Genomic DNA, 288,358 nt, shown 5'->3' on the forward strand with positions numbered 1-288,358 from the left:
AGGTGGTAATTAAACTCACTTGGTGCCTTATCTGCATTTAATTAGCCTCAGAACTTGTGTAATTCAAAGGTGTTCGGGTTTAAAGGGATGAGGTGGCAACTCTACAGGGACCTGGTCCACAGTCTATGCGGCAGGCAGAAGCATGATGGCAGTAAGTCTTACAGGCAGCAGTAGGGCCTCGGTCAGGACAGAATGGGGACAGGGGGAGAGGCTTCTCCCACCCAAATCTCCTTGAAACCTCCGTTCTCCAGACCCTAATCTGGGAATGAGAAAACCATCCACAAAAACAATTCTGCAGCCCCTCACATATGTGAGACCCCTGTGTTATGAATCCCACTACTCCAGTAGCAGGGTAAAAGATCAGTCCAAGATGCAGGCAAAAGACGTGGTCAAACAGTCCAGGGTCAGTCCCGCAGCAGGCAGAGGTATGTACAGAAGCGTCAGGCAAAGGCGTCGCCGAATAACAGGCCAGGATCAGTTCAGGAGCATGCAGTGGCATAAGGGGTGTGAAGGTAAATGGCAGGAATTGAGGATTACATTTATCATACTTCACTAAAAAAGTAGAGAAGTATGGTAATGGTGGGAACAGTCACTTATGCAGAGGCCTGGTTGGGAAGGACACTGGGGACAATAATAAGAGGTGTCTCTTATAACTTCTCTTCTTTTTTTTTACGCTTTTGGCCTGTTGGTCTGGGAGAGATTTTGATGGGAAAATGGCGTTTGGAGAGTCTGCTTATCAGATCTGATCAAATGTTTTATGGTGGGCCATTCGGGAATATAAGGGTAGCGATGATTTCCTCCTAGCCAAGGAAGGATTCATGTCTTTTGGTGGACTTGCGGTAGATTATACAAGAACTGTATATGGCCAAATTAAAAAGATAAATTTAGACTTTTTATACCAATGATATGTTCATATTGTGGAAGGTAGGGTTTGAGCATTTGATCACTGAAGTCGACTCCCCTCATGAACAAATTGTATTTGTGGACACGTGTTGGTTTTTGGATTGGCCCATTCCTTTTGGGGATTTCCACGTAGATGTTATTGTGGATCAAAGACAGCATGGAGACCTCCCTTCTGTCCCTCCACTTTACAGCCAGAATTTCCTTGTTCTGCCGACTTGCCGACTTCCCTCTTCTTAGCTTCATATTAACAAGCCTTTGAGGGAAGCCCTCCCTGTTCTTTCTTACGGTGCCATATACTGGAGTCTTCTTTCTGTGAAGGTTGCAGAAAAGGGGCAAACTGGTGTAGAAGTACCTTTTTCCAGGAGTAGGTACATGAGTTTCCAAACGACTTTGCCTCTTGATCCTATGTAGTCCAGGCATTCAGGGAGATGCAGCTGGGTGTCCTTCCTTTCGTACACCATGAAGGCATAGGTGTACCCTGTGGCTCGGTCACATCATTTATACATTTTCACCCCGTATCAGGCACTTTTGCTGGGGATGAATTGCTTGAAGCCCAGCCTGTTGTTAAAGTGGACAAGCGACTCACCTGTGTCATCTGTGTAACACTGATGGCGCTGTGACACTGATGACACTATAGCACTGAGGCACGGTAACACTGATGACACTGAGGCATGGTGACACTGATGACACTGAGGCACAGTGACACTGATGGCACTGAGGCACAGTGACACTGATGGCACTGAGGCACAGTGACACTGATGGCACTGTGAAACTGATGGGCACTGTGACACTATGGCACTGATGGACATTGACACTGATAGCACTGATGGGCACTGTGACATTTTTGGGCACTGTAATGTACTGTAATAAACTCACTCCGTTCACAGATCGCTCTCCTTCTTCACACGCAGTCACTGTGTGAGAGAAGGAGAGCCCTCAATGAGAAATTATCTCATATGTTCACATTTGAGATCATCTCTCAGTGGAAATGGGATCACGTGGTAAAAGAGTGCTGTGATTGGCCATTTACCACGAGCTGTGATTGCCTGTGTCCAAGGGACATGACTATCACAGTTTTTCCCCAATGCGTCCCCATGGGGGCGCTCAGGGAGCGTGTTCCTGGGTGGATGTACATGGACGCCCTCCTGTGCTGTAGCTGTCTTTTGGCTTTAGCGCGAGCGTAAAGTGGTAATAGACATTAACTAGCAAGGCCTAACTAAATAGTAAGAAAGAAAAAATTTGAAAAATATAATATAAAAAATGTCACTGTAAAGACATAAACTTGTCCTTTAATAGTGGACAGTGTCAATAGGGCAGTAGTTGGTGTGTGGACAGTGGAGGGTGTCAGTAGGGCAGTGAATGGTGTCAGTCAGTAGAGCAATGGACGTTGTCAGTAGGGCATTGGACATTGTCAGTAGGGCAGAGGTTGGTGTCAGTAGTTTTTTTATTATTTTATTTTTTATTATTTTTTACAATTGTATTTGGAATCTTTTTTTACTAATTTTTGGGAGCCCTGTTGGGGGCTTTGGTGAAATATCAGACCTCTGATGTCTCAGTTTTGAGACAGAGATCTCCTAGTCCCTTTCTCTGCAGCCTAAGCTGCAGAGATGCATTTTTTTTGCGGGCAATTTGTCGGGGCAATGGTTGGTGTTATCGCTTCAATCATCACCACACCATGGCTGATATGGTGCGGATTGTCACTTGCCACCAGATGTGGATGGTCACCTGACACCAGATGCGGCTTGTCACTTGACAAGTGAGGTTGGAACAGCTGTAATGCAGGGCAGGCGGCGAGAGATGATGTCATCTCTCTGCTCGCCCGCACCTCAGACAGTGTAGTGTTTGCTGCCGGCTGTGAGGGTGGAACAGCTGTGATGCAGGGCGGGCGGTGAGACATGATGTCATCTTTTTGCTCACCCACCACCGCCGCATCTATGAAAGTGCAGCCTTCGCAGCCCGGCTGCAAACAGGCCAGGGGGTTGGGGACCCCTGTTGTACAGCATGAATAATTAGTTTGCTTATGTGACTGGAACCTCCTGCAGCTTTGTACAGGCAGCCTATGTTGTTCTAAGTGGATGCAGTGGCTGTACAGACACACCCCCACATCCTAATTTGACAAGCTTGCACGGCCCCAAACACAGATCGTGTGCATTTATGGCTTCACACCCACCCTTGTATGCTTGCCAAAATAGGGAGGCGCAGCTTTGTCCGTACAGCCTATACCTGACCTAAGCCTGCCTGCCTGTGGCCCCAGCTGCACAAACAAACAGCTCAATCACACTGTATGGGCCACAGTACTTGTATGAATAGGTAGAAACAAGAAGGATTTAAGGCCTTAATTCAGGAAAAGAATTTCCCATATATTACTCCCAATGTGTAGCTCACCAATATTGTGTTGTCACTATAGCCAAACTACTCATATAGAAAAAGTGGTCCCTGTAACATGAGACAGGGAGGAAAAGTGGCTATTTTTAATCACAAAAATTGCTGGAAAGAAGTTGTCTTACAGATGTTATCAACTGCTCAAAAGACCATATGATCAAGTTCCAACAAAACTGAGTCTCTTAACATTCTTGCCTGGTGAAGGTTGGGGTTTACCATTCGGTACAGGATTGTTGGCTTACGGTAGTGAGACACGCTGGAGCTCTGCAAGCTATTTTGGATTTTTACTAGCACCTAGAAATCCGTATTTTTTGGCCGCATTGGCAGTCCTTATAACCATGCAGTAAGTGTGTATAATTGCAGTCACAGTGTGCAGCCAACATACTTCAAGGGAAAGCTGTATATACTATACAAAAATCCTGGTTACAGTTGAAGATCATATTGTGTGGTTATTGCACTAGTCAGACATGGGACAGCGTGGGGGGTGTTTAAAGACACAACCAGCCTAGGCTGGGATATCTTGCATATTTTACCCAAGCTCAGTATTCGCTTCCTGATGGTCCCACACGTGGCATGTCTGCTCACTGTCTCGCTGGTCCAGCATGGCAATCCGGCGCTTACAAGTGCTGCAATTCCAGGGGGATCCACTCGTCACCAGCCTGTTTGTCCTGTCCACTCGGCTCGCCAACCCTATAGAGCTTTTCTGCTAGTGGCATCATGGGACACCGACAACGTGTTTCGCAATAAGGTAGCGTAGCTTTGTCTGGGTGTCCTTGATACCCTTTTTCTCTACTTGGAGACAATTTTTGATATGTAATAAATCAATAAACAATACTTTTTTACTACCATATATGCTATAATTTGTGTCATAAAAATAGCCACTTTTCCTCCCTGTATGAATGGGGCCTTCATTGACACTTAAAAAAAAAAGGAAAAAAACTTTTGTTTAATCCTATCTACACGGTGACCTTTTACAATGATTGTGACCTTTGACCCTATAAATGTTAATATCCAGTTATAGTCTGTGCATTTCATATTGCATTCAGCTCTTTTTGAAAATAATTTACTGAGCTGGCCAGAACTCTGTTACCCTAAAAAATTAAAATAAATGGATTCTGTTCCCTTAAAGCGGTTGTAAACCTACGTGTTTTTTCAACTTAATGCATCCTATGCATTAAAGTGGTTGTAAACCCACTTTTTGAACTTTTTTTTTGGACCTAGAATAAGGCTTACCTATAGGTAGTGGAAATATCTCCTAAATGTGCACCATTTAGGAGGCATTTCACTTGTAGTCCGCCGGAAATTCCAACGGCGCATGCGCGGGGAAGAAACAAAACTAAGTGCCATTTCTTCCCTAGCCTATGCCGTTAGTCGCGGTCCCGTGCGCATGCGCGGGAGTGATGTCACGCGGGTCCGGCGAATCACAGAGCCAGAGTCCGCAGCCCGGAAGGAAGAGGGCCAGAAGATGGACGCTGCTCACACAGGGGACATCACTGGATTCTTTTGCAGGTAAGTGGCACATAATGGGCTAGTATGCGATGCATACTAGCCCATTATGCTTTTCATTTGCAGGCTGCAGCAGCGAGAAAAAGAGGAAGTAAAACCCATCAGGGGGCGGGGCCAAGTCCTGCATTCGGCCTCTAGGGATGCCAAATGCTGGACTCAGGAGTGTGCCCACAAGGTAATCCCCCGAGCTTCTCCCAGGGGGTTATCTGATGAGGGGAGGAGCCACGAGAGCCGCAGAGGGACCCCAGAAAAGCAGGTTTGGGGCCACTCTGTGCAAAACGAGCTGCAAAGTGGAGGTAAGTATGATATGTTTGTTATTTAAAAAAAAAAAAAAAGAACCCTTACAATCACTTTAACCAGATGCCGACTGCCGCATGTAAATGTACGTTGGCAGAATGGCACGGGCAGGCATATGGGCGTACCTGTACGTCCCTGCCTCCCAGCGGGAATCGTTCCAGGAGCGATCCGTGCTGAGGGGGAGGCCACTTATTCATGACCACCCCCTCGCGATCGCTCCTGACGAATGAGAAGCTATCTCTGCTTCTGTAATGTAAACAGAAGCACAGGAAGTGATGTCATCTCGCTTCGTGCAGCCTTTTCCTTCCGGCGCCCGAGGAGAGAAGACATTAATGTGAGTCTGCACCAACACTACATTAACAGTAGAACACGTAGGCACACAAATCACCCCCCAATCACCCCCGATCATCCCCCCTGCACCCCCTGTCAGTGACACCAATAGCAGATTTTATTTTTTTACTGATCACTGAATTGGTGTAATTTGTGACTGTTATAAGTGTTAGGGCAGTTAGTGGTAGGCCCCTTTAGGTCTAGGGTACCCCCCTAATGAAGGCTTAACCCCTTGATCACCCCCCAGTTAACCCTTTCATCCCTGTCGCCAGTGTCACTAAGCGTTCTTTTTTCTGATCGCCGTATTAGTGTCACAGGTGACGCTAGTTAGCCAGGTAAGTATTTAGGTTCACAGTCAGATTATTATAGCGGCAGGTACCCCCATATACTACCTAATAAAGGTTTTAACCCCCTGATTGCCCCCTAGTTAAACCTTTCACCAGTGATCACCGTATAAGTGTTACGGGTGACGCTGGTTAGTTAGTTTGTTTTTTATACCCGCCGTTTATTACCCAATAAAGGTTTAACCCCATGATCAGCCAGCGGGTGTTCAAAGTTAGGTTTTAGCATCAGATAGGGTCTGCATTGCCCCAGGCAGTGTCAGATCAGTGCCAGTACCGCTAACACCCACGCATGCACCATACACCTCCCTTAGTGGTAAAGTATCCGAATGGATCAATATCTGATCTGATCAGATCTATACTAGCGTCCCCAGCAGTTTAGGGTTCCCAAAAACGCAGTGTTAGAGGGATCAGCCCAGATACCTGCTAGCACCTGCATTTTGTCCCTCCGCCCAGCCCAGCCCAGCCCACCCAAGTGCAGTATCGATCGATCACTGTCACTTACAAAACAGTAAACACATAACTGCAGCATTTACAAAGTCAGGCCTGATCCCTGTGATTGCTAACAGTTTTTTTGGTAGCGTTTTGATACAGTTGCCGACAGCCTAGGAGCTTTTTTACCTGTGAGTCTCACTAGTGTACCAGTAAATTTAGAGCCCAAAATGGTAAATCGAAGCTACACTAGTGAAGAGGCCTACACGTTTCTGAGCATGACAGATAGTGAAGAGGAAGTCACTAATCTGTCAGATTCAGGCTCAGAATACAATCCTGTAGACGACAGCGGCTCTATGACAGATAGCTCTGACAACGGAGTTGTGGTCCCTGCCAAGGTCAGGCATACCAGACCCCGATCTTCTTCTGCTGTTGAGGTGCAAGAACCGCAGGGCTCTCGTATGGAGCAGAGAAGTACTAGCGCCGCTATTCCTTCTGGTGAACTGGAAAGCACCAGCGGCCTAGTACACCCTGGCCGTAGTCAAACCAGCACTGTAGTAACGCGTGGTGACGTGGTGAGTCCCATAAGTTCAGTTCAAGCTGGCGAGATGGCAAGCACAAGTAGTGTCCCGCTGCCACCAAGAAGACAAAGACAGGCCCGTCATGCCCATAGTGTCCTTCCTGCAGAATTCGCCAATCCTAATTGGGAGCCCACCACTTCTGCAGCACCCGTACTTCCCCCATTCACCGACCAACCCGGCATTCAGGTGGAAACAGTTGATTTTATGTCACTTGATTTTTATTCGCTATTTTTCACTGAATATCTCTATAGATCTATTGTGGACCAAAGCAATTTGTATGCTGGTCAATACATCACCGCTAATCCCCAGTCCTCCCTTGCCAAAGATTGGAAACCAATTACGGTTTCCAAATTTAAGACCTTTCTGAGTCTATCCCTCGACATGGGCATAAGTGAGTTTCGGTCATATTGGTCCACTGACCCAATTCACCATATGCCCGTGTTCTCTGCTTCCATGGCCAGGGCACGATACGAGCAGATTTTGCGGTTCATGCACTTCAACAACAATGAACTCTGTCGTCATCGTGGAGACCCTGGATACAATCGGCTGTACAAAATTCGGCCCCTCCTAAACCACTTCAACCAACGTTTTGCAGAATTGTTTACTTCCCATCAAGTTGTCTGCATTGATGAGTCCCTGATTAAGTTTTCTGGCCACTTGTCATTCAAACAGTATCTTCCCAGCAAGCGTGCCAAATACGGGGTCAAGATGTATAAGCTCTGTGACAGCGCCACAGGTTATAAATGTAGTTTTATGGTTTACGAGGGAAGAGATAGTCACGTAGAGCCGACAAACTGCCCTGACTACATAGGGAGCGCTGGCAAGATTGTGTGGGACTTGGTGTCACCCTTATTCGGAAAGTGGTACCATTTGTATGTGGACAATTATTAGCGTGCCACTTTTTAGTCACTTGTTTGATCATCAGATTGGAGCATGTGGCACCGTGCGACCTAATCGCCGTGGCTTTCCCCAGCGGCTTGTAGATTCCCGTCTTAGGCTGGGGGAGAGAGCCTGCTTCAAGTATAATAATTTGCTCACTGTGAAGTGGAGGGATAATAAGAATGTTTTCGTTCTTTCCTCCCTTCATGCAGACACAACGGTCCAAATTCCCACGGCGTATGGTGTTGTGGAGAAACCCCTCTGTGTCCATGAATACAACCTTAATATGGGATGGGTGGACCTCAACGACCAGTTGTTGGCCCCGTACCTAATTGCGCGTAAGGCCAGACGCTGGTACAAAAAAGTGTCTGTATACTTAATTCAATTGGCTTTGCTAAACACACTAACACTAAACTGCTATACATGGCTTCAGGACGGACTGGATCCTTCCTTAAATTCCAGGAAGAGATTGTCAGAGCCCTTGTTTCCAGACGGTGCTCCACATCACCTTCCCAATCCAAGTGCATGAGAGGCATTTTCTGTATGTCCTCTACCCAACGAGCCCCCCAAAGAAAATGTTGTGTCTGTAGAAAGCGCGGATATAGGCGTGACACCCGCTATTTTTGTCCCTCCTGTCCTGACAATCTTGGTCTTTGCATTGGTAAATGTTTTGAACGCTACCATACACTAGTTGAGTATTAGCGTAGGGTACAGCATTGCACAGACTTGGCACACTTTCACAGGGTCTCCCAAGATGCCATTGCATTTTGAGAGACCCGAACCTGGAACCAAACCATTACAGTTACAAATAAAAGTGTAAAAAAAAAAAAAAAAAAAAAAGTAAAAAATAAAAAAAACACACAAAAAAAAAAATTCAATAAAAAAAACAGAAATAGTTGTCGTTTTATTGTTCTCTCTCTCTATTGTTCTGCTCTTTTTTACTGTATTCTATTCTGCAATGTTTTATTGTGTTTTTCAGGTACGACATTCAGCTGCAGCGCGGATTTATTTATCTTGACAGCAACAGCGTTTGCTCCCACGATACATAAAGCCTTGACTCTAGCACTATCGGAGGTGATTTCACCACCACAGTTAAAAAAAAGAGCATAAATGCCGAAGCATGGGGGCAGCAGGGGTGGAGGAGCGATTTGCTCCTAAACCTTTGGGGCGGATGCCCCCATGCTTCGGCATATATATATATTTTAGGTACAGGTTACGTTAAAAAAAATCTAACAACAGAAAATTTTATACTCAGCGCTGCCCCTCTAAATCATGAATATACATATACTCGCATCAAATATGCATCACGTGACAACATGTATAGCAAAGTGCCAATCAAGTGCAAAAAAATGCATTCAATAAAGTTCAAAAAAGGTGCAAAATAAAGTGCAATCAATGAAGTTCATCAAGTGTGAGGTATAGGGCTGGGGACACGCTGATGTAATCTTGGTGACTTCCTGTTTTCCCCTTGGGCCCCCACTCACCAGATGAAGATGATAAATACGCCTGTGTATATCAAGATGGTGTCTCCTGTCCAGCAGATATATGGGTTGGTTGTGCCTCAGAGAATGGGATCTCCTCTCCTACAACACTTGCTGTAGATCCTACATACTTAACTTGGTCCAAGACGATCGAAGTAGTAAAGTTTGGACAAGTGAAGAAAAGAGAGCATATAGTGTAATACTGCAAGGTTTATTAAAAGGTTTAAAATCATTACACTTACATGAGAGTCTTTAAAATGTGCAAAAATTGCCGCCTTGGCATCCAAACAGCCTTCACAGATTATCCTTAGCTTGACATGTTTCACCCCTCCCACTGGAGTCTGTGATTGTCTGTCTTATATACTTTAAGTACCGCCTACTACACCCAATGACTCCCACTACTCTCATTGATGGCATAGGGACATCATCAACCTTATCAGGGATGTTCCAATTAATGAACGAACGTTCCTGGTAAGTATAGATGTTGATTCCCTATACACCAACATAAAACAGAAAGACGCCACTTCTGCGATCAAATGGGCGCTAGAAACGAAAACAACATTACATAGGACCCAAATAGATTTCATGCTAGATATGCTACAATTAGCTATGGAAAATAACTATTTTTGGCATGATAAATAGTACTACAAACAGATAAGGGGAGTAGCCATGGGAGCTAAATATGCTCCCACGGTGGCAAACATCTTTATGAGTAAATGGTAGTCAGAGGAAATATTTGGGAGAAATATATTAGGATTGAAAACATACAGAAGATATATAGATGACATTTTCCTAGTTTGGGAGGGCAGTGAGGATTCTTTGAAAAAGTTTTTGGAACAGATTAATATTAACAATTATAATATATCTTTTTCATCAAACTATAGCAAGGAAAAGGCCAATTATTTGGACCTAGAAATTTTTCATTTCAACAATAGTTGATACAATCAAAATATACTCTCTTAAAAAGATAGTATTAACAGCGCTAATGGTATTACTAAAAACCACACCAAAGCTTGAGGGTAATGTACTAGTAGGAATACAGTCTCGAATGAACAAGATTACATATAGCTATAATATTAGTAATGTACCAAAGAGTCCAATAAAATTACGTGAGAACCAGAAGGGTCCCCATGTAATTATTCAAAAAGTCACCAATCAAGGTACATAATAAAACCGAGGAGGTATGAGAGACGCCAGTGACAACTGCGTAAATTCAAGATTTTCTTATCAGCAGTTCTTTGCATGCGGCGGACAGTTGAGCTCAGGGGTTAAATTCCTTCTGGAGTGCACTTATCTATAGGTTAATACACCTTCACCACACCTCGTGAATGACCCCCTATGGTTATAGGCTTACCAGAGGCAAGACAAAAGCGAGCCTGTTATCTCCTTTCTCCCTTGAATCAGCTCCTCCACCGTCAGAGTCTCCCAGTCCTCCACAGTCAAAGTAATATAATGTCATGATGGACACATGTAAGGAAAATAGAAGGGGAGGCTCTCCATAGTGTAAAACAGTTTATTAAACATAACCCACCAGGAACCCTCCTTACAATATGCGCTTACACAGTATAAAAGTTTTAAAACAGCATTGCCACAGTCAGCATTGGCTCACCGCTGATAGGAGCTCCAAGCGGCCCGCCAACTACGATGAGTCCCGGGATGACGCTGGCTGGCTGCCTGCCCTGACGCGTTTTGTAATTCCGTCTTCAGTTTATACACACAAACTTTTTAAAAAAAACGGATAGGAATAGTTATATCCCTACAACAAGTGGCCAACACTGAGATGGATCTCGGGGATACCTAAAGGACAGTGATCAGGATTAAAAGAAATTGCAACTTACAGGAGGACTATACAATCCAGTCCAATATGCTGGTGGACAGATTTGAGCATAAAGGATATATAATGGATATAAACGACAACAACTTTTAAAAATACAACAAGAAGTAGGAATAATGGATAGAGAACAATTACTCGTCCCTAATTCTAAAAAGAGAGAAAGTTATGACCTAACCTTCTGTACAGAATTCAATCGACAGTATAAACAAATAGAAAAGATCATTAAAAACATTGGCCCATTTTACTTAGAGATCCAGTTTTATTGAAAACCTTACCTTCATGCCCGAAATTTGTCTATAAACGTCCTCCTGTTGAAGGACAAAATTGTTAAAAGCATCCCTGACCCCCCCAAAAAGCTAGTAACTTTCCTCGCCCAAACAGGTTTCTTTAAATGTGGCAGATGTCTTATCTGCAGAACAAGTAAGGGTGGAAATAAAAAACTACACACTTTCAATCTAGGACAACAGGACAAATATATGAAATCTCCAAATTTATAACCTGTGGCACCACACATGTCACATACCTTTTGGAATGTGAATGTGGTCTCCAATATGTGGGAAGAACCACAAGAGAACGTAAAGTTAGACTGAGGGAACATATTAATAACATTAAAAAGGGTTTCTGTAAACACAGTTTATCATATCATTTTAGGAGATGCCACAATAGAGATCCAGAGATAATCTTTATTTTTATTTTTATTTTATTTTCATTTTCTTTTTATTTATTTGATGTGTTTTGTTTATTATTTGTTAGACCAGGTCTCCATTATGTCATTCCCAATCATTTAACTATTTATATTTTTTCATATGGAGTATACTGTTATGGTCACAATGGTTCACATAATGTAATATACTAAGATCTGCTTTTTATGTTTTTTATGTAATACTGAATTACTAACACTAGATGGCCTCTAATCACTCCCTGGTAATTCAGGAAGTAGAAAGTTGGTGCTCACCTTTTGTCAACAAAGATTACCTCAATTCCTGTGCTGCTGACCACTTCCGGTATCGGCAGATACGTCACTTCCGGCGGAAACCGGAAGTGAGGCCAATTTCATACTGCGCCATCAATGAGAGTAGTGGGAGTCATTGGGTGTAGTAGGCGGTACTTAAAGTATATAAGACAGCCAATCACAGACTCCATAAGCTTCTGATTACGCCCAGTGGGAGGGGCGAAACATGTCAAGCTAAGGATAATCTGTGAAGGCTGTTTGGATGCCAAGGCAGCAATTTTTGCACATTTTAAAGACTCTCATGTAAGTGTATTGATTTTAAACCTTTTAATAAACCTTGCAGTATTACACTATATGCCCTCTCTTTTTCACTTGTCCAAACTTTACTACTTCGATCGTCTTGGACCAAGTAAAGTATGTAGGATCTACATCAAGTGTTGGAGGAGAGGAGATCCCATTCTCTGAGGCACAACTAACCCATATATCTGCTGGACAAGAGACACCATCTTGATATACACAGGCATATTTATCATCTTCATGTAGTGAGTGGAGACCCAGGAAGTCACCAAGATTACATCAACGTGTCACCAGCCCTATACCTCACACTTGATGAACTTCATTGATTGCACTTTATTTTGCACCTTTTTTTAACTTTATTGAATGCATTTTTTTGCACTTGATTGGCACTTTGCTATACATGTTGTCACATGACACATATTTGATGCGAGTATATGTATATTCATGATTTAGAGGGGCAGCGCTGAATATAACATTTTCTGTTGTCATATCTTTTGGGGTACTCACCTACAGCTGCAGCCCTACTACATATGTACATGGGTGTGTGTAAACGCACACATATATGTACATTTTGTATTTATTCAATATTTATTTACAAAATTTTTTTACAATTTTATTTATTTTTCTCCACAGTGCGGGTTCTACCTTTATTAGTGTTATGCGTTAAAAAAATGTTTTATTTTTTGCTATGTTTTTTTTTGTATTTGCTTTGCAGGTATGGTAAGTCTTATGCCCCGTACACACGGTCGGACTTTGTTCGGACATTCCGACAACAAAATCCTAGGATTTTTTCCGACGGATGTTGGCTCAAACTTGTTTTGCTTACACACGGTCGCACAAAGTTGTCGGAATTTCCGATCGACAACCACGCGGTCACGTACACCACGTACGATGAGACTAGAAAAGGCCGGTTCAGAACCAAGCGCGGCACCCTTTGGGCTCCTTTTGCTAATCTCGTGTTAGTAAAAGTTTGGTGAGAGACGATTCGCGCTTTTTCAGACTCGTGGCTTTCAGATCGTTTTCTGCCGTTCAGTTTGTGCTTGTGGGTTTGTATCTGCTCTTCAGTGCGTGCAGTCAGTTCGTATCAGAGTTTTCTGTGTGATCTTGCCTGCTCGTTGCTGTTTTTCAGGTCGCTCTTCACAGGCCTTGCTGTTCTTCAGTGCGTTCTGTTACTTCGTTCTGAGCAGCCGACCGTTTTCTAGCCATGTTTCGTATGCGTACTCCTCGTACAGTTCGTGCTGTGCGGGGGCTTGGTGTTGGGGTCCTGACCTTGACACAAGTCCAGTCCATGAACAGGGTGGGGAGGAGTTCATGGACCAAGAATTGGTTGCTTCAGCGTGACCAGTTCTGTCATATGCCTTTGCTCCGTGAGATCCGTGAGAATAATCCTGATGATTTCAGGAACTTTCTCAGGATGACGGACCCCGTGTTTCACCGTTTGTTGGCTTTGCTGACCCCTTATATTAGCAGGCAGGATACCTGCATGAGGCAAGCCATCACTCCAGAGCAGAGGTTGGTCGCTACCCTGCGGTATTTGGCCACAGGGAGAAGTCTGCAGGACCTCAAGTTCTCGACAGGCATCTCCCCCCAGGCTCTTCTTTGTGGACATTTACTGCTTGTGTTTGTTTTAGCTGACCCTGACAGAAATGTGTGGAGTGCAGAAAATGTCGTGATTGTGTAACCTTATACAAAGCACTGTTGGCTGTTATTTACTAAATGCAAAGACACTTTTCACTACAAGTGCACTTGCAACTGCACTGAAACTGCACTTGTAGTGCAAAGTGGATTTCCCCTTAGAAAATAACCCCCATTTTCTCATAAAACAATTACATCACCCCAAAAGTGTTGTAGTGTTGAGACAATAATCCACACATTCTTGATGAACAATCTTTTTAATACCTGCACAATCATATGTGCATTTACCCAAGGTTTTTCTGACAAACCAATATGTTTGTTGTATAACAATTTTTGTGGTGTCATTATCCAAAATCAAAATGTGCATTTTATAGAAAACAGGCCTGTGTAAAACCCACAAGAAAGACACAAATCTTGATCTTACAAAGTTCACATTTGGTAGAACTGGAAGGCAATATCAGACATGAGTATTTATTAACTGTGTTTGATATTGCGTTCAGATGGGGGGAAATCACCCCTGGAAAAGCCAAATTTGGAAGATGCACACAAATTTCACAATGACAACATGTGCTATCTGCCATCACGGGGGATCAAGGGACGTGTTTTGGGGGAGAAAGCCCTTCCTCACCGCTACTTTATTATTGAGGAAGGTGTTGCACCCCCAAAACGCGTCCATTGATCTCCCGTGATGGCAGATAGCACATGTTGGCACACTGTGTGCATCCTCCAAATTTGGCTTTGGGAAAAATCACAAAAACATTTCGCACATTGTAGCACACAAAAGAAGAAAGTGATTTGGAGGGGTTTTAAACTCGCCCCAAAACATCAATGATGTTTTTATATTTTGGAATAACATCATTGATGTTTTGCTTGATGTTTTCCAATTGTAAATTACACCCCATGATCTCCCCGATCACGATCTGGGCACTTTTGGATGTGAAAGGATCTGGATCCACAACCTCACGATCACCTAAAAAGAGAGGAAACCCAAAATAAATTAGGTTTCAAAAAAATGCCGCCATCCATCTCTTATCTGAGCCTGTGGTTGCAGACACTCACCTGTTGTGGTGACTACTTCCACCACGTCTTCTTCCTCCTGCTCATCTTGTGTTCGGGGGATTTCCCCTTCTTCCAGAGGGGGGGGGGCTCTGGTCTCCTCGGATGAGGGGTGTCCTCCGAGTCTTTTCTCCCCTATGTAAAACAAAAATGGTATAATTAGCACACAGATATTTGATGGCAGAACTATAAAGATGAAACATTGCTTGGAAGTGGGGTACAATTGTCTATTTTAGCAGAGTTCCAAGATGTAGCTTTTTTAGTGCCCTTTGTCAAGCTGCAATACTTTACCTGTTTGGTAAAAGCTTCACAGATGTAGCCCCCCCTATAGTATACACTGGAGCACCTGTGTGGCCCCCCTAATAAAAATGGTGTTCTTGTGTCCCACACTAGTGCTCCAGTGTCCAGATGTGAAAGCAGCTGCTCAGTGTCCTCTCCTTACACACAATCTAGTTTGCATTTCATTCTAGTAACAAAGCCATCTACACAACCCAATTCTTTGAAGACAAGTATAGGGCGTCAAAATGGTGGCCAAATGCATATGGCCTAAACAATGGTATTTTATCGTCCGAAATAACAATGTGTGATCCGAACAAATAATGTGCCCATGAACATGAAAGTTGCCATTTTAAACTGTACAACAGTTCCTAAAAGCACATGGAGCAGCACGAACGTAATAAACATAAAGAATAGGAACACAGCACAACTACTTACTTTTTTGCAGCACTCTCCGGATCTTTCTGTACTGCTCGTGTTCTCGTAATTTCAGGTCCGACCACCGCTTCCTGAGCTGATCTTTCGATCGTCGTACCCCGAATTTCCGGTGCAGACTCCTGACCACTTTCGCCATGATCTTGGCCTTTCGGACATTGGGGTTAGGGTAAGGCCCATACTTTCCATCATAGTCGGCCTTCTTCAGGATGTCCACCATCTCCAACATCTCCCCAAAGGACATATTTGAGTCCTTTAATCTCCTTCTGGATCGGGACGTTTCAGGCTCCAGCCTTTCCTCCTCCTCGTTGCTACAATTAGCACGATCCTGCTGTCTATCCGCCATGTGCTCTTCCCCCACTGCGCCGAACAAAAAGGGGCGGGGAATAGACTAGAAAGAATGTCAGGGGCGGGCGGAGTTATACGCATGCGCAGTGTGTATAAATCGTAACGCGCGCGTCTTACGTACGATCTGTGAGCGGAGGAAGGGGCATCGGAGACGCCGATCGTGCTAACGAAGGTAGGATCTAAACTTGGGCCTATACTGCTTCGAAATGGAAGCCTATATTGTAACAAGATTAGGGGAGTTTGGCCTGACATTAGGCTTTGTCTTGTGTTGTGTCTTACAGAGAAAATGGATGGGTTCAACGACCACAATTTCCTTCCCCTGTTCATAGACAAGTACAGGGAGCTGCCCTGTCTGTGGCAAGTGAGACACCCCCACTATAATCACAAACAGAAGAGGCAGGCAACGCTGGAGAAACTGCTGGAGTTGGTGAAGCCGGTGGTCCCCACAGCAACCATCCCCTATTTGAAAGCTAAAATTGGTGGCCTGAGGAGCACATATCTTAGGGAGCGCAAGAAGGTCACAGATTCCCAGAGGTCCGGAGCTGCAGCAGATGACGTTTATGTCCCCAGGCTGTGGTACTATGAGAGACTGCGATTTCTGTCAGACCACACTGAAGTCAGGGAATCCCTCTCCACTCTTCCTTCCACTCTTCCTTCCATACCAGCTGAGGCTTCTGATGTCCAACCTGGGCCTTCCAGCCAGGAAGAAGTGGAGGAGCCCAGCTGGAGTCAGGTATAGCATTCTTCTACAGATTTCTGGGCAATAAAGAAATTATGTTTACTAGATGTTATTATTGATCACTAATTGCTGATTGAAAGTGTTTTACATATCAATAGACAGTAGTGGGCACCCAAAATTGGGAAAAGAATGAAAACTGCTGGGCTCAGAAGGATAGTCTGTTATATTTGTTAACATTCAATTTGCAGCAGTCAGGAGGTGAAAATTGTGTGTGATTGATGAATAAAAAACTAAAACTATGTCCCTTTTTCATACACAGGAAGACCTCAGCCAGGAGGAGGCTGTGGAATGTGGCAGTCAGGAGGAGGCAGGGATTATTAGTGTCAGCCAGGAGGAGGTGGGGATTAGTGGCAGCCAGGAGGAGGCGGGGCTAAGTGGCAGCCAAGAGAAGCCTGGGACAAGTCGCAGCCTGACTGAGTCTCAGGTCCCTCCCCTCCGCCTGCCATATAAACGAGCCAGGAAGGCCACTCCGAGTCCCGTGCAGGATTCAGCGTACAGGCTGATCCAGGAGGCTTCTGCGTCCCTCAGAGCCTTCCCCAGTCCCGAAGAGGCCTTTGCCTGCATGGCTGCCACAAAATTGCAGGGCATGCAGGAGGGTCAACGCAAGATCTCTGAGGACCTGATTTATAAAGTCCTTCGTAAGGGGAAGAGTGGGGAACTGACACACAAGACGGATGTCATGGAGAGGGACGATCCTCCTCCTCCTCCTGCTGCCACAACTCCACCACCACAGCCAAAGCCTGTAAGGAAGCGTGGAAGGAAGACCTGAGAGTGATGACCCTGGGTTCAGTCTGGTCTGACAGAAGATGCAGTCTCTCGTATGACCACAGCCTGGGGACACAGATGTCATCTGCTGCTTTCCGGATCTCTGGGACTTCTGGACCAGACTGCCCTCCCTTATGATATGGACTCCTCAGGCCACCAATTTTGCTTTTAAATAATTGATGTCTGCCCTGGGGGTCCAAGGCTTCACCCACTTCTGCAGTTTCTCCAGCGTTGCCTCCCTCTTTGTTTAGTTGTGAGCCCTTACTAAAATTTTTTTGGGTAAATTCTACTCTCCTGTGTGCGTTTTCATCCAAAAAGGACAGTTTGTTGGTGACGATTCAGGTACATTTCTAAAGTACAATGTGAAATTAACAAGGGACAACAACACCAAACAATCTCCTACAGATTAAATAGAACAACATATCAATGGTGTTGTGGGAACTTGTCACCAAAAACACACACAAACATTTTCGGGAATACAAATCAAAATCACCAAAAAAAAAGAGAAACACAAAAAAAGAATCTACATTAAAGTCCAAAAAAAACAAAAAATTTTGTTGTCAGATGTGAGAAATCAAAATATATTGAGGGAATCCCGATTAATAGTAACGAAATAAGTTTGTGAGAAGTGTGTGTGAATACGAGCAGCAAAACGACTTAATTCTTGTCACATTATAAAAAAGAAGAGAGTGCGCTGTATTAAACCATTTTGAACATTGCAGCGTGACGAAAGTGCTGTATCCATTCCGAACGCTACGTTTACCAGAACGAGCTGTCCCGTGTCGGAATTTCTTCTGAGCATGCGTGGCACTTTGTGCGTCGGAACAGGCCACACACGGTCGGAATTGACGCGATCGGATTTTGTTGTCGGAAAATTTTATCTCCTGCTGTCCAACTTTGTGTGTTGGAAAATCCGATGGAAAATGTCCGATGGCGCCCACACACGGTCAGAATTTCCGACAACACGCTCCGATCGGACATTGCCCATCGGAAAATCCGACCGTGTGTACGGGGCATTACTGTTATACTGTAATGTTACTTTGTTTTATTGTTAACCATCATTTGCTTAGCAGGTACGCCATTCGGCTGCAGCGTGGATTTATTTATCTTGACAGCAACAGTGTTTGCTTCCACGATACATAAAGCTGTGACTCCAGCGCTATAGGAGGTGATTTCACCACCACAGTTAAAAACAAGTTGGTGCATGTATGTCCATCATTAGAAGTGGGTGGATGAAGGGAGGTATTCTAATGGTGGGCATACCCACCGATCAATCTCTTTTTCATTCAGCCCACAGGCTGCATGAAAAAAAAAGATTACATTATATGCCCAACAAGGACCAGCAACGTACTGGTATGTTGCCAGACTTTGAGTGGTTATACCAGAATGATGCCTGCGGGTTTAGGTATCATCTTGGTACCATTCTTTTCAGCCAGCGGTCGGCTTTCATGTAAAAGCAATCCTAGCGGCTAATTAGCCTCTAGACTGCTTTTACAAGCAGTGGGAGGGAATGTGTCCCCCCCCCCACCGTCTTCCATGGTTTTCTCTGGCTCTCCTGTCCCAACAGGGAACCTGAGAATGCAGGCGGTGGTTCTGCCAGCTGACCATAGAGCTGATCAGAGACCAGAATGGCTCCAATCATCTCTATGGCCTGAGAAACCGGAAGCTATGAGCATTTCATGACTTAGATTTCGCCGGATATAAACAGCAACATTGGGAAATTGGGAAAGCATTTTATCACACTGATCTTGGTGTGGTCAGATGCTTTGAGGGCAGAGGAGAGATCTAGGGTCAAAAAGACCCCAATTTTTTCAAAAAAAGAGTACCTGTCACTACCTATTGCTATCATAGGGGATATTTACATTCCCTGAGATAACAATAAAAATGATTTAAAAAAAATGAAAGGAACAGTTTAAAAATAAAATAAAAAAGCAAAATTAAAATAAATAAATAAAAAAAAGCACCCCTGTCCTCCCCTGCTCTCGCGCAAAGGCAAACAAATGCATCGGTCTGGCGTCATATGTAAACAGCCATTGCACCATGCATGTGAGGTATCACCGCGAAGGTCAGATCGAGGGCAGTAATTTTAGCAGTAGACCTCCTCCGTAAATCTAAAGTGGTAAACTGTAAAGGCGTTTAAAAATGTATGTAGTTTGTAGTATGTAAAGCATGTTGTGTTTGGTATCCATGTACTTGGCCTAAGATCATCTTTTTTATTTCATCAAACATTTGGGCAATATAGTGTGTTTTAGTGCATTAAAATTTAAAAAGTGTTTTTTTTTCCAAAAAAAATGCTGCGCAAATACTGTGTGAAACACCCATCATTTTAATCTGTAGGGCCTTTGCTTTAACAAAATATATAATGTTTGGGGGTTCTAAGTAATTTTCTTGCAGAAAAAAAAATGTTTTCATGTACACAAGAAGTGTCAGAAAGGGCTTTGTCTTCAAGCGGTTAGAAGAGTGGGTGATGCGTGACTTAAGCTTCTAAATGTTGTGCATAAAATGCCCGGACAGTTTAACCCCCCCACAAATTCCATTTTGGAAAGTAGACACCCCAAGCTATTTGCTGAGAGGCATGTCGAGTCCATGGAATATTTTATATTTTGACACAAGTTGCGGGAAAAAGACAAATTTTTTTTTTTTGCACAATGTTGTCACTAAACGATATATTGCTCAGACATGCCATGGGCATATGTGAAATTACACCGCAAAATACATTCTGTTGCTTCTCCTGAGTACGGAAATACCACATGTGTGAGACTTTTTTGGAGCCTATCTGCGTACGGGACCCCGAAAACCAAGCACCCCCTTCAGGCTTTCTAAGGGTGTAAATTTTTGATTTCACTCCTCACTGCCTATCAGTGCCCTGCATAGCTCTGAGGAAGAGGGGACTTTCCCCTCGAAACGCGTTAGCGGATTGCAGCGTCTGTGCGTTCCTCCACGACCCCTGGAAGGTTTCGCTCATCCCAAATCGCAGATTGTCCACCGGTGCGATTTTATGTTGTGCCTCCTCCACCAATCGCCTGTGAGTTATTTCCTTTACCATTTTTTATTTAATAAATGTTTTAAAAGTTAATGCACAAGGCTGGTGCGCCCTTGTCTTATTTTTATTTCGATTTCCTCTGTAAACTGACTATGGTTTATCATGGCTGCTGAGTCCTGACACTGTGGTCAGTTTATGTGCCTCCATCATCCGCTGCTATCTGCAGCTCTCCTCTGTCTCCTTCTGTCCTGCTCCCCGCCTGTCAGCTGGTACCAGCGCCGCTCTACTCCCCTTCCTGCTGCTCTAAAACTATGTTAGGTTTATACCATGCCCATTGTTAGAGAAGAACATGTGTCCTAGTGCCTGTGATTTATTTTAAAAAAAGCAGATTTATAACTGTTTTAATAACTGTGACTCCTTGGCTCTCTCCTCCTCTTCCCCACCTTCTCCCAGGCTGACGTCAGCGGGAGTGCTCAGCCCTGCCCGCTGGAGCTGTCAGACAGGGAGAGGAGAGAGCTGAGGAGTCACGTGAGGGCTGGGAGGCACTGTGAAAACAGGTAGAAATCTGCTTTTTTTTTTTTTGCAGACACTAGGTTCTTATCTAACAGTGGGGATGGCATAAACTTACAACCACTTTAAGGAAGTCTATTCCACATTTTCACAGCTTGTACTGTGAAGATGCCTTTCTGTATGCGAAGGTTAAATCTCTTTTCCTCCACATGTAAAGGGTGCTCCCTTGTCCTTTGTGATTACCCCTACACCTAGTTCACTACATGGATAAATGATGTATTTATACATGGTGATCATATCTCACCTTAATCCCGTTTTATCAAGAGAGAATAAATTCAGTTCTGCTAATCTTTCCTCATAGCCAAGTTCCCCTATGCCTCTTATCAGTTTGGTTTTCCGTCTCTTCACGTCTCTCATTTTCCAATATTCTTTTTGTGAGCTAGTACCCAAAACTGAACTGCATATTTCAGATGAGGTCTTACTAATGATTTGTACAGGGGAAAAATTATGCTTCTCTCTCTTGAGTCTATTAAAGCGGTAGTAAACTATTGAATAGAAAAAAAAAACTCCTGCTGCAAAGTAATATCATAATGTGCTAGTATGTTTCGCATGCTAGCACATTATGTAAGACTTACTTTGAAAGGAAGGCCTCCAACGGTGTGCTGTCACTGTTGACAGGGCTTCCATCTTCACCCGATCTTTCTTATGGGTTTGCAGGCTCCGGATGCTCAAATGGCCTGAGTAACGATAATGAAACTCCCGCGCATACACACAAGAGTCACGGCCGCGACACTGAGCTCTGAAAGAATAGCATGAGTATGCCGTTCCTTCAGAGCGCATGTGCTGGTGACGTCACTGGCTGTCAAACAAGTGCACATTTAGGAGATATTCATTTTGAACACATAAGCTGAGTTTACTCCTGTTTTAAAACAAGATTGTTTTTTGCTAGCTATAATAATGGGTTAAGAACTATTTTGATTTTGGGGGTACAACGACTGAGACATAGGCCATAATTACCAACTATCCCAGATTTGCCGGGACACTCCTGCTTTTTTTTTTTTTTAATTGTCCTGATCTTGCTGCATCCTAGCCTGTGACCCAAGATAACAATGTCGGGTTTGCCAAGGGTTACTGCACATGTGTAATGTTGTCCTGCTGTGTTCTCCGGTCACCATGGAGGAGATCAGTGGAGGTCTCCAGGACAGTGGGCTCTCTGGCCTTATTACTATTATAGGAGTATGGAGGGCTATATAGATTATCATGGACATATTATTTTAAGGGTGCCACATGAATTACTACATACAATACCAAAAAGCTGGAACAAACGTTTTTGTGCGTTTTCAAGCTTTTTGAGCTCTTTGGGGCACTAGCTCCTCCCAAAAACGTGAGTTTGGTGGTGGGGGGGGGGGGAGTTTTCTGCCTATAGGAGCATAAGCCTGAAAAAGCCATAGGGGGTGATTAACTAAAGGCAAATAGACGTGCACTTTGCAAAGTGCAGTTACACTGTGCAAGTGCAGTTGCTTCAGAGCTTAGTGAATGAGGTAATGAGGTAAAGCTTCACTTTGCAATGAATACCCAATCACATGCAAGGCAAATAAAAAAAAAAAACAATTTTGCTTGCGGATGATTGGATGATGGAAGTCAGCAAAGCTTTTGCTCATTTATTAAGCTCTGGAGCAACTGCTCTTGCAGAGTGCAACTGCACTTTGCAAAGTGCACAGTCAATTTGCCTTTAGTAAATCAACCCCTTTGTGTGCATGAACACAATGGCTAACATGGGGGGGAGTTTCCAGGCAGAAAAAATAAGAGCTCAAAAGCCTGTAGAAGCCGCTTATTTGAGCTCCTTTGATCTACAGGGTGCATGAGCCCTAAAAGTACGAAGGGCTTTGAAGCACACTTAAGGAGTGCTATTACTTTTGTGCCTTTACAAATACAGAGTACATACAGTATAGTACTGTGGTAGTGAAAATCTTTTTATAAAAGTGCAGGCCAGGGGATACATTCAGCCATATATGATACACATATTGTATTCCTGAGACTACAAACTTAAAACCTCTATCTAGGACCGCAAATAGCTAAGTGAGTGTTTCTCAACTCCACTCCTCAAGGCGCCCCAACAGGTCATGTTTTCAGGATTTCCCTCATGAAACAGCTGTGGGAATTACTAAGGCAGTGAAACTGATCAAATCACCTGTGCAAAATAATGGCAAGCCTGAAAACATAACCTGTTGGGGTGCCTTGAGGACTGGAGATGAGAAACACTGAGCTAAGTAAATATCTGCTAAACAGCAATCAGGCAGCAGCTCCCGAACCAGGCTTTTCATATGCTTCTCTTCAAAGATAGTCTAATTTCCTCAGTTTCCACACAACCGCAACCCCCCATGATCACCACCCTCAGGAAAGATCCCCGTCAGCGCCAGTCCTGCAGCACTTAAAGAAAGAGAAAAGCCACGCGAAGGCACCAGCATTACTACTTATCTCCACTTACCGCTATGCAGGTTCTGCACGTCAAGCTACTTAACCCTGCCTCCAAAGCCTAGGCAAATGAATCCTCACCGGAGTCACGCAAGGGTTAAAACCTGAAGAGTGTCGTAAAAGGATAATCTTCTCCACTAAAGTTACATTTCCGGGTACAGTCAGGCACTTACTCCACACAAATCAACAGGGAACAGTTGTAATTCTCAGCACCGCGATCCAGGAGCTGTTCATTACTGTAATATATGGAATAAGTGCCAAATAGCAAAGGGGAACAACTGGGCGGTGACCAAAGCAGTCACACCGCTGGACAACAGAAGGATTCCTATAAAGGGTAATGCTCAGGAAATGGAGAGCAAATATCAATAGTCTTCCAACATTACTGGCAAGCACCACAAAATCTACTTAACACCGTGGGAGGAAAGAGGATCCAGCTAAATACCAGACCTAACAGATAACTGATTGATTAATTATGGAAGCCATTGGAATTATTTGAAGTGTCATCTCCAAAAGTTGCTTCCTAGAAGGTCAACACAGAGTTCAAGTAGCTGGAGCAATTGCCTTTTTTTTTTAGGTAGATCTGAGCATGCTATATGCATTTGAGCATGTATATGTATTTTACTCCTGATGGTCCTAAACTATATAGAAATGTATGTGCTGAAATGAGAGCAGTTCACTGTTTGTTAGCATTAGCTACAAGTATGTCTTCATTAGTGCTGCGGGTGTGCTTTGTTACCTTCAGTGCCTGCACTTTACAAATAAAATTACCTCTAGGTAGTAGAGGTGCGCATCAGTTATTCTAACTGTTTTCCCTGTAGTATCTTGAAGATATTATAGATATATTTACATATAAATAACCTGGAAGAGTCTAGTGACATTTCCAATCAATAGGCAAAAGTTGTGGTTTAGAAGAGCAGAATATGTACAAGGATGATGATGATATTATGTAGATTTGTTTTCTTTTTGTATTTAAGTATGCTAATGTATGCTTTTCTGTGCACTGATCAGGTTCTGTATCATGATGTGGAACATATATGAAGAATTGTCTTCATCCTTTACACACAATTTTCTGTTATCTGTGCTGTTCACACTAGGTGTTGTCTTCACCTATAGATGGCTCCAGCTCTGGATCTTCCCCAGATGGGCTGAAGCAAATCAACCACCTGGTCCATTCCCATGGCCACTAATCGGAAATGCTATGCAGATAGATAGCTCTCCTCACCTAGCCTTTGCATCCATGGCAAAGAAGTATGGTGAAATCTTCCAGATCAAGTTGGGCAGCCAGAGAGTAGTGGTGCTTAATGGAGATAAAGTAATCCGCCATGCTTTATTGCAAAAGGGAGCAGATTTTGCTGGTCGGCCTGGATTTCCATCATTCAGATTTGTATCAGGTGGTCGCAGCCTGGCTTTTGGAGGTTATAATGAAACATGGAAAGCCCACCGCAAGTTTGCTCACTCTACAGTCAGAGCCTTCTCAACTGGAAACCCGAATACCAAGCGAAGCCTAGGACAGCATGTGCTGGGCGAAACCCGAGAACTTATTAACTTCTTTGCTAGCCTTGGAGAAGGGGGAAAGTACTTTGCACCTGGAAGACATTTGGTGGTGGCCGTAGCCAATGTCATGTGTGCTGTGTGCTTTGGTCACCGCTATAGCCATATGGACCTGGAGTTCCAGGCTCTGCTCAGCAATAATGATAAGTTCAGTAAGACTGTGGGAGCAGGCAGCCTGGTAGATGTCATGCCCTGGCTCCAATATTTCCCCAACCCTGTGAGGACAGTATTCAGTGATTTCAAAAACGTCAATAAGGAGTTTTATGAATTTGTGCATAGCAAGTTTCTCCAACATCGCAAGACAGCCATTTTGGGGGTGACAAGGGACATGATGGATGCTTTCATCCATATACTGATTGGTGTGACTGAAAAGAAAGTAATGGGCCAGAATGGTCCAGACAAGAATGGTTTTATGGGAAGTCACCTGCTTGATATAGCGCATGTACCATCTACAGTATGTGATATATTTGGAGCCAGTCAAGATACTCTGTCCACTTCTCTGCAGTGGCTTATCTTCTTCCTTATCCGGTAAGTTCTCCCAGGATGAGGAATACAACATGTGTAATGCTTTATTTAAAGAACATCATACTGTGCTTTGATAATGAAACAGTCAAATAGCTGAAGTTTGTATATCCAGACAAAACTTGTTATGCTTTTATGTAGAGTAGGAAAGGATTAGAACCCTTGTCCGGGTTTTACAGATGTCACCACCTCACTTACTATCATTGTGACAATGGATTTATCAGACAAAGTGAAAAAATCTCCAACACCACCACAGACCGAAATAATGTTGTCTGTGTCCCTGTTGTAAATATTTCCCTACTTCCTGTATAGAGAAATTGTTATCATAAGAGTGAGTAAGGGAATATCTCTCTATCAAAGCCCCAGGAAGCTGAAAAATCCATCAGGGGTTTTAATACTTACCAACTTTATTTAAAAGTGAGAAAAATAGTTTAGACAAATACTTGTTTTCCATACACATACTTTCCCCATCAAATTCCAAAATAGTTGTACAAACCTAAATGGAAGCTTACACCCTCTGGTGTCCCCTGTAATAGTCTCCAATGCATTAGCAAAAACCAAGGCAGAGTGAAGCTGGTCAAGCCAAGCAGGGAAGTTAAAACTTCAATCCAATTGCATCTAGGAACTATACTATTTATTAACTAGTAATTTGATGGAATTTGATTTGCAGGGTTTTAAATTAAAGTGAGCTTATCCTTTACATTTTCTTTGTTGCCATTATACATTAGGTGGGGCAAAGCAATACACCTATCATATAGTATTGGCTTATTGTCTTGTTTTTCTATGCTTGCACTGGCTTTTAAACTATCTATGATGTAATGGAATTCATTTTTTTTTTTTTTTTTTTTTTGCTTGTTACCATGTGTAATCTATGTACACACTACTATCTATGTATAAATAACCAATACCAAACTTTATCTATGTATAAAAAACCAATACATTGCCATAGATTTGTTTAAAAAAATAACTATAGAGGGAGGTGGGTTTGGTTGAATGCAGGATGAGTCTCACAAAGTCCAGTAGGTTTCCTTCTCCAGAGCTTTCACACATGCCTGCCTAATTTGCTGGCTGTGTCCACTCCTCTTACAGCCTACTCTTACTGGCCGTACCAGCTTGTTTTTGTTTTTTTTTTTTTTTTTTTTTTTTTTGTTTATCATGCTATGGGTGAAGGAGGAAACTGCATGTTCTGATTGGTCAGGGGTGTTGTCAGATTCATTCTGGCCCCACCTCTGCCTCTCGACCTGCAGCTGTTAACTGCTTAAAGCGGGGGTCCACCTATCTATCTTTTTTTTTTTTTTTTTTTTTTTTTTTTTTTTTTTTTTTTAGTTCATTCACAAACTTTTCTTCTCAGCATTACATACTCACATATTGTGTGTAATATGTCCGCCTGTGTCAGATTTCGTCGGAAAGAATAACTTATATTATTCACTGCAGGCGGTTTCCATCTTCATTGTGGGCATTTGAAGCCCACAAGCATTTATTTCCTGGATGTGGTGAATGCTGTGCTCCCAGCATTCACCGCTCATTCCCGCACATGCGCAGTGGCATCCTGGGAAGCCTGAGACTAGCTCCCAGGAGTCTGGGAGAGGCTAGAAACACGCCTACTCCCACGGGAGGAGAACCAGAAAGTGCAAAGAAGAATAGAAAAATAAAAGGTAATTACGGCGATTTAAATTTTTTTAACCACTTCACGACCGCTCACTGTATATATACGTCATTTTTTTTAAAGATGGATATCTCGGTAACGGCAGCAGCTGCTGCCACAACCGAGATATCCATCTTTACAGCGAGCGGTTCTGTACACGATAATGGTGGTCTCAGCGGCGGGTTCGCCGCGAGATCACCGTTATCGGCGGCGGGAGAGGTGCCACCCCCCCTCCCGCCGCTCTCCCGCACCCTCCGCCGCTTACCGGAGCCGTCGGTAGCGGCGGAGGAGATCGGGACCTGTCACCGCTGAGGTACTGAGACGAGTGAGGCCAAGATGGCCCCCACCCGTCTCTATACCATGTGACGGCCGGAGCGACGTCATTACGACGGCTCCGCCCACTTCTCTTAAAGGCACAATTTTTTTTTGTGTCATTTTTTTTTAAACGACTTTTTTTTTTTTTTTTTTTTTTTTTTTTTTTTGCATTTTAGTCTAAATATGAGATCTGAGGACTTTTTGACTCCAGATCTCATATTTAAGAGGACCTGTCATGCTTTTTTCTATTACAAGGGATGTTTACATTCCTTGTAATAGGAATAAAAGTGATCCAAATTTTTTTTTTTTTTTTAAAACAGTGAAAAAATAAATAAAATAAAGTAAAATAAATAATAAAAAAAAAAAAAAAAAAAATTGAAAGCGCCCTGTCCCGACGAGCTCGCGCACAGAAGGGAACGCATACGTGAGTAGCGCCCGCATATGAAAACGGTGGTCAAACCACACATGTGAGGTATCGCCGCGACCGGTATTGCGAGAGCAATAATTCTAGCCCTAGACCTCCTCTGTAACTCCAAACACGCAACTTGTAGAATTTTTTTAAACGTCGCCTATGGAGATTTTTAAGGGTAAAAGTTTGACGCTATTCCACGAGCGGGCGCAATTTTGAAGCGTGACATGTTGGGTATCAGTTTACTTGGCATAACATTATCTTTAACAATATAAAAAAAAATTGGGCTAACTTTACTGTTGTCTTATTTTTTTATTCAAAAAAGTGATTTTTTTCCAAAAAAAGTGCGCTTATAAGACCGCTGCGCAAATACGGTGCAAAAAAAAGTATTGCAATGACCGCCATTTTATTCTCTAGGGTGTTAGAACCCCCAAACATTATATATTGTTTTTTTTCTAAGTAATTTTCTAGCAAAAAAAACCTGTTTTAAACATGTAAACACCTAAAATCCAAAACGAGGCTGGTCTTTAAGTGGTTAAACGGCATGTCCGCATCTAGGCAAGGAAGAGAATACATACAGATATTGTTCAAAATTTGGGTGGAACCCCGCTTTAAAGTGGAGTTCCACCCACTTTTACAACTCTTCAGCATCCCTCACTAAACTGCACTGTAAACGAATTGGATATTTAAAAAAAAAATTTCTCAGCACCTACTGTATATCTGCTGTATTCATTTTTCACTTCCTCCTCCCTGGCCGTGGCCCATCGCATCATTTCCTGTTTGCAATGCCTTCTGGGAAGGGGCGGCAATTTCCTCTGACACTGTCCTTGCTATGGAAACCTGACCTGAAACCTATTACACTGCTTGTGCTGCATTGAGCATGTGCGAGATCTGCAAGGATGAGATCCAGGAAGAAATACAGTCTGGCTTCAGATGCCCACACTTAAGATGGCCACGGCCTGCTGTAAGTTTATAACATAACAAACTACTGCTATAAACTAACAAAACAGACCTTAGTTTACAGACTAACTTTACTAGAATACATTAAGCTTGTGTATTATAGGGGTATTTTTATTTAAAAAGTATCATTTCGGCCGGAACACCACTTTAATAAGTGGTGGAAAGCTGCCGGGACTAGTATAATAGGCAGTCTGGGCAAGAGATGCGAGTGTTGCCTCCCCAGTGCCCTAACCTGAAACAGGGATGTGAGTAGATGGAAGCTGTGCAGCTTGGACCGTATTGGACACTGGTTTGGATGCAGGGATCTCTGCGCTCTGTAACGTGAAATGATTGCTTTACCAGTTCACTGAAAAGTTTATTGACATAAACCTAGAATATGAAAATCCTCCATTAGATGCTATATAACAGAATGTTCATGCCCACAAAGTCACTAAAGCTATTGCTGCAGGTTGAGATTGTGTAGACCAGCTGATGTTCTCTACGGAGCCTGTTCAATTCTCTTCTAAGCTCTTCATTTGCTCATTTCTCTTATCAGTGCAGCCCACATGACTATGTATGTGGGCGTATACACAGTGGTAAATGACGCTCCCCTCCCTCCTCCTCCATGTCCTCCTATTGCCATATGTGATACATTTGGAGCGGAATATATATGTGATATATATGGGGGCGTAATAAATAAATATATATTATATAGGGTGGAATATAGTATGCTGATTGATTACATGCACTAAGAAATTTGCAAAAACCATTTGTTTTAAAACAAATCAGTATTAAGTTGGTTGCATTCTATGCAGTAAGATGAAAAAAACCTTCTGCATGCAGCCCCCCTCCTCCCCACATACATACCTGAGCCCAATCTTGATCTAGTGATATGCACGACAGCTGAGACTCTCTTCTCATTGGCTCAGATAAAGAAGCAGGAGCCATTGTCTCCCTCTGCTGTCAATCAGAGTCAGTGAGGTGGGAGCAGGGGGGTGGGGGGTGGAGCCTTATGGACACACACAGGTGCAAAAAACAAAATACAGTGCCATTATACAGTATATATGATTTATGTGAATTAATTATGCCAATTAACACTTCACTGTTTAGTATCACTTTAATGTGCAGCTTGGGTCCAGAGTTGTGTTTGGACTGAACTAGGCTGATTGGCATTAACAGGTACGTTAACCACTTGCCGACCAGGCTTTTTCTGGCACTTTTTGTTTACAAGTTTAAATCAGTATTTTTTGCTAGAGCATTAATCCCAATGTAATGTTCTAGCAAAAATACCCCCAAATATTACACTTTTTTTTTTTTTTTTTTTTTTAAGCAGAGACTCTAGGGAATTAAAATGTCAGTTGTTGCAGTTTGTCACACGGTATTTGCGCAGTAGTTTTTTAAACACAATTTTTTTGGAGAAAATGTAAACAAAACACAATAGTTACCCCAATTTTTTTGTATAATGTGAAAAGATGATATTATGCTGAGTAAATAGATACCTAACCTGTCACGCTTTAAAATTGTGCATGCTCATGGAATGGCAACAAACTATGCTACTTAACCACTTGCCGCCCACCATATAGCAATATGACGGCGGCGAAGTGGTTTAGTCATCCTGATCGGATGTCATATGACGTGATCAGGTTAGCAAGCCGGCATGCACCCGCGAGGGCGCGCAGCTTATCGGGGCTGCTGTGTGTCAGTCTGACAAACCGCAACTCCGATCGTGGTATGCATCCTCTGACAGAGGCTTCTTACCACGTGATCAGCTGTGACCAATCACAGCTGATCATCGCGTGAACCAGGGAGTGCCAGTAAACGGCTTTCCTCGGTTCACGCTGAAAGGGAGATCCGATCAGCTGCTCTCCCTGTCGGGGGGGGGGGTCTGCGCTGATTATCAGTGAAGCCCCCATCAGATGTGCCCATCAGCTGCCAATTAACCGCTTGCCGACCAGCGCACGACTATATACGTCGGCACAATGGCACGGCTGCGCAAATGGGCGTACCCGTAGGTCCCCTTTAAGACGCGGCATTGTGGGCGCATGCCCACCGTGTACTGTGACCATGCCCGTGTCTGCCAGTGTCCCGCGATCATGTCACGGAGCAGTAGAACTGGGAGATGCCTGTGTAAACAAGGCATTTCCCTGTTCTGCCTAGTGACATGACAGGGATCTGCTGCTCCCTGTCATCAGGAGCAGTGATCGCTGTCATGTCATTGGTAGCCCCCCCCCCAGTTAGAATCACTCCCTAGGACACACTTAACCCCTTGATTGCCCCCTAGAGTTTAACCCCTTCCTTGCCAGTGTCATTAATACAGTAATCAGTGCATTTTTATAGCACTGATCGCTGTATAAATGACAATCCCAAAATAGTCTAAAAAATGTTCGCTGTGTCCACCATAATGTCAGTCATGATAAAAATCGCAGATTGCCGCCATTACTAATTAAAAAAAAAATTAATAATAAAATGCCATAAATCTATCCCCTGTTTTGTAGACGCTATAACTTTTGTGCAACCCAATCAATATACGCTTTTTTATTTATTTTTTACCAAAAATATGTAGAAGAATACATATCAGCCTAAACTGAGAACAAAGTTTGTTGTGTTTTTTTTTTATAGTTTTTGGTGATATTTATTATAGCAAAAAGTAAAAACCGCAGAGGTGATCAAATACCACCATAAGAAAGCTCTATTTGTGGGGAAAAAAGGACGTCAATTTTGGAGTGGGTGAATCTCCCTAATGGGAACAGAGGCAATAAAGAACAAACAGGTTTTCTAATACGTGTCCAAGACATGTGATTGCACAGCAAGGCAGTGCGATGTCTGTGTTTGCAATAGTGTGAACCCAGGCTTAGTTCTACTTTAACCACTTGCTTACTGGGCACTTAAACCCCCCTCCTGTCCAGACCAAGTTTCAGCTTTTAGCGCTGTCGCACTTTGAATGACAATTGCGCAGTCATACAACACTGCACTCAAATGAAATTTTTATCATTTTTTCCCCACAAATAGAGCTTTCCTTTGGTGGTATTTGATCACCTCTGCGGTTTTTAGTTTTTGTTAAAAAAAATAGAAAAATATCGAATTTAAAAAAAAAAAAAATATATATAATATATATATAATATATATATATATATATATATATATATATATATATATATATATATATATATATATATATATATATATATAAATTTTTTTTTTTTTTAAAATATTTTGTTATAAAAATTTGCAAACAGGTAATTTTTCTCCTTCATTGTACGCTGTTGAGGCGGCACTGATGGGTGGCAGTGATGGCAGCACTGATTGGCACCACTGGTGGGCATTGATAGGTGGCACTGCTGGGCACTGGCAGGCACAGATGAGGCATTGTGCCTCCTTCCTCTTCAGGACCGATGCCCCTTTAACATAAGCTGGTGATCGGCTTTTTTTTTCTCCTCACGCTGACAGCGTGAGGAGAAAAAAACGATTACTGAGCTTTTGTTTACATCATGTGATCAGCTGTCATTGGCTGACAGCTGATCACATGGTAAGGGGCCGGGATCGGTCCTTTACTCGGATCTGTGATCATCCGAGTATCCGTGACTCAGTGATCACAGCGTGCGCACTGCGCGCCCTGCAGGGTGCGTGCGGTGCACGTGCACAGGGGAGGACGTCCCGTGATGGCCTCCTGGAAATTGAGGTCTGCGCTGTGGCCGTTATTCGGCTATGGCCCGGACCTCAAGTGGTTAAGTAAATGCAAAATATTGTTTATAAATGTAAAATATTGAATAGAAAAATAGTATAAAAAAAATCACACACATACTGTATATAAATACCCTTCTTCCACCAATAAAAAAACGACAATGTTGTAGAACGCTATATACAGTATGTGTGTGATTTGATACTTTTATTTATTTTATTTGACATTTTATAAAGATTTTGTATTTCTTTAATGTAACTTAGTTGTTTTTGATACACCACTTGTGTCTTGTGAAAGCAGCTTCCCTTTGACTGGTATTCTAGTCACTATGGTTGCGCTGATACCACTTTGTTAAGACCGAGTACAATTACCAATACTTTTTTCAAGTACTGGCCGATACTGATTACCAATACTTCCAGTACTTTGTTTTAATATCATGTGACTGTGGCACTAACATGCAGCACTGATAGGTGATACTGACGAGACATGGAGACATGGACTGTCAGTAGGTCAGTAGTGTGTTTGTTTGTTTTTTTTTTTTTTTTTTTTTTTTTTTTTTCTTCAATTTATTTTTTTATAAATTATTTTTTTTTTCTCTGCAGTCTCAGCTGCACTGAAAATGAATGGACAGGATATAGCAGCTCCTGTCCATTCATAAACTGAAGAATCGTAAACACAGTCTACTTTGCTCAATTATGAATGGACAGAGTCAGTGGCAAGTGAGTAAGCCAGGAGGCTGAAGTATTGTGCAAGTTACAGTAATGGTGGAACCCCTCTGTGGGAAATTGCTATCTTTTGTGAAGTTTTTCTGTTCCTTTAACAACTTCTGTCCCTGAAGGATTTGCCCCTTAATGACTGGGCCATTTTTTGTGATACAGCATTGCGTCGCTTTAACTGAAAATTGTGTGGTCGTGTGACGCTGTACCCAAACAAAATTGGTTAAATAAAAGTGAGCTACAATGCCCTTAAATATGCAGTTCTGGAATGGCACAACTTGTTTAATCACCCCAATCTTTACAATTGGTGGAGGGAATGCTATGGGTCCAGATCCTCGCATGCCAGAAACTATGAGTGCCAGAGACTGTTTGTGCTTTGCTGTGTGAGCAAAGAGATGTATGTTGTTTCTCAATCTTAAAGAGACAGAACACCAAAAAAAAAATTTCTAAGGAACTGTGTCTCTGACTGCAAAGATGGGGTGGTCAAAGTGCAAAAAGGAAAGCAAGCCATCACTTGGTGCAAGTAGTGCACAGGTGGGAGTGGTTGCCGTGGCAACGAAGGAGTGATCTGTGTGTCTTATTTCATACAGCCTATGTTACCTGATGGTCACATTGAGGACTTTTTGGCTGAATTTAAGAACACGACTTAATTTAAAGAGTGGCCCAGAAGCTGCTGGGCTGAATTGGTGTAGCCTCTTTTCAGAGGAGTACTGAGAAATGTACCACTGGATGGTTCATAACCGAGATGATTATGACAATGACAAAGCGGCAATCCAGTCTAGAGAGTGTTGGGAAAGTTCTGCAGGGAGAATGTGGTCTCCCATAGCAACTGGTGCAAGTCTGTTTGCAAAAAGGAGCTACAGCAGAGATGTGGCTCAAGTTTTGAGTAAAGATGTGTCTGCTGTTACCCCTGGCAACAGGGGATGTTGGAGAGTCTAAGAAGGCTGCAAGTGTTGCCCTGTATCCATGTGGGGGCATTAGCCTGTGAGAGCACAACCAAAAAGACTACACCCTCAACTGAAGTTTCCAACACCTGCCACCTGGAATGGTAAGACTGTTCCTGTTTTTTGTGTCAAAGAGAGGAGATCGGCTTCCAAGAAGGACTAAAATTTGAGTTAATGCAATGTGATGTGAAAACTGACAAGTATAGTGGGTCAGATGCTGTTGAGTCCATCGATCTGTCTATGTCTCCATGGGAGGATGCAGTGCTACAGAGCACATCTGATTGGGATGACTGGGCCAAGAGTCTAATAGCAATGCTGGAAGAAATTTCTTTAGGTAAAAGTGAGGTGGACACTTTGGCTGCTGTGCCAGGAGATGGGGCTGAACAGCCTATAGCCAAGGTATACTGGCTGTTGCAGAGATTAACCCTCTCATGACTGAAGGTCAGAGTGAGCATAAATGCACAGCAGAAATTTTGCCCACAATGCAAAAACAGAAAAAATGTGTATTTTGTGATGACAGATATGCTCAAAGAAATGCTAGCATCATGGAGTGTACAGCTGGTGTATATCTTGCGGTCCTCTCCTGCAGTAGGAGTACTTGTACCACGGGGTATGGCTAATTGGAGCTAATTGGTACTGTGCAGAGATAGCCAATGTTGGAATTCATTATTTTTTTTTTTTTAATCAGAAGAAAGTTTTATTTGAACACATTCAAGCATACATGTTCCATAAACTCAAAAGAGTGCAAAGTTGCAATGCACAAAACAGTAGAAAATAAATGGGCAATTACAGCTACCAACTGCATAGAGTCACTAAAGAGAACATAAAGCCCCACCTGGCTGAAAACAGAAATGATAGTGCCAATAGAGCATTAATATTGCACACTCCAAAGTCAGATAGTAACCAACAGCATTCTACCCCAATATCCTATCTATAATCCGGTTTACTGGGGCCAAGCCTGGTGCATTAAGCCAACTTCTACAAACCCTCTCAAATTTAGCAGGGCACCACGATGCTGGTAAATAACCTTTTCATATATGGTCTAGTCATTCATTAAGGGATGGAGGGGAAGTGCTTTTTACTGAAAAAGGAGGAGGATCATTTTACGTGCCTGAAACAAGGCTTTGGAAACAGCTTTCTTAGTAAACATAGAAAAACAACCTGGTACCAAAAGGTACGGTGAGGAACCCCTTAGGGTTGTTAATAGACAGATCAAGCCAATAGTAAAAAAGTATACAATTTTATTACACAAATTCAACATGTACAAACAATACATACAATGCATAAAAAACATATGATACCCTGATTGATACAGTCGTATAGAAGAATCACCATACTGGTGCAAATGATTGGCAACAATCAATACAGTGTTGATAACACCTAACATGTTACGGACAGATGGTCCTTCAGAGGTTTTATGTTATTGAATCAAATGGGTATAAGGTTTCTACAAAGAGAGGAGTATATAAATATATATAGATACATATAAGTACAGGGTAATAATCTTAACTGTTCAGCTAAATAGCAAACAATGCAACACACAGCATAACATGTAGTCTGATACGTGAATTAGTTTACATAGCAAACCATTAACCTGAAACGATTAACTGAAGGGATTATGCTCGGTCAGGAAACTCATTGGTTAGTTGGCCAGGCACCGTCCAGATCCACCCGACGAACAAATTATGTATAGGAACCGGGGCTTGCTTCACTACAAGGACTCAGATATAGTGGGGCATTAAGTAAACGCCCCCACCCAAACTCTGGAACCAATGCTGTTCTAAATTGATACAAAAAGATATATGTAAATATCTATATAAATTAAATATGCTGGAAAATTTGTATCAAATAAGACTGCAGCAAGCCCTTGCCCCGACAGTATATGTACAGGACAAAGAGTGCCAAAGCCTCTCAAAAAGTATTTAGTAAACTGACCTTACAAATGGAAAGCGTTTGCTCACACCCGGACGATCCCTCAGTGTCTTCTAAAGAGACATGAGCGCCGGTATATGAGCATGTGTAAAAAGACAAGAACCAATCGTGATCAAATACAGCTGGTGCAGAGAAAGAGGAAGGGTGCAGCGCAATGTCATCACGCCGTTCACCTCCCACCTCCCAAAGGTGGAGTGCAAGCGTATAGTGGCCCGAGGGGATGTCCTAAGCCACGTAGCCACCGTGAGGTGACAGAAGTGGCCCAGGACCCCCACTCGCCGGGAGTAAAGAAGTCCAGTCCTGACTAGTCAGCGGGTGGGTAGGAAAGTGACCCGACACATGACCAATGAGTAAAACAACAAATGAAAGGGGGGGGCAACTCCCCCGCCAAAGATGGTGTGACAGCCAATATATGAATCAAATAAAGTCAGGTAGACCAGAGGGACAAGAGAATGTAATGAATTGCAGATGGTGAAACACATACAGTGGATTTACAAATCATGACAATGTACATAATAATAATAATAATAATAATAGGCAAATGGTTAATACATGTTTGGTTGACATACAACATGAGAACACCAGACACCCGCTAGCTATGAAAATTATCAACAATTTTACAATAACAGACAGATCTCACTAGGATATATCCATGCCTGTTGTAAAATGTAATTGTTGACTAAGCGAGATCTACCACAAGGTGGAAGTCAACCAATTCCTTTACATGTCCAGTTCACAAATACCAGACTTGAATCCTGGAAGATAGGGCCTGATGTTAAAGGCCTCATTCAATCCAGGGGTCACTGTGGCCTTCAGATGGAAAATCCATCTAAATTCAGTCTGCAATAATAATTTATTGTAATCCCCTCCCTGAGAGTTAGGACCAATATGGTTGAGTGACAAGAATTTAATCAACTGACCTCTTTCACCGTGTATGGCAGCACTGTGCCTACCCAAAGGCAAAGACAGATCTTGTTTCTGAATACTCACTATGTGTTGGTAAATACGCTGCCAAAACTCAAGCTTAGTCCTACCAAAATAAAAACTGCTGCACTCACAGGTAAGTAAATATACCACACCGTTGGTGCGGCAGTTAATATATTGTCTGGGTTTAAAATTTTCCCCATTTGGTAAAGTAATGTCCCTCCACATATCCATATATTTACAATACCCGCAATGGCCACATGGAAAGGTACCGCCGTATTTATGTATGTTTTGTTTAATGGTAAATTCACTATGCACTAATTTATCACAAAGTGATGGGGCCCGTCTAAATGTAATTAGAGGACGTTCCCCCAGTAGTGGTGCCAGGGTGGTATCTGTATGAAGCAAGTGCCAGTGTTTTTGTGAGATGTTCCTGGCTTTTTTTATGTTCAGAGGTATATTGAGTGACAACTTGTCAGGTCACCTGAGTCCAGGTGACACATGCACACCATTGGAGTCAGGAGTGCACTGCTAAGGTAGTGGACCCTACGGCTGACTGCTGTGGATGGAACTCCGGGTAGTTCAGGAAGACAGGTCCACTGGAGCACCAACAAAGATCCTACTGGGAGCTAGAGCATAAGATCCCCCAGGGCACGGAGTCTAAGAGCCAGCAGGTGTTCACCAGAGTCTCTAGTGGTAAAGATGGACTGCGCTGCAACTGATTCCAGGTCCTGGCCCCTAGGGTCTCCCAGCTCACGCTCACGGTAGGCTACAGGAGGACAGAGAGGAAGCAGCAGCCCAGGACAACAAGGGATAGTAAGGAGATAAGCCTAAGGTCAGGACGACTAGCAGACAAGGATAGACAGAGTACACGCCAAAAGGTCGGGGTCACAAGCAAGCAGGGATAGTCAAGAACAAGCCAAGATCAGTAAACAGGATCAGACATAGGACACAGAGCAATGAGCATATGGAAGCCAAATCACACAATATTGATTAGCAGAGCTGGCTTGCAGTGCACAGGTTAATATAGAGTTCCCTGATAGGGGCGAGGGTGGAGCCATGCTTTGAGGAGAGATTACTTAAGTAGCCAGGTGAGAGTGGCTGGCCTCTTAATCTGAACACATGGAGAGGTAAGCTGAAAGACAAACATTACTGCATAATCATGACACAACTCTAATTGAGTTGTCAGTCTCTGCTTTCTTGGAGGAAAAGAGAAGTGTTGAACGTGTTTTGTTTTTTGTCTTATGGTAGGCCTTTTTTCAAGACTGAATTGGAATAACCACAGGCTTTTAGTCTGGCTCTAAGATTAGCTGCCTCTTCTTCAAAAAGTGCATCAGTGGAATAGTTCCGTTTGGCTCATATGTATTGGCCATACGGGATGAAATTAAGGAAAAGCTGGAAGCTTCCAAAATAGTGTACCGCAAACCTACTGCAGGTAAAAGGCTACTTAGTAAGTGTCCGTCTTGGTGTTTAGTTATATTCAGATCCAAAAATGTTATCACTTCCGTACTGCAATTCATAGTGAATTTGAGATTAAATTCATTTTGAGAATTAATATAGTTCAAGAGTTGATTAAGAAGTATGACTGAACCATCCCAAGTGATAAAAATGTCAACAATGTAGCGATACCATGCAGTTACATGATCAGTAAACAATGATGCATTATCATACATGAATAGGTAACGTTCTCACTCCCCCAGGTACAGATTGGCGTAAGACGGGGCACACAAGGTGCCCATGGCCGCGCCCTGTACTTGGAGGAAGTGGAAATCAAGAAAAGAGAAAAAATTGTGTTTTAGTACAAACTGAGCTCTTGCAGGCTCAAAATGGCTCTGACATTTTAAAATCTCTCCAAGAGCAATCAAACCCTTCTCACAAGGTATCGAACTATAGAGAGCCTCGACGTCAGTGGCCACTAAAATAGTGTGGCCATTGACGTTGGAGGCTCTCAAGAATCTGCAAAAAATGAATCGTATCTTTATTGTGGGAGGGCAGCTCATTAACTAGTGGTCTTAACCGATTGTCAATGAATTTACTGATGTCGGTAAGACTACCTCTTTCTGAAACAATAGGTCTGCCTGGTGGTTTACTTGCATTTTTATGCACCTTAGGGAGGACATAGAAAGTAACTATTGTAGGTTATTTGATCCTAACAAATTCCCAAGTGTTTTTGTCAAATATTCTACAATAGAAGGCCTCATCAACAAGATTGTAGAGTTGATCAATAAAACTTTTAATAAGGGACTTTTAATAAGTGCCTACCCACTCCCTGACTTGTCAGGACCGGACTTCTTTACTCCCGATGCGCGGGGGTCCCGGGCTGCTTCTGTCACCTCGTGGTGGCTACGCGGCTTAGGACATCTCTATTTTTGGCTAATCTGGCCCCTTTGGGCCACTATACGCTTGCGCTCCACCTTTGGAGCGCAAGGCATGGCGCGTGTCGTGGTCCCACCCCTCGCGATTGGGGGGGCGTGGCCATGCCCTGCACGCAGTGTTGCCTGGGGACTCCAGGGAGGTGAACGGCACAATGACATCGCGCCGCACCCTCCCTCTTTCTCTGCACCAACTGTATTTCATCGCCATCAGTATCGTGATTGGTTCTTGTCTTTTTTCACAAATGCTCATATACCGGCCCTCATGTCTCTTCAGAAGACACTGAGGGATCGTCTGGGTGTGAGCAAAGGCTTTCCATTTGTAAGGTCAGTTTACTAAATACTTTTTGACAGGCTTTGGCACTCTTTGTCCTGTACATACACTGTCGGAGCAAGGGCTTGCTGCAGCCTTATTTGATACAATTTTCCAGCATATTTAATTTATATAGATATTTACATATATCTTTTTGTATCAATTTAGAACAGCATTGGTTCCAGAGTTTGGATGGGGGCGTTTACTTAATGCCCCACCATATCTGAGTCCTTGTAGTGAAGCAAGCCCCGGTTCTTAAACCTGATTTGTTCGTCGGGTGGTTCTGGACAGTGCATGGCCAACTGACCAATTAATTAATCAGTTCATGTTAAATGGTTTGCTATGTAAGTAAACTAATTAATGTATCAGACTACATGTTATGCTGTGTGTTGCATTGCTTGCTATTTAGCTGAACAGTTATTAAGATTATTACTCTGTACTTATATGTACAGTGGGGATGGAAAGTATTCAGACCCCCTTAAATTTTTCACTCTGTTATATTGCAGCCATTTGCTAAAATCATTTAAGTTCATTTTTTTTTCCTCATTAATGTACACACAGTACTCCATATTGACAGAAAAACACAGAATTGTTGACATTTTTGCAGATTTATTAAAAAAGAAAAACTGAAATATTATATGGTTCTAAGTATTCAGACCCTTTGCTCAGTATTTAGTAGAAGCACCCTTTTGATCTAATACAACCATGAGTCTTTTTGAGAAAGATGCAACAAGTTTTTCACACCTGGATTTGGGGATCTTCTGCCATTCCTCCTTGCAGATCCTCTCCAGTTCTGTCAGGTTGGATGGTAAACGTTGGTGGACAGCCATTTTTAGGTCTCACCAGAGATGCTCAATTGGGTTTAAGTCAGGGCTCTGGCTGGGCCATTCAAGAACAGTCACGGAGTTGTTGTGAAGCCACTCCTTCATTATTTTAGCTGTTTGCTTAGGGTCATTGTATTGTTGGAAGGTAAACCTTCGCCCCAGTCTGAGGCCCTGAGAAGTTTTTCGTCCAGGATATCCCTGTACTTGGCCGAATTCATCTTTCCCTCGATTGCAACCAGTCGTCCTGTCCCTGCAGCTGAAAAACACCCCCACAGCATGATGCTGCCACCACCATGCTTCACTGTTGGGACTGTATTGGACAGGTGATGAGCAGTGCCTGGTTTTCTCCACACATATCACATATAGAATTAAAGCCAAAAAGTTCTATCTTGGTCTCATAAGACCAGAGAATCTTATTTCTCACCATCTTGGAGTCCTTCAGGTGTTTTTTTAGCAAGGCTTTCATGTGTCTTGCACTGAGGAGAGGCTTCCGTCGGGTCACTCTGCCATAAAGCCCCGACTGGTGGAGGGCTGCAGTGATGGTTGACTTTTTACAACTTTCCCCCATCTCCCGACTGCATCTCTGGAGCTCAGCCACAGTGATCTTTGGGTTCTTCTTTACCTCTCTCACCAAGGATCTTCTCCACCGATAGCTCAGTTTGGCTGGGCGGCTAGCTCTAGGAAGGGTTCTGGTCGGCCCAAACGTCTTCCATTTAAGGATTATGGAGGCTGATGTGCTCTTAGGAACCTTAAGTGCAGCAGCATTTTTTTGTAACCTTGGCCAGATCTGTGCCTTGTCACAATTCTGTCTCTGAGCTCTTCCGCCAGTTTCTTTGACCTCATGATTCTCATTTGCTCTGACATGCACTGTGAGCTGTAAGGTCTTATATAGACAGGTGTGTGACTTTCCAAATCAAGTCCAATCAGTATAATCAAACACAGCTGGACTCAAATGAAGGTGTAGAACCATCTCAAGGATGGTCAGAAGAAATGGACAGCACCTGAGTTCAATATGAGTGTCTCAGCAAAGGGTCTGAATACTTAGGACCATGTGATATTTCAGTTTTTCTTTTTTAATAAATCTGCAAAAATGTCAACAATTATGTGTTTTTCTGTCAATATGGGGTGCTGTGTGTACATTAATGGGGAAAAAAATGAGCTTAAATGATTTTAGCAAATGGCTGCAATATAACAGAGTGAAAAATGTAATGGGGTCTGAATACTTTCCGTCCCCACTGTATCTGTATATATTTATATACTCCTTTTCTCTTTGTAGAAACCTTATACCCATTGGATTCAATAACCTAAAACCTCTGAAGAAGGACTATGTGTCCGTAACATGTAAGATATTATCAACACTGTATTGATCTTCGCCAATCCTTTACACCGGGATGGTGATTCTATACAACTGTATCAATCAGGGTATCAGATATGGTTTTTATGCATTGTAGTTTGTACATGTTAAATTTGTGTAATAAAATGTATACTTTTTTACTATTGGCTTGATCTGTCTATTAACAACCCTAAGGGGTTCCTCACCATACCTTTTTGGTACCAGGTGTTTTTTCTATGTTTGCTATTACAGGGTCAGACAGATCAAGCTTTTTTAGCTTCCTTAGTATAGGTATCAAGGATAATATCAAAAACTCCCAGCAGACAGCGCTTGGGGTCAGAAGGGATGTCTGTTTGGAACACTCTATTGACCATTGCAAGAACGGATGTGCAGTATCTGTAACTTGTACACACGGTCAGATTTTCAGACGGAAAATGTGTGATAGGACCTTGTTGTCAGAAATTCCGACCGTGTGTAGGCTCCATCACACATTTTCCATCGGATTTTCCGACAGACAAAGTTTGAGAGCAGGCTATAAAAATTTTCCAACAACAAAATCCGTTGTCGGAATTGCCGATCGTGTGTACACAAACTCGAGGCATAAAGTGCCACGCATGCTCAGAATAAATAGATGAAAGCTATTGGCTACTGCCCCGTTTATAGTTCCGACGTACGTGTTTTATGTCACCGCATTCAGAATGATCGGATTTTCCGACAACTTTGTGTGACCGTGTGTATGCAAGACAAGTTTGAGCCAACATCCGTCGGAAAAAATCCTAGGATTTTGTTGTCGGAATGTCCGATCAATGTCCGTCCGTGTGTACGGGGCATTAGAAATAAGACCCTTCTGTATTTCACTAAAAATAGGTGTTGGGGAAAAAAGTCAGAGGGCGGAGTTTGTGCCTGTACTGTGTGGGACAACTGCAAATAGTAAAAATGCATGGGCTGTGGTAGACCGTACAAAGTCTGCAATGAAGGAAAGGATAGCAATTTACTGGCTCTAAAGACATGCTTCATGTGTGCAATACCATAAGCACCTCATTAAGGAGCATAGGTAAGTTTTGCCAGCTCGGGTACGTGGTATTATTCCAAATAAGGCTAAAGTTTATAAACCCAGTTACCCCTTACAGCTGTTTGACCTTGCCCCAGATTTTGTGCATTAACCACTTCAGCCCTGGAAGATTTTCCCCCTTAAAGTGGTTGTAAACCCCCTTACAAGCACTTTTTACTACAGGTAAGCCTATAATAAGGCTTACCTGTAGCTACCCCAGATATCTCCTAAACCTGCATGGTTTAGGAGATAACCCCTGTATCGGCATGTGCCGATGTCATTGGCACATGCACACTGAAGCAACGGCACTTTCGCGCCATTGCTTCAGCTAGTATGCCATTTCAGGCGGCTCCCGTGCGCATGCGTGGGAGTAACGTCATTGTGGCTCCGGCCAATCACCGCGCTGGAGCCCGCGATACCCGGAAATAACTCCGGGAACGATTGTTGCCAGAGGGAGCAGTGTACGAGGACTGCTGCAGGGGCTTTGATCTAAGGTAATTAATTCATAATAAGGTAGTATGCTATGCATACTACCTCATTATGCCTTTGTCTTGTAGGTTTTTTTTTGTTAGTGGGTTTACAACCACTTTAATGACCAGGCCATTTTTTATGATACGACACTGTATCAGTTTAACTGACAATTGCACGGTCGTGCGATGCTGTACCCAAACAAAATTGATGTCCTTTTTTTCCCACAAATAGAGCTTTCTTTTGGTGGTATTTGATCACCTCTGCGGTTTTTATTTTTCCCCATTCATCTTTCAGGACAGCACCATAGAGAGACACCGGCTCCTCCCCTCTTAGGAAACGCCGCCTTCCAATTCAGTATTTAAATCTCATCCTCCCTCCGGCCCCTCAGTTCAGGTGTTTCCTCCGGTGGGGAGACACTGCTTGGGAGCCGTGGTGGATCAGTCAGTGAGGCTGAAGCCAAAGAATCTTTCTGAGGAAGAGGTGGAGTCGGGTCTCTCTAGCTCTTTCCCTCTATTTGTTTTTTCTTCAGTCAGGTAAAGGCTGGGGAAGCCATGCTTACCTGTTTTAAAACTGAAATTCGCGCGCCTCAGCCTCTCTTGGGGAAAGAAGACAGCTGAGGAGGTCCGCGTTTCTTCTGCCCAGGGGGGCGCTGTGGGAAGTGCCTGAGTCTCTCCTGCTTGTTCAAGCAGCCAGCATTTGAAGCTCTATGGCCGGGTCGGATGACGGGTGACGTCAGTTCCGGCGAGGGCGGGCACTTCCGACGATTCCACGTCTTCCGGTTCCGGACGCGGGGAAAGAAAACTGACCGAGCGTTCGGCTGGTGCGACCCTCTTGCTTTGCTGTAGAGTCAGCTGTCGGGGGAAGCGATCGACCAACATCCTCAGCGGACATGTCGGAGACAGAGGTCTCTAGAACTGCTCCAGGAGACAATAGCACCAGCCATCCTAAGGTAAGTGGAACCCTGGAGTGGTGTTCCCTTACCTAATCCCGATAGCTTCACGGGTGTTCTCCCCTCACTGGTGGTCGGGGGGAAGGGGAGTGTGTCTGGGACCCTGGTGGTGGTTGGTCCTGGGGGGGGCACTCCTGGTGGTCCTCTGTAAAAGCACTGGTGGGATTGGGCATTTTATGATCTTTCTTTCTTTCTTTTTCTTTCTTTCTTTCTTTCTTGTTCTTTCTTTCTTTCTTTCTTTCTTTCTTTCTTTTTCTTTCTTTTTCTTTCTTTTTCTTTCTTGTTCTTTCTTTCTTGTTCTTTCTTTCTTGTTCTTTCTTTCTTGTTCTTTCTTTCTTGTTCTTTCTTTCTTGTTCTTTCTTTCTTGTTCTTTCTTTCTTGTTCTTTCTTTCTTTCTTTCTTTCTTTCTTTTCCAGAAAGCCACAGAGAAAAGCAAGTCGCCTCATGGTTCAAAGAAAAAAATGCTCCTCTTGTAGAGTTAGTATGGGGGAAGCCTGGACCAAGGCACTTTGCAAGGAGTGCATTGATGGATTAGTCAGGGTACAGATCTTGCTGCATCCGTCAAGGAGCTTTCTAGCACTTTTCAGTCCTTTAAAGCACTCTTTTCTAGCTTCCAGTTGCCGCAAGCCCAAAGCAGTCCTTTACCAGTGCAGCAGAGTGTTGCACCTAGAACAGTGGATACTCCCTCTGTTAGTGGAGAGAGACCAGGGGGCTCCAGAGTGGAAATTGAGGAGGAGCCAGACAGCACCGCTTCAGATTCTCAAAGGGAATCGGATGTGGAGGAGGTGGATGGGGAATCCACAAAAACCTCTCGCTATAAGCTTTTCCTGGACGAAGTGGAGGAGCTCTTGGGAGCTATTCACACCACTTTGGGAATTCAGGAAGAAAAGAAGGTGTTATCGCTCCATGACCAAATGTACAAAGGTCTTGGGGAACAAAAAAGGAGGGATTTCCCAGTCCATGATGTATTGGTTGAGGCCATAAAGAATGAATGGAAAGATCCTGAGAGAAAACCTTTCTTTTCAAGGGCTTTGAAGCGAAGATTTCCTTTTTCAGAAGGGGAGTCTCTAGTCTGGAATAAGACCCCTAGGCTGGATGCTGCTTTTTCTCAAGTTTCCAGGCAAACAGATCTGGCCTTCGAGGACACGGGGTTCTTGCAGACCCCATGGACAGAAGGATGGACTCTCTCTTGAAGTCCTGGGATTCATCACAGGGAAACCTTAAGCCTGCCATGGCGGTCACAGTAGTGGCCCGCAACATGGAATATTGGCTTACTCAAATAAAAGCGCACATTGGGGCAGGAACGCCAAAAGAGACTATTTTGGCTTCTTTCCCCATGCTACTTAAGGGTGTAGCGTATATTGCGGACGCTTCCGCCGAATCAGTGTGCATGTCCGCAAGGTCTTTAGCCCTCACTAACTCAGCTCGAAGGGCCTTATGGCTTAAGACGTGGCAAGGAGACAGCGCGTCTAAAGTTAAACTCTGTGGAATTCCACTCACAGGGGATCTTTTGTTTGGCCCAGGGTTAGAGGCCGTTTTGGATCGGACGGCCGATAAGAAAAAGGCCTTTCCCATTAAAAAGAAGTTTGGGGAGCAGGCTAAAAGAAAGTTTAGTCCGCAGAGAAAGTTCGAAGCCCCAAAAGGAGAGCGGCAGAAAAAAGCTTGGGGGCAGAAGGGCAAGGGGCGGGGAGGGGCGATTTTTCGCCCTCCTGAACAGCCCAAGAAAACCCAATGACGGGGTAACCACGGTGGGAGGAAGATTGGGGGCCTTCCTCCCACAGTGGGAGATGATCACCTCCAACCAGTTTGTGTTAGGGCTCATAAGAAGAGGTTACCAGCTAGAGTTCTCGGAACCTCCTCAGCACAGACTTCTGGTCACCGAGCTGCCAAAGTGTGCAGAGAAATTGTCAGCTCTTCTATCCTCCCTACAGGACCCCTGAGTTAGAGGAACAAGAGGTGATAGTGAGGGTGCCTGTAGAGACAGGCAGAGGCTTTTACTCCCATATCTTTGTGGTCTGCAAGCCTTCGGGAAAATTCAGGCTTATGAATCTGAAGCCTCTGTCTCAATTACCTACAGGAAATTCCGGATGGATTCTATCTATTCGGTGAAAGCGCTTCTTCCCCCAAATTGCTTCATGGCGTCAATAGACTTAAAGGACGCTTATCTGCACATTCCAATCGCAGAAAGTTACCAGAGGTTTCTCAGACTAGCGGTGAAAACCGGGGAAAGAACGTTTCATCTACAGTTCAAAGCACTCCCCTTTGGACTATCCTCTTCCCCCTGCATCTTCACCAAAGTGACGGTGGAGGTCCTGGCCTTCTTGCAGCTCAGAGGCATCTCTGTAGTCGCCTACCTAGACGACCTACTCCTGTTTGCTCCTTCCCTGGAGCAGTTGTCCCAGGATCTTCAGGTGGCAAGAGACAGCTTAGAAAACTTGGGGTGGCTCTTGAACCTGGAGAAATCCAGTTTAGTTCCGGCCCAAAAGGTCACCTTCCTGGGCTATGTATTGGAATCGACAAAACAAAAAGTGTTCCTTCCAGTAGAAAAAATCCAGAAGGTGGACAGAGCAATATTGCTGCTCCAGGGCAGCAGTCAGATCTCAGTAAGAAAAGCAATGTCAGCATTGGGCTTACTGACTTCCACGCTTCCGGCAGTTCAGTGGGCAGGACTGCACTTTCGCCCCCTACAGCTATTTATTCTGAGTGTCTGGGACCACAGTCCAGCATCTCTGGACTCCCTTATCTGTGCCAAGTCAGGTCAAGAGGGAGCACACCTAGATTCCAAGATGATGCAAGGCACCTGGGGAAAAGAAGACGCAAAGAAGTCCTCGAACTGGAGGGAACTGAGAGCAATAGAGTTGGCCCTCAGAGCTTTTCAGAGAGAACTCCTGGGGCAGCATGTGAGGGTCCGTTCGGACAACTCATCAGCAGTGGCCTACATCAACAGGCAAGGGGGAACCAGGAGCAGATCCTTGTGGGGTCTGGCAGAATCCATCCTTAGGTGGGCCGAAGGGAGCATTCTCTCTCTTTCTGCAATACATTTGAAGGGGGAACAAAACCAAGTAGCAGATTTTCTGAGCAGAAAAATGCTGAAGGAAGGCGACTGGGTCTTGAACCAGGACATCTTCGAGATGATTACTCGGAAGTGGGGGGTCCCTTCTGTGGATCTCTTCGCCTCAAAGGCGAATACAAAAGCTTGCCTGTTCTTTTACCTAAACAGATGGGACGGAGCAGCCGGGGTGGATGCGCTAGCTCAGAGCTGGCGTTTCTCAAGGTGTTATACCTTCCCCCCTCCCGTAATGATTCCAGCAGTTCTGAGAAAATTTTGGTCAGAGGACACAACCCTCATTCTGATAGCACCACACTGGCCAAGGAGGCCGTGGTTCTCTCTCTTGAAGAGTCTGACGGTGGAACCTCCCTGGATTCTGCCTATCCAGGAGGATCTTCTTTCTCAGGGTCCAATCTGTTGCCCTCAGGTGGAGCGATGGAACCTCGCAGCGTGGCTACTGAGGAAGAATTGCTGAAGGGCAAAGGTTTCTCGGATCGGCTAGTGACGACTCTCCTAAATTGCAGGAAAAGAGAGACGCAAGCCATTTACCTAAAGGTGTGGAAACGCTTTAATAGTTGGTGCACAGAAAGTTCCTTCGATGTACGAAGTTCTGTAGCAGTATTAGAATTTCTGCAGGCAGGAGCGGACAAAGGGTTAGCCCTTAGCACCTTGAAAGGACTGGTGTCGGCACTAAGCGTATTCCTGGAAAAGCCGCTAGCTATAGATCCTTGGGTAGCTAGGTTTTTTTAGAGCTTTAGGCAGACAGAGGCCAGTTAAAATTTCCCCATTCCCAGTGTGGGATCTTTCTTTAGTTTTACAGACTCTTACAGGGGATCCTTTTAAGCCATTGGAATCCTGTACCTTGAAGTTGATCACCCTCAAAACGGTGTTTTTGGTGGCGATCACCACAGCAAGGAGAGTGAGTGAACTCGGAGCCCTTTCTATTAGGGCGCCTTTTTTTTCAGGTTTTTCCGGACCGTTTGATTTTTAAAACGGATCTGGCCTTTTTGCCAAAAGTGGCCTCTAGTTTTCATAGAGGGCAAGAAATTATTTTACCTACCTTCTGTTTGAATCCTGTTAGGGAACAGGAGCATATTTTTCACAAACTGGACATTAGAAGGTGCATCCTTCAGTACTTAGATAGTACAAAACAGTTTAGGAAATCCGATTTTTTTTTTTTTTTTTTTGTATTATTTTCAGGGGCTAGGAAAGGGTTCAAAGCCTCTAAACGATCAATAGCCAGATGGTTAAGGTTGGCCATTAGCCAGGCGTATGTAATCGGGGGTTTGGAGCCCCCGGAGGATATTAAAGCACATTCCACCAGGGCAGTGGCAACTTCTCAAGCAGAGTGGGCCGGTGCTTCTCCGCAGCAGATCTGTAGAGCAGCAACGTGGTCCAGTTTTGCCACGTTTGTGAAGCATTACAGATTGGACCTGCTGTCAGCCAAAGACCAAGCCTTTGGGCGTAAGGTGCTGCAGGCAGTAGTCCCTCCCTAAGGTAAGGTGCTCGCTTATCCTCTCTATGGTGCTGTCCTGAAAGATGAATGGGGAAAAACGGAGTTACTTACCGGTAACATCCTTTTCCAGGAATCTTTCGGGACAGCACTAGCACCCACCCAGGTTATTGATTATCTATGAGAACTCATCGCATGAGAGCGTCAGGTAAGATAAAGATTTGTATGACATATTCTTGTGTCTCCCCAGCTGGCCGGAGGAACTCTTGAAGAACTGAGGGGCCGGTGGGAGGATGAGATTTAAATATTGAATTGGAAGGCGGTGTTTCCTAAGAGGGGAGGAGCCGGTGTCTCTCTGGTGCTGTCCTGAAAGATTCCTGGAAAAGGATGTTACCGGTAAGTAACTGCGTTTTTTGCGCTATAAACAAAAAAAGAGCGACAATTTAAAAAAAAAAAATGTTATACTTTTTGCTATAATAAATATCCCCAAAAAAATGTAAAAAAAATAAATTTCTTCATCAGTTTAGGCCAATATATATTCTTCTACATATTTTCGGTTAAAAAAAATCGCAATAAGTGTATATTGATTGGTTTGCACAAAAGTTATAGCGTCTACAAAATAGGAAATAGATTTATGGCATTTTTTTTTTAACTAGTAATGGTGGCAATCTGCAATTTTTAGCGGGACTGCGGCATTGCGGCGGGCAGATCGGACACTTGACACATTTTTGGAACCATTGACATTCATACAGAGATCAGTGCTATAAAAATGCACTGATTACTGTGTAAATGTCACTGGTAGGGAAGGGGTTATAACACTAGGGGGTTATCAAGGGGTTCAATGTGTTCCCTCGTGTGTTTCTAACTGGGGGGGATGGGACTGACTAGAGGAGGAGACAGATCGCTGTTCCTAGTTAGTAGGAACAGACGATCTGTCTCTCCTGTCAGAACGGAGATTTGTTTACACACACAAATCCCTGTTCTGCCGCAGTATAATGACGATGGCTGGTCTGCTAGTGGTTAACCTATATGTGGGGAAGAGACGGTTGGATTTAGCAAACAATTGTGATTCTAAACCTTCCGGGAGTGAAGCTGATCTAGCTGGTGAAGCATAATGGACAGGGAGGAATTCCAAGTTTCAATAGCCGGCCCTAGTTTAAGCATACATTCCCGCATGTGCTGCAGTTGAGCAGCCAAATGGAACACCCATGGGTTTGGGAATGCTATGCCCCCGGTTTCCTTTGATTTTTGTAATTGTTCTAGGTGGATCCTAGGTGAAATTTGCTGCCAAAGTATTTGTCTAAAAATTTAATTAACCACCTCAATACAGTGCACTTTCACCCCTTCCTGCCTAAGCCATTTTTCAGCTTTCAGAGCTGTCACACTTTGAATGAGAATTGTGCAGTCATGCAACACTGTACTCATCTGTGGTTTTTATTTTGTGCGATATAAACAGAAGAAGAGTGACAAGTTTAAAAAAAACACAATATTTTTTACTTTGTGCCATAATAAATGTCCAAATTAAAAAAAAAAAACTATATATTTTCCTCAGTTTAGGCTGATATGTATTCTTTTACATATTTATGGTAAAAAAAAAACAATAAGTGTATATTGGTTTGCGCAAAAGTTATAGCGTCTACAAAATTTACTAGTAATGGCGGCTATCTGCGATATTGCGGCCGACATATCGGACAGTTTTGACACATTTTTAGGACCATTTACATTTATACAGTGATCCGTGCTATAAAAATGTCATGACACCCCCCCAGAACGAGAGCCACGCCGCCTGGCCGTCATGACAGCCGGCGGGCGGCAAGCAGTTAATAGTCCAAAAAAGCTTGAGAGGCAGAACTATGGGAGCATTATGGAGGAAGTTTAGCAGTTGAGGCATTAAAATCATCTTCACCAAGTTAGCCCTTCCTACCATAGAGAGACAGTTTTTTCCAAACTTCAACTTTGTCCTGGAATTGAGTAAGCAGCAGCATTCTATTGCGGGGGGAGTAGTTAGTTAAATCGGGCGAAATCACCACACCTAAATACTTAAATAACTCAGCTACGGGGGCGGGACAGAATGTGTGCAGAGAAGGATCAACTATGCCCTCTACAGACTTGGGCCAATTGATGGTTAAGTCAGAATAGGTACCAAAGACTGTGATCACTGCCATAGCTGTTCTCAACAAGGCATCTGTGTCCCCCAACAGCACTAGCATTTCGTTTGCATATAGCATTAGTTTCTCATGCAGCGTGCCATACCTGAAGCCCATTCTGTCCTCTGAAGCACGAATCCGAGCCGCCAGTGGTACAATAGCTAGGGAAAATGGGCGAAAGTGGGCACCCCTGTCACGTTCCTCTGCCAAGATGAAAAAAGGGGGATACTGCACTGCCCACCTGAATAGCGGGGTATGATAGCGGAGCTGCACCCAGCAGATGAATCTCTCTCCAAATCCGAAGCGCTCCAGTACTACCCACAAATAATGCCATTCAATGCTATTGAACGCTTTTATTTAATGTTGGACTCATTTTTTTTTTTTAACAATCAGGAGTGCTTTATTGAAGGAGAAGAATACAGAAAAAAAGTAAAGTACACGAGTAGTTACACATCAGACATAGTACAATACATCCACTATAATACATCTTACATTACTTAGCTGTCTTCCATATTACTTCTTTAAAAAAAAAAAAAAAAAAAAAACGTTTATTGTTGAAAAAATAGGTCAACATACAATTATAATGCGTATCGTACAATCACAAAATAGGGTGTTTACCACTAAACGTAGGAAGGTATGTGTAATCTATACAGTGTACAAGTACATAGGTACATATATGGTTACAGATATCATAGCGTGACTTTTCCTCCCCATATTCCCCTTATTATTAACCAAATTTGTAACGTTCATTGAGGATATTAACTTGGCCCACTATGGCATTGTATCACAGGGTGGTCGTGAACAGCTCACTAGACCGTTAAGCTACATCTTAGGTTAATTAGTACAAGTGTTAGCATTATTCAACCATTTATCCCATATTTTATGGTACTTATTCGGGCACCCCCTGTGTTTGTACATAACCTTTTTATATGGCAGTGACGCATTCACCTCCCTAATCCAGACCTGTATGGTGGGAGAGTCTGTGCACATCCAGTGCCTAGCGACTAGTTTTCTAGCATAGAATATTGATTCGCTGAGGAATGTGATTGGATCTTTGATAGTATCCGGTAGTAGTCCAAGAAGACATAGCTTGGGGTCTAGCTGGATCGGTGATCCCATGTGATCGTGAAGGAATTTTATAATCTGTACCCAGTAGCTTTGTATCTCTGGGCACAACCATAGTAAATGGAAAAATGTGCACGGATTACTAGAGCACCTTGGGCAATTTGGGTTCTGTTGTGAGGAGAATTTAGCGATTCTAGCGGGTGTAAGGTAGGATTTGTGTATTATATATATTTGGGTGAGGTGTTCTGAAATTTTAGGTGATGATTTTTTAACATTCTCTAGTATGTCTTCCCAGTCAGAATTATCTATTGGTCCTACGTCATCTTCCCATCTAATCCTCGCATTGTCAATGATCCTAGCTACCGTCTTAGTATGCAGTGTGGCGTATAAAGTGGAAATAAGTTTGTCAGGGTTCGTTCCTGTGATCACGTCCACCAGTGTTAGTGATTGTGGGTTGGGAAAACCATTTGCAAATTGTGTTTTGAAGTGCGTGTTTTAGTTGTGTATATATCTAAATTGCATATGGGGGGAGAGGTCATACTCTTCGCAAATTGTTTGAAAGTTTCTTATGCCAAATATAGTAATGACCTGGAATAAGAACACTATTCCCTTAGTGGCCCAACTGGAGGCCCCAGGCAAAGACGCCAGTTCCCTCAATTGGGGATTGTGCCACAGGGGTGTGTGCAAATGAAAGAAATCAGTTCCAATAAGTCTGAGTTCTCTCTCCCACACACGTCTGTGTTGGGATAACAGCGAGTTTCGGTCCTCTTTCTTGTGCTTCGTATTACCGCCTCTAAAGAGCACCTGCAATGGGGAGTACAAATCTTTATTGGCTTTTTTTGCATACTAGGATTTGATATCTTTCTTCATCTGTTTTGTGGATATAGTAAAAGTGTGAGAGCTGAGCTGCTATGTAATATGTATATACATCTGGTAGGGCTGCCCCGCCAGAGGAGGTTGGGTTCTTGAGCGTATTCCAGGCCAGTTTGTGCCTGTTAGGACCCCAAACAAAGGAGTTGAGAATTTTATCAATTGTTTTGAAGGTTTTAAGGGGAATAAAAATTGGGGAATTCCAGAGTACATAGAGGAACTTCGACAATAGTATCATCTTAAATAGATTAATTCTACCCGTTATTCCTAGAGAGAGTCTCGCCCAGGTTTGCGTGCGGGATTTTAAATAGGAAAAGAGCGGTTCAATGTTATTAGTGATATATTCCGGCGGGTCTCTAGTGATTTCTACACCTAAATATTTAATGGAGGCAACTCTTTGCAAAGGAAGAGAGGCCGCGCTGTGTGTTGGGGGTGACACGTCTAAGGGGAGAATCTGAGATTTAGTCCAGTTCATACTGAGACCCGAATGTTTTCCGAATTTCTCAATGGTTAGTAAGGCTGCTTGTAGAGATGGGCCAGTATCCTCTAAGTATAGAAGCATGTCATCTGCGTACAAGCTTAATGTCTCCGTTAAAGGTCCCGCTCGTAGCCCCCGTATGTGTGGGTTCTGTCTGAGGGAGATGGCGAGAGGCTCCACCGCCAAGGCGTACAACAGAGGGGATAGTGGGCACCCCTGACGGGTTCCTCTTCCCAGCGGGAAGGGATCGGACGTCCATCCGTTCACCACAGCTCTTGCCACCGGGAAGTAATATAATAATTGTACCCATTTTATGAAATTGGGACCGAAGCCATATCCCCGCAGGCATTCCCAAAGGTATCCCCATTCCACCGAATCGAACACCTTTGCGGCGTCAAGCGCCACTACTGCTCTATCACCCATATTCTCGTGATCCACTTGAATGTTAATGTGGAGGCGTCTTAAATTCATGGCTGTGTTTTTCCCAGGCATGAATCCCGTCTGATCGGGATGAATAAGGGAGAGAATACTATTGTTGAGGCGTATGGCTAGTATTTTAGCTAATATTTTTATGTCTGCTTGGAGGAGTGAAATAGGGCGATAGGATTCTGGTAATTGGGGATCTTTACTTGGCTTGGGAATTACTATGATTACCGCCTGGCGGAGGGTTTCAGGAAGAGATTCAGTTTCAAATATGTGGTTATACAATTTCAAAAGTTCGGGGACTAGTACCTCTGAGTATGCTGCGTAGAAATCCAATGGGATACCATCTCCTCCCGGTGCTTTAGCTGGTGCTAATGATGCTATAGCTAGGGCAATTTCATCTAACGTGAGAGGAGCCTCTAGTTCTTGTAATTGGGATTCAGATAACTGTGGAAAGGGGACCTCCTGAAGGAATGATCTGGTTTCCTGTGTAGTGGCTGTGACCTTAGAGGAATATAGATCCGAATAGTATTTGCGAAATGCTTCCGCAACCGCAGGAGGGTCTGAAAGTATAACATTATGAGGACCTGACAAGGTTACTACTACTGGGGGGTTAGTGTCTTGATGGGCCAGATATGCTAGTAATTTGCCGACGCGTTCCCCTTGTTCGAACACACGTTGTTTTAAGAAGAAAAGTTTTTTTGTGTGTTTTTTTTTTTTTTTTTTTTTTAGCTTTTTCGTAATGTAACTGGTCTAAGAGGCGTGTATGTAGTCTGAGTGTTGCTGCTCTATCCTGAGTGGGATCTTTGTGAAATTCCTTTGTTAGTAAATCTACTTTGTCTGAGGCTTGATCGAGAATTACATTGGAGGAGGTTTTTATTCTGTTTATTCGCGAGGAGAGGATAGTTCGAATGTGTAATTTGTATGCTTCCCAGACATGTCCCACTGAGGCAGTGTTTTTGTTGACCTTAAAATAAAATTGCCATTCTGTGTGTGTATATCCTCTTGATCTTTCAACATTGATAACCAAAAGGGGTGCAGGCGCCAGGTTCGAGGTCCTATATTCTCGGTTAGTTGCAATGTTGCCCAACAAGGGGCATGATCAGAAAGGGATCTAGTGTGGTATCCTGAACCTGTTAGTCGGGGAAGTAACGTGTCAGAAATTAGAATAAGGTCAATTTGGGACATAGTGGAGTGAGTCGCCGAGAAACATGAATACACCAGGTCGTGGGGATGTCTATATCTCCATGTGTCAGTTAAGGAGAATTCTTTTAACATGCGCCCTAGTCTGGTAGTGTCAGGAGGATGGGCATTTTGGCTTGACTGCACTCTATCTATCTGGGGGTTCAGAACCGTATTGAAGTCCCCCAGCCAAATGGCAGGTATATTGGGGTGTTGAGCCATATATAGCAGGCCTTCTGTGATTAAGTTAGATTTATACGGTGGGGGTATGTAGAAAGCCATAACTAAGTATTGAGAACCATATAGTATACAATGTAGGAAGACAAAGCTACCTTGGGGGTCTGTGCGTACCGAAATTAGTGCAAAGGGTGCAGTTTTAGCTATAAGAACTGAGACCCCGCGAGAGTAAGGAGAGTGGGTGGCGTGAAATGCCCAACCTATCCAAGGCCGCTTCAGCGTAAGCTGGAGCTTCCCAGTAACATGGGTCTCAACTAAGACAGTGATATCTGCACGATATGTTTTAAGGCAGGTAAAAAGTGCCGTGCGCTTGAGTTTGTCTCGGATCCCACGGATATTCCAAGTAAGGAATTTTAAGTTAGCCATGTCAATGACCCAACCAATTTTTTTAGGATACAACAAAGGTACATTTTAGGGACACATGCCACCCCTCTCCTCTCCAAGGCGATCAGTCACTTCTCTCCCCTCCACATAATAGTACACATTCACTTCAGTACATTGCAAGTTATTATACATGTTCTTTAACTTAACTGGAACCTTAACATTTTCCCTTCCCGCCCTCCCTGCCCTCAGCCGCCCAAACTTGACTGGGGCTTGTATCCCAAAACTTGTGCTGCTGTAAAAAAGATGTTATTGTAAAGGCATTTAGAACAAAAAATAAAGAGCAGATGCACATTGAACGGGTCAGCACCGTCGATAGCCTATTGGGCAACGTCAGTGTTGACATAAACGAACTCCCGTTAGGGGCGAACAAATACTGGATAGTATTCCAGCGATGGAACAAACGTAGTGATAGTTATAGGGCAAATAAAAACGTTTCCGTAAAGTGGAATCCATACTCCACTGTGGCATCTAGCAAGAAGAATTGCGCAAGATCAAGTGCAAACCCCATGTTTTAGTGTGCGGCGGTGAGGCAATAGCATTTCTCTGTATTCCATTTTGGCACAGTTAGTGGTAAGGTGGGGGTTTAAGAAAAGTAAAACATAAAAGGAGGAGGAGAAGACCGATTAAATGATCCGGGGTATTTGTCTGTTCTGGTCATAGATGGCTGTCGCGCAGGAACTTTTAAGGGGAAATATAGAATTCCTGTGACATAAATCGTATATGATTTAAGCAGTATATGAGGCACGGTGATATCAAAGGTTTTAAACAGTGGAGGGTTGAGGTGTTTAATAGATAGATTCAGGGCAGCGTAGTGCGATTTTCTTTGATCATCCATCCACATGCTGGGTCAGTATAATCACACCTGTGGGTCCATATTATGGCAGTCATAAGAAGTAGTGTATTTCAAGGAGTTATGCAGTGTCACTTACTTTGGTTGGCGGCGGGGACATGCGTTAGGCCGGGCGGTTTCTTTGCGCGTCTTGTTGATCCAGCCACGCTGAAGCCAGAGCTGGGTCCTCCAAAAAAGTGTACCCGGTCTTCACCTACTATACGAAGTCGGGCTGCGAAAAGCATTGCATACTTTATAAGGTGTGCTCTCAGGCGGTGTTTAACTTCCGAGAAACGGGCTCTTTGGCGCTGGACCTCTGCCGAGAAGTCCGGGAACGCTGAGATGGATCTGGATTGATATGGGATATTTCCCTTTAGTCTAGCCAGCCGTAGGACCGCATCTCGGTCCCTAAAGTTCAACAGCTTTGCAATGAATGTACGTGGGGGTGCCCCCTCAGGTGGGCGGCGGGCTGGCATGTGGTGGGCCCGTTCCACTACAAATGTGGCTGAAAATGCCTCTCTACCGTATGTTGTAATCAATAGTTGCTCTAGGAAGGTGGCTGGGTCTGTGCCTTCGGAGCCCTCCGGCAATCCAATAAACCGGAGGTTGGATCTGCGGGCCCGGTTCTCCAGGTCATCATGCTTTTGTGCCAATTGTTGCAGCTGACGCTGCATGTCCTCTTGTGAGTTCTGCATAGGGTATAATGTGTACTCCACCCGCCCGATTCTAGTCTGTGTCAGTGACCCGTTCCCTGAGTTTTGTCATATCATGTCTGATTAGTGAAATGTCCACCTTCACCTCCTCTATTTTGGTTGTCAAGGTGGACTGACATAGGGATATTGCCTCCAGTACCTTTGTGGCGCCATCTGGTTCTTGCTCTGCAGGAGAGGCCGCGTGCTCTGCTGGCGCGGCGCCATCTTGACCCTCAGCATCTCGCTCCATCCTTCGGTACCGCTCCAGCGACGAGAAGGCTGTGTTGGCTCACTTCGGCGGGGACATGATGTGCTCGGGTCACTGTGTCAGGTCTCACTAGTTTTTAGAGGAGGATTCCGGTGTTCCTAATGTGCAGGATGGATGTAGAAGGATCTGCCACGAGCGGAGCTACAGTCACGCACGTCCGCTCACATCGCTATCCAGGCCACGCCCCCCCCGTCTTCCATATTACTTTATGTTTATTATCACATTAAAAACTATTATGTATATCAAATTGTCCCGGAGTACCTGTGACCCATCTATGGGGGAAAAAAGAGGAGGGAAAAAGAGGGGTACCAGAGAGGGGAAAGAAGGAAAGGGGGAAGAGCAAGGGGGAAGGGAAAGACAAGGGGGAAGATGGGAGGGGGAACCAAGCCAGGCACCAGTGGGTACTCCACCAAGCGAGACCATCTGACTATGTAGCCGGGAGGAGGGATAGACCAGGATATCCAGCTCTCCTTACTAATTTATACAGGACGCCCACACCTTATCAAACTTCCAGGGGCAGCCTCTGTTAATATATGTCAATTTGTAAAGAGGTGAGGCCGCATTAACCTTATCCTCCCATGACGATATAGTGGGGGGAGACGAGGAGGACCACCTACAAAGATCTCCTTTTTGGCATAAAACATGAGATATGAGATCAGGAGTTTACTGTGATGTGGTCTCTGCTCATCCTCATGAATGCCCAGCAGAGCCAACTCCGGGGACCGCCAGTTCCAGCCTAACATTTAGTTGTTCAAATATTCCTGACCAAAATTTTGATAAGGCTGGACAATCCCAAAACATATGCATATATGTGCCCAAATGCATCCGACACCTAGGGCAATGTGGATCCCTGTCAGGATACATTTTAGACAAGCGCACCGGGGTAAAATAAACTCTGTGGGGAAATTTTATTTGTATCAATTTATCCCCTGCCGCAACCACCAGTCTGGGACCTGCCTCCAGACATTCCACCCAATCCTCCCTCTCCAAAGTAGGAATATCCGTCTTCCACACCCTCCACAGCCTATCCATTTGTGGGGAGTCAGTAGTCAATAGGGTTCCATATAGTGCAGAAAGAGGCTTCTCCAAATGGCTGCAAGACAAGAGGTCCTCCACGGGATCAAGTTGCAAAACTGGGGGGACGGGGAATTGGGCCCTAGCCGCATTGGCGGAGCTGGACGTAGCGGAAATACATCCCCCCCGGTAGCCCATGTGATCTAGAGATTTGGGCAAAAGAGAGCAGCACACCCCCTGGCATAATATCTCTTAAGGTCTTGATACCATATCTCGCCCATATCTGAGGGTCTGGAATGGTCCTAAAATGAGGCAGGTTAGGATTACCCCACAGAGGCGGCACAGGGGACCAGCGCTCCATCTGAAAAAAACCTACGCCGTGCCGCAACCAAAACTCGCACCGTAGCCTTTGTTGGAGTAGGTAGATCCTCATAAGCCCCGATTCCTGTAAGGAACCCAGGCAAGTCGCCTCTAAGCATACCGCCGCATTAGAGCGTTTACCCTCAAACCACCAATAGATCGTAACCAGCATTGCCGCCCAGTAATAGACCCGTAGATTTGGGAGGGCAAGCCCCCCCCCCCAGGTGTGTTGGTAAGTACAGCGTAGATTTTGCTAGGCGGGGGATAGAGCCATTCCAAATAAAGGAAATTATGCACCGTTCCACCTCACGGAAGAAAGATGCCGGGATCCAACTGGTTCCTAAAAAAAAAATAAGTGAACTTGGGCAGAATTATAATTTTAAGAATATTAATACGACCTATTAAGTTTAGCGTAAGACCGGACCATAATTGGTACTTTTCTCTAATGAGGCGCAGCGGGGAATATGTTTTGACTATAGTACTGAGCTGTATCCCTAACCACCCTAATTCCCAGATATTTAAATTCGGTGACCCATTTTAGAGATGAGGGACCCGCCCCGTTAGGAGACTGGTTATCTAACGGAAAGAGGATTGATTTTGACCACTTGATTCTAATACCTGAAAAGGTACCAAACCTATCAAAAAGTTCCCGGGCGGCATCTAATGAGGGGCCAGCGTCCTGCAAATAGAGCAGGGCATCATCTGCATAAAGAGATATTTTCTCTTCTAAGCAGCCTATCCGTAGTCCATGTACTTCCAGGGATTCTCTAACAAGTATTGCCAAGGGCTCTATTGCCAGAGCAAAAAGGCTTGGGGACAATGGACACCCGTGGCGAGTGCCTCTGTGGAGTGGGAGGAGATCCAAAACTCTATTGTTTATGCGTACCCTGGCTTGCGGAGCCCGATATAGCATCCGAATCCAGCGCAAAAAGACGGGGCCGAAACCAAAGTGTTTCAGCACCCCCCAGAGGTATTCCCACTCCAGAGTCAAACGCCTTCTCTGCATCCAATGAGGCCACTACTGTTTTCTGCATTATCATGCATTAAGGATAGATTAATAGGCGCCTAATATTTATATCTGTGCCCTTACCAGGCATAAAACCAGTTTGGTCAATATGGATCAATGTGGATATAACTGAAGACAGGCGAGTAGCCAAAATTTTTGCCAGAACTTTTGCACCCACATTGATCAGCGAGATGGGTCTATAGGACGCACTGTCCTGAGGGTCCTTGTCTGGCTTGGGAATGAGGACTATAACAGCCTCCTCCATGGACCTGGGCAATGCCCCCCCCCCCCCCCCCCCGCCAGCCCAGAAAAAGGGTTGTAAGTCTAGGTGCCAGGAGCTCTATATGCTGGGCATAAAACTCTGTGGGTAGGCCGTCCACACCCAGAGTCTTACCGCTCTGCAGACTTCCTATCGCTGCCTGAACCTCCTCCAGAGAGATATCCTCCTCTAGTTGGGCTCTATGGACCTCAGACAGTGTCGGGAATGGGACTGTATCTAAATATTCCTGCAATTCAGCTGGTGTGGTACAGGTCCTGGAAAAAACTACAAAATCTAGAGCTGATATCCACAGGAGAGGACAATAACAACCCTTGGGTGTCCCGTATATTTGCAGTGTGTGTGGATCCCTCCCACCCCCTAGCCAACCAAGCCAGGAGCTTGCCATTTTTATTTCCGTACTCAAAAACCTTCTGCTTAGAATACAACATGGACTTTTTAGTTTATTCGATACTGTGCAAGGATAATTCTCTCAGTGCCCTCTGCCATGTCTCATGACCATCCACACTAGGAGATGCAATATACGCTGCCTCAAGTCCTGCCGCCTCCCCCTCCAGTTGTTCCAGGGACCGAGAAGCCTCCCTCTGCAACGATGAAATGCGGGATATGTACTCTCCCCTTATCCAGGCCTTAAAAGTATCCCAGAGGGTTATATCATTAGCTGATTCCACATTAGAGTGCCAAAAATTACAGATTGCCTCCGTTATATCCTCCTGTAACCTCTCGTCAGTTGCCCAGTACCTGGACAGACGCCAAAGCCGCAAACCGTGGACTCAACCAATGAGATGGTTAAATTTAGTGGAGCGTGGTCAGATATTCCTCTAGCTAAATGTCTAACCTCCCTTGTCCAGCGCAATGCATCAGTGGACACATAGGCTAGATCTATACGAGAGAGGGTTCGATACGATGTGGAATGACAAGTATACTCCCTGTCGTGTGGATGAAAGTGGCGCCACACATCCGTTAGGGCAAAGGTATCTGCCCAGGTTTGTAAATCAGAGGAGGAACGGGCCACAGGGTGTAGTCTGTCCAGGTCCTGGGAGGGCATCAAATTAAAATCCCCGAATACAAAAACTTCTCGAGTACCATATCTCATCACTATCTGCATAATGTCATATAGTAATTGAACATTAGCCAGGGGAGGAAGATATAAACCCACTAGTACCATCTGTTTAGCATAAATCTGTGCATGTATGATCACATATCTGCCTCCAGGGTCAGTACGCACATCAAGTAGCTGGAAAGGAAGAGACCTGTGGACCAAGACACTCACCCCCCTGGCATAATTGGAATATGTGGAGTGGTATTGGGCTCCCACCCATGCTCTATGAAGACCAAGAATCCTGGAGCCCACCAAGTGGGTCTCCTGGAAGATACAAATGTGCGGGTTCTTTTTTTGCAGGAATTTATAAACTAAGGACCATTTAACAGCCGAATTCAATCCTCTAACATTCCAGGAAGTAATTGAAATGCTAGTCATTTTTTAGCAGGGGATAGATATATTGCCATGATCCGCGTCCCCCCCCCCCCCCCCGACCCTATAGACCTCCTCTGACCAGACACACCACCAGGGGGTGATGTGAAACTGTGGGAAGGTCCCATAGAGAGTAGCTACTTGCCTGTGGGTGGTCCCCCCTCAGACACTGTCCTAGCAAGCAATGGGACAGGAGTTCCTGGTGGCATTGAAAATGGTGGATTGTGGATTTATGAAAAATTGGTTGCCAAGAGTAACCACACAGGTATTAGCGAGCCTGAAACACAGATGGTGCTGGGTGATCTTGAGTCAGGTGTAATAGAAGTAGGCCCCCTACAATCCTGGGAGAGTAGGTCTGAGGAAGGTGCCCAGGAACCCAGTGCCAGAAGGTAGATGGAATGATGGTGAGAACAGTGGGACCCCAAGAGTCAGGAAGAAGTGCTTGTGGAAGCATACCTGGAAAACTGAAGCAGTCAAGTGGCAAGTAAGACAGGAGGCTGAAATATTGTGCAAGTTACAGTAATGGTGGAATCCCTGCGTTGGAAACTGCTGTCTTTTGTGAAGTTTTTCCGTTTGTTTAAAAGCGGGCTGCCATGCCCTTAAAAATGCAGTTCTGGACTGACACAACTTCTTAAAAACGCATGCATCACTTGAGTTTAATCACCCTGATCTGTACACATATAAATTCAGACCCTAATAGCAAATGTTTTCTTAATACTTAATAATAAAAATAAGGAATACAAATAAGCTACATATGCTGACAATATGCTTCTTTTCCTCACAGACCATCACACCACTCTAAATGTAATCTCTGCCCTAGAGGAATATCAGATTATTATTATTAAACCTAACCATTAATTATACCAAATCATAGGCCCTTAATCTTAGGGTACCGCCCTCCACAGTGGCCTTATGCCAAAAGAATTTTCAATTCACGTAATTAGGCATTGAAATCTCTAGGATTTAAAATGCATTTTGTGGTGCCGATTAATCAGATTGGGCTACCATGGACAGGTCCATAAACAAAAAAAGACAGTGCTAATAGAGGAAATAAGGAGCTTGAAGGTGTGGCAGAATCAAACACAGCCTATTTTATTGGAGACTAATTTACTATGTTTTTATTTATTCAACTTCTAGACTCTTTGTCCACTTTCAGACGATCCCTGAAAATTCATCTCTTCAGAGAAGCCTATTTGGGCCCCAACTAACAACTGTACATTTATTTTCTCTATCAGTACACCCCCTCCACAGATATTACCTCTTGTATCTCTTGACCCCTCCCTCTTAGATTGTAAGCTCTAAGGAGCAGGGCCTCTGATTCCTACTGTATTAAAGTGTATTTTATTTGTACTGTCTACTCTCAAGTTGTAAAGCGCTGCGTAAACTGTTGGCGCTTTATGAATCCTGTATAATAATAGACTCTTCTCTTGCCTGTAGACTCGCCTTGTAACTGCTCTCTAACTATTCTGTTTATAATTTTATTTATTTTTTTATCTGTTTATTTATTTTTGGTACAAAAGGTGGTACAAAAAAGCTTTGTCATATGCCAGATCAAAGTACAATACAGGTAGTTTACACATAGGAAAGAGCAAGGTATACATTGTGATATTTGAGAAATATAGTTTGCTTTAGTATATTAACTTTATAATATTATGCATATTGTAAATACCTTATTTATCGGCGTATAACACGCACCCCAAGTTTAGGAGGGAATTTTAGGGAAAAAAACTTTTTAAGGAAAAAAAAACTTACATTTAAATGCCCATCAATGCAGCCTTTCAGTGTCATCTGCAGCCTTGCCCAGTGACACTGCAGACTTTTCCAGTTTTTAAATATGGCGCTTTCAGCTCCTCTCGTAGTGATGTGGGCGGAGCAGAGCGCCGCCGACATTCATACATAGCCGAGTGTACTCGGAGCTAGCCGAACCTAGCCGAGTACACTCGGCTATGTATGAATGTCGGCGGCGCTCGGCTCCGCCCACATCACTACGAGAGAAACTGAAAGCAGCCGAGAGCCGCCGACCTTCATACATAGCCGAGTGTACTCAGCTAGGTTCGGCTAGCCCCGCTCCGCTCACAGTCACGCCCAGTCCTGTGTTATGTCCATAATAGGGCGGGACCTGAGCGGAGCTAGCCGAGTACACTCGGCTATGTATGTATGTCGGCGGCGCTCGCTCATCCGCTCACAGTCAGCGGGGGATCGGCGTATAACACGCACCCGCGATTTTCCCCTGATTTTAAGGGGAAAAAAGTGCGTGTTATAGGCCGATAAATACGGTATATATATCTCTTATAATTTTTTTCAGATATATGTAAATAATATCATTCAGGGTTGAAAGAGATTAGAAAAATTAAGCCATGGGTCCCATTTTTTTAGTGTTCTGTAGTGTGTGGAATATTTTTTCCATTAGATTGATATTGATAATCCTGGTTTTCAGTTGTGTTAATAGACCTGATGAGGACTTCCAGTGAAATGCTATCAAAGAGTGTATTGCTACATATATTGTGTGGATCAATCTCGTATTATAGGATGTGAGTCCAGTGATAGGGGAAAATAATAGACAGTTGTGGAGAGTCATGTTAATAGTATCTGAGATTTTGGAAGCAAATTTTTCCAATTGCTTCCATATATGTGTGACTTTCTCACAATTCCAAAAAAATGTGTGAGAATGAACCTATGGCGTTGCAACCTCCTGAAGCATGTCTGAGGAGTTATGGGTAAAATGGCGTGAATTTTGACTGGAGTATAATACCATCTTGTGAATAATTTAATTGCAGTCTCTTCAATTATGATTGCTCTGGCGCACTTATGTAGATTATTGATGCAATTGTCCCAGTTTTTAGTAAACGTGAATTCACATTCTTGCTCCCGTTTATGCATATATGGGTGTTTGTTTTGTTCTACGCTATTAACTAGATTAGAGTATATTTCTAAAATCAGTCCAGTTCTTGGTGATTTTAGACAAATTCTTTCGAAGAATGATGGTGAATGTGAGTTTGTTGTTTGGAAATATGTGTTAAAGTGTCTAATTTGGAGGAATTTATTAATCTCAGCATTGGGAATCTGATATTTAGATTTTAGTGAAGAGAATGAGGCAAAATTGTTGTGTTCTATAAAATTAGAGAGGGATGTCAGGTTTTTACTTATAGAGGTCGACCGATATATCGGCCGATATTTGGCTTTTTTTACTTAATCGGCATCGGCCGATTGTGCTGATAAAAAAAGCCGATTCAGCGGGACTTGCAAATGACTTCTGTAATAGAAGTCAATTGCAAGTTGTCTGAAGTTTTTCTTCTCTCCTCCTCTGGGCAGCCTGCCAAGTCTGATAAGAAGATACATTGTATCTCTTTCCGGTAGTGGAGAAGTTTTCAGTTTAACCATTTAAAGACTAAATCTTTTCTGACACTTGTTGCTTACAAGTAAAAATCCTGTATTTTCTGCTAGAAAATCACTTAGAACCCCCAAACATTATATTTATATATATATATATATATATATATATATATATATATATATATATATATATATATATATATATATATATATATATATATATATATATATATATATATATATATATATATATATATATATATATATATATATATATATATATATATATATATATATATTATTTTTTTAGCAGAGACTCTAGGGAATAAAATAACGGTTGTTGCAATATTTTATGTCACACGGTATTTGCGCAGCGGTCTTTCAAACGCAATTTTTAAAAAAAAAAAAATACACTAATGAAATTAAAAAAAAAAAAGCAGTAAAGTTAGCCCATTTTTTTTTTTGTCCAAAAGTTTTGATTACCTGTTTTTGTGTATTTAATATTTAAGATATAGTTATTTTTTTTTAATCTAAATTCTACATACAAGTGAACTGATTGGAGGTTTGTTTTGTTTAATAAATGTTTAAATATAAAAAATTTTCTGTATCACTTATTACTTAAGGCTGCTTTCACACTGGAGCGGGCATGCGTTGACGGTAAAACGCTGTTCATTTTAGCGGCGCTTTACCGTCATTTTAGCGGCGCTATTCTGCTGCTAGCGGAGCACTTATAACCCAGCTAGCGGCCGAAGAAGGGGTTAAATGCGCCCCTGAAGCGCTGCTGCTGAAACGCTTTGCAGGCGCTTCGGCAGCGGTGCGCATTCATTTCAATGGGCAGGAGTGGTGGAGGAGCGGTTATACACCGCTCCAAAGATGCTGCTTGCAGGACTTTTTTTTAACATCCTGCCAGCGCATCGCCTCAGTGTGAAAGCACTCGAGCTTTCACACAGACTGCAGGGGAGCCGTTTTACAGGCGCTATTTTTAGCCCAAAAGCGCCTGAAAAACACCCCAGTGTGAAAGGGGTCTAACTGTTAGATTTTATGAGATGAAGGGGAAAAAAAAAAAAAAATCGGCCTAATATATCGGCCCAAAAAAATCGTCATCATATATCGGCCCAAAAAAAGCGGCATCATATATCGGCCATCGGCCATCGGCCACCGCGATTTCTAAATATCGGCTTTGGCATCGGCCAGAGAAAAACCCATATCGGTCGACCTCTAGTTACTTATCTACCATGAGAAGTCTCCAGTATTATGTGTATTAAACAGGAATTTTGGGTCTCCCGCAAAAGAAGCATGTGGGGGTGTGTTAGATATCAGTTTGTATTTTTTGTTATGTAAATTTCATAATTGGTATGATTGCTCGACTAGTTGGTTGAGAGTGTCTAAAGTATGAATTGAAATCTTATTTCCCCATAATATACCAGAGATAGAATATGGTAGGATTGAGTCTTTCTCAAACCTAACCCATGGAACCATGGGGTTGGGAGTATGCCATTGTGCAATTTGTGACCATCTGGCAGCTAAGTAATATAACCAGAAATCTGGAAGGCCAAGTCCTCCATTCTTTTGTGATTTATATAATACTAATTTTGATAAACGAGGATGAGAATCTAACCATATAAACTTGTTAATCTCTGTTTTGAAATTTAGTGATGATTACTTTATTTAGTCTAATTGGGAGTGCCCTGAATAGATATAATAACTTTGGTAGAATTGTCATTTTAATTGCTGTGATTCTGCCTAAAAGTTATTTTGAAAGATTTCCACATGTTAAGCATCGATCTTAATTTTTGTATTATGGGTAAGTAGTTTTTTGAGGTTAGGTCATTAACCACTTCCCGGCCGGCGCATGCCGATTTATGTCGGCAGAATGGCACGGCTGGGCAAATGGGCATACCCGTACGTCCCTTTGAATTTGCCGCCATGCTATTGCGTGCGGGCCACCGGCGGCACGCATGCACCGGCCAAGAGCTCAGTGAGTCGGGTCACGGGTCCCGCAGACTCGATTGCTGCGGGGATACCCGCGATCGCCTCACGGAGAGGACGAACGGGGAGATGCTAATGTAAACAAGCATCTCCCCGTTCTGCCTCGTGACAGTGTCACTGATCTCTGCTCCCTGTGATCGGGAGCAGAGTTCAGTGACGTGTCACACATAGTCACGCCCCCCCACAGTTAGTAACACGCCCCAGGACATACTTAACCCTCCCTAGCCCCCTAGTGGTTAACCCCTTCACTGCCAGTGTCATTTACACAGGAATCCGTGCATTTGTATAGCACTGATTGCTGTATAAATGACAATGGTCCCAAAAATGTCCGATGTATCCGCCATAATGTCGCAGTCACAATAAAAATCGCTGATCGCCGCCATTACTTGTAAAAAAAAAAAAATTAATAATAAAAATGCCATAAAACTATCCCCTATTTTTTAAACGCTATAACTTTTGCGCAAACCAATCAAACGCTTATTGCAATTTTTTTTTTTTTTTTACCAAAAATATGTAGTAGGTGAGGGGCCCGGTCTGCCGCCGCTAAGAGAAGAAGCGACAAGACAGCGGCGGCAGACCGGGCCCCTCGCTGGCAATAGAGCTGGAAGAAGATAGCGGCGGGGCCCGGGAGAAGAGGCCGAACACCGGGAGAAGTCGGAAGGAGACCCCCCCGAAGTCGGAAGAAGACCCCGGAGCTGACTAATAAATTACTCTTAAAACCTGTGTACTGTGTTTTTTTTATATTGACACTTTTCCCTAGGTGAATGGGTAGGGGTACCATGTACCCCAAACTCATTCACACAGGGTGGGGGGCCAGGATCTGGGGGCCCCCTTATTAAGGGGGGCTCCCGGATTCCGATAAGCCCCCCGCCCGCAGACCCCGACAACCAACGGCCAGGGTTGTCGGGAAGAGGCCCTTGTCCTCATCAACATGGGGACAAGGTGCTTTGGGGTGGGGGGGCCCGCAGGGCGCCCCCCCTCCCCCAAGGCACCCACCCCCCCATGTTGAGGGCATGCGGCCTGGTACGGCTCAGGAGGGGGGGGCGCTCGCTCGTCCCCACCCCCTTTCCTGGCCGGCCGGGCTGCGTGCTCGGATAAGGGTCTGGTATGGATTTGGGGGGGACCCCCACGCCGATTTTTCGGCATAGGGGGTTCCCCTTACAATCCATGCCAGACCTAAGGGCCTGGTATGCCCCCGAGGGGGGAACCCACGCCGGTTTTTTCATTTAAAATTTGGCGCGGTGTTCCCCGCCTCAGGATTAATACTAGACAGCTGTCAGCACTGCCTGTCACTCATCGCGGAAGGAAAACAAAGTTTTCTTTTCCCGATGAGCGAGCCAGCGCGACATTCACAGTACCCTGTCGCCGAGAACCAGCGCGATGGTATCGCGTTGGAAACACAATCTCGCGGTCAGGTACTGTAGAAGAATGCGTATCAACCTAAATTGAGGAAAAAAAAATGTTTTTTTAAATATTTTTGGGGATATTTATTATAGCAAAAATTTTAAAATAATGCATTTTTTTTCAAAATTGACGCTTTTTTTTTGTTTAAAGCGCAAAAAATAAAAACCGCAGAGGCGATCAAATACCACCAAAAGAAAGCTCTATTTGTGGGGAAAAAAGGACGTCAATTTTGTTTGGGAGCCACGGCGCACGACCACGCAATTGTCAGTTAAAGCGTTGCAGTGCCGAATGCAAAAAGTGCTCTGTCAGGAAGGGGGTAAATTCTTCCGGGGCTGAAGCGGTTAATCAAAAATGAGACGATGGGATGTTTATTGGCATACCAATTGATTTGGAAACATTCACTGTTAGGCCTGATGCAAATATTTTAAGAGTATGTAATGGGTTTGGTAAGACTATATTGGGTTGTGTGAGGAATAAAATCATATCGTCTGCATACATGCTCAATTTTTAGGTGTTATTATTAGAATTATAACCTTTGATGTCTGGATGTAATAATATTTCTGTGGCCTAAAGGTTCAATCGCTAAAGCAAATAGTAAGGGAGAAAGGGGACATCCCTGACGTGTACCCCTGCCCAACTTGAAAAAGTCTGAATTACATCCTGGTAATCTTATCCTAGTAGATGGGTTATGATAAAGAGCTTGAAAAGCGTGGAAAAATTCACCTTTGAATCCATACCTTTTTAGTATTATGTCCTGGAAATTCCAGGATACGCTGTCAAATGCCTTATTAATATTGAGGCTGAGAAATAGGACTGTTCTAGAGTTGGTATTTGCATCTTGAATTATGTTTGTTACTAGTCTAATATTGTCAGTAATTTGTCTACCTGGTATGAAACCTGATTGATAAGGGGAAATCAGGGAGGGGATTATTGATGCTAACTGTTGGCTAACAATCTGCTGAATATCTTAAGGTCATTGATTTAATTACCAAGATTGGTCTATAATTTTGGGGCAATGTATGGTCTTTGTTTGGTTTTGGCATGAGAGACATATTTGCGAGTAACATTTCTTCTGGGAATTGATCTCCTTTAAGAATGTTGTATAATTTTGTTAATTTTGGTATTAGAAGATGGTGATATTGTTTATAATAAAAAGAGGAGAATCCGTCTGGGCCAGGAGCCAAATTTTTCTCAAGGGATTTAATTATTAGCAGTAGTTCTTCTGTGCATGGAGCATTTAATTTATCTGTTTGTGTTTGGGTTAGCTTTGGAATAGGGAGTTTATCTAACCAAGATAGTGCTGAAGATGGAATGGATGAAGTGGGTGCTGAGAGGAGATTTAAATAGAATTTTTTGAATATAGATAGGATCATAGGATCATAGTAGGTGAGGTTGAAAAAAGACTCAAGTCCAACCTATGTGTGTGATTATATGTCAGTATTACATTGTATATCCCTGTATGTTGTGGTCATTCAGGTGCTTATCTAATAGTTTCTTGAAACTATCGATGCCCCCCGCTGAGACCACAGCCTGTGGAAGGGAATTCCACATTCTTGCCGCTCTTACAGTAAAGAACCCTCTACGTAGTTTAAGGTTAAACCTCTTTTCTTCTAATTTTAATGAGTGGCCACGAGTCTTGTTAAACTCTCTTCTGCAAAAGTTTTATTTCTATTGTGGGGTCACCAGTACGGTATTTGTATATTGAAATCATATCCCCTCTCAAGCGTCTCTTCTTCAGAGAGAATAAGTTCAGTGCTCGCAGCCTTTCCTCATAACTAATATCCTCCAGACCCTTTATTAGCTTTGTTGCCCTTCTTTGTACTTGCTCCAATTACAGTACATCCTTCCTGAGGACTGGTGCCCAGAACTGGACAGCATACTCTAGATGCGGCCGGACCAGAGTCTTGTAGAGCGGGAGAATTATCGTTTTATCTCTAGAGTTGATCCCCTTTTTAATGCATGCCAATATTCTGTTTGATTTGTTAGCAGCAGCTTGGCATTGCATGCCATTGCTGAGCCTATCATCTACTAGGACCCCCAGGTCCTTTTCCATCCTAGATTCCCCCCCCCCCGAGGTTCTCCCCCCAGTTTATAGATTGCATTCATATCTTTGCCACCCAAATGCATTATTTTACATTTTTCTACATTGAACCTCATTTGCCATGTAGTTGCCCACCCCATTAATTTGTTCAGATCTTTTTGCAAGGTTTCCACATCCTGCGGAGAAGTTATTGCCCTGCTTAGCTTAGTATCATCTGCAAATACAGAGATTGAACTGTTTACCCCATCCTCCAGGTCGTTTATGAACAAATTAAACAGGATTGGTCCCAGCACAGAACCTTGGGGGACCCCACTACCCACCCCTGACCATTCTGTGTACTCCCCATTTATCATCACCCTCTGAACTCGCCCTTGTAGCCAGTTTTCAATCCATGTACTCACCCTATGGTCCATGCCAACGGACCTTATTTTGTACAGTAAGCATTTATGGGGAACTGTGTCAAATGCTTTTGCAAAATTCAGATACACCACGTCTACGGGCCTTCCTTTATCTAGCTTGAAACTTACCTCCTCATAGAAGGTTAGTAGATTGGTTTGGCAAGAACGATTCTTCATGAATCCATGCTGATTACTGCTAATGATGCCATTCTCATTACTAAAATCTTGTATATAGTCCCTTATCATCCCCTCCAATTTGTAAACTTAAATCCCAAAACAAAGGGGGACAAGTCGGTCCCATAAAGCCTGTGTTTAGACAGATATAACTATATATAGTCCCATTTGATAAATAACAATAAAATGCTTCTGTGCTGGTGAAAAAAGTGTTGATAATTTCCACTTTTCCAAGGGTGATCACACCATGCGTGTCTTATCCGTGCTCTTATTGTGGCTGCACTCACTGGAATTTTCCCCCCCTTGGGGTATGGAGCATTCACAGTATCTGCCACTGTGTAGCACTTTAGAAGCTAGAGGATCCCCACTATATTGGCAGTCTTCCAATATTCAGTGAAAAACAGTAAAGCATTTGTTGCTGACGTTAGCTTCGGCGACCGGAAGTGATGCAAGAACATGTGTTTGATCCCGCCCTACACGTTTCGTCACTCTGACGTCATCTGGAGCGTACACCGCACTTGCCTCATCTCCTTTTTACGACTGCTAGAGTCTGGACTGTCCAGATATCAAACAGCAAGGTCACTTCATTCTAGAAAGCAAAATGCATCTGCGTGGTAACCAGCCTCCCGTTGATGTTAGTCTAACTGGTCTGTAATTCCCAGGGATGTATTTTGGGCCCTTTTTAAATATTGGTGCTACATTGGCTTTTCTCCAATCAGCTGGTACCATTCCAGTTAGTAGACTGTCAGTAAAAATTAGGAACAATGTTTTGGCAATTACTTGACTGAGTTCCCTAAGTACCCTCGGGTGCAAGCCATCTGGTCCCGGTGATTTATTAATGTCAAGTTTCTCAAGTTTAATTTTAATTCTGTCCTCTGTTAACCATGGAGGTGCCTCCTGTGATGTGCCCTGAGGATACACACTGCAGTTTTGGTTACTGAAGCCCCCCAATTCCTTTGTGAAGACTGAGAAGAATAAATTCAATACCTTCGCCATCTCCCCATCCTTTGTAACCAGGTGTCCTTCCTCATTCTTTATGGGGCCATAATAGTCTGTCCTCCCTTTTTTACCGTTCACATACTTAAAAAATTTCTTGGGATTTTTTTTGCTCTCCTCTGCTATGTGTCTTTCATGTTCTATCTTAGCCGTCCTTATTGCACCCTTACATTTCTTGTTGCATTCTTTATAAAGTCTGAATGCTGACGATGATCCCTCAACCTTGTATTTTTTGAAGGCCTTCTCCTTTGCTTTTGTATGCATTTTTACATTGGAGTTAAGACATCCAGGACTTTTATTCGCTCTTTTAAATTTATTACCCAATAGGATGCATTGGCTAATGCCCTTATTTAATATGCTCTTAAAGCAAACCCATCTCTCCTCTGTGTTCTTTGTTCTTAAGATTTTATCCCAATTTATGCCTTCTAGCAAGGTTTGTAGTTTAGGGAAGTTGGCTCTTTTGAAATTCAGTGTCTTTGTATTCCCTTTATGTTTCCTATTTGTGTGATTTATACTGAAACTAATTGACCTGTGATCGCTGATACCTAAATTGCCCCGTATTTCCACATCCTTGATCATGTCTGTATTGTTGGTAATCAGTAGATCCAGTAATGCTTTATTTCTAGTTGGTGCGTCTACCATCTGACCCATAAAATTGTCCTGCAAGACATTAAGGATGTCTTGGAGATGAGTGATCCATTGATTTGAGTTATTTTTGAGTTTATAAACATGGGTGGGTTTTATTGATTTCAGTTTGCGGGCAAACATTGTACAATATGCATTGCTAGATAGAAAAAAAATTACTTTTGACCAGTGGAGTGCCTTTTCTGCTTTAAATGTGAGTAATGAGTATAATTAATTTCTGTTTTGAGAAATTATTTTGTAGGTGTTCGGGTCGTGTGAATTTGTATGATCTTTATAAAGGTTGTAAAGTTCTTTAGTGAGAGAGTGAATTTTTTTCCCATTGATTCTCCATGAATATGGGGGGGAAGTGAGGCCTATAAATTGAGTGGTGATGTGGTGGTCTGACCAGGAACACAGGTGTATTGAGGGATCATGGGTGTTGGCTAGAATTATTGGGGTACAAAATATGTAGTCTATTTGTGATTATGAATCATGTGGGTGAGAATAAAGGTATACGCATGTGCGCCTACATTTAAAGTTCTCCAAGGGTCAATCAATTGTAAATCATTTATGTGTGTAATAGTTGTTTTTGAGACTGTTTTTTTAAATTTTGGTTTTGTTTGCTATGATCAAGGTTAGGTTGAAAAGCTGAGTTAAAATCTCCACCCAAAATAATATGTGGTGAGTGGTACTGTTGCAGTGTATTAAAGAATTGTGTGAAGAAAGTGGTTTGTGTTTCATTTGATGCATATACATGGGCAATCGTTAATTCTCTACCTGCTAATGTACCTTTTGATAATGATGAACCTACTATCTTCATCCTTGTAAACCTGTTGAACCTCTAATGGGAAAGATTGATGGATAAAGATTGCCACTCCTTTCGTTTTGGAGGAGGTTGAGGTATAAAACGATTGCTTTGTGAAAAAATGTAGGGTGGCTGTCTTTCATGAAATGCGTTTCTTGTAACATTAATATTTTGGCATTTCGTTTTTTATATTGTAAAAAGGCTTTTTTCCTTTTGTACGGGGAATTAAATCCTTGGACATTGTGTGACAATACAGTGATAGTCATAGTATTAGTGTCAATTTTAGGGAGTCCTCAGGAAGTGATAATGTGTGATAAATTGAATGGTGACAGGTGCGTAGATGTCTAATAATTCTAAATATAGATGAGGTCAGCCAGGCATACAAGGATATAATAAGACCTATATTTACTATTCTGTGCAACTTGTGGCATGGCAAAAGGTTTGTACCAAATTTTTTTTTTTTTGTTAATAAAAACTGAAATTGGTTTAACATTAAGTGTAACGTGTATCTGTAATTTAAAAAAAAAAAACTGTATGGGGTTGGATAGAAAAAGTTTCCAACCGACGGTGAAAAATGAGACTTGATGGTCTTAAACTGTCTTAGGGTGCTAGAAACAGGGTTTATGAAAATATAAAAAAAAATAAATAAAAAAAAGACAATAAACAGGAAACGTCTCTCTGATGAGAGAATATGTAACGACTGAGTGGGGGTAAATCATGTCGGCATAGGGCTGGTAGCCACAACAATTATCATGGGTATGAATAGCTGTGCATCTTTTAACCAATACCTACAACTTTAAAGAATCTGTAAATGATTCTGAATGAAAAACTAGTAAATCAAGATGTGGGACCAGACATCTAGTGGAGCCAAACAATTCCACCCTGGTTCAACACAATTATAATTGATTTATGTATTTGTTATCTGAATCAAATTGTATATCATATGTTGTTGTCAAGAGCCCAGCGAATATAGTGGGTAAAAGTGACAGACCCCACTGATGCCCAGGTCCCATCAGCATTCAACTTATATGAATGAGACAATCAAAAAAAACACTTTTAAAAAATGGAGATATGTCCCCTGTTGCATATGGAGTTGTTATAAAGGTATAGAACTTATGAGAAGCTTCCATTAGGAACAACTGGAATTAAACATAACTATTTAGTCTTTTTAATGGAATCAGTGTTTCCTTTATAGTACAAAAGATGGCTGTGTTTGATTATAAATGATTATAAAAAATTCTGTTCTGAGTCTGTTAATGTAATATGAAAAAAAAATGTGTTAAAGCTTGTAGTACCATTTTACAGCTGTAGATGTCAGTGTATCCTCATCTTCTGGTTTAGTTTGGTTATTCAAGCTGTGAAAAATAACTTTAACTTTATACAGTTAGTACATAGGGCTAATATCCCAGTTTATATATAATCTGGTGTTTTGCAAACAGTTTTATAACCCTGAGGCCACTCAGTTGAATCAGGGTGAGTGGACTATTAACGAGGGTAAGTTTAGAAAATAAATATATAAAGACAAAAATAAAGGGTGTGTGTGTGTGTGTGTGTGTGTGTGTGTGTGTGTATAGATATAGATAAATATAGATAGATAAATATCGATATTTATTTATCTATCAGATAGAGATATATATATTTATTGTAAAAAAGAAGGAAGAAGACTGGTCTTCTGGTTATCCCTCAAAAAAAATAATGAATTCTCTTCGGTTCCATTGACTGGCTTCATGTCTGGTTTTGCATCTGTCACACCTCAGGAATGTTCTAGATAGGAGCTAGATGCAGTGTATATGGAGTACGTGGGAGGTTGATGGGGTCGAGAAGGCCTAATTTGGTCAGGATATCTTAACCTTCAGGGATAGTGGTGGCGATGTAGGTTGTGAGAAATAATTAATTGAAATGGGAAACCCCATCTGTACCGAATTCTTGCTGTGGAGAGCACAGAAGTGATTTCTTTAATTTTCCTGCGTCTGTCCAGTGTTGCTTGGGAGATGCCTGGATACATCTGCAGCTGTATACAATCTAAAGTGATGTTTCTGATGCCACGTGCAGCACGCATTATTTCTTCTGACTAAGAAGTCTTTCATACATAATATAATGTCTCTGGACCGTGTCATGGTTATGCAGTAATGTGTGTCTGTCAGCTCACCCTTCCTTCTGTGTTCCCCTTTAGAGGCCAGCCACCCTCACCTGACTGCATAGCTCCACCCGGTCTCTAATTAGGAACACTATATATTAACCGGTTCAATACCGGGCAATTTCACCCCCTTCCTTCCCAGGCCAATTTTTAGTTTTCAGCGCTGTCGCACTTTAAACGTCAATTGCGCGGTCGTGCGACGTTGTACCCAAAAGAAATTGACGTCCTTTTTTTTTACCACAAATAGAGCTTTTTTTTGGTGGTATTTGATCGCCTCTGCGGTTTTTATTTTTGCGCTATAAACAAAAGAAGAGCGACAATTTTGAAAAAAACACAATATTTTTTACTTTTTGCTATAATAAATATCCCAATTTTTTTTAAAAAAAACACATTTTTTCCTCAGTTTAGGCCGATACGTATTCTTCTACATATTTTTGGTAAAAAAAATCCAATAACCGTATATTGATTGGTTTGCGCAAAAGTTATAGCGTCTACAAAATACAGGATAGATTTATGGCATTTTAAAAAAAAAAAAAATTTTTTTATTTTTTTTAGCGGCGATCGCGATTTTTTTTTTGGTGACTGCGACATTATGGCGGACACATCGGACACTTTTGACACATTTTTGGGACCAATCACATTTATACAGCGATCAATGCTATAAAATTGCATTGATTACTGTGTAAATGTGACAGGCAGTGAAGGGGTTAACCACTAGGGGGCGGGGAGGGGTTAATATGTTTCCTAGGGAATGATTCTAACTGAAAGGGGAGGGGACGCACTAGGGGAGGAGACCGATCAGTGTTCCTCCGTTCTGGGAACACAGATCGCTCTCCTCAGAGCTGACAGGCTGTGGATCTGTGTGTTTACACACACAGATCCACATGCCGGCCCGGTTAACGGGCAATCGCGGGTGCCCGGCAGACATCGCGGCCGCCGGGCACACGCACCGGGTCCCGAGGAACGCGGCGGGCGCGCGCGCCCCCTAGACGGCCGGGAATCCCAGGACGTCATATGACGTCCACCCAGGATGGGAGATCCCATCTGTGGACGTCATATGACTATGGGCGGGTAGGGAAGTGGTTAACCTGTGCATTGCAAGCCAACCTTGCTGATCAACCATTGTGTTAGTTTTCGTGTGTACTTGCTGTGTTTCCTACGTCTGATTCCAGTTACCGACCTTGGCCTGTTCTTGACTATCCCTGTCTGCTTGTGACCCTGACCTTTTGGCGTGTTATGTTCAACCTTGTCTGCTAATTGCCCCGACATTTAGCTTATCCCTTTACTATCCTTGTTGTTCCAGCCTGCTGCCTCCTTCCTCTTCTCCTGTAGTCTACCGTGCGCGTGAGCTCTGATTGGGGGGGCCGTGACCTGGAGCCAGATTGCAGCGCAGTCCACCCTCACCACTAGAGGCTCTGGTGAACACCTGCTGGCTCTTAGACTCTGCGTCCTGGACAATCTACGCTCTAGCTCCCAGTGGGATCTGTGTTGGTGATCCAGTAGACATGCTTCCTGAACCTCCCAGGGTTCAATCCGCAGCAGTCAGTCCTAGGGTCTACTACCTTAGCAGTTCACTCCTGACTCCCACGGAGTGCATCTGTCACCTGGTCTCAGGTGACCTTATCTGGAGGGGGTTTGGCCCTTAGTGCACGATGAATGCGATCACATATGGAGGAACATGGGTCTTGTTCTGCCAAAAGAGGATGGAATAATTTTGAGGAGTATGCGATTTAAATCTGTGATACATTCTGGGGCACCTCTTATTCTAAGATTACTCCTGTTCCTGTTGTCTAAATCTTCCACATGTGCTTGCAGCTGTGTAAAAGCAGATGAAAGGGTTTCATGTTCCCTAGAGAGATCATTAAATGCAATTGCTAATTCATTGTGCTTGTTTTCTAGCAAGTCTGTACATTTGCCTATGGCTGCTATCTTGTGGATTATTGAATTTCAGTTTGAAACTTAGTGAACAGTTTGGTATATGGAGTATCTAAACTAATGTCCAGATCTGCCTTTAAAAGAGAAATGTACTCTCTGCTTTTTGATGATTCTGTGTCCCGCTGCTGTAAGTCTATTGAAGGGGAGGCAGATGTAGTGGGCAGGGAGCCAGCCTTATTTTTCGGCATGCTGCCATGCTCCTGTGATCTAAGAAGATAGTGAGTGACTTCTGACTGCCCCCACGTCTCCTTCTCCCCGAATTCAGCATGCACAGGATCTTATGTGAAGGGGGCTTCTTTTTTGGACTAATTACGGCGGTTTACGTCCCCTATTTCGTGGCTGAGAGCCCTGTGAGCCAGAGTTGAAGTTGTCGTTGAAGTGCATAAACCGCAAGATCTGCTCGTATCCAGGCCTGGTCATGGATGTAGAGAACACGGGCATATGGTGAATTGGGTCAGTGGACCAATATGACCGCAACTCACTCTTCCTTCCTTTTTTTTTTTTTTTTGTTATGCCCATGAGGAGGGATAGGCCCAGAAAGGTCTTAAATTCGGAAACCATAATAGGTTAATTGCCAAAGTCTCTTCCTTCCATAGTGACTCACCCGGTCTTCATTCCCTGCTTGTCAGCTAGAGCTGCTGGTTATATAAACTTCTTGGATCAGATCTTCTGTGCCTTTGCCTTAGTCAACATATCCGGATGCTCTTTGCTGTTTTTTTCCTGCGAAATACTTTTGCTTGGCTGAATTCCCTTCTGGTTCCTGATGCTGTTTGCTGCACCTGACTTCGCTGATCTCTGGACTCCTGTTTCTCTGGCTTGTTCTGACTACCCGTCCTGGTTACCGAACTCTGGCTATGTTTTGACTACGTTTGCTCTGTTTATACCATTTTATTAAATAGTGTGATTTTTTTTTTTTTTTTTACTGCACTCAGTCTGATTCAGTAGGCAAAGGCTATCAATTCATTGGTTGCAGGCAATCCACCAGTGGGTAATATTTTTTCCAGATTGGATAAGCAGGATCACCGCATGGATCAGTTTGCTATAGTGTTACAGACGCTCCTGAATCGCACTGCTCACCTCCCACTGTGGCTGCTCCGGTACAACCTGTGTTGCAAGCTGTCCCTGCTGCTGCTCTGGTCTCGGAGCTGGCACCCGCCTTGAATATTACCTCTATAAGATGTATGTCTGGTTCTGCTCCGCTTCCTGAGCCATTCGGGGGTGGTCCAATTCAATGCAGAGGGTTTCTCAACCAGGTTGAGATTTACTTTGAGATGCTGCCCCAGGCGTTTCCCACGGACAGAAGCAGAGTAGGCTTTATGATATCTTTGCTTTCTGAGAGCGCATTGGTCTGGGCAAACCCTCTATGGGAGACGTTGTCCAGAATTAACCAGAGTTTGTGGCTTCCTTTAAGAGGGTCACACACGCTCCACGTCTGCTGCCAAAGGCCTGATGTCCGCCAAATAGGGTACAAGAACTGTTGCTGATTACGCCATTGAGTTCCGTACTCTGGCAGCAGAGGTTTCTTGGAATAATGAGGCCCTCGTGGCTGCTTTTTCTCATGGTCTCTCGGATCACATCAAAGATGAGATAGCAGCCCGAGACATACCCACTGAGCTGGAGAAGTTGATCATGTTTGCCATCCTCATTGACTCAGAGAGAGAGATCCTCCTTTTAAGGAGCACTTGCGGAAGCCTCCTGTATGTTTGGCTCTTTGCAGTCCCACCCTTGCCTCCTTCCCCTCCCATACCTTCTGGTACCGAGTGTGCCAGTGAGGTAGAACCCATGCAGTTGGGCTTCACACGTCTCTCTGCGGATGAGAGGGCCTTTAGGAGGAGGGAGAGATTGTGCCTTTATTGTGGCCAGGCTGGTCACTTTTTGAAATCTTGTCCTACCTGTCTGAGAAACGCTTGCACCTGAAGTCCTGTAGGGTACAGACCTTAGGTGGCGTGTTTTTTTTTGTGTATAAATAATTCTTTATTAAATATTTTTCGGTATATAACAAAGCATATGAACAATATAAAACAATAACAACAAAGAGAAGAAAAAAAAAAAGAAATAAACCTGTATTAAAGTAGAGAACAAATCTAACCATCCGACCTCAGAATAATAACAAATAAACCAGCGATATCACCTATTAAATTCATGCAATTAGGAGTATAGAGCCACACAGTATGCCTAGTAATAAATATTACTACAATTATTGACCTGGATTACATTCCATCCATAACTTAATTTCTTCCTCTATTATACCTTCCCTTCTCTACTTTAGAATAAAAGGAGTCTCTCCCCTGACCCCATCCCCTGGAGGTCACGAGAGGGATAAGAGAAAACAAAAAAAAGGGGGAAAAATAAATAAATATAACTTCTCAGTCTCTAACACAATTCCCCCCCCCAGACCACCCCGCCCCGGCCAAACCCACCTATATAAATCTCAATACTTGGTGACTACTCAGCGCAACAATCAGCATACTGAGATGTACAAGTAAAGGTCATCCATGGCCGCCAGGTTTCCCCACATTCCTCCTTTCTACCGTGGAATAAGGTTGTCATGATTTCCATTATCCTAATTTCATCTATTCTGGAAAACCAATGTTTCACAGGTGGTGTAATAGATTTCCATAGGTCTGGGATACATGCCAGAGCAGCATTCAACATGTGTGCTACCAATGACTTTTTATATTTATGGAGAGGTATCCCGTTTAGGTGCAGGAGATATCCCAGGGGGTCCAAACCAAGGTCGACTGATGTCAATTGTTTAATCCAGTTCCCCACTTCCTTCCAAAATGGTATAATTAAAGGGCATACCCAGAAAATATGTAATAATGTCCCTGGCTCTTTCTTGCAACACCAACATAGGTTAGAGGTTTGAGAATAGAGTTTATTAAGTAGGGCCGGAACCCTGTACCACCTGACTAACAACTTATAGCCCTGTTCTTGAAAGCAGCTTGGTCTAGAAGATTTTATGGGCCAATGAAATAATCCTTTTAATTTGCATGCCTGTAAAGGAAATTTTAAGGTCCTCCTCCCAACGGGGTATATACGAGGGGACGTGGCCTTCTGGAGGCTCAATGATCAATTTATACAAGAGAGACAACGAATGTGGTACATATTCCCCCGCCATACATAGTTGCGCAAAAGGTGTCAGTGACCTAACATGAAGTTCCGCATCTGGTATAGACCTTAGATAATGTTCCAGGTGAAAGGCTGACCAGGAGCTCAGGGGGGGCTGTGAAAGAGTGGATAGATCTTGCATAGACATCCAACCCTGCGAAGTAGCGAAGTGCATACGTCTAGTTATGCCAAGTCCTACCAGGCCCTGGAGCTGTTTATTGTCAAGCCCAGGCGCAAAGTCTGGGTTCTGAATCACTGGTAATAAAGGTGATGGATTGGGAGAAAGGCCCTTTGTAGAAAGTGTTTGGCTAAGGACTGCAATTGTAGCCCCAATCGTAGGATGCCTCTTCAACCCCCGATAATATTTATGGGCAACCCAGGGAAGCACAGACAGAACGATCGGTGATGCATGTTGTTCGACTTGTACCCAGGGTTTGGTCTGTGAGGAAGTACACCATGACGCCACTCTAGACAAATGTAGGGTTCGGTAGTATGAAATCAAGTCAGGTATACCAATACCCCCCAGAGATTTAGGCAGCACTAACAGGGAGTAACAAAGTCTAGCAACTTTATTATCCCAAAGAAATTTAATTAACAAAGTCCGACATGAACAAAAAAAGGCTTGAGGTAATTTAATAGGTATCGCTTGCATTAGATATAAAATCTGTGGAAGCATTGTCATCTTAAATGCGTTACACCTCCAAAACCATGTAAGGGTAAATGTTTGCCAAAGTTGGAGATGTGATCGCATTATAGATAACAATGGACAAAAATTAATCTCATATAATGAAGCAGTTTCCGGGGTTAATTTAACCCCCAGATATTTCAAAAAAGAGAGAGTGAACGCCTTTAACCACTTACCAACCGGCCCATAGCCGAATGACGGCTGCAGGGCGGTTGGATAACTCTGGGAGGACGTACTATGACGTCCTCCCAGAATTCCCCTCTCGCGCGCCCCCTGGGGCGCGCACCCGAACACATCCGTGACCGCCGGGTCCAGAGGACCCAGCGCATCACGGATCCCGGTAAATGGCCGCTGATCGCGGCCGTTTACCATGTGATCGCGCCGTCAAATGACGGCGCGATCACATGTAAACAGACCGGCGTCATCTGATGACGCCGGTTCCTCTCCTCCCCTCCTGTGTACCGATCGGTACACAGTGAGCGGGGAGGGGGATGGATGGATGTCTGCAGCGCTGTGGGCTGTATGTGTAGTGTCCACAGCGCTGCACAGAGACATCCAGCCATCCATCCATCCATGCTCAGCCATCCCTCACTACTCTGCAATGCTGTGAAATACTCTGCAATACCCCCACAATACTCTGCAATGCTGTGCAATACTCTGCAATGCCCCCACAATACTCTGCAATGCTGTGCAATACTCTGCAATGCCCCCACAATACTCTGCAATGCTGTGCAATACTCTGCAATGCCCCCACAATACTCTGCAATGCTGTGCAATACTCTGCCATGCCCCCGCCATACTCTGCCATGCCCCCGCCATACTCTGCCATGCCCCCGCCATACTCTGCCATGCCCCCGCCATACTCTGCCATGCCCCCGCCATACTCTGCCATACTCCGCAATACCCCGCCATACCCTGCCATGCTGAGCCATGCTCCGCTGTACTCGCCCTCTGTATGTGGCCAGGCTGTGGAAGTCTCACACATGTGGTATCGCCATACTCAGGAGTAGCAGGAGAATCTATTTTGGGGTGTCATTTTTGGTATGTACATGTTATGTGGTAGAAATATTGTATAAATGGACAACTTTGTGTTAAAAAAAAAAAAAAAAAAAAGCATTTTAACCACTTCCCGCCGGCCGTCATACAACGTCCTTGACTTTGTGCGGGGATATCTGAATGATGGTTGCAGCTACAGGCATCATTCAGATATCAGCTTTTTCAGCCGGCGATTCCCTACACCATGAGAACGATCATAGCAGCTGTTCCACTGCTTGATCGTTCTTATGGGAGGTGAGAGGGGATGTCCCCCCCTCCCGCGCTTCTACCGACTCATCACTACGATCAAAGCCAGGATCGTGTTTTTTTTTTTTTTTTTTTTATTTCAGGCTTCCCAGCCTAGAGGTGAGATGTGGGGTCTTATTGACCCCATATCTCACTGTAAAGAGGACCTGTCATGCCATATTCCTATTACAAGGATGTTTATATTCCTTGTAATAGGAATAAAAGTGGTCAAAAATTTTTTTTTTTGGAAAAAAGTAAAATGAACAATAAAAAAAAAAAAAAAAAAAATTTTTAAAGCGCCCCTGTCCCTGTGTGCTCGCATGCAGAAGCGAACGCATACGTAAGTCCCGCCCACATATGAAAACGGTGTTCAAACCACACATGTGAGGTATCGCTGCGATCGGTAGAGCGAGAGCAATAATTTTGGCCCTAGACCTCCTCTGTAACTCAAAACATGTAACCAGTAAAAAATTTTAAAGCGTCGCCTATGGGGATTTTTGAGTAGCAAAGTTTGGCGCCATTCCACCAGGGGGTGCAATTTTGAAAGGTGACATGTTGGGTATCTATTTACTCGGCGTAACTTCATCTTTCACATTATGCAACAACATTAGGCTAACTTTACTGTTTTGGTTTTTGTAAAGCACAAAACAGTTTTTTTTTCCAAAAAAAAGCGTTAAAAAAATTGCTGCGCAAATACCATGCGAGATAAAAAGTTGCAACGACCGCCATTGTATTCTCTAGGGTCTTTGCTAAAAAAACATATATAATGTTTTGGGGTTCTATGTAATTTTCTAGCTAATAAATGATGATTTTTACATGTAGGAGAGAAATGTCAGAATTGGCCTGGGTGCTCCAGAACGCCTGAAGGTGCTCCCCTGCATGTTGGGCCTCTGTATGTGGCCACGCTGTGTAAAAGTCTCACACATGTGGTATTGCTGTACTCAGGAGTAATAGCAGAATGTGTTTTGGGGTGTAATTTGTGGTATGCATATGCGGTGTGTGAGAAATAACCTGCTAATATGACAATTTTGTGGGAAAAAAAAAAAGTAAAAAAAAAAACCTTGATTTTGCAAAGAATTGTGGGAAAAAATCACAACTTCAAAAAACTCACCATGCATCTTTCTAAATACCTTGGAATGTCTTCTTTCCAAAAAGGGGTCATTGGGGGGGTATTTGTACTTTTCTGGAATGTTAGGGTCTCAAGAAATTAGGCCGTCAGTACTTCAGGTGTGATCAATTTTCAGATATTCGCACCATAGCTTTTGGACTCTATAACTTTCACAAAGACCAAATAATATCCACCGATTTGGGGTAATTTTACCAAAGATATGTAGCGGTATAAATTTTGGCCAAAATATATGAAGAAAAATTACTAATTTGCAAAATATTATAACAGAAATGAAGAAAAATGTATTTTTTTACAGATTTTTCGGTCTTTTTTCTTTTACGGCGCAAAAAATAAAGAACCCAGCGGTGATTAAATACCACCAAAAGAAAGCTCCATTTGTGTGAAAAAAAGGACAAAAATTTCATATAGATACAGTGTTGCATGACTGAGTAATTGTCATTCAAAATGTGAGAGCACCAAAAGCTGAAAATTGGTCTGGTTAGGAAGGGGGTTTAAGTGCCCAGTTGTCAAGTGGTTAAACCGATAGAGGCGTTGTAGCTTTACAATACACTCCGTAGGGAGAAGAATACTCATCGCTTCACTTTTAACATAATTTATGGAAAAATTAGACAGATCCTTATACTGAGCAAAACATTGAAATAAATGAGGTAGTGAAACCTCTGTGTCGATAAGAAATAAAAGATCATCTGCGTATGCAGCGATTTTGTGCTCCGTGCTTGAGACCTGTATTCCACTAATCAAGGAATCTAATCTAACTTTACAGAGAAAGGGTTCTAAGGTTAACACAAAGATTAATAGAGAAAGAGGGCAGCCCTGTCTTGTCCCATTGGACAAAGAGAAATACTCTGATCGGGCCCCATTCACCAGCACAGCGACTGTGGGGCCAGTATATAATGCCTGAATTCAGGACTGCATTTGTGGCCCCAAGCCAATATGTCTAAGGGTAGATCATAAGAACTGCCAGTCCACCCGATCGAAGGCCTTTTGGCGTCTGTTGATAGGAGCAAAAATGGTCGGGCCTTTGATCGGGCGGAGTGGATCAGCCCTTACAGTATTGTCCCTGGCCTCTCTCTGAGGGATAAAGCCTGCCTGGTCTGTGTGAACAAGATGGGGAATATATGGCAATAGCCTATTCACTAGGATTTTAGAAAATAATTTTTTTTTTTTTTTATAATACTTTTTATTAGTTTCCATATAAACATACAGTTAATCTCGAACTCTTATGCAAAGAAAAACATTTAACCAGCAAATCAGTGCTTCAATCATTTATAAATTATCAATTTTTCCCCCTCCATTTACTTTCCCATTCTCTTCCCTCCACCAACCCTGCCAGTATGCCCCCACCCCAATCATTAAAAACCAGGTAAAGAGTATTTAAGCTGTCTCTTATAGTACCTTAGTTCCGTCTGTTATTCAGGGTTGCTTTACTCTTCTTTCCTTTCGCCCCTGCACTCTTTGTTGCTCTCTGTGCCGCTAAACCTCCTACCACTTAGATGTGGTTCAAAGGGGGGTACCCGACCATTGAAGCCAGGGTTTCCATATCTTGATGAATTTACTATAGCTACCCCTTCTAATATAGACTGTCTTTTCTGTCCACACTAGCTTGTCTATTGTCCTAACCCATTCTTCCGGAGTTGGGGGTACGGCTGAGAACCAGGATTGTGCTATCAATTTCCTCGCTTGATAGAGGCACCTCACCATGGCAGTATTTGTACTATTATTCCCTGTGTTTTCTCCAGTCAGACCCAGGACACATACCTTGGCCTCCAGATCCAGTTTGGTTTTAAACCTGATTTCTATAGTTTTTACAATCTCTGACCAGTATCTTACTAGTTTTGGGCATTTCCACATCATGTGTATGAGGTCCCCTGTCTCCAGGCATCTTGGGCATTTATCATCCAGTCTGCGGCCAAACCTATACAACCTCTTCGGGGTGTAATAAACTCTGTGCAGCAGGAAGAGATGTGAGGCCTGCTGCAACGGAGAAACGGACACCAGCGGGCCAGATTCCAGTATCCTTTTCCACTGGTAGTCCGCCATCTCCCCCACATCAGCCTCCCATCTCTCCCTAGTACCCGAGGTCGTTTGTAGGGTTGTCAACCTGTCAGCTATTTGACCATAAATCAGGTTTGCTATCAGACCTTTGGTATTGTTTGTTCTGATTATTTTATTAAGAAGTGGTGCCTTGCACCATTCCAGTGGACAGTTCCTAAATTGGCTGTCCAGAGCGTGCCTGAGCTGTTGAATGTTTTGGGATTCCATATTCTCGTCTCAGCTCAGTGAAGGGTTTTAAGATGTTCTCATCGAACAACTGGGCCAGCCTATGTATTCCGTGACGTTCTCATGTCGTATTTTTTTCTATAGTTAATAATTCCTGCAGGTGCTCATTATGCCATATAGGTGAGAACTCAGTAACACCCTTGTACCCCATGACCCTCTTAACGGTCTGCCAAACTTTGGTGACTAGCTTATATGTTGGGAGCGCGTGCTGAAGTGAACCGGCCTCTAATGCTTCCGCCAGGAATTTATGTGGATTGCCCTGTAGCATAATTTTACCGCTGGTATTCGCTGTTCCCTGGGTCTCGCATCCCCCTATATGCTGTAGTTGGGCAGCCAAGAAATAGCCATGTGGTTGGGGGACTGCCATTCCCCCTTCCCTAGTGGGTCGCTGCAGGGTTTGTAAACTGATCCTGGCCTGCCCTTTCTTCCATATTAGTTCCCTGAATAGAGTGTTTATTTTTAGGAACCAGTTCTTCCCAATCCAAACTGGGGAGTTATGGAGTATGTACAGTAGTTGTGGCATCCATATCATCTTGACCAAGTTGACTCGACCTGCCATGGACAAAGGAAGTTGACACCAGATGTCACTTTTCCTTTTGAATTTTGCTAAGAGGGGGACTAAGTTGTCTCCAATATATTGGTAAGGGTCGTTTTGACATGACTATTCCCAGGTAGCTCATCTTCTCTGTTACCTTTTAACCGGCATATGCCGCCAGTAAAAGCGCTAATAGTTGAATCTATCGGCAGAAGCGCTGACTTCCCCCAGTTAATTATCAGGCCCGATAATCTCCCAAACCCCTCCACCAGCTGTATCACTTTTTCTAGGGATGGCCCCATATCGCCCAAGAAGAGTAGCATATCATCAGCGTATAACGCTATCCTTTCTTCACCGCTTTTCCTCTTGAATCCCTGCAGTCCAATCAAACTTCTCATTACTTCTGCCAGTGGCTCCATTGCCAGGGCGAACAGCAGGGGTGATAACGGACACCCCTGCCTTGTCCCCCTCTCAAGAGGTAGCCTTTCTGAGTATTCATTATTGAACTTTAATCTGGCACATGAGTGAATATATAGGGTTTTCAGCCATCTGATGAACAGAGGGCCAGTACCCACCAGAGATACCCCCATTCTAGGCTGTCGAATGCCTTGGTGATGTCCAAGGACAGAACAGCTCTGGAGCCCTTGTTCTCTACTGGGGCCTGGAGATTCAGATATGCCCTTCTAATGTTTACACTGGTAGACCTGTTAGGGATAAACCCTGCCTGGTCCAGGTGTACAAGTCTTGAAATACATTTGTTTAACCTAGTTGCCATTACTTTTGCCAGGATTTTAATATCAGAGCATAGCAATGAGATTGGTCTGTATGAGGATGCATCGAGATGGTCTTTCCCTTCTTTCTGTACTAATACTATGTTGGTTTCTGACATCGAAGAGGGCAGTCTACCTTCTGTAGCTGCCCAGTTCAGTGTCTTCAAAAGTGTTGGAAGTAGCACCTCCCCGTAATATTTATAAATTTCCAAGGACAGTCCATCTGGGCCTGGGGATATCTGATTGGGCATGCCCGCTACTGCTTGTTTCAATTCCTCAAGGGTTATGGGAGATTCCAGTCTGATCTTATCTGTTTCAGAGAGAGTCGGCAAATTGACACCCTCTAGGAAACTCTCTCTGTTCTAAATGTCGTATAGTTCTCTATAGAATTCAAAAAATGTCTCCTTAATCACCAGAGGGTCAGACGAGATTTCCCCATTGGAAGTCCTGATCATGTAGATTGATGAGGAGGGAGAATTAGTGTTGGCTAATAATGCAAGCATTCGACCCACTCTTTCCCCCTCTCCAAAACACCTCTGCCTCTGGAAAAGTCTCCTATTTTCAGCATTTCTGGTTGTTTCAATTTTGTACTCTTGTTGCTTTTTCAACCATAACTCCTGCTTCTCTGGACTTGGGTCTATCACATATTGTCTCTCTGATTCCATCACCTCTTTTCTAATGTGCTCTCCCCTTGATTGTTTCTTTACCTTTGTTACCTGTTGCATTAAAAGCCCCCTAAGGAATGCCTTTAAAGAGTCCCAGACCACCCCCTCCGACACTGATCCCGAATTATATTCTACAAACTCTTTTAATCTTGCGGAGATATCTTCTGTTCCCCCTATTATCTCCAGCCATATTGGGTTTATTGTCCACAATCTCTGAGTATGTCTATCATGAACATTCACTGACAGGGTCACAGGTGAGTGGTCTGATATCCCCCTTGGCCGATATTCTATTTTGTTTACAAGGGGCTGTACTTCTCTATCACCTATGGCCAGGTCTATACGAGAGAGTGTGCGGTGTGACCCCGAGAAGCAAGAGTACTGGTTCTCCAAAGGTCACACCACCCAATCTCCTTGAGAAGCTGGGCAAACCGTCCCTCTGTCGTCCTTTCCACCCGAGCCCCTAGTAGGAACCTATCCAGGCAACTATTGAGGACCACGTTAAAATCCCCCACCGCTATAACCAGAGTGTCAGCTTTGTCCTCCACATACTCTAGCAAGCGGTACAGGATCTCCAACTTAAATGGGGGAGGAATATACAAGTTTGCTATAACAAATGGTTTACCCTCTATAAAACAATGCAAACAAATGTAACAACCTAGTGTGTCAATCCTGACATCCCTGCAGGGAAACGCCACCCCTTTTTTGACCAATATACTCACTCCCCTTGAATAAGAGGAGTACACTGAGTGAAATTGAACTTGAAATTTCTTATTCCTAATTAATGATTTAGACTTGTTGGTCAGGTGTGTTTCCTGCAAACATATCAGTTCTGTACCGTGGGATTCCAATTCTGAAAATACAGTGGCTTTTTTAATCGGGTCGCCCATACCCCTAATGTTCCATGAGCTTATTCCTACTGTTCTAAACAGCATTGGCAAAGAAAAGCAAATAAAATAATGGTAAGAAAAAAAGAAGAAAATGCAACCAGTGCAAGAGAAAAACAGAAAAAAAACTGTCTTAAGTAACTGAGAGCACAAACAACCCCTCTACCAGATCCAACCTGTCGAGTGTTCCTATCTATTTGTGTGACTTCCAAAACAACAATCAGTACCATTACTGTGAGAAGGGGAGAAGAAGTGGGAACTCCTGCTCCCTCCTTCCCGTCCCCCATTGCCTTCTAAATTTACTTTACTATTTTTTAGTGTAAATAAGTGACTCAAAAATCTATGTGCCATTTTTTTTTTTTCACTCCCCATCCCTTGTTCCAATACCGTGTAACCCTTTGTTATTACTTGAATCTCGATTACTCCCTTTCCCTTAATTGACCCCTCCCCCCTGCCTGTTTTGGCCAGCCCTGGGAACATTCCTTGTGACCCTTCTAACCCCTTCAACCCATTCCATCCAATACTCCTTCATCCAGCCAAAGAGATCATTTCCCTTAACCTTCCTTATTTGCCCTCCCCTCCCTCCCCCCCTTCCCATAACCCAGATCTCGTGCAACAGTGTTACCAAAAAAACATCAACCCACAACCATTTACCATCTCTCATTGAAAACCTTTGCCAACCATCCCCTCTCCCTCCAGCCCTTACTGCCAAAAAAAAAAACAACCTCATTAAACATCTAATAATTCAAACTCTTTATACTCCAGCTCTAAAAGTTCTTTTTGTTATCTTCGAGCCACTTTGTGACCCCACCGACGGAATCAAAAAAATGTGTTGCCCCTAAGGCCTCTATGCGCAAACGCAATGCGTATGATATTTTATATGAACTACGCTTAATGTCCGCAAATCCTGCCCTTCTTTTTTGCAAATCCGGAGAATAGTCGGGATACAGTGAAATTCTGGCTCCATTGTAAAAATGTCCCCCTTTTCTCTGGATTTTTGCATCAGTGTCACCTTATCTTTGTAGCTGAACAGCTTCATAATCAATGGTCTGGGGCGACTTCCTGGTGAAATAATCCTAGTGGGCACTCTATGCGCCCTCTCAGTGGCGAAAAGGTGCGAGAATGTCTCAACCCCAAAAACCTCCCTAAGCCACTTTTCCATAAACGCTTCAGGACAGGAACCCTCGCTTCTCTCTGGGAGGCCCATTATCCTCACATTGTGTCTGCGCAACCTATTTTCCATTTCGTCCATTTTGAATTTATATGTGTCTAGCTGGGTTTGCATTATTTTAAACTCTTGCCGCATTGGATGTAAAATGTCTTCAACTTGACTTCGCCTCTCCTCCAAAATGAAAGTCCTCTCCACAGCTTTTTGTAGTTCCTGACTCATGGAACGTAGCTCTTCCTTGAGGCCACTTAACTGGTCACACGGATCGCTCAGTGATCCCCTACAAGAGTTGAATGCACACAATACCTCTTTTAGTGTAGGCTCAGGTTCACTGATTACACTCAAATAAGGGGTAACTTCAGTAGTTTTTTTCTAGGGGGTCCCTCTTGGGGCTTTTTTTATTCGCTGTTTTAATGTTGGCTGGCGATGTTAGTGACGTTTTGCTTAGGCTCTTTTTTTCCCCCGTGCATCCCAACTGTGTCTTCTCATGGGACGGTTGGTTACCCTTAGCTGGAGAATGTGAGGGGGTGTGTGTGCCTCTCTAGATTGGCTGCCGCTGCCATTGCAGATGCTGCTTGGTTCCCCTTCTCAGATGAGCGGGTGGTCTGGGCTGATGAACTCTCCTGAGACTGCTGGGGCTGTTCCTCCCCTTTTTTCCTAGTCATGATACAACTATGCAGCAGTGCAAAGTAATATATAAAGAAGGGTATCAAAAAAGTTCCTTAGCAGGTTAAAACGTTGCTAATTATTAGAGATTTTACGCTCCCCTGGCTTCTCTGTTAAGCATTCACAGCGCAGTTCTACCGCTGTTACCTCTTGATTCTTCCAGGGGTCAGGATTACTAGACAGTGTGCTCACCCTAGATCACTCCCATCCAGCGGCTCCCCCTCCAGACTCTTGGTGTTCACCGTGCGATGTATCTGCCAAGGCCGACTCCAATCTCCCCACTGAGTCCCGCGGAATCCTCCCGACTCTCGCGAGAATGCGGGCTGTTGCCGGGCAACCAGACGAGTCTGATGCGAGCAGCCGCCAAGGCCGGTCTCCTGCACTCTCTACAATCTCCAGCCGGCCGCACCGCGTCCCCGCCGGAGAGGACAAAGGACCAACAGGGCAGGTAAGAAAAAAAAAAAAAAGCACCAAAGTACTCAGAGATGGGTTAATCCATTGGGGATGGCAGCATAGAAGCTGGAGCAGGGAGAGAGCTCACACACCACCGCTCACACCCACATCTGGTCACGCTCCGCCATGAGAGTAAATTGTTCTGCATGTGAGAAAATAATTTTTAATCGGCATTTAAGAGTGCAATGGGGCGATAATTCCCACGTTGAGTATGGTCTTTGTCCTGCCTAGGAATGACCATAATGTGAGCCCTCAAAGCGTCCTCTGTTAGCTTACTGTTGGCTGAAATAGAGTTAAAGGTACGTAAAAAATATGGAGAGAGAACATCCTGAAAAGTTTTATAGTAAGCCAAATTTAGCCCATCTGGGCCAGGGGCCTTCCCTAATTTAGAAGATTCTATTGCCATGGCCAGTTCTTTATCTGTTATAGGTGCTTCCATTCCCTCAGTTACCTTTGACGAGAGGGAGGGAATACCTGAAGATGTCAAAAAGGTAGATATAAGATCTGCCCTAGATAGACCTTCCTGGGTTTGGGTGTTAGGGAGGTTATAAAGCTTCCGATAGAATTTTTGGAATTCCTGGGCTATAGACTCTGGGTCTGACAACTTGGTGCCAGATTCAGATATAATTTGAGTAATATGCAGTTTCGTTTGTGTCCCTTTCAATGCCCAAGCTAGGAGAACCCCTGGTTTATTTCCATATTCATAGATACTGTTTATGTCGACATAATTTTTCCTTTACTTCTGTATTTACGATTTGATTGTACTGCTGATGTAAAGTAAGTAATTCTTTGTGTCTGTAAAGCGAGTGTTTTTTTATGTATAGCCTCGCTCCACGTTCAAGAAACATACCTCTTATAAAGCATTTGTTCCCACCTCCCACAATACTGTCAGGGATGTATTAGGTTGATCGTTTTGGCTAAAATATTCTTCTAAACCCTGAAGGGCCCCAGTCATAGTGATAGGGTCCTTTTTAACAATGTGTTATTGAGCCTCCAAGACCAGGTCCTTGTAGCTGCTATGTTGGTTCAATCGTGGTGACTCGAAGTCTGTCCAAATCTTTCTGAGTAATAAAAAAATAATCGATTCTTGAATATGTTGAATGAACTCTACCAATTGAAGAAGGTTTAATTCTGCTTTCAGTTGCTTTTAAATAAGAGAATAAGTGAGATACCACCTTTGAAACATCTAGGAGTGGATCATATGCAAAATTAAAGGTGGCGTTGTTACGTCCCAGTTATTCAGAAGGATAAGCCGCTGGTACTGGTTACCCTTTCTTGGTCAAAGTCGTCCATCAAGATGCTGCATAAAAATAGGTGACTCAGAGGGTTGGGTGTATCATTGCCATCATCCCTTTGAAGATTTAGAAACAAATATATACCTCAACGTGGGATTTTTAAGGCAATGTAGTAAAGAAAAAATTATAGTTATAAAAGAATAATTTATTGATACATAGAAAATATATAACATACAAAAATACTTTTGGTGATCATGCGATTAAAAAAATCGTCAAATGACATGAAATAAGCAGGGAGCTGAAGCTCCTACATCATGATACATCCTGCTACAAGATATGATCGCCACCTAGAACGATGCGATGGCGTCAAGTAGCGATATTCCAACGCGTTTCAACTTATAACATCAAAAAAGTCTTCCTCAGGGAAAGATTGCATCACGTTCTAAAGTTTCAAAAAATAGCAATGTTACATACCGTGTATATATATATATATATCACATATATATCATTAATCGCATACATTAAATAAGCGCAACTTACATTTTTCGTGGAGCTGCAAGAAAAATGCATTCCCAGTGCTAACAGGAGGGAGGGTCTCCATTATTTGTTGCCCATGCTGCCTAATATCCTCTACAGGACGACAGGATATATTTTGAAAGAACCAATTATAGGCTGCCAATAGGTAGAGTTGCTGAAAAAACAAACAAAGTTTTTTTAGATAATGATAGTAAGGACCAGATTCTTTCAAAGACCAGTATTCTCTGAGGCTTTATGGTTAGAGCTTATATAAAGTTACCTTCTGGTAGTATGGTAGAACATGGGTCTTAAAAGAGTGCAGGGAAGCCTGTGACGACGAGCCTGGGTTGTAGAGTACCTCTCGGTTAGAAGCCGAATGGGAAGTGCTGCCATAAGCCGTCCCTGGCGTCCTAATAAAGGGATGTGGGCGTGGCAAAGCTCTGGGCGTCGCATCTCCATAGTGACGCTCCACCGCCAATTGGTGCTACTGTAGGGGGCGCGGTGCCGACAGGGCGGCGTCCCGCCCCTTTAAGTGGAAAGTATTGGTGTGTCAGAGTTTTGGGCGTCGCATCCCCATGGTGATGCCACATCGCTAATTATTGCAACTGTGAAGGACCCGGTGTCGGCAGAGCGACATCCCGCCCCTTGATCAAGGCTCCCCGCCCCACATCCCCATATCCTATGGGGTGTGGGCGTGGCTTGCCAAGACGGGGGAATTCTCTAATTTTTTTTGTTTAGCAGTAGGTTATTTGTCCCCACGTTACACTTAGGCTGGCCTCCGCTTGTGAGATGATTGGTGCGTCGCTTTCCTTCTCTTTTTTTTTTTTTTTTTTTTATTCCTAGGAGAAACGGCGTCTCTGCAAGCATCTGAGTCGCATGACTTTGACGCTGCACGTACCGCCGATAGGCAATGGGAATGCGTGGTGTCACATAGGTTATGCGACGATTCCCTCCCCCGTCTCGGCAAGCCACGCCCACACCCCATAGGATATGGGGATGTGGGGCAGGGAACCTATTGACCCAAAGTGAATACAAAGGCAATGCCAGAAAAGATCCTTGCAAAACATGGGGTACCTACCCATGCGGATCTTGCGCTCAGTGCAAAGTCATCGGTAGAAGGACCACGCTGGCCTTGCCTAATGGGGAGAGTTTCTCCCTGCGTCACTTTGCCAACTGCAGGACGCAGGGCGTGATTTAACTCATGCAATGCCAGTGTGGTGCCTTCTATGTGGGGAAGATCCTACAAGAACTCGGGAAACGAGTTGACAAACACATGCAAAGCATGCATATTGGCAACTTATATCTACCCCTGGGAAGACATGTTGCCAGACAGCATAACTACAGACTACCCTCCATAAATTTCACAGTCCTAGACAGGATCCATCTACCAATCAGGGGGAGTGATTGGAACAAGGTGCTGCTCCAGCGGGAAATGCATCGCGCCCCCTACAGTAGCACCAATTGGCGGTGGAGTGTCGCTATGGAGATGCGACGCCCAGAGCTTTGCCACGCCCACGTCCCTTTATTAGGACGCCAGGGACAGCTTATGGCAGCACTTCCCATTCGGCTTCTAACCGAGAGGTACTCCACAACCCAGGCTCGTCGTCACAGGCTTCCCTGCACTCTTTTAAGACCCATGTTCTACCATACTACCAGAAGGTAACTTTATATAAGCTCTAACCATAAAGCCTCAGAGAATATTGGTCTCTGAAAGAATCTTGTCCTTACTATCATTATCTAAAAAAACTTTGTTTGTTTTTTCAGTAACTCTACCTATTGGCAGCCTATAATTGGTTCTTTCAAAATATATCCTGTCGTCCTGTAGAGGATATTAGACAGCATGGGCAACAAATGATCCCTCCTGTTAGCACTGGGAATGCATTTTTCTAGCAGCTACATGAAAAATGTAAGTTGCGCTTATCTAATGTATGTGATTAATGAAATATATGCTATATATATATATATATATATATATATATATATATATATGGTATGTAACATTGCTATTTTTTGAAACTTTAGATTGTGATGCAATCTTTCCCTGATGAAGACTGTTTTTGATGTTATAAGTTGAAACGTGTTGGAATATCGCTACTTGACGCCATCGCATCGTTCTAGGTGGTGATTGTATCTTGTAGCAGGATGTATCATGATGTAGGAGCTTCAGCTCCCTGCTTATTTCATGTCATTTGACGATTTTTTTAATCGCATGATCACCAAAAGTATTTTTGTATGTTATATATTTTCTATGTATCAATAAATTATTCTTTTATCCAAATATAATTTTTTTTCTTTACTACATTGCCTTAAAAATCCCACGTTGAGGTATATATTTGTCCATCAAGATACTTGCTCTAATTGACTCTGGGGCTGCAGGCCTGTTTATAGATGGTGCCTTTTGTGTCCAAGCACTTGATTCCGCTGTGGCTGCGTGCCACTCCACTTGCCATTGAAGCTATTGATGGGAGACCTCTACAGCCTGCCCAGGTGACTCATGAGACTGCTCCGTTGACCATGGTCGTGAGGGGGTCTTCACCATGAGATAATCCAATTCCAAGTCATTTCCTCGCTAATTTTCGGTGGTTATTGGTTATACCTGGTTACAGAGGCACAATCCCTCTTTTGTCTGATTCATGCTAAGGTTCTTTCCTGGTCGCACACAATTCAAGGAGGGGAAAAGATTACCGCTCCAAAACCCAAATCCTCTTGGTGCAGGCTCTGCAGTAAATCAGAAAGCAAAAACCAAGTTCTGGATGGCCGCACATCAATAAGGCACTTTTATTGAAGATTAAAATTCAAAAACAGACAGGTTATGTTGCAAAGGCAGGGAAAATAGTTGACGTGTTTCACACCATAATTTGGTGCTTAATCATAGCTAGTGTATCACAGTCTGACTGTTAGTATAAGTAGAGATAGGCAGTGGCGTAGCGTGGGGGGTGCGGAGGGGGCCGTGGCCCCGGGCGCAACATTTAGGGGGGGCGCAATTCCGTGCCAGTGTGTGACTACTGGCTGCCTCCTCCTAAATTCACTGCCCGGTGTACCCACGCTCTGGCCGCCATTTTCAGTCTCCGGCGCCCTGTGATTGGCCGTATGGGGTCATGTGCGGCGGCGCGGCTGGCCTATCCATGATCGCGGTACATCCTGGAGTCCCGCCTCTGCACATGTTCAGTCTTTGGCACCCTGTGATTGGGTAAATGGGGTCATGTGCGGAGGAGGGACTCCAGGAGCAAGCGCGAGCGTTAACAGGCCAGCCCCACCGCCGCACATGACCCCATACACCCAATCACAAGGCGCCGGAGACTGAACATGGCAGAGCGCGGGGGACACAAAAAGATTGTGAGCGCCGCTGTCTCCTCCTCCTGCTCCCCTCCGGACCGATGGGAAACAAAGAAGAAAAGGTAAGACTCCCTTGTGATGAGAGTCATGTTGCTGGCCCGGGGGGGGGGGGGCGGGACACAGTCTGGGAAGAGGGAGCAGCCAGCCAGAGAGAGTGAGTAGAAGAGCAGCTAGAGTCATGCAGTGTAGTAGGCAGTATAGGAATACTGTAGGTAGGATAGTGTAGTGGACAGTAAAGTAGTCAGTGCAGTATAGTGGACAGTATAGTTTAGTGGTCAGTGTAGTGGACCATATAGTGGTCAGTATAGTGGATAGCATAGTGCAGTGGACAGTATAGTGTAGTGGGCAGTATAGTGGTCAATATAGTGTAGTGGACAGTATAGTATAGAGGTCAGTATAGTGGACAGTATAGTGTAGTGGGCAGTATAGTGGTCAATATAGTGTAGTGGACAGTATAGTATAGAGGTCAGTATAGTGGACAGTATAGTGTAGTGGACAATATAGTGGTCAGTATAGTGTAGTGGGCAGTATAGCGGTCAGTGTAGTGGACAGTATAGTGGTATAGTGTAGTGGGCAGTATAGTGTAGTGGACAGTAAAGTGGGCAGTATAGTGTAGTGGGCAGTATAGTGGACCGTATAGTGTAGTGGACAGTATAGTGGTCAGTGTAGTGGACAGTATAGTGTAGTGGACAGTATAGCGGTCAGTGTAGGGGGCAGTATAGTGTAGTGGACAGTATAGTGGTCAGTGTAGTGGGCAGTATAGTGTAGTGGACAGTATAGTGGACAATGTAGTGGGCAGTGTAGTGGATAGTGTAGTGGACAGTATAGAGGTCAGTATAGTGGATAGTGTAGTGGGTAGTGTAGTGGACAGTATAGTGGACAGTATAGTGTAGTGGACAGTATAGTGGGCAGTATAGTGTAGAGATCAGTATAGTGGACAGTATAGTGTAGTGGGCAGTATAGTGGACAGTATAGTGTAGTGGGCAGTATAGTGGTCAGTATAGTGTAGTGGGCAGTTTAGTGGTATAGTGTAGTGGGCTGTATAGTGTAGTGGGCAGTATAGTGGACCGTATAGTGTAGTGGGCAGTATAGTATAGTGGTCAGTGTAGTGGGCAGTATAGTGTAGTGGACAGTATAGTGGTCAGTATAGTGCAGTGGTAAGTATAGCGGACAGTAAAGTATAGTGGACAGTGTAGTGGTCAGTATAGTGTAGTGGGCAGTTTAGTGGTATAGTGTAGTGGGCAGTATAATGTAGTGGGCAGTATAGTGGACCGTATAGTGTAGTGGGCAGTATGGTATAGTGGTCAGTGTAGTGGACAGTATAGTGGTCAGTGTAGTGGACAGTATAGTGGTCAGTATAGTGCAGTGGTAAGTATAGCGGACAGTAAAGTATAGTGGACAGTGTAGTGGTCAGTATAGTGGATAGTGTAGTGGACAGTATAGAGGTCAGTATAGTGTAGTGGACAGTATAGTGGTCAGTGTAGTGAGCAGTATAGTGTAGTGGACAGTATAGTAGTCAGTGTAGTATAGTGGTCAGTGTAGTGGACAGTAGAGTGTAGTGGTCAGTATAGGAATCAGGTTGGTTAGTACTATTGTAGGAAGGGAAGGGACAGGACTCTGGGAGTGCTAAAAGTCCGCAGGTTGGGGGGGCGCAAATTACTTGCCTTGCCCCGGGTGCTGACAACCCACGCTACGCCACTGGAGATAGGTATCCAATCAATAATGAGTATGTCGGAGACACCCACCTCACACACTAAGACAGTGAATAGAGAACACCTGGGGGTTAATAGGACCGCAAGGTCCTATTAACCATATGTATCTTTTATGCATTATTTTTGTACCTCCCCCAAAGAGTCCCACTCCAAGATGTTCTCATATAGATATAATAAAACAATCATTAGAAGAACAAGAACCACTGTGTTGAAAAAACTAAGTAAGCAGTATCTTACATAATAATAGATTAAATCTATCTCGTTAGTATACATATTCTAGCCTAGATTGTATACAGCTGTTCACTTCATGAAAAGATCATAGGTCCTTTTCAAAACCTGTGATTAAAAAATTGGTTATTTGGAATGTTGTATTTATTCCAATTATACATCCATGGAAAATTGCACATATCATATCGTTATAGAGTCCAGGTAAATGCTATTTAATTTGTGAATACATATATTGAGACTCTATCCCTTGCATGAAATGCTGAGAACCAAAAAAGCATAGCCCTCGATTGATGGATGTATAGATGTAAGATGGACTCTTACTGTATATCAGAAAAGACTAGAGGGTTTTCGAATCTGAATGAAAGTGGTGTATATAATGATCTCTGAGAAGACACGTGTGTGTGTGTGTGTATGTGCGTGCGTGTGTGCGTGTGTCCCCTGTGCATAGTTTATGCTAACATTTCGAGAGGTCATATATAAGGCATTGAGATTAAAAGATGAGAAACCAGAAACAAAAACAAATGAAGATGAGAATGAAGCCACAAATCAGCCGATGCGTGTGAATATCCCACCATCATATGGATATTTGCCATTGAGAGCGAGGAGATCGGCAGGTCTATTTAGGTCATTATAGATATCGGTCCTGAATACATTGTTTTTTTCGCTAGGGATTAAATCAGTGTATATGAGTGCATGAATATGGATTAACCATCTTGTAGTTGTACCGACATCTACACTAGAATAAGGAAATGATTGAAGATGTAAGTTAAAAACAGGAGAAAGGGGAATTTAATCAATTGATTAGCCAATTCAACAACTAAATAACCAATCCTGTTTGTGTTCGACCCCCGGAAAAAACGATGGTGTCGGTGGCAATATAGGAATGTATAACTTATTCCAATGCACCCCAACCACCACTGATCTGTGGCATCCGTCAGCAAACAGAGCAAACACTTCTGATTATAAGTAAAAACCTTGGGAGGCTTTTTCTGTATAGGGATGAAACATGTCCCATTCAGACATGGGACACAGGGATGGGACGTGTCTCATTCATAAAAATGAGACACATCCCATTCAAAGTTGAGGCCGGCGGGCCTTCTGGTATTCATAGTGAAAATCCATCGGACCTCCTGTTTACACAGGATCTTGAAGTTGTCTCCACCTCTAAGTGGCTTCACTATCTTTTCTATGCCCTAAATGGCCAAACTAGATGTGTCTTTGTGGTGAAGTTTGTTCCAATGGCGCGCTACATTAGTAGAATGGTACTTCTCTATGTCATGGAGATGATCATAAAGGCGATCCTTAAGTCTACGTGTTGTCCTTCCAACATATTGTATGGAACACAGTGTGCATGTTATTACATACACTACAAACCGCGTGTTACAGTTGATGGACAGTATTTTATGTGATTTGCCTGTAGTAGCTGAAAGGACTGTGTCTCCCCCCTTAATAAAGGGGCAATATGCACAGCACTTTTTCCCACATTTAAAGGTGCCTTTAAACTGTAACCAATGTGCAGGTGCTTTCTTGCTGGTATAAAGACTAGGAGATAACCATCTACTGAGCGAGGGTGCCCTCCTGGAGACCGTACATATACCATTGGCCAATATTTGAGAATACATGGGGTCATTAGATAGCACAACCAAGTATTTAGTAATTACCTTATGTACTTTTTTGAATTCTGCACTGTATGGAGTCGAAAAAGTTGGAACATTGCTAGACTGTTTTGATCTCCCGTTTTTTTTATGCTTTTTCTCCTTGGGCAGTCTATCTACCAATAGGTTATGTCGAGGCATTTTGTCAGCAAAACTGGGGGCCCTGTTAATGAGAGACTTGGGGTATCCCCTGTCTTCAAATCTAGAGGACATGTGAATGGCCTCAGGTTTAAAGTTGGAATCTCTACTGCATAGACGCTTCAACCTGAGGAACTGTCCGTCTGAGATGCTGTTTATCATATGCCCTGGATGGCTGAAATCCGCACGCAACAGTGTGTTCCCTGCAGTGGGTTTTCTGTAGAGGTTTGCAGTAATTTCGCCATTGTCTCCTGTTAACTTCACATCCAAAAATTCAATGGACTTCTCATTATGCTGTCCAGTGAATTAAGGGTGTTGTCATTCGTATATACCAACCATGTGTCTAGATTAATGTGTTGTCCTGAAACTATAAAGAGGAGGTGATCAATGTACCTGCAATAAAATATAGTATCTTTTCGACGGGGACTATCAGGTCCAAAAATGCAGAATTTTTCCCACCAACCCATGTATAGATTGGCCAGGGAAAGTGAAAATTTAGCCCCCATGGAGGCTCCTCACTTCTGGAGATAATAGTCCCCGTTGAACATAAAGTTATGCGTGAGCATATATTCCAAACACATTAAAATAAATTCCTGCAGGGCCAGTGAAAACATCCCCGATTTATTCAAAAAATAGGACACCGTCTGTAAACCCAAAGCACGCGGAATAGAGGAGTGTAAATTTGAAACGTCGCATGAGATCCAGCTGTAACTGTCTTCCCATGCGAGGTTACTCAATTTAGATAAGATGTTTGGTGTCCTGAAGGAATCCAGGCAGATCCATTACTAACGGTTGTAATTGTTGGTCAAGCCACTGACCTAAACGTTCATTCAATAAATCTATCTCTGCTACAGTGGGTCTGCCTGTAAGGGAATTTAACTGCTTATGTATCTTCGAAAGGTGGTGAAAAACTGGCATCACGTGTAAATTAGGAATAAACATTTATTTTTCCCTTGATGTAAAAATACCCACTGATATTGCTCTATCCATAAGAGTAGAGAGCTCCTTTTTTAAAGGCTTTGTGGGGTCACCTCTCAGTTTACAGTAAGTGGTTGTGTCTGACAGTTGCTGTAGTGCCTCATCTCTGTATTTTTCTGAATCTAAAATCACCACTGACCCCCCTTTATCTGCATTTTTGATAACTATGCTGATATCTTTATTCAAACTTTCAAGAGATAACTTTTCATCAGCTGTGAGATTTTCAAATGAATTTTTGGGGACATTTCGTGCTGGGTTAGTCAAATCCCTTTCCACCAGTTTTTGATATGTGGCCATATCTTTACCTCTAGAGACCAAAGGGTAAAATCAGATTTAGGTTTAAATGAAACTGTGATGACATAAATTGGTATCAACAACATCTGAACAAGTTTCAAAAGTAAGATCTGACAGTATTTCAGGAAAAAACTGGGGATAGGGAATCTGCTACACAGACATAAAGGACTCCTCGCCTTCAGGATGAGCAAAATATTGCTGCTTTAGAGTTAATGTTCATGCAAATTTATTTACATCCAAAACAGTTCCAAACAAATTGAAGTGATTGGAGGGGCAAAAATTCAGTCCTCTTGATAAGTGACATGTCTGTGGTTGATAGCGATTGTTGCAAAAAATTAACTACAGTCTCCGAAAAGTTTGCTTTAAAATCAAATCACTCGTATCTGAGGTTTTTGAAAGTCCACTTTGCTGACTTAAATGGAGTGGGTTGTCGGATGGTGCTGTAAGGCTCTGACTGAACCCTGTCTTTGCTTCAGATGGAACTGCTGCGGATTCTACCATGATGGGTGCCGTGTTCATAGGGTCATAGGTGTTTGCTGTGCAATACTAAATAGGATACCAAATCTAAAGAAAACTATGGTTGAGCAGGCAACGTAGGAAGCACAGTCCAGGTAAAAGTAAAAGGGAAAAGATTACTGCTCCAAAACCCAAATCATACGCCCTGTTGGAACACTTCAGGTGCAGGCTCTGCAGTATACTCCTTATTGATTGGATACCTATCCCTACTTATACTAACAGTCAGACTGTGATACACTAGCTATAATTAAGCACCAAATTATGGTGTGAAACACGTCAGTTTTTCCCTGCCTTTGCAACATGAACTGTCTGTTTTTGGATTTTAATTTTCAAAAAAAGTGCCTTATTGGTGTGCGACCATCCAGGACTTGGTTTTTGCATTCTGACACAATGCATGGAGACATGTTTTCTGAAAGTGGCTAACGTCTTGTGCACCCCTTCACCTTCTGCTACGGCTGGAGGAGTACCACAAATTTTGCCATGTCTTTGACAAAGGTCAAGCCGGTAGTTGCCTCCACACCGGTCGTATGATTGCACAATTGACCTTCAACCTGGTGCCATACCCCCTCGTGGTCGGGTCTACCCTTTGTCTGTCTCGGAGGACAAAGCCATGGAGGAGTATGTGGCTGATGCACTTTCTCGAGGATTCATCCATAGATCCTCGTCTCCTGTAGGGATGAGCCGAACGCCCCCCAGTTCGCAGCAGAACATGCGAACATGCAAAAAGTTAGTTCGAACACATAACAGTCTATGGGACACGAATGTGAAAAATCAAAAGTGCTAATTTTAAAGGCTTATATGCAAGTTATTGCCATAAATAGTGTTTGGGGACCCGGTTCCTGCCCCAGGGGACATGTATCAATGCAAACAAAGTTTTAAAAACTGATGTTTTTCAGGAACAGTGATTTTAAGACTGCCTGAAGTGAAACAATAAAAATTAAATATTCCTATAAATAAATGCTTGGGGATGTCTATAGTATGCCTGTAAAGTGGCGCAGTTTTCCCGTGTTTAGAACAATACCACAGCAAAATGACCTTTCTAAAGGGAAAAAAAGTAATTTAACACACCTTGCGGCTACAATGTATTGTCGGGTCCTGCCCTATGTACTCTGCAGAAAATTGGGCTTTAGGTGTTAGAGGTGCCAGAACATTGTAACCGCTCACAGTTACTCTTGTTGGGCACAGGAACAGGCTCTGCTGTTAAATATTATTTCAAAAATTGTAATTGCATGCCCCTGTTAAACAGGGGCAGAAAATTCTGGCCTTGGGCGGTGGTGCCACAACACTGTAACCCCTCAGTTACTCTTGTTGGGCGCAGGAACGGGCCCTGCTGTTAAATATTATATCAAAAATAGTAATTACATGCCCCTGTTAAACAGGGGCAGAAAAATTGGGCCTTTGGTGGTGGTGCCACAACACTGTAAGCCCACAGTTACTCTTGGTGGGCGCAGGAACGGGCCCTGCTGTGAAATATTTGAACAAAAATTGTAATTCCATGCCCCTGTTAAACAGGGGCCGAAAAATTGGGCCTTAGGGAGTGGTGGTGCCCTAAACCAAAAATATTGTTGGAAGCTAGCATCAAGATTGAGGAATAACAGGATAGTCACTCAGCATAGGCAGTCTTCAAGGGACCCCACATCCATGGAAAAAATCAATCATTTACATAAGCATCAGGTGCTTGATAGCTGCTGATCCAAGACTGATTCATTTTTATGAATGTGAGCCTATCAACGGAGTCTGTGGACAGGTGCACTCTATGATCCGTTAAAAACCCTTCAGCAGCACTGAATGTGCATTCAGAAAGAATGCTGGATGCAGGACAGGCCAGTAGCTCAGTTGCATATTGAGCAAGTTCTGGCCAGTGGTCCATCCTCAAGACCCAGTAACCCAGTGGATGTTATGTTGGAAAGGTCTCCAAGTCTGCTCTTGCCCCTAGTTATTCCTGCAGCATGTAATGCAGAAGCTGGCAATGGTTGCTTGAACCGATCAGACCTTGTCACCGAGGACTGAAAAATTGTATAAAGGCATCAGTCAGCCAGCCACCTTTTCCACCACTCTTCCTCTGACTGAACGAAGCCTCAGCAACATGTTGTCCAGCACCAGGAAATTGTAACCTCCCAGAGTCTGGAAATGCATTGCACAAACCTTTCTTCAAGGCCTCCTGAAGATGTTTCATCCTCTGCTCCCTCTGCGAAGGCAGGATGAGTTCTGCAACCTTACCCTTATAACGTGGTTCAAGAAGGGTTGCCAGCCAGTAATGGTCCCTCTCCTTGATACCACGAATCCTAGGGTCCTTTCACTGGCTTTGCAGAATCAGGGAGGCCATGCAGTGTAAGTTTGCAGAGGCATTTGATTCTGAGTCTTCTGGGTCACTAAGGATCACATGATCTGTAACAACCTCCATCCAGCCACGTACAACTCCTCTGGTTTCTAGGGACTGAAAACCATCCCTTGAAGACTGCTGCTGAGTGTTATCCTCCACGTCCATGTTGACACAATCCTCCTCCTCCACTTCTTCCTTTGTGTTTGGCGGGCCCGCAGGAATACTATCTGGATAAAGGGGGCCTTGAGAGGTAAGGAAGTCCTCCTTCCTCCTGCTGTTCTGCCTCAAGTGCCCTGTCCATTATTCCATGCAGCGTGTGCTCCAACAGGAAGACAAGAGGGACAATATCACTGATGCATGCATTGTCGCTGCTTACCATCCTCGTGGCCTCCTCAAATGGTGACAGGACGGTGCATGCATCCTTGATCAGTAGCCACTGACTTGGCGAAAAGAAGCCAAGCTCCTCTGACCCTGTCCTGGTGCCATACTCGCACAGGTACTCATCGATGGCCCTCTGCTGCATGTGCAGCCGCTGCACCATTGCCAACGTTGAGTTCCGCCTGGTGGGCATGTCACAAATGAGGCGGTTGGTGGGCAGGTTGCATTCCCTTTGAATGTCAGCCAGCAGTGCACTGGCCTTGTATGACCGGCAGAAATGCCCACAGACTTTTCTCTCCTGCCTCAGGAGATTCTGTAAGCCTGGGTACCTGCTCAAGAACGACTGCACCACCAAATTCGGGACATGTGCCAAACATGGGACATGGGTCAATTGTCCCTGTCGGACGGCAGAGAGAAGGTTGGTGCCATTGTCACATACAACCATTCCTGGCTGAAGCTGGCGTGGTGTCAACCTCTGAGCCTGCCCCTGAAGAGCTGACAGAATCTCTGCCCCAGTGTGGCTCCTGTCCCCTAAGCAGACCAACTCAAGCACCGCATGGCATCCTTTTGCCTGAGTGCTTGTGTAGGCCCTTGAACGCTAACGGAGCACCGCTGGTTCAGAGGTAGAGGAAGACGAAGAGCGGGTGGAGGAGAGAGCTGTGGCAGAATCACCACTAGCAGGAGGTGGAACAAGCTCCAACAATACTGAACCCTGTTCTGCATCCTTCCCAGCTGCCAGCAGAGTTACCCAGTGCATTGTGAAGGAAAGGTAACGTCCCTGCCCAGGCCTGCTAGGCCATGAGTCAGCGGTAATATGCACCTTACTGCTGACCGTCCTGTCCGACGAGGCCAAAACATTGCCTTCCACATGCTGGTAGAGAGCCGGAATGGCCTTCTGTGAAAAGAAATGGTGTTTTGGAACCTGCCACTGATGTACAGCACATTCCACAAATTCACGAAAGGGGGCAGAGTCTACCAGCTGAAAAGGCAGCAGTTGCAGTGCCATCAATTTGGCCAAGCTAGCATTCAGATGCTGAGCATGTGGATGACTGGGACCGAATTTTTGCCTGCTAACATCAGATGGAGGTGTTAGCAGATTGGCTGCAAGTACTTGGGACACCTATACCTTCATTCCTCTCCGTGTAGGTTTTTGAGAGGACTGGAAGTATAGTGCGGTTGGAGATCCCTGATGAGGAGCAAGGAGAAGTCCACCTTTCTTTGATGTGGGTCTTTCAAGTGCTGTTGCCAACGGACTGCATGGGAGGTCATCCTATGTCTGGTCAAGCATGTGGTGCCCAAGCGGCTGCTGTTCTGGCCACGCTTGATCCACTTCAGACATAGGTTGCAAACAGCAATGGTGCGATCTGCTGCACACGTGTCAAAAAAGGCCCACACCAAGGAACTTTTCAAAATCAGTGGGGAGTCAGCAGCGCCCTGCACCTGTGGAGCTCTGCGGTGTGATGCAAGGGTGGCTGCCCTTAAGCTGCCCCCTAGAGGACATCCTGCCTCATTGGAGTTGTGCCTCCTCCTCCTCCTCATCTCTTCTATCAGGCACCCAAGTAGAGTCAGTGACCTCATCCCCTCCCTCCTCATCACTGGAGCAAACATGGCAGTATGCTGTAGCTAGGGGAACATGACTGCCAGTTTCTTGTCCTTCTTGGGCACCCTCTTTCTAGGCTCACGTTACTCCCTTCCTCAACCTAGGAACCAACATCGGAGCCTTCCAATCGCTGCACATCCTCCAGCAGCATGTACCCGACACTGTGGTTGAATAGTTCGGGGGACTCCTATGTGCATGATGGTGGGGCTACGGAAGGAGTGACTGAACAAGGAGCCGGTGGAATAGGCTGCTTTGGCAGCTGCATTGGAAGGCAAACTACTCTGAGCTTGGGTGACAGAGGATGAGGACCACTCCACCAACTATCCACTCCACCAACTCTTCTGCATGTTCTGGCTCAATAACATGGCCAGCAGCAGAAAAAAAGGACAAGCGTGCCCCACGGCCACTTGCAGAGGATGCACCATGTCCATGACCAGCACTGTTGACTGTAGACACAGAGACTGCTTGCCCTCCTTTAGTGGCCTGTGAGCATCTGCCTCTCCTTTGTGGCCTTCCGGACATTATGTATATTTTATTTTGCAACACCACACTACACTGTATTGTGCACTGTGTACGCCACCAGAAAAATGGCAGCAACTGTACTACGGCTGCACTGTATTGTGTACTGTGTGCATCACCAGAAAAGTAGTAGCAACTGCACTATGGCTGCACTGTATTGTGTACTGTGTACACCATCAGAAAGGTTGTAGCAACTGCACTACGGCTGCACTGTATTGTGTACACCATCAGAAAGGTAGTAGCAACTGCACTACGGCTGCACTGTATTGTGTACTGTACACCACCAGAAAAGTAGTAGCAACTGCACTACGGTTGCACTGTATTGTGTACACCACCAGAAGTGTAGTAGAAACAGTAGACCACAGAATGCACTGTAGATATGGGCTACACTGGATGATATATATATATATATATATATATATATATATATAATATATATATATATATATATATATATAATATTTTTTTTTTTTTTTTCTATATAGAGAGATATAGATACTGTGTGTGTGTGTGTGTGTGTGTGTGTGTATATATATATATATCTCTCTCACTGTAGAGTACTCCCCTCACATTTTTGTAATTATTTTATTCGATCTTTTCATGTGACAACACTAAAGAAATGACACTTTGCTATAATGTAAAGTAGTGAGTGTACAGCTTGTATAACAGTGTAAATTTGCTGTCCCCCTCAAAATAACTCAACACACAGCCATTAATGTCTAAATCGCTGGCAACAAAAGTGAGTACGCCCCAAAGTGAAAATGTCCAAATTGGGCCCAATTAGCCATTTTGGTTGCTCTACATAAAGATGGCCTAGCCTATAAGAAGATTGCCAAGATCCTGAAACTGAGCTGCAGCACGGTGGCCAAGATCATGCAGCAGTTTAACAGGACAGGTTCCACTCAGAACAGGCCTCGCCATGGTCGACCAAAGAAGTTGAGTGCATGTGCTCAGCGTCATATCCAGAGGTTGTCTTTGGTAAATAGACGTATGAGCGCTGCCAGCATTGCTGCAGAGGTTGAAGGGGTTGGGGGTCAGCCTGTCTGTGCTCGGACCATATGCCGCACACTGCATGAAATTGGTCTGCATGGCTGTCGTCCCAGAAGGAAGCCTCTTCTAAAGATGCTGCACAAGAAGCCCGCAAACAGTTTGCTGAAGACAAGCAGACTAAGGACATGGATTACTGGAACCATGTTCTGTGGTCTGATGAGAGCAAGATAAACTTATTCGGTTCAGATGGTGTCAAGCATGTGTGGTGGCAACCAGGTAAGCAGTACAAAGACAAGTGTGTCTTGCCTACAGTCAAGCATGATGGTGGGAGTGTCATGGTCTGGGCTGCATGAGTGCTGCTGTTACTGGGGAGCTACAGTTCATTGAAGGAACCATGAATGCCAACATGTACTGTGAGATACTGAAGCAGAGTATGATCCCCTCCTTTTGGAGACTGGGCCGCAGGGCAGTATTCCAACATAATGACCCCAAACACACCTTCAAGCAGCTGACCATTGCCTTGCTAAAGAAGCTGGGGATAAAGGTGATGGACTGGCCAAGCATGTCTCCAGACCTAAACCCTATTGAGCATCTGTGGGGCATCCTCAAACGGAAAGTGGAGGAGTGCAAGGTCTCTAACATCCACCAGCTCTGTGATGTCGTCATGGAGGAGTGGAAGAGGACTCCAGTGGCAACCTGTGAAGCTCTGGTGAACTCCATGCCCATCAGATCCGCCCCCTCCACACTTGTGTCCCCCATCAGAGCCCCCCTTGCACATTTCTGTTCCCATTACAGCCACCCCCCACACACACATTTGTGTCCCCATCAGATCTCCTGCCACACACTTGTGTCCCCTTGTCCCCTCAGAGCCACCTCCCCACACCCATGTTCCAATCAGTGCCCCCACATGTGTGTCCCCATCAGAGCCCCCCTGCACACTTGTGTTCCACATCAGAGCCCCCACATGTGTGTACCACATAAGAGTCCTCCCCCCAACACCTATGTCCCCAACAGAGCCCCCCCAACACTTGTGTCCCCCATCAGAGCCCCCTGCACACTTGTGTCCCCCATCAGAGCCCCCTGCACACTTGTGTTCCCCATCAGAGCCCCCTCCACACTTGTGTCCCGCACCAGCCCCCCCCCCCCCCCCCCGAACATCTCTGTCTTCTCTATCTCTCTCTTTGCAGACAGGATGTGGCAACAAAAGAAAGACAAAAACAGTCAGAAATAAGGGGGTGGTGAATAAAAGTCTAAATGTAAGAAGCAAGCAACAGAGCCAGGAAGTGAAACTTCAGCAGAGTGTGAATAGTGAGTGCAGGGTAGTGAGAGGCTGTGAGGAGATTAGCAGATTTGACTCGGAGTCTCCAGTCTGATCACACCCTCATAGAGAAGCGCCTCTCCCCCAGACACACACATGACACAGTGGAGGTTGTGAGCGTTGTGGAGTTGTATAGCTCACAACCTCCACTGTGTCATGTGTGTGTCTGGGGGAGAGACAGCTTCTCTAGTGCTGAGCAGGCAGATTGTTGGGAGGTGTAACAATGCCTGATGATGATCTGAGCACACAGCAGGCATGAAATTCTGAGTTTAGGTTCTGAAATATATGTTCTAATTGGAGGAGGATTGCGTACTTGGTGGGACTGTGTGGTGATTTTGTTATACGCTATACATACACAATCTCACCTGTGCTAATAAGCGCCCATTTCAGTCTAATGGTTACATAGTTACATAGGGGAGGTTGAAAAAAGACACACGTCCATCAAGTCCAACCCATGCGTGTGATTATATGTCAGTATTACTTTGTATATCCCTGTATGTTGCGGTCGTTCAGGTGCTTATCTAATAGTTTCTTGAAACTACCGATGCTCCCTGCTGAGACCACCGCCTGTGGAAGGGAATTCCACGTCCTTGCTGCTCTTACAGTAAAGAACCCTCTACATAGTTTAAGGTTAAACCTCTTTTCTTCTAATTTTATTGAGTGGCCACGAGTCTTGTTAAACTCACTTCTGCAAAAGTTTTATCCCTATTGTGGGGTCACCAGTATGGTATTTGTATATCAAAATCATATCCCCTCTCAAGCATCTCTTCTCCAGAGAGAATAAGCTCACCTTTCCTCATAACTAATATCCTCCAGACCCTTTATTAGCTTTGTTGCCAATCTTTGTACTCGCTCCAATTCCAGTACATCCTCCTTGAGGGCTGGTGCCCAGAACTGGACAGCATACTCTAGCTGCGGCTGGACCAGAGCAGGAGAATTATCATTTTATCTCTGGAGTTGATCCCCTTTTTAATGCATGCCAATATTCTGTTTGCTTTGTTAGCAGCAGCTTGGCATTGCATGCCATTGCTGAGCCTATCATCTACTAGGACCCCCAGGTCCTTTTTCCAGCCTTGATTCCCCCAGAGGTTCTCCCCCCAGTATATAGATTGCATTCATATTTTTGCCACCCAAATGCATTATTTTACATTTTTCTACATTGAACCTCATTTGCCATGTAGTTGCCCACCCCATTAATTTGTTCAGATCTTTTTGCAAGGTTTTCACATCCTGCGGAGAAGTTATTGCCCTGCTTAGCTTAGTATCGTCCGCAAATACAGCAATTGAACTGTTTACCTCATCCTCCAGGTCATTTAAGAATAAATTAAATAGGATTGGTCCCAGCACAGAACCCTGGGGGACCCCACTTCCCACCCCTGACCATTCCGAGTACTCCCCATTTATCACAACCCTCTGGACTCGCCCTTGTAGCCAGTTTTCAATCCATGTACTCACCCTATGGTCCATTCCAACAGGCCTTATTTTGTACAGTAAACGTTTATGGGGAACTGTGTCAAATGCTTTTGTAAAATCCAGATACACCACATCGACGGGCCTTCCTTTATCTAGATGGCAACTCACATCCTCATAGAAGGTTAATAGATTGGTTTGACAAGAACGATTCTTCATGAATCCATGCTGATTACTGCTAATGATACCGTTCTCACTTCTAAAATCTTGTATATAGTCCCTTATCATCCCCTCCAAGAGTTTACATACTATTGATGTTAGGCTAACTGGTCTGTAATTCCCAGGGATGTATTTTGGGCCCTTTTTAAATATTGGTGCTACATTGGCTTTTCTCCAATCAGCTGGTACCATTCCAGTCAGTAGACTGTCAGTAAAAATAAGGAGCAATGGTCTGGCAATTACTTGACTGAGTTCCCTAAGTACCCTCCGGTGCAAGCCATCTGGTCCCGGTGATTTATTAATGTTAAGTTTCCCAATTCTAATTTTAATTCTGTCCTCTGTTAACCATGGAGGTGCTTCCTGTGATGTGTCATGAGGATAAACACTGCAGTTTTGGTTACTGAAGCCCCCCGATTCCCCAGTGAAGACTGAGAAGAAGAATACATTCAATACCTTTCGCCATCTCCCCATCCTTTGTGACCAGATGTCCTTCCTCATTCTTTATATGGCCAAAATGGTCTGTCCTCCCCTTTTTACGGTTTTACATACTTAATGAATTACTTGGTATTTTTCTTGCTCTCCTTCGCTATGTGTCTTTCATGTTCTATCTTAGCCGTCCTTATTGCACCCTTACATTTCTTGTTCCATTCTTTATAAAGTCTGAATGCTGATGATGATCCCTCAACCTTGTATTTTTTGAAGGCCTTCTCCTTTGCTTTGGCTCTTTTGAAATTCAGTGTCTTTGTATTCCCCTTATTTTTCCTATTTGTGTGATTTATACTGAAGCCAATTGACCTGTGATCGATGTTACCTAAATTGCCCCGTATTTCCACATCCGTGATCAGGTCTGAATTGTTGGTAATCAGTAGATCCAGTAACGCTTTATTTCTAGTTGGTGCGTCTACCATCTGACCCATAAAATTGTCCTGCAAGACATTTAGGAATTGACTAGCCTTAGATGAATGCGTGGTTCCCTCCGTCCAGTCTATGTCTGGATAGTTAAAATCCCCCATTATGATAATACTTCTCATCCTTGCTGCTAATCCAAATTGTGATTAGGAGATCTGTCTCCCCTTCCTCCCTCAGGTTAAGGGGCCTATAGCATACTCCCAGTATTATTTTCCCCTTGGCTTCATCCCTTTGGAGCTTTACCCATAAGGAGTCCACCTCCACCCTAGCTCCCTTAGTGATGTCATCTCTCACATTCACTTGTACATTATTCTTGATCTATATGTATACCCCTCCCCCTTTTTTACCCTCTCTATCCTTGCAATAAAGGGTATACCCTTGAATTTTTGCCAGCCAATCATGAGAGCTGTTGAACCAGGTCTCTGAAATTCCCACAAAATCCAAATCCTCCTCGTACAACAGTATCTGTAGTTCACCCATCTTGTCCGCCAGGCTCCTGGCATTGGTGAACATGCCACATAGTTTAGACCGGTCACATATTATCCTCTTATTGGGTGTTCTGAGTTCGCAACTAGGACTTGCTACTATACTTACCTTGGGTTTATGTGCTTTGGTGAACCTACCACTAATGCCCCCAATACCCTCTGAAATATGTTCCGCGCTGACTATCTCTACCTCTGGACCCCCCCCCCCCAATCGCCCAGTTTAAAAAATCCTCTAACTTTTTGGCCATCTTCATTCCCAGCAGATCTGCACCATCCCTCATTTAGGGGCAGTCTGTCCCTTCTATAGTACCGGTTATTGACTGAGAAGTCGGCCCAGTCCTCCAGGAACCCAAACCCCTCCTTACTACACCAGCTTTTCAGCCATTTGTTTACTTCCCTAATCTCCCTGTGCCTTTCTGGTGTGGCTCGATGTACTGGTAGTATTCCTGAGAATACTACCTTGGAGGTCCTTTTCCTCAATTTAGCTCCTAAGTCCCTAAAATCGTTCTTTAGGACACTCCATCTGCCTCTGACTTTGGTATAATGCATCTTTAAATAACCCATGTCGCCCGCATTTTCCCTGTAAACCGACATAATCACCATCTTAGCTCCATCGTTCCTTCATCTGCCCTGGTGGTGCAGAGGCTCTTGGCTTTTATTCACACACACCAAGGATGTCACAAACAGGAAGCCCTGGCCCCAACAGGCAATCGCTTCCTCCCACAGGATATGACCAAACAAGGATATGACCAAACAAGGATATGAGTTTATACAACAACCAATGACTACCTTTCCTGCTGATGGGAGACTAGCTGCAGGTGTACACCATGACACCCCAAATATGTTGATCAGGCAGACAGGGGTGATACGCGCACACATCCGCTAAACCGATAATGTCTTTGCAGAGCGAACACATCCCCCCAGACAAACGTCTGTGCATCGCACAAGGGCCCTTTCGCAGCAGACATATCCTAACTCTGCAAACACCTCTCTCCAACCTCAGGAAGTTTTCCACTACCTAATGGATCTCAACCAGCGTCAGTCTGCCCCAGTCAGCTCTTTAGAGCGGGTTGCGGGAGAACTAACACTGGGAGACACTATGACAATACATATTAAAATACATCTTCATAAAATTTCCACAACAACTGCACGCAAATAATTATAAATACAAGGTGCAATATACTCAGAGATTTGGTGAGTTCATGACCACAAGTCATAAGTGCTTTGACTCAATTTTAAAGCTTGACATGTTTGGTATCTGTTTAATCAGGGTGACATCCTCTTTTATACTTTATTGAAAAGGGGTATTCTATTGTGTCTGTGTGCAGTAAAATTCAATAAAGTGTATTTTTTTTCCTAAAAATTGGCATTTGAAAAACCGCTGCGCAAATATCGTGTGACTTCACGAGGTGTGGTGATGGCAATTAAAGATCTGGTTATTCCTTAATCACCCTTATGATCTACAACATTCCTGTAATATTTGGATTTATAAGGAATTTGTTGAACTATTGACTAACACGTGATGTGTACAACACTAGAGGAGCGCTGCTAATGCTGGATGGATTCTATGCAATTTTAAGGCATATTTTGAGTAACAACAGAGTCATTACCATATATGTGTGTAAAAAGTACACTAACACCTAGTGAGAGTGTTGAGTATTGCAGCAAATAATTCCATCATCCTAATATGCAGTTTAGTACGTCCCAGAAGTGGTTAGGTGTTTACAGGTGTGATACAAGCACATGCAAAACTCACTGCTTTGCTCACAATGGTTTGTAAACAAGCAGATTGGAAAAAGTGTAAACTCATGTGCTAAAGCGATGGCTGGGATTGCAGCTATTTCTTCTTCAAATATGCTCCTGAAATTGGAGATTAAGCATCCCAGGATGCTTCTCGTTGGAGTCAGGGATCATGGGAGAATGGAAACCTTGCAGGTTCAAACACTAATAAACCAATTCCATTAATGTAGGATTACAATGCAACATGCTGCAGATTTTCTACAGTCAAAAAGGAAAAGGTCTGGTGTCACCCGCAAACCACCTCCATCCCAATATATGCAACAAAAAACAGGAAATCGCCCCAGGACTTTAAATGAGGTGAATGTGGTTAGTCAACAATTGACAGAGTAAATGCAGTCTCCAAATGTATTAAAATTTTCATGCAAACATGCAACACGAATCATAGCCAAGTCACATGATACATACAGTAAAAAATGTCATTACACATATCATGGTATAAAATGTAAATTGCAAAGTACACATAAAAGTCACACTCCAAAGTCACACTCTAGACTTAGGCTACGTTTCTACTAGTATGACTCCAAAGCTGTGCAATTTAGAGTGCGTCTTTGAGTGCAGCTTTGATTCAACTTTACACTCTCTGGATCAAAGTCGTATCAAAGCATTGCAGGTACCTTTTCAAAATTGCTGATTTTCAAAGTCACATAGATGGGAACAGGTGCCACTGAAATCAATGGGCTGTGACTTGTCATGCGACTATGTGTCAAGTCGCATGACCAGTCGCACTAGTGGAAATAGAGCTTTAGTGTGGTTGCCTGTACTATGACTGTTGTAAACCGTGAGCTGAGACCCCAGAGCACTTCCAGCTACACTGACAGCTCCCTTCTCCTGCGCAGAGCCATACTGTATATGTGCACTGCACCTCCCATTCCCCCTGTGTGGATGGGGCTTTTTATTTCCTAATTTTCTCATGAATTAGGATGTACAATGAGAGAGCACTGAGCAGGAACCTATGCTCATCTCCTCCCATCATGTATACGTCCACTGGCTACACGGGAACAGTGTCCCTCCCTGGAAGTGATGTCACTAGCTTTCAGTAACCACACCCACTGGCTGATTTTTGTCTCAGAAGAAGTAGATTCGAAGTCATCTGACGGCACTGGATTCTGCAAAATAAAGGTAGAAAAACTGGGATTTTTTTCATTTTGGAGCATAAGGAGCATAAGACTTGGCTCACATTAATGATTGCAGTAGAGAAAAGTAAGTATTAGGGTGGACTCTCACTTTAATGTCTACCATTTATAGGTAAGCAACGGCAGCTGTTGCTTCGACAGAAGCATCTGAAAATATAACGAGTCTTTGGTTTTGTACTTCTGTAGAGAGTTCAGGAGCATATGGGTGTAAAACATAAAGATCTGGTAAAGCTGTTAAGGAATTCTTGGAAGAGTGGAGAAATTCCTTATTTCAGGGGTTAGTGGAGAATCCCAGTCTATTGTTTCACATGACTTATCCCGTGTTGTTATGATACTTTTGAGACTTATCATCTCTAAGTAGTGTTTTACCTTGAATTGTGACAGGGGTGGCAAATCCAAATGGATCATACAAGCTGTTAACTGTAGACAAGACACCTCTGTGAGTAAGGCCCCTTTCACATGGACTATCCAATCAGGTCCACCTGTCAGATTTTCAGGTGGACCTGATCAGACTGTCCAGTCTCTTTTTATGATGTGGCGGATGTCAGCTGACACCCGCCATCATCCGATCCAATCCTGATGCCAAAAACAGATGGATGGGGGACCTATTCCCCATCTGTCTGGCGGATCGGATGGAAACAGACACGCGGTCTGATTCCATCCGATTGCCCCATAGACCAGAGCGGGCCATGTCTGTTTCTGCTCTGCATACTGGAGTGGACACGGACATGTCATCCGCCTGCTCAGTGGGGACCAGCAGAGAGATCCCCCGCAAAAAAAAGCAGATCCCGCTTCACGGAGGCGCCCGTGTAAAAGGAACCTAAAAGCTTTTCCTCTTCCTCTCTGTCTGCCTGGGAAGACTTCAAGTCCCAGAGAAGACTAAGACTATGTTGGACTGGTAAAAAGTCTGGCCCTAAGTCTATGGGGTTGATTTGCTAAAATTGCAGAGTGCAAAATCTGGTGCAATTCTGCAGAAAAACCACTCCACTTCCATTTTTTTTGTCAAAGCTTAATTGAACAAGCTGAAGTTAGAAGCTGATTAGCTACCATGCACAGCTGCACCAAATTTTGCACTCTCCAGTTTTAGTAAATCAACCCTTATGTTTCTTAGATCATTGGAATGATCCTGGCAAGGGAAGGCTTCCATTACTTCTCTACAGTTGGACACGATCTTGTTAAGCCTGGCATTTGACCACGCAAGCATTCCCTGTGCTCTTTTGAGATGACTGGTTGAAGAATTACTGGAAGCCAAAGATTTTAAACAGTCATCTACATAGAAGTTCTTTTATATTAATTGTTTAGCATCAGAGCCATATTCTGTCCAAAAGAGAGAGACAGAACACTTCAGTCTATAGATGGCAACTGCAGGAGAAGGGCTGTTGCCAAAAATGTTATTTTATATAGTATTCTATGTCTTTCGATTGTCATTGCTGAACCAAAGAAACTGTTGAATGTCATCTATGAAACACATTTTGCTCACTGGAACTTTGGCACAGTGAAAATTTGACCATGTGGTGAGTTAAAAAGCAGGAGCTGCTGAAGGGCGTGGCCTGGAGCCGATCCAAGATGGACGTGTGAGACGAGAGCTCCCGCTCCACGAGGTCCTGCTTTATTAGCATTACACAGCTGAACAGAACTTTCTCCTCTACAAAGCGACTGGGACATGGTGAGGATGCCGAGGAGTATGTCAGCGACCCGCTCTCCGAGGACTCAGTTAAGTGCTCGGATCCCCGAGATCTTCCGCTCACGGCCCAGGAAAAAAGTACAGGCCTCACAATCCACCTCCGCTCGTACTTCCCATCCCCCTAGCTACAGCCCACGGCGCACAGGAGCTCACATGGCGGCCGCAATTGACACAGAGCAGGGACCCCCTCCAACCCCTCCTGCTCTTAACTTGGATGACTTACGCAGTGTAGCTGCAGACATTAAGTGTACACTGCAGGCAGCCATTTCAGATCTAAGATCAGACATTCAGGCAATAGCACTGAGAGTGGATGACATAGAATCAACACAGGCCCGCCATGATGTCTCCCTCTGCCAAGTACAACAAGTCACAGAATCACATGCCATTCATCTCAGGGAGATTAATCGCCATATGGAGGACCTTGACTATAGGGGGAGAAGATGCAACCTGAGAGTGAGGGGTGTCCCGGCAGCCATAGACCCCAGTCATCTCTCTCAATCAGTCACCGACATCTTTAACAATCTCCTAGAAAGGCCCCCTGGTACCCCGATTTCATTTGAACGCATTCACAGAGCATTGCGCCCACGAGGCAGAGACACAGACCCCCCCAGAGACACAGTCTGCTGTATCTGAGTTTCCCCTGAAAGAAGAAATTCTTTGAAAAGCCAGAGGTCGCAACCAAATACTCCATCAGGGCACAGAAATTAAAATCTACCAAGATCTCTCTAATATCACACTCCAACGCAGAAGGGAACTAAAACCCCTGCTGGAAGCACTAAGGGCCAGATCAATCCTGTATCGCTGGACGTTCCCATTTTGTTTATCTGTGACTCATCAAGGTCGCACGGCGAACCTCAGAGTACCAGAAGATCTAGAACATTTCTTCAGCACCCTGGACATCCCATTTGTAGATGTTCCAGATTGGTACAGTGACTTTCGCCTACCTCCCCTTAATAGAGCCCTATCCATGGAAGGAATAGATGAAGCAGGCAATTTCACATTGGGGCGCCGCCGCCCACACCACTTCCCTTCTCGCACAAATACGAGATTCTCAAAAACACCTCGTAATGGCAGCCCAACTGCTTCACCAGCCCACCGTAGAGCACGCCTTACCTAATCAGGGAGATACTTGAAGTTCATACCTGCGTTATAACATATACATGATACCAAGTTTACCTCTCTCTAACCTGTGACTTACTGCCCTTACACAAATAACTTGTATATTTTATTCTCTCCTAACATCCAATTGACGGAACATTGCGTTCATATATTCCCCAAAAGGAAACAATGACCCGGATACCACTAATTAGAACTTCCACTGCCATAACAATCTTTTCCCTGATCTCATTACACTCAGGCTACCAAACGGATCATCCAGTAAACATAAGTCCTTGTATCATTGCCGCTTATTGAATAACCCTCCTACTTATTCGGATCAGACATGAACTTGTCATGCCCTGGACACTAGGAAACTGATACCACAACCAGAAGATGATTACTAGTGCTATCAACTTTTTCCACTTACACTTAATATACAAAGCCACAAAACCACTCGATCTACCCAAGCAAAAAGACCAGTAAGGAGTCAAGCCTTCAAGCTCTGTATTAGACTGATACAGATAAGCTGCTCGGACGACCCGATACCAGAAGACAGCCGCTAAACTTATTTTTGACGCATATAACCAACTGTACATGTGCTTCACAATAACCCTTTTTCTCTCCTCTCCCCCCCCCCCCTTCTCCCCTCCTTCCTTACCTTAACCCCCCCCTCTTTTCTCCAAATCCCTTTCCCCCACTCTCGCCTACCCACCTCTCCCCTGCTCTTCTCTCCCCATTATAGGTTGAATTCACGTTAGAAATATATGGTTGTTATAGTTTTATTAACTACTATTGGTTTTACTCCTCCTCTCTATTATAGATTGTGATACTTCACCGGTAATACCTAAATGTTACACCGTTGTCTGAATAGGGTGAAACCCGAGAGGGCCACGATAAGGTAAAGGTTCCACTTTATATAAAAATTACATAAAACTGCCTCTCCATAGTAGGCAATGACAATTCCTCACACAACCCTTTCCCTATAGTGGGGCTTGGACGTAATACATACACGTGTAATAATTATTTGGGGAAACTGCCCCTACTAATGGGCCTAGAGATTTGCGTGCCCCTCTCGGACGATACAGACGTTGACCCAAGGGTCCCTCTCCGCAGCATTACCCACCCTAGTGTTACTATGGTCGGAATGTTTATAATGGTTATGGTTCCATGTTTCAGCCAGTAGCTATGTTAGTTATACATTACAGTTACAAGTTAACGAGTTGCATACTAACCAAGATGGCTATATTAAGTGATAATTACACAGTTGGGTGAATAATTAGCTTATATTATGTGTTTGACCACTTAGGTCTAGGTTTACATATACTATCATTCAAATATAAGTATGGTATTAAAACAAAATCCAGACAGACTTTCCCCTTTGCAATTTTCTCGGACTCCTCCTCATGTCCAATCAATCAATCACATACCAATAATTTGCTGCCAAGTCAAAGGACCAGAAGGAGGGAGAAACTTTTCTCGTCCTTATTGGTCCTCTGATCATTAACAGGTATGCACTAACCTTACCTTTTACTGACCTCGTGGAGACGTTCACCTTGTTTCACTAGTTGAACGACTCCTACCACTACTCCATACAGCGGTCTCTGTCGTGACCGTTGACACTTACCGGTCCTCCCCCCTAATATTTTGAGTGGACGTGTAATTACACCTCCACATCCGGTTACATACCCTCCTATACACCCTCCTTTCCCTTTTTCTTTTTCTTTTTTTTTTTTTCTCCTCTCTAGTGGGTCTTCTCCGGCTTCCCATTCCCAGAGTTATCCCAACACTTCTTAACCCTCCTTTTTATCCTCACTATGACATCCTTGAAGCCCAAAATGTCTAACATATCATTGAAGCTACTGTCCCTTAATGCAAAAGGTCTCAACACTCCGGAGAAACGCTCACAAGTACTGACTGCCATGCGGACAATGAAGGCAGACGTAATCTACCTTCAGGAGACCCACTTCCGCACTAACGCAACGCCAAAACTCTCCAATCACTCCTTTCCCCACAGTTTTCATGCCACCTCTCCAATCTCGAAATCCAAAGGGGTTTCTATATTACTGTCCAAAAATGTGCCAATCAAAATTACGGATTCTCTAATTGATGAGCAGGGCAGATACTATAGGGACACACCAATCACACTTGCGAATATTTATAGCCCCAATTCGGCCCAGGTCCCATTCTTCCGCAAAATTACTCACCTTCTTTCTACTTTACAGGTAGGTATTCTGATATTAGGGGGAGACTTTAATGTCCCACTCGACCCTCTAATAGACACCTCAACAGGCACATCCCACCTGCCTTACAAAGCGATCAAACAAATTAGACGGTGCCTCCAAGAGCTACTACTTCACGACACCTGGCGCACCCTACATCCAAAAGATAAGGATTATACCTTTTTATCGACCCCCCCCCCCCCCCATAATAAGTACTCCCGCCTAGATTACTTCTTTCTCACACAACAAGACCTACCAACACTACAGGCTGCATCCATTGAATCAATGACATTATCCGACCATCATCCCATTTCGCTCACTCTTGTTTTCCCAGAAAAGACCACCTACACTCCCATTTGGAGATTAGATCCATCTATCCTAACAGACAAAATAAATGAAATAGAAATTCGCACATGCTTAATCAACTAATTTAAAGAAAACAACACCCCAGACACCACCAAATTGACACAGTGGGAGGCACATAAATGCGTAATAAGAGGTAAAATGATTTCCATTGCAGCGGCAGCAAAAAAAGAAAGGCAAAAGGTACTGTCAGACCTTTTTTCCAAACTTAAATTACTAGAAGCTTCACACAAAAAGGACCTAGCTCAACGAACACATCTAGACTTAATAGAAACGCGCACACAAATACAGGAAGAGCTAGGACATAAACTTAAAAAGAAATTTGCACTATCCCAGAAACTTTTCTATGAGTTCGGAAACAAATGTAGCCGCCTTCTCGCTCATGCCCTCTGTACAAAAAGAACCAATAACACAGTACATCGACTATGCTCCCCACAGGCTCTGCAATCACAAAAAATCATGAAATAGCGAAAGAGTTCGAGAGCTATTACACATCTTTATACTCTCTAAACAAGACAAATTCTCTGCCCACACACCCGTCTAAAAGAAACGACGAAATTAAGGCTTTTTTGGAGCAATTCTCCCCAGATAAAATATCAGTTGAAATTTCTACATCCCTAGAATCCCCAATCACCCCAGAAGAATGGGAACAAGCAATCAAACAACTGAAACCTGGCAAGAGTCCAGGCCCAGATGGCATCTCTGCAGTATACTATAAGACATTTGCAGATATACTTAAAAGCCCCTTTCTAAACGCGTTTAATACGCTCTCTCCTACTAATCCACTAACAAAAGAAATGCTAGAAGCCCATATCTCGGTCATCCCCAAAGAAGGCAAAGACCCCACACATACAGGAAATTACAGACCTATTTCGCTACTAAATGTAGATATCAAAATATTCTCCAAAATATTGGCAAATAGACTAACTCCCCTCCTCCCCTCTCTTGTATCCACAGATCAAACAGGTTTTGTCATGGGTAGGGAAACCAGAGACAACACAGTCAAAGCAATCAACCTGCATCACATAATGACTCAAACCAAACAAAAAGGATTTTTTCTATCGTTAGATGCCGAGAAGGCATTCGACAGAGTGGCATGGGACTACATGGCAGCAGTTTTACAACTCATAGGTATAGGACCTTACTTCTCTGGTTTGATCCTGTCCCTGTACACGAACCCTACAGCCAAAGTAAGGGTCAATAATACTCTGTCAAATGCCTTCCACATACGCAACGGGACGAGACAAGGCTGCCCTCTGTCCCCTATCCTTTTTGTTCTTACCCTTGAACCTTTCCTCCGAAAGTTAAAATTCAATCCAGACATTCATGGTATAAACACACCCAACAAGGAATACAAGTATGCCGCCTTTGCGGATGATATATTATTGTTCCTATCACAACCTATGATTACCTTACCTGTCCTACTCTCAGAATTCAAACAGTTTCAATTATTATCCAACCTTAAAATAAATTTTGCAAAGTCATTCGCACTCAACATCTCACTACCTCATCAGACAGTAGACCAATGCAAAAAAGTGTTTCCCTTTCTTTGGAGACAAGACTCGATTACCTACTTAGGAATACAACTCCCCTCTAAACTATCAGATCTATATGCAAGAAATTATACACCCATTTTGAACAAGTTGATTTCAGACTTCAAACTTTGGAATAACCCAGCCTTCTCATGGTTCGGCAGAGCTGCGATACTAAAGATGAATGCCTTACCAAGACTGTTATATATCCTCCAAACAATTCCCATCTTAATTCCCCAGACGTTCTTTAAAACATATTAATTAGCATGCTCCAGTTTCCTATGGGGGTCACGTAAGCCCAGAATTAGTTTTAAACAACTCACCAAACAAAAACACTCAGGAGGCATAGGTCTCCCAAATATTTTCAACTACTATAATGCAACCCACCTCACTAGAATAGTGGACTGGAACATTCATTCACGTCACAAAGATTGGGTTGCCTTGGAAGCTTCCCTCACAACACTACCTCTAGTCTCTCTGCCTTGAATGAATACACAGCATATCCCTGTGACACTACTATCCCACCCTTTAATTGGACCCACTCTTAAGTGCTTTCGTAAAGTTTGCTCCGAAGTGAACATATCCTCAGCTCCAAGCCCACTAACTCCTGTGAAATTCAATCCAGATTTTCCTCCAGGAATGCGTAATCGCTTCCTTTCTGATAACTTTTCACAAGATAACATAAGGGCACACCAATTCTTCCATCAAGGGAAAATACTTACTGCCTCCCAAATTTCCGCCCAAACGGGAAAAACAACCTATTTCTCCCTGGACATACATACTACTTGCTCACTACCTACAATCAAAAGACAAACAATCTGTTTGTGCAAGACCACTTACCCCTTTTGAAACACTATGTAATCAAGTAAGTGCCCAATCCCACCTAATTTCAATAACTCACAATCTCCTTTTCACAGACATGCAGACTAACCAGAACATAGCTTGCCAAAAATGGGAAAAAGATCTCTCTATTTCTCCCTCAGCAATTCAATGGGAACAGTCATTCCTAAACATACATAAAGGGTCAAGAAACGTTACTACACAAGAAAATGGTTTCAAAATTGTATCACGGTGGTACCGTACCCCAACCCTATTACATAAAATTTACTCTGAGACATCTGCAAATTGCTGGAGATGTCATGCAGATGAAGGTACCTTTTTGCACATTTGGTGGTCCTGCCCCTATATACAAACGTACTGGAAGGAGATACATAGAATCACTTCACAAGTCACATCTTATGATCTAGAATTCTCCCCAGCCCAATTCCTACTTCATCTCTCCCCCTTACCACATAAGACATACCACAAATCACTTGCAATGCACATGATAAATGCAGCGAAACAATGCATTCCCCTATATTGGAACTCTCCACGTATCCCCACATTAAGAGAATGGTTCACTAAAATCCGGAAAATATCAGAAATGGAAGAACTAATTCACATTGCTCAAGATAACCCGTCTAAATTCACCAAAAAATTGAGTTGTTGGCTCCACTTTCAATCATCATCTGAATATAGTAAACTCAATAACCCATCGAAATAATAAATCTTGTTCACACACCTGAAACATTATTCCTCAGATTTAATTTGATAAGCCTTTTTCAAAATAGTTTGTTTTTACCCACTATATTGGCTCTTTAGAAATCTACAACTCCCGAACATGTCCCTAAATACCCTAACAAAAGTGAGGATGCAAGTCGGAGAGGACCCTGAACACACCGTTCTCCCTTCCTTCTCCTCTCCATAATTTATCTAGGCCCTTCTATTCTTGCCCTCTCCCTTTCCCCCCTTTTATTTTATCCCCCTTCCTCTTCTCATTTCCCTCATCTCCCATCCCTCTCGAGCTATCTAACTCAAACAAATACCCGTTTTTCATAAGTAAACCTTCGGTCACTTCCTTTACTATGCAGCACTCTAATTAAGCTCAGACTTGTTGTGTTTACTGTATTCACTACTCTTATATATCACAGCAGGATGAGGCCGGATAATCAAAAACAGAGGGTGCCATCTCTCTCCCCCGGACACAGTTTGAACCCATGTGGGGTGCTCGGGGTGGACAGAGGGCACTCTGAGCCTTATCCATGAAATCTACATGGGTATCTCACTGTTGAATCTCATTTCAAATATATGTTTTATTTTGTCATACTCTCCTGTACAATGAACCTTATACGAATATACATAACTGTACGACAATGTTAATTATCTATATTTGTAACCTGTTAAAACTTAATAAAAAGTTGGAAACAAAAAAAAAAAGCAGGAGCTGAAAACAGGAGTCTTCTAACCTGTAAGTAAAGACTTAAATTTCCTGCAAGTAAATTTAATATTGTAACTGGGATAATGAGTGTAATGCCATGTACACACGACTAGACTTTTCAACCGAACTGGTCCGACAGAACGAATCCGTCGGACAATTTGATCGCGTGTGGGCTTCATCTGACTTTTTCTGTCGAAAAATCTGTCAGACTTTACAAATAGAGCATGTTTCAAATCTTTCCGACGGACTCAAGTCCGATCGAAAAATCCGTTCGTCTGTATGCTAGTCTGACCGACAAAAAAGACGCAAGGGCAGCTATTGGCTACTGGCTATGAACTTCCTTATTCTAGTCCAATCGTACATCATCACGTTCGAAACAATCGGACTTTGGTGTGATCATGTGTAGGCAAGTCAGTTTCGTCGGAACTCCGTCGGAACTCCATCGAAAAGTCCTTCGGAGTTCAGTCCAACGAAAAGTCCGGTCTTGTGTACACGGCATTAGGAAGGTTAAAGGTTTTGCGCAGTGTGCTGCATGTATACAATAATGAAACAGCAGCTCCAGGATGATTACCACTGTGACAGATGTGAGCAGGGGTGCCCTTCTGGAAGCTCACATTAGAGATCTGAAGGAGCAAATTTCAACACTGAGTGGAACAAACAACGTGAAAGAGTTTTCTGCTCACTGAGCAGAGGCCTAATGGCTTGTTGTGAAGGGGTAAGTAAGGATTATCAGATAGGTGTCAGAAATCATGAATCAGACCGAGACAGAAGTACAGTTAAATCACACTTGTTTAATAATAAAAGAAAATAGAACAAACGTAGTCAAAACATAGCCAAAGTTCAGTAACCGGAACGGATAGTCAGACAAGCCAGAAAGTCGGGGAGCCAGGGATCAGCGTAGTGGAACAGCAAGCAGGATCTGGAGCCAGAAGGAATGTCAGTCAAGCAAGTCTTTAACAGGAATGCAGGCGACAGCTGAGCGCCCAACTCAGAGAAGGAAGAGCTGATCCCAGCCCTGACAGTACCCCCTCCTCGACAACCCCTCCCCCTCAGAGAACCACCAGGTTTGAGGGGGAAAACATCTATGGAAATCACGGAGGACAGGGGCAAGTACATCCGAGGATGAGACTCAAGAGCATTCCTCCGGACCATACCCTTTCCAATGCACCAGGTACTGTATGCACCCACGGAACCTATGGGAGTCAACAATGGACTGTACTTCATACTCCTCATGGTTCTCAACCTGTACTGGGTGAGGACGTGGCACCGAGGTGGTAAAGCGGTTGCAGACCAAAAGTTTTAATAAGGAGACATGAAATATATTTGAGATACGCATATTAGAAGGAAGGTCTAATACGTAAGCCACTGGGTTAATCCTGCGAAGAATATGGAAAGGCCCAATAAACCAAGGTGTGAACTTCAGAGATTGAACAGTGCGAACTTCAGAGGGATGACAGCCAGACCCTGTCCCCAACCTGGTAGGAAGGTGCAGGCAGGTGTCTGCGGACAGCATGGAGTCTGTACCTATCATTAGCATGTCGCAAAGACTCCTGGACTTGTGCCCAAGTTGAACGAAGACCACAGAGATGCTCCTCTAATGTAAGAATACTCTGTGGAACAAAAGAGTCAGGCAACATGGAAGGTTGGAAACCATAGTTCACCATAAACGGGGACAATCGGGAAGCAGAATTCAAGGCACTATTGTGAGAAAACTCTGCCCATGGTAAGAGGTGTCTTACCTCTTACCTCATATGGTCAGAAATACAACCAGTTGTTATGATGGTCAGAATTATGTAGGAATTGCTCCAAGGACTGATTGGCTCGTTCTGCGGCCCCATTAGACTGCTGGTGATACGCAGAGGAGAAAGCAAGCTGAATTCCCAACTGTGCATAAAAGGCTCACCAGAACCGGGACACAAACTGACTACCCCTGTCCGAGACAATCTCCTTGGGTAGCCCATGTAAGCGAAAGATCTCCCGAGCAAAAATGGAAGCCAGTTCCTTAGAAGTGGGCAACTTCTTAAGTGGAATACATTGAGACATTTTTGAGAACCAGTCAACCACCATAAGGATAACTGTGTTGCCCTGGGAGTTGGGTAACTCCACAATGAAATCCATAGACGGGTGGGTCCAGGGCCTCTCTCCATTGGGTATGGGTTGTAGGAGACCCACTGGAAGGTGTCGTGGAGTCTTACTCTGAGCACACACGGAACAGACAGCTACGAGGGCGGTTACATCAGCATGTAGACTAGGCCACCAGAATTGTTGGGAAATGGCCCAAAAGAGTTGATTGTTCCCAGGTTGGCCAGCAGCCTTGGGAGAATGGTAAGTCTTGAGCACGGCAGTACGAAGACTCTCTGGGACAAAGCAGCAGTCACAATGTTTCTCAGGAGGAGCATGGACCTGAGCAGCAAGAATTTTGTCACCCAAAGGAGAAGTGAGGCTGGTGCGAACCATAGCCAGAATACGATCAGGAGGAATCGCAGGAACTGAAACCGACTCCATCTTGGAAGTGAAGGAAAATAATCATGACAAAGCGTCAGCCCTTACATTCTTAGTACCGGGTAAGAATGAGACAATGTAATTGAAACTTGACAAGAAAAGAGTTCATCATGCCCTTCTGGGAGAGAGGCGTTTAGCCTCAGACAAGAATGTGAGATTCTTATGGTCAGTAAGAATGAGAACTGGCACAGTGGTACCTTCGAGGGGACGTCTCCATTCTTTCAGGGCTAAAATGATCGCGAACAGCTCTCTGTCACCAATCTTATAATTGCACTCTGCAGGTGACAATTTCTTGGAAAAGTAGCCACAAGGATGCGTAGTGCTCTCAGAGGTAGGACATTGAGACAGAAGGGCGCCAACTCCAGTCTCAGAAGCATCAACCTCAAGAATAAAAGGTAATGTAGGATCAGGATGTGCCAACACAGGAGCAGAAACAAAGGCAGCCTTGAGACTCTCAAAGGCCTTAATGGACTCGGGAGACCAACTCTGTGGGTTACCTTCCTTTCTGGTCATATCATTTAGGGGCTTGACCAGAGATGAGAAGTTACAAATAAACATCCCCGATAATAGTTGGCAAAGCCAAGAAAACGCTGCAGAGGACATAAACCCACGGGTTGGGGCCACTGTGGAATGCTGAAAGTTTCTCTGGGTCCAGCAGTGGAAATGACATAGCCCAGGAATTTAACCTGTTCACGATGGAATTAGTACTTTTCCAATTTACAATAGAGATTGTTCTCTCTTAGTATCTGAAGCACACGACAGACATCTGTGTGGTGGCTCTCCAGGGACTTGGAAAATATGAGGATATCGTCAAGATAAACCACCACACATAACTGCAACAAATCTCAGAGGACATCGTTAATAAATTCTTGGAAAACTGCCGGGACGTTACAAAGGCCAAAAGACATTACGAGGTACTCATAATGGCCTGTTCTGGTATTAAATTCAGTTTTCCACTCGTCACCCTCCTTAATCCTCACAAGATTGTATGCCCCTCTCAAATCAAGCTTCATGAAAACTGTTGCTCCTTTTGAGGTGGTCAAATAACTCTGTAATCAATGGAATTGGATAGGCATTCTTAATCGGGAAACAATTGAGACCCCTATAATCAATACAAGGTCTCAGTTCACCACTCTGAAACCTTGAGAAAGTGTATCTGCAACATACTCCTCCATGGTCTTATCCTCCAAGACCGACCAAGGGTAAACCCGGCCAAGAGGGGGTATGCCACCAGGTTGAAGGTCAATTGCTCAATCATACGACCGGTGTGGAGGCAAACTACCGGCTTGACCTTTGTCAAAGACTTCGCTAAAATTGCGGTACTCCTCTGGCAGGGAGGAGAGTGAAGAGGTGCACAGGACCTTGGCTACCTTCTGGAAGCATATCTTACTGCATTGTGGCGACCGGGAGAGAACCTCAGCATGGAGTCAATCAAAAGAGGGGTTGTGCCTCTATAACCAAGGATAACCAAAAACCAGCGGAAACTTAGGTGGGGAAATAACTTGGAATTGGATTATCTCATGGTGAAGAGCCCCTACGGCCATGGACAATGGAACAGTCTCATGAGGCACATGGGCAAGTGCCTCAACGGCAAGTGGAGTGGCACGCAGCTGCAGCGGAATCAAGTGCTTTGATACAAAGGCAGCATCAATGAACAGGCCTGTGGCCCCAGAGTCGATTAGAACCTGTATCTCGACAGGCAACTCAGCCCAAGAAAGGGTAACCGAAACCAGGGGCTTACTCTTCTGGATAACTGGGGATGAAACAACGCCACCTAAGGTAGGACCTCAAGGTTAGGGCGTTCCCTGGACGGGTAGGACAAGCATTCAAAAAGTGACCTGCCTGGCCACATTAAAGGCACAATCTCTCCCTCCTCCTAAGGGTTCACTCATCCGCAGATAGACACGTGAAGCCCAAGTGCATGGGTTCACCTTCACATTGACTGACTCGGTACCAGGAGGCATGGGAGGCAAGGGTGGCACTGCAAAGCTCGGAGACAAATGTACAGGAGTTTTCCGCAAGCGTTACTTAAGGCTCGATTCACACCTATGCATGTTGCTTTTGAGCGTTTTTGGAGGTTTTTTTTTCATGCTTGCCACGTTTTTGAGCAGCGTTTTTGCAGCGTTTTTGCCGCGATTTGCGTTTTGCGTTTTTTTTTGTTTTTTTTTTTTTTTACAGTTTTTTTTACAGTCTAAAAAAAATTTTTAAAAAAAAGGCAAAAACGCATCAAAAACGCTGCAAAAACGCTGCAAAAACGGTGCACTTGCGTTTTTGATGCTTGTCCATTGAAATCCATTACATGCAAAACGCTGCTTTTTGCATGAAAAAAAGTCCCCGACCCTTTCCAAAAATGCAGAGAAACAAAAAGGCATTGATGTGAACATGTTCCATAGGAACCCATGTTAAATTCCTGTGCATTTCTGCAAAATGCAAAATGCATCAAAAAACGCGCTAGTGTGAATGGAGCCTTAAAGAGAGTCTCTTTCCAGAGTCTGGAGTCAATGAGGATGGCAAACGTGATCAACTTCTCCAGCTCAGTGGGTATATCTCGGGCTGCTATCTCATCCTTGATGGTATGCGAGAGACCATGAGAAAAAGCAGCCACGATTTCCTCATTATTCCAAGCAACCTCTGCAGCCAGAGTACGTAATTCAGTGGTGTAATCGGCAACAGTTGGCACTTGGCAGCAGAAGCAGAACATGTGGGAACGTCAAATACCCTTTTAAAAGAAGCCACAAACTCAGGGTAACTCAAGACAACAGGTTTTTACGACTCCCATGGAGGGTTTGCCCAGGCAAAGGCTCTCTCAGAAAGCAAAGATATCACAAAACCAACTTTGCTTCTGTCCGTGGTAAACACCTGGGGCAGCATCTCAAAGTATATCTCAACCTGGTTAAGAAACCCTCTGCATTGGACTGGATCGCCCCCAAATTTCTGGGGAAGCGGAGCGGAGCCAGACATACCTCCTTATAGAGGTAATACTCGAGGCGGGTGCCTGCACAGAGACTGGAGCAGCAGCAGGGAAAGCCTGCAACACAGGTTGTACCGGAGCAGCCAGTGAGAAATTCCAGCTGAGCCGAGCGTTTGAAATGCTGTGGCAAACTGATCCATGCGGTGACCCTACTCATCCAATCTGGAAAAAATATTACAAACAAGTGAATTGACTGCATCTTCTGAATTAATGGCCTTCGCCTACTGTCAGAAACCATGAATCCGACCGAGACAGAAGTACTTTTCACTGAGCAGGGGCCTAATGGCTTGTTGTGGAGGGGTAAGTAAGGATTATCAGATAAGTGTCAGAAACCATGAATCAGACCGAGGCAGAAGTACAGTTAAATCACACTTGTTTAATAATAAAAGTAAATAGAAAAAACGTAGTCAAAACATAGCCAAAGTTCGGTAACCGGAACAGATAGTCAGACAAGCCAGAAAGTCGGGGAGCCAAGGATCAGCATAGTGGAACAGCAAGCAGGATCTGGAGCCAAAAGAAATGTCAGCCAAGCAAGTCTTTAACAGGAACACAGGATATCTCTGTGTTGTTGACCAAGGCAAAGGCAGAGATCATCTGGGCTGGATGGCTTAACCACTTGACGACCGCCGCACGATGATGTACGTCGGCAGAGCGGCACGGGTAGGCAAAAGGACTTATAGGTACGTCCTTGCCTGCCCGCGGGTGGGGGGTCCTATCGGACCCCCCCCTGCGGTGCCTGCGGCGTTCGGCAAATCCTCCCCGGCGATCGGTGGTGAGGGGGAGGCCATCCATTCGTGGCCCCCCCCTCGCGATCGCTTCTGGCCAATGGGATTATTTCCCTGCCTCTGTATTGTACACAGAGGCAGAGGAAATTATGTCATCTCTCCTCGGCTCGGCATTTTCCGTTTCGGCGCAGAGGAAAGAAGGCTGGAATGTGAGTTACACACACATACAGTAGAACACGCCAGGCATACATTACACCCCCGACCCCCCCCGATTACCTCCCGATCACCCCCCCCCCCCGTCACACTGACACCAAGCAGTTTTTTTTTTCTGATTACTGCATGGTGTCAGTTTGTGACAGTGTGGTGGGGCAGTTACTGTTAGCCCCCTTTAGGTCTAGGATACCCCCCTAACCCCCCAATAAAGTTTTAACCCCTTGATCACCCCCCGTCGCCAGTGTCGCTAAGCGATCATTTTTCTGATCGCTGTATTAGTGACGCTGGTGACGCTAGTTAGGGAGGTAAATATTTTGGTTCGCCGTCAGTGTTTTATAGCAACAGGGACCCCCATATACTACCTAATAAATGTTTTAACCCCTTGATTGCCCCCTAGTTAACCCTTTCACCACTGATCACCGTATAACTGTTACGGGTGACGCTGGTTAGTTCGTTTATTTTTTATAGTGTCAGGGCACCCGCCATTTATTACCGAATAAAGGTTTAGCCCCCTGATCGCCCGGCAGTGATATGCGTCGCCCCAGGCAGCGTCAGATTAGCGCCAGTACCGCTAACACCCACGCACGCAGCATATGCCTCCCTTAGTGGTATAGTATCTGAACGGATCAATATCTGATCCGATCAGATCTATACTAGCATCCCCAGCAGTTTAGGGTTCCCAAAAACGCAGTGTTAGCGGGATCAGCCCAGATACCTGCTAGCACCTGCATTTTGCCCCTCCGCCCGGCCCGGCCCAGCCCAGCCCACCCAAGTGCAGTATCGATCGATCACTGTCACTTACAAAACACTAAACACATAACTGCAGCGTTCGCAGAGTCAGGCCTGATCCCTGCGATCGCTAACAGTTTTTTTGGTAGCGTTTTGGTGAACTGGCAAGCACCAGCCCCAGGCAGCGTCAGATTAGCGCCAATACCGCTAACACCCACGCACGCACCGTACACCTCCCTTAGTGGTGTAGTATCTGAACGGATCAATATCTGATCCGATCAGATCTATACTAGCGTCCCCAGCAGTTTAGGGTTCCCAAAAACGCAGTGTTAGCGGGATCAGCCCAGATACCTGCTAGCACCTGCGTTTTGCCCCTCCGCCCAGCCCAGCCCACCCAAATGCAGTATCGATCGATCACTGTCACTTACAAAACACTAAACGCATAACTGCAGCGTTCGCAGAGTCAGCGATCGCAGGGATCAGGCCTAAGTTTTTTTGGTAGCGATTTGGTGAACTGGCAAGCACCAGCGGCCTAGTATACCCCAGTCGTAGTCAAACCAGCACTGCAGTAACACTTGGTGACGTGGCGAGTCCCATAAGTGCAGTTCAACCTGGTGAGGTGGCAAGCACAAGTAGTGTCTCGCTGCCACCAAAAAGAAGACAAACAGGCCCGTCGTGCCCATAATGCCCTTCTTGCTGCATTCGCCAATCCTAATTGGGAACCCACCACTTCTGCAGCATCCGTACTTCCCCCATTCACATCCCCAACCAAATGCAGTCGGCTGCATGAGAGAGGCATTTTCTTTATGTCCTCCCGAGTACCCCTACCCAACGAACCCCCCCAAAAAAGATGTCGTGTCTGAAGCAAGCGCGGATGTAGGCGTGACACCCGCTATTATTGTCCCTCCTGTCCTGACAATCCTGGTCTTTGCATTGGTGAATGTTTTGAATGCTACCATACACTAGTTGAGTATTAGCGTAGCGTACAGCATTGCACAGACTAGGCACACTTTCACAGGGTCTCCCAAGATGCCATCACATTTTGAGAGACCCGAACCTGGAACCGGTTACAGTTATAAAAGTTAGTTACAAAAAAAAGTGTAAAAAAAAATATATTAAAAAAAAAAATAGTTGTCGTTTTATTGTTCTCTCTCTCTCTCTCTCTCTCTCTATTCTTCTGCTCTTTTTTACTGTATTCTATTCTGCAATGTTTTATTGTTGTTGTTATGTTTTATCATGTTTGCTTTTCAGGTATGCAATTTTTTATACTTTACCGTTTACTGTTGACTCGGTTGAATTGATGATAGGCAACTCCTATCCTCATATTGATTAGTGGTTCCAAATTAATAATAACTACTGCAGTAGGGAACAGACACAAAAGATACGCTCAGCATCTTTCCAAATTACTGTTCTGCTTTATTATGACGCAATTGAAGGTTTTTATGCACATGATTATGTAGGTATCACATTAATATTACAATTGTAGGTTTATCATAACAAGGGGCGTTACATAGGCAGGCTTATTCTAATCAGAACTCGAAAGAATGTAAACATTTACTGAAAACATTATTAGAGCTGTTGCACAGTGAAGGCAATGTGCAATACATACAAAATACAATACAATTATATACAGAACTTACAAATTTCCATTACAGTCTCCCCTCTTTTGATCAATATTTTGATCACTAACCATACCTGCTATCACCTTTTAACCTGGAACCTCCACACGCTTAGGTGGAGGTAGTCCTGGCCAAAGAAGCAAAAACTCCATTGTGGAGAAAATAATAGCTAAGCAACTTTTTCATTACAAAATGACTTTTCATTGTGAAAAACAAATGATTGAAAAGACATATTTACAGAGTACTGGCTGTACACTCCTGTGGCCAGAATGGCCTTCTAGCTTAATTGTGGACATGCTGACTTATCAGCATATGTAAACACAGACAATTCTACATAAAATGGAAGACGTACAAAAGACAAATATGACTTCAACATGGCTAAACTATTTTTCAAATATATATATCCCTTACAATTAAAGTAATTGAATCAAAAAGTACCCTAGACTGTGATCACAAGAGGGAAACAAATCAAACACAGAGATTTCTTTAATTTAGTCATTTTTGCAGTGTCTGGTGTGGATCCAGGTGACTTTTCCTTCAAGTTTTGCAAAAACTGTACATGAAATAGATGCTGTATTGAGTCTCCAAACATTTCCTTATATATAAATGTCTCTTAAAAATCCACAAGTCACCTGGCTTTAGTTTTAGATCCTTCCAAACTTTTAGGATCTGGAATTGGGGAGAAAACACATAAATGAGTTTGTCAAAAACCTTAAAAGATCAGCAACATTCTCTATGAGATCCGAATGAAGGACTTCAGCTGCTGAGACAAAATATAAGCAAGTGAGTAACACACTCCCAAACCAAATCCCATAGGGAGAGAGTCCAATATCCCCCTTAGGGGCTTCATAAAATATAAGAAAACATTCAGGCAAAAGTTTTCTAGTTTCTTACTCTACTTTGTCCACTACATTGTAGACAGTGGGGGGTGTAAAAATAAAACCTCAAAACTTCTAGTAAGGACTCTCCTATAAAAAAAATGATTTCCTCTGTTACTCTCTGTACTTACAAACTACTTCTGATAACACTTTTTACTGTGGCCTTTACAGTAGCATTTGCCACTGGACATCCAAAAAACATGTCCATACAGACAAAATGCATACTCGTAAGATCCTGACTTGGGCATCTGGATATATCTTTTTGTAATCTCTGGGAGGGATGTTCAGCTTTTGGTAACACCTTTGGTAACAGGTAAAACAAGAAGTGGTATGTTATAAAAACAACTGTGGTGAACCCTGGCTCTATCCCACGCTCATTTACTAAAGCAGCCATAACTGCTTGTGACTGATGACACGGTCCATGTGTCAAGCTGAAGGGAAAAGAGTGGCTGGCAGACATAAATGATCACCTTTTCCAAAGTCCTGTTTCATAAGAAGTTGCCCCCTGTGGACCACTTGTTCTTCTCGTTCTGGGGTCCTTAAAGTTGAATTATTAATCCCAGCTATACTGGGCCAGAACTAGAGTGGAATCTGTGAGTTGCACAGACCCATCAAGTGTCCGGGGCTGTAAATGCAGCATCCTTAGTCACCTGGTCTGCTTCCATGTGTGAAAGTTAATATGGCTACCTCAGCAAGAAGCTGGAAGGCTGAAAACAGCCGATCAAATTAACTTGGCATGCTTGGTTGGTTTACCTGCCGAAGTAAAAACAAACTTCTGGCCCTTTAAATGGAACCAAAAGCTCTCTATATCTCGACTATCTATATAAATATACACTCTTTTTATAGCTCACAGGCTTTGCTAAAACATGGAGCTCTGCTTCTTGAGCTGGGGAAAAAGGATCCAATGACTTTGAATACAGAGTATCCTTCTGGGTGATAAACTGCATACTCAAATCTACAAAAAATGTAATATCTGGGTCTTCAGGGAGTGTGTCCCGCACTGGGCTCACAGCAGCTGATTCCTATGTCATCAATTTAACACATGCGTCTTTTCCTTTCTTTTGAATAAATGTACGCATTTTTCATTGTTAGATTTGTACATAAACAAACTCATATTTTAAACCTTTCATTAAACAAACATTTAGTTAGCTGTATATTTGCTGCACAGAATGTCGGACCATTAAAAATTAAATGTTTGACCAAAACAATATCTAACTTTGTCTAATAGCACCTTTGCATAAAAGCTACAGCTCTGATATATCAGGGTGAACCCTTCATTACTGGGTCCAGCTTGCATAAATATATTACAATGGCTTGTTTTCTATCACACTATTTGTGTAAGAACTCCAGTTTCATGTTTCAAAAGACAACTTTTTCCTGGCAATATTATAATAAATGATAACAATACCCTGCGGTCATGCAGAGATGTCCATAAATCCAAAACATTCTTCTGCTTATACCACTGCACTTACAAGAAAAATGGGCACATCATTTCACAATCCACACATTCTGCTTTGGATTTCAAAAATAAAAATAAATAAAAACAAAAGGACCAATCTGTATGATGGACCAGAAAGCATCAAAAACTATAAAACAACTGGCTGCAGGTGGCATCTATCCTAACAGGGTGTGTGGACTTGATGTGATGGGTCTGTTATATTTAAATTTTATTTATTATTACTCTTACATCATGGACCGCACATCAAGTTTTCATTAAAAACCTTACAATATCATTTTTGTAGAAGAACTTCTTATGTATCCCATCCATCTTGGCTTTGTTAAATATTATGGCAGCTTTATTCAAAATAACAACCTCATCTTAATCTTTTTTTCTCTCAATAAGGGCTTATTGTATAAATGTAAAATTACAAAATTGTTATCTTAATCTAAACTAATCCCATTTTTACAAAATTCCCCATTAACCTGGATTTCATTTCCAACCAAAGGTTGTCGAAACCAGTTTCATTATATCTATATAATTGTTAAACTCATATTAGAAATTAATACTCATTATTACTTAATTTTACTTAATTTCCCTTTTTTAAATGCACTGTTTCCACTATCAAAGGATATTCAATTTGTGTAATACACGGTTAAATGTAACCTTCATTTTACCATGTTTGGAAAACAGATTCAAAATAATTGTGATCACATTGTTTACCATTAGATTCGTTAACCCGGCACATTTTGTTATAAATGTTTTGTCTAAAAAACAGAAATTGGCAATGGTGTCCTTCCAGCTTATCACTAACCTCTCATCCCAGCCACATTTCTTTCATGAGAGCACAAAGGAGGGGGTCACATCTGCGTACATGACACACACAAGCAATAGAACTAAAGGTCCCAGCATTCGCACACACATACACCAATATCTCTCTCACTTTCTTTTAACTCTCATTAATATTTCCCTGCCTAAATTCTGCTTTCCTTATTTTGTTTAAATAACTTTTATATCTAGCTTCTATGATTCTATGATCAGATGGGGAGCCACAGTGCTCATCCCATCTTCTCTCTCTGACAACGTATAAAGTATTCTGTTTTACCTCTCATTTCTCTGTTTCTGACTTTTACTAGTTGTAGTGCCTGATCCCAAATTCATCCCACAACTTAACATGAAAATGTCCCTTTCTGTCTAGTGTTAATGTCACCCTTGATCCATCCTGCTCACATTGATAGCTGTTTCTCTAGCTGTTTACTCTGCATGATTCTTAGTCCCTGTGGACCTTGGTAACCCAGTTACCCATTGTGGATCCCTGTCCACTCTAACCATTAATCTAGGGGCTCAGTATAGGCGGAACCGCACCTTTGGTTCATATGTAGCGCTCCTCTTGCGCTGGGCATTTTTGAGGGTCTCTTACCCTTCATTCCCTTACTTAATTCAATGCCCATAATGACTGGCCAGTCTTCTCTCTTCTCTACTTGTGCCTATACCCTCTTGCCTCTAAACTACTTTATCTAGCAGATGTACTACATATACCTGTGAACAGTACTATTCTTCCCTTTCTTATCTATAACACTCCGATGGACAATAGACAGGGACAACATAACATATAACCACCAATCAATACAGTTCGATTAAGGGGAGTAAAATAGGTACCCTTTGTCCCGAAAATGCCTTACCGATCAAGGAAGTCTGATAACTCAAATGTAAGCAAAAGGCTTACCTCAGCCGGCTGATTATCAGAAATTCCCGGATCGTCTCAAGCTCCTCGTTTCGGATACTCAGGGTCACCTGGAATCCCCTCCTAAGGCAAAGCTCGCCATGCTGATTCGGTTGAATTGATGATAGGCAACTCCTATCCTCATATTGATTAGTGGTTCCAAATTAATAATAACTACTGCAGTAGGGAACAGACACAAAAGATACGCTCAGCATCTTTCCAAATTACTGTTCTGCTTTATTATGACGCAATTGAAGGTTTTTATGCACATGATTATGTAGGTATCACATTAATATTACAATTGTAGGTTTATCATAACAAGGGGCGTTACATAGGCAGGCTTATTCTAATCAGAACTCGAAAGAATGTAAACATTACTGAAAACATTATTAGAGCTGTTGCACAGTGAAGGCAATGTGCAATACATACAAAATACAATACAATTATATACAGAACTTACAAATTTCCATTACACTGTGTTTTATTGTTAACCATTTTTATGTCTTCAGGTACGCCATTCACGACTTTGAGTGGTTATACCAGAATGATGCCTGCAGGTTTAGGTATCATCTTGGTATCATTCTTTTCAGCCAGCGGTCGGCTTTCATGTAAAAGCAATCCTAGCGGCTAATTAGCCTCTAGACTGCTTTTACAAGTCTAGAGTCTCAACAGGGAACCTGAGAATGCAGCCGGTGATTCAGCCAGCTGACCATAGAGCTGATCAGAGACCAGAGTGGCTCCAAACATCTCTATGGCCTAAGAAACCGGAAGCTACGAGCATTTCATGACTTAGATTTCTCCGGATGTAAACAGCGCCATTGGGAAATTGGGAAAGCATTTTATCACACCGATCTTGGTGTGGTCAGATGCTTTGAGGGCAGAGGAGAGATCTAAGGTCTAATAGACCCCAATTTTTTCAAAAAAGAGTACCTGTCACTACCTATTGCTATCATAGGGGATATTTGCATTCCCTGAGATAACAATAAAAATGAATAAAAAAAAAATGAAAGGAACAGTTTAAAAACAAGATAAAAAAGCAAAAAAAAAAAAATAAAAAAAAAGCACCCCTGTCCCCCCCACTCTCGCGCTAAGGCGAACGCAAGCGTTGGTTTGGCGTCAAATGTAAACAGCAATTGCACCATGCATGTGAGGTATCACCATAAAGGTCAGATCGAGGGCAGTAATTTTAGCAGTAGACCTCCTCTGTAAATCTAAAGTGGTAACCTGTAAAGTCTTTTAAAGGCTTTTAAAAATGTATTTATTTTGTTTCCACTACACGTTTGTGCGGAATTTTAAAGCATGTCATGTTTGGTATCCATGTATTCGGCCTAAGATCATCTTTTTTATTTCATCAAACATTTGGGCCATATAGTGTGTTTTAGTGCATTCAAATTTAAAAAAGTGTGTTTTTTCCCCAAAAAATGCGTTTGAAAAATCGCTGCGCAAATACTGTGTGAAAAAAAAATGAAACACCCACCATTTTAATATGTAGGGCATTTGCTTTAAAAAAATATATAATGTTTGGGGGTTCAAAGTAATTTTCTTGCAAAAAAAAAATATAATTTTTTCATGTAAACAAAGTGTCAGAAAGGGCTTTGTCTTCAAGTGGTTAGAAGAGTGGGTGATGTGTGACATAAGCTTCTAAATGTTGTGCATGAAATGCCAGGACAGTTCAAACCCCCCCCCCCCAAATTACCCCATTTTGGAAAGTAGACTCCCCACGCTATTTGCTGAGAGGCATGTCGAATCCATGGAATATTTTATATTGTGACACAAGTTGCGGGAAAGAGACAAATTTTTTTTTTTTTTTTTTGCACAAAGTTGTCACTAAATGATATATTGCTCAAACATGCCATGGGAATATGTGAAATTACACCCCAAAATACATTCTGTTGCTTCTCCTGAGTACGGGGATACCACATGTGTGAGACTTTTTGGGAGCCTAGCCACGTACGGGACCCAGAAAACCAAGCACCGCCTTCAGGCTTTCTAAGGGTGTAAATTTTTGATTTCACTCTTCACTGCCTATCACAGTTTCGGAGGCAATGGAATGCCCAAGTGGCACAACCCCCCCCCCCCAAATGACCCTATTTTGGAAAGTAGACACCCCAAGCTATTTGCTGAGAGGTATAGTGAGTATTTTGCAAACCTCACTTTTTGTCACAAAGTTTTGAAAATTGAAAAAGAAAAAAGTTTTTTCTTGTCTTTCTTCATTTTCAAAAACAAATGAGAGCTGCAAAATACTCACCATGCCTCTCAGCAAATAGCTTGGGGTGTCTACTTTCCAAAATGGGGTCATTTGGGGGGGGGGGTTTGTGCCACCTGGGCATTCCATGGCCTCCGAAACTGTGATAGGCAGTGAAGAGTGAAATCAAAAATTTACACCCTTAGAAATCCTGAAGGCAGAGATTGGTTTTCAGGGCCCCGTACGCGGCTAGGCTCCCAAAAAGTCCCACACATGTGGTATCCCCATACTCAGGAGAAGCAGCTAAATGTATTTTGGGGTGCAATTCCACATATGCCCATGGCCTGTGTGAGCAATATATCATTTAGTGACAACTTTGTGCAAAAAAAAAAAAATTGTCACTTTCCTGCAACTTGTGTCAAAATATAAAATATTCCATGGACTCAACATGCCTCTCAGCAAATAGCTTGGGGTGTCTGCTTTCCAAAACGGGGTCATTTGGGAATTATTTTTTTTTCTGAGATGTGATGATGTAACACGCACACGCATCACGGAGGGAGAGAGGAGAGTGTGTCCGTCGGAGGAAGCGGGAGTCTCCTAGGAAGCCCGCCGAGGTGTCCCCGGAACGGTGCGCCGGGTAGAACTAAACACGGTCAGCTATAGGAGAGGAAGAAAGATCCCCACATGCCGCAGCTGAGAGGACCCAGGAGGAGAGGAACGAGAAGCATGTGCAATTAACAAGCGGAGCGGCTGGCGGCGAGCACAGGAGGTTCGGCCGACATCCCCCCCCCCCCCCTGTCCCCGCACCTCTTTCTAAGCAAGATCGCGCTTAATGTGCAGAGGAAATCAGCATTGGCTATCCCAGAATCCAGGAGTGGGTAATGTAGAAGTACTTTTTGCAATACTGTATAAACAGAAGGAATGAGGTAATAAGGAGGTGAACGGAGGTTGTCAGGTGGATGCTATTTGGAATTTCTGCTGATTTAAGCAATGGAAATCTGTCAGTAACTTTAAATGTGTGAAATATGGAAAATGCTGAAAAGTGCCCTGTATAAAATGGAGAGGGGATATGAGTAGGAGAGGAAAACACTGGGCAGGTGATTCCTTCCTATACATGGTCTCTGTAAACTAATACATTGAAGGGAAAGCATTTAAAGGTCTGCACTAAGTTATGTATGGAGGACTACAAAATGACATAAGCCTGGAAGGGTTAACAAAGGAGTAAAGCGGGTAGTGTTTGACCGAAGGTATCTGTAGAGGTGGAGGTGACGAGGAGGGACTATTGCTGGACATAAAATCTCTACCTCCTGGTCTACCACGATTGCAGTAAGGAGAAGGGACAGGCCCCTGGGTGTCTAAGGGGTTCCCCTGTGTTATATCCCCTTCCCCCTTCTTTTTTTTTCTTTTTTTTTTTTTTTGTGTTCTGCCTCTCTCCGGTGGCTCGCCCCACAGGTGGAGTGAGCAGGATAAAATTAAAAGCTGGGGAAACGAACAGGAGGGTCAAGAAAGAGGGGAACAATGAATAAAGCAGCAGCCAATTCAGGAAAAGGGGGAGCACCCAAAACTCTGAAGGACAAGACCGCCGGCAGCACGATTAAACAATTCATGTCCCAAGGAGTTAGCCCAGGAAATGTGGAGCACGAGGCTCAAGGAGGGGTAAGGATGGAGAGAAAAGGGGCAACCCCAAATAAAGTGGGTGATAAGACGGTTCAGTCAAGAGAAAACTCAATAATGGAAAGTGAGTTGGACATAAGTCGGGTGGAGGAAAGAAGAACAAGTACCCAGATTCTTTCTAAGGGGGATTTAAGCGACATGCTCCAAAAAATGGAAAATTCAATAAAATCTGAAATAGGCCTGGTGAGAGCAGACCTAGGAAACCTTCTGGAAAGAGTAGAAACAACGGAGAAAAAGACAGATGAATTAGATTTGTAGCTGAGGAACCTTAAAGAGCAATTAAAAATTTCTATACAAAATCAGAAGAAAATTCTCTACAGGATCGAGGATCAAGAAAACCGAGAAAGAAGGCAGAACATAAGACTTCGCTCCGTTCCAGAAAATAAAGGAGAAGACTTGAGGAATATCGTCTCCATAATCTTTGGCCCACTCCTTGGAGAAGGGTTAGCAGAGTTTCCCAAAATAGAAAGGATCCACCGAGTTGGAAGATTATATAATCCAGAATCCTCAAGGCCTAGAGATGTAATATTTAGATTTTATGAAGAGAAAGCTGCAATCCTATCCAGAATGAGAAGTAAACCCCCCTAAAATTGGAAGGATCTGAGATTCAAGTATACACGGACCTCGCGCCCGAAACCTTAGCAAGGAGAAGGCTCTTGAAACCACTGTTGGATCAAATGAGAGATCAGAACATAAAATATAGCTGGGGGTTCCCGGCATGTTTAATGGGTTATAAAGATGGAAGGTCAGCAAGACTGAGGTTTCCTGAAGAATTGAAGGATTTTTGTGACAAGTTGGACATGCAAGAGCCAAAGCTGCCGGGCTGGGGGGAAGAGTAATTTAGGGTAACAAGAATTAAAAGAGGGGCGGAGGAGGAGGAGGGAGGGGTTTAAGAAGGGTAGGTGAAAAAAAGGGGTGGAAAATGAAAGTTATCAAGGATGTAAGAACGGGAGGGGGGCGGGGAGGCGGGAGAAGGTGGGGGAGGAGTTCACCATGGATTCCGGCATGCCCCCTTCTGCAAACACCAACATGTAGGAGGGGGTAAGGGGCACACTCGAAGTTTCACCTCAAAAAGTGAGATTCGTTAAGCTGTATGGTATCCATAGCGCCGGACGAATGGGGGGCCAATAGGTGGCCGGGGGGGAGGGGTGGGAGAGGGGAGGGAAGGAATTCTGTGTACAGGGTCAAAAAAATCTAGGGTTAGCTTACTAACGCAAGTCCAATATAAGAAATAAAAGAAGAGAGGAGGAAGTTAAATTTTTTGACCTATAATGTGAGGGGCCTCAACACGCCCATGAAGAGACATAAGATATTGGGGGAATTGAAGAGGTATAAAGTTGAAGTCGTGTTTCTTTAAGAAACCCATCTAACATATAGTTCAAATATCAAGTTATGGTCGAATGCTTTCCCAAACTGGTTCTACGGGGATACAATAACAAAAAGAGCAAGATGGGTGGCAATAGGAATCGCAAAAGGGGTGAATTTCAAAGTTGAAGAGAGATTAATAGATCCAGAGGGAAGGTTTATCTTCCCTAAGGGCTCCCTAGAGGGATGGGAATGTACGCTTGCTAATGTGTATGCGCCAAATAAGGACCCTATTGGATTCCTAGTTAATACATTAGAAAAATTAATGGAGTTTAACAGGGGGGGCTTGATCATGATGGGAGACTTAAGTCTCTGCATCGAACCAGAGGTGGACAGTACGTCGCGTGCGCTGGGGAAGATGAACGTGAAACTGAGAAAGTTAAAACAGAAGCTACATTCTTGTCAACTGGTATATATATTGAGGGTTATGAACCCTAGCACGAAAGATTTTACGTTCTACTCCCCAGTTCACGGGATGTACTCTAGGATCAATCATATTTTGATAGAGCATCCACTCCTGGACAGAGTTGTAGAATCTAAAATTGAGATCGCAACCCTGTCGGATCATGCCCCCCGTTAGAATGGAAATGCATGTTTCAAACACCCAAAGAGTCCCAGCAAGTTGGAGATTAAATGAAGATCTTTTACATGATGAAATAAACCTAGAGATAATTGAACAGGAACTAAAACAATATTTTTTAATAAACGATACAGGAGAGATCTCGGGGTCCTCCCTGTGGGAGGCCCATAAGGCTTATATTAGGAGGATTTTAATAAAAATGGGAGCAAGAAGGAAAAGAGAAACAAAAGAGGAAATTAAAAAATTAACCAAAGAAATTTATAATTTGGAACAGGAGCACAAGAAAGGATCAAGCCAAGACAGGAGGGTGTATCAAAACTTAATCCTAAAAAGAGATGAATTAAAAGATCGAATAGATGTAGAAATGAAAAAAGCATTTTACAAGGTGGCAAAAAAAAGAATCCAGAGTAGGAATAAGAGCAGCCGACTACTAGCCAAAATCTTGCGGAAAAAGAAAGCCAGAAACTATATTGAAAAAATTCAAAATAGCAAAGGAGTTATGGTTCATACAACAAATGAAATAGGGGATTCTTTTAGAAATTATTATAAGGACTTATACTCAGTAGAGAAAAATAGAAGTCAGGACGGAGCACAAAAAAGGAAGATAGCAGAATTCTTAAATAAAGCAAATCTCCCCAAGATTACTGAGAACTGTAGGGATAATTTGGAAAGCCCTGTAACGGTAGAAGAGATTAATAGAGCACTAGCGGAGTTAGCTCCGGGAAAAAGTCTGGGTCCGGACGGATTTACTACGCTTTATTACAAAAAATTTAAAGATATATTAACTCCAAGACTTTGCGAATACATGAATGGGTTGGGCACCGATTTTGAGCTAAGCAGGGAGGCGCTGAAAGCTGAGATTACGGTCATTCCAAAGGAGAGGAGAGACGTCACAATTTGTTCTAGCTATAGGCCAATATCGTTGATTAACACAGACGTGAAATTGTATGCTAGAGTTTTAGCAAACCGCCTGAAAGAGTGGATGAGTGAATGGATACACCCAGATCAAGTGGGGTGTCACGGAACGTCCCACACTCCGCTTGAGTGCTTCCGTCATATACCACTTCCTCCCAGTCTATATACAGATATCAGATATTCCAACCTCTCTGAGCACAAAACAAGGCGACACTTGCTTCACTGCTAACATGGACTGTTTATTATGAATCAAAGTTACAAGACTTTATATGCCGTTGGAACCTCCTCTAACAATACAACTGTAACTTAATTAACATGAGCTAATTATCTAATCTTTTATACAGCCTAGGTGACTGAGACATGACCTTTCGCCCAGACTTGTGGTCACCGAGCTTCACACAGTTAATTAACACAATAGCAGTCGTCCCGTCTCCTACATTGTATAGAGGACAATGTCATTAGCTCATTCAATTAACATAAACACAGGTTGATGACACCAGCATCTCCTCACAGGATGTGTCCCAACAGAATGAATCCATTGAAAATCCAGGGCCCATAATCAAAAGGCAACAGGCTTGCATACAGTCCTCTCCAACAGCCTCTGTCCCGGCTAGGTCTGTGACATTTCTCCCCTTTCGGCAGGAGACTAACACAGGAGGAGACCCCAGACGGGTTGACTCCGAAGTTAGTCCATAGTTCCAGTCCTCTACTGCCTGTACCCACACAGTACCCCAAACAAATTGTTCCAAACAGAGTATTACTCACCCAGCCAACCTCTGCCTCTCTCAGAGAACATATCTGCCGCTGGGGAGAGGCCTGGACTGGATCTTCTCCCTGGAATCCTTTCTGCCGCTGGAGAGAAGACAGGGTGTCTGGGCTCACTCTGTCATGCTGTTGGGGATCGGGGCCCACTGCCCAGCATCCCTGGTGTATACAGGTGGAGACTGAAGTCCCATCCACCTTCACAGGAAATCCATCCTCTGTTAGTTGAGGGCAGAGTCCAGCAGTCCTCGGCCCTGTTGCCAGCCCTTCTGCTGGAAACCCCACACCATCTGTTCCGGCTAACTGTTGGAGAGGGAGGCCGACTGCCCCGCCTCCCTGGAACTCTGTAGTTATTGCCGGTGCTGGGCAGAGGTTGGTAGCACTCTGCCCTGTTGCCAGCACTTCTGCTGGGTACTCCGCATCCTCTGCTCCGGCTAACTGTTGGGGCAGGAGGCTGGCTTCCTCCACTCCCAAACTGTGTAGCTGCCATTGGGGAGGTGAGCCGGCTGCTTCCTTTTCCATTCCCTCATCTGGCTGCTGGGACGACATGTCGATGGTACTGTCTCCCAGGTACACGGATCTTTGCTGGGGAGGAAAGCCCACTTCCACCACCCTGGCCAACTGTTGGGGAGGGACAACACACACCTCCTCTCCCTTCTCCCCCTGTACCTGCTGCTGGGAAGTGATTGCCATCTTCTCAGCCTGAGCCTCCACAATTGCTGCAGGTGTGGGGCAGAGGTCTTGGACCCTCTGTCCGGTTGCCAGCACTTCTGCTGGGGGTTTGCCAGTTGGTTCCTCCTCTACAGAAACATCTATTAAATCCCCAGTCTCTGGAATTGGTAAAAGTGTGGGACAGAGGTCTTGGACCCTCTGTTCAGTTACCAGATCTTCAGCTGGAGAAGTTTGTTTTAACTCCATAGATGCTGCTGGCAGAAAATCACATGTCCCTGTCAGTGTTGTGGGAGAAAGGCCGACTACCTCTTCTCTCAGGAAGGCTGAAGCCACTGTTGGTGCTGGGCAGAACACAGTGAACTTTGGCCCTGATAGCAGCTCTTCTGCTGGAGGCTCATCAGGTTGTTCTTCCTCAGCAGAAAAGTCTATCAAATCCCATGTCTCTGCAACTGATGTCTGGGGATAGAGGTTCACCATCTCCTGTCCATGGAACCCAGAAGATGCTATCGTTTCTGGGCAGAGGTTAGCAGAGCTCTGCCCTGTTGTCAGCACTTCAGGTTTGGGGACGGCAATCTCCGGATTTTCCACTGCTGATTCTCTGGCATGCTGCTGAACTTGTTCTAGCAGTTTCCTGTATGCCCTTTCCAGATGCTGTTCCTTCCTTAGCAAATGGTCCAGATCAGGTTTGAGCTCTGAGACCCCTGCAAGACCGAGCATAGACTCTCTATATTCTCTCAGGTCCTCAAGGTCAGGTTCCCCTTCATCGCCAAACATAAAAAGATCTGTAAGGTTCTCCCACAGCAATCCAGGGCCACCAAAGTCATATCCCTCTGGAGAGCATTCTGTTGTCTCCCCTGAATATCCCTCCTCTGCGTGCCATTGCAGAGCCCGATAACGATTGTCCAGCTCTATATCCTGCTGGACCAACCTGTCCAACTCAGTCACCCATTGCTCCTGGGGCTGCTCTCCCAGGAATGCCATCCGCAATGCCTGTTGGTCACTGGCCCGTTGCTCTTGGGTTGGAAAGCACTTGCCCTGTTTTATACCAGCGAGACGGAGGGCTGCAATCCAGAGCTCCACCCGAATTTGCTGCCTAAGCTCCAGGTATTCATCCTCAGACACAGTCCTGGTGTATGTTGAAAGGATGATCCGCAGCAGCCCCGGGAATTCTGATGCCAGGTCCATATCTCCGCTGGGGTGACTGAAGTCTGCTATGCTGATCTTGGATCCAGTTGGAGGTTTGGATGTCCCAGACTTCAGGAAGCTTTCCCGCTGCTTGCCACCAATGTCACGGAACGTCCCACACTCCGCTGGAGTGCTTCCGTCATATACCACTTCCTCCAAGTCTGTATACAGATATCAGATATTCCAACCTCTCTGAGCACAAAACAAGGCGACACTTGCTTCACTGCTAACATGGACTGTTTATTATGAATCAAAGTTACAAGACTTTATATGCCGTTGGAACCTCCTCTAACAATACAACTGTAACTTAATTAACATGAGCTAATTATCTAATCCTTTATACAGCCTAGGTGACTGAGACATGACCTTTCGCCCAGACTTGTGGTCACCGAGCTTCACACAGTTAATTAACACAATAGCAGTCGTCCCGTCTCCTACATTGTATAGAGGACAATGTCATTAGCTCATTCAATTAACATAAACACAGGTTGATGACACCAGCATCTCCTCACAGGATGTGTCCCAACAGAATGAATCCATTGAAAATCCAGGGCCCATAATCAAAAGGCAACAGGCTTGCATACAGTCCTCTCCAACAGCCTCTGTCCCGGCTAGGTCTGTGACATGGGGTTTACTCCAAAAAGGGAAGGGAGGGATAATGGGGTGCGAACCCTCCTTCTATTGCAGAATATCAAGAATAGGGGGGCCCCAGGTCTACTCTTGTCTATAGATGCAGAAAAAGCATTTGACAGAGTAGACTGGGGGTTCATGTTCCAAACTCTTAAATCTTTGGGAGCGGGCCCGAAAATGATTGGCTGGATCCGTGCTTTGTACAACCAAAAAGAGCAACCTACGGCCTTGATAAAAATTAAAGGGTCCTCGTCGGCCCCATTCGAAATGGAAAATGGGACAAGACAGGGATGTCCCCTGTCTCCCCTGGTCTTTGTTCTTTCCCTGGAGTCTTTGCTCTCAGTGATTCAGGAGGACCCGGATATAAGCGGTTTTAGGGTTGGGGATGAGGAGCATAAGATCGCAGCCTTTGCTGACGATCTGCTGCTCTTCATAACCAACCTGAGAATCACAATGCCAAACATACTGAAAGTTTTAAAACAATATGGAGAAGTATCAAACTTTTAAAATAAATATGGCAAAATCTGAAATTCTAAATATAAACTTAAGTAAAAGGGAGGAAAGAAAGCTGAAAACGGAATTTCAATTTGTGTGGAAAAAAGAAATAAAATATCTGGGTATAAAACTAGCAAACTCATTAGGGAAGATCTACAAATTAAATTTTATTCCATAACTTGACGAAATAAAAGCAGAGAGTAAAAGGATAATAGGAAAACCATTATCGTGGACAGGCCGCATTAATGCTATAAAGATGATTCTGCTACCAAAAATCACCTATAAGCTTCAGATGCTCCCACTGGCAATTCCACAGTTTTATCTATGAAAACTCAAATCAATTATAATGAAAACAGTTTGGAAAAATAGAGGGGCTAGAGTCTCTTTTGATATTTTAAAACAAGAAAAAAAAAAGGGAGGTCTGGCGGTGCCCGACATCCAGTGCTATTATAAGGCAATATTGGTGTCAAGAGCGATCGAGTGGGCTAGAGAAAATAAGCAGAAGAGATGGGTGAATATTGAATATAATTTAAGTAAGGCACATTTAGGACACATAATTTGGAACCCCCCATATTATAGAATGATAGATGAAAACACACACACATTGACAAAGGTGGTCCTTAGAGCGTGGGACACAATATATAAACAAATTAATAAGACATTTAAAGGGGTTGTAAAGGTATAAATTTTTTCACCTTAATGCATTCTATGCATTAAGGTGAAAAAAACTTTTGAAAATACCGCCTCCCCCAGCCCCCCCCCCGTTTTACTTACCTGACACCTCGAAACTCGGCCACTCGCTCCCGACCTCCATTCAGCCGATCAGCCTGGTCGCTGATTGGCTATAGTGGATGGATTGAAAGCAGCGCAGCCATTGGCTCGCGCTGCTGTCAATCACAGCCAATGACGCGGCGCGCCGGGGGCAGGGCCGAGTGATACAGCGAGCGGCTATAGCCGCCGACTGTATCACGGGAGCGCGCCCGCAATAACTAACCACCATGCGAGAGAGTTCGCATTAAGGTGGTTAGTTATTGCGGGGAGGAGCTGAGACAGCCGCCGAGGGACCCCAGAAGAGCAGGTTCGGGGCCACTCTGTGCAGAACGAGCTGTACAGTGAAGGTAAGTATAACATGTTTGTTATTTAAAAAAAAAAAAAAAAATTACCTTTACAACCCCTTTAACTCCCCTTTAATTTCACTAAAGGAAAATGACTGTTTCGCACCGGGGAAAACGAACATTGGGGGTAACTGGATCAAAAAGTAAAAGGCACAACTAAGAGACATAATAAAAAAAGGGAAGATTGTTCCATTTCACGAGTTAAAGCACAATAAGGAAGTTTGGGTGATGAATAAATGGAGATACCTCCAGTTAAGTCATTTTGTTAATCGCCTGCCACAGCCAATAAGGTCGGGAAATGAGTTATCAGAGTTGGAAAGGCTGTGTCTGGCAAAAAGTACTAAAGGTATAATATCCAAAATGTATAAATTAGGGTTGACGGTGGGGAATAGGGAGGTACCTCCATATATCACAAAATGGGGAAAAGAATTAGGATCACAGATAGATAGTAACACTTTAAGGAAAATATTGGAACAGACACATGGCTCGTCGACTGACACCAATGTTGTGGAAATGAATTATAAGATTTTGACTGGTTGGTACGTTACCCCAGATGAAGCTTGTAAATATCAAAGGGATGCTGGAGGGGGTTAAAGGGGTGGGCAATATGGCCCATTTGTGGTGGGACTGCCCCGAAATTAAAAGGTATTGGGTAAAAGTTTTAGGGTTCATTAAAGAAATAACGAAGATAGAAGTAAAGGTAGATCCCTGGATAGTGTTACATAATGGAATAGAAGGAGAGGTAAAAACTTATAAAGAATCCCTGGTGCCACACTTGTTGAATGCGGCTAAAAAAATCATCCCAAAAAAGTGGCAGAAAGTAGAATGCCCATCAACTTGGGACTGGGTGGATGCAGTGGAAGGTATACGTTATATGGAGGAAGGGAGATATGGGAGTGAAGGCGGCAAAGTAGAGGAAAAAAATAAGTGGCAGTGCTGGAAGGAATTTAAAAAGTTGTGGAGTATCACCGAGGGACTGAAAAAACAGATTTGATTGAATGAGAATAAAAGTTAACCTAGAGTGCACAGATGTTTGGAGGGGAGGGTGGGGGGGGGGGGGGTTGTGGCGGGGGGGAGGGTTTGGGTCATATGGGGTTGTTCTGAGGTAAAAGGGAAAATAAGGACCTCCAGTTTGATCTTGTATTTTGTATTACTAATAAACGATTTTTGTATGCGCAAACAAAGCTACGATGATGTGAAAATGAGAAGGGACATGGATGACACTGATAAGGTGAATTAAGTCTCTCATAAGATTCGCTGAGGTGGCTAAAAAAAAAAAACCCCTTAGAAACGCCCTTAGAAATCCTGAAGGCGGTGGTTGGTTTTCGGGGTACCGTACGTGGCTAGGCTCCCAAAAAGTCCCACACATGTGGTATCCCCGTACTCAGGAGAAGCAGCTGAATGTATTTTGGGGTGCAATTCCACATATGCCCATGGCCTGTGTGAGCAATATATCATTTAGTGACAACTTTTTGTAATTTTTTTTTTTTTGTCATTATTCAATCCTTGGGACAAAAAAAAATATTCAATGAGCTCAACATGCCTCTCAGCAATTTCCTTGGGGTGTCTACTTTCCAAAATGGGGTCATTTGGGGGGGGGTTTGTACTGCCCTCCCATTTTAGCACCTCAAGAAATGACATAGGCAGTCATAAACTAAAAGCTGTGTAAATTCCAGAAAATGTACCCTAGTTTGTAGACGCTATAACTTTTGCGCAAACCAATAAATATACACTTATTGACATTTTTTTTACCAAAGACATGTGGCGGAATACATTTTGGCATAAATGTATGACTAAAATTGAGTTTATTGGATTTTTTTTATAACAAAAAGTAGAAAATATGATTTTTTTTTTTCAAAATGTTCGGTCTTTTTCCGTTTATAGCGCAAGAAATAAAAACGGCAGAGGTGATCAAATACCATCAAAAGAAAGCTCTATTTGTGGGAAGAAAAGGATGCAAATTTCGTTTTGGGTACAGCATTGCATGACCACGCAATTAGCAGTTAAAGCGACGCAGTGCCAAATTGGAAAAAGTCCTCTGGTCCTTAGGCAGCATAATGGTCCGGGGCTGAAGTGGTTAAGTAGACAGGACTGACAAGCAGGATATCATCAATAGGTGAGTCACTGTGGATAGGAGATAGGAGCTGGCAATTAGCCGACAGCTGAGCAGCCAGCTCAGAGAAGGAAGAGCTGAGCCCAGCCCTGACAGTAAGATGATGGGTTAATGTAGTTAGAGGAAGTGGTAGGGGCTCACAGAAAAGGAAGGCCAGTCACGTGTTTGAATTCCCAAACATATTTGCCAAGTTAGGTGAAGGTAACAAAGGTGGCAGCCCTAGATGTCGCTGCTACCCCAACAGCTGGGAGAGCAGCCCATCAAGTAGAGACAGTTAGGGTAGTGCAGTTAGGCCTAGACAGTGGTAGTAATAGGGGATTCTATAATCAGAAAAACAAATGGAATATTTTGTCACCACGAACACCTCAGCCAAATGGTTTGTTGTCTCCCTGGTGCCAGGGTTTGGCATGTGGTTGATAAATTACTGGGAGGGGTTGGGCATGAACCAGCTGTCTTGGTACACGTTGGGACCAATAATAAAGTACATGGAAGATGGAGGCTTCTTAAGATTTAGATTAAAGAACTAGGTTGCAAGTTGAAAGTGTTGCCCCCTGGTCCTAAACTGGGGCGATCATGTAAATTTAGTTTTTGTCTATGCTGTAGACAGCTCAAATTGATTGTACAGTTTAACTGGTCTTTCCCTAACCTCAATTAGGTTGTGCATTTCTCACTGTCGCCAGTAGGTGTCACTGTAGGCCAGTATGAGATAGTAGTACAACAAGGTTGAGTTATGAATATTTATTTATTCTTCCAGCCAGCCCAGTATGAGGTTCTTGGCCACTGGTGCATTCTGGGAGATGAGAGAAATTTTATATATATATATATATATATATATATATATATATATAGGCCATGCGCTCGCTCTCTTGGCTCAGCCCCTCCCGGCCTGAGGAAGTGCTGCTGAAGTGAGCTCTGTGTGTAGGCCCAGAAGCCTGTCTTAGCTGTCTTGCCTGGCATGGAAGAAGCTAAGCCAAATAGAGAAGACCCAGGGGAGGACCCTTGCTGGAGATAGCCAGGATGAAGGCTGGTCTCGCAGGAGGGCCTGGTGACTCGTTTGGAGGACTCACCTACATATAAAACATGCTTACAGTGTTGCCGGGTCGGCTTAAAGGTTCTGACACTGTGAAGCTGGATTTTGTTCTACAATCTGAAGATGTGTTTTCAGTATCGCCAGGTTGGTTTAAAGGTTCTGATACTGTCAAGCTGTACTTTTTCTGGATCCAAGGAGTCTGTAAGTGATCTGCTACTGATATCTGAAACCCCTAAAAAGAAGGGGATATTTGCGCTAACCAATCAATATATACAAAAAATAAGTGCACAAGTGATAAAACTAAATAAAGCATGATTAAATGTTGCACCTCTATAGGTCAAATACCAAACCTAAAACCAATATTAAGAAAGAAAAAGATGCGCAAAGAAACCGCTACAAATAACAATAAATATTGCTGTGAACAAATTCTCTAAAACATAATATGAAAAATTGAGTGGTGTATCAAAAAACAAATAGTCCATGTGATATAAAAAATAGAATATCCCAAAATGATCCTTCCAAATTTAGGAGATGCAAAAGTTCTTCACTTAATCTCGAAAAGCAGGACACCTATTCAATCAAATCATCTGGAATATGGAGCATAAAATGCAAATACAAACTGCTTACCAGATCTGTTGGATCTCAAATGATAGAGATCAGAAGCGCTTGTGCATTAGCCTGCCGGTAGGTGATTGAAAGCAGAGAGGAATCCACCTGTTTATCCAGGAATCAGCAAGGACAAAACTTCACTCTCTGGGACACTCTCATAGAAGCCAGGATCTGGGTATTCTCATGTAAGGAGGAATACAAGAGGGCTTCATGGTGCAGTATGTTCCAGCAAAGGTATTTATTTAAAAAAAAATCATACACAGTCCATAAATTCAAGCAGGTAAGAAAAGCAGGTTTGAATCAGCCGCAGTGTCTACCAGTCAGCTGTTCAGCATGGTGATGTCACAGGCTCATGCTCCACCCGACATGTTTCCCCTTAACAGGCATCCACTGGGAACGGAGATCAAGGATGATCAAGGATGATCTCCGTTCCCAGTGGATGCCTGCCATGAGAATACCCAGATCCTGGCTTCTATAAGAGTGTCCCGGAGAGTGAAGTTTTGTCCTTGCTGATTCCTGGATAAACAGGTGGATTCCTCTCTGCTTTCAATCACTGTGAGTTCACCTGCCGGCAGGCCAATGCACAAGCGCTTCTGATCTCTATCATTTGAGATCCAAAGGATTTGGTAAGCAGTTTGTATTTGCATTTTATGCTCCGTATTCCTGATAATTCGATTGAATATGTGTCCTGCTTTTCGAGATTAAGTGAAGAACTTTTGCATCTCCTTAATTTGGAAGGATCATTTTGGGATTTTCTGTTTTTGATAAATTCACTTTTGGTTTTATTCATCTATTTTTTATATCACATGGACTATTTGTTTTTTGATACACCACTCAATTTTTCATATTATCATGTTTTAGAGAATTTGTTCACAGCAATATTTATTATTTGTAGCGGTTTCTTTGTGCATCTTTTTCTTTCTTAATATCTGAAACCCCTAACCCTCTCTCCTACTACCTCTTTCCAAGTTCTACATTAAAGCTTTGAAAAGATCAAAAGTCACAGGTGCCCACTTTTTGTTCAAAACTCCCCATTATAGCCCTGGGGTAAATGTTGGCTCATTCCCTGCCTATGGAGGTTACACCCTGCCTTTAGAAGACCCAGGGGGCACTACAAAAGGAAGGACCTCCAAGGTTATATTCTCGGGAATATTGCCTGTGCCATGGGCAACACAGAAAAGACAAAGGGACATTAGAGAAATGAATGAATGGCTAAAGACCTTGTGTAAGAGGGAAGGATTTTGGCTTCTAGAGCACTAGGATTGGTTTTCATTTGGGTACAACCTATATGCTAAAGATGGTTTGGACCTAAATCGAAGGGGGTCTGCTGTGCTGGGGAGAGGTTTATGGGAATGCTGGAGGAGTATTTAAGCTAGGGTTAACCACAAAATCCATACCAAACCCTTATCCGAGCATGCAGCCTGGCAGGTCAGAAGGGGGGGGACAAGCAAGCGCCCCCCCCAACCATTCCAGGCCACATGCCCTCAACATGGGTGGTGGGTGCTTCGGGGCAGGGGGGCTCTGCCCCCCACCCAAAAGCACCTTGTCCCCATGTTGATGGGGACAAGGGCCTCTTCCGGACAACCCTAGGCTGTGGTTGTCGGGGTCTACGAGTGAGTTTCGGGACTTAGTACCCATAATCTTTCACCAAAAATGTGTCAAAAAGTAATAAACACAAGACAGTTTTTGACAATTCCTTTACTAAAAATAAATGGTGTCCCTCGATGTAAATCCATCGTCAATCCCGCCGCCTGCTGATCCGAAAAAAAAAAAAAAAACCTGCTTGCCTTCTGAGAGGCCTCCCGCCATATGCCTCCTCTGTGCTTTGATATTTCTTATATAGGTAAGGGCCGGGGCCACCTGGGTACATCAGTTGGTGTTCCCGCCCCTTCTGACATCACAGACCCAGCATGCACCCTTGTTAAAGGGGGCTTCCAGATTCCAATAAGCCCCCGGCCCGCAGACCCTGACAACCACAGCCCAGGGTTGTCGGGAAGAGGCCCTTGTCCCCATCAACATGGGGACAAGGTGCTTTGGGGTGGGGGGGGCATGTGGCCTGGTATGGTTCAGGAGAGGGGGCGCTCACTCGTTCCCCCTCTCCTTTTCCTGACCTGCTGGGCTGCATGCCCGGATAAGGGTCTGGTATGGATTTTAGGGGGGACCCCATGCTGGGTTTTTTTTTTTTTTTTTTGACAAATCCTTTATTAAAAATGGTGTCCCTGTAATTTAAAATGCACTCACCTCCTGGCATATGCCTCCTCTACGCGTTGACTTTTTTTTTATAGGTAAGGGGCGGGGCCACGTGGGTATGTCTCCCGGTGCCATTCGAATTCGTACTTCCTCCTACTATTCGAGGTCTTTCTATTGGTGCTATAGAGGAGCGCATTTTCTGCAGATGACACCCTGGTATAGCTAGCTGATCCCCATGACTCCTACCATTCTTTATTACAGGACATCACTACATTTGGTGATTACTCTGGCTTTTAGGTGAATTGTGTAAATGTCAATGGCAGGGAAGGGGTTAACACTTGGGGACAATCAATGGGTTAATTGCGTGTTCCCTCAGTGTGTTCTAACTGTATGGGGATAGGATTGACTAGGAGAGGAGACATATCGTTTTTCCTACTTAGTAGGAACAAACAATATGGCTCCTCTCCCCTGACAGCACGGGGATTTGTGTGCTTACACAAATCCCCGTGCTGGCGCTCGTGCACGCAATCGCGCATGGCCGGTGACGATCGCGCCCCGCCGGGCACGCACATCGAGTCCCCCGCCGTGCAGCGGGTGCGCTCACGCCTCCAGCGGCGCGTGCCCTCTGGTGTCCAAAAAAGGGTAGGACGTACCCGTACAGTATTTCGCCCAGGAGAGCCATTATGCCGCTGTATATCTGCGTGACATGGTCAGGAACCAGTTAAATTTGTAATAATCTGTCTAAAATAAGCTGTGGCGAGGCCCAGCCAGGGACATCTAGCCAACATTGCTATATAGACTGGAATTTCTTGGGCAAGTCCATAGGGAGTCATACGTCATATGTCTGATTGATTACAGTGATAATTTCTCCCCAATAGCGTACAAGTTTGGGGCATTTCCAAATCATATGTATAAAGTCACCAGTGTGAGCTTTACACTCAGGGCAAACAGGAGAGTCCCTTCTTCCCCAGGTGAACAACAGTTTTGCTGTGCGATAGGTGCGGTGTAGAATAAATAGCTGGGGTCAACTTTTGTGCAGCCGATACCGACACCAATGTCACAGCCTCTAAAGCCGCCTCCCAACTTTCTCCATCCATGGAACCTATATCTGCTTCCCACTTCCTTTTACTTGGCAACAAAACCCAATTCTGATTTTGCATCAGTAAATGTGAAAACGTTCTAGAAATGGCTCCCTTTTTATATACTTCTGACATTGGAGAATCTAAAAAATGTGATTCAGTCAGAAGGAGAACTGAATTCCCAGCCTGTGTGAGCTTGTTGTTTAACAGCTTACAAAAGGTACCATTTCTTTCTGCTTTCGTAAAATAGCATACTAGGAGCTCAGAACAAAACAAAAACCACTGAAACGCTTGGCGGGGTGAGAGACTTGGGCCCCTGAAAGAGGGAGACATCCAAACTTAAAGTTGTAGAAGTCTATTCATCACTAACTGCGGGTTAGCAGGGCTGGGAGTGTCGATCCAGCAAATGAGATAACATTTCTGCTTCGCATTTTGGTGGCGGTAGGATAGTTGTTCTCTAAGTAGGAGGGAATTAACATACTCAACCCATTGTGTTTTTGTAGGTACCATAGATCAGTGGTTCTCAACCTCAGACCTCAAGTACCCCCAACGGGCCATGTTTTGGGAACTTCCCTTAGATAAAATAGCTCTTATCAATACCATGTCATTGATATTGATTTAAAGTAGCTGTGCAAGGTAAGGGAAAACCTGATAACATGGCCCATTGGGGGTACTTGAGGACTGAGGTTGAGAACCACTGCCATAGATGACATCCAGAACTGAGCAATTAACTTTCCACCTAAGTAAAATAACCTAGTTATCATAATATAAACACCCAGTAAGGTAAGTACATTTCAGAATCTACTGCTCCAAGTAGGCACACTAATGGAGTCAGAGGTACAGGTACTTGAGCAAGAGCAGAGATAGTCTGTAAGACCTCAGTCCAATACCGTGTGAGCTTTGGGCAGCGCCAAAATCATGTGTATAAAATCACCTCTATGTACCTTACATTTAGGGCATAGTGGTGTATCTCCCTGCCCTAGTCAAACAACCTAGCAAGTGTACGATAGGCTCTATGTGGGATAAATAATTGTGTCTCACTGATCGTCATATATTTCTCCATCAGCAACCCAGTGAGCGGTACATTTCAGCGAAGTGTGGTCCTAGATGGAAGACAACAATATCAAGAAAATTTGGGATTTCAGACCTTTACGGCCACTGGCTTGCAGCACCTCAGTCACTAATGAAGAGCTAGATCTGGTTAAATTAAGTGCTTGTTTTTGGGCCTGCAGTGCATGTCTGAGTTGGAGGTATTCGTAAAATTGCTTAGGGGACAATGATTTACAATGTTTATTAAATTTTGGTACGCATGGTTTTAAGGGGATGTTTGGATGGTTTAAATAAAGATGTTTATCAGTATCACGCTATGTGAGCATTTTTGTTTCTTATTGATGCAAATTTACTACTATTAATCAAGGCTTTTATTGATCTGATTTCTGGTGAGTGAGTTTTCATTGGGGGCCCCAGCACGTGGTGTATCGCTTGGTGAAAGGATTACTACCCTAACAGAATACATCTTGATTATTTATTGGTGGGACTCTGGCTATCAGATCCGTGTTTGAACTTTCTGAATTAGATTAAAAAAGAAACCCTGTTCAATTGGGGTGCACAGCGCTGCTGCAATACTGAAGAGACACCTTATATATTTATATATTTATAATTGTGTATTTATATATTTATCTAATTTAATTGATTCATTATTGCCTATATACATACCAGGCCGCTTGCCCTCAACATGGGGAGGGTGCTTTGGGGTGCCCCCCAAAGCACCTTGTTCCTAAGTTGATGGGCCTCTTGCCGACAAACCTGGGCTGTGGTTGTCGGGGTTTGCGGGTGGGGGGCTTATCGGAATCTGGAAGCCCCCCCCATGTGAATGGGTATCGGGTACATTGTACCTCTACCCATTCACCAAAAAAGTGTCAAAAAGTAAGAAACACAGTAAAAAGTTTTTGACAAGTTCTTTATTAAAAAAGAGAGAGGAAAAAAAAAATGCCCCTCAATGTATCCACCGTCAATCACATCGCTGCCGGACTGGGAAAAAAGTGGAAAAAAAACCCCACTCTTGTCGGGAAAAGGCCCTTGTCCCCATCAACATGGGGACAAGGTGCTTTGGGGTGGGAGGGCGCCGAGCCCCCCCATGTTGAGGGCATGTGGCCTGTGACATGTGGCGTTCGCTCGCCCCCCTCCCTTTTCCTGATTTGCTAGGCTGCATGCTCGGATAAGGGTCTGGTATGGATTTTGTGGGGACCCTATGCTGTTTTGTTTTTTTTTTGGCTTTACATTTTTTTTAAATCTGTATTGCCAGGAGCCGGCAATACATTATAGCCGCGAGCAAATTTACATTTAATTTTTTTCCTTTGGAGATGTGATTATTGTTGCGGCATGTTCTATACATCACATAGATGTGCCACTTTACAGGCAGACTAAGGGGACCCCCAGGCACGATATTTAAAGAAATATTTCATTATATTGTTTTAGTTTAACCACTTGCCGACCAGCCACCGCGCCAGGTTGGCTTAGCTGCGCATATCACCGTAGGTGTATGTCGGGCTTGTACACGGCGATCTGCGGTGGCACGCGTGCGCCCATTTGCCAGTGGGGGAGCCAATCAGTGGGTCCAGTGGACTCTATGTCCCCTGGCCGCCCATGATCGTTCCCCGCACTGACAGAACGGGGATCTGCCTTACAAAGCAGATCTCCGTTCTGTCGGGGGATGACACACAGATCCTGTCTTTCTGCTATGCAGGAAGACGGATCTGTGTGTTGTCTCAGGCAGCCTATCCCCCCACATAGTTAGAAACCACACTGAGGGAACACATTTAACCCCTTGATCGCCCCTGATGTTAACCCCTTCCATGCCAGTGTAATTAGTACAATGTCAGTGCATATTTTTAGCACTGATCACTGTAATAATGTCACTGGTTCCCAAAAAAGTGTCAAAAACATCAGCTAGGTGTCTGATCTGTCCGCTGCAATGTTGCAGTCCCGCTAAAAATCGCTGATCACCGCCATTACTAGTAAAAAAAATAATAATAATCAAAATGCCATAAATCTTTCCCCTATTTTGTAGACGCTATAACTTTTGCACAAACCAATCAATATACGCTTATTGTTTTGTTTGTTTTTTTACCAAAAATATGTAGCAGAATACATACTGGTTTAAATTTATGAAGAAATTTGATTTTTTTTAATTTTTTTTTTTTATTGGGTATGTTTTATAACACAAAGTAAAAAATATATAGTTTTTTTTTTTTCAAAACTGTTGGTCTTTTTTTGTTTATAGCAACCGCAGAGGTGATCAAATACCACCAAAAGAAAGCTCTATTTGTGGGAAAAAAGACATAAATTTTATTTGGATACAGCGTCGCATGACCGTGCAATTTTCAGTTAAAGTAATGCAGTGCCGTATCGCAAAAATGGTCTGGTCAGTTTGTATCAAAGAATTTTATTAAACGTTGTGCACAAAGAGTACAGATTCCAGAACATATGCACGTGGCATAGAAAACAGTACATCACTCAAAATAATGTATGAACATCAACAATTCAAAGTGTTCATTCACCAGAATATGTAGAAACCCACACTTGACAATTCAGTCAATTATTTTTGTCACACCATATCTAGACGACAACAAAGTGGATGAATTTTCACCCCCTCCCAATCAGCATTCGATCCATGATTAGGTCCACCGGAGCCAGACCCGGTGTGTCCAACCACGGAGCCCAAAGTTTATCAAATTTACTGAAGGTCCCCCTATGTTGGAATATATACTTTTCCAGTCTTATGCCGCGTACACATGATCGGACTTTACGGCATACTTGGTCCGGCGTAACGGATTTCGTCGGACAATTCGATCGTGTGTGGGCTCCAGCAGACTTTGTTTTCTCAAAAGTTTGTCGGACTTAGATTTGAAACATGTTTCAAATCTATCCGACGGACTCGAGTCCGGTCGAAAAGTCCACTCGTCTGTATGCTAGTCCGACGGACAAAAACCCACGCTAGGGCAGCTATTGGCTACTGGCTATGAACTTCCTTGTTTTAGTCCGGTCGTACGTCATCGCGTACGAATTCGTCGGACTTTGGTTGATCGTGTGTAGGCAAGTCTGATCATTTGGAAAGTCCGTCGTAAAGTCCGCAGGGCAAAGTATGCCACAAAGTCCGGTCGTGTGTACGCGGCATTAGGGTATCTCCCATTTGAGCTATCCATTCCTTCACTGTAGGGGAGTCGGTGGTTGTCCAGTGTCTTAATATCAGCTTATGAGCCTTGAACAGTGCCCTGCCTGGCTATGACCTGTTTTTGGAATATCCTGTACCGGGAGATCACTCAAAATATCCAACAAGCATTGTTTGGTTCCACAGATAGCTGAACCTGAAACCGTATTCAATGTAGTGATAACTCCCTTCCAGTAAAGATGTAGCTTTGGGCACCACATCGAGTGAAGCAGATCACTGTGATCTCTACTGCACCTAGTGCAAATGGGCCTTTCTCACCTTCCCATACGATATAATCTAGCAAGCGTGTAGTGCACCCTAAGAAGCAAATAAAGTTGAGAGAGGCGCTGAGCCATGTTCAGAGAGCACTGTTGGACTGCCTGGAGGGCAAAGAGCCACTGCTCTTCCTCAAATGCCCCTACTTCACTCTCTGTGAGAAGTCACACTCATCGGGTGGTCTTGAAGGAAACTATTCAGTAACATAGAGTAGTAATTGGATATAAATCCCTTATAGGTATCCACTTTATACATGAAATTAAACACTGGAGTGGACGATTGCACCCAGAGATCAACTCCCCTCTCTGCCTTTACTGCGTGCTGAAGCTGCATATAATAAAACTGCATCGAGTTAGTGAGATGGAACAGTTCAGAGAACGAACATAGCACCCCATTAGAAAAAATATGATGTAATTGTGTGATTCCATAGCGCTTCCACCTAGCATAGTTACATAGTTAGTCAGGTTGAAAAAAGACACAAGTCCATCCAGTCCAACCACAAAAAAAAAAAAAAAAAAAAAAAAACGTACAATCCAATATACCCAATACTATACCCACAGTTGATCCAGAGGAAGGCAAAAAACCCCAGCAGAGCATGCTCCAATTTGCTACAGCAGGGGAAAAAATTCCTTCCTGATCCCAGAGAGGCAATCGGATTATCCCTGGATCAACTTTACCTATAAATGTCAGTACCCAGTTATATTATGTACATTTAGGAAATTATCCAGGCCTTTCTTAAAGCAATCTACTGAGCTGGCCAGAACCACCTCTGGAGGGAGTCTATTCCACATTTTCACAGCTCTTACTGTGAAGAAACCTTTCCGTATTTGGAGATGAAATCTCTTTTCCTCCAGTCGTAAAGAGTGCCCCCTTGTCCTCTGTGTTGACCGTAAAGTGAATAACTCAACACCAAGTTCACTATATGGACCCCTTATATATTTAAACATGTTGATCATATCCCCCCTTATTCTCCTCTTCTCAAGAGTGAACAAATTCAGTTCCTCTAATCTTTCCTCATAGCTGAGCTCCCCCATGCCTCTTATCAGTTTGGTTGCCCTTCTCTGCACTTTCTCCAGTTCCCCGATATCCTTTTTGAGAACTGGTGCCCAAAACTGAACGGCATATTCCAGATGAGGTCTTACTAATGATTTGAACAGGGGCAAAATGATATCTCTCTCTCTTGAGTCCATACCTCTCTTAATACAAGAAAGAACTTTGCTCGCTTTGGAAACCGCAGCTTGGCATTGCATGCTATTATTGAGCTTATGATCTACCAAAACCCCCAGATCCTTCTCCACTACAGATTCCCCCAGTTGTACTCCCCCTAGCATGTATGATGCATGCATATTCTTAGCCCCCAAGTGCATAACTTTACATTTCTCAACATTAAACCTCATCTGCCACATAGTCGCCCAATTAGACAGTGCATTGAGGTCGGCTTGTAAATTGGAGACATCCTGTAAGGACGTTATTCCACTGCATAGCTTGGTGTCATCTGCAAAGACAGAAATGTTACTTTTGATCCCAGACCCTATATCATTTATAAAGATATTAAAGAGTAAGGGTCCCAGCACTGAACCTTGGGGTACACCACTGATAACCTTAGACCATTCAGAGTAAGAATCATTAACCACTACTCTCTGAATTCTGTCTTTTAGCCAGTTTTCTATCCATTTACAAACTGATATTTCCAAGCCTGTAGACTTTAACTTACACATGAGCCGTGTGTGCGGAACTGTATCAAACGCTTTTGCAAAATCCAAATAAACCACGTCCACAGCCACCCCTCTGTCCAAGGTTTTACTTACCTCTTCATAAAAAGAAATCAGGTTTGTCTGACAACTTCTGTCTTTCATGAACCCATGCTGTCTGTTGCTTAAAATGTTTTTTTCCAGCAAGAACTCGTCTATGTGGTCTTTTATTAAACGCTCCAGTATCTTCCCGACTATAGAAGTTAAACTAACAGGTCTATAGTTACTTGGTAAAGACTTTGATCCCTTTTTAAATATAGGCACCACGTTCGCCCTGCGCCAATCCAGCGGTACTATTCCTGTCATTAATGAGTCCCTAAAAATTAGATACAATGGCTTTGAAATTACAGAGCTCAATTCTTTTAGGATCCGTGGGTGGATGCCATCAGGTCCAGGTGCTTTATCCACCTTTATTCTGTCTAAATATTTCTGGACCATATCCCTTTTGAGCCATTGTGGATCATTGGGGGCTGTGTCAATACCACCCCCATTATGGACATGAACTTCCCCATGCTCTTTTGTATACACAGAGCTGAAGAAAGTATTTAATAAATTAGCCTTCTCCTTGTCCCCAGTCACCCACTCTAGATTATTTTGTAAAGGGCCTACATGCTCAGATCTGACCTTTTTACTATTAATATATTTGAAGAATTTTTTGGGGTTTGTCCTACTATTTTTTGCGATCTGTCGTTCATTTTGAATTTTTGCACCCTTGATTTCCTTTTTACATATTCTGTTAAATTCTTTGTAGCATTTAAATGACACTAGTGTTCCTTCATTTTTATATTTTTTAAAAGCTCTTTTCTTATTGTTTATAGCTTTTCTAACTTTGACCGTGAGCCACATAGGTTTTCTTTTTAGCCTTTTAAACTTATTGCCCATGGGAATATACTTTGCAGTGAGGTCCCAAACAGTCTTTTTGAAGAATTCCCATTTCTGTTCTGTGTTTATCGCTGCCAATATTCCCTCCCAGTCTAAGTCCTCGAGAGCAGCCCTCATCCTTGGAAAATTTGCTCTCTTGAAGTTAAGTGTTTTTATCTTTCCCTTATGTATTTCTTGTTTACAGCTAACATCAAATGAAATCATGTTATGGTCACTGCTACCCAGGTGTTCCTTTATCTGCACATTAGTAATAAGCTCTGCATGGTTTGAGATTACCAGGTCCAACAGAGCTTCATTCCTAGTTGGGGCCTCAATAAACTGGACCATAAAATTGTCCTGTACTAGGTTTATAAATTTTTGCCCTTTAACTGTCCCAGCAGTGCCATTACTCCAGTCAATTTCTGGGTAGTTAAAATCTCCCATTATTATCACTGTCCCAGCCCTTGCAGCCCTTTCCATCTGTGCAAGGAGCTGAGTCTCCACCTCCTCGTTAAGATTGGGTGGTCTATAACAAACTCCAATGATTAACTTTGAACTACGCCCATCTATATGCAGTTCCACCCATAATGCTTCAGACTCATCACACTCTCCATCAATCAGGTCCTCTTTCACACTTGCTTTGAGATCACTTCTCACATAGAGACAGACCCCGCCACCTTTCCTTTTTACCCTGTCTCTCCGAAAGAGTGCATAGCCAGGAATATTAATAGCCCAGTCATGTGAGGATTGAAGCCAAGTTTCAGCAATACCGATTACATCATAGTTCACTTCATGCACCAGAGCTTCCAACTCACCTATTTTGCTTGGCAGACTTCTGGCATTGGTGAACAAACACTTTAATGCATTAATACATTTTGGTCTGGTGTTTTTCATATATTTTTTAGTAGTACAAATGGCACTACAGTTTCCAATGGCTGTTTGCAACATGGGAAATTTCTTGACACCTGCCATAACCCTCCCCCCATCTGTCCCCATTCCACCCTCCATTAATGTCTGACCCCTAACTGACCTGTCTTCTTGATGTAATTCTAGTTCACCCTCCCCCCTCAATCCTAGTTTAAATACTCCTCCAGCCTTCCTATAAACCTCTCCCCCAGCACAGCAGACCCCCTTCCATTCAAGTGCAAACCGTCTTTAGCATATAGGTTGCACCCCAATGAAAAGCACCACATTGTAATAAAGCTATCTCCGAATAACGAGTGTTATCCGAAATAGGACTAAACCTAGTAAGTCCTGTGACTTGTTGCAACTGCCCGACCTTGTTCCATGTTTTTTGCATGAGGGCGTATGTGGGGAAAGTTTATTCGATTTGCTGGGTGTCAGCGCCTCTAAACCACTTGCCATCTCAGCTGAGCCCACTGTGTATGTCAGTAACCTAATGTATGGGTCTTCATTGCCTTCCCCTGTCTCCATGGCTTGTGCTATATGTTGCCGTGCTATATGTTGCATTTCTGACGCTAAATAGTATAGCCATGGGTTGAGCAGAGCAAGCCCTCCAACATTCTTGGGCCGCTGCAATTGTTCTAATTTCACCCTGGGGTTTTTAAACTGCCAAAGGAGGGAGCAAAAGATTAAATTAATAATACGGAACATTTACAGAGGGATAACTACTGGGGAGAGTATATACATGAATAGGGGCATGAGGATTATCTTTACTAAGTTTGTCCATCCTACTAAAGACATCTTAAATCTAGACCACCTCTAACCTTATCACGAAATCTAGTAAGAAGAGGTGTTAGGTTAAGGTGGAGATAATCCAGAGGGCAGGGGGTTATCTGAATGCCCAAATATTTAAAATGAAAGGAGATGGGTATATTGGCCGCTACTAAAGGAGGATGAATCTGGCACAGTATCTAATGGCATAATCAAAGACTTGGACCAATTAATGACCAGTTCCGAATAGAATCCAAATTCAGTCATTACTGCCATGTCCTCCTTAAGACAGAGGGTGGCATCTACCAGATATAGTTGTGCCACTTTTCACTGCCATGTTTAATAGCCTTAGGGACAGAGACAGCCTTACCCCCAATATCCTACAAGCCACCATAGCAATGATACCAAAACTAGATCAGGACACATCTTGGGCCAACTTTCACCCGATTCTCGCCTCTCGACTGAACAAGGTCATTCATACCCTAATCCACAAAGATCAGGTGGGTTTCGTCCCCTTATGCCAGGCAGCAGACAACATCCGATGTACAATTCTCCCTACCCACTATGCACGCCAGAGATCGCAGCAACTTATGCTGCTCTCTTTGGATCTCCGCAAAGCTTTTCATACTCTTTCCTGGATGTACCTGCGGGCAGTGTTACATTATAGAGGGATAGGCTATGGGTTTTTGTCATAGTTTAGCTCCCTATATAGCTCCCCTTCAGCCTTGGTGAAATATATGGGTTATGAGTCTTCCACTTTCTCCATTGCTAGAGGCACGAAGCAGGGCTGCCCCTTGTTGCTTTTGTTTATTATCGCGCTGGAACCTTTAGCGGCCTATATACGTGCAATCTTAATATATGGGGGGTGGAGCTGGTGGGCGTAACCCACAAGCTTGTAATGTTTGCAGATGACCTGTTTATATATGCCTGCTTTCCGCATACCACCTTGCCAAACCCCTCTATCTCATGGACAACTATATCAGGTCTATCCATAACATATCAGGACCATATGAGGTCTTCATATCAGCCCATCCAAATCACAGGGCTTGAATGTTTCTTTACCTGATTCCCTCTACGATTCTTTGCGAGCGCAATTCCCATTCCAGTGGACACCTTTACTGCCGTACTTGGGCGTCCCTCTACCTCTTTCTTTCACTCTCTTTATGCCGCTATATATCCCCCTCTTATATCTTCTATGAAACGCTTGCTAGACACCTGGAATGTTCCCCAAATTTCCTGGATGGGCCGTATACACGCTATCAAAATGTCTCTCCTTCCCAAGCTGCTATATCCATTTAGGGTACTTCCCGTCCCAGTCCCCCCTCACGTCCTCCGCATATTGCAATGTCGTATTTTAAAATGTATTTGGGGTAATGCCAGACCGCGGCTTAATAGACCCCTTCTGTATACTCCAAAAATTAGGGGGGTTTTGGGAGTCCCCAATATTGCCTATTATTACAAAGCAGCCCAGATCACTCATATCGCCCAACTACATGCAGGTAATTCAGCTCCGCTATGGACCCTTATAGACGTCCTGTCAGGGCTGGGCTCAGCCTTTCCATCTCTGAGCTGGCTGCTCAGCTTTCGGCTAACTGCCAGCTCCCATCTCTCTCCACAGTTACCCAGCTGTTGATTCTGCTCATCAGTCCTGCCTACTTAAAGTCGTCCAGCTCACTTGATCTCTGCCTTCACCTTTGTCAACATCACAGAAACTTCCTCCTGCGTTCCTGTTGAAGACTTGCTCGGCTGACATTCCTTCTGGCTCCTGATCATGCTTACTGTACTACTATGTTTATCTCTGGCTCTCTGACATTTGCTTGGCTGACTACTCGATCCGGTTACTGAACTCTGGCTTGTTTTGACTACGCTTACTCTGTTTATTTTCTTGTTATAATTATTATTATTATTAATAAACAAGTGTGATTAAACTTTACTTCTGTCTCGGTCTGATTCATGGTTCCTGATAGTAGGCAAAGGCCATGAATTCAGAAGGTACAGTCAAGCCACTTGTTGGTAATATTTTTTCCAGATTGGATGAACAAGATCACCGCATGGATCAGTTTGCCATAGCGTTACAAACACTCCTGAGTCGCACGGCTCACCTGGAAAATCCCACTGTGGCTTCTCTGGTACAATCTGAGTTGCAGGCCGTCCCTGCTGCTGCGCCAGTCTTTGTGCAGGCACCCGCCTTGAGTATTAACTCTATATATGAGGTATGTCTGGTTCTGCTCTGCTTCCCCAGCGATTTGGGGGCGATCCAGTTGAATGCAGAGGGTTTCTCAAACAGGTTGAGATTTACTTTGAGATGCTGCCCCAGGCTTTTCCCACGGACAGAAGCAAAGTAGGTTTTGTGATATCTTTGCTATCTGAGAGAGCCTTGGCCTGGGCAAACACTCTACGGGAGACACAAAAACTTGTTGTCTTGAGTTACCCTGACTTTTGTGGCCTCCTTTAAAATGGTATTTGACGTTCCCACACGCTCCGCTTCTGCTGCCAAGTGCCTCATGTCCATCAGAGTACGAGAACTGTTGCCGACTACGCCATTGAATTCCGTACTCTGGCAGCAGAGGTTGCTTGGAACAATGAGGCCCTCATGGCTGCTTTTTCTCATGGTCTTTCGGATTCCATCAAGGATGAGATAGCAGCCCGAGATATACCCACTGAGCTGGAGACGTTGATCACGTTTGCCATCCTCATTGACTCCAGACTCAGAGAAAGACTCTTTTAAGGAGTGCTTGCGGAAGTCTCCTGTACGTTTGCCTCCGAGCTTTGCAGTCCCACCCGTGCCTCCCTCACCTCCCATGCCTCCTCGTACCGAGTCGGCCAGTGAAGATGAATCCATGCACTTGGGCTTCACGCGTCTCTCTGTGGACGAGAGAGCCTTTAGGAGGAGAGAGAGATTGTGCCTTTATTGTGGCCAGGCAGGTCACTTTTTGAAGACTTGTCCTACCTGTCCAGGGAACGCCCAAACCTTGATGTCCTGTCATGGACATACCTTAGGTGGCATTGTTTGGTCTCCAGTTATCCAGAAGGATAAGCCCCTGATTTCGGTCACCCTTTCTTGGGCTGAGTCGTCCATCGAGATACAAGTTCTAATCGACTCTGGGGCTGCAGGCCTGTTCATTGATGCTGCCTTTGTATCGCAGCACTCCATTCTGCTACAGCTGCGTGACACTCCACTTGCCATTGTGGCTCTTGATGGGAGACCTCTACAGCCTGCCCATGTGACTCATGAGACGGTTCTATTGTCCATGGCCGTAGGGGCTCTTCATCATGAGATAATCCAATTCCAAGTTATTTCCTCACCTAGGTTTCCACTGGTTATTGGTTATCCTTGGTTACAGAGGCACAACCCCTCTTTTGATTGGCTCTGTGCTGAGGTTCTCTCCTGGTCACCACAATGCAGTAAGACATGCTTCCAGAAGGTAGCCAAGGTCCTGTGCACCTCTTCACTCTCCTCCCTACCAGAGGAGTACCACAATTTTAGCGATGTCTTTGACAAAAGTCAAGCCGGTTGTTTGCCTCCACACCGGCCTTATGATTGTGCAACTGACCTTCAGCCTGGTGCCATACCCCCTTGTGGCCGGATTTACCCTTTGTCGGCCTTGGAGGATAAGGCCATGGAGGATGAGGCCATGGAGGAGTATTTTGCAGACTCACTTTCTCGAAGTTTCATCCGCAAATCCTCGTCTCCTGCTGGTGCTGGTTTCTTCTTTGTGAAGAAGAGCGTTGAACTGAGACCTTGTTTTGATTATAGGGGTCTTAATCATTTCACGATTAAGCATGCCTACCTGATTCCGTTGATTACAGAGTTATTTGACCGCCTCAAGGGAGCAACGGTTTTCACAAAGCTTGATTTGAGAGGGGCATACAATCTTGTGCGGATTAAGGAGGGCGACGAATGGAAAACTGCATTTAATACCAGAACAGGCCATTATGAGTACCTCGTAATGCCTTTTGGCCTTTGTAATGCCCCGGCAGTTTTCCAGAATTTATTAACGATGTCCTCCGAGATTTGTTGCAGTTATGTGTGGTGGTTTATCTCGATGATATCCTCATATTTTCCAAGTCCCTGGAAAGCCACCACACAGATGTCTGTCGTGTGCTTCAGAAACTAAGAGAAAACAATCTCTATTGTAAACTGGAGAAGTGCGAGTTCCATCGTGAACAGGTTAAATTCCTGTCATTTCCACTGCTGGTTTTTCGATGGACCCAGAGAAACTTTCGGCAGTCCTACAGTGGCCCCGACCCATGGGTTTACGTCCTCTGCAGCATTTCCTGGGCTTTGCCAACTATTATCGGAAGTTTATTCGTAACTTCTCATCTCCGGTCAAAGCCCCTGACTGATATGACCAGAAAGGACGGTAACCCACAGAGTTGGTCTCCGGAGTCCATTAAGGTCTTTGAGACTCTCAAGGCTGCCTTTTGTTTCTTCTCCTGTGTTTTGTAGAGACCTGTGGTCAGACCTGTTACCTTGAGCAGAGTTTGCTCACAACAGTGCTTTGAATTCTCCTTCCTGACCCTGTTTATGGCGAATTATGGCTTCCAACCTACCATGTTGCCTGCCTTGTTTATTCCGCAGAGTATTCCTGCATTAGAGGAGCATCTCCGTGGTCTTCGTTCCACTTGGGCACAAGTTCAGGAGGCTTTGCAACATGCTAACGATAGGTACAGACTACATGCTGACCGCAGAAGCCTGCCTGCACCCTCCTACCAGGTTGGGGACAAAGTCTGGCTGTCGTCTCACAACCTCCGACTTCGTGTTCCTCCTTTAAAGTTTGCACCTCATTTTATTGGGCCTTTCCGTATCCTTCGCAGGATTAACCCTGTGGCTTACGCCTTGGACTTTCCTCCTAGTATGCGTATCTCAAATGTGTTTCATGTCTCCTTATTGAAACCTTTGGTCTGCAATCGCTTTACCACCTTGGTGCCACGTCCTCGCCCTGTACAGGTTGAAAACCATGAGGAGCATGAAGTACAATCCATTGTTGACTCCCGTAGGTTCCGTGGGCGCATGCAGTACCTGGTGCATTGGAAGGGGTACGGTCCGGAGGACCGCTCTTGGGTCTCATCCTCAGAAGTACATGCCCCTGTCCTCCGTGATTTCCATAGACGTTTTCCCCTTAAGCCTGGTGGTCCTCCGAGGGGGAGGGGTCATTGAGGAGGGGGTACTGTCAGGGCCGGGCTCAGCCCTTCCTTCTCTGAGCTGGCCGCTCAGCTGTTGGCTAATTGCCAGCTCCCATCTCTCTCCACAGTTACCCAGCTGTTATTGATTCTGCTCATCAGTCGTGCCTACTTAAAGTCGTCCAGCTCACTTGATCTCTGCCTTCACTTTTGTCAACATCACAGAAACTTTCTCCTGCGTTCCTGTTGAAGACTTGCTCGGCTGACGTTCCTTCTGGCTCCTGATCCTGCTTGCTGTACTAATATACTAAAACGTTTATCTCTGGCTCTCTGACATTTTCTTGGTTGACTACCCAATCCAGTTACTGGACTCTGGCTTGTTTTGACTACGCTTACTCTGTTTACATTGATATTATTATTATTATTATTATTATTATTATTATTATTATTATTAAACAAGTGTAATTTAACTTTACTTCTGTCTTGGTCTGATTTATGGTTCCTGATACGTCCTGGATATCGACCCAATCCCTATTTCTTCCATACCATGGATCCCTCTTGTGCATCGCCCTAAACACAATTCTGACCCATACCTTGGTGATCTGGGATTCCATTAAATACTCTGCACGCCTGATAACCCCCCATCTCCCACTTTTACCACTACTTAACTGACTTTTTTTCCCACCGGGGTTGGAGAATCCCTGAAGTTTTCAATGGTGGAAGCACAAAGGTCTCACTACGGCTCGTTCTTTGCTTACGGCTAGGGGAATTTGTTCATACCAATATCTACGGGACTCTCACGAGATTTCTGAATTGGAACGCTTCTGATATATGCAAATTTTCGACTTTTTAGAGTCTCTAACCAAACATCATGAACACCCATTACTGTCCACAGCTTTCAAGATTAGATGTCAAACCAACCCTACTACCCAAGGTCTTATCTCTCTGCTGTATTCCTCTATATTGAATAATAGTGGATCACAAACCCCCCTGTACTGTGACAAATGGGCAAATGAACTTAACCCTGCTCCACAGCCAGGAGACTGGTGTAAAATGTGGGGGGGCCTTTTTAAATCTTCCCGCAATGTCCTGGCTCTTAAATTCTTTCAAAGTCATGTCCCATTGGTACTTTACCCCAGCTAGGATCGCAAAATGTCTACCATCATACCCATCCAACTGCTTCCGAGGTTGCCAAGATTTGGGCGATATGAAACACATATGGTAGACCTGTTTTAAAGTCCAGAGGTTATGGATTAGGGTATATACACCGGTTGATACAGTCCTTCATGTAAATATACGAAGAGACCCAGGGGAAGCATTTTTATATAAACCTATAGTAGAGGTTACCCGTCGGGAACGAGCCCTAATTACTCACATTTTTATGACGAAGCAAACCATAGTGCGGTCATAGAAAACACCAATTTTGAGCTTTTGAAGAGGTTAAAAATCTAGTTCACTGCACGCTCATTAACGAAAGGTTGATGGCGATCCTTGAAGACCAGTACAACAAATTTCAACAGACTTGGCAACCATGGATAATCACTTCCCGGAGTCTCAAATGACCTCCCGATTCCGACAACTGTGAAAGTTCTGTGTGGTACAGCTTAAAGCCCCTGGGGTGCTGGATTCCCTCCCTTCTCCATTTCACTTCCCTCTATTTCTCTTCTTTTTATTCTCTTGTTGGTTTCCTCCTCCCTCCCCCCTCCTCCCTCCTCCCTCCTTTTTTTCTAGCCTAATAAATTTGAAAGTTCAAATTGAATTGGGTTGCATTTGAGTTTGTCATAAATACAAATTTTATCTCTGTGCCTCCAAAGATCCTTTTTTTCCTTTTTAAAGACACTCTGGAGTTTATTTACTAAGGCCGGAGAGTGCAAAATTAGGCTCACTTCTGCAGAGAAACCAATCAGCTTCCAGTTTATATTGCCAAAGCTTCATTGAACAAACTGAGGTTAGAAGCTGGCTACCACACATAGCTGCAACAGATTGTGAGTGCTCCAGTTTTAGTAAATCTCCACCAATGTCACTTTTTCTATTCAAGGAGCATGGCAAATGAGTTTCAGTGGGTGGGCAGTTCTTACAAGAGAAGCTGTCACAGCCCAAATTTGCTGTTTCTTTTTTCTTCAAATTTGTTTAATATTTTTTAAATATAACAAAGGTTGACAAATTGAGTACATACAAGGATGGTGGTACAATATTCAAATAGCAATATAGCTAAACATATTGATTTATAAACAGGATGAGTACATAACAATGTAAAAATTTAACGAGTAGAGCAACAAATTAACCAATAAAGTATTACATCAAAAGCATTAGAAAATTCCATCAGAAGGAAAAAAGTAAGCTAGTGACTATTGGCTCATTTTGAAGAGCAGTAATAAGGAGATCAATCTAATAGGTATATATTAACCATTTGCTTACTGGGCACTTAAACCCTTTTCCTGCCCAGGCCAATTTTCAGCTTTCAGCACTGTCACTCTTTGTTTGACAATTGCGCTGTCATTCAACACTGTACCCAAATGAAATTTTTATCATTTTTTTCCTACAAATAGAGCTTTTTTTTGGTGGTATTTAATCCCTGCTGGGTTTTTATTTTTTGCTAAAAAAACAAAAAAATACCAAATATTTTGAAAAAAACAACTGTTTTATAGTTTGTTATAAAATTTTGCAAACAGGTAATTTTTCTCCTTCATTGATGTGCACTGATAGCGGCACTGGTGGGCACTGATAGCGGCACTGATAGCGGCACTGATGGGCACTGATAGTGGCACTGATGGACACTGATAGGTGGCACTGGTGGGCACTGATGAGGTGGCACTGATGGGTGGCATTGAAGGACACTGATGGGCAGCACTGAAAGGCATTGATAGGTGGCACTGAATAGCACTGATAGGCAGCACTGATAGGAGGCCCTGATGGACACTTATTGGCAGCACTGGTGGGCATTGGTAGGTGGCACTGGGCACTGATTGGCGGAATTTTCTATGCTCTGGCAGGTGGCACTGGTGGGCTCAAGCAGGCAGCACTGGTGGGCACAGATACTTGGGTGATGTTTCACCCTGTTCGGGACCATTGTCCCTCTGTCACAAGCCGGTGATCTGCTTTTATTTGTCGGACAGCGTGAGCAGAAAAAAAAGATGATTACCGATCTTTTGTTTACATCATGTGATCAGCTGTCATTGGCTGACAGATGATCATGTGGTAAGGGGTGAGGATCATGATCAGCGGAGTCTCATTTACTCGGTGTTCATAGAGTATGCCGCACGCGCAGGCAGCTCATGCACGGAAGGATGTCTATTGACAGCCTCCTGGCCATTACGGCTCGAGCTGTAGTCATCATTCGGCTATAGTGGGGGTACGAAGTGGTTAAAAACAGAAGCGATAATGTGTATATAAGTACCAAACAATATTAAAAGAAATTTAGAAAACAAAAAATATGAGAGGAGAGTAGAACAAAGGGGGGGGGGGGGGTTACAAATAGTAATGGGATCCCAAATTAATAGAATTTGTGTAGTCAAGGCAAATAGAGTAAAATTACCAAGGCAATAATAGTGTGTCATCAAAGTCTGGAGGTAAACAATGCTTAACCACCCTTGCTAAAATTAAAAGTCAGCAGCTACACATATTGCAGTTGCTGACCTTTAATAATAGGACACTCCTGGAGTACAGTGACATCGGCACCACGGCTGATGTTTCCATCAGATGTCGGGTGCTGCCATGGCCATTGCCGGTAAGGGAACTCGTTGGGGAAGGATTACGGCTTCACGCTGGGTCCCTACTGTGCATGCGTGAGGCACCGCTGCGCTATCCAACTGGCCTGGGGGCGGGGGAGGGAGGAGGATGGACCCAAGCTGCTGATGGAAACATCAGCCGCGGTGCCGACATCACTGTACTCCAGGACAGGCAAGTGTCCTATTATTAAAGGTCAGCAGCTGCAGTATGTGTAGTTGCTGGCTTTTAATTTTAGCAGGGGTGGGCGAACCTCCGCTTTTAAGCATTGTTTTCCTCCAGACTTTGATGACACACTATTATTAATTGTGAAAAAAAAATCAGCGCCAAAATAAGTTACTTCCTCCTATAACAGGGTAAATGTGTAAAAACGCAAATCTATGTGACTGCACAGCTGCTGAACACTTATGCCACGTACACATGATCGGAATTTCCGACAACAAATGTTCGATGGGAGCTGCTTGTTGGAAATTCTGACCGTGTGTAGGCTCCATCGGACATTTTCGTCAGAGTTTCAGAAAAATTTGAGATCTGGATCTCAAATTTTCCGACAACAAAATCCGTTGTTGGAAATTCCAATCGTGTGTACACAATTCCGATGCACAAAATTCCAAGCATGCTCGGAATCAAGCAGAAGAGCCACACTGGCTATTGAACTTTATTTTTCTCGGCTCGTCGTACGTGTTGTACGTCACCACTCTTGGCGTTCAGAATTTCCTACAACATTTGTGTGACCGTGTGTATGCAAGACAAGTTTGAGCCAACATCCGTCGGAAAAAAAACATGGATTTTGTTGTCGGAATGTGCGATCGTGTGTACGCGGCATTACAGTGAAGGGGGGTTAAGTGCCCAGTGGTCAAGTGGTTAATATAAATTTTGTATGCGCGTTGTTTAATGAGACACAGCACTGCACTATTTAGAAAACAACACACTATTATTGCCTTGGTAATTTTATTCTACTTGCCTTGACCACACATGAGCTAAGAGCTTTATTAGTTCTGTGTATGGTTTCAGATAGAATTAAATATTTTGTTTCCCAATGCCTTAGCAATTGTTTGTTTTGCAGCTGTTAGGAGCTGTAAAAGATGTCAAAATTTATTCTGTGTGATCCAATCAGGTTTCAGTTTTAATTGGGCTGTATAGATGCATCAAAGATTTTGGAGGCTAAGTCAAAAACTGCCTTCCAGAATTTTTGGCCAATTGGGAAATCCCACCAAATATGAAGTTGAGTGCCAGACTCTGAACAGCTGTGAAAACAAGCTCCAGGGTAATCAGAAGCATATTTCGATATTCTAGCGGGAACCAAATACCAACGTGTAAGCACGTTAAAGTTTCCACAGCAACAACATTAGAAGAAGCAGACTTGTGGCGGACCATATCCTAGACAATTCAGTAGCATTAAATGAGCGATTTAAGGTCTAGTTCCCATTTGGAGACATATGAGGGGGGACCAGTGTTAGTACTAGCTAAAATTTGCTTAGATAAAGGAAACAAGTCCTTTATGAGGGTCAGAAATACATATGTGTTCAAAACGCGACATCTGGGATAGTTGGGAGTTGGAATTGAGATAAGGTTGGAAAAAATTTTTGATTTCCAAATATCGGAACAGTTCCGATTGAGGAAGTCCAAATTTATCACACAAAGTAAGAAAAGAATGTATGGAGGAGGCAGATACCAAATTATATAAACTGGATAAATTGGCTGTATTCTATGCTTTGAAAGAATTAGGAACGATCCAGGCAGGGTAAAAAGTGTGATTTTTAACTAAGAAAGGAGCGATAAATGAGGAGATTGAAAGCCAAGAGAAGTTTTGAATCTGTCCCAGGTTGATAAAGAATTATTTGTGATAGAATTGCGAAAAAAAAGTAAGATCAGTTGGTCTTAACCATGATAGATACTGGAATAGGGTCAAAGTCATCAGACTCAATTTTTACCCATAAAGGAATTTCTTTGATTGCATGGTATTTTGGTAAATTTGCTAGGTGTGCAGCATGATAGTAAGCAGAAATATTTGGAAGACCTAAACCTCCGCAGCATTGTGGGAGACAGAGAGTGGATTTAGAGGTTCGAGGTTTCGTTTTACCCCAGATAAAGGAGATAATTCTGTGCTGTATAAGTCATAAAAAACTAGATGGAACTGGGCTGGGCAAGACTCTAAAAAGATATAAAAACTTGGGCAATATAGCCATCTTAATGACATTAATTTTGCCTATCTAGGATAAAGGGATACAGGACCATTGTGATAATAATTTAGTAACCTGTTTAACCACTTCCCGCCTGGCCTACAGCAAAATGACGGCCGGGCGGTGGTTGTGTCATTCTGACTGGGTGTCATATTATGTCCAGCAGGATAACAGCCGCCGCACGCCTGTGGGGGGTGCGCATCGCGGTGATCGGTGGTGCGGTGTGTCAGTCTGACACACCGCTACACCAATCTCGGTAAAGAGCCTCCGACGGAGGCTCTTTACCATGTGATCAGCCATTGTCCAATCATGGCTGATCACGATGTAAACAGAAGGAGCCTTTGATTGGCTTTTCCTCACTCACATCTGACAGACGCGAGTAGAGGAGAGCCGATCGGCTGCTCTTCTGACAGAGGTTGTTTATCAGCGCAGCCCCCCCTCGGATCCCGCCCAGAACCACCATCATGCCGCCCAGGACCACCAGGATGGCCATCCACACTGGACCACCAGATATGCCCAGAGAAGTGCAAATCTGTGCCAAGGCAGCTGCCAATCAATACCCAGGCAGCTGCCAATCAGTGCCCACTCACAATGCCTACCAGTGCCACCAGGGATGCCTATCAGTGCCGCGTATCAGTGCCCATCAGTGCCACGTATCAATGCCCAGCAGTGCTGCCTATCATTGCCACCCATAAGTACCCATCTTTGCAGCCTTTCAGTGCCCACCAGTGCCACCCATGAGTGCCCATCAGTGCCGCCTCTCAATGCCCATCAGTGCTGCATATCAGTGCCGCCTACTAGTGCCCATCAGTGCCGCATATCAGTGGCGATCGTCGGTGCACATCAGTGCCCGCTCATTGGTGCCGCCTTATCAGTGCCCATCAGTGAAGGAGAAATCTTACTTATTTACAAAATTTATAACGGAAACAAAAGCCAAACTTTTTTATTTTTTTCAAAATTTTCTGTCTATTTTTATTTGTTTAGCAAAAAATAAAAACCGCAGAGGTGATCAAATACATCAAAAGAAAGCTCTATTTGTGGGAACAAAATGATAAAAATTCAGTTTGGGTACAGTGTAGCATGACCGCGCAATTGTCATTTAAACAGCGACAGCGCAGAAAGCTGAAAATTGGCTTGGGCAGGAAGGGGGGATAAGTGCCTGGTATTGAAGTGGTTAAGTAATGGAGGGAAGTTAGCTGAGTATAAGTCAGTTATCTTAGGAGTGAGTTGTATTCCTAGGTATGGAAGTCTATGAGGTGTCCAAGAGAAGGGAAGTGAATCTCTAGGGTAAAAAAGAAAGCGCCTCTAAGTGCAGCAGCATTTGACTTTTAATTCACCAAAGGGTTAAAAGCACTTACTAGAGGTAGAAGTATAAAAGACTCATCGTATGTATAATGGAGTCCAGCTTGGGGGATAGTCCTGGGGAGATCAGGTTAGCAGTAGATGTTATAAATCCAATCTGTCCGGCAGAGGGAACCGCTTGATCAAAAGCCAGGAGGAACAGCTGTGTTGGAGTGTACCAGCATGGGACGTTGGATTTGTCGACGTCACCGGAAGTACGTCCAAAACCAGCGTGGAATGTACGGACCGGAAGTGACATCTATATTGGGACGTCTATATAATGCTGCTGCAGTTAGAGGCACTTTCTTTTTTACCGTTTTCTTTAGAGTGATCGCTTTCCTCTTGAAGTGCTTCCTCAGTGCCTTATACAGACGATCATCAGCCAGAATTAAAATTTTCCTTTGAGGATACTGTCTCTCGTCAGATATGGCTATCCAGAAGCGCCCTTCTTTTCTCTTATCCAAGTGAATCTTTAGCAACCTGAAGGTCTGAAGGAGGCAAGGAAATGTTGAGTGCAGTCAATTTTTGATAGTTAACTGTTAATCCCGAAATGTGTGCAAAACGGTTTAGGACAGAGAGGAGATTAGGTGCTGTGATATGGGGAGATGACATGAAGAGTAAGATGTCATCTGCAAAAAGACATACTTTATGATGACATTCAGCTAATTCAATACCTTTTATGTTTGGATCAGATATAATTACATTGGCCAAGGGTTCAGTAAAGAGTGCAAATGGGAGGGGGGAGAAAGGACATCCTTGAAGGGTACCTCTTTCAATAGGGAAAGGGTCTGATTTAAAACCAGCATAATTTGATAAATGCATTTGGCTTGTCGTATAAGGATAAAATCCACTTAAAAAAATGTGGTCCAAACCATTTTTGACGAATGTATTGTAAGTATGGCGATGAGTCAGTGTCAAATGCTTTTCTTATATTGAGCGATAAAAAACATGCAGGTAGACATCTGGATTTAGCAACATGGGTGAGTAAAGAAGCTCTATGAATATTATCACTTGCTTGGCACGAGGGTATAAACCCAACTTGATCTCAATGTACAATTTCACCCATTACTTCAAACGGGTAGCAAGTATTTTAGCTAAAAGTTTAATGTCAATATTAAGAAGCGAAATAGGACGGTAATTTGTCCACGAGGTTGTAGATTTGGGAAGCATGGAAATTATGGCCATTAAGGATTCTGAGAGAAGAGAGTGTCCCCTCAACAACATATTGAAGGCCTCAGTTAGGATAGGAGATAATATATCAGAAATTTTCTTGTAGTAGAAAGCAGAAAATCCACCTGGGCCAGGACATTTTATTAAGTTTTAAAGCCTTTAATAGCCACAATGACGTCTGTTGCAGAGATGGGACACAAGACACTTGAGTCGTTCAAAGTGGGTTTGTGAGAGTATTGGAAAGGTAATTTATGAAAAAAAGGAAATCAGCAGCAGCATGGTCAAAATTATCGTTGGATGAATATAATTTAGCAAGATTTAAGCGAAATGTGTGTAAAATTTTGACAGGGTTACTTGTGTATGAATTACAGTTTAGTTTGAGTCGCACAGATGTCCTAGCTATTTTCAGTGAGCATAAGGTTCGAGCTAATAGGGTATCTGGTTTGTTTGCTTTGAGGTAATAAAGGAGTGATTTACGTATTAATGCAGTAAGAAACAGGTCGAATTCTAAGGGGCTCTATCAGACTTAGCTTTAGTAGAAGGGGAGGGAGAATTTTGGAAAACATTGTGACACAGATTTGTCATTTTCAAATTTTTGGTGAAGGAGCTTACTTTTGCGTTTGAGATATGATATGCGTGCAGGATAAGCGTACCTCGAATTTCAGGTTTTATGAGCTTCCTAAAGCGTGAGAGGGGAAATATCCACAGAAGTGTTATTAATGAGATCATTGAGAGCATGTTTAATATCAATGTAGCGCCCACCTACTTAGGTGTGTGCTAACTAGTTAGTAAGGGTTAGTGTTAGGTAAAATTGCCAGTGCATTGCCCTGTTGGTTTAAGCCTGGTTGGGTTTGATTTGGTTGGGAGAAGTGACAGAGTAGAACTGGGGGTGTGACCACCTGTATTCTGTTATGAGTGATGCCCTGTTCTTCCAGTGAGAGGTGCTGGAGGGAAGGTGGTTTGGAAACAGGATGCAGTTAGTTTGTATGGGCTACCCTGAACCAATCATTAATTTGAGGGGGCAGGGGCTATAAAGCCTATATAAACTGGGGATCACATGCTCCAAGGGGGTTGGGAGATTTGGAGAAGAAGACAGCATGTAGAAGTTGGTGCAGCTCAGGTTCTCTCCCCTCTGGGGAGGGGAACGCACCATGCGGGAAAGGAGGTGGCTGGAGATGGGAATGTAATCCAGAGAAGCAGCAAGAATGTGACCCTCAGGGGTCCAGGCTTGAAGGCCTGGGGGTGTAATGCTCTCAGCCCTGGATAGCACCAGATCTTGAACCTGAAGGCCTGAGGGTTCAGAGACCTCAGTGTTGGATGGTTCACTTACTAAGCTACCTAAAGAATCTCCAGGAGTCATGGATCAGACATTACCGGATGGGATAGTTTTGTACATGCGGAGCAGGAAGTGACTGTCAAGAGGATGCGGTAGATTGGGATGCTCTCGGACTTTTCCTGAACCGACCAGGGAGGATTGCGGGAGTCAAGATAGGCAGGTGAGGCCTGGCACTTCTTAAAAATCTGAGTCCCAAGGTGTCTTTCAGAGGGGCACTGTCGGTTCATTAAGGGAAAAGGATGATATAACTACCATTACAGGAATCAAAGATTTTAGAGGCAGCTCATACTTCCTGAGGATGCAGACTGTACATATTGCACATTCTTTTCTGCCATGTCATTAAGGGAAAGAATAAAATTTCATGTTTAACTGTTCTGGACTGTCTGCTGTGTTATTAGTGCAAGAAAGGGGGGTAACGGAACCACACTAAGGAAAAGGAATGAACTATTTGCAGCTCCCAAGGGGGTAGTGCATATTGACATATTTAATATTGATGATAGATAGACATGATCGGTACAAACGATAACAATTAATGAATTATATAAACATACGAATCAGATAGACATAATCATGATAAATGCCATTGACAGAATTCATAATTTTGAGCAAGCTTGACTTGACACCCTTGAGTGAAGACTCAACGCATTTCATGCCATTTACAGCCAATCATGAGGAGTAGGATGCATGAATTTTGGCTACAAAGTTGAATAAAATAGATGGGTAAAAAAGTCTCAGATGATGTACCATGCTTTCTAAAAGAGCAGGAGCTAGCAATTTATAAATTACCTATGGAGAAGTCCATAAGTATGACCCAGCAGTTCCCAAGATGGAGTGGGACGGTGGCCCCAAGTAAGCCGTCTCCCCCAGGGATGGGGGCGGGGTTTAACTTTGGCGCGTCATGCTAGCACGTCGCACATGCGGCGTCTATTGACGCCAAGGTGCGTGATTGTGCTCTCTCCACCTCACGTGGCATTAGGGGATGGGCGGTTTCCCGCTGAGGTCTCTGCACCAGAAGTGAGAGTTCCCCTCGTCCCCCACACTGCCATTACGTTGACACATGACGTTGGAAGGGACCCGCCCCAGGCCGTGGGTACTTTGGCCGGGGCGGACGGGCGGCTCACTTCACGTGGCTACATTCTGAGGAGAGGTTCCATGGGTCCCAATTCACATCACAGGCAACTGGGACTACTATACCTATATATACATACCCCCACATGGGCACATACACACACATACATACATACACACACACACACACACACACACAATTCACACACACACACACATACACCATTGTATTGGCAATATATTGGCACCCCATTTTTGGAAGTGTCCACATTATTAAATCACCTCCATTTTTACATTCACTTTTGTTATAATTCATTTTAATCACTGGTGTAGACATACACATATCATGTAACGCATACACATACTCACTGTGGGTACACAGAGTTGTTTCAATCATTATCCTACACTGTCCCCCTCCCATTCATTTTTTACCTTTCTCACTTAGTTTTAATCACTCTTTTACTTATTTAATTTTACACATTTTTTCACAGAACTGGGCATGTGTCCCATGTGTGCACACCTCACATTTTGGAGCTGCGTCGTGGGTGTCCGGCCCGCTCCATGGCTGCTGTTCCCCATGGCCCCCTCTCCAATTGTTATTGTTTGTACCAATCATGTCTACTGTATCTATCATCAATATTAAATATGTCAATATGATTATTATATTATGTCCTTTCTTGCTTACATCATGTATTATATATATTTATATCATACATTATATATCATATTTATTATTGTATCTAGCAGCTTGATTTAATTTATTGGATTTATCAATTTATTAATTCATCATGGATATATGGACTCCCCTACGGGGATTGTGATTTATTTTACAATTAGGTATTTGTATACAACATCATCCACATATACATGCCTCATGTAAAGTCCCAAAATCCATTTTCTCTTACATATATACAGGGATGGAGGCATATCTATGTTCTGTTTGGGTTTAAACAGGTCACTATCTGTTCTTTACATGTTTAATATCTAGGCAATGGGACATGTGAGTTAGAATGGAATCATTAATGCACCAAGACAAATCCTGTACTCTCGGGATAGGGGAGGAGATGGTCGTACAAACTGTACTATGATCGGACCAAGTGAAGGAATTTGATTGCATGGTATTTTGGTAAATGTGCAAGCAGCATTATAGTAAGCAGAAATATTTGGGAGACCTAAAGCTCCGCAGCATTGTGGGAGACAGAGTCCTAACTGATGATAGGATTTCTGGGACCATGCCAACACTTAGGAAGATATAATCCATCCTAGAAAACAATTTTTTCTTTTTTTTTTTTCATTTTGTGTGGATGGGAGTAATATGTAAAGCGTTTACAAGCTGGATTGAGCTCATGCCAAGAGTCTAACATGTTATGCTTAGAGATAAGTTGCTAAAATGAAATCTTAGGGGAACAGGAGGAGAGAGAAGGGGGAGATTTATCCAAGAAGGAAAAAAAAACGAAAAACTTGGTTGGGGGAGATTTATCCAAGAAGGAAAAAAAAACTTGGTTTGCGTCTCCACATAATATCACTCTACCTAACTTGTGTGAATCAATTGCATGAAAAAGATGGGAAAGAAATTATAATGGATGTTTATTAGGAACATAATATGATACAATGGTTACAGCAACATCAGAAATGTGCCCAATAAGAATGAGATAGTGGCCTTTAGGATCTTTCATTTCAGATGAAAGTACAAATTGGGTTGTACTCATTGAACTTGTTGTTCAGTAGCTGCTGAGGATGTACATACCTGTGGATAAAATGAGCTGAAAAACATAGGAGTAGTCTGTTCAGTAAAATGGGTCTCCTGTAGGCAAAGAATGTGGATTTTAGCTGCGGCAAATTAACTTAAAGCTTTAGTGCGTTTTTGTGGTATATTAAGACCTTGGACATTAACCACTTCCTGACCAGGACATAGACCATTCTGGTAATTCTATCTCTGGGAGTCCAGGTAAATCTTCTATATCTCGATAGATTGCTACTGAGCCCTCATATTGCACCTGGAGCTAAAATGGAAATTTCCATCTATAATAAATGCCTCTCTTTTGAAGAAGCTCCAGAAGAGGTTTTAATGCTCTTCTCAAAGTTAAAGTATGCCTAGAAAGATCTTGATACAATGCTATCTGTGTTCCTTCAAACTCTATGTTCTTCTCTTGCCGTGCAGCTGCCATAATCTTTTCTTTTATTTGATAATAATGAATTCTACAAATTACATCTCTTGGTCTTTTAGGATCGATTTTCTTAGGCCCTGCTGCTCTATGGGCACGATCAAATAAAATGTCCATTGACGGTGGATTTTGTAGCAGAGTGTTAAATATGTTTCGTAATTTGGTATTAAGAACTGTGGGCTCACACTTTCAGGAAGACCTCTGAGCCTTATGTTATTTCTTTTATTTCTGTTTTCGAAATCATCCATGGTATTTATGACATTTTTTAAGCATTGATCCTGTTCCTGTATTTTAACCTCTGTCTGTGTAAATTTTTGTTCCATTATTGCCAATCTAGTGTCTATTGCTTCCATCTTTTCCTGCGTGTTTTGTACAGATGTCTTAAGATTTTGCATTTCTGTTTTATATAGGGATTCTAATCTATATACGTATCGGTCCATATCTTCCCTTGTAGGAAGAGAGCAAATGTATGCTTTCATATCCCAATTTTCTTTCTCCATTTCCTTTGTTTCTGCTATCGATGGTATTGTATTGATTGGAGAGCTGTTCCTAAAATGGCCCATCTGTTCTTCTGTTGTACCTAAGGTTATAGATGTCTCTGTTGTGTTAGATAGACCCTGTTTTGGTTGTAGTTGAAAATATTCCTTTATATCAGTGGTTTGAGTCGATTGTGCCCCTATGGTGTTTTTATTTATTTCACTGATTGTTCCTTTTCTTATCTTTCTTTTGAGACTGGGGAGATTTTGTTTTTTTTGGTGCCATAATCAAAAAAAAAAAAGGGGGGGGACCCGAAAAAGTCTGGAGAACAGTAGGTTAAGCGTATTCAGCTAGTCCCCACAATCAAGTGGTTAGTAAGAATATATCTCCATTTCTGCCTTTTATACCTCAGTGCAGCACCAATAGGGATCCTCCTCCTCTCCTTTTCCTTTCTGCTCCCCCACTCTTCCAGTTTCAGAGTCTATTATTTTTAAAGCATACGAAATGTATATAGATATCTGCATAAATCTCTAATTTCATGTCCATATACTATATACAATAACTCTCCTCCATATTCTGTATATATTTGTATATATTTATTTTGCACCTTTTAATAATATGTCCCCAAATGGCAATATCAGGAATTAGCTTCTTATTTATTATTTACTATTGTTATTTATGCAAAATCTCTGGATTTTACCAGAGATACTGCCATTCCCACTCCTCCACACCGCTCCCGAGTCTTACCAGTCCCTGGTACTGTCTTCTGAGTCTTCAGCATTTTTGATAAGTGAACATCAGTCATAGGAGGTCGGAAGGAGCCGAGGGGAACCGAAAATGTCTGAGGTTCCCCGAGGTAGTCAATCACACAGCCGAGCAGTCTCCTCCTTCGATTCCCGAGGTCGCAAAACATGCCGAGGGTTCCGAAGATTCCCGAAGCCGCCCCGAACACAGCTGAGTAGAGACGCGAGTCTCCTTCTCCGCTCCAGGGGTCACAAGACAAGCCGAGAGCTTCCGATCACGGAGCTACACTCGGGGCTCTAACTGCGATCTGAGCTTCAGCTCCTCACTCACCCTCACCACAGCAGCACAACGGAAGCAACCAGGGCATCCACAATCCATAAGAGGGAACAGTGCACCACGGGAGCCAACATTGATCATACAAACGGAGTATAGGTATTGCTTAGTTGCCATTCAAGAGTCTATCAGGAATTTCTCTTAGGCAGTCTGCTCATGATAATGTGCATGCTGTGGCTTCACCAGCTCAATGTGTGGCCATCTTGGCTAGCAGCTCCACCCCCCCCACAAACTGTTCTTTACTCTTTTGAATAGCAGACCCCAACAAACTTGCTGTAAGAGACCGACAATTTTTAATAACAATATTTTTTACTTTCTGCTTTAAATATAATTATACAATATGTATTCTGCTACATATTTTTTGTAAAAAAAATTCCAATACGTGTATATTGATTGATTTGCGCTAAAGTTATAGTGTCTACAAATTAGGGGATTTTAGAGTCCTCAGGAGTTGGTGTAGAAGAAGAAAAACATCCACGTTTTGATTGCCCCAGGTGAAATTTTATTTCTTTCAGTACCAACTGATTTTTGCAGGGAATGGGTAACTATTCGATTTTGTGCACTGCTTCGGTTGAGAGGGCATTCTAGAAGCTGGATGTTTTGTAAATGTAGCAAAGTCCCGGGGCCCCTGAAGCCCAATGGTGACTAGAGGTCAACCGATATGGGTTTTTCTCTGGCCGATGCCGATATTTAGAAATCGGGGGGCGGCCGATGGCTGATATATGATGCTGATTTTTATAGCCGATATTTTAGGCTGATTTTTAATTTTATCCCTTTCATCTCATAAACTCACCCACTCCCACTCCACTCCCCCCTGCTTGCTCCTGTCACTCTACCACACACTTGATGTCCTCGGTACAGTACACTACAGTACACTGGGAGCACTGGCACTTATTCGGCGGCACTAATTGGCACTGGTAGGTGGCACTGATTAGAAACACTGGCACTGATAGGTGGCATTGGCTGGAACTGGTATTAGGCGGCCTTGGATTGGAAGCACTGACTGGCACTGACAGGTGGCACTGATTGGAAAAACTAATTGACACTGGCAGGTGGCACTGATTGGCACTGACAGATGGTGCTGGTTGGCACTGGCGGTGGCAATGGTTGGTACTGGCGGGTGGCAATAGTTGGCACTGATTGTCACTGACAGATGGCACTGACAGATCGCACTGGCAGGTGGCACTGGTTGGCACTGATTGGCACTGGCAGGTGGCACTGGCAGGTGGCACTGGTTGGCACTGGCAGGGGGCACTGGTTCAGGGTTCACACTGAGCCCATATAGTGTAAGTGTGTGTGTAAAACTGACATATATAACTGAATGCAGAGAGAGATCAGCTGTCAAAATTCAGCGGTGATGTCGGGGTAGTCGGGACCCAGCAGCTATCAAACAGTCAATGATTGGGCTGCTTAAGAAAGGGGGCAGGGCCATATAATCTCAATTATGACAGCTGGTCTCTCTCTGCATTTAGTTACATATGTCAGTTTCACACACACAGCGGCTCTGTCAATGGAGTGTGGGGAAGGGAGGAGGAACAGGCACGGTGCGGTCAGTGTTAATCGGCCTAATTTACATAATATTTGGCCGATGCCAATTTCTTAAAGGCCAAATATCGGCTGATATATCGTCCGGCTTCTAATGGTATGGCAACAACAATCTTGTAGCTGTTACTAACGGTAAAGGTATTCAACTTTCTGCAATATGAACAGTTCTCTTTACCCCACACTTACTCACTGTGGGTCTTCACTCAACGAGCTCCGAGTCTTTCTCACTAGACTTCAGATCCACTAGCCACTTTCATTCCCTGAGCTCTTTCACTGTAGCACTCAGTATCTTCCTCAAGCGTCACCCCCACTTCACTGCTGGGTCCCTTACCTGACACTAACAGATACTCCTCAATCAAGCTTCACCCCTGCTGACACGTCAAGTCCCTGGCTTGGCATTACCCAAGCGTCACCTCTGCTGTCCCGCTGGGTCCCTGACTTGGAACTTGCTGATGCTTTTCCACTTCTTCACCGTCCCCGGTTGGCGAGAAGTCGGCTCTGGTACTGGCCTCAGCTCACTCACTGTGGTCTCCAGTAGCAAGATGGATGGTCCCTTTGGGGCGACAGCTTCTTCTCTACCTTTGGACCACAACCGGTTCCCCGGCCGGCGGAACCGTTACTTCTGGTTGGACTACAAGCCCGCAGTCCCAACCCTGCACTACTTCTGGATAGGCTCTCAGCCTAGCAGCCAGATGTCCCCGGGATAGGCCTTAGATTTCTGGCCTAGCAGCCCGGGGCAATACGACACACGTCTACCCAGACAGCCGTCCAGGTGGCACAGAACCCCAATCACCTGACTCCACCCAAAATAAATAGGCTCTCCCAGCAGGCCAAGGGACCCAAGGAAATCCCTGCCCATTGGCTGGGACACCCCATTCATTCCTAATCTGTCCTTGCAATGTCCTTGTCTTATCTAATGTCACCAGCTACCCGGCCATCTAGTGACAGAAGAGAGAAGTGCAGCAATTCCAGAATTAGGGTGAAATCAATTGACCTCCTATCAATTTGCCAAGGCAACTATTACTTGGCAAATAAATTGAATAGAAACCCTGCCTAAACATCAGGGTGCTACCTAAAATAGATTGGAGTTCTTCAGCAGAACGGCAGACATATTTAGATCCTTGGTAAGTGAAAATGGAAAGCCCCATTGATAGGTGATTTGATATTGCTGTAAAATTTGAAGAAGTGGCTTTAAAGTCTGACGCTTAGAGATGGTGAATTGAGATAGATCAGCAAAAAGTTGATGGGTATGTCCCTGGAAAATCAGTGAATCTTTTGCTCTAGCTGCAGCTAGAAGTTGTTCCTTGGTACGGAAATAATGAAATTTGGCGATAATATCGCTCAGTGGTCCATCAGCTTTGCGAGGTGTGAGGGCTCTATGAACCCTGCCCATCTTCATTTGCTCGACTGGTATGGAAGGCTGTAGTTCTTGAAATAGGGATAGCATAGTGGCTTGCAAATCAGTGACAGATTCAGGTATTCCACGTATACAGATATTGGAATGCCGGGCCCTATTTTCGTAATCTCCTAAACGAGATTGAAGGACTAAGTTTGAGGTTTTCAAATTCAATTGCATACACCTGAGTGTTATTTTCAAGTTCATCAACCCGCAGTTCAAGATTTGCAGTGCATTGGCCCAGTTCTCTTATTTCCCTAGTCAGTGTTTGTTATATGATCTGAGGTCTGTTTAAGGCTTTTTGAAGCATTTTTTCAAATTGCCTCAAAACAGAAGAATGAGCAGGGTCTGTAAAATATGTCATTTGTGAAGTTTGTATAAATTAATCTGAGTGTTATTCCCCCTGTGTTGCCACAGATACTTTGGAGCACTGAGAGGATTTCACTGAGTGTGAGGTACCAGGGGGAGAGGATGCAGCTAGTGCCATTCTGACTGAAGCCTGAGGCAGCACTTCTTTGTTGTTTTTTGGCTTCATTTTCAAGCGAAAACTCCCAAGAACCATTACATTAAGTGGTGGGGGGTTATTAGTAGACCGAGTAACAATATTTACCGGGTGAAGCTGAGCCAGAACATGGTATAATACGGCAGAAACATCCCTTCATGAGCAGAAGCTGATTCCTTAGAGATTGGTTCATGGGTAACGCTATATTATGTATAGTCCTGTGTATGCCCAGCTCAAACAAATCTACATGTTTAGTGAGTTGAGAAGAAGGAAAAGTGACAAGAAGATTCTGATGTAAGTTATACCATGGAACCTATAGCTATTAGACAATTCCAATTGACCATATCCCAAAGAATGGTCAAATGTTGCTTCCATATACATGAGATTGCTGCCTCATCTGGCTAAAAAATGCACTGACTTCATTATTGCTTCTTATTAAGATTGAATATACTGTAAATATATAAAATGTGTGTGTGTATGTATGTGTGTGTGTGTGTGTGTGTATATGTATATGTGTGTGTGTGTGTGTGTGTGTATATATATATATATATATATATATATATATATAATATACATACACAATATACATACACATATACACAGTGGGGACAGAAAGTATTCAGACCCCCTTAAATTTTTCACTCTGTTATTTTTTTGTTTACAAAAGTTTTATTTGGAAGTTACAGAAGTACAAAAAAAATAAGCATGTTAACAGAGTGTGTCACAATGTTACAGAGTTTTCATTAAAGTAGGAGACTGAAATACATTTCCAGACCATAATTTCAAGGTAGAAACGTGATTATGAAGACTATATATACATTAATTTACAGGTACAAAAGTCAAATATATATGTAGTGAGCAAAAACATATAAGTGCTAATCTGAAATCCAAAAAGACCATTTATTTTTGTGTATATGTATAGTGTCATTAAGGGTGTTGTATATCTATTCTGCAAGTTTGATCGATTCCATTCTAGAAACAACTTGTTTCCATGGGAGATTGTTGGATTTCCAGTTGTAAGCAATCATCCAGAGTATGGAGCTGCATAAAGAGTGAATTAATCTGGTACATGGAAGGGGGACATTCGGGATATTAGCAAATAATAAACAAATTTGTGGTGTAGGTATGATTTTTTGCTTAGAGGAGGATTCAATGATTTCAAAGGCTTTACGCCATATTAGGTCTAGGTGAGAGCAGGACCAGAATATGTGTATGAATGTGCCAGGAACTGAACAACCTCTGAAGCAATTTGGAGACACCGAAGGGTAGTATGAATGTAATTTCACTGGGGTTAGGTACCACCTTGAGAATACTTTAATTGGGGTTTCTCTGAATGAAATGGCTTTGTTACTCTTACGTAGATTAATTGACATAGACATCCAGTCATCAATGCTGAATGTGATGCCCAAATCTGACTCCCATTTAATCATCTGTGAGGATTTTTCTGGGACTCCAACACTGTTTAGGAAATTATATAGTTTTGAGATCAAACCTCTGTCTCTAGAAAAGGAGATACAGATCTGTTCAAACACTGTGTTGGAGGGGTTTGTTGAAAGTGCAAAACACTCAGCATAGAATCTCCTAATTAGTTGGTATTGGTGAAGTTCTGAGGAAGGGAGGCCATGTATAGATTGTAATGTGGGGAATGGGGTAAAGTTCCATTTTAGTTGTAGGGATCTAAGTGTAGTAAGATTTTTGTTAATCCAGTTTAAGAAGGGTCTTTCGTTGTTATATGCGTGTGGAAATCTGGGGTCACCTAAAAAGGATGCTAAGGGTGGGGTGTTAGAGGAAAGTTTGAAGGTGTCTTTGTGTTTATTCCAAAGTTGGAGAAATTGGGCAACTATAATATTTAATTTGGAAAGTTTACTGTATGATGTGATGTTAGACCATAATATTCCTTGTAGATACAGTGGTTTAATAGAGGTGATTTCAAATTTTTTCCAAGGGGTCTCGTGTATAGGGGTGAACCATTGGGAAAGCTGGGTTAGTCTAGCAGCAAGGTAATATAGCCAGATGTTGGGAAGACCCAAACCTCCTGCAGACTGGGGTCTATGCATCAGGGCATAGCTGCATCTGGGCTTTTTGCCTGCCCATATAAATTTGTTAATATTTCTTTGTATTGAGAATAATTTGGATTTTGGGATGTTAATTGGTAGGGTGCGAAAAAAATATAAGCGTTTGGGTAGGATTGTCATTTTGATGGCACATATTCTACCTAGGAACGAGATATGAAATGAAGACCAAGAGTTAAGGATAGTGTTAATGTTGGAAAAGAGAGGGATGTAATTAGACTTATATAATTGATTATGTGTTGGGGTTATAGAAACTCCAAGGTACTTAAATGAATTAGGGCACCATATGAAAGGAAAATTGCTCGATAATAAGTTTTGTGTGTTTTGAGAAAGGTTACTTGGCATGGCAGAACATTTATTCATATTTATTTTGAGGCCAGAGATGTTGTGAAAGAGTTTCAGTTCCTTAAGGAGGGATGGGATAGAGGTAATAGGTTCTGTAAGGAATACAAGAGCATCATCAGCGTATAAACTGAGTTTAAATTCGTTTTCCCCTTTAGTATATCCTTTTAATATCATAGTTATTCCTTATTTTATGGGCTAATGGTTCAATAGCAAGGGCAAATAAGAGTGGGGAGATGGGGCAACCCTGTCTAGTTCCTCTACTAAGGGGACTTGGGATTTTTATTCTAGTTTGGGGATTATGATAAAGGGCGTTAAATCCCTGCAAGAATTTATCTGATATCCCAAATGTGGGTAGTATAAAGTTAAGGTATGACCAGCTAACGCTGTCAAACGCCTTATGAATATCCAGACTTAAGAGGCAAAGCTCACGTGAGTAAAGATTTGCATCTTGGATAATATTACTGACCAGTCTAACATTATCAACAATTTGTCTTCCAGGGATAAAACCGGTTTGATCAATGTGAATTAAATTCGTGATAACTTTTGCCAGTCTGTCAGCAAGTAGTCTTCCAAAGATTTTGAGGTCATTGTTTAAAACTGATATAGGGTGAAAATTTTGAGGAAGAGAGTGATCTTTAAGCGGTTTAGGAATTAGGGAAAGATTAGCTAGAAGCATCTCATTGGGAAATTGTCCACCATTAAGAATGTGATTAAAAAGGTTAGTTCAAATGAGGGGTTAGAAGGGGGGCAAATTTTTTATAATATGAAGATGAAAAACCATCTGGGCCTGGGGCTGTGGAGGTTTTAAGGGATTTTATAATTCGGGTCAGTTCCATTTCTGTACAGGGGGCGTTCAACAACTCTATTTGCTGTGGGGTGAGAGAGGGTAGTCGGATGTCATCTATCCACAGTCTAGATGATTGGTCTGTAGAAGGTTGAGGGCTTGAGAGGAGGTCTTTATAAAATGTGGAGAATATTTTAAGTACTTCTTGAGGGTGTGTGATCATATTTCCCCTGGGGTCCCTGAGTTTATATGTATGTGGGGGTTTGTGTTCATGATTAAGTTTTTTGGCAAACATAGATGAGGGAGAGTTGCTATGTAATAGGAATGTAGCTTTGGAAAATCTTAATGATTTCTCTGTGTTTGCTGAAAGAATAACATCCAAAGCTTTACGCTTGTCCTGTATTTGTTTGGTAATTTCTGATGAAGGAGTTACTTGCAGTTTATGGTATAAGTCGTTAAGTTCTTTGGTAAGGCATTTGATTTCTGTGAGTCTCTGTCTGTTTCTATTTGCAGCGAGGCTAATTAAATGGCCTCTTAAGACTGCTTTATGTGCCACCCAAATCATAGTAGGAGGAGTTTCATCATTGACATTGTCGGAAAAATAATTCTCAATTTGTGTTGTAATGGCCTGTGTCATTGAGGCATCTGTTAGGATTGTATCATTTAATCTCCAATTGTAGGGGGAGAGTTTGAGACCTACGTGTGAAGTTTCAAAAAATGTAATGTCATGGTCTGACCAGGGGCATGGGTGTATTGTAGCATTAGAGGAGTTAGCTAATAGAATAGGTGTGCAGTAAATGTAATCTAGTCTAGCATAGACGTCATGGGGGTGTGAGTAATGTGTGTAAACTTTTGCACCTATATTATGCGCCCTCCAAGAGTCAATAAGTTTAAATTTATTAAGGGATCGGTTTAAAGATTTAGGGAAAGCTTTGGTGGATGGGGAGATTTTGCTTCTGTCTAGAGCTGGGTGTGCTGTTAGATTAAAGTCACCACCTACAATCAGATGGGGAGAGCTAAGTTTTTCCAGAGAATCAAAGAAGCTCTGGAAAAAGGAAGGATGGGAATCATTAGGTGCGTAAATTGATGCAATAGTGATTTCTTTGTTATTTATTTGACCTTTTATAATGATATAGCGGCTATCTGGATCTTTATAAATATGTTGTGAGTCAAAAATAATAGTGTTACGTATAAAGATAGCAACTCCACAGGTTTTATTGTTGTATGTAGTATAATAAAATTGGTTGTATGTTTTGTCAAAATAGAAAAAAAAAAAAAAAAAACCTGTTTCATCAGTCTATCAATTAAGGGGTGTGGTTAATTGCTCACAGGTGCCCAGGTGCCTATTTAACTTGTTGTAGGACTCTGAGCGTGCTCAGTTTGAAGCGGTGGAGCTTGGTGTAAGTGGAGCTGGATTAAGTGGGAGTTAAAAACAAGAGTTTAAAACAGGAGGTTATAACAGGGGTCATAGTACCTGTGTAGTGTGAGTATCTGAGTGTTGTCTGAGTAGTGTGTGTGGATCGTTAGTACTTGTGTATTGTATACCTGTGTATTGTCTTGTCGTGTACCTGTGTATTGTCTTGAGTATTAGTGCCAGGAAGCTAGTTGTTAGGTAATTTGGACAGGGTAAAATCCCCAAATCCTCACTAAATTTAATAGGTACGATGCCCGGCGGGTGTGGAGAGGCGACTCTTTGTACATCTTGCCGCATGTATGCGTTCCTTGATCATCCGATCGAGGGCGAATACTGCTGTGCAAAATGTAAGCACATTGTTTCCCTGGAAGCCCAGGTTCTGAATCTGGGGAAGCAACTGTCAGCACTGAGAAGTCCCTCCATACTAAAGGTGAGCCAGGAATGTACACGGCAGGTGCCGGCAGGGGCCAGCACAGAGGCGGGTGGAGACAAAGAGGTGCAGGCACTAGCAAAGAGTAGATGGGTGACAGTCTGGAGGGGTAGAGGGGGAAGTGCCAGGGAGGCCGATCCAGGACTGGAGCATCCCAATAAGTACGCTCCATTGAGTGACATTGGTGTTACCAGTCAGGGACCAGCACTGCTGGAGATGAGGGACTCTCCTAGCTGCCAGGGGAAGAACTCCTCCAGTGAGAGTGGGGGGGCAGCAAAGGGAAAGGAAAGACAGATTCTGGTGGTAGGGGACTCAATTCTTAGAAGGACAGAGAGGGCAATCTGTAACCAAGACCTGAAGCGCCGAACAGTATGTTGTCTACCGGGCGCTCGGGTTCGGCACATCACGGATCTTGTGGACAGATTACTGGGAGGGGCTGGGGAAGACCCGGCTGTCATGGTGCACGTTGGCACCAATGACAAAGTCAGAGGCAGATGGAGTGTCCTAAAGAACGATTTTAGGGACTTAGGAGCTAAATTGAGGAACAGGACCTCCAAGGTAGTGTTCTCAGGAATACTACCGGTACATTGAGCCACACCAGAGAGGCAGAGGGAGATTAGGGAAGTAAACAAGTGGCTGAAGAGCTGGTGTAGTAAGGAGGGGTTTGGGTTCCTGGAGGACTGGGCCGACTTCTCAGTCGGTAACCGGTACTATAGAAGGGACAGACTGCACCTAAATGAGGAGGGTGCAGATCTGCTGGGAATGAAGATGGCCAAAAAGTTAGAGGGGTTTTTAAACTAGGCGATGGGGGGGGAGGGTCCAGAGACAGTGATAGCCAGCGCGGAAGATATTCCAGAGGGTAGTATTGGGGGCATTAGTGGTAGGTTAACCAAAGCACAAAAACACAAGGTGAGTATAGTAGCAAGTCCAAGTTGCAATCTTGAAACACCCAATACGAGGACAATATGCGACCGGTCTAAACTATGTGGCATGTTCACCAATGCCAGGAGCCTGGCGGACAAGATGGGTGAACTAGAGATACTGTTGTACAAGGAGGATTTGGATTTTGTGGGAATTTCAGAGACCTGGTTCAACAGCTCTCATGATTGGCTGGCAAACATTCAAGGGTATACCCTATACCGCAAGGATAGAGAGGGTAAAAAAGGGGGAGGGGTATGCCTATATATCAAGAATAATGTACAAGTGAATGTGAGAGATGACATCACTGAGGGGGCTAGGGAGGAGGTGGAATCTTTATGGGTAGAGCTCCAAAGGGATGAAGCTAAGGGGAAAATAATACTGGGAGTATGCTATAGGCCCCCTAACCTGAGGGAGGAAGTGGAGACGGATCTCCTATCACAAATTGGAATAGCAGCAAGGATGGGAAGTGTTATCATAATGGGGGATTTTAATTATCCAGACAAAGACTGGGCGGAGGGAACCGCGCATTCATTTAAGGCTCGCCAGTTCCTTAGTGTCTTGCAGGACAATTTTATGGGTCAGATGGTAGACGCACCAACTAGAAATAAAACATTACTAGATCTACTGATTACCAACAATACAGACCTGATAACAGATGTGGAAATACGGGGCAATTTAGGTAACAGCGATCACAGGTCAATTAGTTTCAGTATAAATCACACAAATAGGAGACATGAAGGGAACACAAAGACACTGAATTTCAAAAGAGCCAACTTCCCTAAACTACAAACCTTGCTAAAAGGCATAAATTGGGATAAAAAATTAGGAACAAAGAATACGGAGGAGAGATGGGTTTGCTTTAAGAGCATATTAAATAAGGGCATTAGCCAATGTATCCCATTGGGTAATAAATTTAAAAGAGCGAACAAACATCCTGGATGGCTTAACTCCAATGTAAAAATGCATATAAAAGCAAAGGAGAAGGCCTTCAAAAAATACAAGGTTGAGGGATCATCCACAGCATTCAGAATTTATAAAGAATGCAATAAGAAATGTAAGGGTGCAATTAGGATGGCTAAGATAGAACATGAAAGACACATAGCGGAGGAGAGCAAAAAAAATCCCAAGAAATTCTTTAAGTATGTAAACAGTAAAAAAGGGAGGACAGACCATATTGGCCCCATAAAGAATGAGGAAGGACATCTGGTTACAAAGGATGGGGAGATGGCAGAGGTATTGAATTTATTCTTCTCCTCAGTCTTCACGAGTGAATCGGGGGGCTTCAGTAACCAAAACTGCAGTGTTTATCCTCATGACACAACACAGGAAGCACCTACATGGTTAACAGAGGACGGAATTAAAATTAGACTTGAGAAACTTAACATTAATAAATCACCGGGACCAGATGGCTTGCATCCGAGGGTACTTAGGGAACTCAGTCAGGTGATTGCCAGACCATTGTTCCTAATTTTTACAGACAGTCTATTGACTGGAATGGTACCAGCTGATTGGAGAAAAGCCAATGTAGCACCAATATTTAAAAAAGGGCCCAAAAAACATCCCTGGGAATTACAGACCAGTTAGCCTAACATCAATAGTATGTAAACTCTTGGAGGGGATGATAAGGGACTATATACAAGATTTTAGTAATAAGAATGATATCATTAGCAGTAATCAGCATGGATTCATGAAGAATCGTTCTTGCCAAACCAATCTATTAAACTTCTATGAGGAGGTGAGTTGCCATCTAGATAAAGGAAGGCCCGTAGACGTGGTGTATCTGGATTTTGCAAAAGCATTTGACACAGTTCCCCATAAACGTTTACTGTACAAAATAAGGTGCGTTGGCATGGACCATAGGGTGAGTACATGGATTGAAAACTGGCTACAAGGGCGTGTTCAGAGGGTGGTGATAAATGGGGAGTACTCAGAATGGTCAGGGGTGGGTAGTGGGGTCCCCCAGGGGTCTGTGCTGGGACCAATCCTATTTAATTTGTTCATAAACGACCTGGAGGATGGGATAAACAGTTCCATCTCTGTATTTGCAGACGATACTAAGCTAAGCAGGGCAATAACTTCTCCGCAGGATGTGGAAATCTTGCAAAAAGACCTGAACAAATTAATTGGGTGGGCGACTACATGGCAAATGAGGTTCAATGTAGAAAAATGTAAAATAATGCATTTGGGTGGCAAAAATATGAATGCAATCTATACACTGGGGGGAGAACCTCTGGGGGAATCAAGGATGGAAAAGGACTTGGGGGTCCTAGTGGATGATAGGCTCAGCAATGGCATGCAATGCCAAGCTGCTGCTAATAAAGCAAACAGAATATTGGCATGCATTAAAAGGGGGATCAACTGCAGAGATAAAACGATAATTCTCCCGCTCTACAAGACTCTGGTCCGCCCGCACCTGGAGTATGCTGTCCAGTTCTGGGCACCAGTCCTCAGGAGGGACGTACTGGAAATGGAGCGAGTACAAAGAAGGGCAACAAAGCTAATAAAGGGTCTGGAGGATCTTAGTTATGAGGAAAGGTTGCGAGCACTGAACTTATTCTCTCTGGAGAAGAGACGCTTGAGAGGGGATATGATTTAAATTTACAAATACTGTACTGGTGACCCCACAATAGGGATAAAACTTTTTCGCAGAAGAGAGTTTAATAAGACTCGTGGCCACTCATTACAATTAGAAGAAAAGAGGTTTAACCTTAAACTACGTAGAGGGTTCTTTACTGTAAGAGCGGCAAGGATGTGGAATTCCCTTCCACAGGCGGTGGTCTCAGCGGGGAGCATTGATAGCTTCAAGAAACTATTAGATAATCACCAGAATGACCGCAATATACAGGGATATGTAATGTAATACTGACACATAATCACACACACATAGGTTGGACTTGATGGACTTGTGTCTCTTTTCAACCTCCCCTACTATATAACTATGTAAATATGTAGTTTGAGTGTCTAGAGGAAGAGAAATTAGTTTCCTGTAATAGGATAATATCTGCGCCAATTCTTTTGTAGTGTTGGAAGGCCTTTTTTCTTTTGTGGGGTGTACTGAAGCCATGAACATTATGAGATATTACTTTAAGTACCATTGGTAATTTGTAAGGGGGTCTGCTTATGAGAAAAGACAATCCTAATTACACATAGTGGGATATAAATGAAAAGCATATGAGAGTATAAGGGAAGGTTAAAGCTTAGCACTCGAAGTAGGAATGACACCTTATACCGTATTAGTAGAGAAATTATAGTCAAATGTGTACCAAATTTAAAACATGAGTAATTGAAGCAAAAAAGAATATAACATTGGATCATTAGATGAGATTGAACAGTCTTACTGTAACTTCCATTTTTTAATCTAAAAAAAGTATCGACCATAAAAGCAAAATTAGTAAATACTGTAATGAAAAATAACAAAAACAAAGGGACAAGAAATATCTTGTCACAAAATTTTAAACTTGAATCAGGAGGACAAACATGTCCTGATCCTGCGAATGCCATTAAGTGCGTCTTCCTCCAAATTAAGGATGCAACAGTTAACCGCATGGGCAGGTGGGGAGACAATCCAGCGACTACGGACTTAGCAGGCTATTTGAGTAAACTGGAACAAAAACAATTAAATACCAACCAGAGGGGTTAATGTAACAGCAGAGGTAGAAACCATCCATCTTTGGGGGTTGAAAGACAAGGAGATTATATCTCATTTTTAACAGACCCCAAGTTCACCCATTTAAGAGTTACCGCTTTAAGCACTGTTAAAAACTCATTTTAGCCACATATATACCATTTAGTGATATAAAAAAAAAGGGTGGGGGGGGGGCAAAATTTGGGGGATGGGTAGGAGGGAAGGGAGGGGGGAAAGGAAGGAGTGGGGGAAGGAGAGGGTTTGAGATAGAGTTGTGGAAAGTTTGTTCCTCCGTTCAATTTTTTAGGGGTCTCAATGATGTCCAAGTTCCAAATGTGGAGGAAGTTCAGATGTTAGTAAAATGATGAGTAGGTCTGTGCTCAAAATGATCCATTCAAATAGGGAATAGTAAAGAAGAACCAAAATTCAATCTGGAAAGGACATCAAAACAAATGGAGCCTTGTGTGGAAAGGAACATTAATTAAGGTAATCAAGTGGCTTCGTTCTAAAAAGGTTGACGCCATCTTCTCTGTTCAGCTGTATTGCGTCTGGAAGACAGAGTCGACCAGATTGGGGAGGGTCTTGGAGTGGATGGAAATCTGTTCGGTGGTTCTGGATCAAGTAGGCCCAGTTTGACTAGCAGTTCTTTGCCTTCAATTACATTATAGATGGTGTATGTAGAGCCATTATGTGGGATTGTAAGCTTGAAAGGAAATCCCCATCTGTATATTATTGGAGCTGTTTGTGACTTCCTTCATTCTGCGTCTTCTATCCAGAGTGGCTGGGGAGATGTCAGGGTAGATTTGTAGCCTGTTGCCCTCAAAAGCAATGTTTGGGGAGGTTCTGGAAGCACGCATGATTTCCTCTTTGATAAGAAAATCCTTCATGCACATGATAATATCTCTAGGTGGTTTGTCAGGTGGGGGTTTGGGGCGCAGGGCTCTGTGTATACGGTCGCATGTGAATGCTGACACTGGTTTGTCAGGGAGAGATTATGGAAAATCTTGGAAACCGCTTGTATCAGATCAGTGACTGTTTCAGGGACACCTCGCAGTCTGATGTTGTGGCGTCTGTTCCTATTATCCAAATCTTCCACTTGTGCTTGCATAAAGGCAAAGCTATCAGCCAAAGATTCATAGTCCTTTCTTAAATCATTATGAGCAAGTGAAAGTTCATCGTGTTTGGTTTCTAATATGTCAGTGCGATTTCCTATATTGGCTATTTCCTGAGATAGGGCCGTAGTGGCTTTATGCACTTCACTCTCTATTTTATTTACCAGCTTATCAAAAATTGTGGTAAGGCTGGCATCCAAATCTGCTTTAGATAATGGGGATGAGTACTCACAGTTCCCATTGTTGAGGGGGTGGATGGATGGATTAGAGAGCTGTTTCATTGCAGCCGCTTGTGTGCCGGCGCTGGCGCCATCTTGGGACATCTTCCTGGCCTGCTTGCCTGCAGCGTTCAGAAGATAGTGGGTTAAGTGGTGTTGTGAATGGCAAAAATGCCCGGTTCTTCTTACCGGCATGCACGGAGGGTTCCCCGAGGGGTATGGAGTATTTTCGGCGGCGTAGTGTTTGTCTGGCTCTGGTTATTCAGCCCGCTCTGGCCGGGTCAGACGGAGCTGTGATTACTCGCGTCCTTCCCGCATTGCGCCGCGCATGCGCCCCCTTCACTCTGTTATATTGCAGCCATTTGCTAAAATCATTTCATTTCGTTTTTTTCCCCATTAATGTACACACAGCACTCCATATTGACAGAAAAACACAGAATTGACATTTTTGCAGATTTATTAAAAAATAAAAACTGAAATATCACATGGTCCTAAGTCTTCAGACTCTTTGCTGTGAAACTAATATATTTAGCTCAGGTGCTGTCCATTTCTTCTGATCATCCTTGAGATGGTTCTACACCTTCATTTGAGTCCAGCTGTGTTTGACTGTGCTGATTGGACTTTATTAGGAAAGCCACACACCTGTCTATATAAGACCCTACAGCTCACAGTGCATATCAGAGCAAATGAGAATCATGAGGTCAAAGGAACTGCCTGAAGAGCTCAGAGACAGAATTGTGGCAAGGCACAGATCTGGCCAAGGTTACAAAAAAAATTCTGCTGCACTTAAGGTTCCTAAGAGCACAGTGGCCTCCATAATCCTTAAATGAAAGATGTTTGGGACGACCGAAACCCTTCCTAGAGCTGGCCGTCCGGCCAAACTGAGCTATCGGGGGAGAAGAGCCTTGGTGAAAGAGGTAAAGAAGAACCCAAAGATCACTGTGGCTGAGCTCCAGAGTTGCAGTCGGGAGATGGGAGAAAGTTGTAGAAAGTCAACCATCACTGCAGCCCTCCACCAGTCGGGGCTTTATTGCAGAGTGGCCCGACGGAAGCCTCTCCTCAGTGCAAGACGCATGAAAGCCTGCATGGAGTTTGCTAAAAAAAAACACCTGAAGGACTCCAAGATGGTGAGAAATAAGATTCTTTGGTCTGATGATAGCTTTTTCACCTTAATTCTAATCGGTATGTGTGGAGAAAATTGCTCATCACCTGTCCAATACAGTCCCAACAGTGAAGCATGGTGGTGGCAGCATCATGCTGTGGGGGAGTTTTTCAGCTGCAGGGACAGGACGGCTGGTTGCAATCGAGGGAAAGATGAATGCGGCCAAGTACAGGGATATCCTGGATGAAAACCTTCTCTAGAGTGCTCAGGACCTAAGACTGGGCCGAAGGTTTACCTTCCAACAAGACAATGACCCTAAGCACACAGCTAAAATAATGAAGGAGTAGCTTCACAACAACTCTGTGACTGTTCTTGAATGGCCCAGCCAGAGCCCTGACTTAAACCCAATTGAGCATCTCTGGAGAGACCTAAAAATGGCTGTCCACCAACGTTTACCATCCAACCTGACAGAACTGGAGAGGATCTACAAGGAGGAATGGAAGAGGATCCCCAACTCCAGGTGTGAAAAACTTGTTGCATCTTTCCCAAAAAGACTCATGGCTGTATTAGATCAAAAGGGTGCTTCTACTAAATATTGAGCAAAGGGTATGAATACTTAGGACCATGGAATATTTCAGTTTTTCTTTTTTAATTTTTTAATAAATCTGTAAAAATGTCAACAAGTCTGTGTTTTTCTGTCAATATGGGGTGCTGTGTGTACATTAATGAGAAAAAAAATGAACTTTTAGCAAATGGCTGCAATATAACAGAGTGAAAAATTTAAGGGGGTCTGAATACTTTCCCTCCCTACTGTATATATATAAATTGTTTACATTTTCTAAGGACCACATTTCATGAGTGTTTCCTCCATGTTACCACAAGCACCCTAGCTTTTGTCCATACCATACTTTCATGCTACCAGTGGGTAGAGTGAGACTAAGGCCGGGTTCACACTAGTGCGACAAACGCTCCGACATTGGGAGCTTGTCATGGAACATCCTACACTCCACTTGAGTGCTTCCCTCAGTATACCACTTCCTCCCAGTCTGGATATAGATATCAGATATTCCAACCGCTCATAAAGCACAAAACAAGACGAGACTTGTTTCACTGCTAACATGAACTGTTTTATTAGAACCAAAATTACAAGTCTTTATATACCGTTAGAGGAGGTTCCCCCCTCCTGCTCATATTACTCTAACGATACAACTGTAACCTAATTAACATGAGCTAGGTTACTAAATCATTTAGCCAGACTAGGTGACTCAGAGACATGACCTTTGGGTTTAAGACTTTGTCTCCTAGCTCATTGACTATTCAATACACATTATCATAAACATCAACACAGGGTTGATTAGAACAAACAACAATGTGTTGAATACCCTTAGAAGCTGTGGTAAGCCAGACTAGACTCATTTACATTAAACACATTATAGCAGACATCAGACAGGTGAGTGGAGTTGATGATATTAGCATCTCCTCACAGTATGAGTCCCAACAGTATGACTCAGTCACTATTGCTAATATGTCAAATACAGGGTCCCCAGAGTCTGTGTGTCCTGGGGGACAAGGACCCGAAGCCAAAGTAACAACACCTCAAGGGTACCCCAAATGCCAGGGCCCATAATCTGTATGCAAGAGGCTGACATCCAGTCCCCTCAAAAAGCCTCTGTCCCGGGTGAGTCTGTCACATTTTTCCCCCATCAAAAGTTGACTAACAATGTCCCAGACCCCCACCTGAGTGAACTCACAAAGTCTGTCCGCATGATCTCCTTTCTTGGCTGCAAGGAATAGTTGACCTCAGTGCATGTGGGGCAGAGGTCCTTGACTCTCTGTCCAGCTGTCAGCGCTTCAGCTGGATGGTGTTTACCATTCCATGGCTTGGCCTGTTGCTGGGCAGAGGGGCCCACTGTCCCAGTTCCCTGAAGCTGAGAAGAAACTGTAGGTGCTAGGCAGAAGCCAGCAGCGCTCTACCCTGTTGCCAGCGATTCAGCTGGGAGTAGCAGCTCCACTACATCAGCTTGTCGCCGTAGAGAGGGGCCGACTGCCCCGGCTCCCTGGATCTCCACAGTTGTTGCCGGTGCTGGGCAGAGGTTGGTAGCACTTCTGCTGGGGACTTCACACTCTCTGCCCTGGATAACTGTTGGGGCAGGAGGCTGGATTCCTCCACTCCCAAACTGTGTAGCGGCCATTGGGGAGGTGAGCCGGCTGCTTCCTGTTCCATTCCCTCATCTGGCTGCTGGGACGACATGTCTGTGGTACTGTCTCCCAGGTGCACGGATCTTTGCTGGGGAGGAAAGACCGCTTCCTCCACCCTGGCTAACTGTTGAGGATGGACGAAGAACACCTCCTCTCCCTTCTCCCCCTGTATCTGCTGCTGGGAAGTGATTGCCACCTTCTCACCCTGAGCCTCCGAAACTGCCACAGGTGTGGGGCAGAGGTCTTGGACCCTCTGTCTGGTGACCAGCACTTCAGCTGAGGAAGTTCCCTGTAACTCCACAGATACTGCTGTTGGTGCTGGGCAGAGCACAGTGAAGTTTGGCCCTAATACCAGCTCTTCTGCTGGAGGCTCATCAGGTTTTTCTTCCTCAGCAAAAAAGTCTATCAAATCCCCTGTCTCTATAACGGTGTCTGGGGATAGAGGTTCACCATCTCCTGTCCATGGAACTCAGAAGATGCTATCGGTGCTGAGCAGAGCACAGTGATGTTTGGCCCTAATACCAGCTCTTCTGCTGGGGGCTTACCAGATTGTTCTTCCGCAGCAGAAAAGTCTATCAAATCCCCTGTCTCTGCAACTGGTGTCTGGGGATAGACATTCGCCATCTCCTGTCCATGGAACCCAGAAAATGCTATCAATGCTGGGCAGAGGTTAGTAGAGCTCTGCCCTGTTGTCAGCACTTCAGCTTTGGGGATGGAAATCTCCATATTTTGCTGGACAGGCACATTCCTCCATCCAAGATCATCCCATGCAGAAACAGGATCATCAAGGTCAGTCAGGACTTGCGGCATCCGCCATAAGACCTCAGCCTCCATAGCTGCGGGGGCAGGTTGGCAAAGCACACTATTACTCTGCCACATTGCTGACTCTTCAGCCAGGATTTCAGGGTTGTCAACTGGAATTTCCTGATAGTCCCAGGCAAAGGGAACCCAGCCCTGGCACTGAGCAAAGTCTAGCAGCTGTCTGTAGGCGATCTCCAGCTCCCATTCCTGAATGGCCAGAAACTCTATATCTTCCAGTGCCTAGTGCACTTCCGAGATGTTCAGTAGCCCTTCTCTGAAATCCATGATTTCGTCCAACTGCCACTCCAAATCACTACCAAAGTTAGGGTCCCCTGTCAACTTCACATACAGCAGTCCCAGGCTGCCGTAGCTTAAGCTCTCCGTTGGGCTGTCATCCGCTATCCAGGGACATGCTAGGGATACATGCCACTGGAGGGCTCTGTAGCTCTCATCCAGCTTCATCTCTGCCCAGACCAGCTTGCTTAATTCAGCTGTCTGCTCCTTGTGCGGTTTTTCTCCCAAAAACAGCACCTGCAATCCGTACTGCGACTAGTACCTTTCCTGGATGGAGGGGAGAACTTTTCCCTGGTGTCGCTGCTAACGGGCTAGCGCTTCCTTCCAGAGTTTGCAGCGAATAGAATCAAACCATCCCAGCAGGACCTGCTCTGATACCAGTCCTCTGGGCTGTATCTGCATCTCTCTCAACCTCCTTCTGAATTCCTTTTCAATGGCGACTGGTATCTGTACCTCTCCTCTCCTGCTATCCGGACCTTGGATGTAGGTGGAAGTTTGGATGTCCCAGACTGCAGGAAGCATCCCACTGCTTGCCACCAATGTCACGGAACGTCCCACACTCTGCTTGAGTGCTTCCGTCAGTATACCACTTCCTCCCAGTCTGGATATAGATATCAGATATTTCAACTGCTCATAAAGCACAAAACAAGACGAGAATTGTTTCACTGCTAACATGGACTGTTTTATTAGAACCAAAATTACAAGTCTTTATATACCGTTAGAGGAGGTTCCCCCCTCCTGCTCATATTACTCTAACAATACAAGTGTAACCTAATTAACATGAGCTAGTTTACTAAATCATTTACCCAGACTAGGTGACTCAGAGACATGACCTTTTGGGTTTAAGACTTTACGTCTCCTAGCTCATTGACTATTCAATACACATTACCATAAACATCAACACAGGATTAATTAGAACAAACAACAATGTGTTGAATACCCTTAGAAGCTGTGGTAAGCCAGACTAGACTCATTTACATTAAACACATTATAGCAGACATCAGACAGGTGAGTGGAGTTGATATTAGCATCTCCTCACAGTATGAGTCCCAACAGTATGACTCAGTCACTATTGCTGATATGGCAAATACAGGATCCCTGGGAGACAAGGACCTGAAGCCAAAGTAACAACACCTCAAGGGTACCCCAAATGCCAGGGCCCATAATCTGTAGGCAAGAGGCGGACATTCAGTCCCCTCCAAAAGCCTCTGTCCCGGGTGAGTCTGTCACAGAGCTCATGTCGCATGACGTGTGAAAATCAATGTTTCCCTATGGGAGCAGTCTTAACAGGTCCGACTTTGAAAATGCTCCCTGTACTACTTTGGTCCAACTTTGATCCTACTTCAGCTCATTGACTATCATTGAAGTCGGATCAAAGTGGGATCGCCGTCTTGCATGATCCGACTTTGGCATGTGACTTGTGCTCTGATGATCTTGAGGGGGAACTCCGCGCCAAATTTTAAATAAAAAATCGGCATGGGTTCCCCCTCCAAGAGCATACCAGGCCCTTGGGTCTGATATGTATCTTAAGGGGAACCCCTACGCCGAAAAAATGGTGTGGGGGCCCGCCCCAAGATCCATACCAGACTCTTATCCGAGCACGCAGCCCGACCTGTCAGGAAAAGGGGTGGGGACGAGCGAGCGCCCCCCTTCCTGAACCGTACCAGGCCGTATGCCCTCAACATGGGGGGGTGGGTGCTTTGGGGCAGGGGGCGCCCTGCGGCCCCCCCACCCCAAAGCACCTTGTCCCCATGTTGATGAGGACAAGGGCCTCTTCTCAACAACCCTGGCCGTTGGTTGTCTGGGTCTGCGGGCGGGGGGCTTATCGGAATCCGGGGAGCCCCCTAAATAAGGGGCCCCCAGATCCCATCCCCCCACCCTATGTGAATGAGTACATCGTACCCCTACCCATTCACCTAGGGAAAAAAGTGTCAATAAAAAAACACACTAGACAGGTTTTTAAAGCGGAGTTCCACCCAAATTTTGAACAATATCTGTATGTATTCTCTTCCTTGCCTAGATGCTGACATGCCGTTTAAAAAAATTTAAATTGCTGTAATTACCTTTTATGTTTCTATTCTTCTTTGCACTTCCTGGTTCTCCTCCCGTGGGAGTAGGCGTGTTTCTAGCCTCTCCCAGACTCCTGGGAGCTAGTCTCAGGTTTCCCAGGATGCCACTGAGCATGTGCGGGAACGAGCGGTGAATGCTGGGAGCACAGCATTCACCACATCCAGGAAATAAATGCTTGTGGGCTTCAAATGCCCACAATGAAGATGGAAACTGCCTGCAGTGAATAATATAAGTTATTCTTTCTGACGAAATCTGACACAGGCGGACATATTACACACAATATGTGAGTATGTAATGCTGAGAAGAAAAGTTTGTGAATGAACTCAAAAAAAAAAAAGATAGATAGGTGGACCCCCGCTTTAAAGTAATTTATTAGGCAGCTCCTGGGGTCTTCTTCCGACTTTGGGGGTCTCTTCCTTCTTCTCTGCACTCTCCGGCCTCTTCTCCGCGCTCTCTGGTTCTTGTCCCGCTCTCCGGTATCTTCTGCCAGGCTCCTCTGCTATCTTCTGCTCTTTTGCCCGCTCTTTTGCTAGTGGTGGCCCGGTCTTCTCCGTCATCTTCTTCCCTCTTCTCTTCTTCCGATGTTGACACGACGCTCTCTCCTGCTGTAATGTGGTGTGCGCAACGACTTATATAGGCATGGGGCATGGTCACCGGCTGATGTCATCCGGTGACTCCGCCCCTTATGACGTCACCGTCACATCATGCCCGGGCGGTGACGTCAAAAGGGGGCTGGATCACTGGGTGACATCACCCGGTAACCCCGCCCAATGCCTATATAAGTAGTTGCGCACCGCGCACACCGCATTACAGAGGGAGAGAGCGTCGTGTCAACATCGGAAGAAGAGAAGAGGGAAGAAGACAACGGAGAAGACTGGGCCACCGCTAGCAAAAGAGCAGAAGATACCGGAGAGCGTGGAGAACAACGAAGAGACCCCCCCCCGAAGTCGGAAGAAGACCCCTAGAGCTGCCTAATAAATTACTTTAAAAACCTGTCTAGTGTGTTTTTTTATTGACACTTTTTTTCCTAGGTGAATGTGTAGGTGTACGATGTACCCCATACTCATTCACATGGAGTGGGGGGCCGTGATCCGGGGGCCCCCTTATTAAAGGGGGCTCCCGGATTCCGATAAGCTCCACGCCCGCAGACCCTGACAACCAACGGCCAGGGTTGTCGGGAAGAGGCCCTTGTCCTCAGCAACATGGGAACAAGGTGCTTTGGGGCAGGGGGGCCTGGTACTGTTCAGGAGGGGGAGCGCTCGCTCGTCCCCACCCCCTTTCCTGACCGGCCGGGCTGCGTGCTTGGATAAGGGTCTGGTATGGATTTTGGGGGGACCCCCGTGTCTTATTTTTGGCGTGGGGGGGGTTCCCCTTAAAATCCATACCAGACTGAAGGGCCTGGTATGCTCTTGGAGGGGGAACCCATGCCAGTTTATTATTTAAAATTTGGCGTGCAGTTCCCCCTCAAGGTTCTTGCCAAATACAATGCCTGGTATTGGTGGGGATCCAAGTCGGATCCCCGTTCATTGAAAGTCGGACGTATGTCGGCTTTAAGTCGCAGGGCAAAGTCGGATCCAAAGAAGGACGGCTGTCGTGTCGCATCAATGTGAACCCGGCCTGATACTTTCTTTTTTTTTTTTTTTAATTATTGCAACTAGTCATCACTCTTTAAACTTAATCCTAATTGTGAAAGCTGGTGGTGCAGTTTATCAGCTATTAAAAGTTTTGTTTTGTATAACCTATAAAATTGTCTTCTCTTCATTAACAGATATCCAGATGTTCAGAGGAAGTTGCAGTGTGAAGTGGATGAATTTGTCGGTAGAGATCGATTGCCTTGCATTGAGGACCAGCCCAACTTGCCCTATGTCATGGCATTTATTTATGAATTAATGCGCTTCAGCAGCTTTGTTCCAGTCACTATCCCTCACGCTACAACAAAACATACAACCCTGATGGGCTTTTATATTCCCAAAGATACAGTGGTGTTTGTCAATCAGTGGTCAGTTAATCATGATTCTTTAAAATGGTCCAATCCAGAAGTGTTTGACCCAAACAGATTCTTAGATGATAAAGGGTTTCTAAACAAAGACGCCGTGAGCAAGGTGATGATCTTTTCTGTGGGGAAGCGGAGATGTATCGGAGAAGAACTATCAAAGATCCAGCTGTTCCTATTTGCATCTATTTTGGTGCATCAGTGTGCATTTACTGCCAACCCATTGGAGAATCTCAACCAGCAATGTGATTATGGTCTGAGCATCAAGCCTAAACCATTTACAATCAGTATGAGCCTTCGGGATGGTAATATGGATCTCCTGGACAATACAGTGCCAACAATTAATTATGTTAACTATTAAATCAAAAGGATAAAATGTCAAATGTGTCTTCATTGGTCTGATAACTGAAAACAAAATGGAATAAAAGGAAAAATAATTTATAAGTTCTAGCATTTTTCCAAACATGGCAAATCTCGTATTATTGTGATATTTAATGCATAGTTTTGTAAGACACCAATACCTTTACATGACTCTTTTTAGGAGTCAAAAATAAAAACACCGGAGACATAAAAGCACTGGTAGGTAGAGGTCTGTCATGAGAACTATTACCATTCATTTCACTCCCACATGGCATCACCGTTTCGAAACCAGTTGCATCCGAGATGCACCGATTCGTTACGGAATGCCCCAGTTATTTCAGCCGTATCCATACCTATACCAGAGCTCGGTTCGTTGCCAGTCGCATATGCGGCACAATCAATTCGAGCCTCGGTCAAGGTGAAAACATTTCTGTCATTTCGTCGTTTCATACTGCGCTCCGATTCGAATCCAGATGCATCAAACATGCACCGATTCGTCCCGGTGTGCACCAATGGTTTTCGGTTGCCTCATTTCAGTACATGCTCCAGAGCCCGGTTCTCGGTCGGTCGCAGTCACGGCACGAACGAGCCGGATCTCTGCCATGGCAAGAGATTTCACTCATTTCATAGTCAAGGCAAACATTTCAAATCATTTCGTTGTCACTAGATTGCAAATCACCATACAAGTCACTGCTTCAAGTTGGCCAGCAAACCCTTCACAAATTATCACCTTTCATTTTCCTCCAGGTCAGTCAAAGCTTAGTAGGTCCACCCTGCACCAGGTTGGACGATATTCCCCCAGGTAAAAAAAAAGGGGAGAAAACAAGTGGGGTAAGTATGGCTCAGGGAAACAAAGCAAACTTGAAATTCATGTCACCCCCAATAGGTTACAGTCAACCAAAAAACACGATCACAGGACAGGATATCTTTACCAGATCAACCATGTCCCAGACCGGCAGCGAAGACCTCACGGCCCCTCTGTCACCTTCTCCGGTCTCAGAGAGCAGCAGCATGCAGTCCCTCAGGGGATGGACTATCCCCAAATTGACGGCAGAGCTAAGACGCAGAGGCGTGCCCTTCCCCGCTACAGTCAGGAAAGGCGAGCTTTTCAAGCTCCTCTTCCACCCACCAGCTGCAGCAGGACCCAGCAGGCATCTCTCCAGTCGATATCCTCGGCCATCTCACAACTTCACACTATGGTGTCGTCCCTCTCTAACTCGGTCACGGACGTACAAACCAGAGTGGCACTCCCGGAGGCTCGGACAGCCGCGGCTATTCCCGACCCAACCGTAACCCAACCTTTAACACCCCTTCCTGCAGGTACCACAGGCTGGAGCCCCATTGTCTACCCCTCCCATCTGGTGCCAACCAGCATCAGGAAGGACATCTTGGATGGCAAGGACGTCAACCTGGCCTCTCTCCTGATTTCTGTCCACGATCTGGCAGAAAATAAGGCCTATACCTGGGGTGACATATCGGTGGTCCTTAAAGCCAAAGACCCCAGACTGAACCGGAAGTTATCTGTCCCAGAGTTCACCCTGGCCTTTGGCATTCTGAGAGATGTCCTATGTTCAGCCGCTCCCAGCAGAAGGGAAGAGCTGGACTTGTACCTCCATACGGTAGTAGACTTGGGCTACAAGTATGGAGGATTTTCTTTTTACGACTACCACCGTTCTTTTTCCGCAAAGGCGGCAGCCAGGCTCACACAATTTCAAACAACAGCAAACTGGAGTCTCATGGACACAGAGCTATTCTGCTGCCATTTTGCCGGCTTACGCTCACCCCTGTGTGCGATTTGCCAGTCCTCCACTCACACTGCCACCTGGTGCGCCAATGCGACAATCAGACGTCCCTTCGAATTTCCCTCTACCTCCGGTGCACTTCAGGGTCAGTCGGCACCTGAACAAACGCCTCAGGTGGACAAATTCGGACGCCCAGTCCGAACCGTGGGAGGGGCAGCCATCTGCAATAATTACAACTATGGGTCCTGCAACTTCAGTCAGTGACGCCTACTCCACATCCGCACCTTATGCCAAAGAGCGCACCCAAGAAACTTGTGCAAAGTTAAACAACAAAAGAGGGCATGACTAAGCCGGATCAACGTCTGGTGGCTAGGACTCTACCTCACCTCACACCCCACCCCCTCCCTGGCCACCTACCTTATCCAGGGGTTCACAGTAGGGTTTCACACCGGCCTCATTTCTTTACCCTACAGTACCTACGAATGTGGGAATCTTCGTTCAGCGGCCATTGACGAACAAGCCATAGATCAGCTCTTACAGGCAGAAGTTGACCGAGAGTTCGTTATAGGCCCCTTCACTCAGCCCCCTTTCAGCACTTGGAGAGTCAGCCCTATTGCGCTTGTCAAGGGCAAGTTCACAAATAAATTAGGTTTGGTGTACGACCTGTCTGCGCCTCATTCTTCCCACATTCCCAGTCTCAATTCCCTGATCCCTTCCGAAGAATTCTCCCTAAAATATTCCTCCGTGGACATGGCAATCCAAGCAGTCATCAAAGCAGGTACAGGTGCCTGGCTCTCCAAAGCCGACATCTCGGATGCCTTCAAGCTCCTGCCTATCCACCCATCCCTTTGGTGCTGGCATGGCATGAAGTGGAAGGAGGCATATTATTTTGCCACAAAACTGACATTTGGTTCGAAGAGTAGCCCTTGGCTCTTCGACACATTCGCTCAGTCCCTCGCTTGGATACTCTTACACAAGGCTCAGTGCCAAGAAGTCATCCATTACCTGGACGACTTCCTACTAATAGAACCTCCCAGCAGGCCCCCAGGAGACCTCGACAAACTCAGAGTGGTATTCGGAAATCTCAATGTTCCCATCGCCGAGCACAAATTCGACGGCCCAGCACACAACATCACCTTTCTCGGGGTCAACTTAGACACCTGCACTATGCAGGCCAGTCTCCCCCTCGACAAACTAACCCGCATTAGGGCGGTCCTTCACAAATTCACCCACACCAAGGGGTGTACCAAAAAGCAGTTTCAATCTCTCCTGGGAATGCTTAATTTCGCCATGCAAATTATTCCACAAGGCCGCACCTTCGTGTCAAGTCTGCTGAGATTCCTGTCAGAAACACAAGACCCCGATCAGATCCTAAATCTAGACTCCGCAGCAATAGCGGACCTATCTATGTGGGAGGAATTCCTGTCCGCCTGGAATGGCATATCCCTATTTATACCCATGGTTTCGGCCCTTTCACCCCAGGTGGTGACAGACGCTGCAGCTTCCACAGGTTTCGTGGCAATTTTTGGCCACCAATGGTTTTCAAGACCCTGGCCTCAACAGATACTGTTGATACCCAGCTTTACCCGAACATCTTCCCTCTTCAAACTCTATCCCATAGTGGCAGCTGCACAGCTCTGGGGTCACCATTGGACAGGGCAAACCGTGGTCTTCACCACTGACAAAACTGCCACGGCAGACATCATCAACAAAGGCAGGTCCAAGTCCCTAGCAGTCATGTCCTTCCTGCGCAGATTGGTACAACTGTCTTTACAGCATCAGTTTAACATCCACTGTTCATTTATTCCAGGCAGATACAGTTTAGCTGCTGACGTACTGTCACGTTTTAATTACACCTCCTTTTTCAAACAGGTTCCCGGAGCCGATCCAGTGTCGGCCCCTATCCCTGTCTGGTCACAGCTGACCTTGGACTAGTTCAACATTTACAAGGAGCAACGCAGCTCATCAATCACTCACTCTCTCATAACACACTCAAAGCCTACCAGACAGCTTGGAAGGCCTTTAATAAATTCCTGACACCCTGCTGCAAAGGACCAACAGATGTCAAACAGGTACTGGCCTTCATTTCATACTGCCACACTCAGCTGGCCTTATCTTACGATACCATTCGGCTATACCTAGCCAGCATACAACATTTCTTGACTCTTGAACACCCCGCAAAATCTTCACTGTTCTCATCACACGCTATATGAGCCATCCTAAGGGGCATTCAGAAACAACAACCAGTGATCAGCACCAAGCGCTTACCCATTATGGGGCCCATCTTCAGGGATATGTCGACCATTCTGGCTACTTCTCCATTCGGTCTGCTCCCCAGCACGGTCCTACAAGCAGCCATATATTTGGCTTACTACGGGTTCTTGCGACCTGGTGAGTTCACCTGTAACAACCCCGCAGACCAAGTACTATGCAGACAGCACTTGGTTCGCTACCAAGACCATTTCATCCTTCACCTCGAGGTTCCTAAAAACCCAGCAAACAGGCTCTGGAGTGGACATTCACCTCTACAAAACCAATAACAGCTGGTGTCCAGTCACCGTACTCAACCGTCTCCTGTCACTCCTGCCTGAACAACCGGACACCAGTCCTCTTCTACCATTCCCAGTTAAACCCTTAAGTGCCTGTCAGTTTGTGAAACACATAAGGATACTTCTCCACAATCTTCACCTTAACCCCAGTCAGTACTCCGGACACTCTTTTCGTATCAGAGCAGCCTCCGCAGCATCCCACCATGGGGTCCCAGACCACGTCATCAAAAGACTAGGCAGGTGGAAGTCAGCCTGCTTCGCCCGGTATATCCCCAATCCTCAAGTAGAGATGGCACAGGCATTTTCCAAATTGGCTCAATGAATAACTGAAAACCAATAAAATATTATACCCCTACCTGATTGTTTTTGCCCCCTTATTTTGGCATACCGGCCATTAGACCAAGGCACACTTTCAGGTCCATTTCATATGGTAAGTCCACACTTCCAGGTCTATTTCCGATGGTAAGTCTTATGTTAACTATAAATGTTATCTATGTCCATATCAGACATAGGGCTCCAACCATAAGTAGGAAGGCCAGTATGGTGGCCTGAATTTATGGGAGGAGCCCAGGTGTATTTAAGCAGCCCACTCACCTGTGGTGCTTGTCGGTTTCCTGTGCGCGATACCCACCCTCCCATCCCCATTTCACAGCATTTCTCAACTATTCATTTTTCTTTACAGAATAATCATTTCTTAAACCAGGGTATGCCCCCTTATTTTGGCATACCGGCCATTAGACCAAGGCACACTTTCAGGTCCATTTCATATGGTAAGTCCACACTTCCAGGTCTATTTCCGATGGTAAGTCTTATGTTAACTATAAATGTTATCTATGTTTATATCGGACATAGGGCTCCAACCATAAATATATATTTTCGTATATACGCGAGTATAAGCTGACTTTTTTAGCACATTTTTTATGATGCTGAAAAAGCCCCCCTCGATTTATACTCGAGTGAGGGTCTCTCACTGTGTCATGCAGTCTTAACTGTTCGGCGGCCATCCACTGTAACAAAACCCCGCCTCCTCCTCGTTTGTGATAGACATAACACTGAACACTGATACAGTGCTGGGAAATTGAATCAGTGTTCCGTCTATCATGGACGAGGTGGAGGCGGGGCTTTGTTACCGTGACACAGCGGGAGACACACGCTGTTTTGGTTATCAAAGGTACAGGTGGGCACAGTGGGGCTGCAAATGGGCACAGTGAGGCTGCAGATGGACACAGTGAGGCTGCAGATGGGCACTGATGATACAGGTGGGCACAGTGAGGCTGCAAATGGGCATTGTTTAACCACTTCAATACCAGGCACTTAGACACCTTCCCACCCAGGCCAATTTTTAGTTTTCAGCGCTGTTGCTATTTAAATGACAATTGCACGTTCATGCTACACTGTACCCAAACTATTTTTTTATCATTTTGTTCCCACAAATAGAGATTTCTTTTGGTGGTATTTGATCACCTCTGTGGTTTTTATTTTTTGCGCAACAAATAAAAAAAGACCGAAAATTTTGAAAAAAAACAAGTTTTTCTTTGTTTCTGTTAAAAATTTTTGTAAATCAGTACGTTTTCTTCTTCAATGATGGGCACTGATATGGCTGCACTGATACGGCGGCACTGATGGGCACCGATGAGGTGGCACTGATGATGGGCACTGATAGGCGGCACTGATGGGCACTGATAGGTGGCACTGATGGGCACTGATAGGTGGCACTGGTATGCGGCACTGATGGGCACTCATAGGCGGCACTGATGGGCACTCGTAGATGGCATTGATGGGTACTTATGGGTGGCACTGATGGGTACTTATGGGTGGCACTGATAGGTGGCACAGATGGACACTGATGGGTGGCATTGCTGGGCATCTAGGCAATATGGTGCCAATCAGTGCCAATTTGTGGGCACTGATTGGCTCAGATTGGGCACATGTGGATGGTCATGGGATACATACCTGGCCATCCACATGTTGCCCCTTCCCTGGTGGTCCTAGTGGCGATCCCTGGTGGCAGAGTGGGGTCATCTGGGGAGGGCTGCACTGATAAACAATCAGCGCAGACCCCCCTGTCAGGAGAGCCGCCGATCGGCTCTCCTCTACTCACATCTGTCAGATGCAAGTGAGGAAAAGCTGATCAACAGCTCTTCCTATTGGCTCTTTACCAAGATCGGTGGAGCGGTGTGTCAGACTGATCATATGACGCCCAGTCAGGATAACAGAACCACTTCCCGGACGTCAATCTGCTATAGGCCGGGCGGGAAGTCGTTAGCCAGTAGCTGCTGCATTTCCCACCACATTTTCCCAGTTTTTTGTGGTAAAATGAGGTGCTTCGGCTTATATTCGGGTCGGCTTATACTCGAGTATATACGGTATGTGTATATGTATATATATATATATATATATATATATATATATATATATATATATATATATATATATATATATATATATATATATATATATATATAAAATCAGTCTGGTATATATATATATATATATATATATATATATATATATATATATATACACACTCTGCATTTAGTGTAGCCTATATCTACAGTGCATTCAGTGGTGTACTGTTTCTAATACACTTCAGGTGGTGTACACAGTATCTAATACAGTGTGTAGAGTTTCTACTACACTTCTGGTGGTGTACACAGTATACAATACAGTGCAGCCATTGTACAGTTTCTAATACAGTGCAGGTGGTGTACACAGTATCTAATACAGTGTGTACAACAGGGGCGGATACAGAGTCTAGTCTTGGGAGGGGCACTGCCAGAAAATTTTGCAGGCAATTTGTCGGAGCAATGGCTGGTGTTGGTGCTTCAATCAGCACAGCTCCATGGTTGATATGGTGTTAGGATGATTGAAGCGCATTATTTCTATTATTACATTGTAATAAAAAATTAAATTGTTCAACTCACCATTTTGCAGAATCAATGGGAGCCCTAAGTGTGTCACTTGCCACCGTCGCCTGCCACCAGATGCAGCGTGTCATTTGCCACCGTTGTCTGCCACCAGATGCATATTGTCACTGTCTCCTGCCACCAGATGCAGATTGTCACTTGCCACATACCCTGCCATCAGATGTGGATTGTCACTTGCCAATGTTGCCTGCCACCTGATGTATATTGTCACTTGCCAATGTCGCCTGCCACTAAGGATGGGCCGAACGACCCCCTGTTCGGTTCGCACCACAACTTTCGAACACAGCGAAAGTTTGGAACCCTATTAAAGTCTATGGGACCCGAATGTCATAAATCAAAAGTGCCCATTTTAAAGGGTTATATGCAAGTAATTGGGCATACAATAGTTATAGGGGTCCAGGTCCTGCCTTGGGGGACATGTATCAATAAAAAAAAAGTTTGTGAAAAACATCATTTTTAAATGAGCAATGATTTTTTGATTTTTAAAGAGAAAGACTAAAAATGAATCCTTCCAATATAGTGCCTGGGGGGTCCCCTTAGTCTACCTGTAAAGTTGCAGATCTGTACGGTGTCTAGAATTTGCTGCAGCAATAATTGCATTTATAAAGCCCAAAAAAATGAAATTTTCCCTGCAAGTTGCCTTTATTTTGCTCAGCAACAGCTGGTGAGCCAGTGTGTATGATGCGGCCACAATGTAGTGCATTGGGAACAAGATTAGAGATTTTTTGGATACATTTGGTGTCAATTTAACTTTGTATAGGAGTAACGGGTGTGTAAAAATTGGTCTTTGGATGTCGGTGGCGCCTTCCCAACGTAACCTTTAGATTTACTCTTGAAAAACAGCAAGAATTGGCCTTGCTGTAAAAAATTGCAATGATATGCACCTGTCAAACAGGTGCAGAAAAATTACTCTTTGGGTGTCGGGTGCGCCTTCCCACTGTAACCCTATAGAGGTGCTTTTGATGAAGGCAAAAAAAAATTGCAGTGAAAATTGCAGTGAATATGGTTGGTGTTTTTGCCATGTTTAATGCCTGAGACACAGTTTGCAGATAGCAACAGTGCGATCTGCTGCAGATGTGCTGAAAAAGACCCAGACAGCTGAGCTTCGGGGAGTGGGCCGGGAGATAACAGCTGCAGAATGTGATGGAATAGGGTGGCTGCTCTCTACTCTTTCTTGATGTCGGCCTCCTTGGGGTTTGAGCTGCCTCACCTTCAGTTTCCTCCTCTGCTCTATCTGGCACCTAAGTCACATCAGTGACCTCATCATCATCTCTATCTTCCTCAATACCACTGAAGACAATTTGGCAATACGCTGCGGCTTGGGGAACATGAATGTCAATTTGTCTACCAGTGTTCCTCCCTCTCTCTAGGCTCATGTTCCTGTCATCCTCAACCTCAGAACCAACATCTGAATCCAGTAATGGCTGGGCATCATCAAGGAGCAACTGGCTCCTAACTCAGCTGACTCCTCAATGGCTGATGTTGGGGCTATGGCAGGAATAGATGTGGACAAGGAGGCAGGTTTTTCCACTCTGGCAACTGCAGGCGATTGCATACTTGTCTCTGCTTGTGTGACAGAGGCTGAGGAGGATTAGGAAGATTTAGTAAGCCAGTCCACCACCGCCTCTGCATGCTGTGGCTGGATAGCATGGGCAAACTCCCTAAACAGAGGAAATGATGCCCTGCCTGAGGACTGACCACCATGTCCACCTTTGCCTATGGACACATTTGTTTCTGGCCCCCTTACAGTGCCAAGGGAACATCTACCTCTCCTTGTTGTCCTCCCAGACATTATTGGGAGGGAGGGGGCGGTGCTTATAAGCAAATGTAAAGAAGAAGTTGAAATCTGTACGTGGATGCACTTTAATCAATATAAAGAGGTGTTTGGTGCACTTTAATTTGAGTACTCACACTACACAGACACACTCCACGGATACATTATAATATACTGCAATATAATGCGCCAAATGTACAGTGACGCACAGAACTATATGGCATTAAACTGGCAGTAATGCACACAGAACTATCTGGCGTTAAACTGTCAGTAACGCACAAAACTATATGGTGTTAAACTGGCAGTAACAAACAGAACTATACGGCGTTAAACTGGCAGTAACGCCCACAGAACTATATGGCGTTAAACTGGCAGTAACAAACAGAACTATATGGCGTTAAACTGGCAGTAACAAACAGAACTATATGGCGCTAAACTGGCAGTAACACACTCAAAACTATATGGCGTTAAACTGGCAGTAACGCACACAGAACTATATAGCGTTAAACTGTCAGTAACAAACACAGAACTATATGGCGTTAAACTAGCAGTAACGCACTCAAAACTATATGGCGTTAAACTGGCAGTAACGCACACAGAAGTAAATGGCTTTAAACTGACAGTGACACAATCAAATAGACGGTGTTCAACCATCACTAACAATAGAAAATAAGTGTAGCGCTAAATATGACCAAAAAACATGTGTAACATGTAACGTGTATAGGTATATATGTGGTTCCAAAACACCGCAAGTGCATGGACAAAGCAAATATATGAAAATATAAAGTAAATATGTGACAGCAAAATAAAAAAGTTACAGAATAATGGCAGAGAAAAAAAGAAAAACCAAAAGTCCACATGTGAGGTAAATAATATGACAGCAAAATAAACTTCAAAATAATAAAAGTCCACATGTGAGGTATCCACCTCCATGAAACTAACAATATCTGGTGTCCAGTCACCATACTCAATCGCCTACTGTCACACCTGCCCGGACACTAGTCCCCTTTTACCTTTTCCGATCAAATCCTTGAGTGCCTGCCAGTTTGTGAAACAGGTAAGGATTCTTCTTCACAACCTACACCTCACCCCCAGCCAGTACTCCGGTCACTCCTTCCGCATTGGAGCAGCCTCGGCTGCATCCCACCATGGGATCCCAGACCACGTTATTAAGAGACTAGGCAGGTGGAAGTCTGCCTGCTTCACCCGGTACATCCCCAATCCTCAAATGGAGATGGCACAGGCATTCACCAAACTTGCTCAATAAATTAACTTAAGCTAATAAAAACTATACCCCTACCTGAATGTTTTTGCCCCCTTATTTTGGTATACCGTCCATCAGATTAGGGCACACTTTAGGTCCATTTCATGTTGTAAGCCATGTTAATTATTAACATAATTAAGTCTAAATGTTGTCCATACCCATATCGGCCATAGGGCTTCAACCATAAGTAAGAGGGCCAGTATGGTGGCCTGAATTTATGGGAGGAGCCCGGGGGGTATATAACCAGCCTGCTCGTTTGTGGTCTTCGTCGGTTTCTCCCATCACCTTTTCAGGGCATTTCTCAAATTAATTTCTATTCACAATATTCATTTCTAACCTTGGGTATGCCCCCTTATTTTGGTATACCGTCCATCACACCAGGGAACACTTCAGGTCCGTTTCATGTTGAAAGTCTTATGTTAAGTCTAAATGTTGTCCATACCCGTAGCGGCCATAGGGCTTCAACCATAAATATAGATATATAAATCGTTACATGTCTGAGTTTGGATCCCACTTACATCAGGGTCCCAGAGAGCCCCCTCTTACATCAGTGTCCCCAGAGATCCCCCTCTCACATCAGGGTCCCCATTGAGCCCCCTCTTATATCAGGGTCCCAGAAAGCCTTCCCTTACATCAGGGTCCCCAGAGAGCCTCCCCTTATATCAGGGTCCCCAGAGAGCCTCCCCTTATATCAGGGTCCCCAGAGAGCCCCCCTTACATCAGGGTCCCCAGAGAGCCCCTCCTTACATCAGGGTCAACAGAGAGCCTCCCCTTTACATCAGGGTCCCCAAAGAGCCTCCCCCTTACATCAGGGTCCTCAGAGCCCCCTCATTACAGGGTCCTCCTTACATCCCCAGAGAGCCCCTTCTTATATCAGGGTCCCCAGAGAACCCCTCCTTACATCAGGGTCCCCAGAGAGCCCCGTTAAACCAGGGTCCCCAGAGAGCCCCCCCTTACATCTGGGTCCCCAGAGAGACCCCTTATATCAGGGTCCCTAGAGAGCCTCCCCTTACATCACGGTCCCCAGATAACCCCTCCTTACATCAGGGTCCCCAGAAAACTTCCTCTTACATAGGGATCCCCAGAAAGCCCCCCCTTACATCAGGGTCCCCAGAGAGCCCCTCCTTTCATAAGGGTCAACAGAGAGCCTACCCCCTTACATCAGGGTCCCCAAAGAGCCTCCCCCTTACATCAGGGTCCCCAGAGCCCCCTCATTACATCAAGGTCCCCAGAGAGACCCTTCATATATCAGGGTCCCCAGAGAACCCCTCCTTACATCAGGGTCCCCAGAGAGCCCCCCTTACATCTGGGTCCCCAGAGAGGCTCTCATTACATCAGGGTCCCCAGAGAGCCCCCCTTACATCAGGGTCCCCAGAGAACTTCCCCTTACATAAGGATCCCCAGAAAGCCCCCCCTTACATCAGGGTCTCCAGAGAGCCCCTCCTTTCATAAGGGTCAACAGAGAGACTACCCCCTTATATCAGAGTCCCCAGAGAGCCCCTCCTTAGATCAGAGTCCACAGAGAGCCCTCTCTTACATCAGGGTCCCCAGAGAGCCCCCTCTTACATCAGGGTCTCCAGAGAGCCCCCCCCCCACATATATCAGGATCCCCAGAGAGCCCCTCCTTACATCAGGATCCACAGAGAGCCCCTCCTTACATCAGGGTCCCCAGAGATCCCCCTTACATCAGGTTCTCCAGAGAGCCCACCTTACATCAGAATCCCCAGAAAGACCCCTCTTACATCAGGATCCCCAGAGAGCCTCCACTTACATAAGGATCCCCAGATAGCCCCACTTACATCAGGGTCTCCAGAGTGCCCCCTTACATCAGAGTCCCCAGAGAGCCCTCTCTTACATCAGGGTCCCCAGAGAGCACTCTTACATCAAGGTGCCCAGAGCCCCCTCATTACATCAGGGTCCCCAGAGAGCCCCTTCTTATATCAGGGTCCCCAGAGAGCACCTCCTTACATCAGGGTCCCCAGAGAGCCCCCCATTAAACCAGGGTCCCCAGAGAGCCCCCCTTACATCTGGGTCTCCAGAGAGGCTCTCATTACATCAGGGTCCCCAGAGAGCCCCCTTATATCAGGGTCCCATGATAACCCCTGCTTACTTCAGGGTCCCCTGAGAGCCCTCTTTACATCAGGCTCCCCAGAGAGCCCCCTTACATCAGGGTCCCCAGAGAACTTCCCCTTATAGAAGGATCCCCAGAAAGCCCCCCCTTACATCAGGGTCCCCAGAGACCCCTTCCTTAAATCAGGGTCCCCAGAGAGCCCCCTTACATCAGGGTCTCCAGAGGGCCCCCTCTTACATCAGGGACAAAAGAGAGCCCCCTGTTACATCAGGGTCCCCAGAAAGCCCCACCTTACATCAGGGTCTCCAAAGGGCCCCCTCTTAGATCAGGATCCCCAGAGATCCCCCCGTACATCAGGGTCTCCAGAGAGCCCCCTCCTTACATCAGAGTCCCCAGAGAGCTCCTCCTTACATCAGAGTCCCCAGAAAACCTCCTATTACATCAGAGTCCCCAGAGAGCCCCCTCTTGCATCACGGTCCCCAAAGAGCCTCCCTTACATCAGGGTCTCCAGAGAGCCCCCCTTACATCAGAGTCCCCAGAGAACCCCTCCTTACATCAGGGTCCCCTTACATAAGGATCCCCAGAGAGCTCCTCCTTACATCAGGGTCCCCAGAGAGTCCCACTCACATCAGGGTCTCCAGAGAGCCCCCTTACATCAGGGTCTCCAGAGAGCCCCCTCTTACATCAGGGTCACCAGAGAGCCCCTCCTTAAATCAGGATCCCCAAAGAGTCCCTCGTCACATCAGGGTGCCCAGAGAGGCACTCCTTACATCAGGGTCCCCAGAGAGCCCCTCCTTTTATCAGGGTCTCCAGAGAACCCCTTTTACATCAGAGAGCCCCCCTTGCATCAGGGTCCCCAGAGAGCCTCCCCTTACAAAAGGATCCCCAGAGAGCCCCACCTTACATCAGGGTCTCCAGAGAGCCCCCCTTACATCAAGGTCCCCAGAGAGCCCCCTCTTACATCAGGGACCCCACAGAGCCCCTCCTTGCATCAGGTTCCCCAGAGAGCCCCCTTTACATCAGGCTCCCCAGAGAGCCCCCCTTACATCAGGGTCCCCAGAGCCCCCTCATTACAGGGTCCTCCTTACATCCCCAGAGAGCCCCTTCTTATATCAGGGTCCCCAGAGAACCCCTCCTTACATCAGGGTCCCCAGAGAGCTCCCGTTAAACCAGGGTCCCCAGAGAGCCCCCCCTTACATCTGGGTCCCCAGAGAGACCCCTTATATCAGGGTCCCTAGAGAGCCTCCCCTTACATCAGTGTCCCCAGATAACCCCTCCTTACATCAGGGTCCCCAGAGAGCCCCCTTTACATCAGGCTCCCCAGAGAGCCCCCCTTACATCAGGGTCCCCAGAAAACTTCCCCTTACATAGGGATCCCCAGAAAGCCCCCCCCCTTACATCAGGGTCCCCTGAGAGCCCCTCCTTTCATAAGGGTCAACAGAGAGCCTACTCCCTTATATCAGGGTCCCCAAAGAGCCTCCCCCTTACATCAGGGTCCCCAGAGCCCCCTCATTACATCAGGGTCCCCAGAGAGACCCTTCTTATATCAGGGTCCCCAGAGAACCCCTCCTTACATCAGGGTCCCCAGAGAGCCCACCCATTAAACCAGGGTCCCCAGAGAGCCCCCCTTACATCTGGGTCCCCAGAGAGGCTCTCATTACATCAGGGTCCCTAGAGAGCCCCTCCTTTCATAAGGGTCAACAGAGAGACTACCCCCTTACATCAGAGTCCCCAGAGAGCCCCTCCTTAGATCAGAGTCCACAGAGAGCCCTCTCTTACATCAGGGTCCCCAGAGAGCCCCCTCTTACATCAGGGTCTCCAGAGAGCCCCCCCATAAATCAGGATCCCCAGAGAGCCCCTCCTTACATCAGGGTCCCCAGAGAGCCCCTCCTTACATCAGGGTCCCCAGAGATCCCCCTTACATCAGGTTCTCCAGAGAGCCCCCCTTACATCAGAATCCCCAGAAAGACCCCTCTTACATCAGGGTCCCCAGAGAGCCTCCACTTACATAAGGATCCCCAGAGAGCCCCACTTACATCAGGGTCTCCAGAGTGCCCCCCTTACATCAGAGTCCCCAGAGAGCCCCCTCTTACATCAGGGTCCCCAGAGAGCCCCCTTACATCAAGGTCCCCAGAGCCCCCTCATTACATCAGGGTCCCCAGAGAGCCCCTTCTTATATCAGGGTCCCCAGAGAGCACCTCCTTACATCAGGGTCCCCAGAGAGCCCCCCATTAAACCAGGGTCCCCAGAGAGCCCCCCTTACATCTGGGTCCCCAGAGAGGCTCTTATTACATCAGGGTCCCCAGAGAACCCCTTATATCAGGGTCCCATGAGAGCCTCCCCTTACATCAGGGTCCCCAGATAACCCCTCCTTACTTCAGGGTCCCCTGAGAGCCCTCTTTACATCAGGCTCCCAAGAGAGCCCCCCTTACATCAGGGTCCCCAGAGAACTTCCCCTTATAGAAGGATCCACAGAAAGCCCCCCTTACATCAGGGTCCCCAGAGACCCCTTCCTTAAATCAGGGTCCCCATAGAGCCCCCTTACATCAGGGTCTCCAGAGGGCCCCATCTTACATCAGGGACAAAAGAGAGCCCCCTGTTACATCAGGGTCCCCAGAAAGCCCCACCTTACAACAGGGTCTCCAAAGGGCCCCCTCTTAGATCAGGATCCCCAGAGATCCCCACGTACATCAGGGTCTCCAGAGAGCCCCCTCCTTACATCAGAGTCCCCAGAGAGCCCCTCCTTACATCAGAGTCCCCAGAAAGCCTCCTATTACATCAGAGTCCCCAGAGAGCCCCCTCTTGCATCACGGTCCCCAAAGAGCCCCCCTTACATCAGAGTCCCCAGAGAACCCCTCCTTACATCAGGGTCCCCTTACATAAGGATCCCCAGAGAGCCCCGCCTTACATCAGGGTCCCCAGAGAGCCCCACTCACATCAGGGTCTCCAGAGAGCCCCCTTACATCAGGGTCTCCAGAGAGCCCCTCCTTAAATCAGGGTCCCCAAAGAGTCCCTCCTCACATCAGGGTGCCCAGAGAGGCACTCCTTACATCAGGGTCCCCAGAGAGCCCCTCCTTTTATCAGGGTCTCCAGAGAACCCCTTTTACATCAGAGAGCACCCCTTGCGTCAGGGTCCCCAGAGAGCCTCCCCTTACAAAAGGATCCCCAGAGAGCCCCACCTTACATCAGGGTCTCCAGAGAGCCCCCCTTACATCAGGGTCCCCAGAGAGCCCCCTCTTACATCAGGGACCCCAGAGAGCCCCTCCTTACATCAGGTTCCCCAGAGAGCCCTCCTTACATCAGGGTCTCCAGAGAGCCCGGCTTACATCAAAGTCCCCAGAGAGCCCCCTGTTACATCAGCGTTCCCAGAGAGTCCCCCCTTACATCAGGGTCTCCAAAAGCCCCCTCATGAGGGTTCACAAAGAGCCCTCTCCTACATCAGGGTCCCCAGAGAGGCTCTCATTACATCAGGGTCCACAGAGAGCACCCTTATATCAGAGTCCCCTGAGAGCCTCCCCTTACATCAGGGTCCCCAGATAACCCCTCCTTACATTAGGGTCCCCAGAGAGCCCCCTTTACATCAGGCTCCCCAGAGAGCCCCCCTTACATCAGGGTCCCCAGAGAACTTCCCCTTACATAAGGATCCCCAGAAAGCCCCACCTCACATCAGGGTCCCCAGAGAGCCCCTCCATACATAAAGGTCCCCAAAGAGCCCCTCCTTACATCAGGGTCCCCAGAGAGCCCCTTTACATCAGGGTCTCCAGAGGGGCCTCTCTTACATCAGGGACAAAAGAGGCCCCCCTGTTACATCAGGGTCCCCAGAGAGCCCCCCCTTACATCAGGGTCTCCAAAGGGCCCCCTCTTACATCAGGGTTCACAGAGAGCCCCCTCTTACATCAGGGTCCCCAGAGATCCCCCCATACATCAGGGTCTCAAGAGAGCCCCCTCCTTACATCAGGGTCCCCAGAGAGCTCCTCCTTACATTAGAGTCCCCAGAAAGCATCCTATTACATCAGGGTCCCCAGAGAGCCCCCTCTTACATCAGGGTCCCCAAAGAGCCCCCCCTTACATCAGGGTCTCCAAAAGCTCCCTCGTACATGAGGGTTCACAAAGAGCTTACCTTTCCTTGCATCAGGGTCCCCAGAGAGTCCCCTTACATAAGGATCTCCAGAGAGCCCCTTCTTACATCAGGGTCACCAGAGAGCCCCCTTACAAAAGGATCCCCAGAGAGCCCCTCCTTACATCAGGGTCCCCAGAGAGCCCCCCTTACATCGGGGTCTACAGAGAGCCTCCTCTTACATCAGGGTCCCCAGAGAGCCTCCGCTTACATAAGTATCCCCAGAGAGCCCCTCCTTAAATCAGGGTCCCAAGAGAGCCCCTCCTCACTTCAGGGTCCCCAGAGCCCCTCCTTACATCAGGGTCCCCAGAGAGCCCATCCTTACATCAGGGTCCCCAGAGAGCCCCTCCTTACATCAGGGTCCACAGAGAGCCCCCCTTACATCAGGGTCTCCAGAGAGCCCCACTTACATCTGAATCCCCAGAGAGGCCCCTCTTACATCAGGGTCTCCAGAGAGCCCCCCCATATATCAGGATCCCCAGAGAGCCCCTCCTTACATCAGGGTGTCCAGAGAGCCTCTCTTTACATCAGGGTCCCCAGAGAGCCCCTCCTTACATCAGGGTCCCTAGAGATACCCCTTAACAGGGTCTCCAGAGAGCCCCCCCTTACATCAGAATCCCCAGAAAGCCCCCTCTTACATCAGGGTCCCCAGAGAGCCTCCCCTTACATAAGGATCCCCAGAGAGCCCCGCTTCCATCAGGGTCTCCAGAGCGCCCCCATACATCAGAGTCTCCAGAGAGCCCCCTCTTACATCAGGGTCCCCAGAGACCCCCCTCTTACATCGGGGTACCCAGAGAGCCCCCCTTACATCAGGGTCCCCAGAGAGCCATTCTTTACATCTGGGTCCCCAGAGAGCCCCACTTACATAAGGATCCCCAGAGAGCCCCTCCCTACATAAGGGTCCCTAGAGAGCCCCCTCTTACATCAGGGTCTCCAGAGAGCCCCCCTTACAGCAGGGTCTCCAGAGAGCCCCCTTACAGCAGGGTCTCCAGAGAGCCCCCTCTTACATCAGGGTCCCCAGAGAATCTCCCCTTACATAAAGATCCCTAGAGAGCCCCTCCTTACATAAAGATCCCCAGAGAGCCCCTCCTTACATCAGGATCCTCAGAGAGCCCCTCCTTACATCAGGGTCCCCAGAGAGCTCCCCCTTACAGCAGGGTCTCCAGAGAGCCCACTCTTACATCAGGGTCCCCAGAGCCTCCCCTTACATAAGGATCCCCAGAGAGCTCCTCCTTACATCAGGGTCGCCAGAGAGCCCCCCCTTACATCAGGGACTCCAGAGAGCCCCCTTACATCAGGGTCTCCAAAGAGCCCCCTCTTACATCAGGGTCCCCAGAGAGCCCCTCCTTACATCAGGGTCCCCAGAGAGCCCCCCTTACATCAGGGTCTCTAGAGAGCCCCCCTTACATCAGGGTCTCCAAAGAGCCCCCTCTTACATCAGGGTCCCCAGAGAGCCCTTCCTTACATCAGGGTCCCCAGAGAGCCCCTCCTTACATCAGGGTCCCCTGAGAGCCCCTCCTTACATCAGGGTCCCCAGAGAGCCCCTCCTTACATCAGACTCCCCAGAGAGCCCTCTCTTACATCCGGGTCCCCAGAGAGCCCCCCTTTCATCAGAGTCCCCAGAGAGCCCCCCTTACATCAGGGTCACAAGAGAGCCCCCCTTACATTAGAGTCCCCAGAGAGCCCTCCTTACATCAGGGTCACCAGAGAGCCCCTCCTTACATCAGGGTCCCCAGAGAGCCCCTCCTTACATCAGGGTCCTCAGAGAGCCCCCCTTTCATCAGGGTCTCCAAAGAGCCCCCCTTACATCAGGGTCCGAAGGGACCCCCCTTACATCAGGGTCCCTAGAGAGCCCCCCTTACATCAAGGTCTCCAGAGAGCCCCCTCCTTACATCAGGGTCTCCAGAGAGCAGCCTCCTTGCATCAGAGTCTCCAGAGAGCCCCCCCTCTTACATCAGGGTCTCCCGAGAGCCCCCCCTTACATGAGGGTAACCAGAGACCCCCCATATATTAGGGTCCCTAGAAAGCCCCCCATATATCAGGGTCCCCAGAGATCCCCCTTACATCAGGGTCTCCAGAGAGCCCTCTCCTTACATCAGGGTCACCAGAGGGCCCCTCCTTACATCAGGGTCTCCAGAGAGCACCCCTTACATCAGGGTCTCAAAAGAGCCCCCCCTTACACCAGGGTCCGAAGGGACCCCCCCTTACATCAAGGTCCCCATTGAGCCCCCCTTACATCAAGGTCTCCAGAGAGCCCTCTCCTTACATCAGGGTCACCAGAGGGCCCCTCCTTACATCAGGGTCTCCAGAGGGCCCCCTCTTACATCGGGGTCCACAGAGAGCCTCCCGTTACATCAGGGTCCCCAGAGAGCCCCCCTTTACATCAGGGTACCCCAGAGAGCCCCCCTTACATCAGGGTCCCCAGAAAGCCACTCCTTACATTAGGGTCCCCAGAGAGCCCCACTTACATAAGGATCCCCAAAGAGCCCCTCCTTACATCAGGGTCCCCAGAGAGCCCCTCCTTACATCAGAGTCCCCAGAGAGTCCTCTATTACATCAGGGTCCCCAGAGAGCCCCCTCTTACATCAGGTTCCCCAGAGAGCCCCCTCTTACATCAGGGTCCCCAGAGAGCCCCCCTTACATCATGGTCTCCAGAGAGCCCCTCCTTACATCAGGGTCCCCAGAGAGCCCCCTTTACATAAGGATCCCCAGAGAGCCCCTCCTTACATCAGGGTCCCCAGAGAGCCCCTCCTTACATCAGGGTCCTCAGAGAGCCCCCTTACAGCAGGGTCTCCAGAAAGACCCCTCTTACATCAGGGTCCCCAGAGCCTCCCCTTACATAATGATCCCCAGAGAGCCCCTCCCTACATCAGAGTCCCCAGAGAGCCCCCCCTTACCTCAGGGACTCCAGAGAGCCCCCTTACAGCAGGGTCTCCAGAGAGCCCCCTCTTACATCAGGGTCCCCAGAGCCTTGACTTACATAAGGATCCCCAGAGGGACCCTTCTTGTATCAGGGTCCCCAGAGAGCCCCCTTACATCAGGGTCTCTAGAGAGCCCCCTTACATCAGGGTCTCCAGAGAGCCCCTTCTTACATCAGGGTCTCCAGAGAGCCCCCCTTACATCAGAGTCCCCAGAGAGCCCCCCTTGCATCAGGGTCACCAGAGAGCCCCTCCTTACATTGGGGTCCCCAGAGAGCCCCTCCTTACATCAGGGTCCCCAGAGAGCCCCCCTTACATAAGGATCCCCAGAGAGTTCTTCCTTACATCAGGGTCCCCAGAGAGCCCCCTTACATCAAGGTCTCCAGAGAGCCCTTCCTTACATAATGATCCCCAGAGAGCCCCTCCTTACATCAGGGTCCCCAGAGAGCCCCTCCTTTTATCAGGTTCCCCAGAGAGCCCTTCCTTACATCAGGGTCCCCAGAAAGCCTCTCCTTACATTGGAGTCCCCAGATAGTCCCCTCTTACATCAGGGTCCCCAGAGAGCCTCCCCGTACATAAGGATCCCCAGAGAGCCCCTCCTTAAATAAGGATCCCCAGAGAGCCCCCTCCTTACATCAGTGTCTCCAGAGATCCCCCTCATTGCATCAGGGTCTCCAGAGAGCCCCCCTCATTGCATCAGGGTCTCCAGAGAGCCCCCCCTCTTACATCAGGGTCACCAGGGAGCCCCCCTTACATCAGGGTCACCAGAGACCCCCCATATATCAGGGTTTCCAGAGAGCTCAGTATATATCAGGGTCTCCAGAGAGTACTCTTACATCAGAGTCACCAGAGAGCCCTCTCCTTACATCAGGGTCACCAGAGGGCCTGTCCTTGTATCAGGGTCCCCAGAGAGCCCCCCCTTACATCAGGGTCTCTAGAGATCCCATTTACATCAGGGTCCCCAGAGAGCACCCTCTTACATCAGGGTCCCCAGAGAGCCCCTCCATACATCAGGGTCCCCAGAGAGCACCCCTTACATCAGGGTCTCCAGAGAGCCCCCCTTTCATCAGAGTCCCCAGAGAGCCCCCCTTACATCAGGGTCACCAGAGAACCCCCCTTACATTAGGGTCCCCAGAGAGACCCCCTTACATCAGGGTCACCAGAGAGCCCCTCCTTAAATTGGGGTCCCCAGAGAGCCCCTCCTTACATCAGGGTCCCCAGAGAGCCCCTCCTTAGATCAGGGTCCCCAGAGAGCCCCCCTTACATCAGGGTCTCGTAAGAGCCCCCCCTTACATCAGGGTCCGAAGGGACCCCCCCTTACATCAGGGTCCCCAGAGAGCCCACTTACATCAAGGTCTCCAGAGAGCCCCCTTCTTTCATCAGGGTCTTCAGAGAGCGGCCTCCTTGCATCAGAGTCTCCAGAGAGCCCTCCTCTTACATCAGGGTCTCCAGAGTGCCCCCCTTACATGAGGGTAACCAGAGACCCCCCATATATTAGTGACCCTAGAGAGCCCCCCATATATCAGGGTCCCCAGAGCTCCCCCCTTACATCAGGGTCTCCAGAGAGCCCTCTCCTTACATCAGGGTCACCAGAGGGCCCCTCCTTACATCAGGGTCTCCAGTGGGCCCCCTCTTACATCAGGGTCCACAGAGAGCCTCCTGTTACATCAGGGTCCCCAGAGAGCCACCCTTTACATCAGAGTACCCCAGAGAGCCCCCCCTTACATCACGGTCCCCAGAGAGCCACTCCTTACATCAGGGTCCCCAGAGAGCCCCCTTACAGCAGGATCCCCAAAGAGCCCCTCCTTACATCAGGGTCCCCAGAGAGCCCCCCTTACATAAGGATCCCCAGAGAGCCCTTCCTTACATCAGGGTCCCCAGAGAGCCCCTTGGGGACCCTGCTGTAAGGGGGCTCTCTGGAGTCCCTGATGTAAGGGAGGGGCTCTCTGGGTCTCCAGAGAGCCCCTCCTTACATAAGGATCCCCAAAGAGCCCCTCCTTACATCAGGGTACCCAGAGAGCCCCTCCTTACATCAGAGTCCCCAGAGAGTCCTCTATTACATCAGGGTACCCAGAGAGCCCCCTCTTACATCAGGGTCCCCAGAGAGCCCCCCTTACATCATGGTCTCCAGAGAGCCCCTCCTTACATCAGGGTCCCCAGAGAGCCCCCTTTACATAAGGATCCCCAGAGAGCCCCTCCTTACATCAGGGTCCCCAGAGAGCCCCTCCTTACATCAGGGTCCTCAGAGAGCCCCCTTACAGCAGGGTCTCCAGAAAGCCCCTCCTTTTATCAGGGTCCCCAGAGAGCCCTTCCTTACATTAGAGTCCCCAGATAGTCCCCTCTTACATCAAGGTCCCCAGAGAGCCTCCCCGTACATAAGGATCCCCAGAGAGCCCCTCCTTACATAAGGATCCCCAGAGAGCCCCCTCCTTACATCAGTGTCTCCAGAGATCCCCCTCATTGCATCAGGGTCTCCAGAGAGCCCCCCTTACATCAGGGTCACCAGAGACCCCCATATATCAGGGTCCCCAGAGAGCTCAGTATATATCAGGGTCCCCAGAGAGTACCCTTACATCAGGGTCTCCAGAGAGCCCTCTCCTTACATCAGGGTAACCAGAGGGCCTGTCCTTCTATCAGGGTCCCCAGAGAGCCCCCCCTTACATCAGGGTCTCTAGAGAGCCCCCTTACATCAAGGTCCCCAGAGAGCCCTCTCTTACATCAGGGTCCCAAGAGAGCCCCTACATACATCAGGGTCCCCAGAGAGCACCCCTTACATCAGGGTCTCCAGACAACCCCCTTTCATCAGAGTCCCCAGAGAGCCCCCTTTACATCAGGGTCACCAGAGAGCCCCACTTACATTAGAGTCCCCAGAGAGCCCCCCTTACATCAGGGTCACCAGAGAGCCCCTCTTTAAATCTGGGTCCCCAGAGAGCCCCTCCTAACATCAGGGGCCCCAGAGAGCCCCTTCTTACATCAGGGTCCCCAGAGAGCCCCTCCTTACATCAGGGTCCCCAGAGAGCCCCCCTTACATCAGGGTCTCCTAAGAGCCCCCCCTTACATCAGGGTCCGAAGGGACCCCCCTTACATCAGGGTCCGAAGGGACCCCCCTTACATCAGGGTCCCCAGAGAGCCCTCCTTACATCAAGGTCTCTAGAGAGCCCCCTTCTTACATCAGGGTCTCCAGAGAGCGGCCTCCTTGCATCACAGTCTCCAGAGAGCCCTCCTCTTACATCAGGGTCTCCAGAGAGCCCCCCTTACATGAGGGTAACCAGAGACCCCCCATATAAAAGTGACCCTAAAGAGCCCCCCATATATCAGGGTCCCCAGAGATCCCCCTTACATCAGGGTCTCCAGAGAGCCCTCTCCTTACATCAGGGTCACCAGAGGGCCCCTCCTTACATCAGGGTCTCCAGAGGGCCTCCTCTTACATCAGGGTCTACAGAGAGCCTCCTGTTACATCAGGGTCCCCAGAGAGCCCCCCTTTACATCAGGGTACCCCAGAGGGCCCCCCTTACATCAGGGTCCCCAGAAAGCCACTCCTTACATCAGGGTCCCCAGAGAGCCCCACTTTCATAAGGATCCCCAAAGAGCCACTCTTTACATCAGGGTCCCCAGAGAGCCCCCCTTACATCAGGGACTCCAGAGAGCCCCCTTACAGCAGGGTCTCCAGAAAGACCCCTCTTACATCAGGGTCCCCAGAGCCTCCCTTTACATAAGGATCCCCAGAGAGCCCCTCCCTACATCAGGGTCCTCAGAGAGCCCACCCCTTACATCAGGGACTCCAGAGAGCCCCCTTACATCAGGGTCTCCAGAGAGCCCCCCTTACATCAGGGTCACCAGAGACCCCCCATATATCAGGGTCCCCAGAGAGCTCAGTATATATCAGGGTCCCCAGAGAGTACCCTTACATCAGGGTCTCCAGAGAGCCCTCTCCTTACATCAGGGTAACCAGAGGGCCTGTCCTTGTATCAGGGTCCCCAGAGAGCCCCTACTTACATCAGGGTCTCTAGAGAGCCGCCTTACATCAGGGTCCCCAGAGAGCCCCTCTTACATCAGGGTCCCAAGAGAGCCCCTACATACATCAGGGTCCCCAGAGAGCACCCCTTACATCAGGATCTCCAGAGAACCCCCTTTCATCAGAGTCCCCAGAGAGCCCCCCTTACATCAGGGTCACCAGAGAGCCCCCCTTACATTAGAGTCCCCAGAGAGCCCCCCTTACATCAGGGTCACCAGAGAGCCCCTCTTTAAATCGGGGTCCCCAGAGAGCCCCTCCTAACATCAGGGTCCCCAGAGAGCCCCTCCTTACATCAGGGTCCCCAGAGAGCCCCTCCTTACATCAGGGTCCCCAGAGAGGCCCCCTTACATCAGGGTCTCCTAAGAGCCCCCCCTTACATCAGGGTCTGAAGGGACCCCCCTTACATCAGGGTCCGAAGGGACCCCCCCTTACATCAGAGTCCCCAGAGAGCCCCCCTTACATCAAGGTCTCCAGAGAGCCCCCTTCTTACATCAGGGTCTCCAGAGAGCGGCCTCCTTGCATCAGAGTCTCCAGAGAGCCCTCCTCTTACATCAGGGTCTCCAGAGAGCCCCCCTTACATGAGGGTAACCAGAGACCCCCCATATAAAAGTGACCCTAAAGAGCCCCCCATATATCAGGGTCCCCAGAGATCCCCCTTACATCAGGGTCTCCAGAGAGCCCTCTCCTTACATCAGGGTCAACAGAGGGCCCCTCCTTACATCAGGGTCTCCAGAGGGCCTCCTCTTACATCAGGGTCTACAGAGAGCCTCCTGTTACATCAGGGTCCCCAGAGAGCCCCCCTTTACATCAGGGTACCCCAGAGAGCCCCCCCATACATCAGGGTCCCCAGAAAGCCACTCCTTACATCAGGGTCCCCAGAGAGCCCCACTTTCATAAGGATCCCCAAAGAGCCACTCCTTACATCAGGGTCCCCAGAGGGCCCCCCTTACATCAGGGACTCCAGAGAGCCCCTTACAGCAGGGTCTCCAGAAAGACCCCTCTTACATCAGGGTCCCCAGAGCCTCCCCTTACATAAGAATCCCCAGAGAGCCCCTCCTTGTATCAGGGTCCCCAGAGAGCCCCCCTTACATCAGGGTCTCTAGAGAGCCTCCTTACATCAGGGTCTCCAGAGAGCCCCTTCTTACATCAGGGTCTCCAGAGAGCCCCCCTTACATCAGAGTCCCCAGAGAGCCCCTCCTTACATTAGAGTCCCCAGATAGTCCCCTCTTACATCAGGGTCCCCATAGAGCCTCCCCATACATAAAGATCCCCAGAGAACCCCTCCTTACATAAGGATCTCCAGAGAGCCCCCTCCTTACATCAGTGTCTCCAGAGAGCCCCCCTCTTACATCAGGGTCTCCAGGGAGCCCCCCTTACATCAGGGTCACCAGAGACCCCCCATATATCAGGGTCCCCAGAGAGCTCAGTATATATCAGGGTCCCCAGAGAGTACCCTTACATCAGGGTCTCCAGAGAGCCCTCTCCTTACATCAGGGTAACCAGAGGGCCTGTCCTTGTATCAGGGTCCCCAGAGAGCCCCCCCTTACTTCAGGGTCTCTAGAGAGCCCCCTTACCTCAGGGTCCCCAGAGAGCCCCCTCTTACATCAGGGTCCTCAGAGAGCCCCTCCATACATCAGGGTCCCCAGAGAGCACCCCTTACATCAGGGTCTCCAGAGAGCCCCCCTTTCATCAGAGTCCCCAGAGAGCCCCCCTTACATCAGGGTCACCAGAGAGCCCCCCTTACATTAGAGTCCCCAGAGAGCCCCCCTTACATCAGGGTCACCAGAGAGCCCCTCCCTAAATTGGGGTCCCCAGAGAGCCCCTCCTAACATCAGGGTCCCCAGAGAGCCCCCCTTTACATAAGGATCCCCAGAGAGCCCCTCCTTACATCAGGGTCCCCAGAGAGCCCCTCCTTACATCAGGGTCCCCAGAGAGCCCCCCTTACATCAGGGTCTCCCAAGAGCCCCCCCTTACATCAGGGTCCAAAGGGACCCCCCCTTACATCAGGGTCCCCAGAGAGCCCCCCTTACATCAAGGTCTCCAGAGAGCCCCCTCCTTACATCAGGGTCTCCAGAGAGCGGCCTCCTTGCATCAGAGTCTCCGGAGAGCCCTCCTCTTACATCAGGGTCTCCAGAAAGCCCCCCTTACATGAGGGTAACCAGAGACCCCCCATATATTAGTGACCCTAGATAGCCCCCCATATATCAGGATCCCCAGAGATCCCCCTTTACATCAGGGTCTCCAGAGAGCCCTCTCCTTACATCAGGGTCACCAGAGGGCCCCTCCTTACATCAGGGTCTCCAGAGGGCTTCCTCTTACATCAGGGTCCACAGAGAGCCTCCTGTTACATCAGGGTCCCCAGAGAGCCCCCCTTTACATCAGGGTACCCCAGAGAGCCCCCCTTTACATCAGGGTCCCCAGAGAGCCTCTCCTTACATCAGGGTCCCCAGAGAGCCCCACTTACATAAGGATTCCCAAAGAGCCCCTCCTTACATCAGGGTCCCCAGAGAGCCCCCCTTACATCAGGGTCACCAGAGAGCCCCTCTTTAAATCGGGGTCCCCAGAGAGCCCCTCCTAACATCAGGGTCCCCAGAGAGCCCCTCCTTACATCAGGGTCCCCAGAGAGCCCCTCCTTACATCAGGGTCCCCAGAGAGGCCCCCTTACATCAGGGTCTCCTAAGAGCCCCCCCTTACATCAGGGTCTGAAGGGACCCCCCTTACATCAGGGTCCGAAGGGACCCCCCCTTACATCAGAGTCCCCAGAGAGCCCCCCTTACATCAAGGTCTCCAGAGAGCCCCCTTCTTACATCAGGGTCTCCAGAGAGCGGCCTCCTTGCATCAGAGTCTCCAGAGAGCCCTCCTCTTACATCAGGGTCTCCAGAGAGCCCCCCTTACATGAGGGTAACCAGAGACCCCCCATATAAAAGTGACCCTAAAGAGCCCCCCATATATCAGGGTCCCCAGAGATCCCCCTTACATCAGGGTCTCCAGAGAGCCCTCTCCTTACATCAGGGTCAACAGAGGGCCCCTCCTTACATCAGGGTCTCCAGAGGGCCTCCTCTTACATCAGGGTCTACAGAGAGCCTCCTGTTACATCAGGGTCCCCAGAGAGCCCCCCTTTACATCAGGGTACCCCAGAGAGCCCCCCCATACATCAGGGTCCCCAGAAAGCCACTCCTTACATCAGGGTCCCCAGAGAGCCCCACTTTCATAAGGATCCCCAAAGAGCCACTCCTTACATCAGGGTCCCCAGAGGGCCCCCCTTACATCAGGGACTCCAGAGAGCCCCTTACAGCAGGGTCTCCAGAAAGACCCCTCTTACATCAGGGTCCCCAGAGCCTCCCCTTACATAAGAATCCCCAGAGAGCCCCTCCTTGTATCAGGGTCCCCAGAGAGCCCCCCTTACATCAGGGTCTCTAGAGAGCCTCCTTACATCAGGGTCTCCAGAGAGCCCCTTCTTACATCAGGGTCTCCAGAGAGCCCCCCTTACATCAGAGTCCCCAGAGAGCCCCTCCTTACATTAGAGTCCCCAGATAGTCCCCTCTTACATCAGGGTCCCCATAGAGCCTCCCCATACATAAAGATCCCCAGAGAACCCCTCCTTACATAAGGATCTCCAGAGAGCCCCCTCCTTACATCAGTGTCTCCAGAGAGCCCCCCTCTTACATCAGGGTCTCCAGGGAGCCCCCCTTACATCAGGGTCCCCAGAGAGCCCCCCTTTACATAAGGATCCCCAGAGAGCCCCTCCTTACATCAGGGTCCCCAGAGAGCCCCTCCTTACATCAGGGTCCCCAGAGAGCCCCCCTTACATCAGGGTCTCCCAAGAGCCCCCCCTTACATCAGGGTCCAAAGGGACCCCCCTTACATCAGGGTCCCCAGAGAGCCCCCCTTACATCAAGGTCTCCAGAGAGCCCCCTCCTTACATCAGGGTCTCCAGAGAGCGGCCTCCTTGCATCAGAGTCTCCGGAGAGCCCTCCTCTTACATCAGGGTCTCCAGAAAGCCCCCCTTACATGAGGGTAACCAGAGACCCCCCATATATTAGTGACCCTAGATAGCCCCCCATATATCAGGATCCCCAGAGATCCCCCTTTACATCAGGGTCTCCAGAGAGCCCTCTCCTTACATCAGGGTCACCAGAGGGCCCCTCCTTACATCAGGGTCTCCAGAGGGCTTCCTCTTACATCAGGGTCCACAGAGAGCCTCCTGTTACATCAGGGTCCCCAGAGAGCCCCCCTTTACATCAGGGTACCCCAGAGAGCCCCCCTTTACATCAGGGTCCCCAGAGAGCCTCTCCTTACATCAGGGTCCCCAGAGAGCCCCACTTACATAAGGATTCCCAAAGAGCCCCTCCTTACATCAGGGTCCCCAGAAAGCCCCCCTTACATCAGGGACTCCAAAGAGCCCCCTTACAGCAGGGTCTCCAGAGAGCCCCCTCTTACATCAGGGTCCCCAGAGCCTCCCCTTACATAAGGATCCCCAGAGAGCCCCTCCTTACATCAGGGTCCCCAGAGAGCCCCCCTTACATCAGGGACTCCAGAGAACCCCCTTACAGCAGGGTCCCCAGAGAGCCCCTCCTTACATCAGGGTCCCCAGAGAGCCCCCCTTACATAAGGATCCCCAGAGAGCCCTTCCTTACATCAGGGTCCCCAGAGAGCCCCCCTTACATCAAGGTCTCCAGAGAGCCCCTCCTTACATAAGGATCCCAAGAGAGCCCCTCCTTACATCAGGGTCCCCAGAGAGACCCTCCTTTTATCAGGGTCCCCAGAGAACCCTTCCTTACATCAGGGTCCCCAGAAAGCCCCTCCTTACATTAGAGTCCCCAGATAGTCCCCTCTTACATCAGGGTCCCCAGAGAGCCTCCCCGTACATAAGGATCCCTAGAGAGCCCCTCCTTACATAAGGATCCCCAGACAGCCCCCTCCTTACATCAGTGTCTCCAGAGATTCCCCTCATTGCATCAGGGTCTCCAGAGAGCCCCCCTCTTACATCAAGGTCTCCAGGGAGCCCCCCTTACATCAGGGTCACCAGAGACCCCCCATATATCAGGGTCCCCAGAGAGCTCAGTATATATCAGGGTCCGCAGAAAGTACCCTTACATTAGGGTCTCCAGAGAGCCCTCTCCTTACATCAGGGTCACCAGAGGGCCTGTCCTTGTATCAGGGTCACCAGAGGGCCCCTCCTTACATCAGGGTCTCCAGAGGGCCCCCTCTTACATCAGGGTCCACAGAGAGCCTCCTGTTACATCAGGGTCCCCAGAGAGCCCCCCTTTACATCAGGGTACCCCAGAGAGCTCCCCTTACATCAGGGTCCCCAGAGAGCCACTCCTTACATCAGGGTCCCCAGAGAGCCCCACTTACATAAGGATTCCAGAAGAGCCCCTGCTTACATCAGGGTCCCCAGAGAGCCCCCCTTACATCAGGGACTCCAGAGAGCCCCCTAACAGCAGGGTCTCCAGAGAGCCCCCTCTTAAATCAGGGTCCCCAGAGCCTCCCCTTACATAAGGATTCCCAGAGAGCCCCTCCTTACATCAGGGTCCCCAGAGAGCCCCCCTTACATCAGGGACTCCAGAGAGTCCCCTTACAGCAGGGTCTCCAGAGAGCCCCCTCTTACATCAGGGTCCCCAGAGCCTCCCCTTACATCAGGGTCTCTAGAGAGCCCCCCTTACATCAGGGTCTCCAGAGAGTCCCCTCTTACATCAGGGTCACCAGAGAGCCCCTGCTTACATCAGGGTCCATAGAGAGCACCCCTTATCTGAGGGTCTCCAGAGAGCCCCCCTTAGATCAGAGTCCCCAGAGAGCCCCCCTTACATCAGGGTCACCAGAGAGCCCCTCCTTACATCGGGGTCCCCAGAGAGCCCCTCCTTACATCAGGTTCCCCAGAGAGCCCCCGTTACATAAGCATCCCCAGAGAGCCCTTCCTTACATCAGGGTTCCCCGAGAGCCCCCCTTACATCAGGGTCTCCAGAGAGCTCCCCTTACATTAAGGTCTCCAGAGAGCCTCCCCTTACATAAGGATCCCCAGAGAGCCCTTCATTACATCAGGATCCACAGAGAGCCCCTCCCTACATCAGGGTCCCCAGAGAGTCCCCCTTACAGCAGGGTCTCCAAAGAGCCCCCCTCTTACATCAGGGTCCCCAGAGAGCCCCCCTTACATCAGGGTCCCCAGAAAGCCCCCCTTACATCAGGGTCCCCAGAGAGCCCCCCTTACATCAAGGTCTCCAGAGAGCCCCCTCCTTACATCAGAGTCTTCAGAGAGCCCCCCTCTTACATCAGGGTCTCCAGAGAGCCCCTCCTTTTATCAGGGTCCCCAGAGAGCCCTTCCTTACATCAGGGTCCCCAGAAAGCCCCTCCTTACATTAGAGTCCCCAGATAGTCCCCTCTTACATCAGGGTCCCCAGAGAGCCTCCCCGTACATAAGGATCCCTAGAGAGCCCCTCCTTACATAAGGATCCCCAGAGAGCCCCCTCCTTACATCAGTGTCTCCAGAGATCCCCCTCATTGCATCAGGGTCTCCAGAGAGCACACCTCTTACATCAGGGTCTCCAGGGAGCCCCCCTTACATTAGGGTCACCAGAGACCCCCCATATATCAGGGTCCCCAGAGAGCTCAGTATATATCAGGGTCCCCAGAGAGTACCCTTACATTAGGGGCTCCAGAGAGCCCTCTCCTTACATCAGGGTCACTAGAGGGCCTGTCCTTGTATCAGGGTCCCCAGAGAGCCCCCCCTACATCAGGGTCTCTAGAGATCCCCCTTACATCAGGGTCCCCAGAGAGCCCCCTCTTACATCAGGGTCCCCAGAGAGCCCCTCCTTACATAAGGGTCCCCAGAGAGCACCCCTTACATCAGGGTCTCCAGAGAGCCCCCCTTTCATCAGAGTCCCCAGAGAGCCCCCCCTTACATCAGGGTCACCAGAGAGCCCCCCTTACATTAGAGTCCCCAGAGAGCCCCCCTTACATCAGGGTCACCAGAGAGCCCCTCCTTAAATCGGGGTTTCCAGAAAGCCCCTCCTTACATCAGGGTCCCCAGAGAGCCCCCCTTTACATAAGGATCCCCAGAGAGCCCCTCCTTACATCAGGGTCCCCAGAGAGCCCCTCCTTACATCGGGGTCCCCAGAGAACCCCCCTTACATCAGGGTCTCCTAAGAGCCCCCCCTTACATCAAGGTCTGAAGGGACCCCCCTTACATCAGGGTCCCCAGAAAGCCCCCCTTACATCAAGGTCTCCAGATAGCCCCCTCCTTACATCAGGGTCTCCAGAGAGCGGCCCCCTTGCATCAGAGTCTTCAGAGAGCCCTCCTCTTACATCAGGGTCTCCAGAGAGCCCCCCTTACATGAGGGTAACCAGAGACCCCCCATATATTAGTGACCCTAGAGAGCCCCCCATATATCAGGGTCCCCAGAGATCCCCCTTACATCAGGGTCTCCAGAGAGCCCTCTCCTTACATCAGGGTCACCAGAGGGCCCCTCCTTACATCAGGGTCTCCAGAGGGCCCCCTCTTACATCAGGGTCCACAGAGAGCCTCCTGTTACATCAGGGTCCCCAGAGAGCCCCCCTTTACATCAGGGTACCCCAGAGAGCTCCCCTTACATCAGGGTCTCCAGAGAGCCCTCTCCTTACATCAGGGTCACCAGAGGGCCCCTCCTTACATCAGGGTCTCCAGAGAGCACCCCTTACATCAGGGTCTCCAGGGAGCCCCCCTTACATTAGGGTCACCAGAGACCCCCCATATATCAGGGTCCCCAGAGAGCTCAGTATATATCAGGGTCCCCAGAGAGTACCCTTACATTAGGGGCTCCAGAGAGCCCTCTCCTTACATCAGGGTCACTAGAGGGCCTGTCCTTGTATCAGGGTCCCCAGAGAGCCCCCCCTACATCAGGGTCTCTAGAGATCCCCCTTACATCAGGGTCCCCAGAGAGCCCCCTCTTACATCAGGGTCCCCAGAGAGCCCCTCCTTACATAAGGGTCCCCAGAGAGCACCCCTTATATCAGGGTCTCCAGAGAGCCCCCCTTTCATCAGAGTCCCCAGAGAGCCCCCCCTTACATCAGGGTCACCAGAGAGCCCCCCTTACATTAGAGTCCCCAGAGAGCCCCCCTTACATCAGGGTCACCAGAGAGCCCCTCCTTAAATCGGGGTTTCCAGAAAGCCCCTCCTTACATCAGGGTCCCCAGAGAGCCCCCCTTTACATAAGGATCCCCAGAGAGCCCCTCCTTACATCAGGGTCCCCAGAGAGCCCCTCCTTACATCGGGGTCCCCAGAGAACCCCCCTTACATCAGGGTCTCCTAAGAGTCCCCCCTTACATCAAGGTCTGAAGGGACCCCCCCTTACATCAGGGTCCCCAGAGAGCCCCCCTTACATCAAGGTCTCCAGATAGCCCCCTCCTTACATCAGGGTCTCCAGAGAGCGGCCCCCTTGCATCAGAGTCTTCAGAGAGCCCTCCTCTTACATCAGGGTCTCCAGAGAGCCCCCCTTACATGAGGGTAACCAGAGACCCCCCATATATTAGTGACCCTAGAGAGCCCCCCATATATCAGGGTCCCCAGAGATCCCCCTTACATCAGGGTCTCCAGAGAGCCCTCTCCTTACATCAGGGTCACCAGAGGGCCCCTCCTTACATCAGGGTCTCCAGAGGGCCCCCTCTTACATCAGGGTCCACAGAGAGCCTCCTGTTACATCAGGGTCCCCAGAGAGCCCCCCTTTACATCAGGGTACCCCAGAGAGCTCCCCTTACATCAGGGTCTCCAGAGAGCCCTCTCCTTACATCAGGGTCACCAGAGGGCCCCTCCTTACATCAGGGTCTCCAGAGAGCACCCCTTACATCAGGGTCTCCAAAGAGCCCCCCCTTACACCAGGGTCCGAAGGGACCCCCCCTTACATCAAGGTCCCCATTGAGCCCCCCTTACATCAAGGTCTCCAGAGAGCCCCCTCCTTACATCAGGGTCTCCAGAGAGCGGCCTCCTTGCATCAGAGTCTCCAGAGAGCCCCCCTCTTACATCAGGGTCTCCAGAGAGCCCCCCTTACATGAGGGTAACCAGAGACCCCCCATATATTAGGATCCCTAGAGAGCCCCCCATATATCAGGGTCCCCAGAGATCCCCCTTACATCAGGGTCTCCAGAGAGCCCTCTCCTTACATCAGGGTCACCAGAGGGCCCCTCCTTACATCAGGGTCTCCAGAGGGCCCCCCCTTACATCAAGGTCTCCAGAGAGCCCCCTCCTTACATCAGAGTCTTCAGAGAGCCCCCCTCTTACATCAGGGTCTCCAGAGAGCCCCTCCTTTTATCAGGGTCCCCAGAGAGCCCTTCCTTACATCAGGGTCCCCAGAAAGCCCCTCCTTACATTAGAGTCCCCAGATAGTCCCCTCTTACATCAGGGTCCCCAGAGAGCCTCCCCGTACATAAGGATCCCTAGAGAGCCCCTCCTTACATAAGGATCCCCAGAGAGCCCCCTCCTTACATCAGTGTCTCCAGAGATCCCCCTCATTGCATCAGGGTCTCCAGAGAGCACACCTCTTACATCAGGGTCTCCAGGGAGCCCCCCTTACATTAGGGTCACCAGAGACCCCCCATATATCAGGGTCCCCAGAGAGCTCAGTATATATCAGGGTCCCCAGAGAGTACCCTTACATTAGGGGCTCCAGAGAGCCCTCTCCTTACATCAGGGTCACTAGAGGGCCTGTCCTTGTATCAGGGTCCCCAGAGAGCCCCCCCTACATCAGGGTCTCTAGAGATCCCCCTTACATCAGGGTCCCCAGAGAGCCCCCTCTTACATCAGGGTCCCCAGAGAGCCCCTCCTTACATAAGGGTCCCCAGAGAGCACCCCTTACATCAGGGTCTCCAGAGAGCCCCCCTTTCATCAGAGTCCCCAGAGAGCCCCCCCTTACATCAGGGTCACCAGAGAGCCCCCCTTACATTAGAGTCCCCAGAGAGCCCCCCTTACATCAGGGTCACCAGAGAGCCTGTTGTGGAAAATGTTATATTAATGTGTTGTCATAAATCTCCCAGTGTGTCTGATCAACCACAGCCCGTTCTAAAGAACTGGCTGGGGCAGATCGATGCTGGCTGAGACCTGTTAGGTAATGGAAAACTTCCTGGTGTTTGGAGAGAAGTGTTTGCGGAGAGAGGACATGTCCGCCAGCAAAGGGCCCCTGTGCAATGCACAGAACGATCGTCTGGTGGGGATGCGTTCACTCTGCAAAGACATTATCGGTTTAGAGGTGTTTTACTCTTGTCACCCCTGGTGTGCCTGATCAACATGTTTGGGGTGACATGACGTATACCTGCAGATAATCTCTCATCCATGCACAGGGAACTTTAGTCATCGTCATTTAGTATATTGTATCATGTCCTGTAGTCATTGTTCATTGGTTGTTTTGTACTCTGTTGTTAAATCCTTATATGGTCACTTACATCCTGTGAGGTCACACCCTGTGAAGGAAACGATTGGCTGTTGGGGCCAGGGCTTCCTGTTTGTGATTGCTTTTGTGGTCTTTTGAATAAAGGAGGCAGACAGAGCTGTAAAGGCCAGTCTTGCTGAGATGGGAATGTAAGAACCATGTGTTTTGTCTTATTGGATGACTGGGGCACACACCAGAGGATGGATACGATCAAAAGGTGAGATGCACTGGTATTATATCATTAGACGAAATTGCTATTATGATTAGAAACAGGAGATTTGGCTGTGTGCTTTGCGTACAACCAAATTTCTCTAACAAGCCCCTCCTTAAATCGGGGTTTCCAGAAAGCCCCTCCTTACATCAGGGTCCCCAGAGAGCCCCCCTTTACATAAGGATCCCCAGAGAGCCCCTCCTTACATCAGGGTCCCCAGAGAGCCCCTCCTTACATCGGGGTCCCCAGAGAACCCCCCTTACATCAGGGTCTCCTAAGAGCCCCCCCTTACATCAGGGTCCCCAGAGAGCCCCCCTTACATCAAGGTCTCCAGATAGCCCCCTCCTTACATCAGGGTCTCCAGAGAGCGGCCCCCTTGCATCAGAGTCTTCAGAGAGCCCTCCTCTTACATCAGGGTCTCCAGAGAGCCCCCCTTACATGAGGGTAACCAGAGACCCCCCATATATTAGTGACCCTAGAGAGCCCCCCATATATCAGGGTCCCCAGAGATCCCCCTTACATCAGGGTCTCCAGAGAGCCCTCTCCTTACATCAGGGTCACCAGAGGGCCCCTCCTTACATCAGGGTCTCCAGAGGGCCCCCTCTTACATCAGGGTCCACAGAGAGCCTCCTGTTACATCAGGGTCCCCAGAGAGCCCCCCTTTACATCAGGGTACCCCAGAGAGCTCCCCTTACATCAGGGTCTCCAGAGAGCCCTCTCCTTACATCAGGGTCACCAGAGGGCCCCTCCTTACATCAGGGTCTCCAGAGAGCACCCCTTACATCAGGGTCTCCAAAGAGCCCCCCCTTACACCAGGGTCCGAAGGGACCCCCCTTACATCAAGGTCCCCATTGAGCCCCCCTTACATCAAGGTCTCCAGAGAGCCCCCTCCTTACATCAGGGTCTCCAGAGAGCGGCCTCCTTGCATCAGAGTCTCCAGAGAGCCCCCCTCTTACATCAGGGTCTCCAGAGAGCCCCCCTTACATGAGGGTAACCAGAGACCCCCCATATATTAGGATCCCTAGAGAGCCCCCCATATATCAGGGTCCCCAGAGATCCCCCTTACATCAGGGTCTCCAGAGAGCCCTCTCCTTACATCAGGGTCACAAGAGGGCCCCTACTTACATCAGGGTCTCCAGAGGGCCCCCTCTTACATCGGGGTCCACAGAGAGCCTCCCGTTACATCAGGGTCCCCAGAGAGCTCCCCTTTACATCAGGGTACCCCAGAGAGCCCCCCTTACATCAGGGTCCCCAGAAAGCCACTCCTTACATTAGGGTCCCCAGAGAGCCTGTTATGGAAATTTGGTTGTACGCAGAGCACACAGCCAAATCTCCTGTTTCTAAACATAATAGCAATTTCGTCTAATGAAATAAATGCAGTGCATCTCACCTTTTGATCGTATCCATCCTCTGGTGTGTACCCCAGCCATCCAACAAGACAAAACACATGGTTCTTACATTCCCATCTCAGCAAGACTGCCCTTTACAGCTCTGTCTGCCTCCTTTATTCAAAAGACCACAAAAGCAATCACAAACAGGAAGCCCTGGCCCCAACAGCCAATCGTTTCCTTCACAGGGTGTGGCCTCACAGGATGTAAGTGACCATATAAGGATTTAACAACAGAATACAAAACAACCAATGAACAATGACTACAGGACATGATACAATATACTAAATGACGATGACTAAAGTTCCTTGTGCATGGATGAGAGATTATCTGCAGGTGTAGGTCATGGCACCCCAAACATGTTGATCAGGCATACCAGGGGCGACAAGAGCAAAACACCTCTAAACCGATAATGTCTTTGCAGAGCGAACGCATCCCCACCAGACGATCGTTCTGTGCATTGCACAGGGGCCCTTTTGCTGGCGGACATGTCCTCTCTCCGCAAACACCTCCCTCCAAACACCAGGAAGTTTTCCATTACCTAACAGGTCTCAGCCAGCGTCGGACTGCTCCAGTCAGTTCTTTAGAACGGGCTGTGGTTGATCAGACACTGGGAGATTTATGACAACACATTAATATAACATTTATGATCCGCTGCAAGATAAAAATTAAATCTCCAACGATTCCCAAACCCTTAAAAAGGATTCCAACCTTCACTATCTATAGCTCTGGCTTTGCCTTGCAGGGATCTAAACCTTATCCATATGGGCCTGAACTTTGTCACTACTATCCCCGATCCAGATATAACAATCTTTACTTATGAATTCCCAGAAACCCTTGGACTGTGGGAACCTCCTTGTAGCTTCAACAGTTACATGAAACATCCCATCCTCAATGGATGAGAAATTGTTCAAGTGTTTCATAAGCTCAAGCCCCCACCGTGTACAAGCAATTCCCTTCCAGCTGTCCCTGCCATTCTTACCTTCTCTCGCGCCATCAGATCCTCACGATCGGCCGCGACATAAGATGCTGGGACGAGTTTCACCAGCACACATGAACCTCTTGCCTTACGGGAAATTACCTTATAAGCTGCAGATCCGCATTAATACCAAACTTCAGTTGTAGCACACTTGTGGGCTACCTAGTTATCCCGATACCAAAGCTGGCAAGAACCAGAGATATTGTTAAAATTATAACTAATTTTACCCTCTAGAAATGTTTTGTTGTTAAGTTCTTTTGACAGGTGTCTGTTTGGATTTTACTAGTTTGTCAAAACTCCTCACACCAATATGAACGTCACATATAGCATGTACCGCCGTCATCGCTGGGGCACTAATACCTGACCATGTGTCCTGTTCTCTTTCTTAGCTAGTTGGGATGCTTTCCATCGTTACCCTTGCCAAAATTTATTAAACAAAAAAATATAAATGAACAAAGATACTCCTCTACTCTTTTGTGGTTGATCAGCTTCTTGCAGTGGCTGGCGTGGTCTCATCCCTCAAGCTTCTTTATAATGACCCAGTCACCTGGTTGGAAAGAATGTAAACTGGTTATTGTGTCAGGGTCCAGGATGGACTCGTGAACCCTGTGGTGGACCTTTTGAAGTTCATGTTACAGTGATTGCACCCACCCCATCAGCTGAGAATGTAGGTGACAGCTAATGAGGAAAGTACAATTCTGTTTTTGGTTGACCTTCAAACAAACCTCATATGACAATAACCCAGACATCGGGACTGTGGTCACTGCATAACCTGTGTGTGGCTTACCATCCGGGGTGTAATACCTGGAACCAGTGACAAAAAGGTTCTTAGCATCTGGGATGGGAGCCTATTTCACCAGACTGCTGCTTGCTGATTCAAATTCTATCAAAGAAAGACAGTCTTGGCACAAACTTGGTTAGAATTAGAGCGGTTAGTATTGTTGGTTCGAAAATGTGTCATTCTCACCACTATCATCCCCCCTTTTCTTCCCTCCTCATTACAAACTGGAGGAAGACATGCAGGGTTTAGAATGATGCAGAATAAAACAGTGAAATAGCCTATGATACTTTTACCTTCTTATACACCTGTACACACACTTCCAGAAACTGGACCTGAAAAGATACTTATAAACAAAGGTTATTACTCTATCCTTCAAAGAATGGTAAACAATACAACATTCATGTACATCGGTAAATTGTCACCGACATTCCACAAAACCGATAATAACTAAACCCTCTGTAAATCTTACTTTCACGTTTTTTTTTTTTTCCTAAAATACAACAGCCGCGACATGCAAGAGGGCTGTCACGGGAGGTTCAAACATCTTGTTACCACATACAAACATTGAAACAAAGAAAAAAACATTTAGATACAAATGTGGGGGAGATTTTTCATAGTTCCCAAAAAACGAAAATGAAAAATAAAAAATAAAAACGACCAGATGGAATGCTGCCTTCACTCTTTTAGCGACAGAAAAGAATACAATTTGAAAGGCACAAGAGCATTTCAAAATCTTTGCATGGACCAGCCACACAAAGTTCAAAAACAGGCCTGTGTATTTTTAATCACACAAACGTATACTACGCACCCATCAACTCACTCAACATTACAGATTTCTGAAGCCACAGCTGAACTACTTCCAAGGTATTTTTATTCTGGGGTCTCGTACCTCCAGACATCAAAAGTACCTTCCAAAGGAGTACACCTTACTGTACCCTCCGACCATATCTGCCAAACTTTAAGGGGTCTCATGTCCGGAGCCCCAGACACAGATCTCATGTGAAGTGCAGCTGTCTGACTGGTGTGGAGCCTCATTTTTTTCCTCCAACGCATGGACCAACATTACCCATGACGATTCGAATCGCTTATGACGGTCCCTGCGTCCAGGGCACCCTTGCACTAGTTTTCGGATCAGTACTGCTTAGGGACTATTTTTACAGTACTGGCACCCGGCGTTCTCCGATTTTACACGGCCTCCCGGTGTGCTAGCGTACTAATCCTCACATTTATATGCTCTACAACCGGTTATCGGCAGCCCTATAAATGTGTTGTCAGACAAACTACAAAGCACCATGAAATCCTCCACTATTCAAAACAATCTTATGGCTTCTCTCTGTACCTAGATATTACAATAACTTGGATGCCTCCTGTTTGCTCTCTACCCAAAACTGTATTACAGTATAAACCTTAATATAATTTAAAAATAAAAATGATTTCGTCCTTCCAAACACAAGTCAAAAGACCCCAAGCCCCTCCCACCAACTTCCTGTTGCACACCTGAGTAGGAAGAGGGAGGGGGAGGGGAAGCCTCAAATAGCTTCATATTTTGTCTATCAAAACATTAGAAAAATCTATGGCTAACATCAACAGATAAAAACTTTTTGTCCCGGAGTGGGTGGAATAAGCCCCCATATTGCAAATGGGAGGGAATCCCCCTTGACTCACATATCCCCTAGGAAAACCAAAAGTTTTGACCGAAATACCACACAACAGTGTAACGAAAGCCAAAAACTGAAACTCCTGCAAAAAGATGGCTGAAGGAGTTCTTTTCCCTTCCACTGCAGCCACAAACAAAATGGTGCCATTAACACATGAAATTTAGTTGTTGATCCCGCCAAAATCGAGATTTCTTCAATAGAAACATAAACTTCTTTAAAACAACTGGTATAAAAACCTAAATGATTCTACTGGAAATGAAATTCAGTACAAAACCAGAGATATTTCGCTGGAGACTAAAATCAGCATAAACAAAAAGGCAGTTGCAGCAATCGAAAATCAGTCCACGGCAAAATGGTGAATGAAACCCGGACTACAGAAAATGGCCGACATTAACAAATGACAAGACACAAAGTTACATAAAACGTCTTAAACAATACACGCTTGTCGCAAATACAACACAATATTTGACTCAGTTAGAACTCGCCCCATGTTATTACCTAGAAACCAGAGACCCCCACAGGGTGTAAACAGCTCCTATTGTGATGTCCTAACAATGCGTGGGCATTTGGATATGTGACAGGCATTTCAACTTAAAACCAATATTCAATACAGAAAACGCAATAGTTTCCTTGAAAAGTATGTAAACAGTACAAAAATAGAATTCACAAAATGGTGCCTAAAAGCCAGATTGTAGCTTAAAGCACATGGCTTTGCACACACAAATGAATACACAATGGAGCAGCTCCAGGGGGAGCTCACAGGTCTTCAAAATGGCCGCCGATGCACATGGTGACCACAACAAAGGCCAGACCCCAACAAAATGGCGCATTTTCCCGCCAAAACTGACCAAGATGGATAAACATTTCAAAGTTCACAAACAAAGGAAAAGAAAATGGCCAACCGTAGTCACATGGTAGACAACAACAACAAGAGAAAAAAAGGAAGTAGCAGACAAAAACCATTTTCCTGCCAAAACCAAAAATGTCTCCCCAAAAACTTACACATTTGAGATACTAAATGAACGCTTAGACAAACATTTAAAAGTGTTAAAGTTACAAAAAGCACAACTTCGGAACACATGCTATCCAACGAAACAACCAAGCCACATAACCCACAATTACACGGCTGAAACATACCCCCAAACTCAGTTCACATCAGTTTTCACAGGAACCAAAACATTGAAAGATACAGACAGTGAATGCTTGTATGTCTGTTCACAACATTAGAGTTCCCTTCCCCCAGGGCGTAGACCCTTTCAATACAAAAACAACAATGCCTGCCCCTTCACTAAACTCATCTTTACAAACAGGTTCAGCTACTTACAAAACTACTCCACACACACATTGCAGGCTGCAAATAATATCAATTCATACATTTCTATTTCAAACATCTGCATTATTACACAGCATCACACACACACACACACACACACACACAGCAGACCCTCCCCAGCACATCTTAATGATCCGATTCTGAAGGAGGTTCTGTTCACTCCTACGTTCTGGCTCGCCATGCTGTTATGGAAATTTGGTTGTACGCAGAGCACACAGCCAAATCTCCTGTTTCTAAACATAATAGCAATTTCGTCTAATGAAATTGCTATTATGTAAGAAACAGGAGATTTGGCTGTGTGCTCTGCGTACAACCAAATTTCCATAACAAGCCCCACTTACATAAGGATCCCCAAAGAGCCCCTCCTTACATCAGGGTCCCCAGAGAGCCCCTCCTTACATCAGAGTCCCCAGAGAGTCCTCTATTACATCAGGGTCCCCAGAGAGCCCCCTCTTACATCAGGTTCCCCAGAGAGCCCCTTCTTACATCAGGGTCCCCAGAGAGCCCCCCTTACATCATGGTCTCCAGAGAGCCCATCCTTACATCAGGGTCCCCAGAGAGCCCCCTTTACATAAGGATCCCCAGAGAGCCCCTCCTTACATCAGGGTCCCCAGAGAGCCCCTCCTTACATCAGGGTCCTCAGAGAGCCCCCTTACAGCAGGGTCTCCAGAAAGACCCCTCTTACATCAGGGTCCCCAGAGCCTCCCCTTACATAATGATCCCCAGAGAGCCCCTCCCTACATCAGAGTCCCCAGAGAGACCCCCCTTACATCAGGGACTCCAGAGAGCCCCCTTACAGCAGGGTCTCCAGAGAGCCCCCTCTTACATCAGGGTCCCCAGAGCCTTGACTTACATAAGGATCCCCAGAGGGACCCTTCTTGTATCAGGGTCCCCAGAGAGCCCCCTTACATCAGGGTCTCTAGAGAGCCCCCTTACATCAGGGTCTCCAGAGAGCCCCTTCTTACATCAGGGTCTCCAGAGAGCCCCCCTTACATCAGAGTCCCCAGAGAGCCCCCCTTGCATCAGGGTCACCAGAGAGCCCCTCCTTACATTGGGGTCCCCAGAGAGCCCCTCCTTACATCAGGGTCCCCAGAGAGCCCCCCTTACATAAGGATCCCCAGAGAGTTCTTCCTTACACCAGGGTCCCCAGAGAGCCCCCCTTACATCAAGGTCTCCAGAGAGCCCTTCCTTACATAATGATCCCCAGAGAGCCCCTCCTTACATCAGGGTCCCCAGAGAGCCCCTCCTTTTATCAGGTTCCCCAGAGAGCCCTTCCTTACATCAGGGTCCCCAGAAAGCCCTTCCTTACATTGGAGTCCCCAGATAGTCCCCTCTTACATCAGGGTCCCCAGAGAGCCTCCCCGTACATAAGGATCCCCAGAGAGCCCCTCCTTAAATAAGGATCCCCAGAGAGCCCCCTCCTTACATCAGTGTCTCCAGAGATCCCCCTCATTGCATCAGGGTCTCCAGAGAGCCCCCCTCATTGCATCAGGGTCTACAGAGAGCCCCCCTCTTACATCAGGGTCACCAGGGAGCCACCCTTACATCAGGGTCACCAGAGACCCCCCATATATCAGGGTTTCCAGAGAGCTCAGTATATATCAGGGTCCCCAGAGAGTACTCTTACATCAGAGTCACCAGAGAGCCCTCTCCTTACATCAGGGTCACCAGAGGGCCTGTCCTTGTATCAGGGTCCCCAGAGAGCCCCCCCTTACATCAGGGTCTCTAGAGATCCCATTTACATCAGGGTCCCCAGAGAGCCCCCTCTTACATCAGGGTCCCCAGAGAGCCCCTCCATACATCAGGGTCCCCAGAGAGCACCCCTTACATCAGGGTCTCCAGAGAGCCCCCCTTTCATCAGAGTCCCCAGAGAGCCCCCCTTACATCAGGGTCACCAGAGAACCCCCTTACATTAGGGTCCCCAGAGAGACCCCTTTACATCAGGGTCACCAGAGAGCCCCTCCTTAAATTGGGGTCCCCAGAGAGCCCCTCCTTACATCAGGGTCCCCAGAGAGCCCCTCCTTAGATCAGGGTCCCCAGAGAGCCCCCCTTACATCAGGTTCTCGTAAGAGCCCCCCCTTACATCAGGGTCCCAAGGGACCCCCACTTACATCAGGGTCCCCAGAGAGCCCACTTACATCAAGGTCTCCAGAGAGCCCCCTTCTTTCATCAGGGTCTCCAGAGAGCGGCCTCCTTGCATCAGAGTCTCCAGAGAGCCCTCCTCTTACATCAGGGTCTCCAGAGAGCCCCCCTTATATGAGGGTAACCAGAGACCCCCCATATATTAGTGACCCTAGAGAGCCCCCCATATATCAGGGTCCCCAGAGCTCCCCCCTTACATCAGGGTCTCCAGAGAGCCCTCTCCTTACATCAGGGTCACCAGAGGGCCCCTCCTTACATCAGGGTCTCCAGTGGGCCCCCTCTTACATCAGGGTCCACAGAGAGCCTCCTGTTACATCAGGGTCCCCAGAGAGCCACCCTTTACATCAGAGTACCCCAGAGAGCCCCCCCTTACATCAGGGTCCCCAGAGAGCCACTCCTTACATCAGGGTCCCCAGAGAGCCCCCTTACAGCAGGGTCCCCAAAGAGCCCCTCCTTACATCAGGGTCCCCAGAGAGCCCCCCTTACATAAGGATCCCCAGAGAGCCCTTCCTTACATCAGGGTCCCCAGAGAGCCCCTTGGGGACCCTGCTGTAAGGGGGCTCTCTGGAGTCCCTGATGTAAGGGAGGGGCTCTCTGGGTCTCCAGAGAGCCCCTCCTTACATAAGGATCCCCAAAGAGCCCCTCCTTACATCAGGGTCCCCAGAGAGCCCCTCCTTACATCAGAGTCCCCAGAGAGTCCTCTATTACATCAGGTTCCCCAGAGAGCCCCTCCTTACATCAGGGTCCCCAGAGAGCCCCCCTTACATCATGGTCTCCAGAGAGCCCCTCCTTACATCAGGGTCCCCAGAGAGCCCGCTTTACATAAGGATCCCCAGAGAGCCCCTCCTTACATCAGTTTTCCCAGAGAGCCCCTCCTTACATCAGGGTCCTCAGAGAGCCCCCTTACAGTAGGGTCTACAGAAAGCCCCTCCTTTTATCAGGGTCCCCAGAGAGCCCTTCCTTACATTAGAGTCCCCAGATAGTCCCCTCTTACATCAAGGTCCCCAGAGAGCCTCCCAGTACATAAGGATCCCCAGAGAGCCCCTCCTTACATAAGGATCCCCAGAGAGCCCCCTCCTTACATCAGTGTCTCCAGAGATCCCCCTCATTGCATCAGGGTCTCCAGAGAGCCCCCCTTACATCAGGGTCACCAGAGACCCCCATATATCAGGGTCCCCAGAGAGCTCAGTATATATCAGGGTCCCCAGAGAGTACCCTTACATCAGGGTCTCCAGAGAGCCCTCTCCTTACATCAGGGTAACCAGAGGGCCTGTCCTTGTATCAGGGTCCCCAGAGAGCCCCCCCTTACATCAGGGTCTCTAGAGAGCCCCCTTACATCAAGGTCCCCAGAGAGCCCTCTCTTACATCAGGGTCCCAAGAGAGCCCCTACATACATCAGGGTCCCCAGAGAGCACCCCTTACATCAGGGTCTCCAGAGAACCCCCTTTCATCAGAGTCCCCAGAGAGCCCCCTTTACATCAGGGTCACCAGAGAGCCCCACTTACATTAGAGTCCCCAGAGAGCCCCCCTTACATCAGGGTCACCAGAGAGCCCCTCTTTAAATCTGGGTCCCCAGAGAGCCCCTCCTAACATCAGGGTCCCCAGAGAGCCCCTTCTTACATCAGGGTCCCCAGAGAGCCCCTCCTTACATCAGGGTCCCCAGAGAGCCCCCCTTACATCAGGGTCTCCTAAGAGCCCCCCCTTACATCAGGGTCCGAAGGGACCCCCCTTACATCAGGGTCCGAAGGGACCCCCCTTACATCAGGGTCCCCAGAGAGCCCTCCTTACATCAAGGTCTCCAGAGAGCCCCCTTCTTACATCAGGATCTCCAGAGAGCGGCCTCCTTGCATCAGAGTCTCCAGAGAGCCCTCCTCTTACGTCAGGGTCTCCAGAGAGCCCCCCTTACATGAGGGTAACCAGAGACCCCCCATATAAAAGTGACCATAAAGAGCCCCCCATATATCAGGGTCCCCATGGATCCCCCTTACATCAGGGTCTCCAGAGAGCCCTCTCCTTACATCAGGGTCACCAGAGGGCCCCACCTTACATCAGGGTCTCCAGAGGGCCTCCTCTTACATCAGGGTCTACAGAGAGCCTCCTGTTACATCAGGGTCCCCAGAGAGCCCCCCTTTACATCAGGGTACCCCAGAGGGCCCCCCTTACATCAGGGTCCCCAGAAAGCCACTCCTTACATCAGGGTCCCCAGAGAGCCCCACTTTCATAAGGATCCCCAAAGAGCCACTCCTTAAATCAGGGTCCCCAGAGAGCCCCCCTTACATCAGGGACTCCAGAGAGCCCCCTTACAGCAGGGTCTCCAGAAAGACCCCTCTTACATCAGGGTCCCCAGAGCCTCCCCTTACATAAGGATCCCCAGAGAGCCCCTCCCTACATCAGGGTCCTCAGAGAGCCCACCCCTTACATCAGGGACTCCAGAGAGCCCCCTTACATCAGGGTCTCCAGAGAGCCCCCCTTACATCAGGGTCACCAGAGACCCCCCATATATCAGGGTCCCCAGAGAGCTCAGTATATATCAGGGTCCCCAGAGAGTACCCTTACATCAGGTTCTCCAGAGAGCCCTCTCCTTACATCAGGGTAACCAGAGGGCCCCCTTCTTACATCATGGTCTCCAGAGAGCGGCCTCCTTGCATCAGAGTCTCCAGAGAGCCCTCCTCTTACATCAGGGTCTCCAGAGAGCCCCCCTTACATGAGGGTAACCAGAGACCCCCATATAAAAGTGACCCTAAAGAGCCCCCCATATATCAGGGTCCCCAGAGATCCCCCTTACATCAGGGTCTCCAGAGAGCCCTCTCCTTACATCAGGGTCAACAGAGGGCCCCTCCTTACATCAGGGTCTCCAGAGGGCCTCCTCTTACATCAGGGTCTACAGAGAGCCTCCTGTTACATCAGGGTCCCCAGAGAGCCCCCCTTTACATCAGGGTCCCCAGAGAGGCCCCCTTACATCAGGGTCTCCTAAGAGCCCCCCCTTACATCAGGGTCTGAAGGGACCCCCCTTACATCAGGGTCCGAAGGGACCCCCCTTACATCAGAGTCCCCAGAGAGCCCCCCTTACATCAAGGTCTCCAGAGAGCCCCCTTCTTACATCAGGGTCTCCAGAGAGCGGCCTCCTTGCATCAGAGTCTCCAGAGAGCCCTCCTCTTACATCAGGGTCTCCAGAGAGCCCCCCTTACATGAGGGTAACCAGAGACCCCCCATATAAAAGTGACCCTAAAGAGCCCCCCATATATCAGGGTCCCCAGAGATCCCCCTTACATCAGGGTCTCCAGAGAGCCCTCTCCTTACATCAGGGTCAACAGAGGGCCCCTCCTTACATCAGGGTCTCCAGAGGGCCTCCTCTTACATCAGGGTCTACAGAGAGCCTTCTGTTACATCAGGGTCCCCAGAGAGCCCCCCTTTACATCAGGGTACCCCAGAGAGCCCCCCTTTACATTAGGGTCCCCAGAAAGCCACTCCTTACATCAGGGTCCCCAGAGAGCCCCACTTTCATAAGGATCCCCAAAGAGCCACTCCTTACATCAGGGTCCCCAGAGGGCCCCCCTTACATCAGGGACTCCAGAGAGCCCCTTACAGCAGGGTCTCCAGAAAGACCCCTCTTACATCAGGGTCCCCAGAGCCTCCCCTTACATAAGAATCCCCAGAGAGCCACTCCTTGTATCAGGGTCCCCAGAGAGCCCCCCTTACATCAGGGTCTCTAGAGAGCCTCCTTACATCAGGGTCTCCAGAGAGCCCCTTCTTACATCAGGGTCTCCAGAGAGCCCCCCTTACATCAGAGTCCCCAGAGAGCCCCTCCTTACATTAGAGTCCCCAGATAGTCCCCTCTTACATCAGGGTCCCCATAGAGCCTCCCCATACATAAAGATCCCCAGAGAACCCCTCCTTACATAAGGATCTCCAGAGAGCCCCCTCCTTACATCAGTGTCTCCAGAGAGCCCCCCTCTTACATCAGGGTCTCCAGGGAGCCCCCCTTACATCAGGGTCACCAGAGACCCCCCATATATCAGGGTCCCCAGAGAGCTCAGTATATATCAGGGTCCCCAGAGAGTACCCTTACATCAGGATCTCCAGAGAGCCCTCTCCTTATATAAGGGTAACCAGAGGGCCTGTCCTTGTATCAGGGTCCCCAGAGAGCCCCCCCTTACTTCAGGGTCTCTAGAGAGCCCCCTTACCTCAGGGTCCCCAGAGAGCCCCCTCTTACATCAGTGTCCTCAGAGAGCCCCTCCATACATCAGGGTCCCCAGAGAGCACCCCTTACATCAGGGTCTCCAGAGAGCCCCCCTTTCATCAGAGTCCCCAGAGAGCCCCCCTTACATCAGGGTCACCAGAGAGCCCCCCTTACATTAGAGTCCCCAGAGAGCCCCCCTTACATCAGGGTCACCAGAGAGCCCCTCCCTAAATTGGGGTCCCCAGAGAGCCCCTCCTAACATCAGGGTCCCCAGAGAGCCCCCCTTTACATAAGGATTCCCAGAGAGCCCCTCCTTACATCAGGGTCCCCAGAGAGCCCCTCCTTACATCAGGGTCCCCAGAGAGCCCCCTTACATCAGGGTCTCCTAAGAGCCCCCCCTTACATGAGGGTCCAAAGGGACCCCCCTTACATTAGGGTCCCCAGAGAACCCCCCTTACATCAAGGTCTCCAGAGAGCCCCCTCCTTACATCAGGGTCTCCAGAGAGCGGCCTCCTTGCATTAGAGTCTCCAGAGAGCCCTCCTCTTACATCAGGGTCTCCAGAAAGCCCCCCTTACATGAGGGTAACCAGAGACCCCCCATATATTAGTGACCCTAGAGAGCCCCCCATATATCAGGATCCCCAGAGATCCCCCTTTACATCAGGGTCTCCAGAGAGCCCTCTCCTTACATCAGGGTCACCAGAGGGCCCCTCCTTACATCAGGGTCTCCAGAGGGCTCCCTCTTACATCAGGGTCCACAGAGAGCCTCCTGTTACATCAGGGTCCCCAGAGAGCCCCCCTTTACATCAGGGTACCCCAGAGAGCCCCCCCTTACATCAGGGTCCCCAGAGAGCCTCTCCTTACATCAGGGTCCCCAGAGAGCCCCACTTACATAAGGATTCCCAAAGAGCCCCTCCTTACATCAGGGTCCCCAGAAAGCCCCCCTTACATCAGGGACTCCAGAGAGCCCCCTTACAGCAGGGTCTCCAGAGAGCCCCCTCTTACATCAGGGTCCCCAGAGCCTCCCCTTACATAAGGATCCCCAGAGAGCCCCTCCTTACATCAGGGTCCCCAGAGAGCCCCCCTTACATCAGGGACTCCAGAGAACCCCCTTACAGCAGGGTCCCCAGAGAGCCCCTCCTTACATCACGGTCCCCAGAGAGCCCCCCTTACATAAGGATCCCCAGAGAGCCCTTCCTTACATCAGGGTCCCCAGAGAGCCCCCCTTACATCAAGGTGTCCAGAGAGCCCCTCCTTACATAAGGATCCCCAGAGAGCCCCTCCTTTTTTCAGGGTCCCCAGAGAGCCCTTCCTTACATCAGGGTCCCCAGAAAGCCCCTCCTTACATTAGAGTCCCGAGATAGTCCCCTCTTACATCAGGGTCCCCAGAGAGCCTCCCCGTACATAAGGATCCCTAGAGAGCCCCTCCTTACATAAGGATCCCCAGACAGCCCCCTCCTTACATCAGTGTCTCCAGAGATTCCCCTCATTGCATCAGGGTCTCCAGAGAGCCCCCCTCTTACATCAAGGTCTCCAGGGAGCCCCCCTTACATCAGGGTCACCAGAGACCCCCCATATATCAGGGTCCCCAGAGAGCTCAGTATATATCAGGGTCCGCAGAAAGTACCCTTACATTAGGGTCTCCAGAGAGCCCTCTCCTTACATCAGGGTCACCAGAGGGCCTGTCCTTGTATCAGGGTCCCCAGAAAGCCCCCCTTACATCAGGGTCTCTAGAGAGCCCCCTTACATCAGGGTCCCCAGAGAGCCCCCTCCTACATCAGGGTCCCCAGAGAGCCCCTCCTTACATAAGGGTCCCCAGAGAGCACCCCTTACATCAGGGTCTCCAGAGAGCCCCCCTTTCATCAGAGTCCCCAGAGAGCCCCCCCTTACATCAGGGTCACCAGAGAGCCCCCCTTACATTAGAGTCCCCAGAGAGCCCCCCTTACATCAGGGTCACCAGAGAGACCCTCCTTAAATCGGGGTTTCCAGAGAGCCCCTCCTTACATCAGGGTCCCCAGAGAGCCCCCCTTTACATAAGGATCCCCAGAGAGTCCCTCCTTACATCAGGGTCCCCAGAGAGCCCCTCCTTACATCAGGGTCCCCAGAGAACCCCCCTTACATCAGGGTCTCCTAAGAGCCCCCCCTTACATTAGGGTCCGAAGGGACCCCCCTTACATCAGGGTCCCCAGAGAGCCCCCCTTACATCAAGGTCTCCAGAGAGCCCCCTCATACATCGGGGTCTCCAGAGAGTGGCCCCCTTGCATCAGAGTCTTCAGAGAGCCCTCCTCTTACATCAGGGTCTCCAGAGAGCCCCCCTTACATGAGGGTAACCAGAGACCCTCCATATATTATATAGAAAGAAAGGACTGTAGGCCTTGGGCCTAGGGACTTTAGAGGTGTTGATATCAGAAAATTTTTATATATATATATACACTGGTTCACAACCATGTTAGGATAAAAAACAGATTTTTATTACAATTAATATAAAAAAGGCCTAACCACGGGCCAATACATATATAACAATTTCCAGAAAATACATAAAATGCTACTATATTTTATGATGCAAATACCAATTTCTTCCCGACATGTTTCGCTCAAATCGAGCTTCCTCAGGGGATTGTGTGGTGTTAATTATAAAACTGAAAATTACATAAACAAAGAAAAATCATCAATACACAAATATATATAATTAAATATTAAACAGATTACATAGTCAAAACAATATAACAAAATTCCAAAATATCAAATCAGTAATATAAAGTAAAGTCAATATACATTATTATTAACTCAAGTTGTTAAACTAATATTTAATGAAGGAAAAAAAAAAAAAAAAAAAAAAAAAGGGGGGGGAGGGGGAAAGGGGGAAAAGGGGAAAGGGGATATTCATAAACCCTCACCTGGGAGCGATATATTTTTATTTATAAAAGAGGAAAACTGAAGTTTTGCCAGATATGTTGGTAAATTTTTACTCCTAGGCTAACCTCCCGCTCATTAGGATACCTGGATCGCTAGTTTGCTTGCAGAGGTGATATATATCTATATAGTCGAAACTTTTTATATATAAAAAATAATAATAGTGTCCTAGTAGAGAGAAACAGGACATATGTGGTTAGTAAAAATATATTAGTGACCCTAGAGAGCCCCCCATATATCAGGGTCCCCAGAGATCCCCCTTACATCAGGGTCTCCAGAGAGCCCTCTCCTTACATCAGGGTCACCAGAGGGCCCCTCCTTACATCAGGGTCTCCATAGGGCCCCCTCTTACATCAGGGTCCACAGAGAGCCTCCTGTTACATCAGGGTCCCCAGAGAGCCCCTCTTTACATCAGGGTACCCCAGAGAGCTCCCCTTACATCAGGGTCCCCAGAGAGCCACTCCTTACATCAGGGTCCCCAGAGAGCCCCACTTACATAAGGATTCCAGAAGAGCCCCTGCTTACATCAGGGTCCCCAGAGAGCCCCCCTTACATCAGGGACTCCAGAGAGCCCCCTAACAGCAGGGTCTCCAGAGAGCCCCCTCTTAAATCAGGGTCCCCAGAGCCTCCCCTTACATAAGGATTCCCAGAGAGCCCCTCCTTACATCAGGGTCCCCAGAGAGCCCCCCTTACATCAGGGACTCCAGAGAGCCCCCTTACAGCAGGGTCTCCAGAGAGCCCCCTCTTACATCAGGGTCCCCAGAGCCTCCCCTTACATCAGGGTCTCTAGAGAGTCCCCTCTTACATCAGGGTCACCAGAGAGCCCCTGCTTACATCAGGGTCCCCAGAGAGCACCCCTTATCTGAGGGTCTCCAGAGAGCCCCCCTTAGATCAGAGTCCCCAGAGAGCCCCCCTTACATCAGGGTCACCAGAGAGCCCCTCCTTACATCGGGGTCCCCAGAGAGCCCCTCCTTACATCAGGTTCCCCAGAGAGCCCCCGTTACATAAGGATCCCCAGAGAGCCCTTCCTTACATCAGGGTTCCCCAAGAGCCCCCCTTACATCAGGGTCTCCAGAGAGCTCCCCTTACATTAGGGTCTCCAGAGAGCCCCCTCTTACATCAGGGTCCCCAGAGAGCCTCCCCTTACATAAGGATCCCCAGAGAGCCCTTCATTACATCAGGATCCACAGAGAGCCCCTCCCTACATCAGGGTCCCCAGAGAGTCCCCCTTACATCAGGGTCTCCAAAGAGCCCCCCTCTTACATCAGGGTCCCCAGAGAGCCCCCCTTACATCAGGGTCCCCAGAAAGCCCCCCTTACATCAGGGTCCCCAGAGAGCCCCCCTTACATCAAGGTCTCCAGAGAGCTCCCTCCTTACATCAGAGTCTTCAGAGAGCCCCCCTCTTACATCAGGGTCTCCAGAGAGCCCCTCCTTTTATCTGGGTCCCCAGAGAGCCCTTCCTTACATCAGGGTCCCCAGAAAGCCCCTCCTTACATTAGAGTCCCCAGATAGTCCCCTCTTACATCAGGGTCCCCAGAGAGCCTCCCCGTACATAAGGATCCCTAGAGAGCCCCTCCTTACATAAGGATCCCCAGAGAGACCCCTCCTTACATCAGTGTCTCCAGAGATCCCCCTCATTGCATCAGGGTCTCCAGAGAGCACCCCTCTTACATCAGGGTCTCCAGGGAGCCCCCCTTACATTAGGGTCACCAGAGACACCCCATATATCAGGGTCCCCAGAGAGCTCAGTATATATCAGGGTCCCCAGAGAGTACCCTTACATTAGGGGCTCCAGAGAGCCCTCTCCTTACATCAGGGTCACTAGAGGGCCTGTCCTTGTATCAGGGTCCCCAGAGAGCCCCCCCTACATCAGGGTCTCTAGAGATCCCCCTTACATCAGGGTCCCCAGAGAGCCCCCTCTTACATAAGGGTCCCCAGAGAGCCCCTCCTTACATAAGGGTCCCCAGAGAGCACCCCTTACATCAGGGTCCCCAGAGAGCCCCCCTTTCATCAGAGTCCCCAGAGAGCCCCCCCTTACATCAGGGTCACCAGAGAGCCCCCCTTACATTAGAGTCCCCAGAGAGCCCCCCTTACATCAGGGTCACCAGAGAGCCCCTCCTTAAATCGGGGTTTCCAGAAAGCCCCTCCTTACATCAGGGTCCCCAGAGAGCCCCCCTTTACATAAGGATCCCCAGAGAGCCCCTCCTTACATCAGGGTCCCCAGAGAGCCCCTCCTTACATCGGGGTCCCCAGAGAACCCCCCTTACATCAGGGTCTCCTAAGAGCCCCCCCTTACATCAAGGTCTGAAGGGACCCCCCCTTACATCAGGGTCCCCAGAGAGCCCCCCTTACATCAAGGTCTCCAGATAGCCCCCTCCTTACATCAGGGTCTCCAGAGAGCGGCCCCCTTGCATCAGAGTCTTCAGAGAGCCCTCCTCTTACATCAGGGTCTCCAGAGAGCCCCCCTTACATGAGGGTAACCAGAGACCCCCCATATATTAGTGACCCTAGAGAGCCCCCCATATATCAGGGTCCCCAGAGATCCCCCTTACATCAGGGTCTCCAGAGAGCCCTCTCCTTACATCAGGGTCACCAGAGGGCCCCTCCTTACATCAGGGTCTCCAGAGGGCCCCCTCTTACATCAGGGTCCACAGAGAGCCTCCTGTTACATCAGGGTCCCCAGAGAGCCCCCCTTTACATCAGGGTACCCCAGAGAGCTCCCCTTACATCAGGGTCTCCAGAGAGCCCTCTCCTTACATCAAGGTCACCAGAGGGCCCCTCCTTACATCAGGGTCTCCAGAGAGCACCCCTTACATCAGGGTCTCCAAAGAGCCCCCCCTTACACCAGGGTCCGAAGGGACCCCCCTTACATCAAGGTCCCCATTGAGCCCCCCTTACATCAAGGTCTCCAGAGAGCCCCCTCCTTACATCAGGGTCTCCAGAGAGCGGCCTCCTTGCATCAGAGTCTCCAGAGAGCCCCCCTCTTACATCAGGGTCTCCAGAGAGCCCCCCTTACATGAGGGTAACCAGAGACCCCCCATATATTAGGATCCCTAGAGAGCCCCCCATATATCAGGGTCCCCAGAGAACCCCCTTACATCGGGGTCTCCAGAGAGCCCTCTCCTTACATCAGGGTCACCAGAGGGCCCCTCCTTACATCAGGGTCTCCAGAGGGCCCCCTCTTACATCGGGGTCCACAGAGAGCCTCCCGTTACATCAGGGTCCCCAGAGAGCTCCCCTTTACATCAGGGTACCCCAGAGAGCCCCCCTTACATCAGGGTCCCCAGAAAGCCACTCCTTACATTAGGGTCCCCAGAGAGCCTGTTATGGAAATTTGGTTGTACGCAGAGCACACAGCCAAATCTCCTGTTTCTAAACATAATACATCAGGGTCCCCAGAGAGCCCCCCTTACATCAAGGTCTCCAGAGAGCCCCCTCCTTACATCAGAGTCTTCAGAGAGCCCCCCTCTTACATCACCCTAGAGAGCCCCCCATATATCAGGGTCCCCAGAGATCCCCCTTACATCAGGGTCTCCAGAGAGCCCTCTCCTTACATCAGGGTCACCAGAGGGCCCCTCCTTACATCAGGGTCTCCAGAGGGCCCCTCTTACATCAGGGTCCCCATAGAGCCTCTCCTTACATCAGGGTCCCCAGAGAGCCCCACTTACATAAGGATTCCCAAAGAGCCCCTCCTTACATCAGGGTCCCCAGAGAGCCCCCCTTACATCAGGGACTCCAGAGAGCCCCCTTACAGCAGGGTCTCCAGAGAGCCCCCTCTTAAATCAGGGTCCCCAGAGAGCCCCCTCTTAAATCAGGGTCCCCAGAGCCTCCCCTTACATAAGGATCCCCAGAGAGCCCCTCCTTACATCAGGGTCCCCAGAGAGCCCCCCCTTACATCAGGGACTCCAGAGGGCCCTCTTACAGCAGGGTCTCCAGAGAGCCCCCTCTTACATCAGGGTCCCCAGAGCCTCCCCTTACATCAGGGTCTCCAGAGAGCCCCCTCTTACATCAGGGTCACCAGAGAGCCCCTCCATACATCAGGGTCCCCAGAGAGCACCCCTTATATGAGGGTCTCCAGAGAGCCCCCCTTAGATCAGAGTCCCCAGAGAGCCCCCCTTGCATCAGGGTCACCAGAGAGCCCCTCCTTACATCGGGGTCCCCAGAGAGCCCCTCCATACATCAGGGTCCCCAGAGAGCCCCCGTTACATAAGGATTCCCAGAGAGCCCTTCCTTACATCAGGGTTCCCAGAGAGCCCCCCTTACATCAGGGTCTCCAGAGAGCTCCCCTTATATTAGGGTCTCCAGAGAGCCCGCTCCTGTCATCAGGGTCACCAGATGGCCCTTCCTTATATCAGGGTCTCTAGAGAGCCCGCTCTTACATCAGGGTCCTCAGAGAGCCCCCTTACATCAGGGTTCCCAGAGGCCCCTCTTATATCAGTGTCTCCAGAGAGCCTTCCCCTTACATCAGGGTCCCCAGAGGGCCCCCCTTACATCAGGGTCTCCATAGAGTCCCTCTTACATCAGGGTCCACAGAGGGCCCCCCCTTACATCAGGGTCCCCAAAGAGCCCCCCCTTACATCAGCGTCCCCAGAGAGCAGCCCCCCCTTCCAGAAGTTCTCCGTGTACCTGGCTGGTCTCTGCTGTCTGTGCATCTCAATCCATAGCACAGGGGGGGGTTGGAGGAGGTGATTGGCAGATCTACGGTGCCTGTGGATCTCCTTGGGGCTTGTAGTTCTCCTCACGAGTGTATACAGTGGAGAGGGGAGGAGCCCCCAGAGAGCCTCCTCTTACATCAGGGTCTCCAGAGAGCCCCCCCATATATCAGGGTCCCCAGAGAGCCTCCCCATATATTAGGGTCCCCAGAGAGCCCCCCTTACATCAGGGTCTCCAGAGAGCACCTCATAACATCAGGGTCCCCAGAGATCCCCCTTACATCAGGGTCTCCAGAGAGCCCCCCCTTACATCAGAGTCCCCAGAAAGCCTCCCCTTACATAAGGATCCCCAGAGTGCCCCGCTTAAATCCTGGTCTCCAGAGAGCCCCTCCTTACATCAGAGTCCCCAGAGAGTCCCTCTTACATCAGGATCACCAGAGAGCCCCCTTACATCAGAGTCCCCAGAGAGCCCCCTTACATCAGGGTCACCAGAGAGCCCCTCCTTATATCAGGGTCACCAGAGAGCTCCCCCTTACATCAGGGTCTCTAGAGAATCCCCTTACATCAGGGTCCCCAGAGAGCCCCCTCTTACATCAGGGTCCCCAGAGAGCCCCTCCTTACATCAGGGTGCCCAGAGAGCCCCCCCTTACATCAGGGTCCCCAGAGAGCCTCCCTTACATCAAGATCTCCAGCGAGCCCACTCCTTACATCAGGGTCTCCAGAGAGCCGCCTCCTTGCATCAGAGTCTCCAGAGAGCCCCCCTCTTACATCAGGGTCTCCAGAGAGCCGCCCTTACATCAGGGTCACCAGAGACCCCCATATGTCAGGGTCCCCAGAGAGCCCCCCATATATCAGGGTCCCCAGAGAGCCCCCCTCACATCAAGGTCGCTAGAGAGCCCTCTCCTTACATCAGGGTCACCAGAGGGCCCCTCCTTATATCAGGGTCTCCAGAGAACCTCCTCGTACATCAGGGTCCTCATAGAGCCTCCTTACATCAGGGTCCCCAGAGAGCCTTCCCCTTACATCAGGGTCCTCAGAGGGCCCCCTCCTTACATCAGGGTCTCCAGAGAGCTGCCTCCTTGCATCAGAGTCTCCAGAGAGCCCCCCTTACATCAGGGTCACCAGAGACCCCCTTACATCAGGGTCCCCAGAGGGCCCCCCTTACATCAGGGTCCCCAGAGAGTCCCTCCTACATCAGGGTCCACAGAGGGCCCCTTTACATCAGGGTCCCTAAAGAGCCCCCCTTATATCAGGGTCCCCCAGAGAGCCACCCCCCTTCCAGAGGTACCTGGCTGGTCTCCGCTGTCTGTGCACCTCCAACCCCCAGCACAGGGGGAGTAGTTCACTTGTAGTTCACCTCGCAAGTGTATTCAGTGGAGAGGGGAGGAGCCCCCAGAGAGCCCCCTCTTACATCAGGGTCTCCAGAGAGCCCCCCCATATATCAGGGTCCCCAGAGAGCCTCCCCATATATCAAGGTCCCCAGAGATCCCCCCTTACATCAGGGTCTCCAGAGAGCCCCTCCTTACATCAGGGTCCCCAGAGATTCCCCCTTACATCAGGGTCTCCAGAGAGCCCCCCTTACATCAGTGTCCCCAGAAAGCCCCCTCTTACATTAGGGTCCCCAGAGAGCCTCCCCTTACATAAGGTTCCCCAGAGATCCCCTCCTTACATCAGAGTCTCCAGATAGGCCCCTCTTACATAAGGATGCCCAGAGAGCCCCTCCCTACATAAGGATCCCCAGATAACCCCCTTCTTACATCAGAGTCTCCAGAGAGCCCCCTCCTTGCATCAGAGTCTCCAGAGAGCCCCCTCTTACATCAGGGTCTCCAGAGAGCCCCCTTACATCAGGGTTACCAGAGACCCCCCATATATCAGGGTGCCCAGAGAGCTCCCCATATTTCAGGGTCCCCAGAGAGCCCCCCTTACATCAGGGTCTCCAGAGAGCCCTCTCCTTACATCAGGGTCACCAGAGGGCCCCTCCTTATATCAGGTTGCCCAGAGAAACCCCCCTTACATCAGGGTCTCTAGAGAGCCCCCCTTACATCAGGGTCTCCAGAGAGCCCTCTCCTTACATCAGGGTCACCAGAGGGCCCCTCCTTATATCAGGTTGCCCAGAGAAACCCCCCTTACATCAGGGTCTCTAGAGAGCCCCCCTTACATCAGGGTCCACAGAGAGCTTCCTCTTACATTAGGGTCCCCAGAGAGCCCTTCCTTACATCAGGGTCCCAAGAGAGCCCCTCCTTACATCAGGGTCCCCAGAAAGCCTCTCCTTACATCAGAGTCCCCAGATAGCCCCTTCTTACATCAGGTTCCCCAGAGAGCCTCCCCGTACATGAGGATCCCCAGAGAGCTCCTCCTTACGTAAGGATCCCCAAACAGCCCCCTTCTTACATCAAGGTCTCCAGAGAGCCCCCTCCTTGCATCAGAGTCTCCAGAGAGCCCCCCTCTTACATCAGGGTCTCCAGAGAGCCCTCTCCTTACATCAGGCTCATCAGAGGGCCCCTCCTTATATCAGGGTCCCCAGAGAGCCCCCCCCCTTACATCAGGGTCTCTAGAGAGCCCCCCTTCCATCAGGGTCCCCAGAGAGCCCCCTCTTACATTAGGGTCCCCAGAGAGCCCCTCCTTACATCAGAGTCCCCAGAGAGCACCCCTTACATCAGGGTCTCCAGAGAGCCCTCTTCTTACATCAGGGTCACCAGAGGGCCCCTCTTTATATCAGGGTCTCCAGAGAGCCCCCTCTTACATCAGGGTCCTCAGAGAGCCCCCTTACATCAGGGTCCCCAGAGAGCCTCCTCTTACATTAGCGTCCCCAGAGAGCCCCTTCTTACATCAGGGTCATCAGAGAGCCCCCCTTACATCAGGGTTTCCAGAGATCCCCCATATATCAGGGTGCCCAGAGAGCCCCCCACATTTCAGGGTCCCCAGAGAGCCCCCCTTACATCAGGGTCTCTAGAGAGCCCTCTCCTTACACCAGGGTCATCAGAGGGCCCCTCTTTATATCAGGGTCCCCAGAGAGCCCCCCCTTACATCAGGATCTCTAGAGAGCCCCCCTTCCATCAGGGTCACCAGAGAGCCCCCTCTTACATTAGGGTCCCCAGAGAGCCCCTCCTTACATCAGAGTCCCCAGAGAGCACCCCTTACATCAGGGTCTCCAGAGAGTCCCCCTTACATCAGAGTCCCCAGAGAGCCCCCTAACATCAAGATCAGCAGAGAGCCCTCCTTACATCGGGGTCCCCAGAGAGCCCCTCCTTACATCAGGGTCCCCAGAGAGCCCCCCCCTTACTTAAGGATCCCCAGAGAGCCCCTCCATACATCAGGGTCCCCAGAGAGCCCTCCTTACATCAGGGTCTCCAGAGAGCCACCTTCTTGCATCAGAGTCTCTAGAGAGCCCCCCACTTACATCAGGGTTTCCAGAGAGCCCCCCTTACATCAGGGTCACCAGAGACCCCCCCTATATCAGGGTCCCCAGAATATCCCCTATATATCAGAGTCTCCAGAGAGCCCTCTCCTTACATCAGGGTCACCAGAGGACCCCTCCTTATATCAGGGTCTCCAGAGAGCCCCCTCTTACATCAGGGTCCTCAGAGAGCCCCCTTACATCAAGATCAGCAGAGAGCCCTCCTTACATCAGGGTCCCCAGAGAGCCCCCCCTTACATAAGGATCCCCAGAGAGCCCTCTCCTTACATCAGGGTCACCAGAGGGCCCCTCCTTATATCAGGGTCCCCAGAGAGACCCCCCTTACATCAGGGTCTCTAGAGAGCCCCCCTTACATCAGGGTCCCCAGAGAGCCCCCTCTTACATTAGTGACCCCAGAGAGCCCTCTCCTTACATCAGGGTCACCAGAGGGCCCCTCCTTATATCAGGGTCCTCAGAGAGACCCCCCTTACATTAGGGTCTCTAGAGAGCCCCCCTTACATCAGGGTCCCCAGAGAGCCCCCTCTTACATTAGGGTGCCCAGAGAGCCCCTTCTTACATCAGGCTCATCAGAGAGCCCCCCTTACATCAGGGTTTTCAGAGACCCCCCATATATCAGGGTGCCCAGAGAGCCCCCCACATTTCAGGGTTCCCAGAGAGCCCCCTTACATCAGGGTCTCCAGAGAGCCCTCTCCTTACATCAGGGTCATCAGAGGGCCCCTCCTTATATCAGGGTCCCCAGAGAGCCCCCCCTTACTTCAGGATCTCTACAGAGCCCCCCTTCCATCAGGGTCCCCAGAGAGCCCCCTCTTACATTAGGGTCCCCAGAGAGCCCCTCCTTACATCAGAGTCCCCAGAGAGCACACCTTACATCAGGGTCTCCAGAGAGTCCCCCTTACATCAGAGTCCCCAGAGAGCCCCCTAACATCAAGATCACCAGAGAGCCCCTCCTTACATCGGGGTCCCCAGAGAGCCCCTCCTTACATCAGGGTCCCCAGAGAGCCCCCCCTTACATAAGGATCCCCAGAGAGCCCCTCCATACATCAGGGTCCCCAGAGAGCCCTCCTTACATCAGGGTCTCCAGAGAGCCCCCCGTTACATAAGGATCCCCAGAAAGCCCCTCCTTACATCAAGGTCCCCAGAAAGCCCCTCCTTACATCAGGGTCCCCAGAGAGTCCCCCTTACATCAGGGTCTCCAAAGAGCCCCCCTCTTACATCAGGGTCTCCAGAGAGCCACCTCCTTGCATCAGAGTCTCCAGAGAGCCCCCCTTACATCAGGGTCACCAGGGACCCCCCCTTATATCAGGGTCCCCATAATATCCCCTATATATCAGGGTCCCCAGAGAGCCCCATTTACATAAGGGTCTCCAGAGAGCCCTCTCCTTACATCAGGGTCACCAGAGGGCCCCTCCTTATATCAGAGTCTCCAGAGAGCCCCCTCTTACATCAGGGTCCTCAGAGAGCCCCCTTACATCAGGGTCCCCAGAGAGCCCCCTTACATCAGGGTCTCCAGAGAGCCCTCTCCTTACATCAGGGTCACCAGAGGGCCCCTCCTTATATCAGGGTCCCCAGAGAGACCCCCCTTACATCAGGGTCTCTAGAGAGCCCCCCTTTCATCAGGGTCCCCAGAGAGCCCCCTCTTACATTAGTGTCCCCAGAGAGCCCCTCCTTTCATCAGGGTCCCCAGAAAGCCCCTCCTTACATCAGAGTCTCCAGAGAGCCTCCCCGTACATAAGGATCCCCAGAGAGCCCCTCCTTACATAAGGATCCCCAGATAGGCCCCTCTTACATAAGGATCCCCAGAGAGCCCCTCCCTACATAAGGATCCCCAGATAACCCCCCTCTTACATTAGGGTCCTCAGAGAGCCCCTCCTTACATCAGGCTCCCCAGAGAGCCCCTCCTTTCATCAGGGTCCCCAGAAAGCCCCTCCTTACATCAGAGTCCCCAGAGAGCCTCCTTCTTACATCAGGGTCTCCAGAGAGCCCCCTCCTTGCATCAGAGTTTCCAGAGAGCCCCCCTCTTACATCAGGGTCTCCAGAGAACCCATACTTACATCAGGGTTACCAGAGACCCCCATATATCAGGGTGCCCAGAGATCTCCCCATATTTCAGGGTCCCCAGAGAGCCCCGCTTACATCAGAGTCCCCAGAGTGCCCCCCTTACATCAGGGTCACCAGAGAGCCCCTCCTTACATCGGGGTCCCCAGAGAGCCCCTCCTTACATCAGGGTCCCCAGAGAGCCCCCCCTTACATACGGATCCCCAATGAGCCCCTCCTTACATCAGGGTCCCCAGAGATCCCCCCTTACATCAGGGTCTCCAGAGAGCTCCCCTTACATCGGGGTCTCCAGAGAGCCCCCTCTTACATCAGGGTCCCCAGAGAGCCTCCCCTTACATAAGGATCCCCAGAGAGCCCGTCCTTACATCAGGGTCCCTAGTAAGATAAATAAGATAAAATAAGTGAAAAAGTTATTAGTCCATAATGTGTTGATAAAACATCCAGTGACTTCACACCAAGCAAAAAGATTCTTCACAGAGCATATAGTGAGTGTATGCCATAAAGTGTATCAACCAAGGAAAAACAACACAGTGACTCCTCTTCGTGACAAGACTCCTGCACTAGTAAGCAATGGCCCCTTACCAAATCTTACTGTGGTAACAGCATAAACAGAAAAGCTGATACTGGCTCCTTTTCATAAACCTGGACCCGGTTCTGCTCTCCAGACTCTAGGTCCAGGTTAAAAGACTCCTGTTATAAACTCAGTTTTTTAACTTCCACAAAGTTCCAGCAAGTAAAAAGGTGAGAAAGCTCAAGGATGAGCAAGCACCACTATCTCACTAGGCACTACATTGTGCACCTTCCTATATGTATACAATGTATTTGGCATTTATGTAGAATATTTGTCACTGTGTGTATTTTCACGTTAAACACGCTGAGATCACTCACCCTCTTACATTAGGGTCCCCAGAGAGCCCCTCCTTACATCAGAGTCCCCAGAGAGCACCCCTTACATCAGGGTCTCCAGAGAGCCCTCTCCTTACATCAGGGTCACCAGAGGGCCCCTCTTTATATCAGGGTCTCCAGAGAGCCCCCTCTTACATCAGGGTCCTCAGAGAGCCCCCTTACATCAGGGTCCCCAGAGAGCCTCCTCTTACACTAGCGTCCCCAGAGAGCCCCTCCTTACATCAGGGTCATCAGAAAGCCCCCCTTACATTAGGGTTACCAGAGACCCCCCATATATCAGGGTGCCCAGAGAGCCCCCCATATTTCAGGGACCCCAGAGAGCCCCCCTTACATCAGGGTCTCCAGAGAGCCCTCTCCTTACATCAGGGTCACCAGAGGGCCCCTCCTTATATCAGGGTCCTCAGAGAGACCCCCCTTACATTAGGGTCTCTAGAGAGCCCCCTTACATCAGGGTCCCCAGAGAGCCCCCTCTTACATTAGGGTCCCCAAAGAGCCCCTTCTTACATCAGGGTCATCAGAGAGCCCCCCTTACATCAGGGTTTCCAGAGATCCCCCATATATCAGGCTGCCCAGAGAGCCCCCCACATTTCAGGGTCCCCAGAGAGCCCCCCATACATCAGGGTCTCTAGAGAGCCCTCTCCTTACACCAGGGTCATCAGAAGGCCCCTCCTTATATCAGGGTCCCCAGAGAGCCCCCCCTTACATCAGGATCTCTAGAGAGCCCCCCTTCCATCAGGGTCACCAGAGAGCCCCCTCTTATATTAGGGTCCCCAGAGAGCCCCTCCTTACATCAGAGTCCCCAGAGAGTACCCCTTACATCAGGGTCTCCAGAGAGTCCCCCTTACATCAGAGTCCCCAGAGAGCCCCCTAACATCAAGATCAGCAGAGAGCCCTCCTTACATCGGGGTCCCCAGAGAGCCCCTCCTTACCTCAGGGTCCCCAGAGAGTCCCCCCTTACATAAGGATCCCCAGAGAGCCCCTCCATACATCAGGGTCCCCAGAGAGCCCTCCTTACATCAGGGTCTCCAGAGAGCCCCCTCTTACATCAGGGTCCCCAGAGAGCCTCCCGTTACATAAGGATCCCCAGAAAGCCCCTCCTTACATCAAGGTCCCCAGAAAGCCCCTCCTTACATCAGGGTCCCCAGAGAGTCCCCCTTACATCAGGGTCTCCAAAGAGCCCCCCTCTTACATCAGGGTCTCCAGAGAGCCACCTCTTTGCATCAGAGTCTCCAGAGAGCCCCCCACTTACATCAGGGTTTCCAGAGAGCCCCCCTTACATCAGGGTCACCAGAGACCCCCCCTATATCAGGGTCCCCAGAATATCCCCTATATATCAGGGTCCCCAGAGAGCCCCATTTACATAAGGGTCTCCAGAGAGCCCTCTCCTTACATCAGGGTCCCCAGAGAGCCCCTCCTTACATCAGGGTCCCCAGAGAACCCCCATTACATCAGGGTCTCCTAAGAGCCCCCCCCCCTTACATCAAGGTCTGAATGGAGCCTCCCCCTTGCATCAGAGTCTTCAGAGAGCCCTCCTCTTACATCAGGGTCTCCAGAGAGCCCCCCTTACATGAGAGATAACCAGAGACCCCCCATATATTAGTGACCCTAGAGAGCCCCCCATATATCAGGGTCCCCAGAGATCCCCCTTACATCAGGGTCTCCAGAGAGCCCTCTCCTTACATCAGGGTCACCAGAGGGCCCCTCCTTACATCAGGGTCTCCAGAGGGCCCCCTCTTACATCAGGGTCCACAGAGAGCCTCCTGTTACATCAGGGTCCCCAGAGAGCCCCCCTTTACATCAGGGTATCCCAGAGAGCTCCCCTTACATCAGGGTCCCCAGAGAGCCTCTCCTTACATCAGGGTCCCCAGAGAGCCCCACTTACGTAAGGATTCCCAAAGAGCCCCTCCTTACATCAGGGTCCCCAGAGAGCCCCCCTTACATCAGGGACTCAAGAGAGCCCCCTTACAGCAGGGTCTCCAGAGAGCCCCCTCTTAAATCAGGGTCCCCAGAGAGCCCCCTCTTAAATCAGGGTCCCCAGAGCCTCCCCTTACATAAGGATCCCCAGAGAGCCCCTCCTTACATCAGGGTCCCCAGAGAGCCCCCCCTTACATCAGGGACTCCAGAGGGCCCTCTTACAGCAGGGTCTCCAGAGAGCCCCCTCTTACATCAGGGTCCCCAGAGCCTCCCCTTACATCAGGGTCTCCAGAGAGCCCCCTCTTACATCAGGGTCACCAGAGAGCCCCTCCATACATCAGGGTCCCCAGAGAGCACCCCTTATATGAGGGTCTCCAGAGAGCCCCCCTTAGATCAGAGTCCCCAGAGAGCCCCCCTTGCATCAGGGTCACCAGAGAGCCCCTCCTTACATCGGGGTCCCCAGAGAGCCCCTCCTTACATCAGGGTGCCCAGAGAGCCCCCGTTACATAAGGATTCCCAGAGAGCCCTTCCTTACATCAGGGTTCCCAGAGAGCCCCCCTTACATCAGGGTCTCCAGAGAGCTCCCCTTATATTATGATCTCCAGAGAGCCCGCTCCTGTCATCAGGGTCACCAGAGGGCCCTTCCTTATATCAGGGTCTCCAGAGAGCCCGCTCTTACATCAGGGTCCTCAGAGAGCCCCCTTACATCAGGGTTCCCAGAGGCCCCTCTTATATCAGTGTCTCCAGAGAGCCTTCCCCTTACATCAGGGTCCCCAGAGGGCCCCCCTTACATCAGGGTCTCCATAGAGTTCCTCTTACATCAGGGTCCACAGAGGGCCCCCCCTTACATCAGGGTCCCCAAAGAGCCCCCCCTTACATCAGCGTCCCCAGAGAGCAGCCCCCGCTTCCAGAAGTTCTCCGTGTACCTGGCTGGTCTCTGCTGTCTGTGCATCTCAAACCATAGCACAGTGGGAGGTGGGAGGAGGTGATTGGCAGCTCTACGGTGCCTGTGGATCTCCTTGGGGCTTGTAGTTCTCCTCACGAGTGTATAAAGTGGAGAGGGGAGGAGCCCCCAGAGAGCCCCCTCTTACATCAGGGTCTCCAGAGAGCCCCCCCATATATCAGGGTCCCCAGAAAGCCTCCCCATATATTAGGGTCCCCAAAAAGCCCCCCTTACATCAGGGTCTCCAGAGAGCACCTCATAACATCAGGGTCCCCAGAGATCCCCCTTACACCAGGGTCTCCAGAGAGCCCCCCCTTACATCAGAGTCCCCAGAAAGCCCCCTCTTACATCAGGATCCCAAGAGAGCCTCCCCTTACATAAGGATCCCCAGAGAGCCCCGCTTAAATCCTGGTCTCCAGAGAGCCCCTCCTTACATCAGAGTCCCCAGAGAGTCCCTCTTACATCAGGATTACCAGAGAGCCCCCTTAGATCAGAGTCCCCAGAGAGCCCCCTTACATCAGGGTCACCAGAGAGCCCCTCCTTATATCAGGGTCACCAGAGAGCTCCCCCTTACATCAGGGTCTGTAGAGAATCCCCTTACATCAGGGTCCCCAGAGAGCCCCCTCTTACATCAGGGTCCCCAGAGAGCCCCTCCTTACCTCAGGGTCCCCAGAGAGCCCCCCCTTACATCAGAGTCCCCAGAGAGCCTCCCTTACATCAAGATCTCCAGCGAGCCCCCTCCTTACATCAGGGTCTCCAGAGAGCCGCCTCCTTGCATCAGAGTCTCCAGAGAGCCCCCCTCTTACATCAGGGTCTCCAGAGAGCCCCCCTTACATCAGGGTCACCAGAGACCCCCATATGTCAGGGTCCCCAGAGAGCCCCCCATATATCAGGGTCCCCAGAGAGCCCCCCTCACATCAGGGTCACTAGAGAGCCCTCTCCTTACATCAGGGTCACCAGAGGGCCCCTCCTTATATCAGGGTCTCCAGAGAACCCCCTCGTACATCAGGGTCCTCATAGAGCCTCCTTACATCAGGGTCCCCAGAGAGCCTTCCCCTTACATCAGGGTCCTCAGAGGGCCCCCTCCTTACATCAGGGTCTCCAGAGAGCCACCTCCTAGCTTCAGAGTCTCCAGAGAGCCCCCCTTACATCAGGGTCACCAGAGACCCCCTTATATCAGGGTCCCCAGAGAGCCTTCCCCTTACATCAGGGTCCCCAGAGGGCCCCCCTTACATCAGGGTCCCCAGAGAGTCCCTCCTACATCAGGGTCCACAGAGGGCCCCTTTACATCAGGGTCCCTAAAGAGCCCCCCCTTATATCAGGGTCCCCCAGAGAGCCACCCCCCTTCCAGAGGTACCTGGCTGGTCTCCGCTGTCTGTGCACCTCCAACCCCCAGCACAGGGGGAGTAGTTCACTTGTAGTTCACCTCGCGAGTGTATACAGTGGAGAGGGGAGGAGCCCCCAGACAGCCCCCTCTTACATCAGGGTCTCCAGAGAGCCCCCCCATATATCAGGGTCCCCAGAGAGCCTCCCCATATATCAAGGTCCCCAGAGATCCCCCCTTACATCAGGGTCTCCAGAGAGCCCGTCCTTACATCAGGGTCCCCAGAGATTCCCCCTTACATCAGGGTCTCCAGAGAGCCCCCCCTTACATCAGAGTCCCCAGAAAGCCCCCTCTTACATTAGGGTCCCCAGAGAGCCTCCCCTTACATAAGGTTCCCCAGAGAGCCCCTCCTTACATCAGAGTCTCCAGATAACCCCCTTCTTACATCAGAGTCTCCAGAGAGCCCCCTCCTTGCATCAGAGTCTCCAGAGAGCCCCCTCTTACATCAGGGTCTCCAGAGAGCCCCCTTACATCAGGGTTACCAGAGACCCCCCATATATCAGGGTGCCCAGAGAGCTCCCCATATTTCAGGGTCTCCAGAGAGCCCTCTCCTTACATCAGGGTCACCAGAGGGCCCCTCCTTATATCAGGTTGCCCAGAGAAACCCCCCTTACATCAGGGTCTCTAGAGAGCCCCCCTTACATCAGGGTCCACAGAGAGCTCCCTCTTACATTAGGGTCCCCAGAGAGCCCTTCCTTACATCAGGGTCCCCAGAGAGCCCCTCCTTACATCAGGGTCCCCAGAAAGCCCCTCCTTACATCAGAGTCCCCAGATAGCCCCTTCTTACATCAGGGTCCCCAGAGAGCCTCCCCGTACATGAGGATCCCCAGAGAGCTCCTCCTTACGTAAGGATCCCCAGACAGCCCCCTTCTTACATCAAGGTCTCCAGAGAGCCCCCTCCTTGCATCAGAGTCTCCAGAGAGCCCCCCTCTTACATCAGGGTCTCCAGAGAGCCCTCTCCTTACATCAGGCTCATCAGAGGGCCCCTCCTTATATCAGGGTCCCCAGAGAGCCCCCCCCTTACATCAGGGTCTCTAGAGAGCCCCCCTTCCATCAGGGTCCCCAGAGAGCCCCCTCTTACATTAGGGTCCCCAGAGAGCCCCTCCTTACATCAGAGTCCCCAGAGAGCACCCCTTACATCAGGGTCTCCAGAGAGCCCTCTTCTTACATCAGGGTCACCAGAGGGCCCCTCTTTATATTAGGGTCTCCAGAGAGCCCCCTCTTACATCAGGGTCCTCAGAGAGCCCCCTTACATCAGGGTCCCCAGAGAGCCTCCTCTTACATTAGCGTCCCCAGAGAGCCCCTCCTTACATCAGGGTCATCAGAGAGCCCCCCTTACATTAGGGTTACCAGAGACCCCCCATATATCAGGGTGCCCAGAGAGCCCCCCTTACATCAGGGTCTCCAGAGAGCCCTCTCCTTACATCAGGGTCACCAGAGGGCCCCTCCTTATATCAGGGTCCTCAGAGAGACCCCCCTTACATTAGGGTCTCTAGAGAGCCCCCTTACATCAGGGTCCCCAGAGAGCCCCTTCTTACATCAGGGTCATCAGAGAGCCCCCCTTACATCAGGGTTTCCAGAGATCCCCCATATATCAGGGTGCCCAGAGAGCCCCCCACATTTCAGAGTACCCAGAGAGCCCCCCTTACATCAGGGTCTCTAGAGAGCCCTCTCCTTACACCAGGGTCATCAGAGGGCCCCTCCTTATATCAGGGTCCCCAGAGAGCCCCCCCTTACATCAGGATCTCTAGAGAGCCCCCCTGCCATCAGGGTCACCAGAGAGCCCCCTCTTACATTAGGGTCCCCAGAGAGCCCCTCCTTACATCAGAGTCCCCAGAGAGCACCCCTTACATCAGGGTCTCCAGAGAGTCCCCCTTACATCAGAGTCCCCAGAGAGCCCCCTAACATCAAGATCAGCAGAGAGCCCTCCTTACATCGGGGTCCCCAGAGAGCCCCTCCTTACATCAGGGTCCCCAGAGAGCCCCCCCTTACATAAGGATCCCCAGAGAGCCCCTCCATACATCAGGGTCCCCAGAGAGCCCTCCTTACATCAGGGTCTCCAGAGAGCCACCTTCTTGCATCAGAGTCTCCAGAGAGCCCCCCACTTACATCAGGGTTTCCAGAGAGCCCCCCTTACATCAGGGTCACCAGAGACCCCCCCTATATCAGGGTCCCCAGAATATCCCCTATATATCAGGGTCTCCAGAGAGCCCTCTCCTTACATCAGGGTCACCAGAGGACCCCTCCTTATATCAGGGTCTCCAGAGAGCCCCCTCTTACATCAGGGTCCTCAGAGAGCCCCCTTACATCAGGGTCTCCAGAGAGCCCTCTCCTTACATCAGGGTCACCAGAGGGCCCCTCCTTATATCAGGGTCCCCAGAGAGACCCCCCTTACATCAGGGTCTCTAGAGAGCCCCCCTTACATCAGGGTCCCCAGAGAGCCCCCTCTTACATTAGTGACCCCAGAGAGCCCTCTCCTTACATCAGGGTCACCAGAGGGCCCCTCCTTATATCAGGGTCCTCAGAAAGACCCCCCTTACATTAGGGTCTCTAGAGAGCCCCCCTTACATCAGGGTCCCCAGAGAGCCCCCTCTTACATTAGGGTGCCCAGAGAGCCCCTTCTAACATCAGGCTCATCAGAGAGCCCCCCTTACATCAGGGTTTCCAGAGACCCCCCATATATCAGGGTGCCCAGAGAGCCCCCCACATTTCAGGGTTCCCAGAGAGCCCCCTTACATCAGGGTCTCCAGAGAGCCCTCTCCTTACATCAGGGTCATCAGAGGGCCCCTCCTTATATCAGGGTCCCCAGAGATCCCCCCCTTACTTCAGGATCTCTACAGAGCCCCCCTTCCATCAGGGTCCCCAGAGAGCCCCCTCTTACATTAGGGTCCCCAGAGAGCCCCTCCTTACATCAGAGTCCCCAGAGAGCACCCCTTACATCAGGGTCTCCAGAGAGTCCCCCTTACATCAGAGTCCCCAGAGAGCCCCCTAACATCAAGATCATCAGAGAACCCCTCCTTACATCGGGGTCCCCAGAGAGCCCCTCCTTACATCAGGGTCCCCAGAGAGCCCCCCTTACATAAGGATCCCCAGAGAGCCCCTCCATACATCAGGGTCCCCAGAGAGCCCTCCTTACATCAGGGTCTCCAGAGAGCCCCCCGTTACATAAGGATCCCCAGAAAGCCCCTCCTTACATCAAGGTCCCCAGAAAGCCCCTCCTTACATCATTGTCCCCAGAGAGTCCCCCTTACATCAGGGTCTCCAAAGAGCCCCCCTCTTACATCAGGGTCTCCAGAGAGCCACCTCCTTGCATCAGAGTCTCCAGAGAGCCCCCCTTACATCAGGGTCACCAGGGACCCCCCATTATATCAGGGTCCCCATAATATCCCCTATATATCAGGGTCCCCAGAGAGCCCCATTTACATAAGGGTCTCCAGAGAGCCCTCTCCTTACATCAGGGTCACCAGAGGGCCCCTCCTTATATCAGGGTCTCCAGAGAGCCCCCTCTTACATCAGGGTCCTCAGAGAGCCCCCTTACATCAGGGTCCCCAGAGAGCCCCCTTACATCAGGGTCTCCAGAGAGCCCTCTCCTTACATCAGGGTCACCAGAGGGCCCCTCCTTATATCAGGGTCCCCAGAGAGACCCCCCTTACATCAGGGTCTCTAGAGAGCCCCCCTTACATCAGGGTCCCCAGAGAGCCCCCTCTTACATTAGTGTCCCCAGAGAGCCCCTCCTTTCATCAGGGTCCCCAGAAAGCCCCTCCTTACATCAGAGTCTCCAGAGAGCCTCCCCGTACATAAGGATCCCCAGAGAGCCCCTCCTTACATAAGGATCCCCAGATAGGCCCCTCTTACATAAGGATCCCCAGAGAGCCCCTCCCTACATAAGGATCACCAGATAACCCCCCTCTTACATTAGGGTCCTCAGAGAGCCCCTCCTTACATCAGGCTCCCCAGAGAGCCCCTCCTTTCATCAGGGTCCCCAGAAAGCCCCTCCTTACATCAGAGTCCCCAGAGAGCCTCCTTCTTACATCAGGGTCTCCAGAGAGCCCCCTCCTTGCATCAGAGTTTCCAGAGAGCCCCCCTCTTACATCAGGGTCTCCAGAGAACCCATACTTACATCAAGGTTACCAGAGACCCCCATATATCAGGGTGCCCAGAGATCTCCCCATATTTCAGGGTCCCCAGAGAGCCCCGCTTACATCAGAGTCCCCAGAGTGCCCCCCTTACATCAGGGTCACCAGAGAGCCCCTCCTTACATCGGGGTCCCCAGAGAGCCCCTCCTTACATCAGGGTCCCCAGAGAGCCCCCCCTTACATACGGATCCCCACTGAGCCCCTCCTTACATCAGGGTCCCCAGAGATCCCCCCTTACATCAGGGTCTCCAGAGAGCTCCCCTTACATCGGGGTCTCCAGAGAGCCCCCTCTTACATCAGGGTCCCCAGAGAGCCTCCCCTTACATAAGGATCCCCAGAGAGCCCGTCCTTACATCAGGGTCCCTAGTAAGATAAATAAGATAAAATGAGTGAAAAAGTTATTAGTCCATAATGTGTTGATAAAACATCCAGTGACTTCACACCAAGCAAAAAGATTCTTCACAGGGCATATAGTGAGTGTATGCCATAAAGTGTATCAACCAAGGAAAAACAACACAGTGACTCCTCTTCGTGACAAGACTCCTGCACTAGTAAGCAATGGCCCCTTACCAAATCTTACTGTGGTAACAGCATAAACAGAAAAGCTGATACTGGCTCCTTTTCATAAACCTGGACCCGGCTCTGCTCTCCAGACTCTAGGTCCAGGTTAAAAGACTCCTGTTATAAACTCAGTTTTTTAACTCCCACAAAGTTCCAGCAAGTAAAAAGGTGAGAAAGCTCAAGGATGAGCAAGCACCACTATCTCACTAGGCACTACATTGTGCACCTTCCTATATGTATACAATGTATTTGGCATTTATGTAGAATATTTGTCACTGTGTGTATTTTCACGTTAAACACGCTGAGATCACTCACCCTCTTACATTAGGGTCCCCAGAGAGCCCCTCCTTACATCAGAGTCCCCAGAGAGCACCCCTTACATCAGGGTCTCCAAAGAGCCCTCTCCTTACATCAGGGTCACCAGAGGGCCCCTCTTTATATCAGGGTCTCCAGAGAGCCCCCTCTTACATCAGGGTCCTCAGAGAGCCCCCTTACATCAGGGTCCCCAGAGAGCCTCCTCTTACACTAGCGTCCCCAGAGAGCCCCTCCTTACATCAGGGTCATCAGAGAGCCCCCCTTACATTAGGGTTACCAGAGACCCCCCATATATCAGGGTGCCCAGAGAGCCCCCCATATTTCAGGGACCCCAGAGAGCCCCCCTTACATCAGGGTCTCCAGAGAGCCCTCTCCTTACATCAGGGTCACCAGAGGGCCCCTCCTTATATCAGGGTCCTCAGAGAGACCCCCCTTACATTAGGGTCTCTAGAGAGCCCCCTTACATCAGGGTCCCCAGAGAGCCCCCTCTTACATTAGGGTCCCCAGAGAGACCCTTCTTACATCAGGGTCATCAGAGAGCCCCCCTTACATCAGGGTTTCCAGAGATCCCCCATATATCAGGCTGCCCAGAGAGCCCCCCACATTTCAGGGTCCCCAGAGAGCCCCCCATACATCAGGGTCTCTAGAGAGCCCTCTCCTTACACCAGGGTCATCAGAGGGCCCCTCCTTATATCAGGGTCCCCAGAGAGCCCCCCCTTACATCAGGATCTCTAGAGAGCCCCCCTTCCATCAGGGTCACCAGAGAGCCCCCTCTTACATTAGGGTCCCCAGAGAGCCCCTCCTTACATCAGAGTCCCCAGAGAGTACCCCTTACATCAGGGTCTCCAGAGAGTTCCCCTTACATCAGAGTCCCCAGAGAGCCCCCTAACATCAAGATCAGCAGAGAGCCCTCCTTACATCGGGGTCCCCAGAGAGCCCCTCCTTACATCAGGGTCCCCAGAGAGCCCCCCCTTACATAAGGATCCCCAGAGAGCCCCTCCATACATCAGGGTCCCCAGAGAGCCCTCCTTACATCAGGGTCTCCAGAGAGCCCCCTCTTACATCAGGGTCCCCAGAGAGCCCCCCATTACATAAGGATCCCCAGAAAGCCCCTCCTTACATCAAGGTCCCCAGAAAGCCCCTCCTTACATCAGGGTCCCCAGAGAGTCCCCCTTACATCAGGGTCTCCAAAGAGCCCCCCTCTTACATCAGGGTCTCCAGAGAGCCACCTCCTTGCATCAGAGTCTCCAGAGAGCCCCCCACTTACATCAGGGTTTCCAGAGAGCCCCCCTTACATCAGGGTCACCAGAGACCCCCCCTATATCAGGGTCCCCAGAATATCCCCTATATATCAGGGTCCCCAGAGAGCCCCGTTTACATAAGGGTCTCCAGAGAGCCCTCTCCTTACATCAGGGTCACCAGAGGACCCCTCCTTATATCAGGGTCACCAGAGAGCCCCCTCTTACATCAGGGTCCTCAGAGAGCCCCCTTACATCAGGGTCCCCAGAGAGCCCCCTTACATCAGGGTCTCCAGAGAGCCCTCTCCTTACATCAGGGTCACCAGAGGGCCCCTCCTTATATCAGGGTCCCCAGGGAGACCCCCCTTACATCAGGGTCTCTAGAGAGCCCCCCTTACATCAGGGTCCCCAGAGAGCCCCCTCTTACATTAGTGACCCCAGAGAGCCCTCTCCTTACATCAGGGTCACCAGAGGGCCCCTCCTTATATCAGGGTCCTCAGAGAGACCCCCCTTACATTAGGGTCTCTAGAGAGCCCCCCTTACATCAGGGTCCCCAGAGAGCCCCCTCTTACATTAGGGTCCCCAGAGAGCCCCTTCTTACATCAGGCTCATCAGAGAGCCCCCCTTACATCAGGGTTTCCAGAGACCCCCCATATATCAGGGTGCCCAGAGAGCCCCCCACATTTCAGGGTCCCCAGAGAGCCCCCCTTACATCAGGGTCTCCAGAGAGCCCTCTCCTTACATCAGGGTCATCAGAGGGCCCCTCCTTATATCAGGGTCCCCAGAGAGCCCCCCCTTACTTCAGGATCTCTAGAGAGCCCCCTTCCATCAGGGTCCCCAGAGAGCCCCCTCTTACATTAGGGTCCCCAGAGAGCCCCTCCTTACATCAGAGTCCCCAGAGAGCACCCCTTACATCAGGGTCTCCAGAGAGTCCCCCTTACATCAGAGTCCCCAGAGAGCCCCCTAACATCAAGATCACCAGAGAGCCCCTCCTTACATCGAGGTCCCCAGAGAGCCCCTCCTTACATCAGGGTCCCCAGAGAGCCCCCCCTTACATAACGATCCCCAGAGAGCCCCTCCATACATCAGGGTCCCCAGAGAGCCCTCCTTACATCAGGGTCTCCAGACAGCCCCCTCTTGCATCAGGGTCCCCAGAGAGCCTCCTGTTACATAAGGATCCCCAGAAAGCCCCCCCTTACATCAAGGTCCCCAGAAAGCCCCTCCTTACATCAGGGTCCCCAGAGAGTCCCCCTTACATCAGGGTCTCCAAAGAGCCCCCCTCTTACATCAGGGTCTCCAGAGAGCCACCTCCTTGCATCAGAGTCTCCAGAGAGCCCCCCTTACATCAGGGTCACCAGAGACCCCCCCTTATATCAGGGTCCCCAGAATATCCCCTATATATCAGGTTCCCCAGAGAGCCCCATTTACATAAGGGTCTCCAGAGAGCCCTCTCCTTACATCAGGGTCACCAGAGGGCCCCTCCTTATATCAGGGTCTCCAGAGAGCCCCCTCTTACATCAGGGTCCTCAGAGAGCCCCCTTACATCAGGGTCCCCAGAGAGCCCCCTTACATCAGGGTCTCCAGAGAGCCCTATCCTTACATCAGGGTCACCAGAGGGCCCCTCCTTATATCAGGGTCCCCAGAGAGACCCCCCTTACATCAGGGTCTCTAGAGAGCCCCCCTTACATCAGGGTCCCCAGAGAGCCCCCTCTTACATTAGTGTCCTCAGAGAGCCCCTCCTTTCATCAGGGTCCCCAGAAAGCCCCTCCTTACATCAGAGTCTCCAGAGAGCCTCCCCGTACATAAGGATCCCCAGAGAGCCCCTCCTTACATAAGGATCCCCAGATAGGCCCCTCTTCCCCAGAGAGCCCCTCCCTACATAAGGATCCCCAGATAACCCCCCTCTTACATTAGGGTCCTCAGAGAGCCCCTCCTTACATCAGGCTCCCCAGAGAGCCCCTCCTTTCATCAGGGTCCCCAGAAAGCCCCTCCTTACATCAGAGTCCCCAGAGAGCCTTCTTCTTACATCAGGGTCTCCAGAGAGCCCCCTCCTTGCATCAGAGTTTCCAGAGAGCCCCCCTCTTACATCAGGGTCTCCAGAGAACCCATACTTACATCAAGGTTACCAGAGACCCCCATATATCAGGGTGCCCAGAGATCTCCCCATATTTCAGGGTCCCCAGAGAGCCCCGCTTACATCAGTGTCTCCAGAGAGCCCCCCTTACATCAGAGTCCCCAGAGTGCCCCCCTTACATCAGGGTCACCAGAGAGCCCCTCCTTACATCGGGGTCCCCAGAGAGCCCCTCCTTACATCAGGGTCCCCAGAGAGCCCCCCCTTACATACGGATCCCCACTGAGCCCCTCCTTACATCAGGGTCCCCAGAGATCCCCCCTTACATCAGGGTCTCCAGAGAGCTCCCCTTACATCGGGGTCTCCAGAGAGCCCCCTCTTACATCAGGGTCCCCAGAGAGCCTCCCCTTACATAAGGATCCCCAGAGAGCCCGTCCTTACATCAGGGTCCCTAGTAAGATAAATAAGATAAAATAAGTGAAACAGGTATTAGTCCATAATGTGTTGATAAAACATCCAGTGACTTCACACCAAGCAAAAAGATTCTTCACAGGGCATATAGTGAGTGTATGCCATAAAGTGTATCAACCAGGGAAAAACAACACAGCGACTCCTCTTCGTGACAAGACTCCTGCACTAGTAAGCAATGGCCCCTTACCAAATCTTACTGTGGTAACAGCATAAACAGAAAAGCTGATACTGGCTCCTTTTCATAAACCTGGACCCGGCTCTGCTCTCCAGACTCTAGGTCCAGGTTAAAAGACTCCTGTTATAAACTCAGTTTTTTAACTCCCACAAAGTTCCAGCAAGTAAAAAGGTGAGAAAGCTCAAGGATGAGCAAGCACCACTATCTCACTAGGCACTACATTGTGCACCTTCCTATATGTATACAATGTATTTGGCATTTATGTAGAATATTTGTCACTGTGTGTATTTTCACGTTAAACACGCTGAGATCACAGTGTACCTTTATGTGTGCATGTTACACACGATTGTAGTACACTGCATCGTATTGCACTTTTTCACCAGTTGCATTTTATTTATCGATAAACATACCATTACTTATTATTGTATTTATGTTTTTATGTGTTTGAGCTTCTGAATTTATACCCTCATTAGGGCATTATATTTGTAATAAGTGTTTGGCACTGAGTCACTTGTTTGAACACGTTTTACATTATTAGCGTCTATTTTTACTTTCTTATCCTATTATTTATGCACTTGGCACTTTAATTTTAGTTTCACAGCCCTACATTGTGATACTAAACCAGTACACGTATTTACTCATTAAGACTTGTGACTCATACTACTACTTTGAACAACAGTATCTATCTCTTACTGGTTTAGCGCAGCACCATACCCTCTATTATAGTTCTATTATAGGGCCAAGTGGGGCCCTTTGCGGTGCAAGCTGCTTTTCCATACTTCTAGATACCCATACATGATAGCGCGGGATTAACTACCTATTTGTTATTGAGTCGAATGTAAGTTCGACTCGAACATCGGGTCTTCGTCCGTTCGCCGAACAGCTAATTTCATGGGGCGCCCCATAATGCACTACAAGACTGCAGTGCATTGCTATATGATGATTGGCCAAAGCATACACCTGACCTGAATGCTTTGGCCAATAACAGCACACTCCTCAGTGAGAGACATAATCATGGCTCAGGGGGACTAAGTCCATACCGCACACTATATAAGGCTGCTTACACAGCGCCCATATAGTGTGTTCTAGTGGATGGAGATAGAGAGATTGAGCTAGATTAGGCAGGCAGGCAGGTTAGTTAGTTAGTTAGTGGCAGTGTATTTCATTTTATATATATATATATATATATATATATATATATATATATATATATATATATATATATACAGTATATACTCTGAATTCAGCGTAGCCTATATATACAGTGTAAACTCTATTTTCAGTCAGTACAGGCTGTGTATTTTTATATATATTTCGTCAGTATAGGCAGTATATTTGATATATAGAGTATCTCACAACAGTGAGTACACCCCTCACATTTTTGTAAATATTTTATTCTATCCTTTCATGTGACAACGCTGAAGAAACTCTTTGCTAAAATGTAAAGTAGTGATTGTACAGCTTGTATAACAGTGTAAATTTGCAGTCCCCTCAAAATAGGCGGCACAGTGGTGCAGTGGTGTAGTGGGTAGCACTCTCGCCTAGCAGTAAAAGGGGTCACTGGTTTAAATTCCAACCATGACACTACCTGCCTGGAGTTTGCGTGTACTCCCTGTGCCTGCGTGGGTTTCCTCTGGGTACTCCGGTTTCCTCCCACACTCCAAAGACATGCTGGTAGGTTAATTGGCTTCTGTCCAAAAAAATTGGCTCTAGTATATGAATGTGAGTTGGGGACCTTGGATTGTGGGCTCCTTGAGAGTAGGGACTGATGTGAGTGTGCGATGTATGTGTGGAGCACTGCATAAATTGATGGCGCTATATGGGTACCTTAAATAAATAGGGATAATTGTAGACACGCACCCACACTTGCTCAGGTTAAACTGGATAGACTGGTGTCTTTATTAAACCTTACTATGTAACTATATAAAATAACTCAACACACATGAATGTCTAAACTGCTGGCAACAAAAGTGAGTACACCCCTAAGTGAAAATGTCCAAATTGGGACAAAATAGCCATTTTCCCTCACCAGTGTCATGTGACTTGTTAGTGTTACAAGGTCTCAGGTGTGAATGAGAAGCAGGTGTGTAAATTTGGTGTTATCACTCTCATTCTCTCATACTGGTGTCAGGTCTGGCTCAGCCCTTCCTTCTCTGAGCTGGCCACACAGCTAATTGCCAGCTCTCATCTCTCTACACAATTAACCAGCTGTTATGGATCTGCTCGTCAGCCCCGCCTACTTAAAGATCTTCAGCTCACTTCATTCCTGCCTTCGCCTTGGTCACATCACAATAAACCATCTCCGGTGTTCCTGTTTAAAGACTGGCTTGCTGACATCCCTTCTGGCTCCTTATCCTGCTTGCTGTTCCTCTACTTGGATCCTTGACTTCTGGCCTGGCTGATTACCCGATCTGGTAACTCTGGCTTGGCTGATTACCCGATCTGCTTACTGAACTCTGGCTTGGCTGACTACCCGATCCAGTTACTGGACTCTGGCTATGCTTTGACTACACTTACTCTATTTACCTTTTTATTTTTATTAGTAAACAAGTGTGATTTTACTGTACTTCTGTCTCGGTCTGGTTCATGGTTTTTGACAACTGGTCACTGAAAGTATGGCACCTCATGGCAAAGAACTCTCTGAGGATCTGAATAAAAGAATTGTTGCTCTACATAAAGATGAACTAGGCTATAAGAAGATTGCCAAGATCCTGAAACTGAGCTGCAGCACAGTGGCCAAGACCATACAGTGGTTTAACAGGACAGGTTCCACTCAGAACAGGCCTTGCCATGGTCGACCAAAGAAGTTGAGTGCACATGCTCAGCGTCATATCCAGAGGTTGTCTTTGGGAAATAGATGTATGAGTGCTGCCAGCATTGCTGCAGAAGTTGAAGGGGTGGGGGAGGTCAGCCTGTCAGTGCTCAGACCATACGCCGCATCACTGCATCAAATTGCTCTGCATGGCTGTCGTCCCAGAAGGAAGCCTCTTCTAAAGATGATGCACAAAAAAGCCTTCAAACAGTTTGCTGAAGACAAGCAGACTAAGGACATGGATTACTAGAACCATGTCCTGTGGTCTGATGAGACCAAGACAAACTTATTTGGTTCAGACAGTGTCAAGCGTGTGTGGCGGCAACCAGGTGAGGAGTACAAAGACAAGTGTCTTGCCTACAGTCAAGCATGGTGGTGGGAGTGTCTGGGGCAGCATGAGTGCTGCCGCCACTGGTGAGCTATAGTTCATTGAGGGAACCATGAATGCCAACATGTACTGTGACATACTGTAGCAGAGCATGATCCCCTCCCTTCGGAGACTGGGCCGCAGGGCGGTATTCCAACATGATAATGACCCCAAACACACCTCCAAGATGACAACTGCCTTGCTAAAGAAGCTGAGGGTAAAGATGATGGACTGACCAAGCATGTCTCCAGACCTAAACCCTATTGAGCATCTTTGGGGCATCCTCAAAAGGAAGGTGGAGGAGCGCAAGGTCTCTAACATCCACCAGCTTTGTGATGTTGTCATGGAGGAGTGGAAGAGGACTCCAGTGGCAACCTGTGAATCTCTGGTGAACTCCATGCCCAAGAGGGTTAAGGCAGGGCTGGAAATTAATGGTGGCCACACAAAATATTGACACTTTGGACATTTTCACTTAGGGGTTTTGTTGCCAGCTTTTTAGACATTAATGGCTGTGTGTTGAGTTATTTTGAAGGGGCAGCAAATTTACACTGTTATACAAGCTGCACACTCACTATTTTACATTGCACAAAAGTGTAATTTCTTCAGTGTTGTCACATTAAAAGACATACTGTATTTTTTGGCGTATAACACACACTTTTTCACCCTGAAAATCGGGTGTTTGTGTGTTACGCCGATATTGCAATTTGGGCTGCCTAGGAGGGAACCGGGGGGGGGGGGGGGGGCGGCACGAGTGCCATCAGATTACATACAGTGAGAATCTCCTGTTTACTCAGCGGCCTCTGTAATAGGAAGTCCTGTCTCCTGGGTCGGCATTGGACCAGTGTTCTGTCTATCATAGAAGTCGGTCCAGGAGGCGGGACTTTGTATTAAAGAGGCCGCCGATTAAACAGGAGATTCTTGCTGTATGTAATCTGACGGCGCATGTCCCTGTCCCCTCCAAGGCAGCAGTAATCTGAGTTGAGGCTGCAGATGGGGATTGATCAGGCTGCATTGATGGCAATGGTGAGGCTGCAGATGGGCATTGATGGGCAATTGTGAGGCTGCAGATGGGCAATGGTGAGGCTGCAGATGGGCAATGGCGAGGCTGCATTGATGGGCACTGACCTTTATTTAGCTTCAAAGTTCTTTATTTAAAATTTAAGTTTTTTTCCTGAAACTTCCCTCCTAAAATGAAGGTGTGTGTTATACGCCTGTGCGTGTTATATGCCGATAATTACAGGTAATAAAATATTTACAAAAATGTGAGGGGTGTACTCACTTTTGTGAGATACTGTATATATATATATATATATATATATATATATATACAGTCTATCATTATATATATATATATATATATATATATATATATATATATATATATATATATATATACAGTCGTATGCAAAAGTTTAGGAAACCCTGACAATTTCCATGATTGTCATCTATAAATATTAGGGTGTTTGGATCAGCAATTTCATTTTAATCTATCAAATAACTGAAGGACACAGTAATATTTCGGTAGTGAATGAGGTTTATTGGATTAAACAGAAAATGCGCAATATGCATCAAAACGAAATTAGACAGGTGCATAAATTTGGGCATTTTGTTGATTTGAATACCTGTAACTACTTAGCACTGATTAATTGGAACACACAATTGGTTTGGTAAGCATATTAAGCCTTGAACTTCATAGACACGTGCATCCAATCAAGAGAAAAGGTATTTAAGGTGGCCAATTGCAAGTTGATGTTCTCTTTGACTCTCCTCTGAAGAGTGGCAACATGGGGCCTCAAAACAACTCTCAAATGACCTGAAAACAAAGATTGTTCTACATTATGGTTTAGAAAAAACAAGGAATAGGGGCGCCTCTGAGAAATTATCATAAACACTTTATTTCAAACAAAATATCCACTCACATGAAGGTAGATGAAGTCATATACAGGAACATGGTGAGGACTGGAGAGCTGAGAAATGCAGGACTGTAAGCAGAAGCTGTATCGATGTGGCTGAAGCACAATCAAGTCCAGGCAGGCAGGGGTGCAGATGGCTGAGCACATACACACAACGGTGTAATGCAATGTCCCTGGAAGATGGTGTCAGTAGTCCAATAACAAGGGAAGGATAAGTCCCATAATGACATAAATGTCAAAGTAAAGAGGGGGGGAGAGGGACGTCCGGCCAAGATGCTTGAAAAAGGAATACGGCTATTCCATCCATCTATAGCCAGCAATTTCAGAAACGCGTCGCATATTGATGACGTCACGGCCCGGCGCCGGCCTGTGTCTGCTCTCCAAGCCTCGCTTCCATCCTGCATACACGGCCGTGTCTCTCCCCTTACTACACAGGGACAGTGCGATCGCTGTGGAGATACAGCGCAGCCCTGCCATCCGGCCGGACGTCCCTCTCCGCCGCCATTACTAGTAAAAAAAATTGATAATAAAAATTAATAAAACTTTTGCGCAAACCAATCAATATACGCTTATTACTATTTTTTTTACCAAAAATATGTAGAAGAATACATAGTGACCTAAACTGAGGAAAAATATTTTTTTAATATGTTTTTGTGGGATATTTATTATAGCAAAAAGTAAAAAATATTGCGTTTTTTTCAAAATTGTCGCTCTTTTTTTGTTTATAGCTCAAAAAATAAAAATCACAGAGGTGATCAAATACCACCAAAAGAAAGCTCTATTTGTGGGAAAAAAGTACGGCAATTTAGTTTGGGTGCAACGTTGCACGACTGCGCAATTGTCAGTTAAAGCGACGCAGTGGCGAATCGCAAAAAGTGTTTATTAGAATTTATGAATGGATTGGGTCTCTGAGAATAATGGACTTGGATACATTTAAATATTTATATTTGTATTTGGATATGGAAAAGTGAAATATATAGACTTTTATATATTTCTTAAGATACATTTGCTTGAAGCTTCAAATGCTTTTCTAAAGAGCTCTAACATGTGGTAGTCTGAATTGGTTTCTCCAAGGATACTTACCTCCCCCATCTGTGAGATGGAAGGATTCAGATTAAGATGTAAAAGTTCAATGTGTTAGTTAAGACATAAGTTCTTTATATTACAATGTTTCTTGAGTAGGATATTATTAAGAACATTGCGTTTTAAATGAATATACCTACTGATATATGTAGTATTTGATTTAGAAGTTAAATGGTTTTACACATAGCAGTCTTGCCCATCCCCATGGAATGACTTGCATAGAGATGGTGTTGTATTTCAACATCTGGCATTAGATATGTCTCAGGAAAGCCAGCGATGTTCTATAGGACTACAAGTGAAATAAGAACTTTTAAGAAAAACCAACCCTTTTTAGGAAGGTGGGGGCTGATTTTATGAGTAGAAAGCTAGTAACAGGAGGGCAGACAGGCAGCTTCTGCTGCAGACATGAGACACCATGAGACACTGAAGGAAACTGATACAGCTATTCTCACATATCTACATACACACATATCTGATTTAATCTTCATTTTAAGACTATAATACATTATTAATGATATTTTGACATTGTTTTTGTAATATTTTGCTATTTTTATTATTAAATCAATTTTTGAGTTTTTAGACCAGAACTGAACGGGCTTTCTTGGAATTTTCCTCATCAATATGAATTATTGAAATATCGTTATTACCATAAAAACAATAAATATTACATTGTGAGTCTATGCCAGCTTAATTTTGTCCGAATATCGAACATTTTTGAATTATTTCTCCTTCCGCTTGCCAAGAGGGAATACAAGCACAAACATTGACTATTCAGTCAAGCTTTCAGGAGAAACCGAAAAAGCAAATTTTCGGCATCATTGAATGAACTTGGAAGAAACAGAAATCATCAAAACTAGTGAGACATTTGCGCACATGCAAGAAAACTCAGTTTCTTGATGACGCAATTTCCCGTCAAGAGAGGGAACGCGTGTTACATGAAGGAAGTCTGTTTCTAAATTGGTAAGTATGGATTTTATTGATGTATTGTCTAGTGAGAGTAAATTAGAATTCAAAAATCTGTCAAAGTTTGTTATAGATGATGAATTATGGTGTTACATGTTCAATGAATGCTTACAAGCAAATATTAAGATACAAAAGTCAAAATTTACTTTAAAAAAATTCAGCAAACAGGTTAGAAATGTTATAAAGCTAGTTAAAGTTTTTTACACAATGATATCAGGAGTTAATGAAAGGAATGTTGTTGGTACAAAAGGACTCAACAGGATAACAGTGTATGTTTGTCTGAGCAGATAGATGATTTGCAGAGTGCAATTCAATTAAAAGATATTCAGTTGTCTGAATTACAGAATAAAATAAAGAGTTTAGTGAGTAATGATAGTGCAAACTCTAAACAGAAGTCTTTTGCACAAGATAAGCGGCCTATAGGAAAATATGACCAGGACCATGAAGGTTTGTTTAAACTAAAAATAATGAAAAAAGATGCAATATGCACACAAAAGGAAAATGGCGATCAGAGAGTTGCCACGTGTAAGGCCACACCCAGAGGTGGTGAGATACACGTCAGAGGTGGAACTAAAGTTACAGACAAGGAAATGTTACTTGCTTACATTGTAATAGGGCGTACACACGGTCGGACTTTGTTCGGACATTCTGACAACAAAATCCTAGGATTTTTTCCGACGGATGTTGGCTCAAACTTGTCTTGCATACACACGGTCACACAAAGTTGTCGGAAAATCCGATCGTTCTGAACGCGGTGATGTAAA

The 288,358-nt window shown here is 46.3% G+C and overlaps 1 protein-coding gene across 1 annotated transcript; it reads left to right on the plus strand.

Moving 5' to 3' along the window:
- Positions 1-24,353: 24,353 nt before the first annotated feature.
- On the plus strand, positions 24,354-206,912 carry LOC141140441 (cytochrome P450 1B1-like). The gene is made up of 2 exons (XM_073627633.1): positions 24,354-25,516; positions 206,277-206,912. Exons 1-2 carry the CDS (start codon positions 24,423-24,425, stop codon positions 206,860-206,862), a joined length of 1,680 nt encoding a protein of 559 aa, XP_073483734.1. The 5' UTR covers positions 24,354-24,422; the 3' UTR covers positions 206,863-206,912.
- Positions 206,913-288,358: the final 81,446 nt, after the last annotated feature.

Source organism: Aquarana catesbeiana, linkage group LG04 (genome assembly GCF_042186555.1).
Source record: "Aquarana catesbeiana isolate 2022-GZ linkage group LG04, ASM4218655v1, whole genome shotgun sequence".
Lineage (NCBI taxonomy): Eukaryota > Metazoa > Chordata > Amphibia > Anura > Ranidae > Aquarana > Aquarana catesbeiana.

What these genes read in the sequence shown, in the direction of transcription:
- LOC141140441 (XM_073627633.1), top strand. Translation starts at nt 24,423, where the DNA reads ATGCTTTTCTGTGCACTGATCAGGTTCTGTATCATGATGTGGAACATA. An exon ending in CTTATCTTCTTCCTTATCCG is followed by an intron (nt 25,517 to 206,276) that starts GTAAGTTCTCCC and finishes CTTCATTAACAG; the next exon opens with ATATCCAGATGTTCAGAGGA.